Source organism: Hetaerina americana, unplaced genomic scaffold (genome assembly GCF_022747635.1).
Source record: "Hetaerina americana unplaced genomic scaffold, ioHetAmer1.1.p SCAF_4, whole genome shotgun sequence".
Classification (NCBI taxonomy): domain Eukaryota; kingdom Metazoa; phylum Arthropoda; class Insecta; order Odonata; family Calopterygidae; genus Hetaerina; species Hetaerina americana.
The window spans coordinates 1,317,826-1,606,183 of record NW_027286985.1 but is presented as its reverse complement, the minus strand read 5'-3'; the positions used below and the strand labels follow the sequence as shown (position 1 = coordinate 1,606,183).

At 40.7% G+C, this 288,358-nt stretch overlaps 2 protein-coding genes across 6 annotated transcripts; one reads left to right on the top strand and one right to left on the bottom strand.

Moving 5' to 3' along the window:
• Positions 1–9,410: 9,410 nt before the first annotated feature.
• Positions 9,411–65,603, bottom strand: Marf (Mitochondrial assembly regulatory factor). 5 transcript variants are annotated; one of them, XM_071589610.1, is made up of 16 exons: positions 65,502–65,603; positions 65,156–65,208; positions 63,685–63,929; positions 61,508–61,634; positions 57,205–57,367; positions 53,205–53,435; positions 47,817–47,924; positions 47,696–47,716; positions 41,660–41,813; positions 33,617–33,755; positions 27,405–27,582; positions 17,534–17,741; positions 15,680–15,900; positions 15,402–15,554; positions 13,263–13,459; positions 9,411–10,422 (listed from the first exon to the last, which is right to left on the bottom strand). In XM_071589610.1, exons 3-16 carry the CDS (start codon positions 63,878–63,880, stop codon positions 10,218–10,220), a joined length of 2,301 nt encoding a protein of 766 aa, XP_071445711.1. In that variant the 5' UTR covers positions 63,881–63,929; positions 65,156–65,208; positions 65,502–65,603; the 3' UTR covers positions 9,411–10,217. The 5 variants fall into 5 exon arrangements, with proteins under 5 accessions (XP_071445711.1, XP_071445709.1, XP_071445710.1 ...); XM_071589608.1 differs by having other exon boundaries at positions 63,685–63,909; XM_071589609.1 differs by having other exon boundaries at positions 63,685–63,909; positions 65,551–65,576.
• A 12,847-nt stretch (positions 65,604–78,450) lies between these two features.
• Drep2 (DNA fragmentation factor-related protein 2) lies at positions 78,451–274,276 on the top strand. Its single transcript, XM_071590318.1, has 6 exons — positions 78,451–78,849; positions 93,610–93,706; positions 267,361–267,537; positions 272,665–273,635; positions 273,762–273,954; positions 274,045–274,276. Exons 1-6 carry the CDS (start codon positions 78,838–78,840, stop codon positions 274,245–274,247), a joined length of 1,653 nt encoding a protein of 550 aa, XP_071446419.1. The 5' UTR covers positions 78,451–78,837; the 3' UTR covers positions 274,248–274,276.
• Positions 274,277–288,358: the final 14,082 nt, after the last annotated feature.

Sequence of the window (288,358 nt, the reverse complement as noted above, 5' to 3'; positions counted from 1 at the left end):
ATACATTTGATTGTAGGCATTCGGAATAAATGACATCTCGGCAGATACGCAGAAGTTTAGGGAAAGAGGAAGGAAAAGTTTTGATAGGCTCATCAGTAACATTTTTAAGGACGGAGTTTTATCGGAAGACTCCGGAAGGTACGATATGTAGTTAAGCTGGTACTCATGGTCGCCAACAGGAGGATAGAGAAGGGGAAGTCCTAGGGTTAAACAAGGGGTAGAGAGAAGCGTGTTATCACGGAAGCAATGAGAACACAGATAGACAGGCTTTTGGAATTATACAGTTCGGTGTATAGCTCGTGGATTTCAAGAGAGCGTTTTAAAGGGTAGACCAAGTTGATGGAAATACTGAAGAATATGAAAGTAGAGCGGGGGGGGTCTTGTTCAAAAGCACTGACTGAATGCATTTATATTAGTTTGGCCAATTCTTGGGGAATCGGAATTAGCTGTGATATTCACAGCATTAAAACAAATATGTCGATTGTGTATCGTGCTTTTTACCTAGTAGAAAATGGTGAAGGGAATTGGAAGGGCTGGAGGTTGGCGTAAATTAGACAGAAAACTTATTATCTCAGATTTTCGGTCGGTCACATTTTAGCTATCCATTTATCCAAGAGATTATAGCCATGTTGATTGCAGCCGTTGATGCTCACATTACAGAATCAGAGCAAGAAGTATATATGGGGTGAAGATCATATATATTAGGAATAATAACAAAAGTATTGAGAATCTCAAAAAAGAGAAGGGCTAAGTTAAACACCGAAGTAGAAGGGGATAAATTAGAGCCCTGGAGAATTTATCTCGCTTTGGAAGAACGGCGTAAGATAGGAAATGGTAAGGAAGTACTCGTGTTGTGCGAAGTGATGGACACAGTAGGAAGGATATTTCGAGAATCATGTAGGTTTTTAGCAAGAAGGGTTAGTTGATTAAACAGGGTCGTAAGACACTTAAAAAAACGGGTGAAAACCTTGATAAGAATTGGATGGATCACTACGTAGTTCCTCGGCGGAGAAGAAAAAATAAAAGCACGGTTTGGAAAACTTTCAGATATGGAGGAAAAGTTTGAGGTAAGTGGGAGAAAATATCAAATAAAATGGACTGAAAGGTGAGCGAACTAAAAAGTTCCAGGCGCTTTTAAGGATTTAACAATGAATCGATATGTCAATAACAACGAACTAAATTCAAACAATGATACCAAACTTCAATTAACTCATTATTGCCAGGGCTAATGAAATGATTTCTCCTCGTAAATTACACCTGGGGATGATAGCCTATCATAAATCACTTCCTCGAGAGCATCTTACAGCTGGCGCGGATTCATGTGACACAGTGCGTTAGGCAATAACTGGAAAAAGGTTCATTGCGATAATTCCGGTATGTAGTTTCACAAGTTTTAACCACCGTTCACTAAATGAATACACTTCCAACATTCAAAAGGTTTATAGCAACTTATACAGCATTTCCGAAAGAAATATTCGTTAACGTTGGATAGTTGAAATCAGAATGGCCAGGATGTTGTCAAAAATGTTTCGCATCGTTTATAACCTTGCTGTTTCATAGTAATGAGAAGAAACACATAACGTTGAAATCGAGTAATTTAAAAAATACCTCATTTTTACCGCATAAATGGAAATCGTTCAAGAGGAATACTTGCATTCCATGACCTACGCACCGCCCACCATCATGGAAATATCCGGGTGACGAACGAAAGGGGGATGCAAGAGAGAGTGTGGCAGGAGGGAATGAGAGAGAGAGAGATTGAATTTTGAAGGGGAACTTTCGGAGATGGGGCTGGCAGGGAGTGAGTGGCTAGCGTGGCCCCCAGCGTGGGGGAGGGTTGAAGTGAAAGGGAGGGGTGTGCGAAGTACTAGCAGAGTCGGGAAGAAAGGCTTCGATAGGGGGGTGGGAAGGAAGGGAGAGGGGGGGACACGTTTCACTTGCCATAGCGGGGCAACATGGCCGGACTCTTAGACACCGACCCTGGACACCGAGACACCGTATACTGGGGCTGAGGTCCCAATTGTGTGGTCCTTGAGCGCATTTCGACAAGAGTAAGACCGACGCCGAACTTCTCTCCATCCTCCCTCCATTTCCCAAATATCCTATCTCCAACAAATTACCCACACTCATTCCAAATGGCGCGAATGTATTCGATTGTCGGTCGCCTCTCATTTTAATTATTACTACCCATGTTTTCCCTAAGATACCAGGTTAAATTAGTAAAATTAAAAGTAAAAAAAAACATTTACGTATCTTGACGATTGTTGCACAAAAATGAATGATCACAAAACAATGCATTACCATACTTAATTCTCACAGTGACGCACTAAAGGGATTGACCTTGGTGCTGTTGCCGATGTTCGGGTACTAAGGATTCGCACTCTAGGTAGTGCCACGAAGGCAGCTGATTATCCTGTCAAGGCAGTAATTTTCATTTTTATAATGTAAACTTTTGAAATTGAAAACATCCGAGATAAATATAGTACATTTGAATACTGCATGTTGAATTTACATAAGATCGACTTTCACAAACTTCTCGGTTTGAAAAATGCGCGATTTGGTGGTAATGTTATGTTGAATATCATTCGATATTCCCAAACCATACTGCTTTGTTTCGATCTTTTTATTTATTTTGCATGTTGGTAGTTTAAAAGGGATATATCCTACAGCGCAACTTCAGAGTGCAACGCACCGAAATACCAGGTTGGTTGGTATAAGCAGGAACATCGCAATAAAGCGGTTGTTAAATGGGGAGAAGATAGCTTGAGGGGCGCACGTGACGCACTGAAATTATCACCCAAACATCACGCACGCGAGGGAATGGCCTGGGGATATCAGAAAACAAGCGATGATAATCCAGCCCTTAGGTGAACAAATGAGGTGAATGGACAGATTTAAAAGGGTAAAAATCAACTGAAATTACAGATGTATTTTTGATTATTTCTTAGATTTTTTAGTACTCTCCATCTGGGGACTTGCACTTGTCATAGGCATAAGTGTACGTATCACACAGGGTTATTTTGAAGTAATACCGATTGGAGATGTAATTTGCCACTTCAAAGCAAAGAGTGCGCTCTTCGAATGCATTCATACTCCACTCCCTCTTAAAATTGATATGACATTCAAAATGTTGAACCTACCGCAAATATCCCACGCAATACGCGTAGTTTTGAGATTTCGTCGCGGGAAGGGAGAGCCCATATTACTGAGTATTGTAATCAACGTACATTAGACGCCGTTTTTGGTTTTTAACCACATAGAGTCTATTCGTTTATCATGCACACAGTTATACCAATAATGACGTTGACGACAAAATCTTTTCATTTTAGCATATTAAATAAGAAAAGTCCATCTTTATTCGTAAAATTAAAAAATAAATGCCAGGCTATCATTCACCTATCGACCAATACACCCAGTAAAATTTATTAATCCTTCGACTTCCAAGCAATGGTGATGCCGATATGGTCAAATAGTGTCCCTACATAGCTCACGCTCGACGCAAAGATTTTATTTTCAGACCTCCCACCAATAGCTGCGATAATATCAGTGTGTAAACAACTACAAAATGGACCGCAAAAGAGGGGATTCACAACACAGAATGAGTTTTATAGGCATTCAATTCCCTGGGTTAACCTAAAGAGCGCTAACTCGATAATTTTCTTCGGTTCAACCGCTGCGTGACCACCGTCATTTCCTAAAAGAAACAGAGGAAACTAAGACAAGGAAGGCGCTTCGAGCGTTTAGATGTTATCAAAATTAGGCGTTCACTTCGGGTACACGACCCAATTGTCGGAATAGGATGAAGGCGAGTAATGGATTTCAGCCCGATGGCGTGCTCCGTATTCATATTTTTCCAGCAGGTATCCCGAAAAAGTATTTCTCGACGCCGAAACGCTTGGCCTCGTTCCTTCCTTAAAACCCACCTTCAAGGGTATATATCAATTTAACTTCTTCTCCTCCCTTGCATACGTCTAAAAGCCGCCCTTAAGCTCTGCAGAGACCCGCCATATATCATTCCAGAGAGAGAAAGGGGGCTACCGAAAGAACCATTAGGTCACTACTGTAAACTAGGGGCCACATCGGCACTTCGGCCAATGCGATAAGCGGTCAAAGAATAGAGAAAATTGAGTATTCAATTGTTGCGGCAGGGCAAAACTCAGAATAGAAAGGACTAGACTCCGATACTAGCAATCTAACACTTTACGTACGCCAAAATTAATACGTACCCAAATTTATCAATGATTTTGTTTAATTTTCTCCCAGGGAAATAGTCAGAGGTGGTTGGCAAATAATTACTCAATTCATAAATTAAACTTTGATAAAAAATTTTACGACACAGAATAAGTAGGTACCCTTTACCTATCAGAGAACTCAGTGGTGTTATAAAAACAATATGCCAAGAGGTATTCATTATATTACGTAACTTTCACTTTGAATGTAAAATACTGTTGCTATGAAAGTTACCTGAGATTTATAATTTGCAAGCTAAGTGCACACGATTTAAAATGAAATATCCGTAACTTCAAGGTAATCTTTAAGTATGATTACTAAGTATGAAACTTTTTCAAGTCAAGCAATAGTGATCTGAAACCTGAAAACTAATAACTAGAGACTTCCATGGGAGGACGGAGGTAAGCAGACAGAAGTGGGTCTCATGATCAGGAGTGGTAACAACATATTACATGAATATTCTATAAAAAGATTATAATGGTTCAGTCTACTGGAAAAAATTAGCGTTCCCCGAAATTAAATATCCTTGACTTGGTGGTCTCTTTGACAGCTCTCTGTTGCGTCATAAAATACTTCATTTAAATTTTAATTTCTCTAAAAAACTCTGTAATGAAAATTCAAGGATCCATGTCATGAAGTATAGCTGTGTAAGCAGTTTTAAAGCTAAATCAATGAATTTTTGGGTTGTTTTAGGTTTTATCAAACAAATTATGCATAATATTTTAGCCATGAAACGATGAACTTTCATAGAGAGGAAAACAAGCCTGCACTTGGATTAGTAATCAGTAGGTAGTATTGGTTTTCGTAGGTTCTTCACAGTTATAATACTTGGTAAGCACTTTCAAATGCAAATCTCAAACATAAACAACTCAAGTGTCTTCAACTCTCTGCCTATTCAAAAACATTCCTTCGCATTATTCAAATTAATATATCACACTTAAAGCCTGTACTTCACCAATCGCTAAATTACGCACATAATATATACATTACACTGCTAATGAAAAATCTTACATGCATACTTGGCTCCCGGAGCAGCATAGCTAATTAAGCGTGGTCTTTCTTTTTTGAGAGGATTAACATTTTCTAAAAACAGTAAAGTCCTTCACTTAAAACTTCAAATTAAAAAGAGTCTTCAAAGGTTCAAAGGGAGGTTTTCTTGCATTATCCCAATTAAACTTGTTTCCATAGCTTCAACAACAGAAAAAAATGATACAAGAATACAGGTAGTAAAAGGAAAATTTAATGAATTCATATAAAGAGTATCAAACTTAATGCTCATGAGGTCTTACATAACCAAGGCTTGAAGAATATGTCAAGACCTAGGTGAAAGATCACAGGAAATATGAAATTGACATGTCAACAAAAACTATTTTTACTGTAATGAGAACCCGAGCTAATGAAATGCCTAATACTGATTTTGCTGGAGTGGTCAATGCAGGAAATATTAATGAAAATAAATGGCCTTTGTATATACAATAAAACTGCATAAGCACAAAAAAATTCTAGTTTGATACAAATAAAGATTCAAGAATGCCATTCCCCTGAGTTACACAAACCACTTTGTAATTGTAACAGTGCCCTGCCTATAGTCTTTGGCTTCTGTATGCCATTTTTAGGCCAGATTAACAAAGGCATACTGGCAGGGAAACTAGCAGCACCTGAATTATTTCGAGTAGTAGCACCACTTCCTTCTTCAAGAGCTCTGGATTAGACGCAATTGCTATTGAGAACAGGACAGGATATATCATTAAATGCTAATACATTTTCTTTGCCACATATCTTCCTTGTATGAATCCCAATTAGGTCTTAATCAGCACCCAATTTGATGAAGATGCTATATTGGAGATTATACAACACAAAAAAATTATACTTCGGAAATCTTGATTTGATGTATTTTTTTTTTACATCAGTCATCATTGCCTCAATACGCCAAGTGTTAGTTAACCATAAGTTTTCTTTTTGTTTTTCATTAACTCAAATTTTCAAACACTAAAAATTTTCCACCACAAATATTACTCTTATGGTTATGAATCATTCGTAACCTTTGTCATCAGCTTTGGGATTTACCTTTTTGAACAACAGAATGGGTTATATTTTTTTATAATACCAGCATAATGGTTAAGGTAGGTTTAGGATTACTTCTTTTATGCCGCATAGATTCTAGATATTTCTCACATCAGTTCATTTTTTTTCACAGGTATTTCCACTGTGCTTAGTTTATACAGTATTGTCATTTTGAATTTTCCTCCCATTTGTTATAAATAGGACTCCAGAGTTCAAGAGTCCCACTGACCAGATACTGCCCGGGCCAGGAGATGGCCAAGGCCAAAATCACACTGCCATGTGATTAAATAATTGTTCTTGATAACAATAAACTACTGTGCTATCAGCGGATTGGTGGCTGACCACAATATACATATTTATCTTGAAAAATGGGTTTCTTACACAAAGCACTAAGTGATCAACCACCAGCCACCGCGCCCAACGCAATGCATTCAATATTAAAGTTTCAGCTTTTCCTGCTGGCACAGGGAACTCATCCAAACCAGAATGTCATTTGTTATTCAGGTCCATTACTATTTTTAATACTTCATCGGGGCCTGTTGGCTGTGGGAAGAATGTGTTGGGAGGTATATGCAGGTATATGATACTGCAAATTTTGAATTCTTGTTAGATATTTGGCAACAAGGAGCTAAAGATAAAAATAGTGCTGAATTTTTTCACAGTTCTTTCCAAGTCCTACATTATATAATCACCAAAGAGGATATCACTACGGTCAGATGTACCACCAAGTATTATGTTTCATCAATTCCCAAGCTGATCTGTCTTTTGATGTTGCAATACAGTTCTCAGCCGAAAGTCGTTAAACTTCATCCACCCGCTTCTTGAATTCTGTTACACTCCTTTGTAAGGTTAGCAAAATGATTTCAACTTTTTATGAATATCATAATTCAATTGATTTTTTTCGAATTTCTCGTGAATACATTTACTTCCTGCTTACCAAATATTAATGCATTAAACTATGAAGCTGCAAAATATGAAACTGTTCGGCCTGGAACTTTTAAGTAATGAGTATAGAAGTAAGCCAACGCAACAATTTCTAAGAGTAGAAATCATCCGTATTGACCGGGATTCAAACCTGGATCCCTCAATGTCCAGTCTAGCCAGTTAAGCTACCGAGATCTCCACTTAAGATTCCAAAATTTTGATCCCAGGTTTGAATCCCAGTCTAGGCGAATGACTTTTACTCTACAAAATTGTTTCGTCATAAGTGGATGACTACGTTAAAAAAGTTACTTTGGCAGCATCTCCCACACTTCCCTAGAATTCATAGAATTAAAAATCTTGTCTTTATGAATGTGAACTTACCACGAATTCTGTCAATCCAAACCACGCATATCGGCAAGTTGCCAAGGGTGTGAAGAAACATTCTAAAAGCTTCACTGCTGCTTTTATGTCTTAAGATGAATTAAAAGAATATATTCCCATATTCTGTGTAAAATATTATTTCATATGTAAATAAATCAGTTAAACAATCAAACAAAATGCTTAAAAAAGTCATATCCTTCTCTAGAAGCTTAGCTTTCCACTCGGCCTTCAATCGGAGTTCTGACCCCAAAGCAGCACAATTCAGGCCCTCAGAGCCATGCATTCCCAGGCACAGGCGAGCATCGTGACAGGAAACCCAGCAAAGGCGGCATTCCATTCTAACGATCTCGCCAAAATTTTAAACTAAAGTTTGGTTAAAATAAGGAAAGTTACAAATGTAATTGATAATTTCCTTAGGCTCAATGAACACTACCTCAACGTTAATTCAAATTTATATTGATACCCTAAACTGCCTAACTAATTAATTCACCAGCTACCTACCAATGAGAACACAAAATTTGATGCTTCTTTAAAAGAAGGATTGCTATCAATATGTATAGAACGAGGCAAACCTTATACCATTGACACGTCAAGCATCAAGGTACAACACAAATTAAACTATCCGCTCCATAAAGCAACTATGATTTCACACATGCAAATACAAAGAGATTGTTAACCACTAAACACTGTAAAAGAATAAGCACATAATCCTTATCGCTACAGCTACAATACAGCTAGCAGTTATTCACAGAACTATGCAACAGGATTATTGATCAAGAATGGGTAGATAGCAGGTTCCGAATGCCCTTTGCCAATCCTAATGCGATATGATGTACTGACATCAATGGCCTCATACAAGAGTTTCTCCCTGAAGAGTAAACAAAACAGCCATAATCAAGTTTAGACCAAACCTGTACAAAATCAGCATCATTGTATGGTCCACACCCCATGAGATGTGGTTGATGGAGTACAAAATTTAGCTTTATAACATCTCTTCAAGTGTAATCACCACGTGATTCGTTGTTCCAACACATCCCAGGAATGCAAAACTCAATGAAGGGCAGGGGATTTTTGCCAACATTTATAGAGGTTTGTAGATACATTCCATGTAATCTTATAAAAGTGTTTCTTTAGTTATTTCCCTCAAGAATCAACAGTAGGTAAACAGCCTATTGAAGTTAGGTTTTCTTCCGCCCATAACAGCTATGACTGCAATACTGCGAAATGAAAAATACTTGTCTTTGAAACAGATCAAAATTAATTCACTTTTTCATAATCTCAGCACCAAAACTGAGGGAATCACCATCTGGGAACATCATCAGCTTTCCCACATGGAAAAAGACTAAATTCTTGATAATTTTTGGCTAATTGAATTTTGAGACAAAGGAACTCTTTTTTTTTTTTTTTGAAGAATTTTTCATGTAGAATTTTCTGGTTTTCCCTTTATTTCCCCCAAAGATTAAACAGCAGACCACAAATCCCACTTCTTTCATGCACCTTGGAATACTCAGGACCCCTTCCATTATTAACATCACATGGTGTCATCCAATACTGCAGCAAACAAGATATGTACACACAATTCTGTGGAAGAGAGATATTGAATTGTTTATTCTAGCATTCGCTTCCAAAGAAAAAGATACATTTTGCAGAGCGTATTCCAACACTGAAATAAAAGAATAATGGAGGAGGATTTGAAAATATTTTCGAAAAGATCCTAAGACTAATAAGAAAGGCACTAAGTAGTTGGCAACTCCAAAATCTTCACCTATACCAAGTAGCCCAACAAATACAATACACAAAAATATTCAGGATTTGCCAAGAAAAAATACTTTAATTTCAAATTTTCACAATGTTAGGTTAACATGATTTAAAAAAAAACAGTAAAATATCAACATGAAATTTAAATCAGGCACTAATATTAGTGTCACTTCCAATCATAATATTCAATTAATGTGTAAAACTAAGTCATTCTTCCAAAACTTTAATATTACCAAGTCAAATGACTAGAAATATTACAACAACAATTAATAACAAAGGCTTGCAACTATAAAAAACATTCTATTAACAGCTCTAACCAGTTCAAAAATAAACTAGGAGCTACTAATTAAAATGAAATTCCATTCACATATGTGGGTCATGATTGTATGTAACTAAATACATCTGAATTAAACAACATGATTGCCAACTTAATCTGAATACCAGCTCAGAGCCATTTAATACTTCTCAAAAAACATTTCACCAAATAAAAAAATGTTTTTTTTAGAATGATTGGCTTCGGATGAGATGGGCAGTTAAGAGCTTCCCGAGACTAAAATCAACGAACCCAATTCTCATGCTTTGGATTTCAAAACCATTGAAGGACCTTCACATCCAATGGAATTCACTTCGTTTAACATGTTTCTTCCCACTGGTATTAACATTGTAAGCTGCCTGTTACTTCACAAACATATTTACATATAAAATGCTAATGGTTTGGCTCTACCTTTGCTAAAAGGTAAGAGATGACCCAACATTGCGTCAGATCACCCTAACTAGGGGTACAAGCACTCTTTGCATCATCCCTCATTTTCTAAGAAAATGCTTGGCATTTCTTAAGTTCCCCCTATTTGGTGACATTATCAATCTCTTATTTTCAGGTAGCAATCATCAAACATTTCCAACTCCTTGCTTAAATAATTTGCCTTATTTCTAAGCACTTTAGCCTTATTTGCTGCTTCATCCAACAACTTAACTTCTTTCTCCAAAGCTTTCATTCGTGCATCCATTTCGCTAGTCGACTCATCCACTAAGTGACAAAGTCTTGCAAATGTGCCAGACAGCTCTCTGAAAATAAGAACGACACAAGTCAAGGAAAACATTCCAAATATTGAGAGAGTGCAGTAATAATATCAAAAATGTTATGTACTCTCATAATTCAGAAATACATACATACATAAAAATATAAAAAATAAATTCCTGGTTTACTAACTTATGAATGGCGTTAACCTAACACAGGAACACCTATTTCCTGTACATCTGGAAAGCTGCAAATTTACCTGGTTGGACCTTATGTATCAATATTAAAATTAAATTCAAATAATATCTTAAATTAATAATAAATAATATCTTCCATTAAAATAAAACCTTTGGTGTTTCTTAGTGGTTTCACTACCTTCATAACACCACTTAACTGAGCTTAAATACAATTAGAGAGTAATTAATGGTTTCTGGCGTAACTTTATGGAACCGATTCATTATAAATAAATGAAAGGACTAACTTTGTAGTTCCACACGAAAACCACACGAAGTTCCACACGAAGTTTTCGTGTGGAACTACAAAGTTAGTCCTTTCATTTATTTACAATTAGAGAGGTTTTTGGGTTCAGCCATGGGAAGTACTCATGATACAAGTACTTTATTCTTTGGTACTGTCTAAAAAATGAAATTGATTTTTACTAAAAATTACACTAGCATGTTTATAATATGACTGATTAATGACAGTACCCGTATTCCTGCATGATTTGACAATAAATCATTGCCAGTATTTCAATCCTAGGATTGGTAGACTGCAACCCTCCATTCTCTCCATTCTACGTTAATTCCTTAAACCCCTGATAGCTTCCCTGTTTCACATCCTTCTTGTCCTATTTACTTGTCTCTTGGCCTTCTTCAAAGGTTCTTCCCTTGAATTTTATCTTCCATTGTGCTTCTAACTAACATACTGTCTCTCACAGTGTGTCCAATCTATTCGGTTCCCCTTCACCATGGAGTTCCTCCTTGCCTCTTCTGATCTTCTACACAATTCCCCATTCCTCACTTTCTCTGTCCATTTAATTTTCAGCATTCACCTCTGATACTGTTTCAAAGGCTTCCATTCTTTATTCAGATCACTTTTCCAACTTTCTATGTCTCTGATCCATAAGAGTGCCAAGCTCCATGCATACGTGTCGATGAATTACTCCTGTGTTTGCTCTTAGGTTCTTTCAACACTATTGTCATCTCTCCTTCAAGAATGCATTCTTAGCTTGAGCTCTCCTTCACTTGCTACTGGTCAAATATCTTCCAACTGACGTTATACTGCTTCCCAAGGATTCCACCCGCTCTAGTTTCATTCTTTAGGTGATATCAGCTTCAGGTTCCGTCTTCCATGCAAAAGGATTTTATTTTTCTTCTCGTTGATGCTCATATCATGTTGACAAAGTATTTGGTCCATGGCATTCACAGTTGCCGGCATCTCCTCTCACGTGCCTGCAACTATTGCAATGTCATCTGTAAACGAGAGCAGGTTTACTTATTCACCATTCACCTTGACTTCTTTAATACCTCATTTTTGTGCTCCTTTAAATTGCCTCTCCTATTGAACAGTGCTTATGAGACATTGCATCTTTGCCTAATTCATTTCTTTTGGATTCTTTTTCCGTCCACTTTTTATTTGCATGGGTTTCACCTGATTCTTACACAGGTGATGGATTATTTATCTGACACCGTAGTCCATTCCTAGCACTTCTAGTGCACTGACCATCTTGTTCCATTTGACATTGTTACAGGTGTTCACTAAGTCCACAAGTGCCAAATGCTTGTCTATGCGTAACATTTATGTACCAGTACCTTCAAGCTGAGCATTGCCTCTCTTGCTTCTCAGTTTATCCTGAATCATAATTAATTTTCCAAAAGGCTTCCCAGTATCCTTTGGCTAATTATCTGAGTAAGTATTTTCAGGGTACAAGAGACATCAGGGTTGGTGTTCTGTGCTTGCATGTCCACTCTTGGTCTTCCCATCACCACACTTCCCAGAGTCCTCCAGTAGTTTTCCACTGTGGTGGCTGCTATCTTTGATTACTTCAAAGAGGTGTTCCTTCTTTGCTTTGACCCAAGAGACTTGATTATTTCTCCACTTATTCCGTCAACTCCTGGTGCCTCGTTCTTCAGGTCTACCAACATCTCAACTCTAACTACCTGCTACAATCAGTCTTTCCACCTTGGAATATGCAGGGCTGTTTTCAACAATCAAATAAATTATGTGCTTGTGATACAACAAGTACCTATCAAACCTGCCTTACCCAGTCAAAAAAATTATTCTCATCATGCATGTAGTTTTATTTGCTGTGTATTTCACCGGTAATTTCTTTACATTTATGAAGCAGAAAGGATTAGAAATTCACCAGTAGCATACAAGGGCAACTTCTCAAAGCCATTAGCATTGCAAATGACCATTACAATAATGTGATCTGTCGTAGTTTTCAACTTTCTACAATTCACTACAAATTTTCTAAGAAAATAATAGTAAATATTCAAAACTCCAGGTTTTATTGCTCAATTTCAGCAGGTTTTTCAAAATTTTCCTCATTCCCATTCTTTACCAGTTTAAGAATACAAAGATGGCAGGCAACCCTGCATGTGTTTCATAAACACACATTACATAAATAGAGTATTTTAAGATGCCCAATAACAACAACATTGCTTTCAGCAAGCGACACACTACACTAAAATGCCTACACAACACCTATGAGGAAATCCAGAGAGAATTTTGCAGACAATGTGAATAAAATCAGCCTATTGAATATGACCTAAATATGAACTTGATCACACTTTAATTTTTCTTTTAAGAGACATAATAGATGGATGTATTCGCACCAACCATGCATTACAGACAATGAAAAAAGGAAAATATTCCTTCTACTCACTGTTGTACTTGATGACTGCAGTTGGCAGATGTCAAATCTACAATTAGCCTCAGCTTCTTTGTTGCATGAGCAACATATTGCTCCTTGAATGTTCTCTCCTTTGCTTTATTTGTCCAGGTAAGTCTTTCATAAAGGTATAACAAACCATATATAGCACCAGTGACAGCAATAACTCTCCATCCAATTGTTTTCATCATCTTGCAAAAAATGTAAAACAAGGCATTAATATCATGAAATAAATAGCCCCATCAATTAAATAAGCATTATGAAGTGTACAATTCATGATTTACTGTAAATCAAAACACACTAAACTTGAAACAAAGCATGAAAAGACCTTAAGCCAAAAGATATATTTGGTACTCCAATTGATTAAGATATCAATTACCACAAAAAGAGTCCCTATTTTTTTACACCTCAGTATTACATACATTTATAACTGCCTAACTTGCCATTACTGTTGCATAGCATAATCCTACATCCTAATAATATTAGTCATAAGTTTACTGATCACAGTTATTTTTTATTAACTCTGGAAACTATTACACAAAATTACAGTTTTAAAAGAGCTTTAAACTTCATTGGCACTGCTTAACAGAAATACCACACATTGCACTAACTCATTTTTAGATCCACATTTCTTTTACTGCCCTTCGTGCAGCCCAGAGTGCTAATTACTTCCCTCCCTTTGGCATACACCCCACCTTCTCCCTTCAATCAATCTCAACATCTCACTGCCTCTTAATATCCTCTCAACCCACTTTTGAAGCCAAAAATGACTTTCTTCGAGTACATTTCCCTCATGTTCAATCATGCTTAAATATTCCATTCATTCTTCTCACGGCCTATCTAATTTGCTCATTTTTCCCCATACCTACATCTCAATATCCTCCAAATCATGCTGGTCTTCTTTCTTTGATGACCAAGTTCCTGAATCATACAACATAATGTTCAACATCAGGTTTTTCATCATATTTTTTTTTTATTTTTACTCAGGGTCCCTGTTTTCACCTCCTTCCACCTTTAAAATGCTTCTTTTACCCATTCATTTTTTCCTATGCGCCAAATCTCAATTCAAAATACTACCCACATAATATGTGTTACACGTTCTCTACTTATTATCCATTTCCATTCATTTGTGTGTTACCTTACCTTATATTTCTTGATAAACTTCCTCCTCCTATTTTATTAGAATTTATTGTCATCCCATATCACTCACACTAATTCTGAAATGCTCTCAGCAATGATCGCAATCCATTGGCAGACTTGAACTGAAGCTTGATTATCTGTAAATCTTACAAACAAATTCATCTCCTGGCCTACTTTTATTCTTACCTTTAGCACTTCCCATGCCTCTCTTACCACAACCCATCCATTACTGCCCATCCTGGATCTCCATGCCCAGGCCTTACTTAGCCATCTGAATAATACATCCATTGAGGATTGTCGATACCATTTGATGACAAACACATATATTACCCTTATTATGGCAAAATTTTTAAATGAGGTACCTCATCAATTGCTCCTGTCTTCTGACATACATTCACTTATTGTGCTCAACATACTTGGTCTAACACCTTCTAGGAGCCTACATGACATACATATTCTATATTCCATTCTAGTTGTCCCCATTACCCCACTGACATCAGGTATTCCTCTTCATGCAGCATATCTAGACCGATCGTCCCCTAAGTAACCATTTGCCCAAACCATCCTGGTGATAATCCATGACCATTTATGTGGCATGAGAGATTTAACTTGTTCACAATGCTAGAGCCCTCATACAACATAGCTCTTCCCCCAAATTGGACATTCTCTCTTGATGGCTCTGTCCCTCCGTCATAAATACTTCAAATGAGACCATAAAAATGCTCTTCAATTGCATGCTAACCCATTGGAAATTTCATTTGCATTAAAAGTTATAACTTATGAAAATTATGTATTCACAACACTATTGTAAAAAGAAGAACAAATTATGATATGCCATTTTGATAAAACTTGGATAACACTAATAAAGCAATAGGTCTTATTGTTTCTCTACTTGAACATTTTTTAAAGGAACCTATGAATGAAAGCATCAATGAATGAAGAGATATAAGTTCATCACAACAAGTACAAGTAATATGTTCTTTCTCAACTTACAAATCCAGCGACAAGCATTCCGCCCATGGTTCCTTGAGAACCGATTGAAGCTAAAGCAATCTTTGATGGAATCGACCAATCAGCATTCTTGACATGGGAAAATGCTAGGGAAGAATCCATAGACTCCGTAGGTGTCAGCATATCTCCAGGTTTCTGCAAAATAAAAAAAAAATACAACCTTAATGTTCCACTGAAGAGATGATATTTCAATTTAATTAATCTATGAACATGTGAAATTAACCTAAGTTGTGATATTAGATCTAAAAACCAAAACTTACCTCCTTATAATTCAACAAACATATTCTGTTGGCATTTTTCCCACTAAACCGTTGAATAAGTGATGTTATTCCCCACGAGAACCTGAATTCTAGTTCTTCCTGAAAGTCAGCACAGAGGTTGTCACAGTTCAGCCTATATAAGATCTCAAATGGCTCTCGCCTCGGAAGAACACTGAGAGAGACTTGTTTCGTGTCTTTCGGAAGGAGTGATGCCATTCTATCTGGAATGAAAAAACACATCATATTCTCAACCTAAAACTAGTTTCAACATTAAAGTTCATCATTTCACCATTTTATATGGTGCCGTGATACATTATTTTTCTCTGAAATTCATTCCATTATTGCCCTGTTTTGATCTGCAAAATATAAATTGTTCGTACACATGTGCATGTGTGCGGATATAATTTCAAAAACTGTAATTTTTATTATAATTTATATTTATTTCTCTTCTCAACCATTCCAGCTGAATTAGAGAGTAACTAATTTCAAATCCAATTGTCTGGTCATGTTTTTTTAATAAAAATCAAACAAAATTTTAGTGGCTAATTCATTCTTTTAAGCATTACATCCCAAAGGAAATAACCATGACTGATGTTTTTCCTTTTTTGATGACAAACTGTTAACCCCTATAAAATTACAAATTAAATGCAACGTCTGCCGTGGGATTCAAAACTTTTTACCACAGCTTAGGTTACAGAAATTCGGGGGCTTAAAAAGGGGTTTTAAGTTATTAAGTCTTAGACCAAATGCTAATTTGGTACATTCATGGCAAATACTGTTTCCTGCCATGTCTTTCCTGTCACTTACTGCAGTTGTTTAAAGTACAAGATCAAAAGAAAATCTGAGATGGTGAGTTTCACATTGAGCAGTAGACACCAAAGAATCCTTTTACTAATGTCGATCATCGCATTCTTAAACCTTCGCATTTTACAAACCTTTTACCACCAAATGCTTCAGCTGTTCCTTTAATTCCTTGTATTTTCCTTCCTTCACTCCCCACGTCACACTGAGCAATGACAAGAAACTTCTGGATTGGTTCCTTAATCTAACTGACTCAACTCTAATATCTCAAGATTTGTCTAAAATGTTACTGCTTATCTGACTGGACACTTAGTTGACCCAAAGATATGACATTAGTCACTGATATTTAAAAAAATCAGCAGAAAATCACAGAAATATTTATCTCGCCATGCTGCTCCAACCACTCAAAACCTGACACCATATCATATTATTTTTCATTTTTAGCACTGGAATTGAATTACCCAATGAGAAAGGACGAGTATAACATTAAACTTTGGTTTTACTTGCATCACTATTGTAAAAATTGGTCAAAACTGACCATTTCGGTGTTGCAACCACCAAGAATGAGTGGTGCCCATGATATGGCACCGCAAAGGTTGATAACAATGCATGGATAACTTAAATTACCCTTTTCAACCAAAGAAATATCTAACATAACAGAAGCTATGAAGCAGAGAACAAAACAGGACAAAACAAACAAGGAGGAGGAAATATTTCCAGCCACGGCAAAAAATTCATTCAATGCCCATTTATATTTCTCCTTCACAGGAGAAATATAAATGGGCATTGCATAAATTTGTATAATTATTACATTAAATTATTGATCAAAAAATATTTCAACCTAGGAAATGGCAAGCCTTTAAATTTAGACTTTACAAATACCTACAAGACTTAAGACCATAACACTCACATCCTCAGCTTGAAAATCTTTTTTAAATAGTATTATTGCAATCATCACAAAATGAATTTTGCAACAAAGAAAAAATTTTTGCAATTAATGATCCAGAATCATATATGTAATTATGCAAAATTCCATTTATTTCCATTGTTTACCTGTCATTTCCCGCTGACTTGCTTCGATATTAAGAGCCAGTGCAGTTGATAAACGGGCGCGGAGGTTGCTTCCAAGGCCTGTTTCCACGTGCGCATGAAGTTCTCTTTTATATACATTCAGCACTAAAGGCTCCGGGTGAAACGGTAGGCTGAATTCATCAACCAAAACTGAAAGACGTCGAATTTCTTCACTCAAAGCTTTTGATACCTGCAAAATTATTATTGATTATCTCAAACTTAATTGAGAATTTATGTCATTCCATGCACAATTATTAGTAAAATTTCACTTAGCATAACAAACGAGATCACACTGGAAAAAAGTGTAAGAGATGAAAAACATCTTTCTCTTTGGCTAGGCCATGATCTGACATATAAAAATAAATGTTGCTTTAACTAACAATCAAAACAAGGGGACCCAAAGGAAAATCAAAAGGAGATATTTATTATTTGGTAGTGAAAATTATTTTAAAACATTGATTGAATGTTAGTTATGTAAGCCCTATGTGGTTTGTTGAAATGTATATCTGCAAGGAATATTTGGGAATAGGTGAGGTCAGTGACCTTGATTTGTTGCTCTGAGGGAGGTGAGAGGATGGTGGGGAAGTCGATCAAGAGATAAGATTCCAAGGACCATCTCATTGCAAACCATACTTGAGGAATTAAACCATTTAATTTCTATCAATTTTAATATACATCAAATTATTTACCAAAGTTTTGTTGTCCATTGTCTATTTCAATTAAGCACCAAATCATTTTCATTTGATTGCATACCAATACACCAATAACTATACACACAAATTTCTTTAAATTTGAATAAACTATACACTCGAGTTTTTTTTTAGATATTAATTCTAAGCCATGCACTGAATAATGAATGGACTTTTTGAAGCAAAAATTCCAACTTAGCAACAAAGATTTTACAGTATATACTTCTGAGTAAATAAAAACTTCCAGGTGTCATCATTTAAATACTGATTATCCTTTAATCTAGGCATCCAAAAAAATAATCACTTAATAAAGTATCCAGGTCCAAAACAAATCTGGGAGTGCCTTGTGGTTTTGTGTGGCAATGGATGTAGAATAATTTGTTGACTATTCAACAAGCACTCGATGAATGCATGGGTGTAGCAATGAAAGTTTATTGTCAATTTCTTGATTTGGAGAAGGCAGGCTGGAGAATAAAAAGTGTAGAATCATGAAAGCTATCCAAACAATATGAATAGAATAAGCAGTTATTGAATGGAACATAAGGAATGCATTAAAACCAGAATCTGATGAAGAGTTAGTAATGATAAATAAATCTAACAATGTGATATGTGAAGGAGATCAGTGTTTAGTAAGATCTGGTGCTTTCCCGGCGTATTTGATTCGTGAAGGATTCTCGGGTCTTCCACCGGGTCAAGGGTTCCATATTGGCCGACGTTTCGATGCCCGACTCGTGCATCGTCTTCAGGGTTGATGGCTGCCATTCCGTATTTGGCCGTCTTATATACCTGAGCTCACGCCTCAGGTGACCTGTGATTGGCCCGAGGAGGGGGGACCTCCTGATTGGTCGCCGGGCAGTTGTGGTCTGTTCCTTCCTTTCTTTACTTGGTTTAGCACCGGTTTACTTGGTTTGGTGACAGCATCGCGATGGATCACTCCATCAATTTCAATGAGACGAAGGTACTTGCACGCGCCGGTGGTTACTGGGACCGAATAGTCAAAGAATCAATTGAAATTAAAATGGCAGGACATAATTTCAATAGGGATTCCGGCTATTCCCTCAGCAATGCATGGAAACCGGTGCTAAACCAAGTAAAGAAAGGAAGGAACAGACCACAACTGCCAGGCGACCAATCAGGAGGTCCCCCCTCCTCGGGCCAATCACAGGTCACCTGAGGCGTGAGCTCAGGTATATAAGACGGCCAAATACGGAATGGCAGCCATCAACCCTGAAGACGATGCACGAGTCGGGCATCGAAACGTCGGCCAATATGGAACCCTTGACCTGGTGGAAGACCCGAGAATCCTTCACGAGATCAGTGTTTAGTTTATGAATATTTCATGCATTTCTTCATCTAGCAATAGAAAGGCTTACACGTACTTCATGCATCACATGTTATTTTGTGGATTTTTTCACTGATTACTGACCAAAATTCTATTTCTTTCTGATTCAAAAATTAGCTTTAACATTGATGAAATTGCCTTGTCTTTTTAAATCGCCTCGATTACAAAATATGACTCGAGTGATCTTTGCTCTTGGATGCCAAATTCATGGAAATAATTAACCTCAACATTTTAAAAGTATGCAATTTAGTCAACTCTTGATTATCCATGCATTATCTTATTTTTTTTAAATATATTCTACCTACTACTTTAATAATCACAGAATATGATCCACTACCCATGTTTTGATGCAGGACTGGTACAATCGCTTGCCATCAATTCCAATAATGACGACATATTGCTGAATGACTATCATTTACAGCAACAATAACTTTGTTTGCATAAAAACGACATCAATTAGCATTTACCCCCTTCTGATGATATCAGTCTTAGCGATAGGTATCTCAACTCACTCAACCACAATGAATATCAATTGCCTACACTTGTTTGCTGTACAATTATGAGCATTATTGTAAGATAGAAAATAAACACCAATAGTGATGGGCTTATTCCAAAGACTAATTTCAACAGTCAGCAAGCAGAAACTTTTGCCCTGAAGTGACCCTGCAACATCTGTCAACTTTTCCTGCTGTCTTCTGTCGAAAACAGTCACCAAAAAGTGTCAACTACTATCTTAACCATCTAGATGCAGTGAGATGATTCATCAACCTGAATTTTCCACCAAATGTGGAAATAGTCAAGGCTCTTTCCACAATGAAAGGCATTTTTCATTCGCATATCATGCTCAGTCAATTTATTTTCATAGACCAGCAGTTATGTACTTTCGAAGTAATTGATTTGACTCTTTGCAGCTTATTTTGAAAACATGACATGATAAATTATGAATACACCTTGTAACACTCATTTTTTCCCATTTTTGTAATCCATTATACATTCTACTGGTAAATATACTGCATCGAATACTTTTCATTGAGACAATTCTCTTCTCTAGGAGTATGATACAAGGGCCGTTTGAAAGGTTACTGGAATCATCACCAGATGTCAAAACTAGCAAAACGAGTTGCCCTTTTAGTAATAAGTAATCCTTCACGAGTGAAAATGTTACCCATCAGTGCTCCAGGAAGAGGTCTGTGGTGCGGAAGCCTCTCTGTTTTTTTCCCATGTATTTATTATCGAAGACAGAAAAAATTGAGATCAAGGAGTGATTAAATACTTTGTAGAGATAGGTATGAAAGACAAGAAAATTCAGGGAAATTTTCCGAACATACTGGGGGGCTCTGCTCTATATGCCACCGTTGCCAAGAGGAAAAATGAGTTTAAGTTTGGTCGGGACAGCTTAGATGATGATTCGCGTAGTGGTAGGCCAAAATATGACACTAACCAAGAAATTATTGCAAAAGTGCATGAAATGGTCATGGAGGATCGCCGACTGAAAGTGCAAGAAATCACTGAAGCTGTAGGGATGTCATCTGAATGAAAATGTCACAGTTTAACAGTGGAATTGGATGTGAGAAAATTATCTGCTAGATAGGTGCCGTGGTTCTTCAAGCAGAATCACAAATGCATTAGAATGGAAATTTCCTAACAGTATTTGACCCGGTTTAAGAGTAATCAATAAGATTGTCTGAGCCAGTTTGTGACCTGAGATAAAACTTGGGTCCACCACTACAGCCCAGAGACAAAAAAGCACTCAAAGCAATGGAAACATGTTGATTCGCCACCTCAAAGGAGAGCAAAGGCAATACAGTTGGCAGGAAAGGTGATGGCTTCAGTTTTCTGGGATGTGAAAGGGATTCCGCTGATAAGATTATTTTCCCACTGGTCAAACAATTACTGGACAATACTATACTGACCTCCTGGACCAACTACAGCAAAAGATATACGAAAGAAGGCCAGACTTTACAAGAAGGAAAGTAATTTTTCCTCATGTCAATGCACGCTCACACATAAGTGTCATTGCCATGGCTAAAGTACATGAACTAAGGTACGAATTATCTGCCCACCCGCCTTAATTGCCTGACTTGGCTCCATCAGATGTCCATCTTTTCGCCAAGCCAAAATTTTCCTTGGTGGGTGGAGATTCTCTCCAAACAAAGACCAAACGGCGGGAAAAAACAAGTATTTTGCAAGCCTGATGGAATCTAACTTTCAAGATGGGATCAAGACCTTAAAAAATTGCTGGACCAAGTGCATTTGTGTACAGGGAGACTACGTTGAAAAAATAAAAAAGTTTCACCGAGGTAAGTCATTTCTTTCTATTCCATTCTGAGAACTTTTTAATGACCTTTGTACATTTGATTGACTTTCACTTGATACAGCAAAATAATAGAACCCCAAATAATTAGAAAAATGAAAATGACATCCGTCTAATGGGAGATCCCATAACAGGCACCAATTGAAAATCCTCTAATATGCATCAAAATGAAAGAACTTCACCAGGTAAAAATCAATGTAAGTCAAAGTGAAGGATTTTTTTCACAGTGAATTTGCTGTCCCATGGCACAGGTTATCTAATTTTCCATTCTAGATACATACAGTTAATGACAAAAATTCTCAGAAACCACTGAATGTGAATTCCTTTCAAAGGCTAATTGCTTTAGCATTCAACAGAAGTTCAAATTCATCAGAAATCTCTCCATAGATTTCATACCACAAGACTCTAACCTAAAGTTCTGGCATAGGACTGGTTAGGTTTAGTTGGCACAGCGATTCGTGTAGCTCAAGAGGGAAATGTAGGCGAGGGTAAGGGATAACCAAAAGAGGAAATGAGAGTGCAATACACTCACTTCCTCAAGTGCACCGAGGGTGGGGATGGTGGAAACGGAGATGAGCAGGTAGCAAGCATGCCTGAGTCTATGCCTGGCAGTAAATTCGGACAAAGGATAAAAGTGGTAATTTCCAGCTTGAATTAATGGAACTTATCCATTACAGAAAGAAAAATTGCATTTTTGTTAATTCCACTCAATGTTTACACTGGAGATTTGGGATTCACCTGTTGATGATAAGAAGGAATAGTTATGTTACTCTATCAACCAAGTAAAATTATTACATCACCAAGGATAATACTACGTTATAAAATGCCAATTTCACACAAGTTTGGATTTCAAAAACTTTAACTCCATTATATCAACGCAATAAAAATTATTTTTCTTAAAATTGAAGTTTTTTCAGACACGTCACTGAAAACTGTCCCTTTCCATGTAAAATCAAATGAGCATTGTGAAATTGGGAGGGGACTTCAGGGCATGGTTAACTGCATCTAACTGAAATTACATCACACGTATTCATGCCAACAGGACCAACTGCAACGGTCACTTTCAATTAAATAAGTTTAAATATGGTTTCAAACTTTTTGGCACACACGAACAGAAGTGATGCTGGATATTCTGGATGCCCTGCTGAGAGCACTACTCCAGAAATCATTCATAAAATCCATGATATGGCAGTTGATAATACAAGAATGTAGGCAGTGATTTCATTACTGCTGCAGGCATATCCAGGGTGTTGGTGCATGATTTTTTTCACCTCAACGGGAATGAGAGAGTTTCCTGCAAGATGGGTGCCATTGTTGCACACAGTTAACCAAGAATGAAAATGCGTGACATGATCCAAGATCGATTCGCAGCAATATCAACAAAATGTGTGGGACTTGAGGCATTCCTTTTGCCATAGTTGATGACAAATGGATGCACCACAACATCTCTGAAACTGTGGCATAGTCCAAGCAATGAGCTTCCAGTGGGGAGTCTGCACAGAAGAAGGTGAAGAGTGTCCTCAAGCAGGGAAGTACACGGCAACTGTTTTTGAGATTGGCAAATAATAACTTCCATTGACTATTTAGAAATGGCTCAAACTATCACAGGTGCATGCTATGAATCCAAACACAGGGTTGCATTAAAAAATCATCGATTGACCCATAAAAGAGTCCTTTCCCATCACAACAATGCACCAGGCCCTCACCCCCAGAGTTGTGGTCATTAAATTGATAGATTTATGATAAGAAATCATTCCTCATCTCCTTATGCTCCAGGTTTATCCCTCTAAGACTGCTACCTCTTCTCCAAAATCAGGGAATGGCTGGTGGGAAGGAGATTTTAATCAAAGAAGGGCCTATTTCATAAATAAAAGCCTATTTTGCAGAGTTGAACGAATTACATTATTTTGAAGGGGTCTACAAATTGGGGCATATTAGATTAAATATATAAGAATTCTAGAGGACAATGAATTCAATGGTTTCAGGCTCTCCTTAGTGAAAATTCATGATCACTGAATAATTAACGTTGGTATTTTTTCACAAAACTTTATTATGCTATTACCAGTTTCAACACATAGGCGACATCATAAGGTATAAAATCTCATAGATGACCGGGAAATATATACAAGGGCGGTTCAATAAGTACCCGTGTTTGACAACAAAGGGCGTTCCTGAGGGAAGTTTATGTTATCATCGTGTGCTGCCATCTCTCAAACGACGGTGAAACAAATTTCAGACTGATTTAAAGGTTAGTTTGGATTTGGCAGCCATTCGAGTGTTAGACATGTTTCGTGATTTTCGCTTGAAGATGGAAAAAGAGAGCAGTATCGTTCGGTAATTCGCTTTTTGTTTTTGGATGGGAAGAAATGCGAGGATATAAAAGCAAAGTTGGATGCTATATATGGGGACACTTTGCCATCTATGACCACAGTTAGATATTGGTTCAGCGAATTTAAACGTGGGCAAACATCTGTTTTTGATGAGGAGGGACCAGGACGCCCGGCAGACGTGGTTACCAAGGAAATCATTCAAAAAGTCTACGCCATGATTCTCGCTGATCGACGAACGAAAGCGCGCCAAGTAGCAGAGGCCGTGGGTGTGTGTGTTGACCAGAACGGCAATTAATATTTTACATGATAAGTTGACGATGAAAAAATTGTCGGCCCGATGGGTGCCGCGATTGCTCACGGTGGACAAAAAGCTCATCCGGCTGTCAACTTCGAAGCAGTGTTTGCAGCAATTTAAGCGAGATCTGACGGTGTTTTTGCGTCGAGTTATCACTGCTGATGAAGCCTGGATTCATCATCACACACCAGAAACTAAGCAACAATCAAAACAATGGATTTCTCCCGGTGAATCTGCTCCGAATAAGGCGATGATGGTCCGATCGGCCGGATAGGTCATGGCGACGGTTTTTTGGGATGCAAATGGCGTCATCCTCGTGGATTTTTAATGAAAAGGAAGAACGATCACTGGGAAATACTAAAGTGAGTTATTGGACCGCTTTGAAAAAAAAGGAGACACGGCCGCATTTGGCGAAAAAGAAGGTGCTGTTTCACCACGATGACGCACCCGCACATTCATCCGCAGTTGTCGCCGCCAAATTGCATGAACTACGCTATGCATTGCTGCCGCACCCCACCCGTATTCACCCGATCTGGCTCCCTGTGACTTTTTCTTATTCCCAAGCGTGAAAAAATGGATTCCGGGAAAAATATTTAGCTCAAATGAGGAAGTTATCGCCGAGACTGAGGCGTATTTTGGAGAGTTCGACAAATCCTACTTTTTGGAGGGGTTAAAAAAATGGCCAGAACGTTGGGAGAAGTGTATCTTTCTAAAAGGGGACTATGTTGAAATATAAAAAAAAATGTTTTTGAGAAAATGGTTGCTTCATTTCTAGCACGGGTACTTATTGAAGTGCCCTCGTATACTTTAACTAGGAGGGGAGGTGGATTATGCCAGGGAATTTGGGGTGAGAAGGGAAGCAAGAGGCAAGTATTGGTCAGGAGGCAGCCATGCGGGAAGGGTGCCGTTTGGAACGGGAAGGGTGCCGTTTGGAACGGGAAGGAGGTGGTTGACAGAAGAAGGGAAGAGGCATTTCGTAGGGAGGAAAAGATTATGAAAGGCAAAAAGACTAGAGTTTACAAATGCACTTGATGTGTTGATGGCCAGGTATAAGATTTCATACACAACGATGTCGCCTGTGAGTTGAAACCAGTAGCAGGATAATAAAATTTTGTGAAAAAATACCAAGTGTAATTATTCAGCGATTGGAACACTATGTTAAAAAATAAAAAGTTTATCCCAAAAAATTGTGCTGTTCTTATTTTTAAAAGGACCTTTTAACCCTCTGAATATATGTGTTTAGATGATGCAAATATTTCAAAGGATTCCCGCTTCATTACTTTCTCAATAAGGAATGTTATATATATTCAACCATGATTGTAATATCTTGAAACTAGGGGTGTGTGAAGCTGTGTGTTTTCCAATTCATTGATTATAAAATGATTCCTGATAAATGAGTGATTAATTAATTGAATCAGCCACTTCCTTCCATTTATGCAAATTCATTGCATTTAAATTATAAATAACCAAGTGTAACAACATGCGATTTGAGAAAGAGCTTCATGGAGAACTTAATTCAATAACTGGTAACATAAAATAGCACACCACTACATTTCAGCTATTATATTTCCTGCATCACTTTTGCATGAGTAGTAAACACTCCTTTAAATCATTAGAGTACCACTTCACTAAGCTCTTTAACCAATAAAAATAATTTACCTCACTTCACCAATTCTTGGTTTTCCTGATACAAAATTACTTCTGCATCCATTGACACCACAATCGAGTTTCAATGCTGTGAAATTTTTCATTTAAATCAATTGAATATTAGGAAAAATTACAATTGATAATAACATTATGCCAAAATCTGACTTAAATTGTTATTAGATGATTTATAATAAGATGTAAATCAGTGGCAAAATGCACTTTTATTTGTTATCAAACATAAGTTTAGGTTTTGGAAAAAATACCCTAAAAAGTTGGTCAGTTATAGAAACTGCTCCATGAGAAGCTCTTCCCTAAATCTCATACTGTAATACTTTTCTTACTGGGTCAATTTTCAGTCTATTCAGTTTTGTAATAGTGAGTTTTTACTGAAATGGGATCACTTTACATAGTCATGATATAATTATTTCTACGAAAGCATTAATTCCACAAAGTGAGAACACATCTTTGTGAACTATTAGCCCTTTCAAGGTTACTTCATGTGCCACAAAACACTTCAACACTCTTAGCCCAAGTTGAGTTGGATGAGAAATGGCTTACAGGGAAAATCTCTCTCGGTGCACACCTTTATTCACGGAGCACTTTTTCAATCAGCCTTTCATGGAATGGATTCTTTCCTATACTGTCGAATTTATTTACCAAACTGATTATGAAGCTGGTATTCACCCCTGACAACTAACGGCAGCAATTCACCATGAAGGTCTGGGTTAAAAATAGTTAAATGTGTAGCATCAACATAGTCAATATCATGGAATCATTTTACTTTAGGCCATTACCAAGAGGGTGGTTAAACTGCCAAGTGATGGGTTGGTTTAGGTCCCTAGGACGTGACCTAAATTTTGAGGAGGATGCCCAATTCAGGTCAAATCCACTTGAGTACTATTTGATCACCCTTGCTGTTGGCCTAAAAATCCGACAAAACTTTTCCTTTAGTACAGCATCCGGTGATTAGCGGGCTGACTAAAATTAAATATGTCCCATCAAATTATCTTACCCATGGCGGGTGAGCCAAGAAAGAAAAGTAATATTGACTCGATTCTCTCACCCACGTAGTAGGTAAATGTACCAAGAAAATGCCAAAAAGGTAATCTGAGGCTCTAAAGAATACATTCTCTCTCATTGCCCATGGAGCACCTTAAGAGCAATCCTTTTTTATAAAATTGAACAAAGCCTCCCAAAAGTTTTATGGCACTAGTTCTTCTATCATGGTAGTCTCACCCTCTGTTCAACATCTTCCACCATTTGATGAATCTTGTCCTTCATTTCCTGCGTGATGATTAGCAGTTGTTGCTCTGTATAGTTCAGCCTGTTTCCCACTTCCTTCTTACAAAGGGCCTTTTCAGCTTTCTTTTTCAGGGCCCTTTCGTAAATACCATCCATTATGGCCCTAGTTTCACTAAAAAGGCAAGGAAATCATCATGATTACAATCCTTTTGCAGCAAATTTCAAAGCATTGTCTTATCAGTAAATATAAAACATTCTTTCTTCATCAACAATTTATTAACAATTTAAAGTAGGTGGGACCGCCCTCTCAAGTTTAAGGCCTACGTTCCAAAATCTGCCATGGTTGCCATGCACATTCAATGCAACTTAAGTGTTCATTTGATTTCAACACAACGGGTAAATATAAGATACAGGTAAGAAAATACTATGAATTAACGTTTCATGAATCGCTCAGGTTAATATGAAAGTTGGTAATCAGAGAGTTAAGATTAAGGCCGATAATTTCCCAGTGATGGCAAAATCAAGTGTGTAGGATTAGTTCTACAAAAACTGAATTGGATTGTGAAGTACCAGAAAGAATAATAGTAACACGAGGCAAGCATTAATGGTAAAGTAGAGAATCTATGAGGTAAAAATGTAAGAATGCAGTATAATTACAGGGATCAGTGAATGCCGAGCTCAAAACAGACATCCATTTATTTCAACTGGACACACCCTGTGAACAAAGTCGTTTCCCATCCCAACAGCAGCTTCCAAGAAGGACACTCCAGTTGGGTTTAGGCTACGGGTGCTCAAAGTAGCAAACAAGATTCAAACTCAATGTTCCATGGCTCATGAGCAATCAAGCACTTTCTCACCAGGCAAGTAGGCTGGCATATTATATCATTGCTACCACTGTTATCACTATCCTTAGCAGAGGGAATTTCTGAAGTGTAAGTTTAGACTTTTTTTCCTCAAGAGACCCTCGAGAAAATCAGAGATTATCTTGCCATGTCTACACTAAGTTATATCAATAATAGTTTCAATTGACTGATTGAATACCATTTTAATTGCCTTTCCCAATCCACGAACATGAACTTCTTTGATGAAAGTTTAATTAGCACTAAAATAGTAGTAAGTTTAATTAGCGTTAAAGATTAAGCGAAAGTTTACTGATATTATTATTAAAAATACACACGTGCTGATAGAGAGTGCCAGGTGGCACACAAGTCCCAAGTAATCACAAAAGATAATAGATGAAATCAGTCAGTAAAACAGAAGTACACTTAAAGGAAACTTCCAAACACAAATCTCTTTAGCAAAACAAGAGAATCCCCATCTCATTTACATCCATCAATCAGCAAGAGAAAAAAAGACAAATTAATAAAAAATAAGCTGTTACATATAATACAATGACCCACACATCAATTAAATTATTACATATATACCTTACATCTATTCTTAAAAGTATACACTCTTTTAGGAAAGGGCTCGAATATTTTTGCAGGCAAGGTGTTCCAATCAACAATTGTTCTATTTAGAAAAGAAATTTTTTTTATTTGTTCTCTGTGCCCGGCATTTTACCTTAAATTGGTGGCCATTTCTCCCTATAAAATTTGGGTTCCCCGCCTCTTTCCTAAGATCTGCCCAAGCTTTCTCCCCCTTCAGGATGCGGAACATTCCACAAAGTCTTACTTACTTTCCTTCTAGTTTCTAGAGGTTCCCAGCCCAGCGTTTTTAGCATGCCAGACACACTCTCCATCCTCCTATGCTTCCCCAGTGCATATCGGGCAGCCTTTCTTTGTACCTTTTCCAGTTTTTTGATTTGTCCTTCTTCATGAGGGTCCCATACTAGAGATGCGTACTCTACGGTAAAATTGGTCTTCCCAGGGTCTGATACGCCTTCTCCTTAGTTGCTCTAACGCTCCCTTTGAGGTTTCTCATCACCCAATGAAGAGTTTTGAAAGCTTTCTTAAAGATGTACTCCACATTTAGCCCCCACCCTAAATCCTTAGTTAAATATACACATAAGTATTTGCAAGTATCACTTCTAAGAATGACATTTTCTGAGAATTTATATTCCCATTGTTTCCATTTACCTTGTCACTAAAAGTGATGGATTTGCATTTGCTAACATTAATATTCATCCCATTATTTGTCACCCAATCCGCCATTTTATTAAGGTCCCTTTGAAGTATGTCGCGGTCTCTGTCATTCTCGACTTTCCTGTAGATAATGCAGTCGTCTGCAAAAAGTCTTATCCAAGAATTAATATTTATTGGGAGATCATTTATAAAGATTAAAAACAAGAGCGGGCCAAGTATGCTTCCTTGTGGGACTCCCGATGTTATCCTTGTTTTTTCAGAATACACTTCTCATTTGACCCTTTATGTTCAACCTTCCATGAAATTTTTGACTCAAGAGATTACTCTTCCATCTGTGTGTAGTGGCAATTGGCCCATGTTAAGCATTAAGTGATCGTGGTCAACTTGTCAAAGGCTTTTGACAGGTCAACTATTATAGTTGACCTGTCTATATCATTCAGTCCCTTCAATTTTGAGTAAGACTTATCTTGTAAAGAAGAAAATAGAAAATAAGTAAAGAATAGCAGTAAAAAAAAAGTTGCATGAGGCAAAACAAGAGAAATAAAACTATGAATCACAGCTAAGATAAAATATGATCAGGACACCAAGTCAAGAATAAGTGAAAATATGATGAGAAAAAGAATTTGATCAAAGGATGCAATCGAAGAAGGAATTTTTATTTCTAGTGGAAGTTTAAAAAACTTAAAATGTATGTATATATGTTCTTACTTTTATACTTCTAGACAGAGGATAGGAAAGCAAAAGTACACGCTGAAGTTTCCTTAGCACAACTGGAACTGGGGACCTATAAATACTTAACTATTACTTGATATAAGGCACTTTATTTAAGTAAGTACCATTTTTAAATACGGCCACTGCAGTGCTGCAGTCATCTGTCCGCAAGCTGAGTACCTGAAGCTATTGGCTAGCCACGGATGCCATTACAGAAGTATTCCTCCATGTTTACATTTGTTTGTGCATTCTTAAATTCCTACCACAACTTAAAATTCACACACTGTGAAACACATGCCGTGCTTAATTTTCTAAATATCAAAGACATGAAAGTAGTCCAAATTCATCGGCATATTAGTGAAGTGTACAGAGAAAACCCTGAGTGATGAAAAACCCAAAAAAAATGGGATAGAACATTTAAAAATTCCGTGCCGTGAGTGAAAGTGAAAGCCGTGAAGTGTGCAACCATCATTGCTGAAGACTTGGTGCAGGAAGTTAAGGCAAAAGTTAAAGGCAACAGATGCTTTACGATTGCATCATTACCAAATGGGTTTCCTCAAGTTGGACGAAATGTTCTTTATGAAATTATGGCAAAACACTCAAGCCATCCCAAGTTGTTTTCATGCTGGGAGCAAGTGAATGAGGTGTACAAAACCAATGGAGAAGCCAGAGTTTTTATTTTCCTTGAGCAAAACAGGGATGAAGGCGATAAGTTTTTAAGCCACAGTCACTGGCGATGAAACATTGGGGGTCACGCTAGGCTCAAATAAAAACAACAATCCATGGAATCGAGGCATTCAACATCACCAAGAAAGTTAAGCGCAAACAATCAAGTTCAGTTCAAAAAATCATTTGCACTGAGTTTTCAGATAGGCAGATGGAGTTGTTTGTGAATTTTTTTTTTGCCTCACGGTGACACAAAACATTCTGAAAGATATACTACCTTGATCAAAAATTTCCCGGAATTTATTCAGAAAATTAAAAATACAAGTTTATTCATCTAAATCTATATTGTCCCCTTCAAAGTAATCCCCATCGACTGCAACACACTTATGCCAGCGCTTGATCCAATCCTCGAAACATTTTTTATATTCGGTTTTCGGTATGTCCATCAGTGCTTCCTGCGATTTTTCCATTACTTCCTCTCGGCTGCTAAAACGCGTTCCCCGTAATGGTTTTTTAACTCGATTGAAGAGAAAGAAGTCACAGGGAGCCAAATCAGGTGAATTCGGTGGCTGTTGGATGGTATTTGTTGCATTTTTCGTCAAAAAATTACGAATAATGATAGCACTGTGCGACGGTGCGTTATCATGGTGCAAAATCCACGAGTTTTCTGCCCACATTTCTGGTCTCTTTCGGCGAATTGCTTCACGCAAACGTCTCATAACGCCCAAATAATACTCTTTGTTTACTGTCTGGCCTTCTGGCAAAAATTCATGATGCACTACACCGTTGTAATCCATGAAAACCGTCAGCATTGCCTTCTTTTTTGACTGAAAACGACGTGGTTTTTTGGTCTCGGCTCATTTGGTGAACGCCATTCACTTGCCTGATGTCTGGATTGCGTGTCGTACTCATAAACCCACGTCTCGTCTCCAGTAATGATCCTTTTGATGAATGTGGGATCGGATTCAGCCTCGCAAATCATGTCTTTTGCGACGTCAACACGGTCTCTTTTTTGCATGAAATTGAGGTCTTTTGGCACCAACTTTGCTGCTACACGACGGAAACCCAAATCATTAACCACAATGTCTTGGGCGGATCCATAGGCAATGTTCAAGTCCTCCGCTATTTCTCTGATGGTTAATTTGCGGTTATTGACCAACATTTCTTTTACTTTATCAATTTTTTCACCGACTTTCGATGTCGATGGTCTGCCACTGGGTTCATCATCTTCGATTGACTCACGACCACTTCTGAACCGCTCGTGCCACTGGTAAACGACCGTTTTTTTTAGAGAATCGTTGCCGAAACACTTTTCCAACATTTCCAACGTCCGTGCGCCACTAAATCCGTTTTTTACGCAAAATTTAATACAAGTTCGTTGTTGCAAATTTAAATCCATTTCTGCAATTGTAAAAAATCGCCAACACACACAGAGATAGATGTACTCTTGGCTACGTAACTTTTGCAAATGTCAAGTTATGACACTAAGATTTAAAGGGAATATCAACAACAGATGTACCAATTTAACAAAAAAAACAGAACTCAAATCGGAACGATGGGAGCGCCACACGGTGGTTATTCCGGGAACTTTTTGATCAAGGTAGTATTTTGAGATCTCAACTAAACTGCATCAAGCAAATCAAAACAAAAGCCATGGCATGAACAGCGAGGGAATTTGTTGTCTCAGGCATAATTTTATGGAATTTACACAACATATTGAAATGAAGAAAGTAACCTGCTAACAAAATGTTGTATCCCTTCTACTTCCCCCTAGACCTATCTCTCTTTCACATCCAGTGCTCTCCACAGGGGGGATCCCTTCCCAAACAAACCCCCATTAAAAGCCAATGACTGACACAGAAGGCTGTATTTCCCTTACCTTTCCCTCCCATCTACATCCCAACATTTTAACCTTTTTACCCCTCCCCCACTTTGAAGGTATACATACAAAGTTGTCTTCTGTAGGAACTAACTCATGATGACTTCCAAGATCTAAATCTAGGTAGTGTTTTAAATGAAGTGTGTACGGAATTACAATGTTACTTCCTTCACTTCAATAAGTCTTCCTCCATGACAATGCCCTTCCACATGTGGTAGATCGAACCCAAGATCTCATCAAATCATAGGCTACGAACTTCATTATTCTATGTACACCCCATATTTAGTACCCGGTGACTACCAATTTTTCGTGCACTAGAAAAGGCATCTGAGCAGTCAGTGCCACCACTACGATGATGTCCAAATGGCCATCCTGCAGTGGTTCACAAATCAGGTATCAGGCAGCGGATTTCTATTAGAAAAAATTCAGCAGCTGGTTGAATGATAAAATAAGTATTCTGTGAAAAATGTTGGAAAATAGATTAAGGTACAAGCTTTCATGTAAGAATAAAATTGTTTAGAAAATGCATTTGTGTAAGTAAATTCCATAAGCTATAAACCAGACCAGCTATAAATCCACAACTCAAGATGTAGTCAAGGTGCATATTCGGCCCTTAATGTTGGGGTTTCTATTGTTTATTGGTTTAAGTATGGTTTTATGGTTTGGGCTTTATGCTTTATCGAGTTTTAACAGACTAACCACCAGGCAAGCATAAATATACGTTCTCCTTTGAGAATAACTAACTGAATAAATAATGTAAAACCTTCCGCAACTGATTTCCTAAACAGTCTAACATCAATTTTTTTAATGGCATTATAACACTTGACTATTTACTAAGCCAGTGATTGAGAAATATATGCATTTACCTGGCAATGAGTTTTCCACGCTGAGAATGTTGATCAAATTTTGTTTTTACTGCAGATTTCGATATACATTCTTCAAATTTTCTCTCAAAATCTTGAAATTCAAAATACCTGGTTTGAAAGCCTTCAGCAATGGCACCAGCTAGAAAAGAATTACCATTTTAAAAAATTAAAAATATAAAATATATATTATTATGACTTTATATAGGTATATGTATTAATAAAAATATTTTAAGCACAAATAGAGAATACAGGCAGTAGGAATACTTGAATCATGACATCTCATTTTAGTTCCAAAAATATTGAACAAATCTGTAGCAAGGTAGAGCTGTGATGGAGATTGAAAAGACACTTATAATCAACAAATCAGCCTTTCACAGGGGATTTGGGCTTTTAAAAGGAGTATTTACATGAAACATAGTTTATGCTGAGGTCAGCTATAAACTCATGGAGAAAAATTGCATAAGGCAAAGGAATTTGGCCCTTAAAATGCTCATTTTTTGAGGAAGTATTAAATAAGAAAATCAATTCTCAGTCAATAAAGGAGAGAACATATGTGCCTCCAGTACATACAGTAAAGCGAAAAAGTTGAACTAATGAACTTTAAAGTACACAGATAGGCTATGTACTTCCCATGAACACTTGTTTTAAAGAACAGCACTTCATCCTACAATTTGTTTGCACTGTGCTCTCAATCATTTAATTCATGTTTGGTGGGTGTGCCTAAAATTCATCATTGTTCTGTCACTGCGAAAACTAATCCCATGTGAAAATCTCAACCGCATTGCCAACCTACATTTCATTACAATAAGGAGAATTAATTGAATATTTCCTAAGTTCTAGATAAAAGATCTCCATGCATATTTCAATAAAATCATTTTTCTTGACACTGTTTTCAGCAAGTTTCATCAAGCATTAGCTTTTGTTAGCAGCTGTTTTCTATCAGTATACAGCCAGCCTTAAGCTGCAGAATAATATACTAAAAGTATAGCAATATTTATGATGAAATATATAAGAATAGAAAACATATTATAGAATCATAAGGAAAACACCACAGCATAATGTCCAGATAATGAAACATTTCTACTTTACTTAAAACTTGTCATTAGAAGCACACTCTCCATTCACCGGGAAGATACACCTCATCAGACCCACCACAGGGTCAGGGTCTAGGGTGTGTATCTTCCCACACTTCACAGTCATAGAATTGACACACATTTACACAGACTATCATATTCAGCAGGGTGGCCAGTGACTGAATGGATTTTTATTCTATGTTTTTCTCAGGTCTTCAAGGATAAAAATTCATTTTTCAAGTTTTTGTGGCACAATTTTTACTCTGCCTCCTTTCCCTGATTTATCTAATCCAATGAGAGTCCTAAATTAACATGATAGTTTGAGCATTTCTGCCCGAAAAATTGTCAATCATGGGCAGATATAGCTGATTAATAAAAGGTACTTTTAAAAATTTGATGGGTTACCTAAACAAAAATCCTGTTTATGGTAGAAAGGCAACCAAAGTTTTGGTGTTCTACAGTGACTTTTATAAGCATAGAAATGAGTGTTAAACCACATCACAACACTTTTCTTTGTTTCCATTCCTAGCATTGAAGAGATACGAATGCATACGCGTCTATTGATACTTGCTCATCATGGCTTTGAACCGGAAGATACCGTGACCCTGATAGAAATTGGTACAACAGTAGTTGTAACAATATCTATCATAGTGTTGGTGAAAAAATTATTTCTAGCATGGAGTGTTTACCTATCATCGCATGATCACCTGGACACATTAGTAAATAACGATTATAACTCAACAGTAATTTAGCATTGAGTAGGCAGTTATTTCATACCATGTCCTTGGTTAGCCCTTTATCTGCACAAACGCTACTTCAATGCACACAAATGTGGGCTGACACAATTCCATCATTTCCTGCATAATACATATCACATCCAAAGCCACTACTTGAAAAAAATCACTAATTAGTCCTTCATATTGAATTAAAATGAATAAAATACGTCATTCTTCCTTTCACTATCCATTTTGCATTCCTGGTAAAATAATATTAATCCTTCAAAATTACAGGTTTGTCCAGTATTTTTTCAAGGTCTTTTTTCGTAGTTTGCAAGAATTCAAGCTTCACTGGCCAACCTGGGTTAGCATATACTTAAAGTCTAATGATAATAACAGAGAGTACTGCCAGGTTGGTTAGGTAGATAGATAGATAGATAGTTTTATTCGCCATAGAACAATACATAACTGTATGGGCTTCGTCAAAAATTCAATTACATCAATTGTATACAGGTTCTTAGGAATAACAATGTACATGGCATATATGAGTATTAAGGATTTAAAAAAGTTGAATTTCCTACATTGGCTCTTTCTGTGTATCCTTCTATCCATTTACTATGGTGAATTTTACTCTCGTGTTACTTTCAGTATCCTCTTCTGGGGTTCCTCTCCCCATGCGGGCATAATCTTCAAAATCCAAAAGAGGATTATACGCATTATGAGCAATGCTCCTTGCGATGCACCATGTAAACCTCTCTTCAAAAGACTTTGTTTATTACCAGTACCTTGCATATATATATTTAATGTCATCTTACATGCAAAGGGTAATATTTCCCATTATAAGTCCAACCACAATTACCATAGTCACTACACAAGGACCTGCAATGACCTGCACCAACCATTTGTCAGGACACACAATACTGCCCATGGGCCCAAAGCAATGGGCTTAAGGTTATTCAATAAACTTCCCCATGAAATCAAATATGAAACAAAAGTACCTGTTTTCAAGAAAAAGCTGTTTAACCTTTTAAAAAATAATATGTTCTATTCTGTAAATGAATACCTTGAATTGTCGCAATGCATCAATTCCGGCTTAAACAATTGATATGTAATTATACTAGTGTATTGGTATGTATATATATATATATATATATATATATATATATATATATATATATATATATATATATATATATATATATATATATTTATATATTGTATCTCTTCTATTGTGAAATTGTGAAAATTATATTTGACGTGTCCTATATTTGTGTATGTATGAATATGCAACAAATCTCCGGACAAATAAATGTATTATTATTATTATTATTATTATCTTGGACGCTATAAAAAACATTATTTAAAAAGAAATGTTTTAACATTTTTTTGAATTTATTTTCTTGGGGGAGTATTCGTTTTAACTCTTCAGGAAGCCGATTAAACAGTAGTCTTCCTGAAACTTCTGGGGTTTTTTTTTAGTACTGCTACTCTGCAATGGCCATTATGAAGATTTTCCTTGCCCCTGGTGTCGTACTTGTGAACGTCCCTATTTCTGATCAGTGAAGGTGTTTTCATGCAGGCATACAATATCACATTATACATATATATACTGGGAATGGTCATGATGTTGTGACATTTGAAATACTCCCTGCAGGATTTTCTTGCATTTAGTTTAAATATAACCCTTAACGCACGTTTTTGAAGTGTGAGTATTCTATTGATGTTTCCATGTGCTGAACTCCCCCAGCAGACAATGCCATATCGAGCTATGGACTCAAATATACCATGATATACTGGGATTAATACTTCTGTATTACAATAGTTGGCAAGATTTTTTAAAAGGAATAGGGCTGAACATAATTTTTTACTACATTTTTCCATTTGAAACCTCCAGCTTAACTTGTTGTCTATTTCTAAACCCAATAAAGTGGTATGCTCTAGCTCAGAAATCAATTGGTTTTCTATTTCTACAGAAATATTTGACTGAAGGTCTCTATTACTAAATACCAAGTAAACTGTTTTTCTTGCATTTAGTTGTAAATTATTTACATGCAGCCATTGAGCGACTGAATTCGCCATAGCATACATGTCTATTTCTAATTGAGATGATTTAGTATGACCTGCTATTAGACTTATGTCATCTGCATAGAGCACCACGTTATTATTCTCTGGAGAGATTATAGCTTTTTCAATGTCGTTCACATACACCAGGAAAAGTAAAGGCCCCAATACAGAACCTTGTGGAACACCATATTTAATAGTTTTCATTTTTGATTTGTAGGTAGCACCATTTTTTCCGACAATTTCTACATACTGTTTCCTATTTTCCAAAAAAGATGTAAGCCAATGATGAGCTACTCCCCTGATACCATAATGTTCTAGTTTAGTTAAAAGAATGCTAGATTTTACAGAATCAAAGGCTTTTGATACGAGGGTCATCCGGAAAGTAGTACCCGTTCGTGCCGCATGAAGTGCTGACGACGCGAGTAGCCGCTGGACGAGGTCAGATAGCTTCAGTGGCTTGTCTGCCTTCTCTGAGCCAAGTTGCGTGACGCTAGCATTGCCTGTGTTGTTTCTGTGATTGTTTACAATGTTTAAAAAAATTGAGAACGCCGCCAGTTGTGAAGTGAGGGCAGTGATTAAATTCCTCAATGCAAGAAACGTTCGCCCATGTGATATTCATCGCCAATTAAAGGAGGTGTATGGAGACAATGTAATGGACGAGTCGTCTGTTCGGCGGTGGTGTCGCAACTTCAACATGGGGAGGGGGAACACACACGACGATGAGCGTTCGGGGAGACCGTCTGTCATTACAGACCAACTGGTGAGCTCAGTTGACGAATTCGTGAGGAACGATCGGCGCGTCACAATTGATGACATCTGTGAGCATTTTCCCAATGTTTCTCGAACAATTGTTCATGAAATTGTTAAACACCATCTGCATTATGCAAAAATTTGTGCAAGATGGGTCCCTCGCGTATCTCAATGAGCTGGCGGCGAAGGACTATGCAGCAGGAATACAGAAACTTGTCACACGTTATGACAAATGCCTTAATTTGCTTGGAGATTATGTTGAGAAGTAGTTTAAAGTATCCTCTTTCAAATAAAATTTTTTATGTTTGTTAATATTTACTTTTGTGTCTTTATTTCACGAACGGGTACTACTTTCCGGATGACCCTCGTAGATCCATGTTAACCCCTATAACATGCTTTTTATCACTTAAAGCTTGGGCAATTTTAGTGACATAATCACTGCATGCAGTTTCTACACTTTTATTTTTTGTGAAGCCATGCTGTGACTGAGAAAGAACTTTATTTTTTATGAGGAATTTTAATAGTCTTTCTTCCATCAATTTTTCAAGTATTTTTGAAATACATGAAATTAGTGAGATTGGCCTGTAATTATTCAGTTGGTCTTTGGCTCCCTTTTTGTGTAGTGGAATAACTTTGGTTATTTTTAATTCTTCAGGAAATTGCCCAGTTAGAAACGATTCATTGGCTATATTGGTAATAGGTAAAGTGAAGGATTCTTGACAAAGTTTTATTAGATAATTTGATATGCCATCATGCCCACTGGATTTTTTGTTTTTTAGTTTCTTGATTACATTTCTGACTTCATTTTCTGTGGTGGGATTTAAGTAAATTGATTCACTAATGTACATTAATTTTTCTATGCTATCATTTAGAATGTTTTTCTGCGCTGTTGTTTCGCCAATGCTATCTACAAAGAAATTATTGAATTCATTTGCCACATTTTGAGGATCTCTAATTTCTTTTCCATCAATTGTTATTGAGAAGCATTTATTTTTCGCGGGCTCTGATATTTTACTGGAATTTTCATTATTTACTACAGACCACAACGCTTTTGTTTGATTGGTAGAATTCGAAATAATTTGTTGGACATGGTCATTTTTTGCTTTCCTAAGTAGCATCCTGTACTCGGACTTCATTTTATTTCTTAAGGGTACCAGACTGGCATCCACTTTACTAGCCTTAGTTAAGTAGTTAAGCCTATTTCTAGCAGTCAGAACCTCATTTGTTATCCAGTTATATCCTTTATTTGCAGATTTATTTTTTATGGCTAGCTTTTTCAATGGGAAACAAATATCCCAGTAGTACTCAATAATTGATTGAAATTCTTTGAACTTGTTTGTAACTAGAGTTGCATTTAGTACTGCTGCCCAGTCAACACTCTTCAACTCCCATTTAAATAGATTCATATTTTCCTGTGAGTATATACGTGTGTACACTGTATCTGTGTTTCTGTCACTTCTATCTGTTAGAGTGTGTGCGTTAAATTCAATAATTTGTGCATGATGGTCTGAGATATTAGTTTCCAAAACTAGAGATTTGAAGTTATGCTCTGGTAGATTTGTAGCTATGTTGTCAATAACAGTTTCTGAGTGAGATGACTCTCTGGTTGGGGTAAAAATAGTTAGCTGAACACTGTAGCAGAGAAGTATTTCTTTTAGCTTTTGAGTAGAGCTGTTATCTTTGAGACATCTATATTCAGGTCCCCAGCAATGATAATTTTATTGTTTTTCTTGACAACTTTCTCAAGTATTTTATCCATTTTTTTGAGGAATTCATCGACTGGTGAACTTGGAGATCTGTACAGACCAATAAAAAAATAAGTTTCATTTGTCTTGGGCCATTTGCACAAGGTTATTTCAAATCCCTTTTCTTCGCCGATTCTATTTTTTAAGTTTTTATAGGCTCTGGTTACTGATTCAAGACAAGTTTTGGCGAAAAATGCAACACCGCCACCTTTGTTTCTTTCCCTACAGAAATGATCGACAATAAAATAATCCCTAAGCTTTAGACTTTTCATTTCATTATCTTTTAGGCCGTGCTCCGTTATACAAAGAAAATCCGGCCTCTCTTCCTGCAATAGGATCTCAATTTCCAGCTTTTTATTTGCTATGTATTGAATGTTTTGATGTAGAAGCTTTACAGAGCAATTTTTTGTGCAATCAACTATATTTTTTGTATTTTGATTGGGGGTACTGATTATATTGACACGGGCTACCTCCGTTTTCCGTTTCCCTTGTATGCACAAATATTTGCTACATTTTCAATTGCCTTACCTAACAGATATGCCCCCTTGCGATTTAAATGCAAGCCATCGTGAGCTAAGCAGTGATCATTTATACGTTTGTTTACGTCACAGAATACAACCTTAAGAGCACCACAAGCCCATCTAAGATTATCATTTACGTTTTGGATATAACTAAGGTCGAAATCTCGTCGACGTAAAATACTATTTACCACAATAACTGATTTGGAGAAATGTTTCTTTGTGCACCTAATGAGCTCGTACATTTCTCCCATTACTTCATCAGGCGATCTTGAGTTTCGAAGATTGTTTGTTCCCACATGAAGAAAAATCGTATCTATCTCGTTGGTTTTCACATTTTGAGCGATTTCTTCCACCTTTCGACTCATTTGCTCAGCTTTGATTCCACAGAACACTTTTTTTTCCACTCCTGTGATATGGACATGTTTCACAATGGAATCACCTATTAGAATAACTTTTCCGGATGGAAAAACACTTGGGGACGTAGAGCTTGCTTCAGCGCGGATCAAAGGGGTAACAGAGGCCTTTTTTTTTACATTTTCACTTTCATTCAGAATAACTTTTCCGGGTTGAAAAACAGAAGTTGATCCAGAAGTGCATTATTGTAACAGAATACATTTTGAAATGGGCTGATACTAATGCACCAATAATGAGGATCAAATAAAGACTGATCTCAAAACATTTATAAGCCACGATATTAGCAAAACTTTTAATAATTCCACAGGGAAGTTATCTATTCCCACAGCCTCCTTTGATTGGCCAAATTTAAATAAGCCCAATTACATTCCAACCCCATATTTAAGCAGATTCCCAAAAATTTTCAACACATTTTGAAAGAGAGTCATTTTTGAAAATTTTATATTGAATTATTCACAACACACAAGGTCAAGCCAAAATGTATTATACAGTACATTTTTGTGTGGTTTAAGCAAAACACCAGTAATATTATGCCGGATAACCACTACGCATATTTTTTTAATGCTTTAACTTTCCAAACAATCATTAAAATCCCCCAAACCAATCGAAATGCAAATGAAGTTTGAATGAGCTTCTTCGGACAGATAAAAAAAGAATCTACTTCAAAGCCTCGAGCTAAGCACAAGCATTAAGTTAGTTCCCATATGATACACTAAAATATTAGATTTATGTTCAAACCCCATCAATAATCATCACTTACTGTGAGCTGGGAGACCTTTCTGCTCATGCAATCGAGCATTTAAAACCTCTTTTGCCGCTACAAAGAATATTCTTTCGGATGCTTCTTCACGTGAGGTTACTTTCAATTCATTCACAAGAAAGTCAACAGCACGTTCCATATGCTGAGCTCTCACCTGTGCATCAAGAGAATAAGTATTACCTAGATATCAACCTTGGTCATACTTTGAATTCAACAGAACTTTGTTCCCTTATAAATTAAAAGTGGATCCCACAACAGATGAAAAATTAGTACAAGTTCAAAAAATAAATTGAATATTTAGTATTTAGGATACATTCAAGAAATTTTAAATGCAGTGATATAAAATGAATACAAATGTTAAAACATAAAAATACAGCTAATATATCACTGAATGAAGTTTAAATATCATTTGATTGCATCGTGAGATTATTTTTTGTTAATGGTAAATCAGGGAACAGTCTATATACTAGGTCATTATAATTATAAATTATTTTATTGCAGATGTGCTAGATCATCTGATGCTTCTATTTATAAACATGAACAAACAGTGCAGCAGCTATGCTAGTCGTAATAAGCTACAAACATCACTAGATGCTACTCCATAAATATTAAACATTCAGTGACAAGCTAAAAATTACTGGAAAAAAGAAAGTGAACATACATTTTGTATCAATGTGTTTTCATCCCATGCCAGTGAATTTTATCATACAGGTCAGTTTATCTGAAACATGCACATTTCTAGAAGCATCAAAGTTTTAAAAAGCACCTATATAAAGCTTAAATATAGGATTAAGTTCATTCTCTCAATTAATATAATGAAACCATTAAAAGTAAAATCCAAGAGAAATGATTAAAATTCACCTTAAATAATTTTCTGTGTTTTCTAAAAGATAGCTGGCTGCAAATGTCGTTCTCTTCACTCAAAAGGAAGAGAGAGTTCAGAAAGGATTTCTTGGGACTTTTAAGGAGTTACTATACTATTTTCTAAATCTAGGAAACTTGGGCTAAATGGCCTCGTAAAATAAAAAATTTAAAGAAATTCTCCTATGACCATAATAAATAAGCATTACTCATCCAAAAGGAAAACTATAAATTGCTGGGATGGGTTGTGGGAAGAGTAGTACCAAGAAAATTACCAACCACAACCTTTCCACCAGATTACACTTCTGTTAAGGTTTGTCAGAATGCTACTGCCTTGCCAGTGACCAACAACAACACACACACAATCAGCCCAAATGGAATCCTTCACAGGGTTAAAGGAGCCTGGGTTAGCAGAGTCTCTCCAACTCTGTGAAAGATCCCATTTTGTATAATTACATATTAATTGGTTAAGCCAGAATGACGCATAGCGACAATTCCAGTTATTCATTTACAGAATAGAACATATTATTTTTTAAAAGGTTAAGCAGCTTTTTCTTGAAAACAGGTACTTTTGTTTCATATTTGATTTCATGGGTAAGTTTAATGAATAACCTTAAGCCCATTCCTTTGGGCCCATGAGCAGTATTGTGTGTCCTGACAAATGGTTGGTGCAGGTCATTGCAGGTCCTTGTGTAGTGACTATGGTAATTGTGGTTGGACTTGTACTGGGAAATATTACCCTTTGCATGTAAGATGACATTGAATATTTATATGCAAGGTACTGGTAAAACACCAAGTCTTTTGAAGAGAGGTTTACATGGTGCATTGCTCATTATAAGTATAATCCTCTTTTGGATTTTGAAGATTATGCTCACATGGGGAGAGGAGCCCCAGAAGAGGATACTGAAAGTAACGCGAGAATAAAATTCACCATAGTAAATGGATAGAAAGACCTCTAAATTTACAGAATATCTAATATTTCTAATGAGGAAGCATAGGGAGCATAACTTTCTACATAATTTGAAAATGTGTACCTCCCAAGACATGTTTCTATGCAGGATTACTCCCAGGAATTGGGTACTGGAATTTTGGGGAATGCTCACACCTTCTACATCTACTGAGATTGCAGATGAAACTTTGTTTTAATTGGTAAAATAAATCAGGCTGGACTTATTTATATTGGGTTTTAAGAAGTTATGAAGACACCATTAATTGAAAATCTGAGCTACTTCGGCTGCTCTTTCTGTCAAGCTGTCTACTGAGGAGGCTGACACAATGATATTTGTATCATCAGCATACAGTATTGGGTCCATCCCCTTAATGAACTTAAGCTTGTCTGGGAGATCATTGATATAGATTAAAAATATAATAGGACCAAGTACAGAACCCTGGGGAACACCCAGTGTTACTTCTCTACCAGGGGAAACAAATTTGGAGCCATTTCTTGAGAGCTCGACATACTGATGCTGTTCACTTTGATAAGAGATTCAATCCATTTGTAGGGTGTGCCTCTTATACCATAGCATTTCAGTTTATACAGGAGTAACTGATGATTGACGAAGTTAAAAGCTTTAGTGAAATCAAAAAATAATCCTAAAGTTTCAGTTCTATCATCCAATCCTAAAAGTATTTGATCCACCATGTGATATGTGGCTGTTGTAGTGGGCCTTGTTTTTCTAAATCCATGTTAACATGTTGATAATAGGTTATATGTTTCAAGATATGATACTAGACTATGATAAAAAACTATTTCAAATATTTTCCAATCCATCACAGCAATGTATAGTTTTCCTTTTGGATAAGTGGCGCTAATTTATTATGGCCATAGAAGATTTTCTTTAAATTTTTTATTTTCTTAATGTTCCACTATTCATATAACATTATTTTTTACCATGAAAAAAGTAAAAAACAGTTGTGTATTCATAAAATAATAGAATAATGCTCGGGTTCATTTTTCTTCAAATAAATTAAAATACCATTACGATCAGCAGATTCAGAAATAGAACTATTATAAAAAACTTAATGATACACTCAAACGACCCAAAGTTTTGATAATACCGTCTAAAAATGCTCTCTCCTATTTGATGGGAAGCCTTATATGAACTTCTTATCATGAAAACATCATACCATCAGAGAGACAATCAAAAATTCTCCAGATCATGGTTAGCTCGGATGAGGAGCTTGTCTTTATGGCTCAATAAAACTAGATATTTTTTAAATACTTGATAAATATCTTCAACCCCCATTTTTGGAAGACGTCAGCAACAATTTTACATTACTAATAAAAAGGTGAACTAAGTAGAAGATGGCATCCTGACTCATTTTTAACAACACATTTTGGTTTCATCAAAAAAAGCGAACAAAAGGCAGATAAGTGTTTGCATACACACAATGAACAATGGGCGTGGGGCATTGGTTTTTAGCTTTAGGTTCAAAAGGCTGCTGAACTACAGTTATTGCATCAATTTTTTTTTTTGAGTCACACGATGAACTGAAAAATCTAATATGGATCACGAGCATTATTATTCTCACTGATTCGGAAATTCACCTTTTTTTTCTCTTCCATAGCACCCAATCTGAGAAAATTCTTCAAAGCCACTAAAACAATGTAAACTAATGCATGCCAGAGTACTTCACATGCAACTCAGTCAAACATGTTACTGAAAATAAGATTGAAGTAAAGCTTATACTTGACAAATTTAAGCATGAAAGAATGCAACAGAAAATTAATTTGAAGACGTAGGTCCATTAAAGAATAAAAGCAAAGACCTAATGAATTCCAAATCAAGGTATCGACATGTGAGTAGTAGTAGTTGTAGGAGAGGTGACCGACAGCTGAGGTCATACATTGGCATTAGCCTACTCTTAACGAAAGGCACCAATGGGTCTGCAGATTAACGTCCCATCTGGCAGACGGTGTACTCTAAGTGCCCTCAACAAAGCACCTTAAGCAGGATCGGAATGCCACTGAAAATTATCTGCCGCCTTTGGGATTCAAACCCAGGCCCTCTGAGTCAGTACATTAGCCACCACACCATCCCGATCCTCCTCCTACATGTGAGGAGTGAGTATCTAGTCCTGAAGAACACTGATACATCAAGATCAATTTTTCATCATATTGACCTGATGGATACGGCAGAAACAAATATGTTTATGGACATCAGACATAGTTAACTTATGAAAATACAGTCAACCCTCACTAATATGGACTACCACATTATGTGGACAGCATCCAGCTCTGAGAATGAATTATTCTCATTGTGCAAGATAACCACTGTATGTTTTCCGGGTGGTTTACCATATAAACATTAAAAAAATCTTTTTCGCCTCATACTCAAATGGGGAAAAAAATTGCAGAAGCAGAAATAAAACAATCCCTCAAAAAATATCAGTATGATAATGCCATCACACATGATACACTGCTCTATGTGAAGGAGAGTATTAAGAGAGTAAAGCTAGTTCCCGATGGAGCTGAACTACAATGCACACTGATTGGTCAGTTCGGGTCTTGAGACCAGAACCACAACCAGAACAAAACAAAAATCATTGACTCCAGAAACATAATTAATAACTACTAAGTTAGGTGTTTTTCACAACTCAAATTAGATAGTATATACCACTGAATATTAATCATCGAATTAAATCTCCTAGATTGTGAGTTAGTAAATTTTGATAGGAGAAGGCAGCCACTGAAAATTAATGCACAAAAGTCTTGTCTTACAAACATTTTTTTATCTACCTATGCTCTGATTTATCAACATATTTACACATCGTATAGACTTACAGTTGTTACTTTAGATAATCATTTTATAGGGGTTTAATGCTGGTTTGTAAGTAGAAAAAATCCCACACACTCAATAAGCCCTTATACCATCTTTTTAATCATTAAGTCTGCTTTCTGCAAAAGTGTAATTTATTGTAATTTATTACGCTCATGATGTTTGATTAATAATCATAGCTCCAGTAAGCTGGATTACCTACTATCGAGGTATACACGCAATGTGCTGACAAAGGGTAGTACAATGCCTCGAATCACTGAAAATGTTTACATAGTAATGCAATGAGTGATGCCTATATTGTCATATTGTAGTGAGTTGATTACCTCTAGAGTGTCATTATCAGGCAAATTTATTTCCCATTCACCCCAATTAATTTAGAGTGTACTGTGCCTAAGTTTCATTGTGTTATAAAATGTAATCTGTTACACAGATATATGGTCCATCATTGCTTGTGTTTAATCAGAACCTATGAGAGAAAGTTTTACCAAATATTTTTATAGAGAAAAGGAAAAATGACATAGCTCCTGCTCATGCAAAACTGAGCTCATGATAAATGACTTCTTACAATGTGAAGAAATGATGAATAATATCCATCAGGTTGATCTAAATGAATAAACATGACAGATTCAACATGCATTATAACTACTTGTCTCTAAATTTAAATATGAAATTGGGTGGAATCCACAACTTGTTCATTTCTGTTTCTCAAAATTGAAAATATGAAAGGTAGTCAAATGAGCCCTAATATACAAAGACACGAGACCAGCCCATGGGCCAAGAAGGACATAACCCAACATCTGCATGCCCTTGTGAGTCACTGTGCAGTTCTCCTCCAACCACAGCAATGTCAGTGTTGATACGTAGAAAGTGTCACCACCTTTCACGCGGACTGTGTGCTATGGAGGGCGTTCGGTTTGCATTTGACTGCCCCTTATAACTGAAAATAAGGGTTTCCCAGCCAAAACTACTTCCCACATGTGATACCAAGCCTTTGCGTACTCTTTAAAATGTCAACAGCTCAATAACCCTAACTACTCAAACCAGAACCAAGACTGAGAAAAAAAGTTAAGAATGATCCCTGCACCAGAAACCAAAGGTAGAACTGGCCCATCACTAGTATCTTGCCATGCAAAGGTATTGCCATAATCTCAATATAATTCATAAAATGAGAGTCAATATTGGTGGGAAATAAGATAAGAGTCCTGGCTAAGTGGTGCAGTAGAATATTTTAAGAACCTAAAGGGTGGTAACTTGCTTTAGAAATTTAAAACCAATGCATTAAACAAAGCCAGAGCAGAAATAAATCTTAAACCCATGCAAATACATTCCGTTTCTGCTGTTTGACAAGACAAAACCAAAACATAATGTCAAGGTGGTGGAAGTATGATGGCCTTACCTCACTTTGTTCATTACGCTGCTTTAACATTTAAATTAAAAAAATGTGATTAGTATTTATTAAAATAAGGATTTAAATGCTGATGTAAAGTTACGCTAACAAAAAAACTCATTAAACTTACTTGATCCAAGTACTCTGGTTCTGAGGCTGATGCATCCCATCGATTATTTAAAATGAAAATGTTAGGCTTTGAAAGTCGCAACGATACCTTGTGGAAGAAATTTTTTTCCTGGAGTGAAAAAGAATAGGGTAATATTAGTGGAATAATATACAACACGCTCCTTAAATTTCTTCATAAAACTACAAAAATTAAAGATAGAAAACAGATTGAAACAACGATTAAAAATAAATACTTAATTAACTGTGAATAAATTATGCAATCAGAAAAAACATTCTGCAACTAGGAATAATTTTGGATGAATTTGGAGCACATGAGACACACACATCTCAACTGCTTCAATTTACTATCTAATACCCAGTTTTACTATATCCCACAAATTTTTGACGAGAGAAAATATGAATTCTCCACGGACTTCATTCACTTAATTTTGACGATAACATGTGAACCATTGCTGACTGACAAAATAGGTTTTTAGAAAGGAGAGCAATTCAATTGTTTCAGACTCCAAATTTTTAAGGATAAAAATTCATTTAACAGTGTTCTGCACTGCCATTTATACTCTTCATTTCCCTAATGTAATCCAGCATACACTGCTTAATTGACACATGCAGATATTTCAGCATTTTCACCTTTAACACACACATACATCCTCGTACACATAATGAATAAACAAATGTATTTTTTTAAATTTTGTTGACAAACCTAAATAAAAATCCTGCTTAGAGAAGAGAGATACCCCTCCTGTAGTTCTGGAGCACTGCAGTTGTATTTTATGACTTTTTTAAGCATCTAGATGCTAACCATGCAACAACACCCTTTTGCATGGTTTCTATCTTATATTATGGAAATATACAAATGAGTAAAGACTATTGGTACAGGTTCATTATGGCTGTAAATATAAAGCCAACATGACCCTGCCAGAAACCTACATTTCCTTGATGACAAACTGTTAAAAATAGAAAAGTACTCAACATATATTAAAAAATAGTAACTAGAAGTGCTAGTGACAAAAATAATTTTTATTTTGGAGTGTTTATGAGTGCACAATATTGTTAAGCTGTTTCAAAGAAGTAAATACATAACGATGATTACCCTGTTGCGATGCAGAATTAGGTACACAACTGTTTCATATTGCGATAAATGGTTCTTTACTTTCTTTCAGAATACATAATTCATCAAAATTAGATTTAAACTAAAATATTTATATTAAAAATATTACATTAAAATATTATATTAAATATTTACATTAACAAATAGCTACATTTATCATTCATGTTGACTTTAAATGTAGAAAATATACGTCATTTTTTCTCCTACTGCCAATCATCTATTTCCTGGTTAAATAAAATTAATTCTCCAAAATATTCCAGGTTTTTCACAGGATTCTTTCAAGTTTTTTCGTATTCACAGTTCTAAAGGATGGCTGTCCACCCTAGTTCTACATAGTGCAAACCTCTGTTACCTGGGAAAACCCAAGAGAGCATTTTCCACACACACAACTCAAGCAATGAAACAAAAGCGTACATTCAGTACATGATTCACTTACACCATAAATACATACAAGAACAAGGGACCTACGCCCAGTCACAACTTTGGTAGCAAATTCATGAAATTGTCCTTTGATTATATCAAATCTTGTGAAGATCATTATAAATCTACCAGAGTATTACTACACTGAAGACCATTACCTGAAATTGTATTTTTATTTGATAAGATGACAAATGATATTTTTGAATTTAAATTTATGATATGTAGTCTATGTATAAGACATTATATTCTTGCTATCAATGCATTCACGTGCTAACATCATTAATATGTCAGAGATGTTTGTTAAATTGATTGCCTAGCTGTCAACTTAAAAAACTATCATAAAAGTGAAGTACAATTAGGCATTGTTTATAATGAAAACCTACGAGCACAATATACACATAATCCATGCCTCTTAACATTCCATTGCTGATCCATCACAATTGTTGGCATATTCATCTTTGGTTCTGCACAAACATTAATGCATTTATTCTTAATCTCTCCACAAATTTCCATCACCTTGATGTATTTCTCTGCACAGAATAGCTCCATTCTTAAGGGGCTATGCATCCTCATCACAAATTCCGTTAAACTATTGAAATCATTTTTGAATCAAAATTTAACTCCAGGTGATGTATACCAGCTCAGGCCCCCAAATTCTATCTTACTTTCTAATCCTCATTCAATATTTGTGTCCGATTGATAACATTTCTAATTTAGCATTTAAATTCTTGACTTGCTGATTTACCACTTTGGTAGACTTTCTAAGGTTTTAATCAAATAAATGACCATAATACCAAATTCAAGAATCAAAGAAGTGGCTGCTTATCATTTTTGGTAGTACATTGAGTTTTGATTCAGCTGCATTCCAGCTCAAAACAAACTGATTAAAAAGAACATAATTCCATTCACAGCAGATTAAATCATGTCACGACAGCTGATTATTAAAATACAAGATATAATGAATAACTGATAGTAGCACCATTCTACTGGATAAAATTATTTTACAACCGGGTTTCGATGTATTACCTCATCATCGGCTGATGACGAGGGAATACATCGAAACCCAGTTGTAAAATAAATTTTATCCAGCAGAATAGTGCTACTATCAGTTGTTCGTTTCCGCTACATCACACCTGAAACTACTCAAAATACAAGGCAATTATGTCTGGCAAACTTTAATTAAATTTTTTACACTATATTATTTGTCAAGAGGTTTTTAGCAGGAGGAAATGAGTTGATAACACTGATTAATAATATTGATAGCAATGGACATTGAGTAAGAATGTTAAAAAAGATTAGTAAAAACTTACATTTGGAAAATGACTTGGTATAGTGTCAAAACTTAGTCATTGAAGCAAAGTGTTAAGTGCAGATTGAAGGTTTTTGAGAGGTGATTGTGGAGAAGGATAGAAACAGTGAAATGGACATAGGAAAACAGAGGAAGAAGTACTAGGAATGGTGGGGGAGGAGCAAGGGTTGTTGGAAGATAACCCAAGGAGGCAGGAAAATGGCGAAAGGGTATCTTGAGGGGTGATGGAATGTTTGTGAAAAAGACTGAAAAGAGGGAGAAAATTTATAGTGGGGGGAGGAAAAGAATAGGCACTATGAACAGAACTGAGGGAAATAGAAAGCATAGAAAATTGATGAAGGTTTTATTGCAGTGTAAGATATCACACTGTGCCTTGTTAGTTGTTGCTTAGAAACCTATTGGTGTTTAGTCAGCACCCACCTAAAACCTAACTTTCATAGAAGACTACAAGATAATTATGTACTTGTATCATGAGAGGGAGAGTTCCAGGAAATATTTTTCCATGCGATGGTAAAAACATACTTAATTGCACTCTCCTAGCACAGATCAAAATCAATCCTTAGATAGTTCACTCACTTTTGATACATTACATAATCTTGGTGCATTATGCCGTGAGGCACTGCATAATAATAATACTTTATTCATTTTAAAAAATGGTACAAACATATTATATGTCATCAATATAAACATTATTGAATATATAAAAATAAGATCTTAAGTGTGATGAAGATTTTCATAAAAGAATTCATCCAAAGAGTACGAGGTCTGTTCAAAACGTATTGCGAATTATTAATGTTCACGAATTACTTATATTTAATTTTTTTGTGGCATTGTGTTGGTACTTATGTCTCTCACTTATGCCGAAAAGTTCAACCATTTTGAATGCTCAGTTAATTGTTGGCAGCTGTTTTGCTTGCACGTGTTTTGGCTTGTCTTTGATTTTTGCCTGTTCCAAAAAAATGGATCAAAGAATCTGTATCAAATTTTGCGTAAAAAACTAAATTAACTGTGCGGATGCATTCCAAATGTTGACTGTGGCATATGGAGAAGCTAACTTGGACCGAAGCAATGTTTATCTGTGGTTCAAAGTGTTCTCAGAGGGCCGAGAAGATGTGAAGGACGAAGAGCGTGCCGGCCACCCAAGCACGTCAACAAAAGACAAAAACATTGATGAAGTGAAGAAAATAGTGATGGCCAATCGTCGAATCACCATTAGAGAAGTTGCTGAGGACCTAAACATATCGATTAGCTCGTGCCATTCGATTTTTACCAATGATTTGGGCATAACATGGGTTGCTGCAAAATTTGCACCAAAATTGCTCAATTTCGACCAAAAACAACAATGCATTAACATTGCCAATGAGGTGCTACGCGAAAACCCAAATTTGCTCCAGAGGGTCACAACTGGTGACGAATCATGGGTTGATGGTTATGAAGTGGAAACTAAAGCTCAATCATCAAAATCGAAGCTGCAGTACAAGCCAAGACCAAACATGGTGCACCAAGTTCAGGCGAATGTGAAAGTTTTGCTTACAGTTTTCTTCGATTGCAGGGACTTGGTGCACCATGAGTTCTTGTCACAAGGTAAAACGGTAAACACAGAATATTATCTGCAAGTTATGTGCAATTTGTGAAAAGCAATTCCCCACAAACATCCCGATTTGTGGAAGAACAAATATTGGCTTTCGCACCAAGACAACGCCCCTGCTCACACATCGTTACCTGTTTGCAAATTTTTGGCCTAAAACAACACACTAATGATGCTGCAGCCACCGTATTCCCCAGATCTGGCCCCCAGTGACTTTTTCTTGTTCCCAAAACTGAAGAGGCCCATGAAAGGATGACACTACCCTACGATTTACGAGATAAAGACTGCATCCAAGGAGGAGCTGAGCAAGATCAAAAAAATGATTTTTTTAAGTGCTTTGAGGATTGGAAAAAACATTGGCACAAGTGTATAATATCTAATGAGGATTACTTTGAAGGGGACAAAATAGATATTAATGAATAAATAAATTATTTTTGAATATACACAAGTCGGGCTACATTTTGAACAGACTTCGTTAGGTAGATGAGCAAGTAACCAGGTATACATACTTTCCTTGAAGCTCTGGATACAGTCTGATTTCAACTGAGTAGGCAGACAGTTATACAGTCATATGCTCACAGGATAATACAAGGATATTTAATATAAGGATAATTTCCAAGATGTAAATTATCCTTATATTAAATATCATGATTCTGGGTCTCAAGAAAATATTTAAAGAAAATAAGGATGAAGAATGATCACCAATAAATTTTAGAGTCACATTTTTATAGGAGATACTTGAAAATCCAAAAATCATATATTTCGATACCTTTCACCCATCAAATTCTCACAAGAGTACACACCCATGAGCACTCAACTGAATGAAAATCAAAATCTAATATAAAGGTACACCTAGAATCACATTTACTGTAATTTATAAATAACATTTAAAAAGAGGTAAATAAACATATTTAAACGCAGATATGAAGACATGTTTTCTCCAACCACTGGCTAAACTTACAGTGACCATAAGAGTTGACTCTGCATTGGCAACCAGGACAAAAACATCTGCATCCAAACAATGGCGATCGATCCATTCATCCAGGTTAGGTGACACATCAATACCTGGGGAGTCCACAAACACTACATCATCTCGCAGTAAAAGGCACTTCTCTTTCGGCCAGAATATTCTTACTAGCTGGCTTTCAGAAAGTTTCTCCTTGCACAGTGCATGCGCTAGTTGCCCCACTGACTGCAATCAAAAATAAAATCATTCAGATCATATTTTCCCCTTTGTTTCTCAAACTACAATTAGTATTCGTTTATGTCATTTTAAAATTTGATGTTTTTCTCACACAATATATAAACCAAATATTCTTATGTCATCCAAAAGCTTTTTGAAGTACAATCGAACACAGTTAAATCCAACCATATTAAAGAGGGTCTTTAGTAACCCTAATGTCAGCCACTTTCAACTTCTCTTGAGTCAAGAGAATTGGAAGTTGTTGAATGAGAATAACTCCCTGAACAGGAACTTTGACCTCTTCTACGGAACGTTTTTGTTTCACTTTGAACCAGCCTTTCCCCTTGTACCATTTAAGCACCCTAAACCCATTCAAAAAAAACTGGATCACACCAGAAATTAGGCATTTGTCCAGGGTATAACGGGTAAAATCACAATATAATATATCCTCTGCAGATAAAACACTCCACCATGAATATTCTAACTTAAAAAAGCTGTACCGTATTATGATAAAGAAATCAAAGAAAGAATATAATGATAAACTAATCTTAAATGCAACCAATAACACAAAAATGGCATGGCATATTATTAAACAAAATTCTAGATCTAATGTGGTGGAGTTACCAGACCAATTTAGGAATGCTAAAAATAAACCAGCAGATCCAATAAAACTGGCAAACGAATTCAATAGTTCCTTCTTAGAGCTACCGATGGTTAACGTACAAGATCCTCCTCATGATATCAATATCTCCTTTGCTACGTCTTACAAGCCTATTTTTCTTAAACCATGCAGCATTTCAGAGCTTTGCTCACACATTACCAAGGTGGGAAAGAAAGCCTCAACTGATATAAATGGTACATCAGGAAAAATAATTCATAATTGTAGAGATGAAATTTTAAGTCCCTTACTCTTACTTGTAAATCAGAGTCTGAGAGAAGGCATATATCCTGATACCCTCAAAGCATCCAAGATAATACCAATTTATAAAAACAAAGGGGAAAAAAATGATGTGTAAAATTATCGGCCCATATCTATAGTCCCCCAGCTAGGAAAAATATTTGAGAATTTGTTTAATAAAAGGCTAATAGAATTCCTTGGAGGTAATAACCTGCTATCCCCAAAACAATTTGGATTCAGAAAAGGGAAGTCAACAGAGCAGGCAATTTTCAATGCAGTTGACACCATCATACAACAAATTAACTCCAAGCAGAAAGTAATGGGTGTACTCTTTGACTTGTCCAGAGCATTTGATATGGTTGAGCATGATAAACTCTTGTTCAAATGTGACCAAATGGGTATTAGAGGCAAAGCACAGCAATGGTTGGGAACATACCTCAAAAATTGGCAACAAAGGGTAGCTGTCCAGAAGAATGGGAATACCTTCCTCTCTTCACCATTAGGTGTTGAAAAAGGTGTTCCTCAAGGGTCAGTGTTGGGTCCAACCTTATTTCTCATTTATATAAATGACCTACCCAAAAAATTACGTGTAAATCCTCTCGGTAACTGTGTCTTATTTGCAGATGATGTGAGCTTTGTGCTGTATCAGAAATCCTTTCAAGATTTGATGACTCTAGGTAAAACCATTATTCAAGACATGGGCATGTGGTGCTATGGGAATAACCTTATTCTCAATTAAACAAAAACTCAGGCCATGATTTTCTCTGCAAAAACCTGCCATTCTGATAAAAGTACTTCTCAGCCTATGTCAAATAACTGTAAAATTATTACCGAGTATAAATTTTTGGGAATTTATTTTGATAAATACCTGAAATGGGACCTGTACATCACAAATCTAAGCAAAAAATTAAATTTGGTGTACTATCTTCTTTCAATTCTGAAACATACTGTTAGTATGGATGTTTTAAAAACACTCTACTATGGTCTATTTTATTCTCTTGTATCATACGGTATCATAATCTGGGGAAGTGGGTCATCAACTAAGTTACCTAAAATATTTATTATTCAAAAGAAATTGCTTAGGTCCATGTGCAATAAACCCTATAGAGCCCACTGCAGACCTCTCTTTCAAAGCCTTGGCATCTTAACAGTCCCTAGTGTTTATATTTATAATTCGATAATTTTTGTAAAAAAGAACATGCATCTATTCCCATCAAATAATGGCACACACATGCCTCTGGGACCAGGACAAGAAATCATCTGCCTGTAGTGTCTGCTAGTATGACAATGATGTCCGAGGGACTTCGTTCTCTGTGCATCAAAATATTATTCAACAGGCTTCCCATTAGTTTAAAAAATGAGAAATCACTCTCTATTTTTAAAAATAAGTTATTTATGTACTTAAATGAAAAATGTTTTTACAGTACTACTTCAGTTCTGGGTAATTCTGTATTTTACATTGTGTAAATTCTTAATTATGTGTGTAGGTGTAATTTTATTTTATTTTTCTTTTCTCTGGCTAGTAATCCAGTTACTGTACCTCTTGACGTACCCTATACGATTACATAATTGTATGATATTCTGTACCATACTATGTACTTGTCAATTGGGGAAATAAAATTATTATTATTATTATTGTTTCCCTGGAGAATGTTTTAAAAACCTAGTCACCAAATTAAAATATTGTTATTTGGCATGATTCTAAGACTTTAATGAATTGGACACACTCTACTACTACTTATTCACATTGTTTATGATCCAACATTTCTAGCACAAAAACGTCAGATGGACCAAAATAACATCCACAATGATAAAGCTGAGAGAGTCTTTGTTTGGAAGAGCTCAAAATTTGCAGCAGTAGGTAAGACATTACAATTGACTTTTTTATTTACAGTTCAATTTTTTAATAGCATTTATGAGTGCATTTAAATCAATTATCAAGATACTATTTGATGAATTATTAGTGATTTTAGTATTTAAGTATTTGAAAAATTGAAATCAAGTAAAATGCATTTGCCCCACCTCTACACAAAAGCCAATCATAAATACATAGTTTTGTTTAAGTCGAGTGTGATGAATATACATATTAGCACATCACACTGTACGTGAACTATGCATAAATAATTTAGAATCAAGGATGTAGAGACTGAAAATGAACCACAAAACCTAATTATGCTGACATATTTAATGTGACAAAAACAATTAGTGAAGTCCACATTAACTTTTTCAATCTCCAACTCAGGTTCTTATGCATAAATCATTTTCAAGGCAAAGTTAAAATAAGGGTCGGGGAATAATCAATTTTTTTGTGGGTTTTATTAAGTTTATTGTGAAATAATAAAATTTTCCACTGATATTTATTCCATTTGATGCATTTCAATACCCATGCATTATCATCATCCATCCATATGATCAAAAATGATGATTCATCATGAAAATTATCCAACATTTTATCAGCCAATGGATGGACTGTTTATGAGTTCACCTCTCTTTCCTTCGCCAGCAGAGATTGTTATGAATTACTTCAAAACTTTAAAAAATTGTTTCATAATGGTATTTAAAAAAACAGCATTCAGCCCAAAGGTCGGTTTAATAAGTGAGGGCAGAGCTCACCTAGTACTAAGTCCAAAGACATGTGAAATTCACACGTTACGGTTTATTTTATTGATAAAATCAAAAGTGCACCAATGCAATGCCTGAAAATATCAAGTCCATCATGCTCCATAGTTTTGTCCACCCTGTGTGTGACGAAGGACATGTGTACTTGAACCTATCACATTGCGCATTTCATGCATAAAAATGCTACACACCAAGAATGAACCGAATAAAACCATACATTGGATACACTTAAGAAATAAAACAATATGGTGGCCAACATACCTTAACATTCTGCTTTTCTGACGAGTCTTCAGTCATCAAATATGATTCCCCATTCTCAGAACCCTCTACTTGTAGAAAACAGTTTGTTGTGTGACCAATTCCACTGGGTAAAATTTTTTCTCTTAGCATTGAATTGATAACTGTACTTTTTCCATTACTGGTCCTATAGGTAAATACAAAAAAAACAACAATTGGAGAGATTTCAATTATTACTCATTCCAACAGTCAAAATACAACGAAATTCTGTGATATATAGAATTTCCTTTCATGCACGTTTGTTTATCCTACATGAGTAATGCATGTGTACATCACCTAAAACAACACTACAGCTGTAGAATTTTTTTTATTTTGAGAACCCGTTTCATTTAATATACGTGGCTGTTAACTAAAAGGATTAAAATAAAAAACATATGGGAAATTATGTAGAAGTTGGAAATGCCACAAAAACTACATTCTGCAAATGTAGTAAAATTGCTAGAATGATGAATATTCACATTTCACAGCTGAGCCCAACGGAAAAGAAAAGGCTCAAAAACAGTAAAAAGGACTATTGCTTTTCACATTATGTACATTGCTATTTTGTCAGTCAAATGAAAAACAGTTGTGCTCCATTAAGTCCTCACAGAAGAGTTAACAGTAAAGATGAAAAGAAAAATTAAAACACATCTTTCTCCCAAATGCTATGAAAGTGCAAGGGATGCTGCAACAGTTACTTAATATGGAGTCATCTGATGACGCCCATTACAACAAAACAATTTCAAAGAGTGAAAATCATTCGCCTTGACTGAGATTTGAACCCAGATTCCTCAATGTCCAGCCGCGTGCTTCAGCCAGTTAAGCTACCAAGGCAACTGAGAGGAAGATTTCAGAGTTTGAAATGATGATGACACTTTGGTAGCGTAATTGGCTCAAGCACTTGGCCAAATATCAAGATATCTGGGTTTGAATTCTGGTCAAGGCAAATGATATTTAAACTTTTAAATTGTTGCATTGCAATATTTCTCCTACCTTGGGGCCCTCAATGGGCAATGCTTATTAACCAGGAATATTTTAAACTTCCAATGGTGAAATATACTCACTAAATTAACGGCATCACTATTTCATTAAAATCTAATATCTATAGAAGCTAAACTTAAACAAAAATGCCAATGCAAGGATTGCTTTTATTTTAATTAGGAATTGTATTTACATTTATTATATGTTTGTATAACATTGTAAAACACCCAAATATATAATTTTAAAATACTTTTCCATTCAACCACAAATTTTACATAAACCTATACATAAGACACGGGTAAAAAAAACTATAAACACAGTAATCAACCCGAAGGTCAGTTTGGTAGGTGATGGTAGAGTTCACCCAGTACTAAGTCCGACGGCATGTAAAATTCACACATCAGGGTAGGGGGGCCAGTTCCTTTCCCTGTGCCGGTTATAGTTTCCCAGGAAGATCTGGTACCCAAAAAATTACATAGCTTGGGCGGAGTTGTAGGTGCCCAGAGTCTTGCCCGGGAATCGAACCCAGGATCCTCCGGTCAGCAGTCCGACGCTCTACCCCCTGGACTACCACTATCAAAGGCACAGGTATCATCTTTAGAAATAGTCAAAGAAAATATGTGACAGTACATAAGGTCTGTACAAAAGGTCCCAACTTTATTTATTACAAAAAAAACACTCATCTAACAAATAATTGGTCAGGTTCCCTTCAAAGTAGTCTTCTCCTCAATGTATAAACTAATCCAAACAGTGCTTCCACTTTTTGAAATAGTCCTGAAATACTTCTTTCGGAGTGCTTATTAGCTCCTCTTGTCTTTTCTCAATCTGGAATGGTGGCAAATCTTTCCCCCTAGCGCAAGGTTTTTATTTTGAGAAACAGAAAAAAGTAACATGGGGCCAGGTCTGGTGAGTAGGGTGGATGGGAAAGAAGTGTGGTCTTGTTTTTTGGCTAAAAACTAACGAGTTCTGACAGACAAATGAGCCTGAGTAGCTGAGGTGGTAGAAAAAACCACTCACCGCTCCTCCAAAGTTCACGCCATTTTTGCCTGATTCTCTTTCTTAGGCATTTCATCACCCCCAGGTAGGACTCCGTGTTGACTGTCTAGCCTTTAAGTAGATATTCAACACAACCCTTTTTGCATCCAAAAAAAAGTCAACATCACCTTGACATTAGAGCAAACTTCTCAAGCTTTTTTGGGGCGGAGGGATGTTTCACCTATCCTTTACGAAGATTGCACCATTGCTTCAACGTCATATCCATATATCCATGACCGCTATGATCTTGGACAAGAAGGTTTCATCCTCTTCAGCTCGATCAAACAATTGACAGACTGGAACTCGATGTTGTTCCTCATCTGCTGTCATTAGGCGAGGCATGACTTCGGCATGGACTAAATTCATCCTCAATTTTTCAGTCAGGATTTCATAACAAGAACCAATCGAGACACCACACTCTTCTGCAAGTTCCTTGACGGTCGAATATCAATTTGCATTAATGCAATTGTTCACTTGCTCAATGTGGGGGTCATCAGTCATCATTGAGAGTCTTCCAGAATGGCCATCGTCTTCCAAACTGATTGTCATCTTCCACTGATTGCCACCCCTTTCTGAATCCCGTAAACCACTCACAGCACATGGTGCGTTTCACAGCACCCTCACCATAAGCCTCGGTAATTAACTCAAAAGTTCTTGTGAAGCATTAGCAGAGTTTCGCAGAACACGCCCCTTCAAAGAGCTCATTTCTGCAGACCTAGTTTTCAGCCGCACCCCATGAACACCCCTTCACATAAATGGCCATTACTAATCAACAAAGTGATTTAAGGTGGTAATTCAGGAAGTTTCCACGGACACAATGCCTCCAAGCGAATTAAACAATAACCAACTAGAGGCATAATATTCAAAAAGTTCAGGAACTTTTTGGACGGATCCCATAGCCCTAAACGAGGGGAGGGTTCCCTTTTGTGAGTGGTACTGAAAAAGAATGTCACTGCAGCTCAAGAAGCAGAAGAAATGGCAGAAGTAGTACAACACAAAAAGAGGCAAACATCTTTCAGCGGTTGAGAAGTGAGAATAGAAAGACAGCTCCGTTTCAATGTCTGTTCCTAAAACGTCAGATGCACTGATTTTTCAAATGAGTTCAGTGGGAGGACAGCCACACTTCCCTACTTCACTTCAAATGCTTGGATCAACATTTGCATACTTTCTTACATTTAACTCGCACAACACATACTTTGATTCTAAAAATAATGCAAAAATCTTTTGGCAAATATTTCAAGTCAGTCAGTTTGCCTAGTATTTTAATGAGCAATTTGAATGACCATACTGTTTTACAAAAGAAGTTTACTTTATGTTGAAGTATAACTTTTTGGTCACTCTAATTTCAAAATGAAATTATTTTATGGCATACCATTAGAAGTGCATATGGACTTAATTTTGCATGACACTAATATTTACATTATAGTTCCCATTTTTGTTGAACACCATTTTCTATTAGGGGCACAGCTGGAGAAATTAGATTTTATTTTTCATGAAACAAAAATTACAAATCAGTAAATATAATCAAATCAGTAAATATTTTTCATGAAACAAAAAAAAAAAAAAAAATTACAAATCAGTCGGGGATCGAGATGGTGCGGCGGCTAACGTACTGGCTTCCCACCCTGAGGGCGCGGGTTCAAATCCCGGCGGTGTTGAATATTTTCCAGAGGTATCTCGATGCCTACTTGAGGTGCTTTGTGGAGGGCACTTTGAGTGAGTACGCCGTCCGTCGGACGGGACGTTAAACTGCGGACCCCTTGGCGCCTTTCGTAAAGAGTAGGCTAATGCCGACGCCGGGTTTCTCTCCACCCTTCATCCTTTCCTATCCATCCCCTATGGCGCAAATGACCTCAGCTGTCGGTCGCCTCCCCTCAAAACTACTACTACTACAAATCAGTCACGAATATTCTCATAAATATGCTGAAAAGCAGACGCAAATCCCTAAATCTTTTTGCAACCTACACTTTGGAAGAATTTTCCCTACGTGCTGAAAGGATTTGAAAACTGAACTATTTTATGATGATAAATTATTTCATAAAGAATTGGCATTAAATAAACACTTAAATTTTAACAATTTGAGCGTTCTTAGAACACTGGCTGGATACTAACTGAACGATCACACCTAAGAAGAGATGGTTAAAACAATCACAGTTTTAAAAATTATACATACGAGGGAAGGACATGTGGACAAGGACAGAAGTGTGGATAATGATACCATCTCGGTCAACAAAGAATTGCTGCATTGTAGAAATGTCTCTTATTCACGTACCTTCCAAAGAATGCCACCTTCATATGGTCACGAGTCAATACATCTCTTATGCCCTTGACTTTTTGCACATAACTCTCAACTTCTTTTGCCTCCTCTGGAGGTATAACTTCCATTTCTTGGGAGGCATCTGAAAAATAAAATCATTTCAGATACCAATAGACTTCAATAATAATTACCTTAAATATTACAATGCCTATGAACATAAATGCACAAGTATTAAGTATAAAATACCATTAACATCACAAGGTATGACTCTGGAAAAATTTTACACAAAATAATACCAGACTTCAATTCTAGAATCAAAAAAAATATTAATTTGGGTAGGTTCTGCTATTGAGCGAGTGACTCATGTGAAAAGCCGGGTAGCCACTACTTGCAACACTTCATCCATGATAACATGTTCTTCAATATTGGAGGATAAATGATTTAAATATACAGGGTGCGGCATTTACATTTGGACAAGCACGCGTTTCCTCATAATGAGATTTCCACGCCAGGTTAGCAAAACCTTCCCCAGACTTCTCCGAAATATTATACTCAGCCACAATATTATAAGCAGTTCATCTAGGGTACCAGAAGAATCGAACTACTTCGAAATACTTATCGCCCAGCTGGAACACTTTCGATAATTGTGGCTCTTCAATTATACTCGGCACTTGTACGTTACATCTCGGCATTTTGAGGTTATTGCTGTTTACTAGATGCCTATAGCTTTCAAGAAAGCCAATTGCAACCTCCGGTGGACATACAATATGGCGGGAAATCTAAACTTGTCTGGATTTATGCCCCGCACCCTGTACATTAATTACAGTAAAAATCAGAGGCAATATTTCATAAACAAGTTTAATTACTATGGTCAACATCATTTAATGCAAATTCTTTCAGCACTGAAAACAATGAATGATAGCAAAACAGTACACTGAGAAAGTATTTTTTAATTAACAATATATGCACACATACGAGTAAAGCTTTATGGCCAGGACCTTGAAATTGAGCCAATCTCAAATACCTAAAAAGTGACATGGCAATCCAAAATTGGTGCTTCAGAAAAAGAGAAGAGTAAATTTTCTTCAATTTTCATCATTTTCCCCAAAAATTTACATTGTGAAAGAAAATAACTCAAAATTCCAAGACCACTCCTGCTTTGGTTTACTAAGTTCAAAAAATGTTAGTTAAATCATAGGTAAGTAAAACAATACTGACAATTTGTTTCACCCCATTAAACACCATGGGCAAAATAAATGGCACCAAATATAATAACCGACGTAAGATTATAGCATTCAATACAACATTTCTAGGGGTAGGCAATGAAATATTCTTCTAGATGGACAATACTTGGTTATAAAGCTGGAAGGACCACGAACATATTTTGAAGCCACCTACCATTTAAGTATTTTACAGCATAGGAAGACAAAAATGAAAACTAAAGGAATTCAATAACATTTTTACTTAATGACAGGACCCTAGTTGCAAGTCAACAACATCTCATTAGTAGTTAGTAAGTGAGGAAATGACTATCCTCAAATGATTTTCATGGAAGCAGAACTACCGCATCAGGGAGATGAAAAGTTTAAGATGCACAAGCAGATCATTAATACTGAAGCAATAATACACACTAGAATTATTCAGTAAGTTTGTAAGCTCAGGTACCAGGCGTAACACACTTGAAACTAAACAAATGAATTTTAATAGAAATTCATTACAAGCTCTCAAGTTGAGCACGTATAGTAAGGCATTATTTTCCATGAATGATCCCCCATTATGTGTTAAACTATGTGTTTTACCAATAATGTTTACCATCAGATTATTCCTTTGGTTTCCTTAAGATGAAATTTTAGTCAAATGAAACAACTGCACAACAGTTATGAATTAATAGCAACAAAAACTGCTAATTCATGCCAGAGTCCCTTGTATCAATTTTCATAATAAACCTATTGGGGGAAACTATTATAACACAGCAAAACAGTAATGTATGCAGTGGGAAGGTGCACCCCATGACCTTAGGGTGAGAGAGCCATCAGCTGGACTAGCAAGTACAGCTTCAAGCAAATCAAGATCACTTCCAACACAGTTATTGACAACACTAATCCACATTTGCTCTGAATGACCATTTCACATCACGCTCACTAAAGATGCATCAACTCTTGGGATGAACGAATAATAAGTATGTAACTTACCCTTCATATACTCCACACTGTCCTTTACATAGTCCTCTATCTCCACGAAGATGTCATTTATTTTCTTTTTGGCTCGAACAAAAATCTGAAGAGGAGAAGTATCATGGTTTCGGACATCACCAGGTGCAAGTGTGGATCTGATGCCAGGACCATCCCCAGCCATCAAGGAAACAGTGCGATTTAGATAGGCAGCCATAACTATTTCACATTAGGTCATGCAGGCAACTGAAATAAATTAAAAATAACTAGCAAATGATATTAAAAATGCAAATGTAAAAAAATTAAAGATACAAATACATAAAACCAAAAAAAAAATAATCATACACTATATGTTTCATTCCACATGAATTAATTCTAAATATTTATACACATATCCTAAATATAAACATAATATCAAGGGATATGCACGCAAATGGTTCATTCCATAGATGGTCTAACATACATTTATAATATTAAAATTGTAAATATCACACAAGTTATAATAAAAAAGTCTAATGATTTCTGTGACAAGAGTACTTTAAAACTAGAGTGAATTCAAGCTAAGTACAATAAATAAAAATGATACAAAATAGAATTCTTTCTTGTATTTAGACGTCCACATTATGTGAATGGGGAAACTGGTGTTCAAGTACCACCAAAAAACATGAAATAAGGATGTATTCAGGTATCAACCACCTTTAAAAAAATGTGGTATACTGCAAACTTTGTGTCATGAATATGCACATGGAGCGATAGATTAACATGACCAAGAAAAAGCTCGAAACAATGATAAGAAGCAAAATGTCTACAAAACTACCTGCATGTCACATTTACTTAGTTCTCTTTTAATACATCTGGCGAAATACAGGAAATCACAATGAGAAAAAAATTGCACACAGACAACAATGCAAAATAATTTAACACAATAACAACAATAGTCACAACATGAAAATATTGGTGCATGAAACTTTCTGGACGATAATAATGCCTTCAGAATGACGTAAAGCCCACTCCGATCAAACAACTTCCTGTACACTTGTGCTAATAACGGAATTACACTTCTTCAGCAAGAATTGGACCGAAGGGCGATGAACCTTAAATATGTCATGTTCACGTAATTATTATGAAACCACAATTGGCAGCTCCTAAGTTTCATGACAAACTCACTTTAAATACAATTCTCTCACGGTGTGTAAAATAACCACTCTGAATAGTGGCAGAAGAAACAAGAGAGCTGCTAGACCTTGACCAGGGCATTAAACAAAATATCCTTTTATTGTTCCAGGAAAAGCATAATAGGATCTGCAATACGTTATTTAATAATAATGTTTGCATTAGTTATACTAAGCCTCATGCAACAACGTAGGATCTTGCTAAGGATGAACAGGGATAGAAAAAAGGATTTACGATACACTCGCTGCCTGGTTTTTAAGCTCCATACGCAAGTATCAAAACGAAATATTCATTAAGTCCTCAATATAAAGATACCTACCTGTTCATTTCTGGGCATTCTTGTACATGAACCTAAATGTCATTCCCAATTGCCTAAAACGCAAGTTTAAAACAAATTAACATGATATTTTCGCACAATTAGAAAGTGATTATAACATCATTTGGGGAATTTAAGCATCATTGGGTATTTAAAATTTCACCCTTCTCGACAAAAAGGTAACGCGCAACCAACCATGCACGATTACCCAATTTGTATATAAGGGCGCTAGCATTTAGGAAATTCGAAGAATTTGCTTTAACATGTCTAATTACAGATGTTTTTCTAACAAAATACTTCAATTGATCTTACAATAACTGAAATTCAAACAACCGTTCGAGAAACTTACTCGCTGACCATCCGATTTTAACCAAATTGTTGCAATACCGGGCCCTTACCTCACTAAAGCGCAACAAAATATTACGCAGCTCTCGTGTATTTTGAGTCACAAAAGGTCAAATATTCTGCCATCGCTGCTGTATTAGGAATGTTTTAATTTAAAAAATAACCGTTTGACTACCAATGCGCGCTCATATCAATTAGAAATATTGTTTTATTATTGAAACACATATCAATTATTGTTTTGATTATTTATTATCTGGGAATGGATTTCTACTGTAAGGTCTGCGATATGGTTCTACAGTTTCTCATACTTTTCATATAGTCGAATCAATCGAGAGTTCTCTCGATACATCATAAATTTTTGATTGGCACCTTGATAAACGCGGAAGCACGAACTACTGTGGAAGTCCTTTGTATTACTTTTATAATAGCATTGTTAGTAATTTCTGAGAATGGCGGTTGAAGAGACTGCTGCATCCGCTGTAGAACTTATGTGATTAAAAACGAAGGGGCCTGGTTAGCCGATGCGACGGGATCTATTTTTTCATTTATCGCGTCATCATCAATATGTTGTGTAAACACTTACGTCATACATGTTTAGCTTTTGTCTATGATCTAAGATCACCAATACTTTTTTCGTCGTTCTTTTCTTTCAAGGCAGTTCACAATAATTGGTAAACTCAAGAGGTCCACGTATATAATTTTATATTTTGGTTATCTAGTGTGTGAAATCAAAGCTCGAAACCATTTGGGTATATTTGGCATTTTGTGCTCTTTCATGCCAGCGTATCTGGGCATTGCGTTACTACAGGGTCAATGTGCTATTTCTCAGTTTGAATGAAATGCATTTTCTCAGCTTTCTTCAACACTCCCCCATGTTGGTATTCATAAATAAGAAGTGTAGGTGTGTCTGTATATATATGTCTTAGTCAATATCAGATTTCCCACATCAATTGTTAATATTAAGTTCACATTTTTCGAAGAAAAGTTTTCGTTTGAGACATGGTCCAAACCCAAGCATATGCATAAAAATTCTTTCCTGAGGAAAATTTTAAAGGCAACCCCCATCAGGGAAATACAATATAGATTGGATAGTTGCAGTCTACCTTAAAATGGTACAGTGGTAATAATAGAAATGCTGTGGTTCATGTATCAATGAGAATATTTTACTTGCTCACTAGCAGGAATTACATCAAGTCATCTATGAGTATAAGTAGTCAAAATAGTTCACTACCCAATGAGCCACAAGTAGCTCAGAAAAACATCAGCATCATGACTGTGACTGTAAAGAAAATTAAATTACCAAGATCAAGAGGGATGTGCTAAAAAAGCAGTGATTGCTTGCAAAGAGCATCACAATATAAATAAACATAACCTCAGAAGCCAATGAAATAGGCAATAAAGTTTAGATTCTGGCAAATACCCACGATTGCATCCTTTGGAATGGTGTGCAATTAGCGAAAGTAGAGGCAAAAAAAATGGAAAATGCTTTTTAGGACTCAAATATTGAGTTATTTGCATTGCAAAATTTAAATTATTCGAAAACCAAACTTAACTATTCCTCCATAAGGACTACGACCTTAGCGTAGCAGGACTTGTGGGTTCTTTTGATCTCTGGAGCTCTGCTAGTGGAAGTAATGATAATAACTCCTGGTCAGGTCACCCATGCCTAAAGGTTGAAGGGTAGGAACAAGATATAAGGTGTTCAATGCAGCGTTTGTTCCACAAGGTTGAAAAGGCATCTGCCCATCATGGACTGGTCATTTGAGTCATGATGTCTCATTGAAAACACTACTGAGGAAGGCAATTAGAGATCATTTACCCCAAGACTCTTAGGATGGACAATAAAATTAAGATAAGTCCAGATAACAAAAGGACTCTGGGTCATGTGTCTTGCCTGGCAGTAGGAGTGTCAAGGCTTCAATGGTCTTCATCTAATGAAATCGTTGCTTAGAAAAATTGACAGAAATAATGCAGAAGACATAGAGGAGAGTGAAATAGTTAGAATAGGGACTTAGAATGTTGTGGACAGGGACAAATAATGTTGAGGGCAGGGAATTTAGAAAACATAAAGTGAGAGATGGAAAGAAGAAATACAGATGCACTTTAGGGCTGTGCAACAGTATGATTATTTTCACAGTTCTCATGGAGCAGATGTGGGTTCAGATTATAGTTTAGTTCTAATGAAGTATAATGCCAGATACAAGACAATGGAATAGTGAACATGGTTTAGGAAATGGAATTTAGAAGCATAATAAGTTAGGAGTGTCACCTAGCTGTAGAGAAAATTATGAGGGTTGAAAGAGAGATGTGTAGGATAGAAGAAAAATAGGAACATATCAAAAAGGGGTTATCAAAAACTGCAAGAACTATGAATAGAAAAAGGACGAGAAAACCATCAATTACAGACAAGATGATTATAAAGTTACATGAGGGAAGGAAATGGAGGAATATAAACACAGATGCATACAGGTAGAGAAAAGGACAAAGAATTGGATCATAAACAGGGACATGAAACTAATCGACTAAAGGAATAATGGTGGAAGATATAGTGGAAAGACATGGAAAGTTTACAAGAAATAGGTGAAATTGGCACTCTGTACAGGGAAGCCAAAGTACTGTCGGGAGGTAAAAAGAGAAAATCCATGAAAAAAATGAAAGATAAGTAAGGAATATTATTAAAATACCAAGAAAAGTCAAGAAAGATGCAAGGATTATATAAAGAAAGTGGTGCTCAGAATCATAAATAAAATGTTGGAGAGGAGGACAAGTGATTACCTAGTGGTTGATCAGTTTGAGTTCAGAAAGACAGAGGTGCAAAATGAATAACTGATCGTAGCACTTTTCCACTTGATAAAATTTTTATTTTAGGACTGGGTTTCGATGTATTACATCATCATCTGCAGAGGTGTATGTTGCTCTCTTACAGTAATGATATGACTGACAGAGAGGAACATAGAATACAATGAGAGTGTATTTTCTGTTTTGTAGATTTTAAGAAGGTGTTCAGTAGAGTGAATTGATTAGAGTTAATGAATATATTGCAGAAAATAGGAGTAGATCGGAGGGATGGGAGACTTATCTACAATCTGTACATGTCTCAAACTACTCAGGGGCAATTGTGGATGGGGAGTGAGGAACAGCAGAGTTAGGAAGACAAGGGTATCCATTATCAACCATACTTTTCAAAGGAAATAGTTTAATTTCCAAAGAAACTGCAGGAAATGCCACAACAGTAACTTTTTTTTCAGGGTTTAAGAGCACGCCTCGATAGCTTAACTGGCTAAAGGACTCAACCGGATATTGAGGGATCTGGGCTCGAATCCCAGTCAAGGCAAATGATTTTTACACTCTGAAATTGTTGCATTGAAATAGTTTAAGATTCATTGGAAGAACAACTGAAGATTAGAACAAAGGTTAAGGGGAATCTATAAAATCAGTTAGGTTTGTGGATGATGAAGCTTTAGTTTGCCTGTTAACTAAGGGTTTGCAAGCATTGCTGAGCATTGAATAGTCCCTGCAGTAGGTTTGGGATGATACTAATTGTTAACAAAACAAAGGTTATGTAGATTTAAAGAAAGAGAAAGGTTAAATAAAATATTAAAATAGTTCAATTGATCCTGGCTCAACCTTGCGGAAATTCATTTTAATTAAATTAAGAATACAAAGTAACTTTCCACTGTCCTTTATTAGTGTACAACCAGTTTCAACGCATCAAGCGTCATCATCAGGTACCTGATGATGATGCTTGAGCGTTGAAACCGGTTGTACGCTAATAAAGGACAGCGGAAAGTTACTTTGTATTCTTAATTTCATTAAAATAGTTCATTAGCTAGATGAGGTGGAAAATTTGACCTATCTCAGAAGTGTTTTGGAACAAAATTGTCAAAGTAGCATGGACATTAGAAGAAGAATTGCATTAGGCAAAGAAGCTTCCTCAAGGAGAGAATTTTTGCCATTGTTTTTGTTAACTTAGGAGTGCGATTTTGTATGATGAGGAAACATAGTTGGTGAAGCAAGACGATAGATGTAGGTTGGAGGCTTTTGAAAAATGGGTATGGAGAAGAGTGGAAAAAGTCAAATGGACAAAATAGGAAAGCAAATGAGGAAGTGATAGGCTTGGTTGGGGAAGATAGGGGATTGCTGAGATAAATCCTGAGGAGGCAGGAAAGGTGAATGCAGAATATTATGGTAGGCAATGAGATGTTGAAGACTGATATAGAGTTGAAAATTAGGCAGGTGAGGAAGGGTCGGAAGAAGGATAGGCATATTAGATGGAATGAAGGGAGATATGCTTAATTGAAGATGGGCTTATTTTGGTGTTGGATGTTCATGTTTTGTTAGGAGAGGCAAGGAAATGTATCGTTTTGCTGTTGCATTGTCTGCATCCATATGAAACCTATCTTAACCAGTAGAAGAATAAATAAGAATATTTGGCCTATATCACCAAATGCACTTAGATAACTTTTTCATTTATGAGGCTAATGAGCTTTTTACTCATTAGCAATACTTTTGTATCAACTACTACAAGATAATCTTTCAGGAAATGGCCCAAAGTAATGGATATTCCAAAAATGTGAAACCCCAAAGAGGGTACAGTAAAAATTGACAAATCAAAAAAATTACTGCAATGATTTAGTATGACAATTCTACATTTTTAAAATGAGATTCAAATAAAAGTATGCTTGTTCCAAGAAAACAAGGGAAAAGGAAGGACAAACTAGGTATATCCTATTTTTCTTATTGACATTTATGCATTACTAAATAAATGGCCAGTGATTCCCACAAAAAATGTCTAAATTTCCAATTTTTTATCGAGGGGTAGGATGATGTTTTTCCCTGCTCTGTTGTTCACACGCAAATGCCACATACACAGGTCACAGTTCAGTGAAATTTATTGTGCTGCTGCTTAATAAAATTGTGAATGATTGCCTACAAATTTCCTTTTAATATTTGATAAAAACATCCAAAACATCATGCTTGAGCCTATAAATTTGTGGTTAGTGATGCTTGATCAGACCAGACAAGATGCTTATATATGGATGATATGTGGGTTACTAAAAAGTGAATGGAATATTATTTGCATGAATAAATACATTACTGATCCAAGGGACACAATGCGCAGAAGCATACATATGATAAGTCCATAGGATATGTCAAGGAGAATTTGTGTACAAAATTTGCAACGGAAAATTTTGAATAATGACAAATATTCTTTAATGCATACTGTCAAGCAGTTTCCTACAATATATGAGAATAATTAATAAGCATAGCCGAACCAAAGAGAGTTTTTCAACCAAAGAAACTAGATCTCCCTAAAAAAAGGAAAACTTCTATGGTCAATTCAATTCAATTTATTCATTCACCATAAGCATAGAATTATGCATGGCTTTGTCAATACATGTTTTACACTTCATATCAATAAAAAAGCATTATGCAAAATATCAAAACAATATGAAAAATACAAATACATACAATTTACAATTTTTTGGGATTAACTCATTCCAATTATACATTTGAAATGGTATGCATTAGAAAATCATCTACACTATAGAATGTTTTACATGAAAGTAGTTTTTTCACGGCACACTTGAATTTAAAGAAACTTTTGATATTTTTAATATAAGCAGGCGATTTATTGTACATAAGTATTCCCTGATGATCTATCCCTTTAATCGTTTTATTTACCCTGTGCTGACTTATATGGAATGCATTTTGGCTTCTCGTATTATGACTATGAAGGTCACAATTTTTGATAAACATGTCTTGATTTTTGTTAATAAGAGACACTGTTTCAAGAATGTACATACAAGGAAGAGGCAAGATTTCTAGTTTTTCAAAAATAGGTTTACTGGGAGCTCTATTATTAGAATTAGTTATTATGCGAATAATCTTTTTTGCATTTTAAATAATTTTGGAAGGAAGATAGAGGAGCCCCAAAAGGGAATATCATAATTGAGAAGTGACTGCACATAGCCAAAATATATAGTTCTCAATACCTGAATGCAAATGATTTCCTTGAGTACATGGAATGCATAACAGATTTGTGCCAGTTTTTGAGTTAATTTATCAATATGTTCCTCCCATGAAAGATTAGAGTCAATCCAAATACCTAAAAACTTTGTTACCTTTAGTTCTTCTATGGGGCAACTGTTAATTATTGGATTAAAATTTATTAACTTCTTCTTGAGATTGAAGTTTAATAATGGGTTTTACTAACATTTAAAGATAGCTTATTGTCAGTGAGCCAGTTCATCAAATTGTGTGTAGTTTCTGTTACCTCGTTCATTAACTGAATGGGATTATGGTTATTAAAAATTAAGTTAGTATCATCAGCAAATAGTATTGTATTGGAGAGTGGTAAATTTGCAGGTAAATCATTTATGAAGACTAAAAATAGTAGTGGTCCAAGAATGGAGCCCTGAGGAACTCCACAAATAACAGAAGTTGTACTTGATACTGATGAATTCATTTCAATATATTGTGACCTATCAGTTAAATATGATTTAAACCAGTCCTTTGCATTGCCTCTTATACCATATGTTTCCATTTTTTTTAAAAGAATTCCATGGTTAACTGTATCAAAAGCTTTTTTTAAATCAATAAAAAGCCCTGCAACATGAATATTACTATCTAAGGCATTCCATATATTCCTTGTAAATGAGAAAAGGGCATCATCAATGGACTTATTCCTTCTGAAGCCAAATTGATGATTGTCAATGACAGAGGATTTATCGAAAAAGGAAATCAATCTCAGATACATGACCTCCAAAATTTTGGAGAAACCTGAAAGTAAGGAAATTGGTCTATAATTCTCAATGTTTTCCTTCTCTCCTTTTTTAAACAGAGCTTTAATTTTTGCAACTTTAAATTTGGAGGGGAATTGACCAGCACTTAGGGAAAGATTACAAATTTCAGTCAGTGGTTCAGCAATAAAGATGGCACAACTTTTTATAACAGCATCAGGTATACCATCAGGGCCACATGAGTATTTATTATTTAACTGATTGATTATCCTCAATATTTCATTTTTAGTAACAGGTTCTAGATATATAGAGGAGGAATTGATGACCATTTTAGAAGTACCTGTGTTAGTGAGTGACAGTTTGGGAGTTTGATTGACACCTACTTGGGTAAAGTAATCATTGAAAATGTCTAAAAATGTTTGGACCCTTGTTTTTGCTGTGCCATTATAACATATTTTAGATATTGTATTGCTATTAATTTTATTTTTCCCTGTTTCCTGTTTCACTACTTTCCAGTTAGTCTTAAATTTATTAGATGATGTTGTTATCAATGAACTGGTATGCAGCTTTTTTGCTAGAGGAGTAGTAGTTCCCAAAATTTTACAATAACTTTTGTAGTATTTTATTAACTCTGGATCATTAGAATCAATGCATTGCTTATACAATGCTCTTTTTCTATCACAAGAAATAAATATTCCTCTTGTTAACCAAGGACTATTTTCAGGTTTACTTTTATTATGCTTGACAATTTTTTTAAGGGGAAATGCTAAATCATGGTAATAAGTAATGATATTGATAAAGCTGTCAACTTTAGTGCCAGATCAGTAGGGTAATTAATATCCTCCCATGTTTCTTTTGACAATAATGTATTAAAATATTGAAGACTATAAGGATCATATGTTCTTTTATAAATTCTTTCTGCATTTAACTTTTTATGGTGTCCATCGTCATATGATAGGGATAAGAGAATTGCTTTGTGATCAGAAAGTCCTGTACAAATAACTTCAGAGGTCTTTTCATAAAAGTCATTCCCAATAATAAATTGATCAAGACATGAGTTGATCCTTGTTGGGTCTTTAATCGTTTCTGTCATATCGTGAGAGCACAGAATAGCAAGTAAATCACGTTTAATGTTGGAATTTTTCAAGAAATCTATGTTAAAATCACCACATATTAAAACTGGTTTCTTTTTGTTTTTAAGTAACCCAATAAGAGTATCTAATTCATTTAAGAATACATCTTCAAGGCTGTTTGGAGATCTATAGAACAAACTATAAAAATACTACCATTGGGAAGATAGATTTCAACTACAGAATGCTCAAAGTTTTTTTCCTCATTTAGAAAAGAAGTAAAGGATTGTGTTTTGGCTTTAATATTATTTCTGACAAGAATAGCTGTACGTCCATTTTTGCAATGTGTTCTGCAATAAAGACTCACTAGATTATAATTGGCTAGATAAAAATGCTCACTTTCTGTCTTAGTTAAACAATGTTCAGATAAGCATAGCACATCAATATTGGTTTCTAATGTGTATAAGATTGCTTCCAATTCAAACACCTTATTTCTAACACATTGAATATTTTGATGGAGTATGGAGGAATATTTTTCTGTATGTGCAAGTTGATCAAGGAGGGCAAAAAGGAGGTTTATGATGATGAGGAATGCCCAGGACATTTGTTAATGAGAGTGCAACAAAAATATGTAAAACATGAGTGACATGCTCGATTTTGATGGATGCCTGAGTGTCAGAATGTTAGCGGACTTCTTTTTGTTCCCAAGAATAAAAAAATAGTTTAAAAGACAACCACGATGGAATGAATACTGGATAACGTCAAAGAGACTGTGATCAGGTGCCTCAATGAGGCTCTCGTTGATACCTTCCAGGAGGCATGCCGTGACTTGTAGAGATGCTGACTTTGGTGCATACACATGCAAGATATTTTGAAACATTTTAGTAATTTTTAATCTGAGTTGCAACTAATTCTTACCCCAGTTTTATTCTACTTATTTTTGGGGTAGACCCTATACACAACAATCAGGGTGTAGGCTGAATTCTGATCAAGTGTTTTAAGATACAGGTATGAAAATAGTATGAGTTAGTGTTTCATGGATTGCACAGGGTTCACTTGAAAGTTGATAAACGAAGATAAATGATTATAGCTGGCAATGCATCAGTGTTAACAAGATTAAGTGTAAAGAATTAGTTCTGCAAAAACGGAAGGAAATTGAAATGTGAAGCTTGTGAAAGAATGGTAATAATGGGAAGCAGGTATAAAAGTAGAGAAAATATGAGCTAAAAATGTAAGAATGTAGTTTAATAGAGGTTACTGTTGGTAGTGTGACTGTTAGAAGAATTTGAAAGAAATATTTGTTGAATGCTCTCAAATTGGGTTTGGGAAAGTTTTGGTTGTGATAGTTAATGGTATGGGTAAATGAAGGCAGAGAAAGCAAAGGGTGTGCCTGTTCAATGCATTTAAGGATAAATTTGTGGGGTACCGATGTAGAAATAAGGTAGTGGTAGTGATTGGAGATCAAATTTACTCATCGCTCTATAAGTTGATTGCTATCTGAGAGGCAAATAGATCTATAGGGAGTCCTAGAAAGTTTTACTGAGGTAATGGTGTGAATAAAATAGAGAGAGAATGTTTCTAAAATGAAAGATGTTGTATGGAAATAGTTAATTACAGATGGAGAGCTTAAAAGGTATGTGAATGCTGGCTGAAAATTTGTTGGGAGTATGTGGGGTATGTAAAAAGATGAATGCTTGCCTAAGGCAGGAAAAATGGAAGTTGATAAAAGTGCATCCTTTGTCACGTCAATGGAAATGAAACTTAGGGATGCTAGGATAACCATGAATTAGGCTGGATGCCGGATGGTGGAATGTGACGCCTGAGGAGTGTTTGTAATAAAGGTGGGAGAGATAGAATGGGGAATGAGTGTGTCAATGTAAAATGGATGAACTGGTTACTGGTAAGTATGAAAGAAGTACAATGCACTGACGTGGCACACTTTGGTTGATAAAATGGATGAAAGATGAATCACCTAACCAATACATCGAAGTAGAGTGAATGGCTTGACAGTAGGAAATAGATTGAGAAAGCCATGAGTGAATGTAACCAAAGAGACTACCAGAGCAAAGGATACTATTGGCCTCATGAACAGAAGAGAACGTATGACACAATGCATAAAAATGACAGAGGTGAAAGAAGTATTGCCAAGATAGAGAAGAAAAGAAGATATTTGTAAACCAGCATACGTTATCTGAAATTACTTCAAATCAGGCATTTTGACTTTGAGTAGATCAAAACAGATTGATGCGAAGAGCAATTATGCATTTACAAGTATAACAATCAGTAAGGAGGTGTGTGGGAGTCCAGTGGGCTACTTAATGGAGAGCCTGGGTTCGATTCTGGGTCTCTCCTCACAGCTTCCCCCAAAGTGTTTGAGTGTTTGATTTTCTGGGTATACTATAAGTCATTTCTAAAAAATCACAGGTGGCACAGGTGAAGGAACTGGCCCCTTTACCCTGGCATCTGAATTAAACACACCACGTAGGCTCATAATTAGGTGAACTCCACCATCAACTATCAAACTAACTATGGGTTGATTTCTGAGGTTTTAGTTAACCATCAGTCGCCAATAAAATATTAGATCATATTAATCAAGTAAAAGTGATCAATAAAATATTTGAACATATTAATCAAATATTGTATTAAAACAGAGTGATTAAATTACAATAGGTATGTAATTAAATCTTTTGAAATAGATATTTTCATTTTTGTACAACAAAGTCTCTCAAGTTAGAGAGGACTTCTCCTCTGGGGAGGAATTTTAGATTTTCACAGATGAAATAAATCAGAGTGAATTTTAGTCAACTCCAAAATAGAATTATGTATTTTTTGGAAGGTTAATACAAGGTGTGGCGACATGACTTCCTTTTTTGAAACCATTTTGCATTTGAAAAAAGGAATTAATATTACCGCACCCTGTATTTTGCTGAAAAATGATCAATATGTATCAAAAAAATCTTATTCAATACTAAATCCAAAATCCTAACGGTGAGGGAAAGTGGTGTGTATTCCCTATATTCATATGCCTGGCCAAACAAATACATTGGCTAGACTGGGAAAAGTGTGAGCATAGAAGTGAAGAAACACAAAAAATGTCATGAGTAAAGAGTGCAAAATGTTTACTAACCACCTCATGAAGAAAAACCATCAGAGCGGTTTTGTATAAAAAAGACTCCATTTTGAAGAAGAAGAGAGCAATGGACACCCTAGAAATATAAGGGTTAGTGCAGGACTCTTCTAATAATGCCCTCCTGATGAATGAAAAAGTCTCCCTACCCACACTCCATTATTCTCATCTCCACAAATTTGTAGTGCCAAAATAGTGATGGCACCACAAGATCTAGGATGCTCCTATAACAGGTACCTTCATACTTCCTTCTGTGATGTGCAAGTACGAGGAGGACTCCACAATAAATAATGAGTTTGTGCAAATTTCTTTCTCTCCCCCAATCACAATTCCCATTGCCTTTGGCACTTTCCAACTCCTTTGGCCCATTTCTGGCCAACAGTAACCTTCCTCCCGCCTTCCACTCCCTCCCTCCATTTCTCCATGATACAGCTCATCTATATAGCAGAGTATACTAAGTGATATATGATTCTGTACCTGAAGACATTTTGACATGGCAAAACTTGGGTCATAGTAATAAATCACTGTCGGGATTTAACTAAATTTTTTCATTACCTCAACTTACTCAAGCTTCCACTTTCATTATAACCATTTTATTTCTCTCACACAGATATTCGTGTAAAACTTGACTATCAGTCATTCTCTCAACATGACCAAACAATTACCCTTGTTTAATACGGGTGCATCCAATGAAAATTATTTCATGACCCAGTAACTGAGTTACAAGCATTGGGAACATTGCTAATGGTGGCATTAAGATTCTTCAAACCCCAGTAATCAAAATCTATTGATGATAAAATACAGAGTATTCATTCCGAAGGTAGTTTGTTTTAGGTTTTCTGATAAAGGTCCTTTTTTCATGAAAAGTCCTTCACTTAAGATTTTCCTTTCTCCATGCTACTTTTTCTTCTTTTTAGAAGTTTGTTTGTGACATCCCCTCATTCCTTCTATCATAGTGTCTTATAAAAACTTTTTCCAATGACTAAGAAATGCCAGAGACTTTGACCCATAAGAAAATGAATGAATCACAGAAAATACCACTATAAGTCATAGTGCTTGTAAATAATGTAACCCATAAACTGAATTTTTAGAGAGAAATATTTGTGATTCCAGACAAAGAATTTTAGTCACATAAATCTCCGTTTCCATTTGGTGATTAATTAAATAAACTCCAATGCACCAGCATGCTCATGGAACTGGTTGTTTCCAATCTCATCCCAGTAAAACACACAGCACTAATTAAATCTGCAAATTTTCCATTTTTTTATCCTGTGAAGTGAAAAAATTTTAATTTTGAAATCGAAGTTGACTCAAAATTTTACCCATTCTGCGGAGGGTGGCATGTGTCATGATGGCATCATAATTTCCCATCCTGCAGTCATATATTCGAGCTTCCCAGTAATGACTTCTCTCGATGCGTCTGCCGTGTTAGCTCATCGCGGGATGAGCGTCGCCATCCCGCCGCAATTCGACATTTGCCAACTCCCTCGGATGACGGGTGCAGAAACCAGCGTCGCGACGGCGCCCTGTTCTCCCTTCCGTCTCCCAAGGTCCTCTGGCAAGAGCGAGACTGACATCCGAATTCTCCCGCCCAAACGCATTCATCCCCCCCCGGACGCAAAATGGACGCCGCATCACGGCGCACATCCTCGCGCCCTCGGCGGAATCATATCGACATACCGCGGGCGGAGGGAGGGACGCGGGAGGGAGGGGGATGCTGCGAGGGGGGTGGGGGACGGCACGATCCCCTTCCCCTTCATCCCCCCACCACACCTTCCCAACCAAACCCGAGAGAGGGCGACGGGAGGGAATGAGAGAGGGAGAGAGAACGTAAACTGAATAAGCGCGAATAGTTCCTCCCCGTTTTCGCAGCCAGTCACTGTGGGCGTGCATTTGCTGCATGCCGGAATAGGAAGAGAGAGGGAGAAAGACAGTGGAGAAAGGGAAAAAGAGAGAGAGGAGAACGGAAGGAGGGAGGGAAAGAGGGAAGGGCGGAGGAAGAGAAAGGAGACAGAGAGGAGAAATGCCTTCCTCTCCCCGCCCGCCTGATCCATGCGTTACGACATGGTCCACGGGCGGAGAGGAGATGAGAGAAGAGTCGGAGGAGGAAAGGGATGAGGAGTAGTCCGTTGCGGCAGCGAGAGAGAGAGAGAGAGAGAGAGAGTGAAGGGGGAGGAGAGAGAGAGAGAGGGGGGGGATTGTTCCAGCGCGCAGGACGGCTCGGAACGGCCCGTCCGCCCGCCAGCTCCAGAGTGGTGGATAGACCGGGTGCGAAGGAGAGTGGAGATATAGGTTGGAGTCCTCTGCTGGCCGCTGGTTAGGAGGGAGAGTGTGGGACGGACGGCAGGACGGAACCAGCCTCCCCTCCCCTCCCCAAGGGCCAAGGGACATCATGCCGTGATGGCAAGAGAGGTACGGTGATCTACACAAAAACCTTGGCGTGTGTGCTTGAGTGCTAAAAAGGGGACTCAGAGAGGACCCCCCACCTTTGGACTCTCTCTCTCTTCTCCACAAACACACACACATTTACACATGTACACACACTCACAAACACACACGTACACATACAAAGTCCTTCCCCCCTTCATCACCGCTCTCTTTATTTCTCTCTATTTCTCCATCACTTTCTTCTCTGGACCTTCCTCTTTTTTAGCCCCCATGGTTTTTTTTAACTCTCCTCTTCCAGAGTAGGCTCCCCGCCCCCCCCACCTCCTACCGGATCCCCTTTCTTCGGGTCCCCCTCACCCCGGTGAACGGTTTGTGCGAGAGAATAAGGGAGATAGAGAGGCATCTAAAAAGTTGTCCGACCACCCGGTGGAAATTCCACCGAGTCGCCGCGGAAGCCACCGCCATCGAACGAGCGGCGACCTGCCATCCGACGGGCGACCCGCCGCCAGCAGCGCGTGTGCCCCTCGGAGGAGGAGAGAAGCCTCGGGGGGGGAGAGTTTGCACGCCCGCTCTCGCCCACCGCGACCGTCACCCACGTCCCTTGCCCGCTCCTTCTTCGACGCCCTCCGACCCCGCTGCTTGCGCCGCTCGCTTCATCAGGATCACGTGATTAGCGCGAGGGCGAAGCGGGGTCGGAGGCACACTCATATACGATCCACGCGAGGGCGGACGGTCATCCACACGCATACACACTCGCGCGCGCACACGGAATGCGGACACATCATCACCCGCCCCCCCACACCCCTTCAACCCTCGGCGAGGGGGGAACTCCCGATCCCTTCAGACACGCGTGCACGAACCGTTTAGTATTGCTCGTTGGAAGTGGACCACAGTGCACACACTCGAGGCACAAGGGGCGCGACACGGATGCATGCACACGTGCTCCTCCCTCCACTTCTTCATCCCCTTCACGCACGCATTCGTGCGTGCCCTCGAGAGAAGGCGGGCACGTCAATCCCTCCCGTGTTGACCAGTGAGGAGGAGATCGGCCCGCCCGGCCACAGGAGAGTGCACTCGGAGCGGGGGGGGGGAGACATAGGGAAGGACGGGGACCATTTTCTCACCGAAGGAAACCATTAGGGGGAGGAGGAGGAGAGAGGGAGGGGGAGGGAATAGAGAGAGAGGACGTGCGTCTTCCGAAAGTGCTGGTTCTCTCTCGATGCAGCCCCGATGAATCTGGTGCGTGTGTGAACTTGTGTTATCGTGTGCTTCCTCCCCTCCACTGCTCCGATTAGCGTCCCCTAAATGGGACGGGGCGCGACAAGGTTACTGCTGTCCCACGCAGTCGTAGCATGTGTTTATGCGTGGGCATACATTTCAACTGTTCGGATCATCTCCGAATTCTTTCATCACTGCGATTTGTTCTCATTTTTTAATCACTCCTGTCTGAGGGAAACGTCTTTCACAAACACCACACCCCCCACGGCGAGGCCCTCCCTATCGAATTCGACCTCCACTCGCCGGTGGGAGAACTGCCGTCCCTGTTTTCGTCTTTCGTCAGGACACATGCCTCAACCCTCGACCACTCCTCTTCCATCCCCCTTTCCCTCTCCATTCGCCCCCACCCCACCCACTCTCCCTCGCAATAATGATTGAATGCTTGAGTGATTGAGTATCCTGGGTCGAGCGAATCCGAATCAAACACCCACCTACTGACCTCGCGTCACCCACAGAATGTTTTTAAAATATGATTCCTTTTTCCCGAATTACACCCACCGCCCATCCCCCTTTCCTGTGTCCAAACCGTTTTCCACTTCGGCATCCGTGCACCCCTGTGGTGAAAACCACACAGAACACGCTTCGCCCACCCAATTCATACCACCCAGAGACCGCTCGGCCACTCCCCGAGCACGGAGTGATCCACGACCAGATCCCCGCAATATCTCACAGTCGCATTGTAAACCTGGACCAGATTATTCGGGGCACTCGCCGTAGCCCCTCATCCCCCCTTCTCCCTCGTCACCACTTCTTTTTCTCCTCCCCATGGATTGCCGGAGCAAAAGGGAAATTCTCCTCGCAAGCTATGTGCAGTCGAAGGATTACAATCTTTTTTATTTCAACTTTTCATCGTTAAATAATTTCTAATTTTTATTTTCATCCTCGACTCATCCACCTCGCGGTGAGGTGAACCAAGGGAACGTTATGCGGTCTTCAAATTTCTTCTTTTTTTACCCCGACTGGGCTGTTTTCGTGTGATTGCGCGCGTTTCTGTTCGTGTGAGTGTGTGTTTGTGTGTGTGTGTGTGAGAGAGAGAGAGAGTGGGTTTGCGTGTGTTTGCATGTGAGAGAATTTTTATGGACGAGGACTCAAGGCAATAGAAAATAAAGGTTAAGTGGACAAATATGTGTGCGTGAGTGCGTGCGTATGTGTGCGTTAGACCGGGAGACGTGAGACCACGGCTCCCGGACGTTTTTCGTTCGTTCGGTCGTTTCCTCCAGATCCCGAGAACGATTGACCCGAGTCGAAGGACGGAGGATCTCGTGGACGAAAATGAGGTCGACGCACAAATACATTTTGGTCCCCCGTCCCTCAGCACCTCCTCTTCCCCCGATTCCTCCTCCTCCTCCCTTCCCTCGGGCCCCCTTCCTCTCCCCACCTCCTCGAGCGCGGTGGCGTTGGCCCCCCGACGACGCTGCCTTGCCGCCGCCAAGTCGACTTGCCCGGTTGTTCTAGTTCCCCTCCCGAAAATTCTCCACCTCGACCAACCCCCCCCTCCTCCCATTCCCCCTCCGCACGACAGCCTCCCCCGGGGGAGTGAGTGGGACCTCTCCCCCCATCCCCCACACCTCACCCTCCTTGCACTCCCTCGCATTATGTTTCCCGCGGAGGGGCCATAACTACTTTTCCGGGGGAGGCGAGGGGAGAGGTGGAGCACGAGGCGGGGGCGAGAGGATGGGCGGGTAGGGTGTGCGCTCGCTTTAAACGCTGACCCGACCGGGTGGTTTTCGGGGCGACCGCGGCCCAGACGAGGCAAGGGCGTGCACGGGAGCACGCAAGGCCGTCGGCCGGCCGATTCATTCCTCCTCACTTCCCTGTGCATTGGGGGGGGGGGGGGGCTGGGAGGAAGGGCTTCCTCGAGGGGCGTGTGCGAGGGAAAGGACGTTTCGATCCAAAAGCGAACGACTGGGACGACGACGAAAACAACAGCCGTTTGCACCGCCTGCCTCTCGATCTCCACGATCGGCGCCCACCCCCGGCAACCCCCCGAATCGGGGTGGCTCGCTCCATTCACGCGCCCCCGATGCGGGGAAGAGGAGCGCGGAGAGTGGGGAGGGGGGTAGCGTCGGGGCGATGCGAGGGGTGGGGGGAGGAGGGGTGGTAAGGGGGATACGCGGGACGGAAGCTGGCTCTGCCTTTGGGGCGATGGTGTGTCAAGGCGATGGCAGTTCCGCATAGAAGGAACCACGGAGGGGATAGTGAGCGCTTTCCCTTCCACACACACACACACGCACCTACCCCATTTCCGCTAGAGTCCACCCCTCTCCCCGTTGGCACGGCCGAAATCCTTCGCGGTTTCGGCCGTGCCGCGGTGGGTGGGCTCCGTCCTCGCGTGACCCTGCGGGGTCGAAGGTGGTGTGAGGGCGTGTGGGTTTACGCGCCCTTGGCGGGACATCTCTTCGCTCCGAGAAACCTTTCCTCCCCGTACACCACACGCTCCCCTCCCCCTCCGGGTCCGCCTTTCGCCCCCGCCCGCTGCCCCGCCTTCCACTGGCCCACTCTCCTCCAACCCACTCATCTTTCTCCCCGCCCGCCCCACCTAACACTCTCCCGCACACACACTCCCCTCCCTTCCCCCAGATTGACCCCACCCCCGCCCCCGTCCACTCTCCCCTCCTTCCCTCCCACTCCTCAAACCCCACCGAAGAGCAACCTCTCGAATACCCTCTGCTTCCCTCCACCCACCCCCTTCCTACTACACCTTTTTGCGCCATCAACACCCACACAGCCCAGCCTCTCGTGTCGATTCGATTGTTTCGTCAGCTGTGTGAGAAAGTGCTCGAATCGAGAGGAACCACACACGGGCGAATACATAAATATACATGCACGTATCCATGTATGTATGCATGTATACGAGTATTGTATATATATATATATAGTATATATATATATATATATATATATATATATATACATGTACACAAACACTCACATGTATTAATATATGTTAGTGGTGCGTGTATGTGCACGAGCACCTGAGTGTATGTTTGTGTTAGTACACTACTTCTTTTCCTTCTTCTTCAATTCCTTCTCCCCTCTCCATTTCCTCCATGCCAGCACCCCCTTCATCCATGTCACACCCCTCCTCTTCTCCCAAAGCGAGAAAGGGAGTCGTGGGGTCGGTCCCTCGACCACAATGCCCCACCACACCCTATCCTCCTTCCTCTGCCTCGCTTCTGATTCTCCTTCCTCCATCCCTTGGATGAACCGAAATTTGTTCAAGTTATCTTCATTATACCCATTGTTCTAATTTTTTATCACATTCTTGCATATTCTCGCGGGATAATAAAAAAAGAATCTGTTGGAAAAGGGCAATGCGAGTGCATCCACACCTGAATATAAATGATCTCTTATCCCCTTAGTTGTTGGGAGGGGTTCTGCTTCGTTTCCTTCTTCGGCCGGGCTGGATTCCTTTTATGGGTCATTCCGACTCATTTACACGCTAAACACTCTCATCGCGCGCACACCTTTTTCCCTCCTCCATTCTTCCTTCCCCCCTCTTCGATTAGACTCTTCCTCCTCTTATCCCTCCTGCACCTCCGCACGCCTTCGCCTCCGGACCCTTCCTCCGCCACCTCTTCCCCTCTTAAACTCTCAACCTTTTCCCGCACCCTATTCCATCCAATTCGCTGTCTAAAACCTATCTCTGCAACTCCCCCCCCTTTCCCTTCAACACTTCCCGCACCCCGGTGTTCCTCCTTCCCCCTTACCGCACGCTAATTTCCCCGGCGTCTCTCCCCGCTCGCTTCCTCCTCCCTCCTTCTTTCTCTCCCGCCGTCCTCTCGCTGCCCTCGAAGGGGATGAGCATTTCCATCGCGGCCCACTCCTCCACCCCATCCCCTCCCCCCACTCTCCCTCAACGTCTCCCGCCGCCCCTCTGTGCGCCCACTCGTGGCCCATCTGCCCGCGTTACTCTTCGCGTGAGGAGCGGCCTGACCTTAACTTCTTCACCGCCCGCCCCACTCGCCCCACCCGCCTCGGCACCGCTTCCATCTTGGTCCCCTCCTCGCCCCTCCGGGGTCCCCTCGTCACTTCCGCGCGCTTTCTCTTCTCCCTCCGTGGACATCATGCATTCTCGTGAGGGTGTTCCGCTGTTCACTCCGGCGAAGATCAAACACCAGCGTACGCCCTGCGGCATCAGCACGTCGACCGCCCCATCGTGTTGCATCGACGTGTCCGGCCGACCCCGTGAGCGACCGTTTTCACCCGACTCCGGAGTGCGGGTCGGGAGGCCTCCGGCTGGGATGGCCCGACGAGGGTTCGGTTTCGGGAAAGAGACCGCTTTTTAACGCCGTGAGGTATCATGTCATTATTTCGCGACGCACCAAGTTTCTTCGAATTGATTGACGGGAGTCGGAAAATCGCGAACCAGAAAGTTTCTGAACAGTAACTTGGTACTCGGAGCAAAGCCGGGACGAGAAATAATGATATTTTCGCGGCTCCGAGCGATAAAATCAGCAGGGAAAGGCGCGCAGAGGGTGCGTTCCGAAGGCGAAATGATGCACGGTCAAAAGCGTGGCGCACGAGCAAGTTCACTCTCGCTTTTCTTTGCGAGGAGATGTGTCCTCTCCCCCTCCTTATAACCTCTCCCCCCCGTGGGCTGCAGGGACTAGCACGTAGAAACTCCTCTCTCCCTCCAACCCCTCCCTACCCACCTCTCCAACCCTCGAATAATTCAAGAGGAAAACCAGGAAATGGGAAATACCGAAAAAATCGACGTCAACCCTTTTCCTTCCTCCTGCTCCCCTCCCCCCACCAAGTTCATCTCGACCCGATTCCATCATCCCTCCTGTCCACCGCTTTCACCGATCCGTGCCCCCCTGACCCCTGCCAACACGCTTCACCCCTCCCTCCCTCCCTCAGCCCTGGCACCCCAGCGACCCCATTCCGAGTCGACGCGCCTTCGCTCGCACTCGAGCGGAGACATGTCACGCCGGCGGGAAACGTCCTCGGGGATCGACCGAGATGATCGGGTCGGATGATGCTGCGGGGGACACGAACCGAAGTCACTCGACCTCTGGATTGTTTACACACGACCCTTCCCTTTGATGACCCCTCCGCCCATCGACCCACTCTGACGAAAGAAAGACATTCATCCCGCGGAAAACTCGTCCCCCACATCCCAAAGTCCTCCTCACTCACTTTCCGGAACGTATTAGGCCAAACTCCTCCTCCAACACGACATGAACTTCCCTCCACTCCTATATCTTCTTCCCCCTCGCGCCCCAACTTCTCCCCCTGGTCCTCCGAGCTCCCTCTCTCTCATGGGCTGATCCTGTATGGCATGCTGTGCTCCCTCCCTTCGCCCCGACCCCTCCCTCTCCACTACCTGCAGAGGTTTTCGGGAGCGAGAGTGGGTGGGTGGGTGAGAGCGCGGCGGAAGAGGGGTGCGGGGATCAAAAGAGTGAAATGTCGGAGGGGAGAGCGGGAGGGGGAGTGGGCTTATGCGGGGAGGGAGGGGGAGATTGGGAGGGGAGGGCGTTGAGGGTCGGCGGGGGATGCCATCGGGGTAGTAGGTCAGAAGGTGAGTCCAATAGGGAAGTGGGTGAAGGGTATAACGCGGATGGCGCGGATGGACCTCCCCGTGCTCCCCGTCCTCGGGCGACGAGTGAAATCGAGAAGGTTGGCTTCGGGTGGGATGGAAGCGGGCACGAGACGGGGCATGGGGGGTGGAATCAGGGAGGGGCTCTCCCCGTGGGGAAGGGAGGGACCTTGGGCCGAGTCTACGAGAGGGCGGGGGTGCGAAGAGTAGTGGAAGCGGCCACCGTTTTTGGAGGGTGAGTCCTTCGATCAAACGGGTGGGCACTGCATTAATTCATACCCCGATTGAAAACTCGTCGATTATTCTCGTGTCCACCAGGAGGGCACGAGGCGTCACACCGCGTGCACGATTTGGGAAGGCTGCCGTCACCTTAGTGCCCCAGTGCCCGCGACAACCTTGATATTGCTCCTCTGCCTGGAGCACACTCTCGGATCTCTCTCTTTACGGCTCCGTCGGCAAACACGCACGTGAGGCCACATCGATATTCGTCTAAGGGTTGAAGTTGGAGGGAATGAACACAATCGATCACGTGTCCTTTTCGCGGGGACGTAAATCCACGAGAGTGTGAGGGGGGACCGAGGCGTGTCGTCAGGGGTACGCGGAGGAGGCGGGAGCAAGGGGCGATGCGGCATTGGGGGGATTTTCACGACGGTCTGGAGTCACGTCGCGTCGTGAACTCGACTGACGTGAAGTCGAAGCGATTCGCAAACGCGACGGCGTCCGTTCTTTTGGCGGGATTTGATCCGATTACCATCGGTGCAGCCGTGGTGAGCCACCCCGAACAAGGATATACCCACCGAACTAACCTGGGGTGCGGCAAGGGTGGCAAACATTCGCACCAAAACATTTCCCGCCGCGGCACGAGGAGGACGATGGTTGCGGGGGTCGCGTAGGAGGGGGGCTCGCGTAGGTGGGAAAAAGCGGACGGGTTCCGCAAGGGGGGAGGAGTGACGCGTGGTGTAAGCGTGACCGCACGAGAGCGAGTGGGTGGGCGCGGGTGCTCGGGGTCGCGTGGGCGGGAGGAAAGGGATGAGTGGATTGGAATTGAGTGGGGCAAGGTGGGAGTGGCAGCGAAGGGCGTGTGTGGGAAGGCGACCGGAGTCGCCCCTCCCTTTATCCCCGGTCCCTTCGCTGCGTGCAAGTGGGGGACCCCAAACCCCCTACCCCCCACCACCTCCGCCCCCGGCTCGTGCCCGTTCCCTGAAATTCCCACGCATACGTCAAGGGACACCGCCGGCCCCTCGATATCCCTCCTCCTACGCAACCCTCTATCACCACGCGTACGCGGGACCTCTCTCCTTCCAAGCGTCCTCCCTCCCTCACTTGACCCTCCCTCACCACCTGTACGACCATCCCTCCCCTCCTTCAGGTTCAGACCTTGAGATTTTTTCAGCCAAACGATCCACCTACACGTTAATTTACCCGCGCACATTTTAAATTCACGCCTAATTCTGCGACATTACAGAACACTAATGAGACCTAGGCGTGGGATTGATAGCTTTATTCATAATTTAGAGAATCAAAACTTATTTCTTTCATTCCTTATCTCATTTTAGTTTCAATGCATAAACCTACTGATGATCCTATATTTCTGTGACGAATTATTTTTTACTTATTTTTTCGTGCTCAGTCTAACTGGAAGATATCCAGATCTTTGATGAAGAAGTATAATGTAACGCCATTGCCTGCTAGGAAATAGGCTAGATGAAGCGATTGCGTGCGAGCGTGGGTCTCAATAGTTTATAGATTGCAATTTTCTTTCACTCAAAACGAATAGTCCTCTTCAACAGATAAGGACTACGTTTCCACCACCAAAGTGTTGTTTAAGTTTCATCTTAATATAGAATGCCGATTATAACAAACGTATGTAATCTACATATAAATGAGAAGGAGGGAGAAGAAGAGCCAAAGAAAATTAATATCTAGAGCAATGTTGAACCTTCGTTGGCTTTAATACATTTCTATTTCTTTTTAAATATTACCTGAAGCATTATTTATGGGACAGCAGCGCTGTTACCGAGGCAATCTATACCGTTCTCATCAACCGAATGGGGAATGGGGAATATAGCGGAATGAAGAAAGGTGTAAAAAAACCTACCGTCGACGTTAGTGAGACCTTAAATGGGTCTCTTACATTGATGCCGCATCCATTGAGCAATATAGTACGTCGTACTTGAAGTGTTTTCCTCTCGACCCCAAAACCAGAGAACGGTCGGTAAGAGGCAGAAACATCCAGCGACCCCAGGGATATTATCGAATGCGAATCCTAATTGCGGGAGGCTGGTGATATGCAATCCATAATTGACCTATTCACGATGCCATCTGTGCGAGAAAGTACATTTGGCGAAAGGATGTGCTCCTAAGTTATATCTCGCTTTTAAATTATAATGGATAATGTTCTAAATATGTTAGAGAAAGAGGGAAAAATGAGTGCTTTTGGTCACTGAGTCTCACCTCCTTTTGCTACAAGACATCAATCCAGAGATATGTAATAGAATATCTTTTCATATTTCCGTATCACATGCATTTTAAATGACCGCCCTTATAACGCTCTTTGATCCGCATAGTTAGCATTTCCTATTCAGCCTTCATCTGGTTGTCTACCTCAGTTATTTCTCCCTTCATTATATCCATAAAGTCATCTATCGTCATAATGTACTCAACTCACATAGTTCTTCACTACTGTATGTAAATCCCTAAAAATTCTCATTCTTCTGCAAATCTTTCGCACAATTCACCCACTTATCAGCCGTCACTTCCAGCAATAGACGGAACAAGTCGTTACTCTTCTATGGGTGTCCAACTCTCCTAGTTTTCCACTTCCATTGTTTTGTACTCAGTATAAAGGTTTAAACGGAGGTTCCTTTGCTTGTTCCTAGCTCAGATTTCGTCGAGACATGGTATAGCGAGAAAATTTCAGTTCAATGTTCGCGCATGCCTACCGGGCGTGTATGCAAAGAATATCCACGGGATCCGATCGAGTTATCTCCTTAAGGGATGGTGGAGTGGACTGGGTCGGGGGAAGGAGGGTGGAAAATCGGGAGGCAAGGGGGGGGGCAATGACTGATCCCCCTCCGTCGTGTGCTGCATCTACTGCGGAGGAATCCCGCGCGATGCGATGTGTATTGCGCGGGGATTGATGGGGAGGGAGGGAGGGGAAGGGCGGGGGAGGGAGGGCGTGAGTATACGCTCCCTCCAAACCCTCTAGAAGTTCCCTTGGGAGAAGAGGAGGGTGGGAGAGAGAGGGGGGCTGATAGAAATTACGAGTCGACACATGGGTGGGGGGGAAGCGGGGCGAGTAGGATCGGAACGTGCGGCGTGGGTGGACATGATAGCCGCGGCGCCACGAAGCTAATGCCCGAGCGGCTTCGCCCCGTGAGTCGCCACCTCAGTCGCGGGGGTACGGATTCCTGCCGTCCACCGTATCGTTGATTCACGGCGCGAGTCCCGTCTTACTCGCTCGAGGGACCGGGAGGACGGATAGTCCCTCATTCGCGCCGGCCCGTGAGTCGCCACCTCATTCGCGGGGGTGCGGATTCCTGCCGTCCATCGTGTCCTGGCTTCACGGCGCGAGTCCCGTCATACTCGCTCAAGGGACCAGAGAGACTATCCGTCCCCCCGGGGGCAGGGGGGCGTCGTCCACCCTCATCGGGGAAGAGAGTCCTTTTCACTTCCTCTTCGAATGAGTTCCTGCACCACTTGATTCAATGATGGCCCAGTTCTTTTGGATCACCACGTGAAATTGTTCGTCGGAGGAGTGAGTCCGGTTCGAGAGCCCTAGCGACCCGCGAGTTATCGTGCATTCAGAGGCGACTCAGGGAGAGTGTCGGGGAGGGATGGGTTGGGGTGAAGAAAGATAGAGAATGAGCCACCGTTCTCAGGGAAAACTGCTCTTTAAAAAATGAAATGCTCCTTACGTCGTCGTTAAACCCAGGAGCGTCGATGAACTCTCCCACCCACTTCCGGGACATATGTAAATGAACAGGGCCGATGATCTCCGAGGCCATTTACACTTTCTCCGTGGGAGAAAGTGACGAGGGAGGAGCGGGGGGAAAGGTATGAGAAGAGGACGTAGGAAGGGAAACGGTGGGGACCTGGTGCGGATGTTTTGCACAGAGTGCGCTTCGAATGGCATCCACCCCGGTTCGATCCTCCGTGCGGGGCGCGTATGAGGGGGCCTTTCAACTGAAGTTCGCAGGTCAAAATTTGAAAGGAAAGTTGGTGCCGTGTGAAGCAAGTTGCCCATGTTGAGGGAGGCGGTGTAAAACTGTGGTGTTTTCCATTCGCGTGAGGATATATCGGCTTTTCCTCCGTGAATTAATTCGACTCGAAACTTCCCTCGCTCACTCACTCAATTTCCAGGGGAGGTCTCAGAGCACAGAACGCCTCCGAAGAGCACGTTTGGGTTGACGTTTGCCACATTTCGGACTTTCTTGGAAAGAAGAGAAGATTAGAGAACCCGGATCGCTTTTCTCGAAGACCGAAACTGATATTCATAGCGTTGGAGTGTGAGAGAGATGGTCACATCCGCAAAGGTAGACGAACCTTCAATTTCGAGAATCCATGACGAAAACATTTTTCTTCCTTATACTAGAAAAAATAATATCATTGTTAAATTTTATACGAAATAAATTTCGTCAAAGTAGGATAGTTTGTATTCCAACAAAATGTAAGTTAGAGGAATAGAATATGGACACAAGTACGTTTACATGTATATGTGCTAAATTATTAATGACTTCGTGTTAATCAGAGCTGAAATTCGATTATTTACGTTGACACTTTTCAGAATGGTGGCATATAACAAAATGGTTCTCGTTACTAATTCCAACATTGGTTTTTCGCAGTCCAATTCCTACCCTAAGTCATTCATTCACTCGACTCAATACACATTTCATCGATGAATACCGTCCTTATTGCTCCTCCGTTGCCATTGGAATTATTATTAGTACTATTTATATTTTCTATAATTACATTACTTCTCTGATGGATCTCCACCTCCACTACCAGCCATCAAGAGCTTTAGTTAACTATGTTGGTCAAAATACATTCATTCTGTTAACTTTTTCTGGCTGACATCGTCTTCTACACGCCTCTCCATTTTATCAAACTTCTCATTAGATGTCCTGGCTAAGATTCATTTACATATTTCATCCTGCTTTAACGCTTTGATAGCTATTTATAAATATTCAAAGATAAAACTCCAATTATTTTAAAATTGTAGAATATAAGATTTCAAATAAAAATTTTTAGTGTGTTTCTTAAGATTCGGATATTTTCAGATGAATATTGACGTGTACACTCATTTGTTTATATCCATATTTAGGAATTATCTTATCTTTGGTAAACATGTAATATTCATTGTCTTACGCATTCGTTGAAGAGCAATGATTAACGATAACCAAAGGGACTAGAAATTATTATTTTCAATCATTAGGAAGAGGTAATACTTTTCCATTCTGGTAAATGAAAAGTGATGAACCAAAAATGTTTATTAGTACATAAATTAGTAGGGATTTTATTATTATTTTCTCCCGTTGTCCGTTTCTAATAACGTCTCTTTGCGCAATGTTCCATGTTACTTTCTTCTAATCCTCCTCTTCGATATGCGCCCCCGTGACGGGCAATTCTCCCCTCTCTCCGTTAACCACTCACCCCGGTCCCTCCCTTAACAACACCCACCGCTCCCACTTTCCACGCCCTCGACACTCCCGCCTCTCTTGCCGAGGAGAAATAATCATTTTCCTAGTTTGACCTATCCTCCCGCGAGTGAGTGCACACCACGCTCGCAAGGTGGCGCGACGGGCGAAGTCTGCGTGTGTTTGTGTGTGTGGAGGTGCGCGTGGGATCGCGCGCTTGTGTGTACGGATCGCTACAGTGGGCGTGTGAGTGAGGGAACGGGGGAGGAGGAGGGAAGAGGGTGGGAAGGGGGAGTAGGAGGGTGGAATTGGCAACTCTTTCTTCAGCTCCAAAGGGGGAAATTTTTGCGGACGACATTCGTCGTGATTGGTGAAGACAAACCGTTTGGTTTTCGCTACTCAACGGATGCGAAAGACTTTTAGAAGTGAATATATACGTTCGCATATAAATCCTTTTTCCCACGCGTGGCCATATACTCGCTCGGTGAAAGGGACTAGTATTTGTGTTCTTTAAGCGTGGAGAGTGGGTCGGAATATTCCTTTTACGATGAGGGTAAGCACCAGTTAACTTAAGAACATTAGAACAAATTTCAGTCATGCAATGCATAATTCACACCAGGTTAACACTGGGGACATGACTTAGGTTTTAATATTCATGCTCAGTGTACTTACTGGCCTCATTTCATTCAAATGTGTCCCAAAATCGTGCTCGTAGTAAAATCCCTGGGGAAAAAATTGTATTTTGACTATTCGAAGCTTAAGTTATATTCTACAGACAACGACGCAGAAGTTAAATTGTGTTAAAACACAACTGATTACTTGCAATGTGATATGTTGGCTGATATCACCCAAGGGCCTTGCTAAAGATTTTTCAGGAGTATTTATATCTCGTAGGCCAAAACAGAAATGGTGGTGATTCACGGGCACTTTTTTATTAATTATGCGTTATAATTGAGCACACTAAAAATGTGTGGTGACGAGATTTTTTCCGTCTGTTCATCATTCCTTTAGGCATGGCATTCCGAGAGCTTGGGAATTGCTTCCCTTATTCATCCAAGGTTCTCGAGCATCGGCTCAGGCGATCGACCACCTGCTACTTTTCGTAATTATGCACATCCTTGTTGTTAGCCTACTCAATATACACATATGTCAAGTTTAGTGCGTATCTTCCAGGATACAACAACCAATTTCTATTCCCGTTAACTCCAAATCGCAGGGCTCCGTCGTTCACCCTTCTACCTTTCGTTATCCGTGGCATGAAATCCTTTCATGGGTTCTCGTTTTCCATTTTTCCTTTCCCGCAGTGTATGCTTGTCCTCCATTCCGTCGTCCTTCATCATATACTTCCTCTCTTACTTTTCTTGATCTAACCACCGGGCCAAACAACCTGGGATATATTGTGTGCATGACTATACCGGAACATACTCTGGACCTTCATGAATATACATATGTATGTATATATATATATATATATATATATATATATATATATATATATATATATATATATACATATGTATATATATTGTATATATATATACACACATATGTATTCACCTAAACAGAAAGAAAAAATATCATAAATATATATAATCCATTTCTATATTTAAGTTTTATTTTTTTAATTATTTTTTACATGTATATCTATCCTCATAATTTAATTCACATGGATTTTTAATAATATTTAATTATTTTCCATTATGAAAGAGCTCATCAATGAGTCAATTATACCATGGGCTTTCGGTAATATTATAATTTCTCTAAATAATATTTTGCTCAAAAGAATCACTGTAACGCATTGAACCACGGGGGTGTATACCAATGTGAATTTAAGAAATATTAATTAAATAGAAAAATGTAAGCTTTCAAAGCATTGAAAAATGTGTAACCTCACTCCATTTATCTAGATGAATAAATACTAAGTGGTTCTATAAATATTTTCCTATTATTTCCCGTCTTATTTTCTTTTTGATAAATTTTCTTGATCAGAAAAATGTAAATAAAATATTCCAAGTATATTATTCTATGACTTATAACCCTCTTATAGGAAAAGGTATGCCATTTAGTATGCTCATATTCGATTATGTCAGAAGTGAAGGGAAATATGCACTTAATTACTTCCTGGTTCATAGAATTCTACAAAAGTCTGGCTTGAGAACATTTTTGCCAAAATATTTTCTTATTATATTTATTTGGACCGTAAAAATGCCTTTAAATAACATTATTATTATATCCCTTTAGTAGTTGTTGAGGAAAACACAATTCTAGTGCATACCTCCTAAGAGAAACAAGTGTCTATTTTTAACGATGCCTTAATTACTCTTTCAGGAGGCACGAGGGAAGAGGCCCTTCAAGATATGGGACAGCTGGAGAAACGTGAGGAAATCCTTGGTGGTCAGCAGTTTTGAGGAACTCCTCGTCAGAGGTCAGTGAACCATATTTTATTATTTTTCCTCCAGTGTTCCTTTCGCTCCCTTCAGTGTGTTCCGACAGCATCATTAGCATCAAGGGAGTATAGGCTCAAAGTAGACGAAGAGTGTGAAAAACCAGAATAGGAAAACCAAGGAGTTATCTAGTTCAACGCTTATGAATCCTGTGTTTTTGAGTGTGTAGCGGATTCGTGGAGAAAAAAGCGTGTGTAACGGGGAAACTGTGTGCGATGAAAGCGAATGTACGACAAAAATAAGTTGTGCGGCCGCCAAGTTCAGCAGTGAATCGAATCATCTGTCGTAAGAATTAGTTGCTGCGGAGATCAGTGGCCGAGGCCGTGACGATGCACTGGAGTGAGAGCTCTGACACAATCGTGAATTTGATTGGAGGAACCTTGATCAGTGCCAGTGTGCGAATTATCATTACCTTTCGATCCTCAAGCCTTTTGGATTTACCGAAAAATATCCTCCCACAAAACGAATCAAAATATTCCGATTCACGCGAGATGACTATTGGTTCATTGATGTAGGAAGACGCGATGGATGTGTGTTTAGTGAGGAAGGATAATACGGGTGATGGTAGATACGTTGTCAACTCCCTGCAGGGCGACGATGGAGATTAGGTCTCCTACCCCCAAATTTGAAGCGGTGAAGTGTGTAGGGTTAGCATCGCCCTGCCAGCCTTCTTCTCCACACCCCTTCCTCACCCATCCCCTTCCCTCCCGCCTGGACCACCGCCATAAGGTATCCCGGGAGGCATCATGGCTGCTGCGGGATTCTTGTCAAACCATGCCCAAAGCCCAATATTTCCTCTAGGAATCCACATCTTTGGAAGAAAAGGCTTTCTTGCGAGAGAAGGAGGAGAGGAAGGAGAATATTCGCAAAACCTCGCGGGCGATCAGAATGGAGAAGGTGGTGGAGGGGGGACGTTTTCTAGATTACGTCCGTGAATACGAGTCGAAGGGAAGGAGGGAGGAAATGCAAGGGGGCGGGGGGGAAGGGAGGTGGTGGAGTCGGGCGGAGAGAGTAGGAGGATGAGGCGCCCATTCAACAAGCCCATGAGCAGTCGCGGAAAACTCCGAAAAAATCGTTCGTACGCCCCGAAAAAAGCAGTAGGTTAGATGTGGTACCCAAATCGGCCACCAAGGTGGCGTTAGTGCGGCGGCGGGAGCTGAATCTTCGTTAAGGGACGTTTTTTTTAATAGTTGAGCAATGGGTGGGGAGGGGTAACCGTGATGGGCGGTGAGAAGACCAGAGGGGGGAGGGGAAGAAAGAGTGGGTACGTGATGGACATGAATGTAAAGATGAGGGTGAACTGGGAGGGAAGAGCATGAAGGGGACCGGACAAAGGGCATGGGCGCTACGGGTGGACTGGACTATAGGTTAGGGCATTAATCCGGTCCTCGAAGGTTGTTTTAACGAATAGGCGAATAGGCAATATATTGTTAATTTCCGGGAAGTAGCACCTAAAGGTAATGAGTAATTGTAAAGCGATGCCAGATCCCGTCATATCAATTAGGTTGAAGTCAAAATTAAGCAAAATTCAGTCACATCAAGAGAAAATAATCCCGACACGACATAGAATATATAAAATACAGGCCAACAGAGCTAATACGACCCATTCAGTATTGCTACAAACAGAATAGTCAATATTTTTGTAGTGTGTGACAAAATTAAGAATAGCAATGATGAAAAATATAAAAAAACCATTTTTCAAAGTAAAAACGGAAAAGCATTTTGCACATTTTCGGTGGTATATTCCCGTCCTGGACAAAAGTTACAGAAAACGATTGTTGACACGTGGTTTTGCGATGGTTATAATTTTTTCACATGAATTTAAAATTAAATCCAAGATAATTAAACGACATGTCGGAGAAGGAGCTAACGAAATGAAGTTCTCTTGTTTTTCTCCACACAGTTATTTATCACAGATTTCTCTCGTTCGATCATTGTTATGACTGGTATGATATATGGGGGTCGAAACCTATGAGTTCAATGACACGGAGATGGCAAAAGATTTCTAAACCGTGTGTCCTTGACGATAAGAGTAACGTTTCACCAATTTGTCGTGTGCCCTTTTAGTTTAGCAATCCAAGATGGCGCTCGTCTCATAAATGTGAGCGGCCTTGGGAAACGGAGACGCTTGGCCTGGTGCCACACCGGTGATGTTTAAGTGATTATTATGGCTCGGTGATTCTCCCGCACCCGGGTAATTTGTGTGAAGTTCCGATCACATAAATGGGAATCATTTTTCACGATCACGTCGAAGCATCAATTGTGCATCAACCACGAGTGTGCGCTTGAAGACATATCGACCGACTTATATGATTCGCTTTAATCACTATATTCCCACAAAATGAAAGAGTTTAACATTCTGAACGACCGTAGGGTGAAAAGTTCGAGGTAATTGTGAAACCGTATCGGAACTAGAACCAGTGATATTCATTTAAATGGTAAAGGGGCGGAAGTATCTCATATGAGTGAAAGTGAATCGAAGAGGGAATTTAGCGACAAGACAAGAGATATGACTTAGATAATGAGATTATTTGAGCATCGAGTTTACAGGAGAACATAAGGCAAGGGAGGAGGTCTACGGGAAACAGTAATAAGGGCATTTACTCAGTATGATGATTAGAAACAACACGGTTTTACGTCTTATGTGATCATAGAATTTATTAAAAGAAAATTCCGCTGCATAAAAAAAGAAAAATTAATGACCACGAGAAGTAAAACTTGTGCTTAAGAAGTGATAAATAGAAAGTCACAGAAATACTTAAGCAATATGGGAGGAATATGGAGTGTGTGAGTCGTGTCCATCTTAACTATAAATATATCGAGAAGAGACGTCTTAAAGAAATTCTCAGGAAAATAAGGTGAAGCTAGAGATTGAATGCGCAGTGATAGTAGCGTAACAAGCTAAAAAAAAACTTTCAGACATCAGAGGGTCCGGATTCGATACCCGGTCAATTCGAATGATACTTGTACACAGAAAATCTCTCCTGCTAATGAGAAATTTAGGCTGTAGAGAAATGAATGGACGGATGAACAGAAAAGAGTGCAATGCAACATTGACGAATCAAAGCAGAAATATCGTTACATTAAGTGTAAAAAAATAAATTATCTTTCGTGTGATTATTCATTTTGAAGTGGTTCGGTTGCTCAATCTTTAACGCCCAACCCGTGACGGTCCGTGTACTTCCTTTCCAGCGCTCGCCTTTCACTTGCTCACAAAAATAACAAAGAAGAATACTACTAAAATTTACTCAAAGTCGGTGAATCCTGCACCCAGCTAATCCCTAGGCGGTGGAAGTTTTCTCAGATCCAATCAAAATCTAAATAATAATCTTTCTATCGTAAAGGACAGAATGAAAATTTGGAAAACTTTCTATTAAAGGGGGGAAATATTATACTACAGTATCTCTTCAATCCCTACAATCAAGGAATGTTCTTCCACTATACCCTGGACGAATCTATAGAGATCAACTTAAGTGAAGGAATTTATTTTTACAAAGGAAATTATTTTGGCCTTTGGTACAGATGAATAGAATTTGATTCCATAAGCTGAATGATACATTTCTGATTGAATATACATCGTCATATCTAAATATTTCCAAAATTAGTTGACGGACTCACCCGAAAGCTAGGGCGGGAAATGTGTAAGCTTTTTGAATTCTTGGGACAAGTCATTCTGACGATATGTTTTTCCCATCTCTCTCTCTTTCGATTCAGCTATGAATTCTGCTGACCTTAAACAACCTAGACTATCCCATGAAAATTAAATTCATTTTCTGATAAAAATTGTATTTCAAACATTTTCATGTTAAACGCGGATTAAGTAGATTCACAGTTTTCATTTTAATGTGATGGAAGGAATTCAAATGCTAATACTAGTTTAGCACTTTTCGTAAAAAAACATATTATTAAATATTTTTAAATATTTTTGCAGAAAAGTACCAAAATATTTAAAAAATTGTATAGATGAAGTAGTTTCTTTGGAAATATTTGGAAATCATAATTTCTTGGCCCAATCCTTGAATGGCGCAAGATTCTATAGAGCAGATATAATTTACCAAATAAAAGCTTGATGTGTAAAAGACAGTCTCAGCTCATAAGAGTTTAGGCAATAGCACATTTACTTTCCTGTCTCTTAAAATTATATTTTCACCGCCGTAGAAATTCACTATAATTTCATATGCCATAAATTAACATATATTTTATAGACTGGTATATTTACAAATAATATTCAATACATATAGAGCGTATAAGCATCCTTATTTCTTGTTTATAAGTATTCCTTGTACTTGACTTGCATCTGATTTTAGAGAAATATGAAATAATTTACACATTCAAGAAAGATTGAGATAATCACAAAATTATAATTAAAATGAAACATCAAATTTACCTAAATGTTCAAACAACTAAAATGCATGCACATGAAGAGACATATATAAATGTAGAATAAAGTTGCATATTCATTCATTGCAAAGTTTATATATTCTCGATCCCGAAAGGTCCTTAGCGCTCATTTTCTGGCGAAAAAAGGCATTATTGATGGAGCTTAGCACTCGAAGTTCTTGAAATTACTACTACTACTATTAAAAATTAATTAAAGCTGATTATTTCAAATGCCTTAACTTATTTCTATGAACTTTTAGCAATAAATGGAAGTTGTTATAGTTTTAGAATTTTTGAATGAACATGTTTGTAATACCTTAGAGGACAGCACGTAATTAATAGGAGCGTACGTTTTGAAACGAGTTTTCTATTTCAGGTGTAATTTGAAAAAATCGCCAGTTGCTTTGTGTACGGAGGGTCGGAACGGATTCATTGTGTATACGTGCATGCGATGCGCAGCCGAACTTAGTAATCGGAGAGGAAAAGCAGGCGAACGGCGAAAGAGGGGAGAGGTAGGCGGGTGTGCTGCGAGAGGGGGGAGAGACTCGGGGGAAGGCTGAGGTGTCGCGGGGTGGCGAGGGGGAGAGTTTAGACCGGTTCACCACTTTCATTCTCTTAGGCAGAGCGGGTGGAAGGGGAGGGAGGGAGGGGGTTGTGGGGAAATGGTTGCCAGGGACATGGAAGCCGGAGTGGGGAGGTTTGACTCTCGCATCTCTGACACGTGGGTACATGCGGGGTGGTAGAGGGCTTGTGAGGGGGACGGGGTTTCCCTCTCCCGGCGTGGTGGGCTACCGCGGCGCGTATGACCCGGCATCAAGAATCGTTTCGCGAACCCATGTCCTCACGTAATTGGAGTATGAATTACTACTTCCAACCACTTGCGGCAATTTCACGAAAATAGGAGCAACCGGAGGATCTCAAAAGCATTTCTCTCTCACCTATTCCCTCGGCTTCCTATTTCCGAAGCGCGAAGACCTGTGTCCCCGGCAATTTCTCCTGCGTTTTTCACGTTTCCAAACGGCAATCAAAGATAGTTGCGGCCGGAGAGGCGCTGAGGAAATTTAATCGCTTTAAAGCATAGAAATCGACGTCTAGAGAGGGAATCGCAGTTGAAAAGAATCCGAGGTGAGCAAGTGGACGAGTCGCCTCTGTTGAACGACAGTGTGGAGTGGCCTAACATCAATCGCCAACTTCCACTTAGCCAAAACTGCCCACAAAGATGATCCAAGTCCTTTTCTTCCCTCTTCTGAACTTCTCCGTTGATTTAGAAAGTTATTCAAATCTTTATATCCGCGATGAGTTTTAACTCTCACTTTTTTTCGTTTTTAACCCTCCGCAAATTACATATTTTGGCAAATAAACTCGTAAACCATAATGCTGACATGATTGATGAAGGTATAATTCATCTCCTACGGAAACCAGTGTGCGAATTTTATGCATAAACAGCGCAATGAAGAGAGATCAATTTATTTCACTTTAAGGTCTACAACTTTCCAACAGTTATTATTCCCAGAAAGCCACGCGCCTTGGGTTTAGATGTGATTGTTCGAAGGTACTTGAGGTCTAAATACGGAATCCTTATGTCACCAGCCGAACGCCCTCACCCATCGCACTATTATGTCACCCAATTGCTTCCTTCGATTAAATCCCTGAGGTTCACCTCCGGGTGAAAACTTGCGGTTTTACTAGAATGCTTGACAATACCTGGCGGGGGAAACGGTGGGGGGAGAAAGAACATCAAATTTTTCATTACCATTCGGAATAAAGTTCAGTTGGGAGTGCGGAACGGGATATCCGTCACAATGCAGGGGTGTCCCACGGGAGGAATGATATCTGACATCTCTTCACCCCCGCCCCACCCGACGTTCCCAACTCCCCTCCACTTTGCCTCCTCAACCCTCACCTTCTCTGCAGTGATGCGCAACTCTCTGACCGCAACCGACGCCTCCCATTCATGAAACTCGCAGCGCTACGGGCATTTTTAAGAGATCCGGGGGAGAGAGAGAGTGTGTTAGGCTTCGTTTAGTGGGATCAGAAGTCTACAGTATGTCCCACTTTTAAATTGAAGAATCTATAGGACGCAGGGAGCCGAGAAACCGGAATATCGCTCTCAAACTTTCATGACATCAATTTTGTTTGCTCGTTGCCATTAATTAACCGTAGTGAAAAAAACAATTGACAGATATCCAATTGGATGAAAATATTTACTGCATCCTATAAAATTTAAGATATTTAATCCGGTGGGTCTGGTTTTATCATCATAGAAAAGTTTAAGGAAATGATGTACGTAAATAACTACCTTTTAGCTCAAAATAATAAAATGCTCTCCATTTTCCCTTTCCTTAAACTCATGTAAATCTCTCTGAACTTTTTCTCCTTTGTACTCTATGATTGGAATCGTTAATTTCATTTCTGAAAAATTAATAATTGCTACCTATAGCGCTAGCATACTTGAAGGAGGCTATAGTGATATCAATAGCATTAAAAACAGCGTTCTCTTAATGTTTAATTTTTTCTAAAAATATATCTATGAGAAAAATTTTTCTAATATTTTTATTTTATTGTTTTTAATAGACGCATTTTTCAGATATATATATATATATATATATATATATATAATGGAATACTTTAAATACTACTTTGAATCAAAATATCAGTTTTATTGCAAGAGTTTTTTAATATATTTACTTAGGTAAAACATTAAATTAGTTTATTTTGTCACCAAAAAGATTGAGACTTTTTAGGTATTAAGATTTTATTTAAAAAAGTTTGAATACGAATATTTTTTTCTACATCCTTAGCTTTTAAAGTGTTTATAACTGAGATCAAATCGTAACGAGGAGAAACGAAATTTTTTAGAAGAGCGGAGGAGCATGCACAACAATTATAACCTTTTTGGCAGGAATGATTTTCTATTTTGTATAATAAATAGGTTAATGTAACGATTTTGGAAATCACGAAATGATGTCGATATGGAACTGATTTTTGATTAAGTCCCTTCTAGTTGTTGAAACAAGTCGAATTGGTCATTTTCTTTTTTCAACATCATCACATACGCTCCCTATCCTAATGATATCTGTATCGCACATTATAATTGTATTAAGAGAGCATTATTTAATGATTATGAAAAATCATCAAAAAAGTCAAAAGTCCTAGAGCAGGTGAGCCCATTAAAAGATTTGCCTAAAACCATTTTATGGCATCATGAATCATATCTTACACTTTTCCATTGAAGAGCGCCACTGCCTTATTCATAATGTAATCTGAATTATTGTTAATTGGAGACATTATATTCCTATTTTTATATTCAGCAGCCTTTAATGCTACGCTGTCATCTGCCATTTTTTTCATCACAGTTCCTTGCTCTGATTCATTCATTATTTCTTTCACTTACAGATAACACTTTCTGTACTTGGACTCCCTTTCTAGTCCTTCCCTCCTTTGATACCTTCGTCAGGCCCAGCTTGTATAGGACTGTGCTCAATTGGGTTCTCTTTCATTCTTGCCAATATAGACTCCTCTTGTCACTCTTGATTCCTTTGCCACGGCCTGTTTATTTAACTCACATAACTCTGCCGTAGCACCACGCTCCCATGGTCTCTAATTTTTCTAATCTGACGCTGGCATTTCTTTATCGCATAGAAGTAAATTCTATATAGAATTTGACAAACTGATCTCATTAGTTCCTGTTTCATTTTTTCAATAATGTCTGCTAGTGGTTAGTCGTTCATAGCGCTGATAATTTTCCACAATTTTTCTAATCTGACGCTATCATTTCTTTATCGCATAGAAGTAAATTCTATATAGAATTTGACAAACTGATCTCATTAGTTCCTGTTTCATTTTTTCAATAATGTCTGCTAGTGGTTAGTCGTTCATAGCGCTGATAATTTTCCACAAGGAAGCAGCAAGAGAAGCGGCTTGCATCCCTTCAGAAACATTTGAATACTATCTCCGCATTACTTCTTCCATAGCATGAGATCATGCTGCCTGGGTAATTCATTCACAGTTTCAAATAGATTCTCTTCAAGTTTTATTTGAATATTGTCTACCTTCGACAGCTGAGCACTCACTTCATTTTAAAATTGTTTTTGTTCTGGAATATTTTATCTTCTCCGTGCAGGTGTTTATTTTTATTGGAATATACTAACTCCATTAAAAAAATAATATTTTAATGGACAAAATATCTTGAAATGAGATGTAAAAACTGAAGTGTAAGATGTCCCTGAAATTTCCGATAGGACAAATTATGCAATGTTTTGAAGGGAAACCCGGTCGCTTTCACTTAATGCAGGAAGAGAAGGAGGACCGATATGTAATTAACTAAGGAGGTGAGTACCAGAAATTTGAATTGTATAAAGGTGAAAAGTAATCTAATGCATGGATGTTGAATTAATCAGGGAGAAAAAACAACTTTTCTTTTGATTGACATTAATAAATATATATATAGCTTAAATATGAATGCATGTGCTGAGTGTCCAGTGCCCAGAACTAATTGCCAACCCTCTATCGACTTTAATGCAACTGTTATAATTATTTTTAAGTATGTAATAGCCTTGAGCTCCACCCATGCATAGATTTCTAAATTTATTTTCATAGAGTGTTCAAACAAAAATCAACAGAGGGTTGCGAGTCACGCTAGACCAGTCGACGTATCCAAGGCCACCTTTTCAGGGAAAGTAACAGTGTACATTGTATCCGCCTATTTATATATCACTACCTTCAACTGCCTATCAAAAGTTATCTCATGTGCTGAAATTCTGCCTATATTATGACACCACTACCTGATTCGCCAATTCATAAAAAAGCTGTTAAATGTGACTCGTGGAGCATTGTGAAAATCATGGATTTGCAACACTATTTTTCAATGGATTTCATCCAATTCTATGACTCTTTGATTTATACATGCGTATGTATTGAAGCATTTCTGATATCCAATTAATTAATAAGCATCTTAAAGCCCAGGTATGTGGCCTCCAGTAATTCAAATATTTATAAATGACTACAGTTCATATGCACTCAGTGGAATAAGTAAAATATACTTGAGGCTTCAATATCCCATAAAAAACATTTTATGCCCCTCTGATCTTCCAAGTTGAGACACTTCTTAGACATTGAAAGGATTAAGAGTGAATGTTATTCGTAAATCCTGCAGTCTACCTGTCTAGAGAGAAAGAAATCTACATATTTGGCACATGATTGCTTACCTTGATCTATTAAAACGAACAGCTCAGCACACACCCATATCATTTCCCGATTTATCTGAACCTATTGTTTTTACAAATAACTCATTCAAAATATAATAGCAATGGCTTGCATGTTATACATTAAATAGAGGAGAAAAACGTGTATAAGAATTCCAAGATCACAAGTATCGAAGGAAAGTTTTTCAAACAGATTAGGTTAAGTTAAATTATTCCATATTTTTTGCAACTGAGGATTTTTCATTTAGCGTAATTCCATTTCATTCACATATAAAATGGATAGCATATATATTACACCTACTCTAAAAGGTACAGAGCGAAGAAAATTTCTTATTAAGCTAACTTATGTTTCCTATTACTCTTCTTTGCAATTCCTCATAGTTATGTTCTTTACAGCCCAAGGACCCACTTTCCCTTCCCTTGCTTAACTAAGCAATATCTGTTCGGCCAAATATATTTGCATGTCTTTACGCTTCATTTCAGATAAACGAAAAATGTGAATGAATATTGCAATGATCTCATTTATACCAAACTGTGTTGAAAAACCTTTTTACCACACCAACGATACTACAATGTTTTATTATTGCTAAAAAACTGATTTTTCATCAGAAATAACATTTTAAGAAAGATTTTGTACACATTATTAGACTGTTTGATCTCTCTCTGACATAAAGGCGCAAAGTAACGAAAACATTATTGAGGTAATGCTATTTAAGTTAATCGTCCAATAAATCGCTGTAAATTAGAATATTTGTTCAGGTGGATAAAATTAATATTCAAAATAGAGAAGTATCGCGACTTATTAGCTTAAAGGTTTTTGAAAAAAGTTTTGTGGAAAATAATTCATCGTAGATGGTAAATAACGTATCGGTAATGAACCTATGGTCATGTTTCACCTCAAACTATCAGTTTCCTGGAGACTCGCTCAAATCAAACTTTCCGTTAAAAGCGGATTGAAGTGACACGATTGCCCTTCGAAGGATATTCCGAATGGAGCATACTGCAAGCCAAATCGAAAGAAGCGACTGCCGGAATCGTTTTGCTGAGGAGATGCTGATGACATCTTTAAATAAAATTAAAAATGGGACACAAGAGAAGTAGTTCATTTTGCATGTACGGGAGCGAACACCTTCCGCGCGCGCGGCCAGGGGGTGGCAATCGTCACCGGGAAGAGGAAAGGCGGGTCGGGGAGCAGAGCGGATCATCCGGGCGACCTCGACGCTGATAATCTAAACTCGATAGGTCAACAGCGGCATTCAACCGGCGGCCTCCGTCAGTCCTCCCCGGACTCGTCTTCTACCGGACATCTCGCGGACCGGCTTCCGTTCGGGGGTGTAGAGGGGGGCGGGGAGAGATGGTGGAGTATCGAGAAGTAATAAGTCAAGTAGGGAAGGAGAAGATGAAGGGAATCGGGGAGCAAAAGTGGAGTGGGGCGGGGCGGGAGGCCCGGGACGGAGGGGAAGGCATTCAGGGCGTGGACCGGAGGGGGCAGCGGGAAGGGAGGGGAGGCTCCTGCGGAGCGTTTAAAGTGAGGTTCCCGCCGCCGCAGAACGCCCTCCGCCCCTCGTAATCCTTCCTTGGAGGGCTCTCCTGCCCCCTCTCGTCTTCTCCCTTCCGCCCCTCTCCAGGAGTAGAGGAGTTTTTCAGGGGGAGCACGACCCCTCCTACCCTTTAGCACGCTCTCTCTCTCCCCGGCCTCCGTCCTTCCCCGCCCTCTAGCCCGCACCCCCTCCCTCGCCCCCCCAGGGGCGCCCACGCACACGCGAGGGAGCACGCCCACGCGCCTCGACACACGCTCTCCCACGCGCACCGCCCACTCCCCCCCCCGCTCAACTCCGTTCCCCCTCCCGCATCCCCAAGGGGGTCACGCCGCGTGCACCCTCCGCGGATTCCCGTGCCGCCTCCTCCCCGACCCACACTCCCTCCTCCTTTTAATATTTAGTATTATTATCAATATTTTATTCAAGCAGAGAAAACTCGCAGTTACGTTAACTTCAGAGGTAATGCATTGTGTTGTGCCTGCCTGTTATCCGGGCGTTTCACGTCGTCCCCTCTTCCCGTGTGAGTTTGTGCGCTTTCCTGCACTGAAATATTTCCTTTTAAGGATATCAGTAAAACAAAAATCCTTTTCCAGCAACCCTGCGAACCCTTCCACCCGTATCCATTGGGCTCGTGTGCGGTAAGGCTGCTCAGTTTCAAGTATTAATTTTGTCTTAAATTAATTTTTTTAAATACCATTTAATGTACTACATGTTATTTTGACGAGGGGTTAGGCGGAGGGAGGAAATATTACAGTAAATTTCTCCCCTACTCGATCTCAAACCTTACATACCTTCTCGCCTCCCTCACTCCCGGTTTAGCAGTCCATCCCTCCACGGAATCGCCCCCGCGTAAGCTTTCATTCACCTCCCGGACATCCCGCCCCTCCCCCTAACCCCCCGATCACCCCCCCCCACCTCCCTCTCTCCGCCCCTCCCCCTTTGCCCTCCCCTTTCCCTCCCTGCGTGGGTGTTCTCCTGCAGCGGGGCATTATTTCCTCTCCCTCTCCACGCCTCCCTCTCGCTCACTATCCATTAAGGATGTGAGGGCACCAACGGAGGTAAAAATCCTCCCTTTTCCCCCATACCCTTCTCCCGGAGTCGTAACCTGATTGAGATCGCTTGATGCCCTCGCCTCCGAGCGCCCAGGTCTTTTTGATGTTGCCACGGCCTCCCGCGTCGGTGACCCGAGTTCGAGCAACGCCACCATGGAATTTTCAAGTTCAATAACGTGTACGGGGTTTTAAAATACAGTAATAAAATTTTGTAGGTAGAAAGCTACAGTTTGAGGAAGCAAGGAAATCCGTCGCCAGTCTGATGCTGCACGCACTGACTTCCTGAGCTGACGACTCGGATTCGATCGATATTATTAACAGCTTTGGGTTGAAATGTGAAATTGTTTCTACGAGTGAAGTGAATTAGCAAAGTAATTGTATCTTTAAAGCGTAATTCTCATTTAGGTAGATTAATAGCGGTTCATTTCGTTGAATGCCCGATGTGGCTTAGTGCAGCCTAGTCCACGGACCTCCCGTGCGGTAGATCAGGGATCGAGCAAAGTACACACACATTAGATCATAATTACAAGTGTCCCAGTATTTATAATAAATTTTCAATTGTGCTAATATATTTTTAATGAATAATATGCTGTCAGAGGTGCATTTGCACTCCACTTCTCTTCTACAAAATTACGATAGACTATTTTCAGACGCACTTAAATTGCTTCTTTCTTCTTCTTTGTCCTATTCTTATTTAAACCATAAAAGCATAAACACAGTGATCAACCCGAAGGTCGGTTTAGTAGGAGATGGTAGAGATCACCCAGTACTAAGCCCTAAACAGCGCGTGAAAATTCACACATCCGGGTAGGAGGGCCAGTTCCTTTCCCTGTGCCGGTTATGGTTTCCCAGGAAGACCTGGTACCACATAGCTTGGGTGGAGCTGCAGGTGCCCAGAGTGCCTTGCCCGGTAATCGAACCCGGGACCCTCCGGTCAGCAGTCCAACGCTCTACCCCCTGGACTACCGCGACCCTATTGTTATTTATCTGCATGTAAACAATAATCTTTGCTCATGGTCTTTGCCATGCTAAATAAATTTGCATGGAAAAATTTACGCATAAATAGGGAGTGAGTACATGTTTCGTCCAACTTGCGAAATGATTTTTCAAAAACTTTTCCTGATATCATTTCATATTACATTTTATTTCAATTAATCATGCGTTAGTGATTCTGGTGATGAATATTTCTGTGGATTTATGAAATATTTATCCATATGTGTGCAAGTAGGGTTTTCCTTGTGACTTGAAGGATTTCAAACACATATCAGTTTATTAATCCGTCGACTCGTGTCTATTTATTAATATATACAGTATCACGACCAAATTCACTTTCAGCCGATATTCATGCTCTTATTTGCTTTGTCTAATTCCTCAATTCGTTGTCATAATTCAACACTTATCTTTGACCTATACTTCCCACTCATCTTTTTTCTCTCCTCATATCCCATTAAAATTTAAATGTTTCCCCTCTAAATGAATAATATGTTCTTATGATTTTCTCATACAATTTTCTATTAATAATCATTTCTTACCGCTCAGTAAAATACTCGAATCTTTCCTTGGCAAAATTCTTATATTTTCAAGTTTATTTATCTCCATCTAACATAAAATTAAATGACCGGGTAATTCATTCTGAGGATACTTCGGGAATTTATGAGCATAGATTGAACGCTATCGTGAATTGGCTAAATTTGAAAGTGCATTGCATACAGCGCATTTCATATTTTATTTTAGCAATATAATTATTCTTCATTATTTCAATAAAATTGTTTTGCATTTCTAACTTAGTAATAAAGACCCAAACAGATATCCGCACGTTTTCTGTCAGAAAACTTCATTATCTCCATTACATTTAATAGCGAGTACGTTATATCTTGCTATTTCTGTAAATATTATAGGCTTAAATTTAACCTCTGTCATCAACATTGAGTCTATAATACTTACGTAGACGTAATTACGATAGTTTTACCCTTAAATCTAAAGGAAGACTTTCACATCTCAATGTTTCATCTACACTTTATTGAGGTTGGGTTAATGAAATATACATGGAAATTTTTAATATTATTCTCCTCTCTATCAAAGCAAAATGTTTATATTTTAATTCTCTGTTGATTGAAAAAAGCATTAAATTTTCATGATTTGAATTATTTTCCCACCATCCAATCGACTTTAAATTATGTCTTCAATCCTTCTCCCTACCATTTTTCCCTTGTTTGATTTCCCAATAATTAGCCTCAATCCACTCCTGTCTTCAGCTCACTATTATATTGCGTTGCATCACCCCAATCCGCTCTGAATTCGATGGCCTTAGCTTTCAGCTATATTTGTCTTTCTTATGCTATAGACCTCGTCACCTGCTGCATCCCGACGCCCGGTATTATTCCCTCCATTTCCCGCGCTGTTTACCACACGACATTATCTCAAAGGAATCAGAACCACCCCCATGGGGACGTTTAGGGTTGTCGGAATGATTGGGGGGGACTTCACTGCCATTCAGAGGGAGTTAGTTAGAGAGGGGTTTGTGGTGAATTGAATTCGGGTGCGCAAAATTCATGCAAGCCCATCCTGAACCGTTAAATTCGGTTTTCTGGTGATATGCATTGAGTTCTGCCTTATTCCAAAACTTTTCCCAGTATAAAAAAGAGCCGATGTCCCCATTTGATTTTAAAATAAAATATTGCGCAAATACTAGTTAATTGAGACACTATGTGGTGGGGGGTAGACCGAAAACGTTTTAAGAATTTCAACACCTAAAACCCGTCAATTACCCTCACAAAAATTGTACTCGTATGTTGTTAAATTTCCCTTAAAAATGTTACCGCATGCCAATAATATTGAAAAACTCGTTTGGTTTAATTAATAAGGAAATAATTTACATAAATTTAAGGTTAAAGTGTAATTGGCATGATCACTGTCTTCGGTCTTTACTTTAAACATACTCGATCTTTATAATGATGGCCAAACTATTGAAGGAGTTTAAAGAGTGATGTCAATCGGCCTTGTTTACAATCAGTAATGAAACCTATTTTCGAATTTTACTGCGCGGAAGTGCAACTTCCATACGGATAATGCTTTAATCCCTCTGCATTGCAGGGAGTCAAAAAAACCAAAATGCTTTGAAAACGGTATCAATATCAAGAAATTTCAAATTTTCTAAGGGCTGCCCAGTTCATTGGAAAAGACTGAGTAAAAAATAGCAAGATTGACTTTTCGGAGATACTCTCGTGAGAAAGAAATTTGAGCGTTGTCTTTTATATTGTTCAACCGATTTCACATAAAGGCACATGGGGCGTTAAAAAGCAGTCGTTGAAAAAGTTAAATCTGGGTTTGATGCAGTTGCGAGCAACTATTCTTGTCTTTCTCTCTGTGTCAATGATTGGATGTATTAACTCTAAATTAACTCTTCCCTTCTCAGTTCCCTCTTAATTGTTCGAGATAACTCGCTCATGTATTTTCTCAACCTTTGATTGGAAAGAGATGTCCAATTTCATGAAGATTTCTCGGGTCTCACACTGGGTAGCATTGTAGAAAAGCGACGTTTCAATGGCTGACTTTGCCACCATCTTCAGGATTTAATTCATTTCACCCTGAAGACGACGACGGAGTCAGCCCTAAAAACGTCGATACCTTTAGTGCTACCAAAAGTGGAACCCGAGAAAATTTGTAAATCCTGTCCTTCGAGAGAGCCTTTAAATGATTGAAGAGGCCCAATTGCTTCAAATCCGTCCCAAAAAGTGAACGCTGCGAAGCCAAGTGAATCTTGAATCCCACAAGTGTCCACTCAGACGCTCTTTTATGCTTCCCTCCCACTTAGTCTTTTGTCGTATCCGTCGTAACCTAGCTGACACGAACGTTCTGATTCTGAATTTTTGCCCTGGCTAAAATTTTATTTTGCAATGAAAAAAATTCTCCAATATTAAATTTAAACTTGGATAAAAGCTTAGCCATTGGAGGACGCTGACATATAAATTCGATTGTTTTATAGGATCCAACTGCTCTTTTTCCACCTTTCTACAATTTATATTTCAGCTGAAGTGACCTTCTTCTGTGGGTCAGACTCACTTCCGCATCACCGGTAGGGCGGTCTCTAAATAAGGAATTGTGCGTAAGTCACCTGCCATCTTTCCTTCGCCCCTGGTCGCTGGATTCCCTATCCTTCAGACTTCCGCCTCCTTCCACCACTCGGATCACCTGCACTTTGATCTCTCTCGTTTTAATGGTTTCCGAGCCCACTTCCGCTTCCCTTGCTTCTTCCAAATCAACCACTCCCTTTCTATCCCACCTGCTCAAGGCCTTCAACCCTTAGCATTTCATTTGTCACACGCTTCCGACCGTGGTGGAAACTCGCGCTCACTTCGAGAAAACAATTCCCCTCCACCTAAACCTAAATTCGTGTCTCTATCTTTACACAGTTCGTTTGAACGTGTGCTCCCTCCTGTCCACTCTGAGCATTAGTTTGTGGAAGTGGTTTGTGGGAAGGAAATTGACAGGATATACGAAAACTACGCACTTGACAAGTCGGAATCGGTTGAGTTATTCAAGTTAATTTTTATAATAAGGTTGCCAGGATCTGGAACCAAAGAGCGGATGTCCCTCTTTCCAAGAGGGTCTGCTACCTACACCTAAGTGATTATATAAGATCTATCTCAAATACAGAGCGCATATAAACGCATGTAAAAAGGGTCGCTCACGCTTAACCAATATTCTACGGCGGGATATTGGATGGACTCGGTTCTCTTCGTGAAAATGATCATTGGTTACATACATATGTTACGAATTTGTTGCTGACCTTTTTCGTAATAAAGGACACCAAGAGACCAGATTAAGTGCTGTACTATTCAGAAAGTTGGTTTTAATGAGTGATAACGTTGGTGATCTAATCTGAGGGCACTAAACATATTCCGAAATCATAGAAATCGTAATTTTCCAAAGAAATTTACGACACAAAATACATTTCAATGCCAATGCATCATCATCACCTGGTATACAAGACATAGCATTAGGTAGCCGATAACGATGTATTGGATTGGAATTCGTTGCATACAAGATACTGCTGCCGACAAATACACTTTTGTATTGTTTTGGAGTTGGCATATTTTTATCGCGCTCTAAGTTGTTTTTTGTAAATAGGATAAGGCGTATGATATTTAAACCAGAGAATGGAAATGAAAAATACAAAAAAACTAGTTTCCCCGATTTCCTACCGAAGAAATACTTGTATGCTACACATATACATATATGTATACGTGTGTATATATATATATATATATATATATATATAATGTATAACACTTAGCACTAGTGGACACAGACAAAAACACAGAAACACACAAAAAAAGAGACTCACTATTTTTCGAATTTTCGGTGGTCGTTGCCACCTTTATCAAGGAGGAGAGGGACAGAACTGAAGGGAATACGAGGGCTGGAGCGATGGATGGAAGGGGAAGGTGGGGAGGGAATTCCGAAGGGACGGGTTTGGAGGGGCAGCGTTAGAAGGGTGGGGAAAATGTAGAAGGTGATGGGGGTGGAAGGGGGATGAAAATATAATTAGAACAGGGTAATTAGTGCCTAATATTGATTCCTGGCCAGTTCCAGGACTCCAAAAGCCAGATGAAGGATTGCTCTAGTGTTTTCAGTTTCAGAGGAGGATCAGAGGGTGGGAGGGATGCTATGATTGATACACTATAGCATTTATCAAAGGGAGTGTTGTGTTCGGAGGCGTGTTTGGGGATAGGGAGCATGTCAATGAAGGAAGAGTTTTTGCATGAGGCTCGGTGGTTGTTGATTCTGATATTGAGGGGTGTGGTGGTTTGCCCAATATAATAGGCAGGGCACAGTTGGCACTTCAGAAGGTACACTACATTGCTAGAAGTGCAAGTAGAGGAGGGAATTGGTGGGAGAGAGTTAAAAAGCGGGTGGGAGAGGGATGGGATTTTGGTTTTGAAAATAGGGCATGTTTTACATCTGGGTTTATTGCAAGGCGTTGGAGTGGTTTTAGGACGGGTTGGGGATTTAAGGAGTGGATTTGTTGATTTGAGGAGATCGGATAGGTTGGCGGGGCGTTTGAAAGTAACTGAGGGGCATTTGGGAAAAAGGTTGGCGGTGGCATTATGATTTTTTAGGATAGGGTAGAGGTCTTTCAGGATTGATCGTATAGATTCTAAGCCCGGGAAGTATGTAGTGCAAATTGAGAGAGGGTGGGGTTCTGCGGTGGAGGAAGGTTTGGCAGTGTGCCAGTCTGCGTCCTTCCTTGAATATACTAACATTCCAACACTCATTTTTCCTCTGTCACTTTATACGAAATCAGTACTATCATCTCATTGCCGCATATCAAAATTCAATAAACTCCCTGATTAAAATCATTTCCTTGACCGCGCCACATCTCCTACACAGAGTAGAAGAGACTCTTAGGGCGTCCGCGCGCTCGCTACAACGTCGGCGTCAAAAATTACTCAGGAAACTTTCCAACCTCTGCATGTCGCACTTCCGAGAAGGTCTCCAATTACCGCTAAGCCTGGCCAACCTCCCCCCTCCTCCCCCACCCCTACACCTCTTCAAACCGGACCTTGCTTCCATGTATAATCTGCCTCCACCGAACCCTCGAGGGCCTTTCCCCCAAAGACACCCCCGCTCCAGACCCTCCAGACCCACCACCCCCATCCCGCCAGACGAAGACACGGACGCCGCAAGCCACGTGGTTAACCTTTCTTCCAAACCCCTTAGCCCAAATATGGCCTCCCTTTTGAACAAGGGCCTCTCTTTTACCCCCACCCCCAGAGTAAACCACGTGACAATCCTCGCGGACGTATTGCATTTCTGCCGGAATCTCCGGTGGAAGGCATTTTGGGATTCCCAACCGTCACTCCAGCAAGTTTCCAGACCCCTTCACAACGCCTTACATAAATTCAAGCCGGCTTCTGCCCGAGAACCCAATCCCCTCCCCCCAAATCATCCAATTGAAATTTTTATAAACCTTCTCCTGTCCAGAATTTCCAACCCGTCTTTCCTCAAGACCCTAAATCCTCGACCCAACCTGTCTCCAACCGAATCCACTGAACTAAAAAGGCTAATTAAGGATCCTAATATCATCATTACTTCCGCGGACAAAGGTTCAACAGTTGTTGTCTTAAATAGATCGGATTACATAACGGAGGTTGACAGGCAACTCTCGGATACGTGCGCATACCGGCAAATCCCCGAAGACCCAAACCCCGCACTTCAGAAGGAACTTATTGAATTTCTCGTGTCCAACGGGCCAAATGAGGGTCTATCTCCTTCAGACCTGGACCTCCTCTCCCCTCCCCACCCACGCACCCCTCATTTCTATATCCTTCCAAAGATTCACAAGCCTGGGAATCCCGGTCGTCCGATTTTATCCTCCCGTCACTCCCCAACTGAAAGAATCTCTGCATTTGTAGACCACTATCTCCAACCGATAGTCCATTCCCTACCGTCATACACCAAAGATTCTTACCATTTCCTGGAAAGGCTAAAATCAACCTCCCTCCCTCCAGATACTGAGATCATTATGGCCACCATAGATGCAACATCCCTATACACATCGATTCCCCACTCAGAAGGTCTCTCCGCTCTCAAACATTACCTCTCCCAACGCCCTGAGCCACACATACCCAGCACAGATTTTCTCCTTAGTCTTTCCGAGTTCATCCTCACCCGCAACTCCTTTTTCTTTAACGACAAATTCTTCTTACAAATCAAGGGCTGTGCCATGGGTAGCAGGTTCAGCCCTTCCTATGCAAACCTCTTTCTTGGTCTCGCAGAGAAGAAATTCCTGTCAAAACAACCACTGAAACCTCTATTGTGGCTCAGGTACATCGATGATATCTTCCTCCTCTGGCAATATGGTACCGATTCCCTGAAAGCTTTCATTTCCGACCTCAATGCTTCGTCCTCTATTTCCTTCAGTTCTACAGTATCCTCCTCCCAAATCACCTTCCTAGATGTAAATGTTACATTAAGAAACCAAACATTTCACACCTCTGTACATATTAAACCCACAAACAAACAGCAATACTTACACTACAATAGTTGCCACCCATATCACACAAAACGCTCCATTCCTTACTCCCTATCCACAAGGGGACACAGAATTTGTAGTGACCCTGATTCCCTTGATTATTTCCTTTCAAGTCTACACTGTTCCCTCCTAAAAAGAGGTTATCCCGAATCCCTCCTGAACAAAAGAATCCGAAAACATGCGTACACTGCCAAACCTTCCTCCACCGCAGAACCCCACCCTCTCTCAATTTGCACTACATACTTCCCGGGCTTAGAATCTATACGATCAATCCTGAAAGACCTCTACCCTATCCTAAAAAATCATAATGCCACCGCCAACCTTTTTCCCAAATGCCCCTCAGTTACTTTCAAACGCCCCGCCAACCTATCCGATCTCCTCAAATCAACAAATCCACTCCTTAAATCCCCAACCCGTCCTAAAACCACTCCAACGCCTTGCAATAAACCCAGATGTAAAACATGCCCTATTTTCAAAACCAAAATCCCATCCCTCTCCCACCCGCTTTTTAACTCTCTCCCACCAATTCCCTCCTCTACTTGCACTTCTAGCAATGTAGTGTACCTTCTGAAGTGCCAACTGTGCCCTGCCTATTATATTGGGCAAACCACCACACCCCTCAATATCAGAATCAACAACCACCGAGCCTCATGCAAAAACTCTTCCTTCATTGACATGCTCCCTATCCCCAAACACGCCTCCGAACACAACACTCCCTTTGATAAATGCTATAGTGTATCAATCATAGCATCCCTCCCACCCTCTGATCCTCCTCTGAAACTGAAAACACTAGAGCAATCCTTCATCTGGCTTTTGGAGTCCTGGAACTGGCCAGGAATCAATATTAGGCACTAATTACCCTGTTCTAATTATATTTTCATCCCCCTTCCACCCCCATCACCTTCTACATTTTCCCCACCCTTCTAACGCTGCCCCTCCAAACCCGTCCCTTCGGAATTCCCTCCCCACCTTCCCCTTCCATCCATCGCTCCAGCCCTCGTATTCCCTTCAGTTCTGTCCCTCTCCTCCTTGATAAAGGTGGCAACGACCACCGAAAATTCGAAAAATAGTGAGTCTCTTTTTTTGTGTGTTTCTGTGTTTTTGTCTGTGTCCACTAGTGCTAAGTGTTATACATTATTATTCACGTCCGTGAGTCTTTCAAAAAGTGTTATATATATATATATATATATATATATTATATATATTATTTATATATATATATTATATATATTATATATATTATATATATATATACATATATATATATACGAGGGTCATCCGGAAAGTAGTACCCGTTCGTGAAATAAAGACACAAAAGTAAATATTAACAAACATAAAAAATTTTATTTGAAAGAGGATACTTTAAACTACTTCTCAACATAATCTCCAAGCAAATTAAGGCATTTGTCATAACGTGTGACAAGTTTCTGTATTCCTGCTGCATAGTCCTTCGCCGCCAGCTCATTGAGATACGCGAGGGACCCATCTTGCACAAATTTTTGCATAATGCAGATGGTGTTTAACAATTTCATGAACAATTGTTCGAGAAACATTGGGAAAATGCTCACAGATGTCATCAATTGTGACGCGCCGATCGTTCCTCACGAATTCGTCAACTGAGCTCACCAGTTGGTCTGTAATGACAGACGGTCTCTCCGAACGCTCATCGTCGTGTGTGTTCCCCCTCCCCATGTTGAAGTTGCGACACCACCGCCGAACAGACGACTCGTCCATTACATTGTCTCCATACACCTCCTTTAATTGGCGATGAATATCACATGGGCGAACGTTTCTTGCATTGAGGAATTTAATCACTGCCCTCACTTCACAACTGGCGGCGTTCTCAATTTTTTTAAACATTGTAAACAATCACAGAAACAACACAGGCAATGCTAGCGTCACGCAACTTGGCTCAGAGAAGGCAGACAAGCCACTGAAGCTATCTGACCTCGTCCAGCGGCTACTCGCGTCGTCAGCACTTCATGCGGCACGAACGGGAACTACTTTCCGGATGACCCTCGTATATACATACATAATTAATAAAGTGGGATTAATCAGCTATCAAATCAACCTTCGAGTTAATAACTGTTGTGGTGAAAATAAATAAATATATATACACATATTATTATTATTAGGTAATCTACCGCTTAAGGTAGGTTTTTGGATGGACATAATTACTAATTAAATAATTTGTGGCCCCTTGCAAAACAAAACATCCTACTTTACATAAGGTCCATCTTCAGTTCTGAGTACTTTCTTCCTCCCTTCATCCTGTCCAACATCCCTATCCTGTTCCTTCCCTTTCCTCGTTTGCCTAACATTTTCCCCTCAATTACAGTCTTCAACATCCCGCTGCCGGTCAATACCCCCTTCATCCACTTTACCTGCCTCCATAGGACTTCTCCCATCAAACCCCTCTCTTCGCCCACCATACCAAGAATTTCTTCATTTGTTTTCTTCTCTGTCCATTTCACCTTCTCCATTTTTCTCCAAACCCACATTTCAAAAGCCTCCAGTCTACGTCTATCCTCCTGCTTCAATGACCACGTTTCCGCGCCGTACATAGCTACGCTCCGTATAAAAGTTTTTACGAGTATTTTTTTAACATCCTCACTCAACGTCCCCGTCATCAACTCCCTCCTCCTTGTGAAAGCCTCTTTGCCTAGCGCAATTCTTCTCCTTACGTCCCTACTACTTTGACCGTGTTGGTCCAAAACACTACCGAGATACGTAAACTGTTCTACCTGCTCTAGTTTTTGCCCTCCTATTTCAATGTTAAGCTTAGCCTTTTTCTTTCTAGAAAATCGCATAACCTTTGTTTTAATAATATTGATTCTCATCCCATACCTGTCGCACTGAATTTCCATTTCAGTAAGCAATGCTTGCAGCCCCTTGGCTGACTGACAAACTAAAGCTTGGTCATCAGCGAACCAAAGTGATTTTACGAATTCCCCGCCCACTTTCATTCCTACCTCCAGTTCTTCCCATGCCTCTTCAATCATTCCCTCCGCCTACAGGTTGAACAGCAGCGGTGATAATGGGCAACCCTGCCTTACATCTCTTCCTAACACTGCCCATCCGGACTCCCCGCTCCCCACTCGCACCTGAGCAGTCTGAGACATGTACAGGTTGCGGATTAGCCTCCTTTCCCTCCAATCTATTCCTATTTTCTGCAATATACTCATTACTTTTTCCCAATTCACTCTATCAAACGCTTTTTCGAAATCTACGAAACAGGCAAATACCTCCTGGTTGTGTTCTATATTCCTCTCGATTAATAATCTCATTACTGCAATGCCATCATGCGTACCGTTGCCCTTCCTAAACCCAAACTGATCATCCCCTGAGTAATCATTTGTCCTACTCTCCATCCTTTTGTTTATGATCCTGAGAACAACTTTAACTGCGTGGGATATCAAACTTATCGTCCTGTAGTCCTCACATGATGTAGCCTTCACCTTTTTCGGAATAGGAACTAAAACTGATCTCACAAAGTCTTCCGGCCAGATTCCTTCCTCATAGATAATACGAATCAGCCCATATAGCCTCTTCCTCCCACATTTTCCTAAACATTTCAATAGTTCCGCGGGAATGTTATCCACCCCCACGGCCTTATTTAGTTTCATCTCCCTTAATGCCCTTTCTATCTCATCGTCGAGTATGCCTGGACCTAAGCTGTCTTCCTCTACGTCATTTTCTTTTTCAATGTCTAACTTTGTTGGTCTAAGTTCTTTACAATACAGTTCTTCTATATATTCCTTCCATCTCTCTTGGATCTTTCCTGCGTCAACTATTACCTTACCCGCCTTATCTCTAACTGTTAGCATAGATCTACCTTACTTACTTCCCGATAAAGATTAACTTTTCTCTACAGTGCACCGATTTCACCCTTCCTCTGCAGACTTTCCATATCCTCGTATTGCGTCTTCCACCATGCTTCCTTTGCTTTATTTGTTGCCCGCCTCAATTAATTGTTTAATTCCTTGTACTTCATTTTGCCCAATTCTGTATTTACAATATTCCAATTCCGCCGCTCATCCATCTTTGTAATCATCTCATCCGTGATCCATGGTTTCCTAGTCCTTTTAGCGTTAACGGTTCCAATAGTGTCTTTCGCGGCTTCAGACAAACGCTTTCTTGAAACTTTACCATATTTCTTCGATAATACTTAGCTCTTTACCATCCTCCATGATTTCCTCTACCGCCTGTATATATTCTTTCTTTTTCAAACCATTTAATGCTTCTACATTCAATTTTCTAACTCGCCGCCCCTGCCTTATCTTTTTGAAACGGACGTTACATTTCATAACAACTAAATTGTGGTCAGAGTCCGCATCCGCTCCAGGGAAGCTGTGCGAATATATCACACTGCTCCTAAACATGTGTCTAACCAGGATATAATCTAGCTGACGCCTTTCTGAGTCACCTGGCATTTTTCATGTATACCTGCGTATTTTGTGGTGTCTAAACCAAGTGTTGGTGATGACTAAGCCCCTGTCTCCTGCAGAACTCAACTGCTTTCTCTCAGCGGTCATTCCTCATGCCTAAACCGTAGTCCCCAACCTCGTCACCATCTCTTCCTTCGCCTACCGTCGCATTCCAATCCCCCATCACTATCAAATGTTTCCCTGCAGGAACACACACGATCATGTCCTCTAACTGATCGTTTATCCTATCGACCTCTTCTTCCTTATGGTTGCTCGGTGGCATGTATACCTGAATAATAACCAAGTTCGTCGGTTCTGCTTTTGTCTCTACTAGTAGTATTCTATCCGTTACCTGCTCTATGTTGACTACGCTTCTTCCTACCTCTTTCATTTAATACTATGGCAACCCCTCGTTGGCTCTCGTTCCGCTGCTGTATATTATTCTATACTTATTACTCCAGTAATCCCCGCTATCTTTCCATCTCACCTCGCATAGACCTAAAATATCTATTTTTCCTCTTTCCATCTCTCGCTTAACATTCTCCAAGTTCCCTGTCCTCATCATTGTCCTAACATTCCACGTTCCTATTCTAACTAATTTGGTCTTCTTCTCCTGCGTATTCTTTCCTGCTGCTGCTAGTTTTCCCTTTCAAGGGTTTCGTGGGATGACGACCGCGGAAGCCTGGCCTCCCCCGCTGCCGGTCACGCCATACGGCCGATTGGGCCGAGCCCCGTAGTTCCCAGGACTCAAAATCTGTGCATTGTCCATCATATTTATCTTGGGAATGATAATTGAGGTGGTTTCCCGTTGCCTTCCTCAATAGTGTTTTTAACGTGACACCATCACTTACTGGCCGCCCCACTGGGGTCAGGCGCCATTGCAGCCGCCTCACTGAGGAACAGACGCTGCGTGGACTACCTTTCCTCTGGCTCCTAATCTTTGACTCCCGCCAGGACAGCTCTAGGGGACATCAGAACGCACAAGCCCTTCCACCACGTCAAGGTTGTAGTCCGGGGGGGGATATACATACATATATGGGGCAGTTCCTTGCCTTGTGCCGTCTGTCGTTTCCAAGGAAGACTGGTACCCGAAAAATTAAACAGCTTGGGTGAATTTGAGGGTGCTTAAGGGGCGTCACCCAGAATCGAACCCGGGCCCTACGGTTAGTAGCCCAGTTCCCTGCCAATTGAACTACAACTACCACGACCAACTCGCACACATATGTGTATGTATATATATATATATATATATATACGTATATGTATATATATACGTATATGTATATATATATATATATATATATATATATATATATACGTATATGTATATATATATACGTATATGTATATATATATATATATATATATATATATATGATGCGATGTGTGTGTAGAGAGAGAGTGGTGGTAGACATACACGTACATATATATGTGTATGGATGTGTGATAGTATGTGTAAGTATCCAGCACCCTTTCTCTCCCTCCCCACCTTTACCCATCCTCTCCCAAGATCGATAGCGCTTCGACGCGATCCGCCCGGCTCGGCCCGCCCTGGCCTCTGCTCTTGGCTTTCCTTCTCTGCCTTTCACAGGTTATCCACAATCCTCTGCACGGACCCATTCTTATCCCCACCTCGCTCCGTTTCCCTCTCATCTCCGTCCCCTTCGCGTGCCCCATTCGCTTCCGTGCGCAGTCAAGGTAGCCATGCCCTCCCTCCACGCTCCTCTCCCGGCCCCGCCCGGCGATTTCCCACCGGATCAACTGGAATCCCTGCGCCAAAGACTCACTTTATTTCGTAACTCTCTCTCTCTCTCGCGACCGCGTGATTGAAACGAACATTTCACACCTCATCTCAAAATTGGAGTACCCCGATCATAAAGATTACGTTAACTGTCCCACGGCCTATTCTCAAGTATGTTATAGGTGGACTAGATTGTTTGAAGTCGAATGCCATGCTAAAGAATTACTCATTTAATCATCCAGTGCTCCTCAAAGGCCACGGATCGATCCCATTACGTTTTTATGAAATCACAGGTAACTAGAACTTAGGATTTACACGCTGCGGCCTTGTAATCTTGTCTATTTCTCTTATAGAATCTTCATTCCCCCTATATCTTGAAGTCCATTCTGTATTTTTTCTCAGCATGACTTTTAAATTTTATAGCGTGATATAATTACAGGAAATTCTGGGTCAAAAGGTAAATAGCAATAATTAAGCAGTAGAGAACCAACATCACTGGAAGTTACAAGATGTTTCTCATGCATTTCATATTGGTGTGAAACAGAATACATATGACACTGATATGGCAAGTACTATTGCGAATATTTTGGCAAGTTTCCCAACTGCTCAAAGTCACTCTTCGGTGTCATATGAAAGATCATGAAGAGGAAACATATTTAAACCCTTGTTTTCCATTCGCCATTTCTCATTTTCGTCCATTTTTCTCTCGCCATAATTATTCATAGAATATTGAGCTTTTCCATTGGTATCATTGACAATTACCATAGACACCACAGTCTGAGATTTCAATTTTTAGGTACATTAAAGGATAAAACACAATTGCAAAAAAGGTGGACAGATTATTTCACATAAGCTTCTGATACTCTTCGAAAAGTATATATTGCATAAGTTTAATTGCGCTTTTAGAAGTTAAAATTTAGTAAAATAGCTTACACATATTTTTAAAATATTAAATAGAAATTTACTAGCATCTATGCATGCATATGTATATATCTTGAAATATCGCCTGATTTGATACATTGTTTAAGAATTTATTTGATAGTTTTATTTGTTATCCATAAAATATTTTTCGATGGATGTCGGATCTAAACTCCAAATCATGCATCAAGAATACAGTCATGCCCCAGCCTTTAGGGAATACCGGCTGCATTTACTTCGAAATAAATCAAAATTTCGAAGAAAACATTTGAACACTTAAAAAACGAATTTATCTTCAGTTAAATACATATATTCTTCAGTTTTCTCGATTATTTCTATTAGTTAACTTTCCATCTCGAATAATTTACTGGTGATGTGATTTTCTATGATAGTAACTTTCCCATTTTTCTGCTTTCATTGAACACGGAGAGGGGAGTAGGTTTTGGGGAACATTTATAAACATGCATTTCTAGGAATATTTTTCATAAGTAGTATTATTTATTCATCTATCGCCGCAAAACTCAAATTTTAAAACGTCATAAAGCTTTAATGGTAAATATTTAAAAACATCTTTCAACAATCATGAAAGGGTACCGGGTATTTTTACTGGGAACTCAAATCAAAACGTAATTTTTTAAATGCACACATTGGAGAAAGTATTTTGCAAGGATGCATCCTCTCCTTATCGTTTTTTCCTATTAGACCTTTGTGCTCCGGGGAAATTGCGCGAGATTATAACAGTAAATTTGGCCATTTTTGGGGTATCTTGCCATAACTATACTTAAACATCCACATCTACATCAATACCCTGCGAGCCACCAAAAAGGTTTGTGGCAGGGGGTGCAGTACCAGGAGGAAAGGGTAAGGGATGAGGGGGTTAGGGTTTTTCAAATGGATGGGGAAAGGTGGGGGGAACCTGCAAAATATATATATATAAATATACTAGTATAACCATGCGCAGTCGCTACCTTGTAGATTAATACTTATTATGTCGAGCCGACTAGTGGGGGATTTTAATTACAAGCATTCTGGTCTCATATTGTTCTTGGAAAAAATGGCCATTTAAACCTGTCAGTCATGCAGTCAATCTCTCTAATCTTATATTCGTGATCCCTCCGCCCGTAATACGTTGGGGTTCGTATTATGTTCTTGATGTCTTCGGAAAAGGACCCATCTTTAAATGTTTTTAATAAATTTAATCTGTATTGTAAACGCCGCTGTGTAAGGGAATCCCAGACTAAATTTTCTAGCAAAGTAGTTCCGCTACTGCGTTGGTCATAACAATATTCGACAAATCTAGCCCCCCTCCGCTGAACTCGATACAATTCCGAAATCAAATTTAACTCTTGAGAATCCCATATACTGGCGGCATACTCTAGGTGGGGCCTGACTAGGGTAAGAAAACATCGTTCCTTCACTTTTTCGTCACATTTATCCAGCACTCTTTTTACAAATCGCAATTTTTTATTAGCACGACCGCATATTTCTCGCATGTGCTTTCCCCAGGACAGATCGTGAGTAATTGTTACACCCAAGTATTTAAAGAAATCTACCCTCGCGATTTATGTTTGTTTCACTTCGTAACTAAATGGGGGGGTGTTACTCTTTTCCCGAAAATGTATTTCTACGCATTTTTTCAAATTTAATTCCAATTGCCATGCATCGCACCAAGTCTGGATTGCATTTAGGTCGTTAGCTAACTTAACTCTGTCTTCGCGACTTCGAATGTCCCCATAAATCACCGCATCGTCAGCAAAAAGACGGAGCCTGCTATTAACCACGGTAATGAGGTCATTTATGTAAATAAGAAACAAGAGTAGGCCTATGACACTTCCCTGTGGTACACCCGACGTGACCTTGACAGAATCGGATGATAAACCGTCCAGGACGACTGTTTGAACGCGATTTTTAAAAAATTGTCTAATCCAGGATATAACACTCCCGTGTATTCCATAAGTTTCCAATTTTGCGGGTAACTTGAAATGAAGGACTTTATCATAAGCTTTTTTAAAATCTAGGAATATCGCATCAACTGGAATATTACTTTCACCGGAATGCATTATATCATGAACAAATAGTGCGAGTTGAGTTTCGCAGGATCTACCTTTACGGACCCGAGTTGGTTATTAATCAATAAATCTTGGCTATCGAGGTACCTCATTATGGAACTAACAATGATGTGCTCAAGAATCTTACAGGAGATGGAGGTGAGCGATATTGGCTTATAATTACTGGGGTCCTCCTGGTCTCCATTTTTAAATATGGGTGTTACAGAAGCTATCTTCCAGCCACTTGGCACGCTTTTTTCTGCTGATGATTTCTTAAATATTATATTAAGATAAGGGGCAATTTCAGGCAACAGTTCTTTATACACGCGAGCCGGTATCTCATCAGGTCCCAGAGATTTTTTTGGGTCAATGTTTTTAAGGAGTAACTCTATTCCGCGGGTGGAAAAGTCGATTCCTTCCATTGGCTGCAGAAATGTTTTCGGAAGGTTCTCTGGTATATTCTGGGAGCGTTTGTTGAAAACACTGTGGAAGAATGAGTTTAATATGTTGGCTTTATCTAAACTACTTGTTTCTTTATCCCCCTTTTCGTTGTTCAATGAGTTTACGGTGGAATTTTTTCCCTGCACTTACCTGACGTAAGACTAAAACATCTTTGGGTTATCGTTTAAATGTTCACCTAATTATTTCCTTTTGAATTCCGCCAGCGCCTTCCGGAAGGCCTTCTTTGCAGTGAACCTAGATGCTTTGTAATTCTGTATGGTTTCGTTGATTTTATCGGGAGAAGAATTTTTAACCGCGTTTTACATTCTGGCATGGCACGCCCTTTGCCGTCTTAGTGATTTCCGTACTTCAGAGTTGTAACAACGGGGTTCCTTATTCTCTCTTATATATTTATTAGGTATGAATCTCTGTATTGCTTGAACGTGTTATCGCTAGAAATTATTCCAGGTATCCTCGACACTCTTGGTTTTGCTTAATTCGTCAAATCTAAGAAAGGAACAGTTAAACTCACATTTTAAGCCATCATAGTCAGCTTTATTGAATAAATAAATTTTTCTCTTGGGTTTGTTAACTTTTTCTACGCTTAGGGAAAATGTAGCGTTTACAGCCCTCTGATCACTGATTCCATCAATAACTTCTGCATTTAAGACCTTTTAGGGTATATTAGTAGCTAATAGATCAAGAATGTTCTTTGTTGGTGAAGTGACTAATTGATGTAGGGAATTTGAAGTGAACGTCAATAAGAGGGACTCGCATAAATCCTTGTCTTTACCTCCATATATAAAACTGTACGAATCCCAATCTACTGTGGGAACATTATATAGGCTAGGTGCAATTGGTAAAAATATCAGGAGACTGGATTCAAATGGCAATGAAATGTGCTCAGTAAAGTCGACATTCTCCCAGATCGGCAGAATGAAGCACGGAATGGACATTCTTTTAAACGGTCTGCAGTGAGTAACTTTAGACCTTCAGGTTGTGACTGGCCTATGGTGGTGTTAATTTATCAATTATTCATTTGCTGTGGCTTTATTAGTTTTGTAATGAAATTTCTTTCCACTAGATTCAAAATCTATCTTATTTACTCATATTTTTGACGTTTTTTTGGAGAACTATTGTGAACATATTGGAATTGAATCTTGTGTTTCTTTGAAAATTTCCGCACCGATTGGGTGATTATTTCGACTTTTTGCATGACACGTTCGCTCCATGCGCGTTCTAAAGGCGCGACCGGCGGTGACATTTGGGCTCCTGAGAGGGAGATCAAAGCCGTCTATCTACCTCACCAATATTACCCCCATCATCATCAAACAAAGGCAGTGCCTCGCTGCAATGGCCGTGCCTCTCTGTTCACTTTAGCGCTTTCTTTAGGCTGGCAGATGATCTAATATTCATCTCATGCTCCATGTTCTAGAAGAAAACAGCTGTGGGACGTTCTCTTGGTTTTTACCAGCAACATTTCCTTCAAATATATTCTTAAGGAATTATTAAATGTCCGATTAATGTTGCTCTTCATTGTCCCATTGTCCTTACGAGCAATCTCTTTTCATTCACTTCTGCTAAAACGTTACCATTGCTAACTCTTCCATGCCAACTCTTACTACCCAGCTTGTGTTTCTTAGTTTCCTCCAAATCCACATTTCCATTCCCTCGACCTTTTTTTTCCCTCCGCTTTCCTGATTGTCCATATCTCACGTCTATGTCATAACGTTTTGATGGACTTTTCTGGCTCCTGTACTTATTGACTGGTTAATTCCTCTTATTTTGATTTGCTTGTTTCGCCAAGGCTATTTTCCTCTTACTCTCAGCCTCACATGTATTTTTGTTGCTAATAATACTCTATAGGTTGCAAAGATTTCCAACCTGATCCAAGGTGATCATGTTTATATTGATAGAAATGAGCTCTTACGGCTAGTAATATATAATAAATGTGAAACTCCAATAGCCATAAACAGTTTACCTTTCTAAACAAAGTAAAAATGAAATTAGTTGGCTAGCGCCACAAGTCAAGAAGGGGTAAAAGGTAAAAAAAAAGGAGAGGATAAGAAAGGTGAATACGAATACGCGTATTTCGGCCACAAAGTAGCCCTCTTCAGCGTACTGAAGGGTAATCGTCACTACAACACAAGTCGAAGTGAGGTAAACTGTTTATGGCTATTGGAGTTTCACATTTATTATATGTGATCATGTTTATTTTTATAACGGTTTAGACAATTTCTTTTCTCTTTTCCTTCAACCATTATCTTCATCTTCTTCTTGTTTATTTTCAATTTCCAATATTCCGAGGTCTCTGAGTCGTATTTAAATCATCTTATTCGTGTTCTTCCAGAGTCTGCAATTATTGGTATATATTATCAGCAAAGCGAAGAATGAATTCTTCTTCCTTTCATTTTAATGCATTTAGTCCTTCCTTTCATTTTTGTAATTTTTACCTCGATGAATAAATTAAATATGGAAGGGAATAGGGGACAACTTTGTATCACACCTCTTTTTATTTTCGCTATATTACCTCCATGCAGCACTAAAGGTTCGATGAAAAGCAAGGCATATTCTCCTAGGAATGTTATCTAGTAAGCTTGTTAGCGCGACCGGAACCTTCTTATTTCTGTGAACAGGACCCGAGGAACTCAGCTCTTTTAAAAGTCGATTCGGGAGCTTCAGGGTCGCATGTCTCATACCGCGTTTCATCGGAGATCTCACTCGGGTTGAGAATACCTCGAGACCCCCTCGGACTAACCGAGCGAGGCAGGCAGGGCGGGCAGGGAGCGAGGGAGGCGCCCTTCCGTATTCCCATCCCACCCACCCTAGCCTCGCCGAATCCGCGTCCACCCTCCCCTACCCCTTTTACTTCTTAATCTTCACATCTCTCCCACCTCCACCTTCTTCCCGTCCCCCGAACCGCCCACCCCTTCCCCCACCCGACACCCTCACTGCCGAAAATCCCTCCCTCAAAACCCACCCCTCGTTAATATGTAGCCCGCTCCCCCTTTTCCGTTCTTTCATTTTTCCCGGATAACCCAATCTCCGAAAACTCGCCATTTCTTTCCAATCCCAGGCTTTGCAATCGGGACGACGAGGAAAAGGCTGCGGCGGTGCGTTTTCATTTGTTTTTTTAACCTATTCCGAGTAGGCGGAGCGATATATTTGGAGGAGTCATAGGAAAACCCCTCCCTCCTTAACTCCCCTCCTTCGACCTCACCCGCGATATGCAACGTGAAAATACGATTGTTCCGGCACATTCTTCGGCGGTGGCACGGATGGAAGTTACGTCCTTATTGTGCGTTAGTCTCGGCACTCTCTGGTTTCTCCTTCTTTGCACTCATTCCTCGGATTGAGACACGCCCAAAGTAGTTGCGGTTCGACTTTAATTTCTAATGATATCATTGAGCCAACACTGCGGACCTCTTGAACCGTTGCGATGAATCAGGTCACAGTGAGAGAGGGTGGGGGGAGAACTAGGGCTCTCGATATACGACGTGTCTTCCTCCACTAAATCGTCTTCTTCACTGGATGAAGGCGATTGCGAGGGGGATGATTGGAAGAAAAACATTCCGAGAACCGATCCAGAGGAAATTGCGGGCAATACTGCGGTGTCTTATGTCCCTCTGGCTTTGGAATTCGTGCTCTCATGTCATGTTTTCATGACAACATAGCTCTAGTCTTGACACAACACTCTGTTTCTGTTCCTTCGATGGAAATCGACCCCGCGACCAATGGGTTAGCAGTCGAACGCGTTACCCACCTGAATAACCCGGCCAAGAATGATGTTCATCGTGGTACAAAAGTATTAAATGCTCAAGGTGGGCAAAGTATTTGCGTTCTTTAACGTGGTAATAAAACTCCTGCTTGAACGATGAGATTCGCGAAATATTTTCTTGATGTCCCTGTTGATGAGGTTAAATGTAAAATGGTTTAATAATTTTCCTACGCAAAGAACCTTGATAGTAAAAGTTACAACTTGATACCGTACAATACAAAACTTACGTCAATGCCATAGCTTTGTCCTTGACGTAAGTTTGGGGCAGCATAAATATAAGATTAAAAATACTGGATAATCAAGACATTTTTTCTTCAAAGGACTTCTTATTTGTTTCTTCGCATATTAGAATAAATATTTTCCAGTGGAGCTCCGTTTCCATCGTCCTGGAAGCCCTAGACATACCCGATTGTCATATGCTTGAGTACGGAGCAAACTATACCATGCCCTTTGCCAGCTACCTTCTATACAGCAAACAGGAAAAAACCTCGCGGTAAATACCGAAGCAATGCTAACTAGGAATAGCGGAAGTTTCTTTTCCGATGCATCTTAATCTACCTTCTGCATTCAAGGACGTCTGCATATACAGGTGTCGTGCCCGCCAACAGGTAGATGTACGGCACGTGGTACTATGGAATCAGCCGTGAATGATTTGATTATAAGTAATAGTGCTTTTTTATGATTTATTAATAAAATGAATAACATGAAGCATCTCTTTTTTCATATTGGGGTGTTTTCACGAGTGAGGATTGTGGGAGGGAAAACGAACGTTAGGATGCTTCTGCACTGCTCTTAGATAGCTTCAAGGTTTTCAGATGACTTCCACGTTGGTCGATAAATCTGGATGATAGTTCAAGGGGAATCCCAGCTAACTTGTACAGGTTAGCATCGACATCACGGGCCAATCATGACTGTTGAATCTGAGTCGCATCCTTCACTCACTGGAAGTGCTCCCAATCGTCAGTGAAAGGTGAAAGTGACCCGCATAATAATGAGCAAAACCCTTGTGAAATTGATTTTGAATTGAGGAAGTCGGCGATGACGGAATATAAATCAACGCAATATCAAAGCGGAAACCACGGTGTCATTTTTGCAAACCACGACACGCTGCCTGGTAACTGCAATCCCACAGCTTCGATTTGAGGGTCGGAAGGAAGGACCAATGCTGTCTAAGAGTGACTTCACCCGGTAGGTCACATAGTCTGGAGTAAAGACTGCTTAAAACTCAAATTCTAGACGTGCGCCGCAGATAAATTCATGAATAATTGAAATTGGTGAATATGTAGTCGGTGTACACAGATACACCGACAGGCAGTCCCTGCCCTGATCACCCTCTGCCACACACCTTTTTGGTGGCACGCGGGGTATTAATGTATATGTAGATCCCTGCGTCGAATAAAGCATCCTCAATAGTTTATGCTTTAACTCCTTGGTCTTATACTGGTTATGGGGACTATATGGGATGGTGACGGTGGGCAGGAGAACCCTCGGTGTGAGAAGGGAACGTGGATGGTCTTGTGGCCCTGGATGATATTCTAGAGTTTCTCTAACTAGGTTAATGTACACATTTCCCGATCACAAGTCTCTCAATGTATTTTCCACATTCCATCCCGCACTTCAGTGGAAACTCTTTGAAATCGTTCACGAGTGAGATCGTGTGAATCAGTTTTGGGAATAAGGACGGGGCAGAAGAGCCCTGCTGCATTGAGCGCTGATCAGAAGTAGTCGCGGGCGGGGGGAGGTCGCCTGCGGACTTACAGACCCCCCCAAGCGGCATCGCCGCAACAGCCATGACCCCGAAACACACGACGCGCGTCTCAATCGGCCGATAGTGAGGTGTGTGGAGCCGATGGAATCCGCCCCCGTCCCATTGGTACCAACCCCTCGAGTCTTCACTCGTGGTGAAATAAAATCCCATCGGGAGAGTAGATAGGGGAAAGTGTTTCGAGAGTTTTTGAGCTCGGGTTCATCTTTCCCTCCGTTTGGCGTATCAGTAGCTCCGCGTAGAAACGGGCAACGTCCAACGTGGAAATAGCGTGCCGCACACTCAGGCAATGGGAAAGTAATTGCAGTGTTCTTCTTCCTGGGGCAAGTGATTTGTCCTCCGTCGGGGTGAGGCCGGCCTCCCCGAGACTTGCCCACGACGCGCAGGCAAAGTGCTTGTGAAGTTGGGCGCCTAGTTTTTTTCTTTCGTTCCCTTGCAATTTATTACTTCATCGGAGAAGGAAGCAACGAGAGAATCCTTTTGGATCGCCATTTTAGAATTTTTATTACGAAATATTACTTCCCCACCGTATTAATCTCATTGACATCAGTGCAGTGTTCGAAGTGCAACTTGTTAAAAAGAGTTTAGAACACGATGAAAGCCAGTAAGATATCGCATTAAACAAAATGTGAGCGCCAAATGTGAGCATTGCTATTCCATTTTAAAACTATACAGCTCCTACGCCATGAGATAATTATCTTCATCGCTTTTTGAACTTGTTATCTCAATGTTTTCAGCTATATGGGATCGCCATGCATATCCACACTTCCTTTATTCACTATACATAGGTATCTTCTATGGATAATTGGTCACTTTCAATGGCTAATCTCGAACACATTGGAAAAATGCATTAATTTTACTCCTTACTATCTCAAAATATCACTGAGACTTAGTGGTCAGCCCATCCCACCCACACGTGTGGGTGGGATCGGATGACAATTTTCAAAGTGTCAAGGTACGCATTCTTCTTACGCATTGAATATATAAGACAGCTTGTAATGAGATCAATTGACGTCATTTTTCTTTCTGCTTGGCAAAAATAGCACGTCAAAAGGGAAACATATATTGATGGTTAATATCCTCAACAAAATTTGCGATGTTGAATGCTCAAGTAAGGGTCTCGGGTGAGAGACATCCCATTTGTACAAAGTACGTACACCCTTCACTAAATTTATTCTCCTTTTTAGTGCCGCATCCGATCTATTTGCACTCTTAGAGTGTCCTTTTCATTGAAATATTTGGCTTACTTAGTGTACAGTAAGACATTTTCATCGCTTTTAATATTTTTCCTCTGCCGCTGCTCTAAGTCCATGTTTCACTGCCATGGGTGAATAAATTTAAGTGTATACGGACTGCAAAGGTTTAAGTTAGTATTATTTGTCCGTTGTCCATAGTTTATACCATTTTCTCTTCATATTTCTTGCCTTCAAGTTTTCCTAACATCATTACTACCAAAAAGCTGCCAAGCCTCGTCAATGGTTGCTCGGCCCAACAATTTGATCTTCATCGTTATTTCCCGTCGTTGAATGCCAGCTGATCTAAAAAAAAGTACGAGCTTTAATCGTCGTTGAATGAAATGATGAAAAGTTCTAAAATATTTTCAAAATTTTCCTTGGATTTTGCAATTCATAACTCAAAGCCATAATATTGGGAGGTAGATTCATTATTTGTAAAATTTGGGCAGCGAAACTCAAAACGAACCGATTGATTTGCCAAAATTATTGATTTCACCGTGAGGCCAAAATTGTCCAATGGAAGAAAAAATAACTTTATCAACAGCAGTGGTTATATTTAGGAACTCTGCCTGTATTTAATCGATTATTAATGGTATAACTACTATTACAGATTAACATCATCAGTCACGTAAAAAAAACAAAACTGCCTGTAATGCTGGAACCAGAACTCGAAAATTTAAAGTAACGGGCGAATTGGGTAAGCCTCTCCTCTACAGTACATGAATGTATCCAAGCTCAGCATCTCTTTCAGGGTGGAGAGATCTCTGGGAACACTAACAAGGACCAATGAGAGTAGTAGAAAAGTAAGAACTACATAATTTCGTACTTTCATAATCAGTGTACTTTCTGTGACATGCCAAGGCTCTGACTGCTAAGGTAATGCTAATAATCTTGGGATGGAAACCGATAGATGAGGTCATCTGCACCCCTAATTTGTAGGGTGAGCAAGTCGGACAAAGGATGAGTGTCATCCTTCAAACGAATCTTTCGCATTTCAGACTCCTGGAAAACAGTCCAGATTGTCCTCTAAGCTCAACTAACTTTGTACTTCCGTCATATTTAAGGACCACATGTTGAAAAATGCATGAATTTAAGAAACCACGATTTGCCTGGTAAAATGTGTTTCAAAACTTCAGTACCTTCTTACTAAAAATATGAGAGTTAAATGGCGTACATGAATGGATTAGCCCAACTTATTTCCATTTCTATGAGTTCTCTACCCTGCCGTTGATTTTCCTCCATTCCGTTTCGCCATCCCTTAAGAAACGGTTTCCATTTTGCACCTGAGCTGATGGCAAATATTTTCGAATAAATTTTATAAAAATTGAATTTTTAGCAATTGGAATAAATTATTATCTATGCAATTTTCCTTACCATACCACTTTCTCGCATTAATCTGCAGGTGATTTTCCATTGCTCGAGAAGCAGCGAGTCCATTGCAAATGTGAAATGAGTACAACGCTCAAAATTCATGGTATAATTTTATTCAAATTCCAACCGGATATAATAATATCCCTGAAGAATTAATAATAAAAAGGCTAGGCACCGTATTGTTCAAAATTTGAGCTTGGAATGTCAGCAAAAGGAAAAAAGATCGAGTTAACTAATAGGCACTCTTTAACATCTGTCATCTCTGCAGTAGTATGGTCCCTAAAGAGAGGATATTTATGAATGAAGACAGAACATATTCATATTTGAAAACCAAATACATTAGGAGCCTACACCAATGCCGCGTACTGCCTTACTGCCAATCATTCATAATTTTAAGTTAAATGACCAACTGAGAATAATATTATGTGTTCCTGTCATTTGTGGTCTCTCTATTTTTCCCTTACAAATTTTATCGACGGCAGGATGATTGAGTTGCCCTTTGCACGAGTATAAATTGAGCAAAAAGAGCGAAATCACAGCTAGTTCAGTTCCACTTTGCGTCCAACAGTCATAGTAAAAATATTGCACATAAAAGCATTTTGCCGCGTATGCACCATAAGTATTTGCATATGAATGCATTTGGAACATCGCCAAGAGCACTTAAAGTTCTTATGTAAGTTCCTTTTAGAATGGAACGGGAATTTCACCGATTTAAAACCGATAGCGTGATGTTACCAAATTAAATAAAAACAAATACGATTTCCAAGAATCCGGCGTTTGAGGTTATCATGTAACCACGAACCAATGGTTAGAAATGTTTTTTTTTTCAATTTGAAATTCCTAATGATTAGTCCACATTTTAATAATAATTTGCAATCCATCCCTCTCCATGAGCTACAACCTTTGACGAGGTGGATGCGTTCTAATGATCTTCAAGAACTCTAACGGCGGGAGCAGTCATAAATTCTCCTGGCATGGCCATCCGTGATAGGTCGAAGGGTAGGAGCAGGACGAAAAGTAGCCTGTACGGCATTTGTTCCTCAGTGAGGCGGGAAACACCTCCATTGAATACCCCATGCTACGGTGATGCACATACCACATCAGAGTGAGGATGCTGGCTGCAATGAAATTCGGCTGACTGGACCGTGCGTCGTGCCCTGCACCGGGAGATGCAAGGCTCCCGCGGTCGTCATCTCACGAAATCCTTGCAAAGCAAAATTGACCACATCAGCTTACAAGACCATAAAGAGAAATGAAATTGTAAAAATAGGTACTTAGAATGTAAGGACGATTCTGAGGGTAGGGAAATTAGCAAAATAGAAAGCGTGAAATGTAAATATAGATATTTTAGGGCTGTGCGAGGTGAAATGGAAGAATAACGGTGATTACTGGCGGGAGAGTTATAGAGTAATATATGGCGAAGGCGGGAGAGAGCCAATGAGGGGTGGCAATGATAATAAACGACAAAGCAGGAAGAAGTAGAGTAAACATAAAGCAGATAAGAGATAGAATATTATTAGAAGAAGTAAAAGCTTAACCAGCGAATTTATTTATTTATTAAGTCCAAAAAGAGCATTACGCTAATTACAGTGAACAAATAACAATTATAAACAAATGATATCAATATAAAATAAGCCAAAAACAACAGCACCACATAAAAAAATTAAGTTTGGTTTAAATAAATGAAAGTGAAAAAATGAGTATCTTGGAGGAACAGGCCCGAAGAAAATTAGAAGGGAGAAAAAGCACGGCAGGAATGAACTTGATCAATACTGAAGTTTGGGTTTCAAGCATTGCTGAGTGGATTGTACAATTCAATACTATAGATATGGCATGAGAGTTTACGCAAATAAAACAAAGATTATGCGTTTTTTCAGAAAGAGAAAGGCTAATTAAACGTTAAAATAGGGCGGCAAAAACTGGAACAGTTTAGGTGCCTGTATTTCAGAAGTGCTCTGGACCAAGATGGTAAAGTAGTAGGGACGTAAGGAAAAGAATTACGTAAGGCTTTCACAAAGAGAAAGGAGTTGATGAAAGGGACGTTGACTAGGAAATGTTAAGAAAACACTCATCAAAACTTTGATAAGAAGCGTAGTAATGTACAGCGCGGAAACATGGCCATTGAAGCAGGAGGGTAGACGTAGATTGGAGGCTTTTGAAATGTGGGGGTGGAGAAGGATAGAGAAGGTGAAAATGGACAGACAGGAGAAAACAAATAATTTCTAGGCACTCCTTTAAATTAAATTCTGGCAAAGCGAATAACTTTTATGCCATAGGAAATCGATATATTTTAATGCACATTTAGCGGTTGATCCATTAAAGTTACTCTCGTTGTACATCCCGAAGTTCTCTGAATTTATCTTTTTATAGTTTACAACCTCCCAAAATCTGACTTAAACGATACAATGCCAATAATAATTCATTATATCATCTATTCTCTACCCAATTTTCGACGATTTTTTCTCTGACCCAAGCTTTAATGTGCTTTCTTTACAAACAACAGTACGTACAATTATTCAATAACATGCATTTTCTCTGCTTTTTCTGAATTCTTTGAATCCTAAATTATCTGATCTCCAAAGCGACAAAAACGTGCATTTTCTTCCTCATCTTGGCTTGCTCACCTGAAATTGCTTCTACCGGTGTTACATTCCATATGCAACTGTCTCTCATGATTCAGTGACTCTCAAATCAACTATTTTTTTTACGCCCCCATGATTAACCTCAATGGTTTCCTTCAATACCAAACCCAACACCTCATCATGGTCTCCCATCCCTTTCCCAATCGCTTAACAGCCTCTCCATAATCTACAAGCTCACATTTTGAAAACACACCATGTTTTCCTCAATCCTTAGTGCCTACGTTAATAAGCCAGATGGTGCTGCTTAGCCTCCCTGCTCAAATTTTCATTTTTTTCTTCTCTGCTTAAAGTCTGTCATTAATTCCTTCCTCCTCGAAAGCGTCAATCACGTCCGTAAGATGAAAATAAGAATAATAATCAGCAAAATGAGCTGGTCCTTACCATCACTCTTTCCTTTGGCAAAAGGTAAATACATAGAAACTGAAATCTCTGCCCGGCGTCAGGTTGCGTAATGAGGAAGAGAACCCGCCTCTTCACGGAGGTGATCTCTTAGCGCGAGCTTAGGACGCGGAAAGGGAAAGCCCACCCATTCGAAAGCCTTTTTAAAGATTTTGCGCCACTCTCTCTCAGTAACCCGGCAACAGGATAAGAATATAAAAATAATTCGAGTAGATACTTGTAATTTGGGCAATTATATTAATTTGGAAGAAAAAAAGGTGAAATGGAGTCAACACGAGCCTTTTTCCTAATCTGAGTCCCTAATGTATAGGGGATGGTGACCTTTAGGACTCGGGTGGAATAGACATAGCTGCATTTCCATCACGGCTCCGCGGAGGAGACGGGAGTGCGGCGGATTTTCCTCGCATCCGGCGTCACTTTGATTGGATTCGAGGGGGTGGGTGTTGCCCACGCCCTCAAGGCTCATCGTTTCGGTACGCCGAGGGTGTGTAGGAAAGGGATGACGAGGGTGTCGAAGGGGGGCACGGGGACGAGGCCGAGAGGGGGGGAGGAAGGAGTAGCAGCCGCGGGGGCGGCGTGCAGCGTGGAGGGATGTAGAGGGGGGAGTTTGGGCAGAAAGATAGATTCACCTCCAGATTTTATTTCGAGGGAGAGACATTGGCGTTAGCGGAAGGACTTAGTGGGAAAGAGAGACGCCCAGAGAGATAGATGTGTGATTTTGATAAGAGCGAAATTCAAGCCTTAAAATCATTTATTCCATTCCCCTTGTAAGCATGCACGTTCAAAGTGGGCGTGCTCTCCGGAGATATCGAAAGAAAACAATAAAAATAATTCACCGAGTGACCGACTCCTTATATTACATACTATTTATTGAAAACGGCATGTATATCTATTTTCAATTTAAAAATAGCGGTACCTTAGGAAAAAAGGACGAAGAGGAGGCTGGTTTGGGAATATAAGTGGAAAACGGCTGCGTCTCTGGGGTCCAAATCATTTAAATAACAGTGGCCTTTTCAAGATAGGATGAAATCAAACATTTAATAAGAAAAAATTCCAAGGCTATCGTTTTAATTTAATGTGGGACGTATTAATAAGCTTTAACTAGACAAATTTTTATTATTAGGAGCATAAATACACAATCTTAATGAGAACATAAAGTATCAGGAGAGTTTAACAGTCGAATGAGAAAAAGGCTATAGGCATTTGTCAGATCAATAAGAAAGTTACATACACATAATGAAACATTTTTTTGAAATGCGGGCTCATGTTTACTTGGATAGCCGCCTACGCTTTTAAACGTTTCATGTGACAGCATTTATGCGTTTCCGTGTATTGACATATAATTATCATTATCATGCGTGAGTATGAAGCCGAGACAAACAAATGTGGACAGTAATGGAATGCAGTGTAACATATAAAAAGGAATTAATTTGGAAAAAGAAGATGTCAATTGAAGCGATGCCAGCTGGTTTTGATGCAACTTAGAGAAATATTTACAAAGGGAATCTGGGAGGGAGGGAAGAAGAGAATCGTGTGAGGGGAGCGGTCAGAGGGAAGACGAGGGCTCCAGTCAGCGATGCCCTCCATCGCACACGTGGGGGGGGCAACGGGGGGCGGAAGGGGGCCCTGGTGCTTGATGCAACGTGTCGCGGGGGGAGCGGAGAAGAGCGAGGAGCGGGGCGGCGTGTTTTTTAGGAAGGGTGGTCGGGATGGGAGTGGCGGGGATGGGATCGGGTGAGTGAGTGAGAGATAGGGGATGGGGAGGGCTTCTTTCTAATCTCCCACCTCCCTCCAGGTATATAAAACATCCCCCGCTCTCAGCCCACCCCGCAACCTTCCAACCCTTGGGTCCCTTATCTCGCGTTTCCCCACTCGCCCATCTGCATCCCATGCCTCCACCGACCCCCCTGCCCCCTCGCCCCGTCTCCATCAGCGCCTCCCCCACTCGCCCCCGCCATACCCCACCCTCCGTCTCATGCATTATTTGAAGGCTGGAAGCACAGTCGACGACCACCAACCAACCAACAGTCAGTTCTTAACGGGAGGAAGGAGGGGGGGTGGGGATGGGTGAGAGAGGAGGGGGCGAAATGAAAGGGGAGGTGAGAGAGTCGGGGGGGAGGGCGATTGAAGGCGAGGGGGAAGGAAGGGTGGGGCGAGCACAGGTGGGGGGGAGGGGTGGAGGGGCGAACGAAGGGAGATAGGAAGAGAAAGTAAACAAAGGGATGGGAAGAATGTATGAAGGGTGTGTGCTATGTCACGACGCCGTGAAAGGAAGAATTTATAATTATTATTTTCCTCAAGCCACGACGATCTTACTTTAACGCACGTTGCAAACCAGCATGTAAGCTAATTCGGTTTTTCTTCCCCTTCCCCCTCATTGGAAGCAGTGCTAATCACTCGGAACGTCACGCCGCATTGACAATTGCGACTGAGGGCAGTGAAAAGCAACATCCGCCCTGATCGTGCCTCCATCGGCTCTGCGCCGCGCACCCATTTGTCTCTGCGCGGTTGAACGCGTGGAGAGTCAGTCAGTGTTATTCTTCCAACCGCCTTACGTGCGACTCGAATCAATCATTTGTTTAAAACAGTTTAAGGAAAGACTTATATTTACAGATATTTTTCATTTAACTTTCATCAAGAGTTTTACAGTATTGGTACGATTGATATTGTTTAATTCACTTCTCAAGAGATTGCATCTTTTTATGTGTAACAAACGAAAATATTAACTACTATAAGATTTAGCTGAATGCCATCTGCAGTAAAAGTACATGCCAATGTATTGCTCCACCGAAACCAAATCGTAACCCATATTCTATGAACGACTATAGTCGCTCACCAATCATGATGCTAGCCACAAAACGGGATTTTCAATCTATAATTAAATCATGACTTAAGTTTTTTAATTTCACCATTATTTCATATATAGGGTGAAGCAGAATGGACTCCCTGATTTGACGGGTGAATTGTAAAAAACCAACAAAGGCAATAAAAAAATGTTTTTATTTCTGAGCATTAAATCCAATACCATATTTTTTTTTTTCGTGCAGGTGACGACCTTGGTGAGCGATGCACGTGGTGAGTCGTTGAAAAAAGTTTTCAAAAACTCTTCTCGGCATATCTTGCATTATTCCACAGCTGTAATTGCCTCCTTAAGAGCATCCAAGGTCCTTGGTCGAACTTTGTAAACCTCAGCTTTGAGATATCTCCAAAGAAAACAATCACATGGGCTCAAATCCGGGGAGCGAGCGAGGGGCCATGGAACATCCCCCGTGAGGAGATCAGGGGGTTGGGAAATTGTTCTTGCGGGATTGGGCGTGGACGAAGGGCGGTATTAGCCGTGGCACCATCCTGTTGAAACCAGAAGACTTCGTTGGCATATTCCTCACCAAATTATTCCGATTTGGGAAGTAAAAAGTTGTCCGCCATCTCACAATTGCTCACAGATGTCGCAGTAATAGTTGAACCTCGAGATTCAAAAAAGTAAGGCCCAATAATGCTTATGGAGGGCATAGTGCACCAAACTGTCACTTTAGAGCTATGAAGAGGTCTTGGGTGAAGTTCGCGAGGGTCGCCCAGTAACGAAAATGTTGCTTCTTTACTGAGCCGGAGAGGGGAAAATGCGCTTCATCGCTGGACCACAGCGCCCTCGGCGTCGCCACCACACTATCTTTGTTCTTAAAGAACATTTCTACAAACGAAGCCTCAATTCCCACAAGACCACTGCATGGTAATTTCTAAAAATGGCGTTGTTTCCCCAGCTAACGACCTTACTCATCATGCGCTAATCCATCTGCGCGCTCTTCAGTGATTTTTTGAAACTACAGTGTCCCTTCTGTTCCACCCTGTACAAATGGATAAGGGTGGAAAAGAACAAATCTTCACAAAAATATGATTTCCTAAAATGTTTCATTCCTTCGCCGCGTCACGATTTCTAAAAAAATCACGATCATTTTTTAGGAAACATGAAACCTAATGCAGTAGAAATTTGATTGAGGAGAATTTAAAAAAGATTATTTCTCCCAGGTATTATGCGAATACTTCTGGAATGCATAAGACTAAAATTATGATTAGAAATTTTTATTGTTTGTTGATAACGTCGATTGAGGGCCATCAATTTGTGAATGAAAACTATGAAAAATCAGAACGCATCATCTTAGTAGGAAGTTGTCGTCGATTCGAAAAAAACTTCTCCCATGAAATAGTGGGAGATTTTGTATTATTATTTTTATTGATGGTATTATTTATAAAGATTTTATTGTGATGCTTTTGTTGGTTAATTTTCATTACTTTTGACACATAAAGAACTAATTCAGCACAAAGTTCTTAGCAAAGAGTGTGTGCATATATATATATATATATATATATATATATATATATATATATATATATATGAATATATATATATATATATATATATATATGAATATATATATATATATATATATATATATATATATATATATATATATATATGTATTTATATATACGTAAAAAACTTACCTAAAGTCGCTAAACTACTAAATAATGCCCTACCATTGTATTGATGTTATTTAAATCCTTTTGTAGTGAAGGCAATATTCACTATGTTGAAAGTAAATGTTATCAAGTAATCAAATAGGCCTTTAATAACTGGGGTACCTAATCTATACAGGATAAACTCAGTTGTTATTTACAGTTATAGCGAAATCGCATGTTCCAAGTGTAAGGGTCTGAACCAAATAAGTCACAGCTATCTTCTGACCACACCCGACCAGAATTTCTGGAATATAATAATGTTAAAATTGATTGATATCCATATGTATCTTTCGACTTTATACCTTGGAGAGATGCAAGTTTTTTTCACATTTTTCATGGAGTTATCACTATAATTTGCGATGTCAGTTTTATTTCAATCGAGATCAATTGACTTCAATCTACAATCCTTTGAGAACAAATGGATTGAATTGCTCCGATTTAATATGTTTGGCTAACAAAATAAGAGTCTGTTCATAACTATATAGCTCATGGTAATTTGAAATGAAATATTTCAAGTTTTTTCTTATAAAATTAAATAAACAATATGGTACTTTATAATATAAATTATAAAATGCATAATAAACTTTATTATGGATACCAAGTTTTATTCAGTTGGTTTCACAGTATTAATTACAACATTCTGCACCAGAAAATATTGAAACTGAGAATATAAAACGCAATTATTGGCTCAAAATGAGATGTTTAAAATGAAGGTGTAACGACTTATCTGATCCTGTGTACATCTTTAAAAAAATTATTCGTAAGGTGTCTTCCTCAAACAGATCAACATGGTCTTTACAACTGATGACAACAGTTGGATCTTTATGGAAAAAATACACAAGAGCCATAACTATACAGCAATTGATCTAAAAACTTATGAAGAGACAACTAGAATAAGCACATTCACATATTCACTCGTTTTCGTAACATTATTAAAATGGTGTTTTGGTGATATATATACATATATATATATATATATATATATATATATATATATATATATATATATATATATATATATATATATATATATATATATATGTATATATATATATATGTATATATATATATATGTATATATAAATATATGTATATATATATATATATGTATATATATATATATATACATATACATGATGATATGTTACGTGCATATTGTTGCATACAACACCGTGCATGTTGATACATGATATGTTACGTTACATATACATGATGATACGTATACATGATATATATGAATATACAGATGAAGACGGATTGTTTCGGTCGAAATATCAAGAAAATACGTGTGAGTGTTCTTCTTTTTTTGTGTTTCTATATTGTGTGTTACTGTGTATTGTACTATATATATATATATATATATATATATATATATATATATATATACTACCTTGATCAAAAAGTTCCCGGAATAACCACCGTGTGGCGCTCCCATCGTTCCGATTTGAGTTCTGTTTTTTTTGTTAAATTGGTACATCTGTTGTTGATATTCCCTTTAAATCTTAGTGTCATAACTTGACATTTGCAAAAGTTACGTAGCCAAGAGTACATCTATCTCTGTGTGTGTTGGCGATTTTTTACAATTGCAGAAATGGATTTAAATTTGCAACAACGAACTTGTATTAAATTTTGCGTAAAAAACGGATTTAGTGGCGCACGGACGTTGGAAATGTTGGAAAAGTGTTTCGGCAACGATTCTCTAAAAAAAACGGTCGTTTACCAGTGGCATGAGCGGTTCAGAAGTGGTCGTGAGTCAATCGAAGATGATGAACGCAGTGGCAGACCATCGACATCGAAAGTCGGTGAAAAAATTGATAAAGTAAAAGAAATGTTGGTCAATAACCGCAAATTAACCATCAGAGAAATAGCGGAGGACTTGAACATTGCCTATGGATCCGCCCAAGACATTGTGGTTAATGATTTGGGTTTCCGTCGTGTAGCATGCCAAAAGACCTCAATTTCATGCAAAAAAGAGACCGTGTTGACGTCGCAAAAGACATGATTTGCAAGGCTGAATCCGATCCCACATTCATCAAAAGGATCATTACTGGAGAAGAGACGTGGGTTTATGAGTACGACACGCAATCCAGACATCAGGCAAGTGAATGGCGTTCACCAAATGAGCCGAGACCAAAAAAACCACGTCGTTTTCAGTCAAAAAAGAAGGCAATGCTGACGGTTTTCATGGATTACAACGGTGTAGTGCATCATGAATTTTTGCCAGAAGGCCAGACAGTAAACAAAGAGTATTATTTGGGCGTTATGAGACGTTTGCGTGAAGCAATTCGCCGAAAGAGACCAGAAATATGGGCAGAAAACTCGTGGATTTTGCACCATGATAACGCACCGTCGCACAGTGCTATCATTATTCGTAATTTTTTGACGAAAAATGCAACAAATACCATCCAACAGCCACCGAATTCACCTGATTTGGCTCCCTGTGACTTCTTTCTGTTCAATCGAGTTAAAAAACCATTACGGGGAACGCGTTTTAGCAGCCGAGAGGAAGTAATGGAAAAATCGCAGGAAGCACTGATGGACATACCGAAAACCGAATATAAAAAATGTTTCGAGGATTGGATCAAGCGCTGGCATAAGTGTGTTGCAGTCGATGGGGATTACTTTGAAGGGGACAATATAGATTTAGATGAATAAACTTGTATTTTTAATTTTCTGAATAAATTCCGGGAAATTTTTGATCAAGGTAGTATATATATAATGTATAACACTTAGCACTAGTGGACACAGACAAAAACACAGAAACACACAAAAAAAGAGACTCACTATTTTTCGAATTTTCGGTGGTCGTTGCCACCTTTATCAAGGAGGAGAGGGACAGAACTAGTCTTCTGAGTTCTGTCCCTCTCCTCCTTGATAAAGGTGGCAACGACCACCGAAAATTCGAAAAATAGTGAGTCTCTTTTTTTGTGTGTTTCTGTGTTTTTGTCTGTGTCCACTAGTGCTAAGTGTTATACATTATTATTCACGTCCGTGAGTCTTTCAAAAAGTGTTATATATATATATATATATATATATATATATATATATATATATATATATATATATATATATATCCATTATTCAGCAGCCTATAGCCCTATACTGATGGGTTATCTGTGAACGAGAGTTCAAGCAGCGCTTTGCGTTTTTGAACGGAAAATACATTTAAGCACTGACGACATATTATTTATGATAGGAATTATTCAAGAAATACCTCTCATCCATGAAAAATGAACCTCTCTACACCAAATGTCTCTGCCGCATGCGGGCAGCGTAAGGTCCGTAAATTGTGGTGAAATCATTTTACTGCCGCTCGAATTAAATAAAGCAGCCAAAAGAGATAAGGGAAAATACTGTTGAACATTTCTGAAGCATATTAACTTGGCCAGGAGTTAAAACGTAGTTTTTGATCTGAATTGATTATTAAATATCATACTCCACATCAGAATTCACTTAATAGCTGTCCATTTCTATTTAAAACAATTTTTTAGTACTGTGCTTTTGAAGATTTAGTTTTCTGATAACTTAGGAATTTATAAATGTAATATTTCGCTATTAAGCTACCCAAAATTTGCAAATCAAGAGAAGAGAAAAAGAAAATATATTAATGTTTCCCAATTCAAACGCAAGCATCCATGAATAGTGCAAGAAATCAAAGGCTTTAAACGGTATTTACACTGAAATTCCAAAATTACATAATGAAAATTAAAAAAATGTCAGAGTAATGATAAATTGGTGGCACTTATTAATCAATTTATTGTATTAAAACAATATCATGATAAATTCTGGATTGTGTAATTTAGAGTCTGCTTCCACTAATGGCACTCTTTGTGGGCTGGATATTGCATCATTAACAAATGAAATCGAGGGTTATTTAAGTATGGTGGAAAAGGGAGTACGCCACTCTCCCGATTTGTCTTCAGATTTATTGCGTGGCACAAGACGTAGGACAAGAAATGTCTCCTCCCGCTGTCTCGACGTTCGACTGAAGAGAGACCTCAGCCTCGCTTAAATAACTAACTTTTTCAGCAGTCTTCACTGCTGTGCCTGGATAATTAGGTGGGACTCTTAATATTATTATAAACCACGAGAATGAAATCTAAGGAGCATCAAAGTAGGATCTCATTCAAGAGCAAAAAAATAGGAACTTAAGAGGACGTGTGCCATGTCTCCGAAACTCTTTTTGCAGATGCAAAGTTGACACAACAGGACCCCTTAAAATGGGTGGCTTCTATCAGTTGCTATTCTTAAATATTTCTTTTAATGGATTAAATTTAAGTGAATCTAGCATAAAAATATTAAAATCTGATTACGGTTAGTGAATAAGTAAAAATCATTCTAAAAAAACTCCACCAAAATTAAAGCAATTTAAATGAATTATGACACAACGAATTAAAGCATAAAAATATCATGTTTCCGACTAAGAAACAGTTCTTCCCGATACAACAAGGGTCTTTACATTAAAAATGCCAACTTGAAAATACATTATCAATACATTTGTGGCTCTATGTGCGAAAAGCCATTTAATGTTCTCCTAAGATCATACACGTGGACGCCGGCTCGCCATTATTTCAATAGAAGACCCTGATTTTATAATATGTGATCATGTGATCAATTTTGAATTTTAAGTCTGGTATGCTAATGAATACCTGCCACCTTGTTTTTAATCAATATCGGTAAACTAGTTCTGTTTAAATAAGAAAGAGTCCATCACGTTTTCTTCATCCCTCCCCTGATGGCTGGCATCTAAAACGCCCCCCTCCCCCCTCAGTTTGCAGGGTAATATGTAGATGTACATCCTTGTCCCAACCCTCCCCTCTTTCACACCAGGCGGGTCGGGGTAGTGAGGGGGGCTGAGAGGGTAAGAGGGGGCGGTTATAGGGGGAAGGGGGGCAGAGGTGGGGGGGGGGGGGGTGGATTGTATGGGGATTGCAAGCGGCGGCCGCCTGCAAACTGCTCGCGGAGGGGAAGGAAGGGGTGTGGGTGGGACGAGCGGGGGAAGAGGGGGTGGAGTGGTTGGAAAGGGACGAGGAGAGTTTGTGTGAGGGATGGAGGGGGAGGGAGGGAGGGAGAGGGATCGATAGCGTAGTGGGGAAGGGAGTATCCAATGTTTAAGGACGGCAGTGCCTGCACGCTCGCTCGGAATTGGGTTCTCTAACGTAGTCCGGCGGCAGACTCCCCCCCTCTCCCCCCCCCCCCGTTTGATCTCGTCCCTCTTTCTCTCCGTGGCAGCGAAGGAAGGTTGGCTGAGGGGTGGCTGGGTTCGGGGGGGGTGGGGAGGGGCAGGAGAGGAGGGAGACTTCTCTCGAGGTCGCGATATACACGCGCGCCCCTTCCTTCGCTCCTCAAACCGCTATCTTTTTCCGGCGTCCGAAATTTTAATTCGAGATTTCTCATTTGCTACGTCCCACACCCTGGAGGGGGGGGGGCGTTGGGGAGGGAATTTTATTCTGGCCAAAGGGCTGTATGGGAGCGTATTAGCGGGCGGGCCAGGTGTAATGGGGGAAGTGTGCACTTTGACGGGTATGTAAAAAGTATTTTTCGCCGGGCCGGACCACTTAGTGTTGACGTCCCGGGGCAGGATGCTGCTTGGCGCGTGTGCGTCTTATCACTGATCCAGGGTGTTCGGAGGCTGACAGTTAAAAAAAAAATAAGGGACTGTTTAGAGAGGAAAAATCAGTGGAAATCGGAGCATGAACGGAAAATTACTTGAAATAGATGTGTTTGTGAATATTTTGCGAAGCACAAGGAAATCACTGTTCTAATATAAGGTGTTTACATGAAACATAGGAGAATCACTCTTATAAGGTGCTCTCATGGAAATTTAAAAGGATTTCCTTGGCAAAATTATATTATTCAAAAAATATTTAGATCTTTACTAATTTAAATGTCGTGCTTTCCCGATTTTTTCTGATTTTCGAGCACTGTCTGCAAAATCAAATTTCACATGTGAGTGGCAACGGACAATTTAGCATACTGCCTTACTTCCATTCCCGTCAATTTTTTTTAAATGTCGTAAACCAGACACATAATTTTGTATTTTTTAGTGGTCTAGTATATGCGGAGAGGACATGTGACTATTTCTCATTCTGCAGTGTTTACCGTCAAACGCAGAGTAGATTCTGTGAGGCGTTGTACTGACTTAAACTCTTTGAGGTGATCCATGGGTACAAAAAAGTTTGAACAGCAATATATTTTTTGTTTCAGCACGTGTAGTGTTGTAGCGGAGTTCAAAACTTGAGAGTGTCCGGCGCGATAACCTCCGCTTCCGAGACAAACCTCGTGTTTTCTCTTTCATTGTTTCGGTCGTCAGAAGGGCTGAGCACCACAGTCCATGAGCAATTTCGCAAAAACAAAACAATACACTACTCTTGTTCTAAGCATTGACTAACACGACATCCTCAAACTCCATGATAGAAATTCCAACTTATCCTTGACCCATGCATACATTATGTCTCCCTTAATTTCGTCCAAAGCGTCTACTCCTTTTCTCCCGCTTCCTCGTCATTCTAGCATTTTCCCCTCCAGTACTGCATCGCATTTCCTCTCAATTCCATTCTAATGTACTTATCCTGCGTTCATAGAGCAATATTCTCCCTCACCCTACCATGCACGTAGTCTTTCCGTTAGTTTTCCTTTCTGATCATTTTATTTTTTCCGAACAGGAGTTTCAGAAATAACTTTGCAGCTTCCACATAAAATAACTTATTTATTTTCTACTAGTTTCGCTACACTGTAGCATCTTCAGGAACGTACAAAGGTGCTACAGTGTAGCGAAACTAGTAGAAAATAAATAAGTTATTTTATGTGGAAGCTGCAAAGTTGTTTCTGAAACTCCTGTTCGCAATGGATTTCCACAAAGTCTCGGCCTCAACCATCAGTCACATTATTTTTTTCCATTCTTCTCCATACGCATATCTCAAAAGTCTTTAACTTACGTGTTTCCTCATTCATCAGCCACCGAGTTTATTGTAAAACCTATCGTTCACATGAAAATGTTCTAGTCTTTCCTCACATATTTATTTAAAAATCCCGTAACCTACCCATTCAGAATCTGTTCCTCCGTGACGTGGTTAAAGTTCTCTAAACCCAGGAGGGTGGGCATTTGCCTAATGGTGTCACTTTAAAAGCACTGTTGAAGCAATAAAGGAAAATGTTATTTCTCTAAAAAATCATTGATGGACCAATCAAGTTATAAATGCTTTTAGGTACGTATTTCAGAAACCGTTTGTCATTGAAGAAATTGTCAATGATACTTAACCCGTGCCTGAAAATAATACTCAGGTAAACTATTTCTCTAACAGTAAGTCGATCTTTTTGGTCACATTCTCTCTCTCTCTCTCTCTCTCTCTCTCTCTCTCTCTCATGTGGGTTTTCTAAGAGTGAATCTGAAAGTTAAAATAAAACGCTGTCAAACTTTGAAGAAACTGACACAATAATGAAACATTCCAAAAATGTTGACTCGGAGAGAGTTACTGGCACTTCAAATTAGGGGAACGTCTGGGCAAAAAGACCTAACGGATAGGTACACAATTCAGTGCATTCAAGTCAATTCTAAATAAATTACTGAACATTTTATAATTAGGAAATACGCTTATTTTTAACTTGAAATCACTTTATGGGGTCTTCAATAATGTTCCTCTCGAGTACGAGAAAAAAGATCCTTTTAATAGATCGGATACTTCAAAAAATTACATGATTTAACTTTTTTGATGGTTGAAAGGAGCTAATGGCATTACATCTCTGATAAAAACTTGCTTTTCTAAATTGAACAAATACAAACGCTCAATGTTCTTTCCACTATCAATTCCTAACGCAGGCCTGTTGGAAACGCATTAAGACATACACATCATTCAGTTGTAGGATTTTATGCAGCTAACCCTCCACTTGTGTGAGGCGGTCATTATTATTTAAATTTTGTTATTTTCAAAGCATCACCGATTAAAATATATCCCTGATTACCTAGGAGTCAACTAAGTCCGTTCACCTATTTTTACAGAATCGAATCACTAACACTTAATTGACAGAGGACGTCCTTCCTTTGTGGGAGTTAATTGAGTACCTCATGCAATTTTCAAATGTCAATGGGTTCATAAGTGCGCTATTTTGCAGTGTACTTTTCATTAAATTGAAAAATCGTTGATGAATATATACAGGACAATTTCTCATAAATGCATTTCTTAGGCGTCTGTTCTACCTTAAGAAACATAATGGTGATAGTTTTACAATTTATTCCTAGCAGAGAAACTTATAGAGATCAGGATATAATAATTATTTCGAGAATTAAATGAATTTTAAACAATGAAAAATATTAATTGCATATTAACATACAGCTTTGACTTATTTCGCTTTCGATAGCTGCCAATATCCGCGTCAAACAGGGGTGATAAGGATGGGCACTTTCAACGTAAGATAATAATAATTATGAGCCCCGAATGGCTCGAGGGGAAAAATGGACCGAGATATTTTAGGGTATACAAAAAGAGATGGCACAAAATAAAAGAATTTTCCATTGATAGGCAAGAATATTCAAACCAAATCCTCAATTGGCGCAGAAAGTGTAGGGGAAAGGGGATATGTGGGTTATTTTAAAACGTTCTGGGAATGGAATAAACACAAAGATCTTACCTCAGTGAAACTTTTTTAATTTTTGACGCGGTCTCTCTGAACACAAATGCACTTGGTCCAGCGATGTTTTAAGGTCTTGATCCCATCTCTAAAATTGGATTCCATCAGGCCTGCATAATACTCGCGTGCATCGGCTGGCAGTTCTTTGTTTGAAAAGACCATTTTCTCCTTCCATTGAGGACACTTTTGAGCTTGAGGAAGAGATGGAAATCCGATGGAGCAAAGTCAGGCGAATAAGGCAGGAGTGCCGACAATTCTTTGCTTACATCTAGTACTGTTGCCATGGAAATGATTCTTGTGTGCGAACGTCCATTAACTTGAAGAAAAATGATTTTCTTCCTTTTAAAACCTCGCCTTTTTTGCATACCTTTTGTTGAAGATGGCCCAGAAGGTTAGCGTAGTATTGTCCAGTAATTGTTTGACCAGTGGAAAGACCGACAGAATCCCTTCCGCATCCCCGAAAACTTAAGACATCACCTTTCCGGCCGACCGTATTGCCTCTGCTTTCTTTGATGGTGTTGAATCAACATGTTTCCACTGCTTTGAGTACTAATTTGTTTCTGGGGTGACGTAGTGGACCAACTTTCATCTGTGGTCACAAACCTGAGGAGAAAATCTTGTTGGTTGCCCTTAATACAGGTCAAACATTGTTCGGTAATTTTCATTCTGATGCGTTTGTGATTCTGCGTCAAGAGTCGCGTCACCCATCTAGCGGGTAATTTTCTCATATCAAATTAAACTGTTAAAATGTGATATTCCCCTTCAGATGACATCCCTACAACTTCAGCGATTTCTCGCACTTTCAATCGGCAATTCTCCATGACCATTTTATGAACTTTTGCAATAATTTCTGGGGGAGTGGCACATTTTGGCCGACCACGACGTGGACCGTCATCTAAGCTGACCTGACAATTAAACTCCTTTGTTCACTTAGCAACAGTTGAATATGAAGGAGCATAGTCCTCCAGAGTACTCTGCAAGTCGGTATGAATTCCATTCACATTCATACATTTCTTTACGAAGCATTAAATCATTGCTAGAATCTCAATTTTTTCCATCTTCACAAACCACTAGACGGGGACAACAACAGAGAGGCGTCTGCATTTGCATCTCAGATCTCTTCCCAGAGGACTGTCCAGTTACGTTTATACCCATAAAAGATTAGCTTTTACTACGCGGGAAACTCTTTGCGCTATCGCTGACATCTGGTAGTGATTTTGAGAACCTTTCAAACTAGCCTCGTGCTATGTAGCATCTGCGTTGCTGCCTTTAAGAACATTTTCATTTGCGGAACGCATAGTTGGCAGGTGAACGCTGAAGGAAGTAGACTTTCATCCTCGGTTAGACCCCAAAAAAATTAGTAATACGAGTATTTGGGGGTCAGTCCGGGAAAGCATCTACCCAAGAATTAGATTAATAAACTCTTCGGTTCGTGGAATACTGTCATGGAATGAAATAAATGCAAGCCGATTAGCATGTAACCTTGGATAGCCACCTCTAAAGATGTCTTGAAGATCCAAAAAAAATTGCGAAGGCATTAATTGTGGGCATGTAATTCTATCGGGGAAATAATACACACCAGGCAATAGCGAAAAAATATTTGGAATACATGCGTGCTTCCAAACATTCTGTCATATGCTTCCATGGTGTTTCGTATCTTGAGGCTGTAGGGACTTGGTTGCTCCCTCGTGTATTCGTTCCCATTGCAGGGGACATCTTCAGGTCGAAGACACCCGCGGGACTGGAAAAGAGACTGCCCTCACTAGACTAATGAATTTTCTTATAAGGAGCAACTCTGAAGAGAAATTTGTAAAAATTCTGAGGGTCCTTCAGTCTTGCTATTGACATGCATGCCGTTCTGACGGCATGCATGTCAATAGCAAGCCTTGTTAGCTCTGTCCCATTTGTTGCCATGATCTTGTGACGACTGTTTTATACCCATTTCGGGGGCGTCTTCGACTTGAAGACCTCCCCTGCAATTCGAGCGGAGGATCACGAAAATCCATCCAAAACAAACAAACAGGAGGATTCAATGGTTCATTTTCCCCTCACATAATATCCCGCCATTGTATTACTACTGCCTCCGACCCTGTCCCTCTCTGTCCATTTCTGATTAATTACCATTTGATACAGCAAAATGTAGAACCCCAAATAATTGGACAAATGAAAATGGCAGGCAGATGTCCAAACAACTGGGGGAGATTCCGCGATAGTTGCTTCTTTGACCGAGACTACGGTGCGCCTAAATGGAAGAATTTTACGGGATTAAAATCATTTTAGGTGAAGGCGAATGATTTCTTTCCACTATGGATTCGTTGTCTCATGGCTCAGGTAATCTATTTTCTTTTAGTTTTTAGATTACATACTTAGGCATTTAGTTCTTCAAAGGCTAAATGTTGAATTACTAGTGTGCTCTTGTCTGTGAAGAGTTACAAAATAGATGAGGCACATGTTTTGGATAAAACTCCACTGAAAATATTTAGGACTATAGGGAGATATCTATGTTCTACTGATTGCCTGCAGACATGATTGACGAATATTGCTTCCCTATCAAAGAGAAAATGCTGGAAATAATGAAAAGTAAACATAGCAATACGTCTTCATTGAGGCAATATTTAGATTAGATTGTTCCTCCTTCCAGCCAACTCCTAATATGCGTAATTTAGCGTCTCTGACAAGCACTGTCGTAAATCTTCTCGTAGGGAACTGAATAAATTATGTGCCTATGAATCAGGTATAACTTAATATAAAATGCGGCTTATTTTTTACCGTATTTTAGCCATTTTAATATTATAATTAGCCACTCGTTGGTACAGGTTCGATATATCAATGTTTCAGGTTAGTTTTCACATAAATCTGGTGATCATCGTTAAGTTTCAATTCGAAAGGAGTCCTTGCATATAAATATTCATGCAATAGATAAAGAGTGGCTAGAATTCATCAGAGTGCTAATATCATTTACCCGAGCAACAAATGCTAATGACTAACAAGGCTTTCTGTTGACATGCATTCTGTTGGTCAGGCAGGAAAAAACTCTCCTGGAGGAACCTGTTGGTTTTTACAACTTCTCTTCAGAGTGACTGGATATACAGGGTTCGTCCGGAAAATAAGTGTACTGACTCCTGGGCTGGGCGCGCCGCTCCAGGCGCGCCCAGCACCACTCTGACGTGCTGCGATTGGAGGGGGGTATGTTGGCAAGCGACGCTGAAAAAGGCAGTCGGCTCTGAGCTGTGGTGTAGTGAGGAGCTCTGTTAACGCGAACCTCCACGCTCGACCCACGTCACGGAACAAGATGCCGAAGTTTTTGGAGCAGCGTTATTCCATCAAATTTGCGGTAAAGCTTGGGAAATCGTCTACCGAAACTGTCGGTATGATTAACCAGGCTTACGGGGAGTCAGCCATGTCCAGAAACATGATCTTTCGGTGGCACAAGATGTTCGTGGAGGGCAGAGAAGAGGTCGACGACGAGTCTTCGAGAGGTTCCCGATGATGCCTTCGCGGGAGCGTTCCAGGACTGGAACAAGTGTATCGACTCACAAGGGTCCTATTTTGAGGAATATTAGCTTAAGATATGTAAAAGTGCAATAAATTTTTTTTCCAGAGCTCAGTACACTTATTTTCCGGACGAACCCTGTAAGAAAAGCCATTAGTCTCCATGAAGGATTGTGGTTCTTCTTACTCGATAAGGTGCTTTTTGGATGCAAATTTCATTGAACCTAACAAAATTTGGATTTTCTATGCTCTCTCCGCTGAATTATGTATTAAACGTTTTTCAGATTGAATGTCAACTCCACCCTTACCACAATCCCGTCGCTGAAGTGGAGGGTCCACTTCGGGCGCGCCCCTGTTATTTACCCTCGGGGCGCTACCCTCTGGCACGGCTCCTCTTGTCTCAAGACCCATAAGTCACCGGCGTTTAATTTATAGGGGAGGGGGATTACCCATCTCAGACCTCAGCCCATTCGTAATTTTTGGCTCGCGGGCCAAAACTCATGACCCACAGCCGAATGGAAATTGAAGAGCCCCAAATCACGATCGAAACTGTTTGCTTCAAGAAGAGCTATAGGGACCGACTATGCATTCATCTGTTCCCCCCTGTCCGAAAAGTAATCTCATTTTACTTCGTGGGGAAGCATATCCTTGGGGTGCTTCGTGGCCCAGAGTACGCCGGTTGCCGAAGGAGCGCATCGCAATTTCGATCGCCTCCATTCCTTCGGTGGCATTCAACCGGAACCCCAATCGCCCAATCAAGCAAAATCTATAAGAAGAATAGTCATGAATGGTTTAATTTTTCCAATATTTACCTGGGATATTTGTTTTTTTCCATGAGTTCTTTTCCAGTAAGTGGATCGCGTCCATGGATATCGTCAAGTAAACGGATATTGCGGTTTTATGAGACTCACAGGATTTGGGGCACTTCGATGCACAAAACGATCTATCTCAGGAGGCACGTGCCTTGTAGCATTTAAGATTTCAGCCCCTGCCAATCATATTGAATCATAGACTCGTCTTCAAAGATCCGCTCTACGCATACTGCATCTATTCCAAACGTAGGGTTCAAAATGGAGCCTTTCTTTCTGTTTATCCGGTCATCGCGCTGCTCACAGAGGTAGTCTCACTGCTTGTCATGATAGCTAAGTAGACGCGTAGCAGTACAACAAAGGAAATAACTACGTCAGGTACATCTAGTCAAGCAAGCGTTTATAATAGGGTCTGAAAGGGTTTTAATTTTATTTATAACTCATCCCCAATCAAACATCTATGGTTTGGCAGCTGTGAGACACCAGAACTACGGTGGGATTTTTTTCCTGCAATATAAAAATACGTCAGGTATATTATTTTCTAAAAACTTTAAGGCGCACACCTTTTGCTTTGATAATAATTTCCAAAAGATTAATTGAACGATACTGATATGAAATCACAATTATCATATTTAATAATATCTGGCGAGACTGATAAAAGATACCCGCTGCATAATAAACAGTACCTGATCCTACCGAAAAGGTACTCTTACAGCGTTTCGCTTTGACGCTTTTAGTATCATGTGTGCTTGGATTCAACGCTTCTATTCCCAGGATTTTCAGCAAAAAAGTCTTATCTCACGGGTGAGGAATTCTGCCATTTGCATTCACTACTTTCACTACCTAGCTCCACACCCACAACAATATAAAAAGGGAAAATATTTTACTGTGTTTCTCCGTCCGTTCTGAACAAGTTAAGAAAATTAAAAAGAAAAGTTCAGTTAAATAAAAGCTAAGTTTTACTCTGGCATCGTCCACGGTTCATTTAAAATACATTTTTCATTCACCGTTTAGTTTGTCAAAGTAGTCTAAAAATTATTTTTCCTGGGTACTGGCCGAAATATCGTCTATCCTGTTATCCTTATGTAATGAACGAAATATCATTGACGCAGTGTGACTCCGATTATGCATTTTGCACCTTAAGACATTAGTTTATTACTGAATACAATCCCAACTGAAGTTGAAATGAATCATTTTCTCCATATCAACGAAGGGCATTGCAACTGAATCTAACTTGGAGGAACTTCTCTTTAGCCTAAGACCTTCGAGGTTGCCAAAATCCTTGTTCGGGTTTCCTCAGGCAAATCGGTTTATGGTATTTATTCTCTCATTTGCTTTGCTGGCCGATTTTATGGTAATCCGTGGTGAGTTGTGGGTGGATTTTATTCAAATAATTCAACATGTTCCAATGCCCAGACGCTCACGAGTCTATAACTCCGTTTAGAATTTAACTAAAAATTTATAAATAGCAATTATGTTAAATTGCGATTTCACGATAAAGTGTAACCCAGTTGTAACTCGTTTAAGGATGCAATGAAAGGAGTTTAGTCCGAGGTAAAGCATTCTTCGAGTGCCTTTCAACTGCTTTCTTTCCATACCTTTACCTCAGTGAAACTTGTTGGAAGCGATTCCCATAAAACATTTCGGATTACATTTCTAAATTCTTCCTCAGTCAGGTGATCTCATAAATATGCTTATGCTCTCATTCATAGGCTCAAAAAGGGCTTTATGGCGCTCATAGTGAATATGAGATTCATGCAAATAGCAGAGTGCCGAAGGAATGACATGACCCACGGCTGGAACCAGGTCAAATATCCAGCTATAAAATGTCGTGAGAAGCACGGATGCGTTCAAATACATGCTCGGCACAACCGAAATAAACGCTCTCGGAGTGGGAGATGCAGTTCAAGATGCCGTCATAGATATTCAGATCGGATAGAAGCCGTGACTGGCGCATTGATTTTCCACATCCAGGACCCGAGTTCAAACCTCAGTGGCACGAGATTTTTTAAGTGGAATTCCGAATCCTACTTGGATGCCATATGGAGAAGACATCGAGGCCAGTGCCCCGCTGAGTCCTTATGCCAAGCAGTGCTCTGACCCCTCAGGCAATGCGAGAGGAGTAGGCTGACACCAGAACCTAGATTTCTCTCCATTTTACCTCTAATTGCGAAAAAAACCAAGATATCATCATTAGTTACTCGACGGGTCCTCGAGGACGAATATGGCCATTGCTCGCTTCTCCAATAGCTAAGACAGACAGAGCAGATTATTCACTCGTGAGTGATAACATAACATTTGGCAAGAAATCCGCAAAAACTAGTTTATTTTTCATTTCTTACCTCTTCCAGTGCCTCTTTTCATTCCTTTGTGGGTCTTGAGGATTCGGACTTCCGGGTCCTCCTCCTCTTAAAAACCCTCAACTGGAGGTCCCCCTTCCCCCTCCTCCCCGTGGGTCCACCCACCCAAACTTGTGGAATATAAGTAATTTCGCTATCAAAGAGCGAACGAGCCGATTCTCCTGAAAAGAAAGGATATCTTAATCGAATATATTTTGAGAAGACAGCCAAAGTTTGATAAAGGAGAGCCATGGAGAGAAAAGTGAAGGAAAGGCATAACGAAAGAATACCCCTGATGTGAAATTCATGGGAAAAGTGGCGATATATGTCAAAGAGAAAAAAATAAATGGACATCTAATCTAAATCTTAGTCTATGGAGGAGTTGAGTGGAGGGTTGCAACAAACCGATCTTAGGATTGATGGAAATGCAGATGATGGACTGTAAAGTGCACACGATAGAGACAAAACATGGCATTAAAAAGGGGTTTTAGTTTGTATTCCTCTCGGCACTTCATACGCCACAGTTTAAGTCGTTATCACGATTGTCGGATACTAAATTAAAAATGAATCGCGCCAAAGTGTCCAGTCCCAATGCACTCAGGATGAATTCGGTCACATTTTCCACATTCCTTTCAAATGATCAACATGATTTGCCATTTGACATCATATCATCAGTATGAAGCTTGGTTCTTGCAAAATAAAGAGCGATTAACATTCTATAGAACCGACCAGCGGATGGAATCTCTATCCTTATGCACAATATACGATTGCGAAAGTAGAAAACATCGAACGAAAACCGTTCGAGCCAATCGCTTGATGAACGACCATTCCTCTTACGAACAACATTATCAAGTAATTAAATTTATCCCTAATGGCTGGGGCCCTTCACCGCCCTCGTGGCGGATTTCGGGGCAATATGCAGATGCCCCTTCTCGACAACGCCCCCGCCACTCCATCGCCACGACTCTTCGATCTGCTCTCGCTAATTTCGGCCGCGTCGGCAGGATCGCGGAGCGGGTTCGCGAAGACGAGTGCGAAACGCTTCTTGACCGACGGAGCGTCGTCGGCACGAGAACACTCGTGTGCGCCGAGGGTGAGAGATGGCTGGGAGGGTATGGGGGGGGATCCGGGGGAGGCGAGGAAATCGGCCTCGGGAAAATGCGTCGAGAGGAGTCGGGAGGTGAAAGGGGTGAAAGGGGAGCCGTTGTGATGAGGGCACCACTGGAAGGGGGGGTGCGCGGGAAGGGGGCTGGGGGAGGGGAGAGGAAGAAAGGGGTTGGGGAGTGCGGGGCGAAAAAATAATAAAAGAATGGAAGAGGGTTATGATGGGTTGGCGGGGTGAGTGACTCTTCCGTCTGCCACCGCGAGCGCAAGACTAGGGGAAAAAATTTAAAGATTAAAAAAAGAAAAACAAACCGGAGAGAAGAAGAATAAGGGAACGTGAAGAGCAAAGAGGAAGGGGATTCCTGGAACCAAAGGGAGGGAAAAGAAAAGAAATTGCAGCGTGAGGGAGAGAAGAAAACAGGCGAAGAAAAATGGGTGCTCACATCTCTTTTTACGTAACGTTGTTGTACATATCTCTCTCCCTCTCTTCCGCTCACGATGATATTTTTCCCCTCAGCCACACAACCTTTTAGCGTCCCCGACGAATGCGAGTGACCTTATTGTTGCTGCCTTATAAGAACGTGCTTTATTTACAATCTCAAGGAGGTTTTCCTCTTGGCTTCCCCCTTCCCCTGCTCCCAACTCCCCGTCTCCCCCGTCCCACCTCCCCTCCTTCCGTGTCTCACTCCACCCCCCCCCCTCTCCCGTACCGCCCCCCTTTCACCCCACCACCGCCTCGCGTTCTTCCCCCCGTCGTCTTCACTTGAGTGGTGTTTACGATTCTCCCCAAGTCTTAAAGATTCAAGCTGTAGCTGAAATGCAAGGGGCATTCGCTTCACTTTGTATTCTCGTTATTATTATTTTTTACTCGTTTTGAATTTTCTCTAATTAAGAAAATAAATCTTATCTTCCTCCTCCCCACACCCAGGGCCACCCTCCACCCCCCCCCCCCCCATTCCTCCCCCTTCCCAACTTGCCCCCGCCCCTCACCTCCAGCTCTGGAATGGCTTTGCTGGAGGGAGAAATGTTTTGGTCGAGGCGGTCCCCTTTCTGTTTTATTATATCAATTATTTCTTCTTTTCCCACCCCCCGCCCGCCCGTTCCGCCCCCACCGCCTCCACCCTCCGCTCACCGCACTGCAAAGCTCTGCGTCGCCCTGGTCGGAATGAAGTATAATTTCATTTGTTCCTTCTCTTTTTTATTCCCACCCCGCCCGACTAACGGTTACTCATGAAATTGATCAACTTCTGCACGCGCGGGCATCGCGACGGCCGCAAAACGGATCGAAGTTTCCCGAGGAACTTTGGCTATCATTTGCTCTTACCGTTTCGTTGTCGGCGAAGGAAATTGAATCGACTTTGACGGAATATGCTCGACGATTCGAAATACATTAAAATGAGAGAGTAGTCTGCCTTGGAGCTATGGAATTCACCCGAAACATTTCTTTTATTTTTCATTGAAAATTTTGTGACATTAGCGGCCGGGACACCATCCGTACTTCCATCTTCCCCTCTTTTTCGCCGTTTTTTTTCTTTTGCGGTTAGTTGATCATGTCCCAAATTTATCTATCAATCACCTCAAACATGCATATGTGAAAATATTATACAGTTTTCCTTGAATTTCAATGCAATTGTGACTTTGAAACATAAAATATATAAGAAATTTTTTCTTGTTAAGAAAATTTTTTGATTTTGATGCCAAATTAACAATATTTGAATTTTTTGATCCTCCGAAGAATTGTGAACACATTAAATAATTGAACGAATGAACTCTCCCTGCATCTTTAGGCATCTAAATTTGTAAGCCGCCGGGGCCCAACTATTTAATTGCACAGCATCTTTAAACTCGCAGTTGGCTGGCGCAGTTTGGCCACGACCAAAAGTTCAATTTAAAGTAGAACAACACCCATTTACTTCATACATTTAGCAATGGCATGATTTATTTCACAATGGAGCTTATTAAAATAGGGGAATGCAGCGCAACGTAGGCAAACCTTTTCTATTCTAAACTATGAAGAACGTCATGGTGAAACTTATTCTGATCATCTTATGTCTCCGAAATTCACTGCACCAAACTAAACTCTAAAATAGATATGTACAGCACTTTTAAAATATTAAATGTAGGTAAGGGTAACCGCAAATAACGTGTCAATGACTAGTATATGGCTTTTCCCTGGGATTACTTCAGCCTGAATGAGGTTATGGCCAACACAGATTGATGATCACTGCAGAACTCATGTATCTTTTAATTTATTAATTTCATGTTTTTTTGACCGCAGTTATTCCTTAATATTAAAATTACAAAGACGTTATATCATTTAATTACAAATTCCACTGAATTTCCTTTATATTCACGTTAAGTTTCAACTCTGACAATAATAACACTGAGATTTTGATTTCCTTTGAGTTTTCTTCGTAATTAAGGTCTCTTAAGACGAAGAAGCACACTGAATTTTAATAAGCAATTTAAAACCAATTTTCGTTCGTTAAAAATTAAAAAAATGTCAAATGACGATAAAGCGGAATAATGATAACATTGTGGCAAGAGTGGAAGTACTTAAATATTAATTGAGTGTAAGACTATCCAACGCCTGTACTCACATCACACCGTCAGTCAGACTGAGATCAACCACGCCATGAGAACACAACCATTCCCGCGGACGGATACGGATCCGGGGCCCCCAAATAAACCCGGTGAATTCCAACTAGCCTCAAGAGTTCCCTCAAAAAGCAGTGTTACTATATGTTATGATATAATTAAATATGCCTCCATAATCGAAATGATATTGTATCAAGAGGTATACCCTGAAGCTGCATGGCTGCTGATATCACATATCTAGTGCCAAATATATTATACAATTCAGAATATATATATATATATATATATATATATATATTACATATATATACATATATATGATAGAGAACAGAAAAGGGCATTTAAGAAACGTTTTTTCTTAAAAGTATCAAATTGCATTCCTATTCAAATATATATGTATTGATATATTATTACATTATATTATATATATGTATTATGTATTGTATATGTATTGTGTATGTATTGTATATGTATTATGTATTGTATATGTATTGTGTATGTATTGTATATGTATTATATATAGTATGTATTATATTATATATATGTATACATTATATATATGTATTCAAATATATATGTATATATATTTGAAATCAGTGAGCTTATCTCGATCCAATTGTAAATTTAAGAAATATCAAGCCTTCAAATTTTTCTAAGCCTACGAGAATGATAATATTCTTGTAAAAATATTCCAAGTTCATAGCTGTATTTATTCTAACGATTTCATGTTTATGAGCAGAAAGGCATCAATGGAAAACAAAACACATTTTTTATCAAGGGTAAAGTGTCGAAGCACCTTCCATCTACATTATTCATTCGTCTCGAGTGTTTTCGCCGACGCCTGATAATTTTTTTCCAGGAAGAAAATTTTGTTATAATTTAATTCGAAATAAATGGTCACTTGGGTTCCAATTCACCCAATTGTACTGCCATTTAAGAAAGACGTCAGTTAAGTGCGTCCTTTGGAGTGTGTTTCTGCTCAACTTAGAGACGTTGGCATTGAGGAAAGACGAGGTAAATAGGAGTGAAGCTTTTTGGGATGTGGTGCGTAGGGGGGTCCTAAAGATCCGTCGGAAAAATAGGACAGGAAATGCGGAAGTATTGGAAAGGGCTAAGGAAAGGAGAACTCTTGCAGGGCCTGGATGTCTCCATTTTCCGGGTTCCCGCCGCGTTGGTTGTCATGGTTGACGACAGTTTCGCCTGGATTCCACCAGGCGTCTTCAGGTCGAAGTGCCGATATCATTTTGGCTGCGCTTATATAGCCCTCGCTCTCTCGCTGCTGCGCTGTGATTGGTTGGTTTCTGGAACACTCTCTTCCAGGCGTTCGTCAGGTGGTAACCGTCTTCCCGGTTGAAGTTTCTCGGCGTTTTTGTTATCTCAATTGATTCTCTAATCAGCCGAGGATAGTATCTTTTTTCCTTGGTGATTATCTCGGCTTCGTCAAATTTGATGTCGTGTCCGGGTTCGCTCCAGGCATGCTCGGCGACTGCTGATAGGCTGAATTTCTTATTCTTCGTTGCCCTCTTGTGTTCTTGCAGGCGGGTCTTCATGGACCTGCATGTCTCGCCGATATACGATTTGCCGCAAGAGCAAGGCACGCGGTACACACCTTCGAGAAGACCTTTCGGGATCTTGTCCTTGGGCCTTGGAATTATCTGGCTTATTTTGGTCACGCAGTTAAATCTTGTGACAATGTCTTTCTTCTTCAGGACCCTCGAGATCTTTTCGCTTGTGCCGGCGACGTAGGGGATGATGGCATAGGTTCCTGGCTTGTCAGTTTGATGTTTCTCCTTGTCGGGTGTCTGGTGGCGTTTTTCCACTTTAGCGGTCCTTTTCAGGACCAATTCTTCTTTGTATCCATTTATCTTCAGTGTCGTCATCAAATGTTCCTTTTCCTTGGCCAATGATTCTGCATCCGAAAGTTTGTATGCGCGATGCAGGAGTGTTGCCACGAGTGATGCCTTCTGGGACGGGTGATGATGTGAGTGGGCGTTCAGGTAGCGGTCAGTATGGGTGGCCTTCCTGTATACTGAGTGGCCGATACTCCCGTTGGTCCTCCTCTTCACCATTATGTCCAAAAACGGGATTTGGTTGTCTTTTTCGGTCTCCATAGTGAATTGTATTGCCGGATGCTGAGAGTTGAGGTGCTCCAGGAATCTCTGCAGTTCTTCAGGTCCATGTGGCCAAATTACGAACGTGTCGTCCACGTATCTTAGCCATAACTTTGGTTTTTTATCATGGGATTTGATCGCCGTTTGTTCGAATTTTTCCATATAGATGTCTGCTATCACCGGGGATAGGGGTGAGCCCATTGCCGCTCCTTCGCGTTGTTCGAAGAAACTCCCGCTCCAAAGGAAGTAGGAGTTCCGTAGGCAGTACTCTATCAGCTGCGGATGATCCTCTGGAATGCCGGATTTTGTGAGCTCTTTGATGATGTCCACCGATTCTTGAATTCTTGCAGGGCCTATAAGGAAGAGAAAGACGAACTGGATAGGTCATGGGTTAAGAGAAGACGGTTTATTGAAGAATTGCCGAGGATACGGTTGAAAAAGGGAAAAGAGGGGTGAGAAGTATCAAGATGAAAATTAACCAAAGAAGGGGAATGCACAGCGGCGAAATTGGGAGAATGAGAAAGAGGAAAGGCGGCCGGGGGAGAGAAAGTGGCGAATCACGCTGCTGAAGAAGTTGATGGCTCATGATGATGATGTTTAATCAGTCCCTCTGCTGTATTTAAATATTTGATGATTAAGTATAGTTTGAAAAGTTCCATTTTAACAATTCATAGTTAAATATTTGAGTTACATAGCACAGAAAATGAATTTTGCGAAACACTGCGCAGTATTTAAGATAATTGCGGCTTGTCCCAGTCGATTGATCAAGAGACAGTTTTTTTTACGGAGATACTCAACTCACTGGCCCAGGAATGTCATTTTGCGCTCCAATTGAGGATTTTAGTTTCAAATAAAATTAATCAGTTGCCCCATTCTAATAAAATTTTTTATTCGAAAATCACTATATGTTTACAGGATAAGAGCATAAAATATATTATAGATAATAAAAAATATTCAACTAATGCTTAATAATTTGGAAATACAAAGTAAAACTCGATCAAAAAAGTATACGTTCCTCATTGTATATTACAATATTTTGTCTCGAAATTAACAGCCTGCTCATAATTATCAATATAAACATCATTATTAACCGATAAACTGAGCGCTCTTGATGCGATGTCTTCGCGTTTGAAAAACAAAGTCTTGAGAAACATTGGTAATGTGACGTAAAATGTATTCGAATATTTAATGTTCTGTAATATAACAGAAAGGTACCAGATTATGTAACTCAGTACCAATTTTGAACTAGATGCATTACACGTCGCGTATAATTAACAGAATTTAATAAATGTTAGGATATAATATTCATCATTCAAATGCATATATTTAATTAACTTTATTTCTCTGTCTCATATCTGGGGCGTTTTCAAATGATAATAATTTAAGAGACCATTGGAAAAGACCACCACGAAAAAGGATCTAATAAAATGGATTAGTTAAGATAAAAATTAGGTGCAGAGGAATCCTTCGCGTGAAACCTTGATGGACTATGTTCTCAACTTTTGGGAATATCAAATGAAAATTTAAATGCATTATATTAATTGGCAGATAAAAATTTTAAAAAATCATTCATGATTGAAGTGGTCTCATACCATGCCATGGAAAGTAAAGTACTAATCACTGGAAGTATTCCTCAATTCTACATCCTCCTTTCCTTATACTTTATCACAGTTCTCACTGAAAAAATGATTTACTTCGGTAGCATCCTCTAAAAATTGTAAATCAATTTATAGAACGGCTTAGTGCGGAATGTATCCTGATGGTTGTATTTCACCACTATTAACTGTTTGTCACACCATTGGAATGAAATAAATTATGCGTGATTGCGAAATTGGGTCCCATAGCGTTTGCCCCTCCAGTTGCGAAAATTGTTATTTATATTTCCTTGACAGGATAGCATCAATATAGACGTACGATAAGGTTGATTTAACTACAATTTATTATTGAAGTTTTATTGAACTTGAAACTAATGTTTATTGCTTCAGCAGATATAGATAAGCAGCATTTCTACACAGTTGCAAGTTAGACCTGAAACATTAAATAGTTTATTCATTTCTTCCCCACGACATCTATACTAAGATATGAAATATTTCTAGAATTTAAGCCTCCAGTTTTTGGCAATTATAGAGAAAGTAGAACGCTCGAGGTTGGTAGCAAGGACTTATAAATGATGAGACTCTTTTGATCAAAGATGCAGGGAGAAGCCATCATGTCTGTAAGTCTCTGTACTTTCGGAAGGTGTTTGAAAAGTGTATCAGATATGTCCACATCTCAAATAGAGGAACCACGGGGTATTTCGAGTCCCCAAAAAATAAATCCCCTCCCAGAGAAAAAATGGATTTACCTGAAGTGAAGATATATCCCTTCAACGCGTCATGAGAAAAAATATTGTCCCTCCACCTCTGAGGCAACAAAATACAAAGGAAAAGACATGAATGGGGAAATCCAGAAAGAAAGCGATCCGAGGACTGCCTTGAGACGATTCTACCGTCGGGCCTTTTTCTTTCTTTTCCCTTGGCTATTTATCTTGCGTTGCCATATTCACATATTCACATTGACGGGGCATCGCCTGCTTCCTTTCTCGCCTGGTTTTTTCGTTTCCATCAATTTTCCTACACGTTGTCCTACATCTTCCTCGACTCAAACACGCACCTCAAAGTCCCCCTTTCTTTCCCCCTCTCGGACGAGATTCATTACTCGAGTGATAATCCGATTCGCGTACTACGATTTCCGATGCTCACGCGACACCAGCATTGCGACGGCGAGTTAAAGAAATAATGCGGTGCGCCACGAAGTTATACCTGAACTTACGAATTTTCATTTGGGTCGACCCTCGGGAATTCTAGGAAATCTGTTGAAGAGCACACATTCACCTGTATTGTCAACATCGAAATAGTCGATGCTCTACACTGCTACAGCCGCGAGGAGAAGAGAAGAGGAGACGAGGAAAACGAGCCGGCAGCAGAATTTTCTTCAAATGGAAGAGATGCTTGAACTGAAATTGATATGAGATGTGATTGCAATGTTGCCGTGAGTTGAGTTACCGTCCGTGTACGAGGCCTGACCAATGAATACGCGATCTGAGGCTATAAAAACGTTTTATTTAGCATGTTTAGTCTACATCGATTTTGTCCCCTTAAAAATACTCTCCATTCGTTGCTATGCACTTATTCCATCTTCTTTTCCACTGTTTAAATCCCCCTTGGAAATCCTCGGCAGTTAGGCTTTTTAGTTTTCTCGTCTTTTCTTGCTTTATCGTGTCCACATCTTCCCAGTGATGTCCCCTCATCACATTTTTGCATTTTGGGAATAGGAAAAAGTCGCAGGGAAGGCGAGATTTGGCGAATAAGGAGGATGGTGATTGATTTTTTTCCAGAAACTGGCGAACAATCAATGCTGAATGTGCAGGTGCATTGTCATGATGAAGGATCCATCCATCATGTTCGGTTAAAATAGTGTGCACTGTTGATTTTCCTAAATTTATTTCATCAGCTATTATTTGGACAGTTTTGCGACGATCAGTAAGGACAAGGGACCGCACACGATCAATGTTGTCGTCAACTCAGGTGGTTGGAGGTCGTCCCGGCCTTGCATCATCCGTGGCGTCTTTGTCGGCCATCTTTCAAATGCATAATCCGCTTGAAAACGGGTGTTTTCTTCAGAGCATTATAACCATAAACAGCTGTCAACATTTCAGTAATTTCTTGATAACATTTACCGCACTTCGCACAAAAAACTTGATGTTGATTCAATGGTCCGTGATTTCGTCAATTTCCATTTTCGAGAAAGAGTAAAAACAAGGACAATAATAAATAACATAACTGGCACCATGCGCACAGCTCGACGATCCGCCAAGCATAGGCGGCTCATTGGGGGTCTCAGGCAACTAGCGCCACCAGTGGGCGGGGCTATAGTCCGCCGCCAGATTGCAGCAGTTCGCGCATTTATTGTACACACCATGTACAACCACGTCCACGACCACGTTGATTCATCAACAATTTTAGACACTTACACTTTTAGCAATAACAAATATCCCTCAAATCATTGGTCATTTTTCAATGGCCACTTACACACTTGGTCAGTATGTTCTCATTTTTCATCACTTAAATATATATCTTATCCCTTCGAGGAAATTATGAAACAGACAAAATTTAACCTCTACGGGTGGGCATTCAAGAGCCCTCGGTGGGGCTGTTGGAGCTTAAGACACCCTCGCACAACCTGGATGCTCTGTTCAGGCAAAAGAGCAGCGGCCGTTCGAGTCCCATCGATGGTTCATTGGGCCAGTTCTTCTCGAGTCGCCCCTGGCCGATCGAAAATTTTCCCGACTTGTAAAGGGCTGTCAACGTTGGAGGGGTAGGAAGAAAATTGAATCGAAATATTAAAATTCACACAAAAAGTATGGAGGGTATTAATTACCTGCAAAAACCTGCTAGTGCCGGTAACTAGAAAAAAATTGAGAAAAAACTACATAGTGTATTTTCCCACTTTGATAATTATCAGTTATAAAACATATGACATTTCAAGCAGTATCACTCCATAAGATTCAATAGGATGAGACTTTAAGAACTAATATCAAATTACTAGAATTATCTCCTTGATAAAGTCTAGAATAGAGTAAAGACCTGTTTTAACTAGACCATTTGCGTCATTCCCGTGAGAAAAAATCAGGATTGGTTTTGAAAGGTTTATTCAGAACTGAACGAGACTAACGCGACCTAGATCAATTGTAAAGATAGGAAATATGGAAGCAACCAAGGAAAAATGAAGAATTATAGGTTAAACCAAATTGAATTGTTCAAACTTCAACTCCATCGACTTAAAACCCATGAACAATAATCTCGTGCCCGTCTTGGCACTCAACCTTTCCGGGTTACAGTCATAAGAATTCACGGTTATCCACGCTATTACTGTGTGCTAATTCCACTGATCATTTGCCATGCAACCGTCGTGAGATCACTCCGCTCGTTCAAATTCACTCCAATCTTCATTAGAGTATGGATCAAGCTGCGAAGCGGCTCAAAAGTCCACCGTGAAAAATCTAAAAGCGAACATGGGTGGAGCAACTTCTTTTACCCGCAGCGTGATTGGACATCCTCATACGTTTCACCCATCGATGACAATCCATTTTGACACGTGCAACCTGAAAGCAGCGGCAGGTAATCCAGATAAAATGGTAAAATGTGATCTCACGGCAAAAACGACGCTGAAATGGGCTCTTCATACCTTCGGGGACAGCTTATGGCACGTTTGAGGAGATTACAATGCGCGAGGTTTGGGAAATGAGACAAACAGTATCGCATATCCCACACGTGGGGACGCTGCGGTAACCCACGACGACCCCAACCCTACGTGATCCTTGAGAGAATTTTTGAAAAAATGAAAAAGGAGAGCACATCCAGACGCGATATGGCTGCAGGGAAAAATATAGTATGGTGAGGAGTAAGAAAAGATGGAGGGAGGAAGAAAAATAAGGAGGAAGAGCGGAAAAGGCGTGCGCGTGTGTGTGGAGGGGGTGATGGGTAGTGGGAAAGGGGGAGGAGGCAGTGGGGAGGGAGGATTTAGGGGATCAGGGTGGGGGGTGTAGGGGTAAGAGGGTGGAGCACGGGAGGGAGGGGGAGAGGGAAAGAGAGCGAGGATATTTCCGTTACAATTCCCGTAAGTCTTGATTATTATGGAGTTATCTGACTTTGAAAGCGTCCCTTCGGCGTGACATCCCTGTCGACCGTACGTAGCGGTAACTCATTCAGAAATAGGTAAGCCGGGAGAGGGAGGGGAAGGGACGGGTGGGGGTTCGAAGGGGCGGGTGGGGGGGAAGAAGAGGGATTGGGAATAAGGGGTGAAAGGAGTGATCAAGGTGATGACCTCTTGCGGAAAGGAAATCGAAAAGGAGAAGGCGGGGGGGGGGGGGGCATTTGGGTGGGCGGAGAGGGGCGCTTTTGAGGGCTTGTCGGAAAGGAACAGGTGATGGAGAGGGATGGGGGGCAAAGGGTTGGGAAATGCTGGAGACTGAGTTGGAGATGAAGCGCGTGATGTCGGTCGTCCCGAGGCGCCATCCGACGGAGGAAGGCGAGGCGATATTATTATCAAAATAATGTTGAAGTCATCGTGTGCCTCACCATGTCAATTTTCAAAGAAATGTAGTGGGCGAGAGAAAGAGCATCAAATAAATGAGTCCACTCAATCGTGATTCCAGGGTTGACCCATGCGGATTTATTATGAGACTATGTCATGGATGGGACACCAATGAATAAAGGATCTCTCTTTTATGCGTCATTATCTCGGCCGCGTTGTATGTCAGAAAAAAAAACTCCGGATTTCCTTTGAAATTTTTTTCTAATTTCTACACTTAAATAGCCAAGTAAATTATCCACATGCGTGTCATGCCAGTCATAAGTTCTAATTTTTTGATGGAAATTTTTAATCCTTCAAAACATACCAACTTATCTACGTAAAATGGGATTTTTGCGAGTTAGCATTTGCCAAAAGTGTACAAAGGTTAATAGAATTCATCCAAACCTGATACCCTCTATAAGGTGTGAGGCAAGAAACATTTCTATTGACTAGAAATGGTTCCTAAATCTCAGAAATGATCTGTAATAACCAAGGGATTATAGATAAATGAACAATGGAGCTAAGTTATTAATTCTAAGCTAATGCTCAGTTTATCTGTATTTTTTATTACTCATCAAATTACTGCCAGCAGTACTTCAATGAGCTTGCTCTGGCTGGTAGCTTAGTTGAAAGGGTTTTTTTTTATGTTGAGTCGGTATTCCGATAACGATATTTAGTTCATAATACTAAGCTTAATGACTAAAGACCTGCTTAAAACACAAAACATCCATCTAAAAACATTTTAAATCTTTTATTAAAGCCACTTTGATGATACTTTAGACTTCGAGGTAAAAGAAACCACAGTACCACTGAACGTTTTAATACTTTTTGGTATTCCGACTACGTCAAATGTGCAGAAATTTCAGCGAAATATGTCGAAAAAATAAATAATTAATATAATATGAGGAACAATTTTTCATTAAGACAACAATTTCATACTACCAGAATTATAATCTAGTTTTACAGAGATTTTGCAATTTCGTCTAGGATTAGTTAGAAAGCTCAAAAATGTTTCCTTTAAAAATGTCAAATGAAATAAATACCTGGATCATCAAATACCGCAAATGAATAGCATATCAATAATTAACGGTAGAAAGCTTGTAATTGTGAGGTTTATGATTATTGAGAACACAATTTAGCGTTTATCAATTCTGAATTCACAATACATGATAAACGCCCATGGTGAAATTTAATTTTATCACGTCAAAAATAAGAAAATATGACAATCATATATATATATACATATATATATATATATATATATATATATATATATATATATATATATACACGAGGGTCATCCGGAAAGTAGTACCCGTTCGTGCCGCATGAAGTGCTGACGACGCGAGTAGCCGCTGGACGAGGTCAGATAGCTTCAGTGGCTTGTCTGCCTTCTCTGAGCCAAGTTGCGTGACGCTAGCATTGCCTGTGTTGTTTCTGTGATTGTTTACAATGTTTAAAAAAATTGAGAACGCCGCCAGTTGTGAAGTGAGGGCAGTGATTAAATTCCTCAATGCAAGAAACGTTCGCCCATGTGATATTCATCGCCAATTAAAGGAGGTGTATGGAGACAATGTAATGGACGAGTCGTCTGTTCGGCGGTGGTGTCGCAACTTCAACATGGGGAGGGGGAACACACACGACGATGAGCGTTCGGAGAGACCGTCTGTCATTACAGACCAACTGGTGAGCTCAGTTGACGAATTCGTGAGGAACGATCGGCGCGTCACAATTGATGACATCTGTGAGCATTTTCCCAATGTTTCTCGAACAATTGTTCATGAAATTGTTAAACACCATCTGCATTATGCAAAAATTTGTGCAAGATGGGTCCCTCGCGTATCTCAATGAGCTGGCGGCGAAGGACTATGCAGCAGGAATACAGAAACTTGTCACACGTTATGACAAATGCCTTAATTTGCTTGGAGATTATGTTGAGAAGTAGTTTAAAGTATCCTCTTTCAAATAAAATTTTTTATGTTTGTTAATATTTACTTTTGTGTCTTTATTTCACGAACGGGTACTACTTTCCGGATGACCCTCGTATATAAATATATATATGTAAATATATATATATATATATATATATATATATATATATATATATATATATATATATATATATATATATATATATATATATATATATATATATATATATATATATATATATATATATATATATATATATATATATATATATATATATATATATATTAGCAGTGATAAATATAAACTCTGACCCAAAGAAAGGGCACTCACATTTGTATTTTTGACGTTTCCACGGTACGATCGTCATCATTAAAATGCCGTTCTCGGGGGAGAGCGGAGAGGACATGTGCGGGGGAGGTGTGGGGGAAGGAGAGTTAGGGGACCAATAGGAAATGACCAAGAGGGCGGTAGGGGATATGTAGGCAGGTATTGGATGCATTCAGTGGGCTTGGTTCAGCCCGGAAGGTTTAAATGACTGGAGCACCCAAATATGTGCCATCTCGCAGGTTCTCACCTCTATGATACTTGCAGGTTTGGGAAGGGTTCCAATCCCCGAAATGGAGACGCAGTAATCGAAAGATAGGTTGTGGGAAGCAGTGTGAGTAGGGATGGGATAATTAAGGAAGGTGGGAGATTTGGTGGAATAGCGGTGGTTATTCATGCGGAGGGAAAGGGTGGTCGTGCATTCGCCCGCGTAGAAGACAGGGCAGAAGTTACAGGATAAACGATATTGAATGTGTTTTGAGGTGAAGGTGGCGTCGGGTTGGAGACATTTCTAAGTCCAAGACACAATATAAATATAAAAAAGGACAACATAGGAAAAAAATTCATTCGTTTATCATTGGGTATCGGAAAGTAAGTTTTAGATTGAACGAATAATGAGAATCGTCACATTGTTCGGGGAACTAACCTTGTCATTTCCTTGGGCTAAGAGGAACTAAAAGTTTCTATCTGGAACTCGAAGAGCGCCCACCCATTTGTATTAAATGGACAACTAATATTCATTAGGGCGCCACGTTTTCAAACTTACAACTTCTAGAAATATAATTTATTTAGTTAATATCATCCGCAATACAATACGCGACGCATGCATGAAGCGGAGCCCCATTGTTTCTACTGCCCGGACGAAAAGGGTTTCGTCAAACTTGTTCTCCGCGCTCTCTTACTGCACTGAGGGTTACCGGAAGTGAGCAGGCAAGAGCAAAACGTCTAATCTATGAGGTAGCCGAATATTATTCTTTTATTAAACAAAACAATAATTCACATTACGGCGTCACCATGACGTGATTCTTTTCTACCTCGCTCCTGTCTTCCCTCCATCCCTCTATCTTTTGCCTTGATTTTTTTCCCCATATCCGACTTCCTCACTATCCACCTCCCACTCACTCACTCACTCACTCACTCACCTCCGGCGCTCACCGTATTCCCTCCCTCGCCCCCCCCCTGCCACTCCTCCCACCCTCCCACGGAGTGACACGCTACACAAACCCCGCCCACCAACCTCAAAAAATGGGCGGAGCAAACGTCCCAGGCCCCGCCTACAACACTAGAGCCCCTCACACCGAGTCACGTCCGCTCGGCCGTTCTTTCTCCACCGATGTTCTTCCACACCCCCCTCCACACACCCCCCTCCGATCGCACCATCGTCGCCCTCCTCCCGCCCCGCACAACGGGCCAGAGAGCAGGCTGCTTCCCCATGCCCTCCCCCTACAGCGTCACCCTCTGAGCGCCCTTAACCCTCCGCGCCGCCGGCAAACTCCGCCAGTCCCCCCCACCCGCGCTCTCCTCACTTCACGTCATCCTCGCTGTCCCCCTCCGCCCTTGCTTCGCCTTCCCCCGTCACCCTCCTCGCCCCCACGAACCCCAAAGAGGAAACCGCCGGATGCACCGATACAAGAGCGAAGATAGGGGAAATGTTGCGAGTGCGAGAGTTGAAACTAGATATACAGGTATGCATGTGTGGCTGAATATTTTTATATAGATATTTCATATATTTTTATGTGTATATATATGTATATTATAAAGATAATATATATATAATATATATGTATATATATATATATATATTCATATATATATATATATATATATATATATATATATATATATTCTTATATATATATATTCATATATATATATTTATATATATATATATATATATATATATATATATATATATATATACAGGTATATATATATATGGGGGCCCTCCCCTGGACTATACCCTTGACGCGATGGAAGGGCTTGCGCGTTCCGATGACCCCTAGAACTGTGCTGGCGGGAGTAATAATAATTGCTCCTGTTAGAGTCACCAATTCCAGATTGGTCGAAGGTTAGGAGCCAGACGAAAGGTAGTCCACGCGGCGTCTGTTCCTCAGTGAGGCGGCTGCAATGGCGCCTGACCCCAGTGGGGCGGCCAGTAAGTGATGGTGTCACGTTAAAAACACTATTGAGGAAGGCAACGGGAAACCACCTCAATTATCATTCCCAAGATAAATATGATGCTCACTAAAGAGATTTTGAGTCCTGGCAACTACGGGGCTCGACCCACATCGGCCGTGTGTCGTGCCCGGCAGCGGGGGAGGCAAGGCTTCCGCGGTCGTCCTTCCACGAAACCCGTGCAAGGGAAAACCGGCAGCAGCAGGACAGAAGACGCAGGGGAAGAAGACCACATTAGTTAGAATAGGAACGTGGAATATTAGGACAGGGAAATCGGAGAATTTTAAGCGTGAGATGGAAAGGGGAAATATAGATATTTTAGGTCTATGCGAGGTGAGATGGAAAGATAGCGGGGATTACTGGAGTGATAATTATAGAATAATATACAGCAGCGGAACGAGAGCCAACGAGGGGTTGCCATAGTATTAAATGAAGAGGTAGGAAGAAGCGTAGTCCACATAGAGCAGGTATCGGATAGAATACTACTAGTAGAGATAAAAGCAGAACCAACGAACTTGGTTATCATTAGGATATACATGCAACCGAGCAAGTAGATGTCGATAGGATATACGATCAGTTAGAAGACATAATCGCGTGTGTTCCTGCAGGGAAACATTTAATAGTGATGGGGGATTGGAATGCGACGGCAGGTGAAGGAAGAGATGGTGATGAGGTGGGGGACTACGGTTTAGGCACGAGGAATGACCGCGGGGAGAAAGCAGTTGAGATCAGCAGGAGACAGGGGCTAGTCATCACCAACACTTGGTTTAGACACCACGAAAGACGCAGGTATTAATAGAAAATGCCAGGTAACTCAGAAAGGTATCATCTAGATTATATCCTGGTTAGACACAGGTTTAGGAACAGTGTGATAAATTCGCACAGCTTCCCGGGAGCGGATGCGGACTCTGACCACAGTTTAGTTGTTATAAAATGTAGCGTCCGTTTCAAAAAGATAAGGCAGTGGCGGCGAGTTAGAATATTAAATGTAGAAGATTTAATGGTTTGAAAAGGAAGGGGTAACAACAGGCTGTAGAGGAAATTATGAAGGATGGTGAAGGGCTAAGTAATATCGAAGAAAAATGGGAAAGTATCAATAAAGGGTAATCGAAAGGTGCAAAAGACACTTTTGGAACCGTTAACGCGAAAAGGGCTAGGAAACCATGGATCACGGATGACATCATGATAAAGATGGATGAGCGGAAAAAATAGAAGAATGTAAATACAGAGTTAGGCAAATTGAAGTGCAAAGAGTAAAACAATAAATTGAGGTGGGCAACAAATAAAGCAAAAGAAGCATGGTGGAAGACGCAGTGTGACGATATGGAAAGTTTACAGTGGAAGGGTGGAAATGGTGCACTGTACTTCAAAGTTAAATCTTTATGGGGAAGTAAGAAAGGAAGATCTATGTTAAGAGTTGGACATAAGGCGGGTAAGATAATGCTAGACACAGGAAAGATCCAAGAGAGATGGAAGGAATATAGAGAAAAACTGTATAGTAAAGAACTTAGACCAACCAAGTTAGACATAGAAAAGAAACATGACGTGGAGGAAAGTAGCTTCGGTGCAGACATACTCGAAGATGAGATAGAAAGGGCATTAAGGGAGATCAAGCTAAATAAGGCCGCGGGGGTGGATAATATTCCTGCGGAACTATTGAAATGTTTAGGAAAATGTGGGAGGAAGAGGCTGTATGGGCTGATTTGTAGTGTCTATGAAGAAGGAATCTGGCCGGAAGAATGTGAGATCAATGTTAGTCCCTATTCCGAAAAAGGTTAAGCCTACATCATGTGAGGACAATAAGTTCGATATCCCACGCAGCTGAAGTTGTTCTCAGGATCATTAACAAAAGGATAGAGAGTAGAGCAAATGATTACTTAAGAGATGACCAGTTTGGGTTTAAGAAGGGGATAGGTACCCGTGATGCCATTGCAGTATGTAGATTATTAATCGAGGGAATATAGAACACAACCAGGAGGTATTTGCCTGTTTCGTAGATTTCGAAAAAGCGTTTGATAGAGTGAATTGGGGAAAACTAATGAGTATATTGCAGAAAATAGGAATAGATTGGAGGGAAAGGAGGCTAATCCGCAACCTGTACATGTCAATGACTGCTCAGGTGCGAGTGGGAAACGGGGAGTCCGGTTGGGCAGTGTTAGGAAGAATTATAAGGCAGGGTAGCCCATTATCACCGTTGCTGTTCAACCTGTATGCAGAGGAAATGATTAAAGAGGCATGGGAAGAACTCGAGGGAGGAATGAAAGTGGGCGCGGAATTCGTAAAATCAGTTAGGTTTGCTGATGACCAAGCTTTAGTTTGTCAGTCAGCCAAGGGGCTGCAAGCATTGCTTAGTGAATTGGAAATTCAGTGCGACAGGTATGGGATGAAAATCAATATTAATAAAACAAAGGTTATGCGACTTTCTAGAAAGAAAGAGGCTGTGATAAACATTAAAATAGGAGGGCAAAAACAAGAGCAGGTAGAACAGTTTACCTATCTCGGAAGTGTTTTGGACCAACACGGTCAAAGTAGTAGGGACGTAAGGAGAAGAATTGCGCTAGGCAAAGAGGCTTTCACAAGGAGGAGGAAGTTGATGACGGGGACGTTGAGTAAGGATGCTAAGAAAAGACTCGTAAAAACTTTGATATGGAGTGTAGCTATGTACGGCGCGGAAACGTGGTCATTGAACCAGGAGGATAGACGTAGACTGGAGGTGTTTGAAATGTGGGTTTGGAGAAGAATGGAGAAGGTGAAATGGACAGAGAAAAAAACAAACGAGGAAGTACTTGGTATGGTGGGCGAAGAGAGGGGTTTGTTGGGAGCAATCCTATGAAGGCAGGAAAAGTGGATGAAGGGGGTGTTGATAGGCAGTGGGATGTTGAAGACTGTGATAGAGGGTAGAATGTTGGGCAAAAGAGGAAAGGGAAGGAACAGGATAGGGATGTTGGACGGGATGAAGGGAGGAAGAAAGTACTCAGAGCTGAAGAGGGACCTGATGTAAAGTAGGATGTTGTGTTTTGCTAGGGGTCACAAATTATTTAATTAGTAATTATGTCCATCCAGAAACCTAACTTAACCGGTAGATTACCTAATAATAATAATAATTATATATATATATATATATATATATATATATATATATATATATATATATATCACTCATTCTCACAGACATGTATCAGCACGATGAATATAAATTAATATAACAAACATCAGCGCGAGGGAAAGTGATTGACTGCAATGAATACAAATGATTATCCTATAATTTTAGATCTAATTTCGATAACCGCACCCGTGCGTCAGAAGCGTTACAAAGCCTATATAAATATTATTATACTACAAGTTTATCATAAATACTTAGTAGGGCAAATAGGTAAGAGAAAAATAGGGACTACCTATTTTTTCAATTAAATTATAACAAACTAGACTAGAATTCTTCCATTTATGCAAAAATAACCGTTTATAATAGTATTAAAAAAGTGTATGTTAAAGAATAAATCGTTAAAACTTTTTTCACCCTACTTCATTTGATGTTTTGATGAACGTAGTGATGAATGGCACGCCAGGGATAGTTAAGTGAGTTACGAGTAACTCGTTTGATCTCAGAAAATGGCATTTCATGTCGCGTCTCTCAATGAAAACATCACAAATAAATGTTTGAAATGAAATGAAGTATTTTGGGAAAATATTTAACGGAATGGTTTTCTATTGGTTGACTTTAATATGCACAATTACAAATGAATAATTACTAACACCATTCATGTAGCCGAAATAATAAACATATACCAATAACGATACTAGGAATATGTACCAATTCTAATAATGAGCGCCTTGTCTTAAGCAAACCTTCAAATTAATTATCATTGTTGAAGGTAGAGAGTGTAAATAGAAATCATTTTATGATAAAAGATTTTGGGAAATTTCAGTATTTATATTGAAAATATCAGTAACCATCCTGAAGGTTTTTATTGGTATATAATGACTTATTCTGTTTTAATAACTAGGAAATTTCACCGATTGGATTTTTCGATGGAGGTTCCTGTTGGCACAATCTAGGTTCTGAACCCCGAATCCTATATTCAACAGCCAAGCACGGAGGACTCCCATCTAACAGAATACTTCTTCGATAAAGTTCTTTTAGTAGTTATTTAAAAAACGTGCTACATGTATCACACGTTGTTTTTTGATGATAAATTACGGCTCAAATATTTTATGATGCATATTTAGCTGACATAGAATGAAAAATTAAACTGATATCTCCACTGCGTATCTAAGTCACCTTAAATGATTGCATTGGCGTCGATGCCACATTTGGGATATTCAAACAAATGAAACTTTTCTTAAGAAATATTAAGCTCAAATAAATATCACAAAATCGGAATACTGAATGGTAAATAGATGTTTCTAATTGTAATCATTATTTTTTTAACAATAAGAATCCTGATTTTTATTGAATTGATTGCAAATTTACTCTGGTGTTTCATGATTTACAAAAATCTTGCTCTAGTCAATATTTTTTTGCTGTGCTATAGTATAAAAAATCCTATCTTATTATGGAATTATCTTTAGTCCTGTTCCTCTCTAACCGCGATTTACAAATACCTGAAATACTTCTTGTTCCGATAATCGAAGTTCATACAACTATAGAGGAACCAACGAAATCTCCGCGTCATGAATACACTCAATTTTGCCGTCATAGGTGAAGAGGTTTTGGGTGGATTAAGGTCGATATAGGGGCATCGAATGAGCCACCGGGTCGCGGGAATGTGACGCTTGCAGCTTCTCTGCAATCTAACGGAATCGGAGACAAAACGATGCGATAAGCGACGACAATCCGGAAGTCCGGGAACATACGGGTAGTGCTAAGGACACTTGTTGCATAAAAGAAACTGCGCGCCCACACTTGCGATACAATCTGCTTTAAAATACGTGAGATCGCCCAACCGATAAGGCAAGTCAGGGGAAACACACACGCCGGCAAGAAAGTATTTCTAGTGGGCACGACGTTCATTAAAGCTCTTTATAATTCACACACCAACCATTTGCATCATTGCGCTATTTTTAAGAGGCAAACTTCGTAGCAATTTGTTAAGCAAGGGAAAGGCATAACGTCAGTAATCAATACAAATCCTGCATCACAGACGAAATTACCCATGCTGGCCATGCGTTTAGCCAATGGAAGTGAATTTATCTTCTATTTACGATTAATCTGCAAGCCTTAACGTTTTACTGCACTGGGAGGTAAAACATCTTCAAGGTAGTTAGAACAATTCGTTTCATCATCATTAGCCTTGCTGGTCCGGCACATAATGCTGATTCTAGCTATCCTAGAGGTTTGTAAAACCATAGTCTAAAATTCTTTTTCTTGCATTGGATTGCAAAATGTGGAGGTTGAATGTCATGTTTTGCGTGCAGAAAATGGTATAAACAAGTAGATCAGGCCTCTAAGCATACTGCAGTTTTTGGCCCCAGTTAGGGTTGAAAAAAATAGACGAAAGTGTGGTCACATTTGTCCAAAATGGTGGGTAACCAGTCCGCAATCACCCGACAATCGAACTGTGGTTCTCGAGTTCAAAATATCGATTCTGGCACTAATATCGCTGAGTGCTTGTTATTGTTGTTTTGGCATAAAATTTACGAAACCATATGGGACCCTAATTATTTATTTTATAAGTTTATGCGCGTTAAAACTTTTCGCCTTAAAGGGTGCGGTTCTCAACGCAATGGAAAACCGTAACTAATTAATAGATGAAGTTTCAGAAAGACAATTAATTCCAAAGCTACCTCAGTATGGGGACTTGAGAACTTACGGACAAATTTTTACCAATTTTTGCCAAGCGTCGCGATAGCTTTGCGGGAGGGAACAATTGATTACATCGAATTCGACCCAAAACTGAACTGATAAGAGACCAGATGAAGAGAAATAATTGGCCGTTAGTCAGTCTCGTCAGTGAATTCGTACTGCCACGCTAGTCCTCAGTGATTTACTGTCACTAAAATACTTGCGATAGGACGTCGCGCCTAGTATCATGGTAGCATACAACTGATTATTTTATTGGCATTAAAGCTCACAAGACGGTATCGGACCTACCGACGAATTACCATATTTTCATTCCAATAGTATAAGGTCTATTCCGGCATCATACGTAGGCGTGGGGAATGACTTGAGAAAATTATCTCCACGTGGCAAAAATCGTCATCAACCTTAGGTAGTTTATTCAGTGAACTCAGTCAAACTATACCCTCGCGACCCTCCGAGAGAATAACAATCTGAGCACGTCCTGAGCGGCGAAGCGGAATGATCACACCAAAAAACCAATAAGAGTTGAGTGGCGGGCGGCGAAATGGAGGATTCAAAGATTCCGGGGCGGGGAAGGGAGAGGAGGTGGAAAGATACCACCGAAGTGGGTCGTCTTCGTCCCACACCACTTCCATTGCGGACAACGTCCACTCGCGCACCAACACGCAAATCCAAATGGGCAAAGCCGTGTGGAAGGACGCGGCGAGAGACGTCGATTGATGCGTGGCAGGTGATAAAGGGGGGGCCGCGAAGGGGGTCGACGAAGTAAGAGTCAAGGAGGGGGTGGCCCGGGGGGAAGAGGGTGGTAGTATGGGTGGACGGGATGTTGGCCGCGCAAAAGGGATAACATTCTCACCCTCTCTTCAGCTCTCTTAATCCTCCCTCCAAATTTCCCCCCGTCTCTCCCACACAAGCGCCCTCACACAATCTTTTCCTTCCTCGAGCCCCCCATCACAGGACAGCTGCATACGCAAGAACATTGGATTAATGCATAATGCAGAATTAAAGGAATACAGAGAAATGATTCGCACAATTTAGTGTTTCGCTCGGTATTCCGTAGTGTTTATCCAGGAATCGGCCCCATTTTTCACTTCAATCTGGAATGTTTGCGAAGGCGTTTGGGACATTGTCACAGATCGCTTCTCACAGTTGTCAAGAGGGTTAGCCAGTAGCACTCGTCGAGTTGGAGCGAGAGGACGCAAAATGAGTAGATACTGTTGCAGATGAGAAAGTGCAGAGTATGTAGCATTAGGGATAACGTGCTCATGAAGAAAGCACCGAAAAGGTACTTTGGAGGAGTGATTAGGGGACAGTATATGAGAGGCCGAACAAGGCGTAAGAAAACAACAAAGTCTTTTTTTTGCAATGTTTGACAAATCACAGCAATCGCATTAGTTTTAAGGATGGTCGAAAACTGAAAACTACGAGATAATCATGGTGAGCCGAAAGAAAATCACTATTTATCATTCAGCACTCGTGTGAGTCAACAATTGGGCTCGTGGTACCAGTTTCATCCGTCCATTCATTCCGAAATAATTATTACTACCCACAAAAATCTCAAGGTTTAACTTTTAGAGTTACTTGAGTGGAAGTCTAAGTGGATAACTAATGACGGCATTATTTTATTACCTTGGGTTTACTATGCATACAAGAGGTCTATTAATATTGGAAATTTAGAGTATGGCAGTGGAATTCGGTTATTGAGAAGACATGAGCACAGTATTAATCCTCTCTCAGTCCATGTGAATGTATTCGCTCGCGCAAGGGATGTGCAATTGCACCGAAACAGCGCCACCAGCACTGAGAGTGAGTCTCCCGCCCTTCGGATGCTCGACGTCCCCCGAGTCAATGGCGCTCCTCCATCGTCTTGTCTCCCCCCCCCCTCCTTCCCCTTCCCCCCGTCCACCCCCTGCCCCGTCTCCACAGGCGGAGGGAATGGGGGCGTCTGGTCACGGGGGGTGGGGCTCCGCCTCCCTCCCCGCTTCCACAAGCGGTGGTGGTGCTCGGGATCTCCGCCTCTCCCGCACCCCTCCTTTCGGCCCTTTTTCCAAATGACCGCGGGGTACGTCGGCTACGGTCCCCTCCGCGTCTCCCTTCCCCTGGCTCACTTTTTATCAATCTCGTCCCACTCCCCTTTTCCCTGCCGTGTCGCCCGCCTCCCTCCACCCCCCCAAGGACTCCCCTTATTGCCATCCCCCCGCGAAACTCTTTCCTTCCTTCCCCTCACCCCATCTACATCTGCGCTCCTCAAACTCGAGGAACCCTTTCGATAGGGAAGAATTCTCATGGGCCCGTCGGCTTCATTGGAAGGTGAAGGCATTAAAAATTGTGTGTGCCTGAATTTAATTGCGTTTAAGATAATAATGTGTATGTTTCAACAAATCATTCGTCCAAATGTTTACACATTATTGTTACGTACAAGCACGAAGGTGGGAGATATAAAACTTAATTATATCTAATGCTATTGTAGAGTATTTCAAAATGTTTTAATACTTTCAAACATACTTTAAATTGTGCCATCCGATGTAAATATTTACCAGCCACATCCGCAAGAGTAAAAACACTCAAAAAAGTCACCGAAAAAAAATTAAAAACGTTTATGCCAAATCGCGTCGAAGAATAATTATGCAATTTTTAAATTTATTTTTTTAGGCTAACGTTGTTTCTTGCGCACACGACGGGCAATCAGATTTCTCTTTGAGAAAACTTACATACTAGCTCAATAGTAGCAAAGGACAAGGCCCGATGGATAGGAGACTTTGTATGCAGATTGATTTAAGGGGCTCACTTAAGACTGCGGATATTCCTGACAGAAGCGTTGGATAAAGTTTTCTTTGATAGGTGCATTTTTGAATATTTTTCCCCGATACCTTCCTGCGTTTATTGGAACAAACAAATATCTGCAAAATATATTAATTTTCGTAACTTTAACTACGAGTATATGATAATAACATTTGATGGGATTATTATGAGTTAAACATAACCTATTTTAATATTAACATCTTAAATGTATCTTATTAAATTGAAAAAATAGTTAAAATTCAACGATGAGCCTTTTTTTTCTTTCATCGCCTAAAACAGTACCGATAATGAAATGGAAATGAATGTTAGCAGTCACATTAGGGATTTCAAACTTACACCATATGCTGATTTTGTTCAATGTCGTCCTACGCTACTCTGCTATTGAGCATTCTGCCTTATAGTTTTAGAGTCGGTGATTTGATAGTGCAAACAAGAATATCTGATAAATTCAACTTCCAACTTTCTTGTGTATCCAAATGCCTTGGCTCTCGGAGGAGGTCACGCTAATCACTTGGCAGGGGCACACGTCACCCCGGGACAGACAGCTTAACCTCTTGCCCGCGCACAAATGTGACATCCATTCCGTCGCGTCAATCAGCCTCGTATTCTCACAAAGAACAATAAGTATCTTTCCGCCGTTGCGTCACTTGTTGGAATCCGCAACCCTCATACCAAAGTTATACTTGACTTCAATTTTATTCACACAGAATCTCAAATTGTTCTCGTTTTCAGTGTAACGAACATTGTACACTTCGGAGCGAATCGCTTATAAATAACTTAACCGAGTTTCTCCTCTCATCCATTCGATGCCCACCTGACTTTAATGACTTACGAACGATGACAATCGTCTCCTTCAAGGTGCAAAGGACATTCGTTTCTGTCTCGAGTATTAATATCCTCTGAAATAAACCACCACATCTTCACTCCACTCTCTCCTCTTCCTTATCTCTCTGATTCAATTCGTTTCGCTAGCACCGATGCAAACCTAACGAATTTATCGTGGAATTCATCCGATTGCACAATAATTATGCGAATTGCAGGTTAAAATTTCGGCGAGCGAGTTTGATTACTTTGTATCGGAATTTCCTCTCCAGTGAAGATAAATAAATAAGCTTTTTTAGTCACCGTGATGTTTTAAAAATCTTTGGCTGAATTTTGAAATATAGAAACAGGAAATATGGTTTAGCATAGACCAAATGAGGACATTACTATTTGGGTGAAATATTCTTTCATAGATCAATGACATATTACACAATCATAAACGTTTCTGCAGCTAATAATTTACTGTATAAAAGGTACTGTAATGTCAGCGAGTGCGACAAAAATGGAAGGTATTTGAGAAGGAAATGAAAGAAGAAACGCACCCGAAAATGTATCCACAAGATAGCAAGATTAGCAAGTCATTCTTTCCTATTGAAGAACTTATCGTTTCAGGCTCGTTTGCTTTGCCAATAGTGCGTATCATTTTATTGAGTAGATTATTTGCTGCAGATTCTTACTTTTCATTTCTCTTTACGCTATCGCATCCTTCTTTAGACCCAACCTTTCAGTTTTTTCAATATTCCAATTGAGAGAAGACAGGTTGGCGAGGAAATTGCGAGTGACCGAAATTACTAACGCTATACAGAAGCTCAAAGCTTTAGGCATCTTAACCACAGGAATTGATTCTGGCTGAAAATGCATGGAAATGACAATGATGGAACACCCGCCGGGAAGATAAACCTTATTTGACTAATCGGTTTCCCTCTTGATAGCCACAATAAAATATTCAACTTTTTATATTTATTCGTATTCTTTTGAAATACGTTAATGATAGCAAATCCATTCGGTCAACTTGAAATTGGAGTTTTAGCTTGTATTGGACTTTATTTTCTGGATAAATCTGTGATTGAACATTTCCTTTGCGCACCTGTCGCACCCTATAGATGCGCAATTCAGTTGAGCGCAGGCTCAGCTGCACTCTCATTCGCTCTGCTGGGTTTTTTCATATCCTCCTCGAGTGTTGATTCCGTGCAGTGTTTTATTGAGATCACATCCCAAACAAAGTAAAAATAAAGTATCGAAAGAGCGGAAAAAAGTCCCACTGGGTATATTTGTGAACGAAGGAAAACCAGTGAGGTACACTTATGTCGTTTCAACCCCCGTTAGGAAGGAAAGGATCTTTCAAAAGCAGGGCACTGAATAAAAGAGAACATTTAACGTGTATCTACGATTGATTATTCATATGGTCATCGTTGGATTCTTAAGAAACGAATGATGTTTCATATTTAAAATTACCGAAGCAGATTTCACGGCGTGTGTTGCACTACTGATGACTCAATCCTATTACTTAAAAGAGGCAAATTGCATAAAGTTAGGCAGCGGGGTGGGGGACACAAAACAATTTTAAAGTATTTCTGTCATGAATATAGAGTCTGTAAATTGTTCTACTTGGAGTTGTTTTACTGTGTTTTAAGAATCCACGATTTTGCCCCAGCACTATATATCTACTAGGGTAACATTTCAAAACGTTCTTAAAGTGTAGGGTATAGAATGTATTGGTTGATCTAAAACACATTTCGCTTGACCTATAACGTATCATAAACATTCGCTCCGATGAATTTTAAATTTTTGACCGACTTTTAAATGCACAATGAAATATTTAAAATCTACCAGTGCTACAAAAATGGATTTGCACATACTTGATAAGTATTTCATACTTTTTGCACGATTTTTTTTACCGCCCCAGCATCTCTCCTCCGCAAAACTCAAGTGTCACTTTATTTGCTCGACATTTTTTCCCATAATCGAATAATGTATCCATGAGCCCGAGCGAATAAACTGTTTGCGGTCGTTTAACCAGATTTTAAACACTTAAGTTTCTTCGCTCGTCTTCTTGCGGTCTCTCCGAAGGGTGGTAGGTGGAGGGAGATTGGATGAACATTGATTGGTGGACATCTTCTCGAAATCTCCGAATTACCTTTTACTGAGTACTTGGTAAAAATGTTGTGATCAAATTTACGACACGGGCCTTCTGTACGAAATAAAATACAACATACTCAGACCAACAACCGATAGAATTAGGAGTTCCCCAGGGCTCTATCCTTTTCCCAGTTTTCTTCCATTAAGTAGTAGACCACTATTTATGCTAATGGCACAACTGTTAAGGCCCAGGGTGTTCCTCTGGTCACTACATCCGGTGCCTTGTCATGTTTGCTGAATGAACTAGATGACTAGTGGAAAACAAGGAAATCTGCGAAAGGGCAAACATACAACCTTTTTGGAAAGACATCCCAGTCCCAATTTGAACAAATATCTGGAAAATTCTAAATAATCATAAAATTATTTTTTAACAGCAACCAAATCTATAATAAGTATTCGGTCAGTAGCCATTATTTAGACGCAGCGAAAAAAGAGACCCAGGACTGCGTTATCCTTCCTTCCCATCGTATAAATTCTCGAATGAAGTTTTGATGCGTAAATCTAAAAGCATATATTCCTCAGAACTTGCACAAAACCTATTGTTATTGAAACTACGTATCACGCTTTGTCCGCTGACCCTATGAATCGAGTGTTTTGTGGTCCTCTCCTTCCACCCTACCAATTCCATCGAATCCGAATACATCTGGTGTATTTACGATGCATGAAATTATCAGGGTGGAGTCACTTAGTTCTCGTAGTTCTTGATTTCCTTATGCTTCAACAAGAGAATAAATACGAGGGAACTTCAGGCATCAAATGGTGTATCAAGGTAAACATTTTCAGATTGAAGAAAATACCATCTTGGAGACGTACCTTTGTTTAATTGCTATTTCCAACCTTTCATTCTATCTTTTACTGAGATATTTACTTTATTATGAATATTAGCTCCAAACTGCACCCCCGCCATCGCTCGCCCGATCACGCGCACCCCGGAGGAAGGAACCTCGTGTCCCGCCGAATGTGCCCTCCCCCGCTCTCGCACTTTTCCCCCGCATCCCTCCTCTTCTCTCCCGACCACCAACTCCCCATCTCGCCCTCGCTTCCCCTTTTCAATTCTCAGCTTTTTCGCCCCTTCCCTCTCCCCTCCCCCTGCCTGAAACCACCCCTTTTACGATGCTACGCTATTTGGTGACGCCCCAAACCTTATCCACTCTTTCTTCGCCCACCCAAGCAACTTCTTGCCCATTCCCCAACCACCACCCCCTCCCCCCTCCTCTTCCTGCCCCTCACACCACCAAAATACTTCAGCCACTCACTCCCCCAACACACCCACGCCCCTCCGTCCTTTTAGCAACTCTCCGCGCCCCCATCTTCGCCAAAACCCTTTCTCCGCCACCAACCCCTGAACCTTTCATGCCACCGCGTATGAAAAAAGAATCCTCGTCTCTACCCCGCCGACGAGCCCTCTCCCTCTTCCTCGTTCTTCGCCCCCCTCTCCGCGTTTACTTCCTTTCCCTCCCACTCTCCTTCCTCCGCTCTACCCGGAAAACCTTTCTCGTCGCTCCTTTCTTATTCTCGTCCGCACATATAACCTCCCACTCTCCTTTCTCCGCCTCTTTCTTTCACCCTCTCTCCCTCCCGTCCTCCTCATTCCTATCCCGCCCGCCCCTCCGTCGCGTCTGAGATTTCTATCAAGCGCCGTCGTCTCTTCTTCTTCCCACAACCTCTCTCACCCTCTCCCCCTTCGTTCTTTCATTCCGCTCCCCTCCCCCGCTTCCATTCTTTGCTCACTCCCACCGACCGACATAGAAAAGGGCACACTGACTGCGAAAGTTGCGATGGTTTCGTATCTATTGCCGATCATCAATGCCAAGAGATCACGTCATTCGCACGGAGATGGACGCCGAGGAGCCAAGGTTGGACAACTCCAAGGAGCCTGCTCTGTATCTGTCAACATATTCTACAAGTACATTCTTAACTATCTTTCCTGTGTTATCCTCTTGAATCTGACGTTAATATTAATTCGTATCAAATTATAATGTGAACAAACATCCGAGTTTTGGGATTTGCACGAATTAATCACGGTTTTCACAAATCTGTGCCTAGCTACAACATAGTCTGATTGATATATTTCTAAAACCCCGGGCATTTTTATGAACACCTACGCCCATAATGGTGTCTAAACCAAGTATCTGTTATGATTAAACCACGTCTCCTGCAAGAAATCTATTACTTTCTACACGCGGTTATTCCTTAATAATTGTTCCTTGCCTCGCTACCATCACTCTCTCTCTCTCTCTTCGCCTACCGTCGCTTTTCAATTCCCCATTAATATCAAAGGTCCGAATTCTTGGGAATTTCTCAATTATTTTCTTCAAATGATGGTGTCTCCAGTCTAATTCATATTCCCCATGATTTCTCGTTGGTATGTAGACCTAAATCAAGTTTGTTGGTTCTGATTTTCATTCTCCTAAATAGTATTTTACAACCTTCCTGCCTAATACCTACTATGTTTATTCCTATCTCTTTATTCAATACTATTGCCACATCTCACCCTCTTTTTTCTTACTTTTAAATCACTCCATAACTAACTCTCCAGTAAACGACGCTACTCTTCTCCTCGACGCCATCTCACCTCGTAAATCCTTAAAGTCTCGTATTCTCTTTGTCTCTACCGGTATCCTAAAATTCCAGGTACTTATTCTACTAATTATTTTCTCTTCTGCGTGCTTTGTGATGCTGCTGTCAATTCCGCTTTGCGAGAATTTCGGACGATGAGGACCACGGAAGCCTTGCTTCTCCCACTACCAGGCACAGTAGAGGTCCCAGTTGACCAAGTTCTGTCGTTCCCAGGAGGCAGGTTTATGTCCCTTACTCTCTCTCATACTTACTTAAACCTATGATCTTCATTATATCATTAGATGTTTAATCGAAGGGTTTATTGTTGCCTTTCTGAACAGTTTTTTTATGTGAGACAATTACTTCAATGTCCACTCCACTGGGGTCGGATGTCTTTCCAACCGCCTCTCTGAGGAGCAGACGTTTCGCGGACTATCTTCCGTCCATTCGACCTAACAGGCATCGGTGACCCATCTAAGAGCATTTATTATAGCTCCCGCCAGTGCAGCTCTATGGATTATCAGACCACACAAGCCTTTCCATTACATAAAGTTCGTAATCCATGTGAAGGAAAGAGGGCTTGTATATCTAATTACTTATTCAAAATGTTCTCTTATTTATATTCTTGCAGCGCTGAGACACATTGCAAATGAAGTTTATACGTTTGTACTTTCAACATATTTCAGTTTCTCTGGATGAATTCTGAGAAAAGTAAGTGAGCTGAGAGAAAACTGTGGGTGGAGCAAAACTTCAATAGGGGACAGAAAACGGTTAGGACAGTAGGGTGGAGGAAATGTGTCTTGGAATAAGTCCTCTGTTTACGAATGACTGCACCGGATGGAGGGGGCAGGGACGGAGGGTGACCAAAAGGGTTGGACAAACCAAGAGCCAAGAGGGGATCAAAGGGTATGGGAGTGTAAAACACGTCATAAAATTTTATACCCTATTCGATGGAATATTACCTCCTCGAAGTGTTTGCCGTATTACAATCAATTACGAGTAGAGAAAACGATTTAAACTCAAAGCATAAACGCTATTCTAGAATGGACTAGGATCGCTGAAGTGTTTGCGGAATCTCATGTGCCAAGTAAATATTCTTTTGCATAAATAATGGACTTTATCTATTTTTATTTCCATTTAAACCAAACATTCAATTTAATTGATAACAGAATACCATCGAGAGGGAAATAAAAGATTATAAATGAGTGAAATTCAAGGCTTTTATTATGGAAGCGCATAATAAAGTCGAAGTCACATTCGTATTAGTACTTAATTAATTTCATAGGTGGATTAAAATTATCTATTAATTGATGTTGTCATATTTATGCAAGGTAAAAGTTTAAAGATGAAAGGATTGTATAGATGGAATCGAAGTAAAGGAATTAGAACTTCAATTGATGCGACCTATCAAAGGAATCGCTCGGATGCGGCCCAAAGACATCGGTCTCGTTCCAAGGCAGAAATTAGCGCGCTCCGTTGCGTCCAGCAGAGAATGAAATCAGGGCTAGGTAGAGAAGATAGAATAACGATCTACCCACAGATACACTATAAATGACAAGTGGGTTTGCGAATTAGCATCCCAGGCTTTAGTTAACTTGTTCTCAGGTTTCGATAACTATACAGATACCCGGAGCTTGCGAATCGAAATGTAATTAATCCTTGTCTGGATTATTTTTGTTTGAGAAACAATGATACAACATAAATTCCTACAATTTAAAGATACTTTGCTTCATGGCACCCGTTTCAATCCTCATGGATTACCTACGAGTTCTATTGTTCGTTATTCATAGTAGATAATAGTATTTTCTTAAACAATTATTGTGGGTACTATAGAAATTTTTCGAGGCTTACGGAGTTCATTCATTTGTAATGAATACAGGAGCACAAGTTTTTAGCAACAAGACAAAATAATTTCGCATTCAGCCATGATGTTTAAGCGAAAACATTTTGCCTCAATAGAAACAATTATTCATCCTGCTCTGAAATGGAGTAGATGCGTGGGAAGGATTAATTACGAACTGGGTCGAATGCTAAGTTAGATTAGCGAGCGCTACCACTTAACCGATACAATTGCATGAATTTTTTCCTATTAATGATTTAACTCATGTCAACATAGGGACATCGAGGATTCAAACTTTCCGCATTCATTGAATGAGTGCGTAAATATCCCGTGCAACTACGCATAAGATGTGATAATTTTGCAACTCGAACGATGTTGTCTTAACTTTGAAATGGGCATCATACGAGGGTAACCCCAGGGGTACCCAACCCAGCAAAGAAAACAAAAAATTTGGAAAAGGGTGTATTTAATTTCCAATATAATCTCCTTTCAGCTCTATACACTTTTCCCAGTGATGTTCAATAAGTTCGATACTCTTTATATAATAAGAACTGTCTTGCTCAAAATAATTATTAACTGCCGACATCACTTCTTCACGGTTGGAAAATCTTTGACCACCGAGCCATTTTTTTCAAGTGTGCGAGCAGAAAATAATCCGAGGGTGCTAAATCTGGCGAATAGGGTGCATGAGGTAGCAGTTCAAACTTTAATTCATGAGTTTTAGCCATTGTCATAACGGATGTGTGAGCTGTTGCATTGTCTTGATGAAACAACCCTTTCTTCTTAGCCATATTCGGCCACTTTTGCTTGATTTCTTCGCTTAAACGTTGCACTAAGTTCCCATAATACTCGCCGTTGATAGTTTTTCTTCCTTTATTTAGATTATCCCACTTGCATCCCAAAAAACCGACGCCATGACACTTGCCTGCAGATGAAACGGTTTTCGCCTTCTTTGGAGCCAGTTCTTCCTTTTAACTGCATTGTTTTGATTGTTCTTTTGTCTCGGGTGTCAAGTTATGTAATCATGTTTCATCCTTGAATATGAAACGGCGCGAAAATTCTGCTTTGTTGCTGTGAAACTTTGCTAAGCACTCAATTGAAACATGTTCACGACACTGGTTTTGATCGAGTGTGAACAAACGCGGCACCCATCCACCACACAGCTTTCTCATGTCCAAATTTTCAATAAATATGAAATGTACCGCACTTTTTGAAATGCCTACTATGTCTGCTAGCTCGCGCACTTTCAGTCGACGATCATCCAATATCACTTTGTAGATTTTCTTCACCGTTTTTGGAGTCGTCACCTCATTTGGTCGACCAATGCGATGCTCGTCTTGACAACTTGTGAGACCTCATTTAAACTCTGCAAACCCAATATTTTACTGCTGTAAACGAAGGGGCAAACTCACCCAGAGTAGAATCCAGTTCAGCTTTTATATTGTTGGGCTGAGGCCTTTCAGATGAAAGCATCGGAACACATAACAATGACCAATTTCTTCCATTTTCACAAATTCACTGAAAATTTTCACAATTGACTGAAATGTTCACTATTGTTGTCAAACAAATACTAAACAACGTAGTGTCTTCAAGGTTGGACCATATGCTTTATGGATTGCGTACTTTCTAGCAGATTAATAGTTGTGAAGCCAACTACCGCCATCTCTAGACCAGGCCAGATACTTCTGGGATTTCCCATATATTCAAAGAAAAATATAGTAAGACGCCAGAAGTAGCATGATAAATTATTAATTACGGTAGGCATCGAAGAAATTATAAATTGGCCTTGGCTGCAGACATTACCATTAATTTAAATTTTCTGGACCTAAAACTGCAAGGAGAGAAAAACCTAGTTTCCGATCTATGTACCCACCTAAATGCCCCAAGATGTACACTTGTCTTGTTTTTGGAACAAGTACAGGCTAACTACTTGACGCATTTTCGGCAGTGCAAGCACTCCAGGGCTGAAGCAATAGCTGAGGTATCCGCGTCAGATGCATGAAAGATAGTCAAAGACATCCAGACACAGTTTCAGGAGCGGTTTTCTGACGTGGGTTCAAAGGCGGAAGAAGTGAGACTGTTTCAAAACCCGTTTGAAGCAGGTGTAGCCAGTTGCCCAGATGAACTGCAGCTGGAGGTCATTGAGTTGTAAGCAAATGATGACCTCCTTAGAGACAAGTTCAAAGAAGGACAGGTGGGTTTATACCCGTTTTTGCCCAAGGAAGCCTATCCTTATGTCAAAACTTTTGCGTGAAGGTACCTTTCAATCTTTGGAATAACATACTTGTTTGAAAAAACATTTTCCAGAATGAAACACGAGAAGATTAATATGACAACAAACTTGTCTGATGATAATCTCAGGTCATTATTCATTTAAAGGACATCAAATCTAAAGCCAAAAATGTCTGCTAATTTGGCATCCAGGATACACCATTTCACCATTCCCTACTAATATAGGTGCTTATGTGTACTGTATAAATGTGTTATTAAATAATAACTGAATCAAAAAAATATTAAATTAATAATCAAAAACAACAAATATGTTTTTATTATTTTTTATTTGGGCTTAGAGTGTGTAACCGGCCCCCAAAATACTGTTTGATAATTAATGCCGCCCCTGGACTGAAATGTTTGGAGGCCGCTGGTCTACATCAAAGAACTCTTCGTTAGATATTATACTCTAATACCAGAGCTTTTTCCAATTCTCGTACCGCTTGTGGAATTCTATCTTCGGTATAGTTTTCGAGCTCTCTCAGCGATGCGTTTTTAATCTCATCTATGTGTGTAGAAGGACGGTCCTTTAAATGATATTTTTAATTCTGGGAACAGAAAAAAGTCACACGGGACAAAGTCTGGCAAAAATGGAAGCTGGGACATCATTACAGTGCTGCTTTTGGCCAAAAATTCACGAACAAGTAGTGAGCAGTGTAAGTAGGTGCATTATTGAGGTGGAAAAAAACCATGAATTGTTTTTCCGCGAATATGGGTGTTTTTTCCGCATTACTTCACGCAAACGGCGATGAACTTGTAAGTAGAGCTCTTCAAATCGCGGCAAAAACTCGTGGTTCACTACGCACTCTGCGATATAACAAAATTTCCGTTATATTTTCAACATACATCCTGCATACTGTCTGTCCAACGCACACATTTGCTGTCCGTTAATGTATTTACCATTGCGCGCTTTCCGAAAAATATCCATCATAATCAGGCATACACCAAGCTTTAAGGCTTGATAATTCTGCGCACACGTTTAAATTTGGCCCCACCTGGTCCCATATGGATTTTTAAATAAATAAGAGAACAAAACCATATGTGTTTTACTTTAATTTTACTGCTATGGTCCTTCGAGCCTTTTGAGATGGGAGAATAACTTGTGGCACGTAAGATTCTAGGGATTGAGGACATTTTTTTCTTGGGTCGAAATCAACCGTCTTTTAGAGCAAGGACCATTCAAAGATTCAGATTTTTAGCTGCGTGGAGGGTCACGCACCTGAAATTCTGTTCAAACGTGACAACATCGCAGTTTGGAGTTACATTGAAAATCGAGATATTCAATGGTGTCAAATCCTAACCCCCACACCAGGAAGTCAGTAGAATAGTTAAAGCATTCCGCAGGAAATACGTACTACGAATTGAAGTGTACGCCCACAGCCTACTGTCGATAAATCAATTTCACTGAGTCCGACATTTAGAAAGGAGAAAAAAATTTCTCACCCTTTCATTCTTCCGCGACGTCGGTTTCTGTATCCGTCCTCCACTGCGTTTCCTTTCCATCCTCTTTCCCATCTCCCCCCAGCTGCATTCCTACTCTAATCCTTCCCAGCCTATCTCTCCTCTCGATATCTTCATCCTTTTCAATGGGCTTATTTCATTCTTTCTCCCTCTTCTCTCTAACGCGCTCTTTCCCTCCCCTCCCCCGCTCGCTTTCTTACTCTTCTTTGGCCCGCCTTTTATTCTCTTTCGAATAGGACGCTCGCACCACTCGTCTCCCCTTTGTCTACCACCCCAACAGGCTCTCCTCAGCCCCGCATCACCGCTTCCAACCCCTCCCTCCACCATCCCTTCATACTCCTAGCTACAGCTCTCTCACTCTCCCTCCCTTCGTTTCTTCCACAGTTCACTTCCTTATCTAACTCCTATTAACCTCGCATCCATTTCCGATAGCTTGGCCGGCAACCCCATCCCATACTCCCTCCCTACCCCCCCCCCACGGACTACCTCTCCCTTGGGAAAATATTTCCCTCCCTCTGCCCCAACATAGGATTCCTTCCCTCCTCTCATCTATTCTCGCGCAACGCGGCTTTCCTAAGCCCTGGTGGCTCCTGTCCCGTGAGGGAAAGAGGAAGGAGAGTGGAGAGAGTATGAAGGCCTCTCTGATGAACATGTGTTAGAATTAGTGACTGGGCGCTTGTGTGTGTGGAGGCAACAGCTAACGGAGAAGATGATTAGAAGCTTGTGGAGGTGACAGCCGCGAGTGTACTCACGGCGTGGATTGCTACGAGAGCAGTGTTTTTCGTAATCATCGACTCTAGATTGGCGTTCTCCGCTGAGAATACCATTTTTATATCCCTTCGTTTTCCATCCTTTAAGCGTAAGCTCACCGAGTGTTAAAAATGCTCGCTCTAAGATCGGTGGCGGAGTTCGCAAAACCTTTTGTCTAAGCGTGAAGGTCGATGGCTTAAAATCCGAATGGGACAAGAATACACTTTTTTGTTCTTCTGTTTCTTCTGTTAAATTAAATGTAAATGGGTGGAAGGCGACCATAAAAAGATGCACATGAATACGTAAAGATTTTAAACAATACAGAGAAATTAAACCGAAATAAAGTAATCTCTTGTCCAGTCGATTGAAAAACCAAAGAATATTCACTGAATTTCGCATAAACCCATCCGTCAATACTTCCAACAGAGTTTCAATTTACCTTCACAAAGCATAATTTATTAAAGAAAATAATTCGACACTGCCATGAGAATATATAAACATATTGATAAAATAAAGAGGGGATTTAAATGTCATAATGAATCGTTATTGTAGGTCTCTAAACTTGCTGAAATTTTTGCGTCAGCTGTCAATTTACTTCCGCCGGTTTTTCAGGCGAAGGCTTTGTAACTATGAACATATGCATGCATTCAGAACATTCATTCAACTTTTTAATGGTTTCACCGGATGATTATTTGTGCTGAATACATTTCTTATGCAACCTTTCAAATATGTACGACTACGGTCATGCTGGATAATTGTATGAGATAAAAGAATCAGAAGCAATTGAAACGGGTTTCAGTAATTTATATTAAAATTTTCAAATTTAAGTGTTTTTAGTTCAATAGATTGAGGTAAACGAGTCTTAAACGACCAAAAGTTAACAGGTTTTTTTGATATTTACAAAACGGTTCCCAAACTTTTGCAATGACACGAGAATTTCGGTGGCCCTTTGAAAATAGGTGGCGTGGTAATTGTATTTGCCCAGGAAATAGAAACGAGGCATCCATTTTGAGAGGATGTCTTATTAATGACATTTGTATATGTCTGGTGACACAATGCCAAGGAAATGAGGATTTGGGTTCCCAGGAGCTGACTTCCTCTCCTATTAGGCATTTACCCATTTAATTAACAAAAGAAGACGGCCAACAATTATTAATACGCTGTCTGGCCTTTTGTGAAGGACGGAGGGTATGTGAGCGTAGGGACGACCATTAAAAGGGATAGCCACACATTAGCAGCCAAACAGTCCTTAGTCGACTCTTCCAGTCAGCTCATGGAAAGGTATTCCCTATCGTGATATCCAGGTCTCCTCCTTCGCACTGGGTAATAGACTCACAATCTTTCCCTGAGTATGTTGGCCCTCATTTATTTTTCAATCTTTCATCCATTCTTGGTTCTTTGAAATTGTGCCCTTATCCTCTTTCCATCGCAAAATTCGCTTGAGCGCTTTCATAGGCCTCAACTGCATGCTCACTGCGGAAAGGTGAGGTCAGATAGAAGTTCTTCCATAAAGATCAATAAGTGTTTGCCAATGAATATCGTAGGTTAAGACGCAGTCTGCTGAATGCAGGTTCATTCGATGGGAGAATATAATTAGTAGAGTCCTTGTATTCTCATATAAATCTCATGAGGAGTTCCAAATATGACATTTTCATAATGATCAATGAATATGAGATACTAGATACTGACGCCACGTCTACTTATGCTCTAGCGATACCTATCAATGCATATTCAGGTTATTAAAATATAAGCACGATAATTCGATTAAATATGAAAAATACGCTAAAAAGGGCTTCTGATTTGAGCCTTGTCTTTTGTAATTTAAATTAACCAAGTATTGTATCATAAAAGCTTTCATTAGATTCACTCATCCATAATAAATAAACTCTCTTGCCTTTTAAAGGTAGAAAACTCGATTCCTCTCTAGTTTTGTTTCTCATTGATACATTTTCGCATGGTCGCACAATAAATTAGTCCTTCCAAAGTCCTCCCAAAAATTACCCACATCATAAAAAAATTATCATCAAAATTAAACAATACTTAATTGAAGTAATTAATAAGGTCACGAGCGCACTTAGTCACGTCTGAAATTTTGATCGTATCTATTTCCAATGCTCTTTCCTCCCAATATCCTTCGCGATCCGATTTGGCTAAAAGCAGCATTTATCAAAGAGGGAGATCGTAAAATTTTAAGTAATGCCAGCACGCGTACGAAGAAGTGTCTATATAAAGAGATTCGTAATTTTACTTTACTCCGTCTCAATTTTTACATTAGTTTGGATTTTCTATTTCCTGAATTTTAGTACAGGTATCTCTGCATAAACCACATATTTACTATATCAATTGGCTGGAGAAGCCGTAAAACTTGAATCAATCAATGCAGCCACATGATTTTTGCTAAGGAGAACCGTCGATTTAAACGAAAAAATAACGTTCACAGCTTTTTCATCCATGTGATTATTTTTTTTAACTTTAGCTTCACCATTCCAGCGAGATCCCTTGGATTACCTTTTGTCCAGTACCCCATCCCTAATGTTATTCAGGATCAGATATTTTCTTTGACTTTCCCTGCTGTACGGTCTATTCTATGGTCACGCCATGGGACTTTATTTCAGACTGAATTTTCGTTTGCTCGTCCTTTTTCACCGAGTCCCGTCCACCCTCTCCTGTACCACCACAGCCGTGCTTCTTTTTGTACTGCCGACCGCCTAGTTTTTCGTACGGAGAGGAGATAAAGACGGAGAAAATCTGACGAATCGCCATTTTTTGAGTCATCTCCCATTAAAATCTTTTCTCTTTTTAAATCTAGACTCCCTCTTCCATCGTTCGCGGTTTACAAAAACCGCTTGTCCTTTTGGCCCTTAATCCTCACCCCCTCACACTTTTCACCCCCCTCCTCTACGTCCTCTTAAGGGTTCGAACCTTCAAATGTGCCATCGTCTCGGTTTCAGACCAAAGAAGTTAACCTCAAATGGGCTGTAATTCAGAAGCAACACTAAATTTCAATGAATAAAAGCCTATGGAAACGCATCAAGTTTTCGAATACAGTGGTCAGAAGTGAAAGTGGAGATAATGGAATTTCAGGGCCAAGAAATATATGGTTATAACAGCAGCAATGAATAACATTTCGATCGTCAATGAATTGAATCCTTATACTATCATAAACTAATCCAAATAATAGCATATCATATTGCTTACCGTAAAATAAAACTCTAGTTTAGCATAGACTAATTGTGAATTTATTCAGTTATAAGAATTGAAATAAATTAAAACATCATGGAAGATAGTTGTGTGTATATTTATCATATAGAGATCCTAATAATAAAGAAATGTTAATTTTATCATAGTTTTCATGAATATCATATGATGACTGTTTTTTACCTTCAGGAGGGCCGGGCATTACGTATTACTCTATTTAAAAGATTCTAAATGAATTTAAAAGAATAAGCTTGTATTGTGTGTCAAATATGGCGTATCCAGTATTTACAATTTCGAACTACACTTCACGTATTAGATACGTGACTTAGGTGCATTTAGTATGCATACATACGTACATATAGATAGGTAACTTAGCGACATTCGCCAGTGAATTATCCAAATAAATGCAAATATTTACTTGAAAACAAATTTTATATCTCTGTGGTCTAAATTCAAATATATTTAGTCCCATCATATCACGAAGAACTCACGAAAATAATTGAACCAGTCATCTTAAGATCAGGACCCTTTGAAAATGTTAAGCTAGAATTGTTTTTGAAATAATTAGAAAATATAGAGCATGCTAAAATAATGGGCACTCACTAGAAAGGCTATAAAAAGAAGACTCTATATGTTTGATTAGTTATGCCTTAGAAACTACATATAATATTCAACATTGAAAATTTAAATGGATAATTAGCCAACCTCTTGAAAGAATTTAAGAAAAATACTAATATACTGAACCTATTTCAGATATATCAACGTCAATATTCCACAAGGGACAAATGAAGGTATTTTCACCCTAAATTAAATGAAACATTTTAACACTTTTACACGGTAACAGTAAGGTCTTAAAAAGATACTGCCATTCTCCTGATTGAGTAAACAAAATAGCGTACACTCATTCTAATGCCCTCAACTTCAAGAGACGCAGGAATATAAAAATGATGTGGCATATACCTTACTTCAATTTCATATGCGTTTTATCCAACGAAGGCTAAAGTAGATTGAAACACGTTGTAAGAGTATACCTATCCATAATATTTCAATTTACCGGGTGGGCACTCTTGAAATAGCCCCTGGAAACGTCTCAGAATCTCACATGCATGAGGTTTCCACATAGTGGACACAATACGAGAATACAGAAACGAAATAAGAATGGTCCGAAACACTAACACAAGGTCATTTATCCATAATTCGGATTTACGTTTTCGATATAAATACGGTTTATCTGATCATACATTTATGTTGTCCTTGTTTATTAATTTAGAATAAATTCTTTTTCCTGACTGACTTCCAAATGTACTTTTCTTCATAGAAAAAAGAATGGTTTATGTACACATATTAATATGCCTAAACAATAAACGACATTACTGGCATTTTCTCACCCCTCGAAGAAAATGATAAAATGTTTAAACGATACGAGTAATATAGGATTTATTGTATCCCACAAATTCTCTGACGCGCGAGTCATAATCTTTCTGCTTTAATGCAGCAAATATGTTCGAATTTAAACGAAAGCACTTGCTTTAATATTGAAACAGGGCGATGAACCCTAAATAAGGTACCTATTTATATTGCAATATAAACTTATTTATATTTAAATGAATATTTAAGCTATAAGCTTTCTTCAACCGAATTTCTGATAGCGTAGTACTCAGTCAAATAAAAAGGTGTCGAAGTCATGTAAGAAAGTCTGAGAGAGATTCAAATAGTGCTATTTTATATTTTTCCAAATTACAAGAATTTAAAAATGCTTAAGTTTGAATTCAGGGCACTGTGGTTCACCTCGAAGGACCTCAGCAGGTTCATCCTAGTAATACTATACGCGGCTATAAATGCCCAAGAAATGCAGTGCAGCAGCTGATATTCATTCCAAGCACTTTCAGTCCCATATTAATAATATTTAACGCTATCATCGGCATACAAAATAAATAGATTTTGAAAATTTTGAATTTCAAGTAACTCCCTAATTTATGTGACTATATTTGTCTTCCTGAGGGTGCATCTGCAAATCCTGCAAATTTGTTCAAAATTATTTTACTGGTGGAAAAGGCTTAATTTTTTTCGACATTTTCATCAAACAAAAAATTTACCAAACTTAAGTTCTCCATATTACTATATATCCACGTGGCAACCTTGATTTCTTCAATACCTCCAGGTCTTCCTTTAATCTTTCTATTTACTTGATAATCTTCCTCTCACCTATTTTTCCCACTTATTTTTTTCATTAATTTCTTTGAACACATTTTTTTCGAATAATATGCACATTATTAATGTTTATGATACTTGAAGACCCCGAAGTTTCGCGTCAATACAAATTCCGCACAAAATTATGCACAGAAATGTTTTAATCTAATAACATGAGCTGTCGCCGTACTTAAAATAGATTAGGCAACCGTGCACTTCATTTGTAAACTACACATTGCATACGTTGCAGGATGAACTAGTAGCTAGACGTTCACCCTGAGAGCGATCCATTTTAAATGCGGATAGGATGATAATGACTTCTAGTCGTTGAATAGTTCAGTAATTTTCAAGTATCCCTATCTATTAACCTCTCTGTAAGTTGCTTCCATTACAGGATTATAAGCAGAATCTTAATCAGGGGAAATAAAATTTATTAAAAACGACAGCTGTGAAAAGATAATTAACATAATAGAGAATCGGTTACTCCATCACTTCATAGCATGTGAAGGCTGCAGGATTTGAAATGCCTTTTAATTACATTTAAGTTTGAAACTTAACATAGATTACCCTGCTCACTCAGTGCTCATCCTAACCTATATCCTCATCAAATTTAAACCCGCTCATTCGCTCCCTAACAGATGCATTCTCATCCTGAAGTGATGAAGCATTTTTGAAGGTAGTGGGCATTTTATAAACCCATAACCGTTTCCTTCATCTGGCAGATTCAGAGACTTTATCTTTGGGATTTTTGTGATGCTGAGTCGTTGATATAGAAAAGCGAAGGCTATGCAAGGATCCACCAGGAATACATCCCATTCTGGTAGGGGCTACTCTATATCTTGGGATATATTGGGAAAAAACACACGACGAGAACATGATTGGAATCGCTAAGGCTTTCTGGAATCTTTCCCGTCTTTAAAATAGGAAAGCGTCTTCAAAAATAATATAAACTTGCTTCTTCTTCATTCACTTATCGCCAATCCTCAAGAAAGTTGATATCCGCCATTTTTCGTAAAAATATGTAGAAAGATATTTCACTCAAGAAAGATGTACTTCTACCAACAGTAACTGAGTTTTGCAGATTTCTGAAAAGACCACGGAGAGCCGCAATCCCCCAAAACAAGATAGCTACTGATGGATGCAATATGGAGGACAACCTCGTTCTATGCATGAAATATATCGCTTCAACCTCGTTCTATATAAAATATATCTGTAAGATATTTGTTAATGCTGAGGTTTTTATGTGTCTTGAGTCCATAAATAAATTTAAATCGAAATTAAAAATTGTACAAAATCTCAAATTCCGATGTCTACACTGAAGTTTCAGTCGCTGAAATACTTTCCTACTTTTTTCATAGGGCTAAATTAAGAGGGCATAATTTCACTAAATAAGCAATCCTTGTATTATTTCACAAAACTTTATGACACTATCACTGGTTTCGACGTATAAGGCGTCATCATCATATAACAACTACCTACGCGTTGGATTGAATTATGCGCGGATAATCACTTATGCGTTGAAACCAGTAGCAGCATAAAAAGGTTGGTAAAAATACAAACTTTATATATTCAGTGATCAAGAGTTTTCACTAAGTAGAGCCTTTTAGCCGTTAAATTCATAAAATTATTTTGATAAATCATCATTTCTAATAGATTTATGATGACAAATGATAAAATTTTTAAAAGATTTTCTCCCGTCAATAAATGTAACCCCGGATGATTACTGATTACTATTTTTTATTTTCGAAATATTTTAGCTTTTCCAGCGTATCCGGGGTCAATCCTCATGGTATTTCTTTATCAGTAGTATTCTTCAACCATAAGGACCTTCCACTGATCAATCAATTCGAATTTTATTCGACCGTTATTATATTTCAGCCAATTTTTTTTATATTCCCTCAGGGAACAGCGGGAAGTTATCAAGGTCAATCACATCTAATTTTGGAATGAAACATAAAAGAGGCTCATTTACAAAACTTTAGTCAACTTAAGGACGATTCAAATCCACCACATAAATAAAATATATACATAACCATTAAATAGAAAGCTACTGTCTATTCTCTAAAAGCGGTACAAATAATGTCCTTCATGAGAAAATTAATGTACATTCATATTTATAAGAGTTTTATTATCGCATTTTAGATTATCCATAGTATTTATGGCACGGAATTTATGAGATTTCCTCAGCTAGAATAACCTTAGAAATGTGTTGCTATGTCCACATAAAAGATCTGCCTATACCTGTGATTATATTTTCCTGTTCCTCACGCACCGGCCATTTCATATCCTTTCCCGAACTCTTTTGGCGTGATCCAGACATGTGTGGAGCGAAGCGTAACCAGTTGTAACGAAATATTGGTTGAATGTATTTCTCTTAACCTTGCCGTGTATGTGCCTTCACTATTTGAACGAAATTTCATGTCCATGGAAGAATGAACGTTCGGGTACTTTGGCGATTCAAATGTACCAAGAGGAAGGAGGCTCCAACAGCGCTTGTGTGCGCCCCATTGGAACGCCAATTCTTCAACGGCGGCAAACGCGTTCCGAGGGATGGATATAGTTGGAAAGCACTGGAGGACCCGAAGGCAGTGGACACAAGAGAGCCACCCAAGTATCAAAGACAAGCATGCCAAAGCTACCCTTTCCAAGAAGAGTTTTAATGCGCAGATCAGCCAGAATAACACGTTACTCCACGAAAGTAGTCACCAATTCTATTTCCAGCCGCAGTTAGCTTTGCATACTTTTCCCGCGGTAAATTGGGTAATTCAGAAAAACTATATATTTTACTCAATAAATCTACTATTTTACAGGGAAAATCTATCATTAGAAAAGCATATTACATATATATGTTTCCGCACATTATTTAATAACATTAGAGATTACTAAAAAATTATAATTATTTCATTATTAGTTTTCAACTTTATCAAATGGTAGGCGATTAATTGTGCTCAAGCCAAAAGTTGAAGTGGTTGCATTAATATTTTTACATATTGTTCAAATAAGAAATATAACGTTTTAACGTCAGAGAGACACAGGAGACTGACACACAACCGATCAAAAGAAGGCGAAATACAGGAGGACTGAAAACACCAGCAGCAGTGGGTTTTTATTTTATCTCCTCTAAGGAATTGTTTTTGACCTTGTTTTCACAATTAAGTAGTTAACCCTCAATTTCCGTTTCAAACCATAAATATTCATTCAAAATATATGCACGTTCAACCAGGGGTTTTCAAGCTATCAACTAGGAAAACTTAATAAACAGTTGATAATCAGTAAAACACTAACTGGCGTTACAGCCTCTTCAAAAAGCTTGGAATGATTCATATGCAACAGAACATTGATCAATTACTTTATTATAGCATTGGTTAATAAAATGAGCTTCCAAGATGTTTTCCATCCATAGAGTGAGCACAAAATGACTTTTGAGCCGTTTGTAGTAATATTATTTCAGCTTGACACTTGTTGATTTATGGCGATTACCAATCGTTCAGCCACGAATACTCCTTCAAAAAGGTCATTGGTTAATAATTATTCATTTAGAAATGCTCTGTTTTGCCTTCCAGGAAATAATAGTGGCCCATGTACACATCTTAATTATTAGTATAAATTGTGCAAAATGTTTTCCTAGGAAATAAACCACCGGATTAATAGACTACAACCTAGCCTAAGACTGGCCCATAGGCTGGAGGTATCTATCAGATTTAAGTTTTCGGCATTTTAATGCATACATATTTAATGTGAATTATTTCCTTTACATCCATACATAACTTTATTTCCCCTCATCACAAAAGTCCCTTAATGTATCTCGCTACCGCTGCCCCACTTAAGTTTCAAAAATATTCCGTAAATTCACTCCACAGAGATTCTACCAACCCCTAGCTTTAAACAAAGCTCCTGCCCCAAGCATGCATTGGTTCTCCAAACAGCTTGATTCATCGTTTTATCTAACTCTATCGCATCGATTATGTTAGACTAGTTATATTTCTACTTGTTACCTGTGGTGATACCGGTTATTATCCTTCCTATTGACTTGAATCCTGACGTGATGGAAGAGTTTGCGTTTTGACATGTCCAATGGAGCTGTTCTTGCGGAGCATTGATATTTGCTCCTAGCAGAGTCATTATTGCCTAAGTGTATGAACTAGATGACAGATAATCCTCAACACGATCGCATCTCAGTTCGTCGGCTGCAAAGGCGTCTGTGTCCTGTGAGACGGCCATTAGTGTGTTTACGTCTCGTGAAAAACACTATTGAGGAGAGGAAACCATCTTAATTATTTAAGAAGTTCTCTCGGGTTTCCCACCGGGTCAGGTTGCAGTACACCGACGTTTCGAAGGCTGACTCTGCCATCGTCTTCAGGGTGAAGTCACCCTGAAGACGATGGCAGAGTCAGCCTTCGAAACGTCGGTGTACTGCAACCTGACCCGGTGGGAAACCCGAGAGAACTTCTTGAATACCATACGCCGGGAAAACCTGAGATCCTTCATCTTAATTATTCATAGCAAGAGAATATGGTAGAGCCAAATATGAGTGTGAGTCCTGGCAACTTCGAGGGAGGAGGGCCGAGGGGGCGAGTGTCATCTCCGGTAGTGGATGAGGGAGAGCCTCCCCGGTCGGCATTACCGATATCCTTGCACAGCCGAGGTGATGAAAGCATCACAAAATACATTAAAGATGAATGCCACCTTGAAATAAAGGGTATTGGAAATTTTAGGATGATGTGGAAGACAGGGAAGTTAGCAAATATCAGGAGAGAGACGGATAGAGAAGCTTCGCCTGTGCGAAGTTGGGTGGAAAGATAGGGATTATTAGAGTGATAGTCAGCGAGTAACATACTTCAGCGGAGGGGTGGCGAGTCAAAGTGGGGTAATAAGAAGAAAGGTAGTGAAAAGCAAAACGGGCGAATTGGCACTGTCAAATCAGTTGAATTTTAATCAGTAGTAGTACTAGTAGTTTTTAGGGGAGGCGACCGACTGCTGAGGTCATTTGCGCCATAGGGGATGGACAGGAAAGGAAGAAAGGTGGAGAGAAACCCGGCGTCGGCATTAACCTACTCTTTACGAAAGGCGCCAAGGGGTCCGCAGCTTAAGGTCCCATCCGACGGACGGCGTACTCACTCAAAGTGCCCTCCACAAAGCACCTCAAGTAGGGAGCGAGATACCTCTGAAAAATATTCAACATCGCCGGGATTTGAACCCGAGCCCTCTGGGTGGGAAGCCGGTACGTTAGCCCCCGCACCATCTCGATCCCCCTTTTAATCAGACCCAGTCAATCTCGTGTTAATACAGGTGGTATTGCGAACAAGCAGTCATGAAGAGGAAGAAAAACATAAAGTGTATATAATCGTTTCGACAAAATCTTTGTTTTGTTGGTCAAAGTTTCCCAGGAGAAAATGTGAATTTGGATCACAATTTAATACTGAAGTTCATATTGAACCAAAGGCATTACAAAAGGAACAATTGTCAGAAAATGGAATAGTGAACTTAGTAAACGAGTTGGACAAAAAGGAAGGAGCACCAAGAGACAGCTGATAAAATTTTAATCTGGATAAACGCAAAGGTGCAGTAGAAGAAAGATGGGAATACCTAAAACGTGGGGTGAAATAAGCGGCAAACAGAACAACAGAAACGTTAAATGAAAAGAATTTGGAAGGCATGAATTACAGACGATGTACGAGTATTTAGGAAGTGGGTCTTGTAATTAAGGAGATGAATGAACATAATATACAGAAGAACGTGAACGTAGAATGTGTGGTTAGAAATATCAAAGAGCTAAAAATCAAACGGATATGAGAAACTTATAGAGAAAAGAAATCAATGTGGAAAGAGCAATGTGAAGATGTGGAGAGTTTAGCATTTGAACGAAAGGAGTGCGCTGAAAGATTAGGGAAATGTCAGGATTTAAGAAACAATAATGAAATGACTAAATGGGAGATGCAGCGGATTAAGACATGAAGACAAGGCAAAAATAACATATGGATGATTATGAAGATAATGAATCAGTTAGATCGGAAATAGAAAGGGAATTATTTACCGATAACAGTAACTTACAATCAGTAAACCTGGACTGCTCGATAGAAAAGCCAATAAAGGAAATCAAGCAAAAGAAATCGGAGGGAATAGATATTATCCCGGATAGACTATTCAAGAATTTAAGGAAACGAGAAAGGAAGCTTACGTGCGTATATTGCGAGAATCCATGGCGGATAAATATAGCTGGAATAATATCTTGGGTACGAATTGGCACCAATACAAAAAAAGGGAAAAGACGCAGTATGTGATGCCTATGAAGTTGATTTCCCAAGGGAAAAGATTTCGCTTTGGATCACAAACAAAAATATGGGAAGAGATAAAACGAGGCGAAGATAGGTTAGGGTTTAAAAAAGAGTGGAGTGCGGGTGATGCCATGGCCCCTAGCAGAAAGAAACATAAATAGTACGACCAGGTTGCATATTTATGCTTTGTAGATTTTGAGAAGGCGTGTGGAGGACTACATTGGGTAAAATTAATGAAAAAATCAGGGTGGAATAGAAAATCAGTTTGATAGGCATGGATCAGACAAAATTATAAGACATTGAAGGTTATATGATCCTCAAAAAAGTCACACTCATACACACACAGGTATTTTCCATTGCTTTAGATGAGGATGGGCAGAGTGTTTGGGACATATAAAGAATAATTGCGTCGGGTAAAGTAGATTTGCAACAGGGCGAGAGAGGATCACAAGTGCCAACAGTAAAAATTTGAAGAAAAGAATGGTGAAAAATGTATGCATAGCGTCGTTTTGTGTAACTCAGAAACTTCGTAATAAACAAAAGAGGATACAAGAAGATAGAAGGGTTTCGAGATACGATTGTGGAGAAGAATAGAGAATATGAAATAGACGGAAAAGAAAACAGACGTAGAGTGTCCAGGTGGAAGGAAGGAAGATACCGCTGGTGGGAAAAATTTGAAGGTAAGATAAGTGAAAGCAGGTGTTACTGAGAGCCAATGTCTCGCTGACCACGCCAATAGTGGGAGGAAAGGTGATAGGAAAGAATATAGAATAGGCATTTTGGATTAAATTAAGGGAGGGAGAAAGTATGCAGACAAAAGCATAGTTCAGCCGCTTTTTTAATTCAAGTTTTGACGGCGAGGATATATTTTTATACTAATCGATCATCTTTATTATAAATTATTCAATCATATTTATAATTAATGTGATATATGTACTAATGGGTACTTGTACATTCTGCTTATCAATTTGACTGTTAACTGAGCCACTTAAATAAATTATAATAGTTATTTTTTTGTAGTTTTCAAGCCTCTAGTCGATGACAGTCAACTATTTTTTATAGATTATTTACTTATATGGCCGAAGTGTGGCTACACTGCTATGCGCCCACCCCCTCCCTCTGAGTCGTCGTTAGCTAAAAAAAAGCTCCCTCACCCCTTTTCGCTCATTACCTCCCCGCGACGGCACCACCACACCACATCACACATTTCTAATCAGCGTAACCGAACACCTCCCACTTTTTCATTCATCAGCGGTGAAATACGTCTCCGGAAAAAAAACAACGGCCATCCCGCCCCCTTCCCCCCATCCCCCTCGGGCCACTCCCCCCTACCGCTCCCACCCTGGAGCCGCCGCCCTTCCCCGACCCCTCCCCCGCCTACGTCCACCGCTCTTCCTCGCATCAGCAGCGGACTCAAAACAATAGGTTTCCTTTCCTAGGGAGTCCACGGGCATCCGCCTTGACGAACCACCACGCAGCAGTCTTGGCTGAAAAAGAACTGCTCGGCTTAAAAATAAATCGATTCATTTCCTCCGGAAATGACAACGTGCTCAAAGTCACTACCGGATTCAACAATCATCACTGCCAACAAAAAATGAGAATCTCTAATGATATCATCCACGATCAATGACTTTATGATTTCGATCGTAAATCCAAGAAAGCAAGCGATTAACAGAAATTAATTATGGAATTAAGATCACAATATTCACTAAAATAGCAATAGTGATTTAAATTTAGATTCCTGGATTCTAACTTGATTCTCCCACTATTAAAATCAATGATAACCATACATTTTGGAGGAAAAAATCAACTCGTTTTAAAAAGCCATTTGCTATGACAGCATCTACGAAGGTAAATACGGGCCTGCTTAGGCCCTTCTCCGTTTTTAATGATAAGTATAAGATAATTAGAGGTAAGCAGGAGCAAGATGGGAGTATTTGAAGATTAAGGAAGAAGTAAGAGGCTCCAGGAAGAATATATTACGCGTGTATTACTATTCGCTTGGAAGAAAAGACGGCCCACAACTCTGGAGCGACTTACCCTCAAGCCGAAGTCGCTCCCGAAGAATCAGAAGCAATTAATAGAAGGAAACAAGAGTACCTCAACGGAAACCAATCCTCTGATCTAAGAGCGGGAAGCCAAAAAAATAGCTACCGATCCTACGAATGAATATAAATACGTTTTGAGTCAGTTCTGGAAATATTTGAAAGGGACAATGTCTTGTGTTAGCTGAAAGAATATAATAATTTCATGATAGAATTTACATGAAAACAAAATGTTTTAACACAAAAAAACAAATTTAAAAAATTTTAATATCATACCCAGGTTCACGACATTTGGTTTAGCGGGCTTATGTGTAATTTTCCATACGATTGACCTTATAATTCATTGCTATAGGCCATTAGGTACACGAGGGCAAAGTGAAATGCTCTCGGTCTAACAATGAAAGACTGCGATATTCAGTTAAAATATTATTTTATTTTCCAACATACTTTCCCTTAACTTCGACACACTTGATCCAGCGTCTCTTTAACATCAGTATTCCTTCCCGGAAGTGAGATCCGGAAGGCTGTGTAGATATCCATCCTCGGCCCTCTTCTTCAACTTCTTCATTGGACACGGAGCGCTTCCCATAAACAAATACCTTCATGCTTGGGAGCAGATGGAAGTCTGAGGGTGCTGAATGAGGAGAATATGAGGGGGGATTACCAAATTAGCAAATCGTACCCCACATCCCGTAGTTTTCCCATCACCAACGCACCTTTGTGAGCGGGTGCATTGTGCTGGCAAAAGATGATTCTTTTTCTTCTTCGAATCTGGCCTCCTCTTGCAAATTTTGGCATCTAGCTGGTCAAGAAGGTTGAAGTTATATTCGCCTGCCATTCTTCTGCCTTTTTCAAGGTAATCAATCAACAGGGTCCCTTTCGCATCCCAAAACACACTGGCCATGACCTTTCCGGCCGACGCGATCGACTTCGATTTCTTTGATACGGAACCACCGGCTTCCACCCACTGCTTCTCCGACCGCTGTTCCGTCTCTGGCGTGTATATCTATACATGGCCCTTTATGAAAGCAATACGCATGATTTCATTTATTTTTTTGGAAAAATAAATTTATTGATCGTACTGGTACATATTATTAAAATTCTTCAAAGCACTCTCCCCCTGCATCAATACGTACACTTGTGGAGACTGTGTCTGTCACGCCTGGAAGGCACCCTGAAACTCCTCTCGACGGAAATGTGTCTCAGGAACGTTTTAACATGCTTTTGGGTGTTTTCCACGGTCTCCCAATGCTTTCCTTTCAGCTCTCTCTTCAGTCGGGGAAACAAAAACAAGTCGTACGGAGCCCAGACGGGACTGCAAGTGGTCTGGGGGACGACCGAGCTGGTGCTCCGGGCCAGGAAGTTGGTAGCGATGAGGGACGTGCGGAAACACTTTCGGTACAAGCTTCGCGCAGGCCTTGGGCATTTCCAGATGCTCGGTCACTATTTCATGTCCCTGAAATGTGGAGGGGATCGAGATGGTGCGGGGGCTAACGTACTGGCTTCCCACCCTGAGGGCGCGGGTTCAAATCCCGGCGGTGTTGAATATTTTTCAGAGGTATCTCGATCCCTACTTGAGGTACTTTGTGGAGGGCACTTTGAGTGAGTACGCCGTCCGTCGGATGGGACGTTAAACTGCGGACCCCTTGGCGCCTTTCGTAAAGAGTAGGCTAATGCCGACGCCGGGTTTCTCTCCACCCTTCATCCTTTCCTGTCCATCCCCTATGGCGCAAATGACCTTAGCTGTCGGTCGCCTCCCCTCAAAACTACTACTACTGAAATGTGGACTTGTGTAGGGTGTCAGCAAGTAGTTGAATGCTCAATCGACGGTCGGAACGCTAACTTCGCGCACACGATTCACGTTTTCGTCGGTTCTGGCCGTTGTTGGGCTTATAGAACGTGGTTCGTCGGCGACCTCCTCCCGGGCCTCCTTGAACGCCTAGAGCCACCTGCCGGACTGTGACCTTGAAGTTTATTCGTCCTCGAAGGCCTCTTAAAGCATTCAAAATGTTTCGGTTGCATTCTTTCCAAGCTGCAAGCAAAACTTGATGGCGTATCGCTGTGCAAGCGAACGTTCCATCGCGTCGTGCTACAATGCCGAAAAACACACTTCACGCGGAGGCACGTCCTTCCACTCAGACTGCTCGGAGTGAACTAGCGGCCAGCTTCATGGGATTATCATGCCCCCCCCCCCACCACATTTCCCGACCAATTTCACCTCACCATAATTTGCTGGTTGGTCAAGTTTGATATAAAATAGCATATGAAATCCGATTTAAGCGGCCCCTGAAATACTTGACAAAGTTTTCTTTCAATTGATGCCTTCTTTTACTACTTGTAGGGACTTACTGTCCTCAAAGAAGGGTGGAATCAGATTAATTTGCGTCCTTAGTGGATTTTGAGAGGACAAACAAGCCAAAGGGTTAAAATCATGAATTAGTGCATTGCAAAAACAGTGTTATAGGTATGGGATGAGAGTTAATAATTTAAAAAAATAAAGATAATGGCGCCTCCGACGAATAAGCGGGATAAGATGAGCATTAAATTTGGGAGATATAAACTAGAGCGCAGAGCGATCGGAACATAAAAGTAAAAATTTTTCAAGGCAAAGAACATTTTACAATAGAGCGAGAGTTGATGACCTGCACTAGAAGTAAAGATGTAAAGAAAAGGCTGAAAAAAACTTTGATGCGGAGCGTCGTTTTGTATGGCTCGGAAGTTTGGTACTTCCGGCAAGAAGAAGTGACGTTATTATATTTCTGGAGCCAATAGAATACTGCAAACTAACAAAATATTAGTTTTTTACTATCCCATGTTTACATCACTAGTCCATGTGCCATTCTTTGGTCCATTTTGCTCAAAAATGAGGATACTAGAAGACTATTGCCGAAGTGTTACGCCCCACATTCAAGTTCGTCGCAAAAACCTTTCGCTTGCGGTCTGATTCCTTGGCTATGACCGCTTTTCACCTTGTAGCTCCCTCCCTACCCTCTTCCCCGGAACCGTCTCCGGCATCAACCCTCTCTCCCCGCACTCTAATATCCGCGATTTTTCGCATCTCGGATTGAGCCGGAGTGGCTGGGCGTCGCTGGATGGGTGGAGGAGTCGGAGGGCATCGGGGGAAAGCGGCGGCAAAGGATTGATGAAGGGGAGATGACGACGACGTGGGGGGGGAAAGCAGGCGGAAGGGCCCACGGTGAGTCCCACGACTCGGATTACCGCCGTTCGACACCCGTAGGGGGTACTGTGCCTCCGATATCACGGAAATTGAAAACTCTAATGGAGTGGCGTCGTGCTGCGGTTCGTTTTATTTATCCCCCCCCCCCCAACCCACCCAGCCGAAGTGATTCGTTGGGCGCGGAAGATAAAATAAAAGCGAAAACGGGAAAAAATAAGAGAGCGTGGGGGAGAGGCAAGCACAGGATTAAGCTGGGGGAAAAAATAAGGGTTGGAGTTGTGACTGCGTCCCTCTTCACGAAGATTTAAGTAGCGTAGGGATTTCAGGCCCACCTACTGCTATGTGATAACTATTCTTATCCCACAGCGTCTCAATCTACACGCCTTTTCCATCGGGCGCATCATTCCCACCTCCTCTCCCTCCCCAAGGACTCCTTTAAAAACCTCCACCCCTCCCTCCCTCGCCCCCCTCTCCCGCCGAGAGGACATCTACTCGTGTCCACGGGGCGTCTCGCGAATGCCCAACGTCCTGTTCACCGCACAAGCGGGGGCGGATGCAAGGTCAACCTTCGTCGTGAGCATATTGATCGCAATGTCGAGCAGGAGCACGGGGGAGAAGAAGAGATAAAAGTGCGACAGTTTCGTTAAAATCAAGTTTCATCGGTTTTGGGTTCTCGAGTAATTGGAAAAAAGTATTGGAACCGAATGGAAGGGATGAAAGGCACATTTTGAGGGAATGGGTGTGTGGTTCCCTTGCTCCCACCTGGATTCGCCACTGACATTCATTCGGCATAGAACATTTAACCCGAACAATAGTCCGAAGAATCGCGTAGAGCACTTGGCATCGTTGTGAAAGATTACGAAATCAAGAAATTTATTTCATAAGATAGTTGGAGGCATGGAAGCGATTCATAATAGAAAAGTAGAAACTTTGTTCTGGCACACACGTTCTATTATGGACGACCTATGTCTCCACCTACAACCTGATGATGAATTTTTTAAGTCGAAACTTAAGTTGTGCACCATGAAACGCATGTGTAAGAACAAAGTGTTTTCTTTTCGAGAAATTGTTTTCGCCCAGATCTCGGCATAAGATTGGAGAAGTGTGACGAAAGCATAATAAGGCGACTCACTGAACCATGAGATCCCCAAGGGTTATGCCTTTACATTCCGTTTACAACTACCCTATTTCCGAGAAGAGTGTTAATCTTTTACAGGAGCTGAAAAAATTATTCGGTTGCCACTCCATTCATAAAATGTTTTTTAATGACTGTCAAATATAAATTTCATATTGAATTATGCGTTTGAATTTATGCATGCGATTGCATTAGAACTTAATTTGTGAACCTAAAATCTTCCTTCACTCTCCTCTAACTTTGAAAATGCTTATAAGTAATTTCTCGGAGAGAGACGTCTAGGAAAGAAAGTCATAGGATGAAGGGTAAAAGTTATTGGGCACAGCCTGAAGATCAATAGTTCCCTGGAGACCGTATTGGAATGTATCGCAGAGGGGGAAATATTAAAGAAATACCGAGGATCGATTGCGAGAAGCCAGTGATGGAAGACGTTAAGGACAAGAAACTATTAAGAAATAAAGCGAGTGGCACGGAACAAGGATCGCTTGGAGGGCTGCTGCAAATCGATCCTTCGTTTGATACCTATGATGGCGATGAATTTCTACAATTGCTGCTCATTTCCATTTGCTATTTCTCATCACTGAATATCTTATCCGAATGTCTCACTCTTTGGTGGGACTCGCATTACTCATTAAGGTCCCAGTGCACGTAATATTCGAGGACATAATCATTCTCCATCCATCATTTCACAATAGACGTTAGGGTAAACACTTGTCATTGCAGCAAAATATTCCCCCAGGATATGATCAAACGATAGACAGAAGCACACAATAAGGTCATCTTATTTTTCCTATTCCAAGCAAGCCTCTGGGATCTACTTATCTACTTCCTTCGGCATCGTCGCTAAAAATTATGAGCAGGAAGTATATGTATAGCATTTGTCTGAATAAGAGAGGGACACAATGGCACACAGTTAAAGTGAACTTCCATCCTCTCGGCACATCTCTCATAGGAATCGCTCACTCGTTTCCCTGCATTCTAATCCCTCCCCACCCACCCATCCATCCATCCATCCATCCGTCCCCGCCGCCCCTCGAATCACATTCGCCGCCGTCGCCTCGGCACTCCCGAAGGACAACCCTTCTTCCTTCATTCGCGCTCGCGCGCTGACCGCGATCCCTCAAAGCCTTCCCTCCGCCTCACGGATCCTCCTCCCCTTCAACGGCAACCTCCCCGCCCCCGGGGGAAGGGAAAAAAGTCGCGTGTATTTTGCCACGATTGGAGGTGTGCGATCATGTTGCACTCCGGAAACGTCTCAGCATTCCGGAGAGACGCATTCACTTGGAGAGTAGTTAGGGAAGGGATTAAAATTTGCCACCCATGTCCTGAATGTGGGCTCATTTGGCCCAGAATTCGATCTGGTCATTTATCGATAGTTTTATCACAATACTTGGAGTTCACCCTGCTGTCTATAGCGCGGTTTCCAGTGCAGAATTACGAGGGACTATAATAATTGCTAAAGACATTTTATCAGAGTGAATAGGTACCTTGAGTTGATGCGGGAAAACTGCTTGCAGAGAAAATGTTCATCTTGAGTGTAATCTTCGGAGACGAAACTACTCTTTTAGTGCAACAACATAAGATATATTTCTTATGTTTCTACAAACGCATCAAATTTGGCGCAAAACAAAGTACTTCAGAACCATGACATTGGTTATTCTACACCTCTCTCTATTGTCAAAGAACCCGAATTTTATGGATGTGCTCAAAGAATGGCGGTATCTTCGATCTCAACCACTCTGTATATAAATGCACCTACAATTTGCAAATAAACCATCCGATTAACAACCGTGAGCAATCGGAAATGAATATTACTTCACTCGAGGTCAAATTTTTAATTTTCACCACCGGTTATATCGCGGTAATATTTGAAGTAAATCTATATAAAATTTCATAAATAAAATGTACATACGATTCCTATATGAAAGGGGGTGAAGCAATCCCTAGGTTGTTGCTCCTACCATGGCAGTATTTAGCAGCTGACCCCTATTGCTGAATGGCATCATCCCATAAATTGTTATTAACTCGATGAAAAACGTGTCCCAAACAATTCAATACATAAAGAACACAAAGTACATCAAATAGATTTCAAATAAAATGTTTAAGCTTTTCGGATTATGCTAAAACAAAAGCTATGATTAGTCAGACTTAAATAAACTCGGTATCTTTAGATTTGCAGAAGAACCAGGAGAACAGAAATAGATAGAAACTCAATAGAAATAACTCAAGTAAATTAGGACTCCAATCCTTATTTTAATCCTTTAAGGTAGGTTTTTGATAAATCTTGGCACTACCCACGACTGTACTCCCAATTATGCTCTAACTTACATGACAAAATATCCTTAAACCCAATGTCACACCCATATTACAACCACTCCTTCTTCAGAACTTAATACCTTCGAATTCCATCCAAAATTTCAATTATTTTCCTCCCTCCCTCGACGTCACCTTCCAAGTTATTCTCCTCTCTATCGCAGTGACCAGCATCGCATTTCCTCTCCGTATAAGTGCTACCCTGCATTCACTTGCCCTACTCTCTCCGTTTTTTCCATCCAATGACCATCTATTTTTCCCAAGCGTGCCCAAAACTTCAACTTTTGTTTTCCATCTGGCTTTAAAAGGCCTATACTTTGTTAAAATATCCACGAATTAAAAATTGGTTTATGATTTTTAAACATTCACATTTCGGTCTTTAAGATTTGGTCTCTTGCTACGGTAACTGTCGTCTAATATATTAAACTTTTGATTGGTGAAGTTTCCAATTTTTTCTTCTGTCTATCATCAGTATCATTTTACGCATTGGCATGATTGGTTTCATTACATATCATATCTATCACAATGTCCGTAATCCGTGATGTCCATACATCACCATCACCTGACGATGATGACGTAGTTACATTGAAACCGGTCGCATTAATAAATTTAATTTTGTGGAAAATTGCCAATTTTTCATTTTTAATTAATTAATGTCCGTAATCACTAATATTTGATGACCAATCTCGAATGAAGGAGATTTTTATATCTTTAAATCTTCACTTCTGTCCCTCAATTCGTACCATTCCCGTCTCATTTCTTTACAGCATATGAATTGTCTTACTCTTTACTTACTTTACCAATTCTTTTTCTCCTTGCGGCTTGTTCGCCCTACCCTGCGTCCTTGTAATGCCTTTGAAAGGCACGATGCAGATGTAAATGAGCAACCACTCGCTCTCTGTTCACCGTTGTAGAGAGAAGTATGGTGCAAAAACGCCCTCCACATTCGGCCCAGTGCTCACTCGCCATTTGCTGGACTCCCCTCCGCAATAATGGCCGCGGTGGCTGCACGAAGTCCACATCGGGCAATGCATTGGGCTCACACACAATTACTCGCTTCAAATCTGATTTACATATGCGACACTTGCCAATCAGCGATAATTTTAAAGTAGGTAGAATGACAACTATCCATGTATATTAGTTTACGATAACAATATGGATTATGCATGCATTATGCCAGTTATATGTATAGCCTAATCGCCCGATATTTTTATAGTGATATCCGATAAGTGTAACTGATCACAGTAGATTCAAAATGTTAAAATGGATAGTTTAAATATCATTTATAATGTCGACGGAACTGCAACTCGTGTTCGCACTGTGATATCATGCTTCCCAGATTTAGATCAGCTTGTTGAGCATAAGAGAAAACTATTAAGGATCTAAAAAGGCACAAAAAACACATTTTTGGGGGCTAAGTAGTACTTTGGGAGCTAGTAGTAGTTAGTAGTACCACAGGAGTGCACTTTCCGGGGAGGATGGGATAAGAAAAATCTTCTTCATCGAATGCCTCAATTATTCCAATAGAGATGCATAAGTGGTAAAAAGAATAGTCCAAGATGTTTCATCGACGCGCTCGTGCCTCGGGGATTTCTCTTACGTGATGGTCTCTCAGTAGTGTTGGTACATCAGGGTATATTGGGGTGCGTAAACGCGGAAGTTGTTTTGAACGACACATTATCCATCCATTGTTTATTTAAAGTGAATTAAGTATGACGATAAAATGATAAATAGCATGGGCTACTAAGTAAACTGTTGAGTATATCAGTATTAATAACAGCCGCAATAGATCACTTACGATCGTAAACTCTAAAGTGATTCACCATCCCCTGGTCATTTGCTAAAATATCGTCTTAAAGTCCCTCCATATCAAGTCAACGACGCACGCTCAAGTATTTTTCATATTCAATCAGGAGGAGTCAAACGGTCAGTAATTAGAGTTACATTAATGAAAATGGAGAGGAATTTTTCCTTCTGTAACTCGATACGAGTAGGGCAAAGGTGCGTTCCATTAGTTAATGATCACGAAATGATATGGACCATGGTTATAACACGTAATACCATTTTCAAGTTGAATAATACTCCGTTTGGCGAATCTAGGGTGTGTCCCATAGAAATGACACATTCTGTGTCTGACCCAGTCATTCTCGTTATTGTCTGTCCCATTAGTAACCCACCTCATTTGGACCCACTCCCAACTTATTTAAGAATTTGAGAGATGTTCCGCAGGTTAATCTATACAAGCACACATGGACCCAAAACCAGCTTCTTTGAACCATGGACCACGGAAAAGAAGTGAGGCAACTAACGCACCACCAACCGAGGTACCCATCTTTCCCATCACCCCACCACAACCGCTCTCATTCCCTTAATCTCCTCGGCCGACCTTTCTCTCTCGATGTATCCCGCTATCTGGCGTAAGGAGGAGGGGGAGGTTGGCAAGAGAGATGCAATGATCCGTTGCTGGACGGTGAAGAATTCTCCCCCCGCAAGGTCACGCCCTTCCCTCTCGTCCGACCCCCCCCCCCCCCTAACACCCCACGGACAAAGAGGAGGCAGAGGCGATATTAGACACCTCCGAAACGTACAAAATTCCTCCTCCACCCCTGCGTCCGTCGCCAGGGACACTCCAGGCCGCCGAGTCTCCACTCGTGGGCCTCCCTCCCCCTCCTCCACCCCCCTCTCCTTCGCCCCTCAATTCTGACCACCCCCCGCCGCCTCCACTCAATTCACCTCAATTTCCAGACCGCCTCAATCTGGGGTACGACCAGCCACAGGCTTCGCCCAAAGTTTGGATTAGCGTATGGGAAAAATGAAGTATATTTCGTCCAAATATCGATAGCCGAAAAATTCATGACTATGTTTGGTTTTATAGGTGTGAATAGAGCTCACCTAGTTCTAAAGCCTACGGTGAGTTAAATTAGCACATCAGGGTAGAGAAAGCCAGTTCATTTCCCTGAGTCGACAGTGCTTTCTCAAGAAGATCAGGTAACCGAAAAATCACACATCTTGGGTAAAGCTGAGGATGCTCAGAGGCGTTCCCGGGAATCGAACCCGGGCCCTCCTGTCAGTTTTTCACCGTTCCATTCACTGGAAAACCACCTCTCATGTTGATAGCATATTTTAATAAATATAACTTAACGAAGCTATTAGTTGGCAAAGTCTACTGCGGTCAGGATATAAGTTTGTCGAGATAACTAGGATGCGTTTTCAGTATGGAGATTGTGAAAGCATTGTGAGCATACAGCCGTGTTATGGTCTAGCTTTCATCTTTTGTCCCAGGTGACTTTCCTACTCTCATACTTATTTCACAGAGTGACGCTAATGGTGAATTCATGCGATTAACCTCATATGTAATTCATGTATGAGCTATTTTATAATTCCAACACCCTCAACACGAAGAATGACATTACGAGTAGATTTTTTTCCAGCGTTAAGAATTCTAATGGAGGGGGTAATTACCCCCTTGAATCCACTCACGCCTCAGGTCACGGCATTCTCCTTCCTCCCACCCCTCTCACCCCGCCCCCAACGACGGAGTCCCCATGGAGGCCCCACTCACCCGACAATCCCTTGGGCCCCTCCCCTCTCCTCTCCTTCGTGTTGGGCGAGATTTCCTCGTTTTTGTCGGCAAACTTGGCCTCCGCCCCTTCTCTCTCTCTCTCTCTCACTCCCCTTGGGGATGCGAAAATGTATGGCGTTCGTATGGCGGTTCGTTCTTCGCGCCTTCCTCCAGTTTTATATTATTTATATATTTTTCCTCAACAGCTATTTCAGCAGCCGGGTATGATAATCTAGCCAAAAATCCAGGCCAAAAGCGCTTTTCTTTTGCCGATATGTCCAGAATTATATTTTTGGTTGAGCTGTCTGAGGAGCGTGAAAGCACTGAGGGTACGGAATACCATTAATCTTCAGTGTTGCTCTGGGTTTCACTGATGCATCCATGGTTGGAACATCCATACGTTTGTAACATTACTTTTACATATCGTCCCGAGGGATTGGGGTTGTGTAACTATTTACATGGCATGTAATTAATTTCACATTATAATCAAGTATATTCATTCCCGCGAGAATAATTCTGGAAAATATATTTAGATGTGTGCAGAATTATCATCTGCATGAAAAATCGGTAACAAGGCCATTATATCACTCGCTAGAGCAGCGCTATATCACTTTCCGAAAACGATTTCCTTTTCTTTCTCTCTCTCTCTCTCTCTCCATTCAGTCACTCTTCATATAAATGTACACCTGCTATAATAGACAGTTTATATTTCCTTCGTCTTAATTGGAGATTAATTAGCAATAACGTATTGAAGACGCTATTTTTCGTTCATAGTATGCCTCCTCCATGACACCTCCAGTATTCGATGTCCTCCCTACTTTTATTCATCGAAAGTGATAACATTTCCGAAGCAAGATGGAAGACCGAGATCGAAATACTATACTATATGTGAAAGAGGCTGCGCTAGGCGCGACTAGCAGGATAGCGGGCACGCACGGAGAGGTTGGCACATCGGGAAATAGATTGGGAGGGCTGCAGCAAACCAGCCTCAGATCGATGATGATGCATCTCCATCGGTTCCATTTCAGTGAAAGAACACGACAGTACAGAAGCACTCATTGCTGAGCGGCAGTAATGACGGAATGCCGCTTGCAGTACGTTGCCCCCTTGCTTTTAGTTTCCTCTAATCAAACAGTTCCGGGCTCACTCTCAAAACCCTCGCTTCCTTTTTTTCGTCTTTTCCACTCCTTTATTCCACTTCCGATACCTATTCCTTCTTTTCACCTCTGATCCTCACTTTCATCTCTCCAAATGTGTCTCCGGTAACTTTTGCTATCGCTCGCTTCACATACTCCCGAGGTTTTTTCCCCTTCTTTCCATTAAACGACACCAATGTGAATGCTAAATGGCTAGCTGACACTAATCATTTGAAGTTTCCTTTTCAGTTTGCCTGGTAGAAATTGCCTGTCATCATTACGAATAACATTTCATGTATCTTATGAGTTCAAAAATAGAGTACATTCTATTCTCTATAATGGCGTACAATTTTAAAGTTCTGCATTTAAATCATGGCACTATATGAATTCCTATGTATACCATTATGTGAAAAACTTTTGCAGGAGTTATTTAAAGATCTTCGACAGCTGGGCCAATATCGGTAAACTGTTTCTCTTAAGTGTTTCCGTACCATTGGAAAGTAGAACTTGAATGTAGCCGTAGCTTGCTTTGGGAAGTATGAACACCGAGGGGAGAACTGAATTGAATGACTTGAATGAGGAACTTGAATTTGAAAAAGATTTCAGCAAAATTTCCGGTTATTCATTTGATATGCACACATTTTTTTCTCAATAACAGTACATGAATAAACGAACTATAGAGAAGAATGCGCGAATTTTCGTTTAAAAAGCAACAGTTCAAAAGATCAGAGAGTTGATGGATTGATGATGATCGAGTCTTCACATTCGTTTTACACTATCTTCTTTGACGGCACATTTTGAAATATTTCATTATCTTTGTCTCGCACATCTTTGATTAAAAACATACTCATTCAAACTTGGCACATATTGAGTCAAGGTGCGCATAATTCAGAATAAACATCAGGGCATTAAATTTGATACAATACCTTAGAAGTCCCCGATCAGGAACAGCTGACAGGACCAAGTTTTAATTGTGAGTCCGAGGATAACCGCAGCAACTCGACTCATTTTTATCCATTCACTCACCATATTTTCCAATATTCCTCCTGCCCGTTCATTGGGATATTATTCGATTCGAGGGATTCGATCGAGCATGCGATTTTATTCTGATAAATTGTGCGAAATAATAATCGTTACGTGACCTTTTTTTTAAAATATCCAAGGAATTATTTCAGTTTTAAGCCGAAGACCGTTCATTATAGATACTATTTCTAAGGTCCTATTAGAACCAAATCTTAATCAAAATTACATACAATATATATAAGCGTTTGAATTAAGTGAATTTTTCAGTGACTTATAGGAATCCAAATATTTATACACAAAATATATTCAAATTATAACACGTTTTTAGTCAACTTCCTAAACATTATTTTCTAAAATACTCGTACGCATAATTTAAATACTTTTTAGTTTTAGTATTTCGACTAAAGCGAAGGTGTCATATGACTTTAGTTATGAAAGCACTTCATATCAATCTGATACACTAAAAGACTTTCTAATGCCCGGGTCGGATTGAAGAATGGTTTGGTCAACTAAGTTAAATTGCTGAGGGCCCAATCGATGGCTTGTCCAAAGATCTCGAGTTTGAATCCCGCAAAGGATCATATAACCTCCTTTAGTGGTTAAATAATTTTCCTTGATTAAATTTCCGGAACTTGAGTGTGTAGAAGCTGAGCACCTTGGACCAATTTACTTGCTACTAATTGCGTTTTTATCACATGAAAAGATTTAATTGTAAACATAGAGTATGAGGGGTTCGTATCCATAGATAAGAAAAGTCCATCAAAGTCAAACGATTTTCTGATCCAACTAAGTATAATTGAAGAGTTTCCGCCAATTTACCGATTTCTCTCTTATTCCAGTCAAAACATTTTTATAGAGAGTAATAAGAGTATGATAAAACATATTCAGCCAAAAATTACTTTATCGATGGAAGACAACCATAATTAATATTTGAGCTTCTGTTTTTTGAGACTGAAAACTGAAAGAGAGATGTTTTCATTATTTAAGGGATTACTTTCTTTTATTTATTTAAAGAAATGGAAGAAAAACCTTAACTTTCGTAAAACTTCCCAGAATTAATTTGCAAAGGACCTTCAATATACATCATAAACCGATATAATCTTATTGATTCAAAAATTGACAAGTATAGCATAATAAATGTAATATTTATTAAAATTTATCACGTGTATTTATAAAGGGCTTTGGAAAGAGTATATTGGCCAATTATTTCCGAGCCACCCCCTTCATCTTAAAATAGACGAGTCCTTTGATAAAAGGCAAGAACCAGGTAGGATATTTAAAACAATTACAAGGTAAAGTATTCGTATAGAAAAGAGCCACTGGCTGGAAATCGGTGAATAGTTGAACAAGCTATTTTATGTATAATCGGTCGAATTGGTAATTTGTTATTTATTTTAATATCAACCAATTCATCATAGTATATTAAGTCTTATTACTTGGCCTCAAAAAACTTCAAAGTTAGTTACAACGGCAATGGAGAAGAAAAGTGTTTTCGAATACCTCAAACTATCACAGTATAAATCTGAACCCATACTAAAATATCGAGTGCAACGGAATCTTCGTTATTGGTTGATGCAATTCGAGGAATATTTCTCGGGTTCTATTTTAGGCAATGCAGGGCCCTCTCCTAACTCCCACCGCATGCATCGCGTAGGTAATTTAAATTTACTTAAACACAATAGTATCTGGCGTGAAAAATACCCACTCTTTTGCATAGTGAAGCTCCATTCTCCATTCCCGCTGCCGAGGTCCCTCTTCCCTTTATCCCACCGCGTGTCCTTCCGCGGCGAATGCTTTCTCATCGATTTCACTCAACTCCATTCCATAAAGGGATCGCATCTTCCCCGCCGACAATAATTAAGATTTTATCCAATCCGTGCACTCCTCTCCGACTCCTCCGTGCATCAAGCGTCCCCCCCACCCACCCTCCACTCCCCGCCCCCGCAACTCCCCACCCTCCCGTCTAGAACAACCCACATCATCAACTCTCCACGAACAACCCTCCCCTCTTCCAAGCCATTCCGTCGCACACCCATGCGAGTACCACCCTCCGCTCCTCCCTCCACACACACACGCCTCCTTCTTCCATCATCCTCCTCCACCTTTCCCCGTCACCCCATCCATCCCTCCCTCCCTCCCCCCGTCGCTCGCCCTCTCCTCCCCACGCCACTGCTACCGACATCGCCCCTTCCCCTCTGGGCGCGCGCACTCACACACAAACAGCGCGGGGCCGCGGCGTTAGTGCAGAATGGCTTCCCTGGGGCTACGTGGCTTTTTTTACGGGGGGGTGGGTGGTAGGGGAGGGGTTTGGAATAGGGGAGAGGCGGAGCTGATAAGGGCAGAGGATGAGGGAGGGTAGTGGGAGAGGGAGAGAGATTGGAAGGGGAGAGGGGAGTGAAAAAGGTTGTGGGGCAAAAGGGTGGAGTGGGTGTGCATGCAAAGGCAGGGGGGGAGGGGAGGGGTAAAGAGGGGAGGGGGTGCGGGTGGGAGCGGACGGTTTGCGCCCCGAGTGGTGTGGTGATGAGGCGTCGGTGGTCAGGTGGGGTGCGGGGGATGGTGGGGGGACAGACAGACGGAGGGGCTTGGGACAGAGGTGGACGAAATTTTTAACTCTTTTTATTTCTTTCAATCGCAAGCTTAATCCACACCTAGGAACACCGACGATTTCAATTAACTTTAGACACCGACGGAATTATCGATATCTCACACCGCGTCAACGGGATATGCGGTGTTAATAAACAAAGGGAAGTAGACGAACGGTAAAAGAAAACGTGTTCCGGCTCGCATTTCCTTCACAACCCTTGCCTTGCCTCCAAAAGGGAGAGAAACCTTGGAGGTTCGGACTTCCAGATAAATTCCATCCCACACCTCTCTATCTATCTCTATCTTATAGGTGGCAGATATTTACGAGCGCGGACTGATTATCCTAATAAATTGAAAAGGGTATTTTTGTGGCTGTCGTAATTCAATAGAAATGACGGAGGGAATCAGTCCCATGGATTGCAACAGAATTATGCCAATCATTATAATTTCTATTCAATTCATATGCTTTTTCCTCACATTGGTTTTAAATTAATTTTTTAATGTGGCATTATATGTTAATTTACTGGTTCCCATCCCATCTTCCTTTTGCACTTGTGATCAGACTTATTTATATTTACCGCCGAGAGGCTCAGGCCAGCGGTTTGAATTTGACGCATTACTTGATGCTTATGCGAAACAAGGATGGAATAACCTATGTTACGAAACAACAACAAATATTAATGATATACTGTAATTTGCTCTCATACATACATATATTCTCTCCTCCAAAATCTTTAAATTCACCGCTGGAGTATAACTTCAAAAACCAAGTTCTATTTCGTTCATAAGAGATTGTAATGGCTTCTCCAAGGATAAATACAACCAATCTCAGCATTTCAGGGATGCTTCCTAAGGATCTTTAAACTATTGCGTACCTATGGATGTGAAAGTTAAGAAAAAGACCAAGTAAATGAGTTAAATAAAAGCCCAGTCGCTAAAGTTTAGGTAGGGAATGGGATATATCACTGCAAGAAAAAGTCTACCAATAAACAAACAAGTCAAATTCGCAAAAAAGGTACAACTTTTTGCGGTAGGTGTGTCAGGAATACTAGGCTTGCATTTATTATATATAATGCAAATCAACCATAACAAAAAACTGTCAAATATCAATGAAATATTCTTCATTCCCATTTTTCAAATGAAACACCTCTTAGGAAATTTAAAAAAAAATTAAAAAAGAACGCAGAATCACCTAAGCCGTACGAGTAAAGAATACGTATTCCGTTGTTAGTTGGTCTCAATGAATTGATGAATAAGAGAACTTTTAATGCTTGCTAAATCAACATAGTCTCAAAGACTTTCAGCTTATAGCAGTATGTACTACGGATCTATTGATACGCACTACTACATTTGCTTACTAACTTTTATTTTGAGTAGGAAGTGGGATAAAGCTCTATGAAACCCGAGTGTTAGATAATCCGGATTTTTTCTTAATCCAGAAGACTTATCCGCCCAAACCCCTAAATTAGTTCGGATTAACAAGGTTTCTTCTGTACCATCTACATGCTCAGTTTCATTCGAAAATTGATGTATCCCATCATATCCTGTCTGCCTTTTTTCCCTTTGATAATTAGTTTCTTCCTCTTTCCCCAATCAACCCAAAATAAGCTCGTATCATGCAGATTAATTAAGCTTTCTTCTGCTTTAAGTCGAATAACACGCCAAACATACAGCAAAATCGAAAATTGATGAATAGTATAATCCAAATTACCGTATTTTTTGGCAGAATTTTGGTTGTTTTCAAGTAATTTATTCTTTGTTGGATGCACGATGCTAGTTGCAAAGTTTATTTTGGAACTTTTAAATGCTGACGTAAGGAGAAATTTTAGTCCCAAGATTCACGGATTAAGTAAAATCACGGCCGGCTATACTAGAGCGCTTCAGCATGAATGCGGGGGGGGGGGGAGAGGAGAGGAAGCATTCCACATCATCAGACCCAAAAAGAGAAGCCATAATCTCAAAGCTCCAAGTAGATTCGTCCAAGGCCAATTCAATGATTCGTCCAACTGCACTTCACCTCTTTTTCCATCTCCATGGATGTGCACATGGGAAATATTAAAACCATACCTTAAGTAATACTCAGTTCAAGATTAGCGGACGCACATTGCAAGAAAAATGCTCAATTAGACGAAAATTTGAGAAAATAAAGGAAAGCATCCCCTTAATCCCATCTTAATCTTAAAAATTATTATTTCCCATAATTTTTATTATTCATCCACGGTTATATATATATATATATATATATATATATATATATATATATATATATATATATATATATATATATGCTTTCGTAGACGTAACACGGAAGTGCCGAATAGTAAAATACACAGTAACACACAATATAGAAACACAAAAAAAGAACACTCACACGTATTTTCTTGATTCATTACTTCTATATCTTCAGAGGAAGACGGATTGTTTCCGTCGAATTATCAAGAAAATACGTGTGAGTGTTCTTTTTTTTGTGTTTCTATATTGTGTGTTACTGTGTATTTTACTATATGTGTGTATATATATATATATATATATATATACATATATATATATATATATATATATATATATATATATATATATATATATAACACACAGTAATCAACCCAAAGGTCGGTTTAGTAGGTAATGGTAGAGATCACCCAGTACTAAGCCCTGTAGGGCTTAGTACTGGGTATATATATATATATATATATATATATATATATATATATATATATATATATATATATATGCAGATTAATTAAGAATATATATATATATATTCTTGTTACCATTTACTTTAAAAAGGAAAATTTCCCCTTATATTTTTCCTTTTGGATAGGATTCTTATTCTCTGATGTGAGTTGGCACACTTTTTTTGAATTGGTTCTTAAAACATTTGCTTTCCCGTTTCGGAAGAAAGTAAGCGTGAGGACGGGATGCGAAAGGTGGCAAGAGAGGTGGGAGATGTGAGAAGGGAGGGAGGGCGGGAGAGACGGGAGAGGGATGGGAGGAGGAAGTGCTTGGGCTTGAAGAGGGGGCGAGGGACAAAGGTCTCCCATCCCCCCGTCGAGTGGAAGCAGGCAGGGGGAGGGGGGGATGAGGGAGGCGTGCATGCTGGAGATGATGCTCGAGTCCCTCCGGGGGATGTCTCGTGCCTGCACCAAACGGTGGCGGAGAGAGGACTGGGCGCGTAAAAGGGGAGCACACGGAGGGGGAGCTATGGAGGGGGGGCGGGGAGATGAGAGAGGGAGGAAGGGAGGGAGGGGGTTTTGGTGGGGGAGGAGGTAACGACGTCAAAATTGAAATCCCTTTACTTGTTCGGTCTCCACTCTTTTTCCCCTCCCACCCAGCGTGTCCCCAAAAATAGTTGTTTCTAAGCCCACTCGCCTTCTTCCCTGCACCCTTTCCCATCATTCCCTTCCCTAATTCCTTGTTTGCGTCTCCCTTTCTCCCCTCTTTGAGAGTTCCGAGCTTGCGGGCTGGAGGGTAGAGGGTTCGAGTCCTAGATATGGTGCGGGCAATAATATAGCGTTTTCACGTAATTATTTTCCGTCTTTCGATATCAGCAGAAAACAATCATTGGAAATAATCACCTCGCCAGATCTTATTGTGAAAGTAAAAAATTATTATTATGGGGTTAAATCCATGTTTACATCAAATGGAGGGATTAACCAATCAATGGCGGCCACATTTTGTGCGCTTATTGTATTGATGCAAATGATTAGAAGTAGGTACATTTGTATCCTTTTACATCTGTATTGTCTTCTGCCGAAATCTTTATTCCTTAATTAGTCGTTCATGATGGCCATCCTTTGATCAAGTCAAAGATAATTTAAGGGATAAATACAATTTTCTGCAGTAGCAGTTGAAAAATAGGAGAGATTCACGAATATGACTGCCTTATTTTATTCAAATTCAAGTTCGTTGACCTAATTATTCTCTGAAACCCTATAAAAAAGTCAATTAAGTATTACATTTGGGGAAGAGCTGGTCTCTTGGTATTTTATCCTTATTTACGATCTATGACTAGATAGTTATTTCATCAAGTTTTTATTTTACCTGCTCCCAACACCTCTGGCTACCGTTATCTTCTTTCCCTGCATCTTAGGCTGCTTGCGTTGCCTCACTCTATTACCGTGAACGACTTGACTCACTACATCTTGTGCACTGGAAATTTCAGGTAATGAGACGCACGAATGCGGACACTGGCTTTCCCAACATGAAATTCTGGATCAATTTGAATCTTAGGAAATTAAACTTGGGAAAATACACGGCAGGCGAGGAGTTCCATTCGCCAAAGAATGCAAACAATATTTGATGCGCTCCTTTTCGGTGTTCAATGAAGTTGGGATGGAGAGGGTTGATAAAACTCGATGGTTGGGGAAAATAAGTATTATGAGGACTGCGGGAATATTACAACTGAATTCTTAATCTAATACCGCGGCAAGAGGAAACATATTTAAATTCAATTTCAAAGTCACTTATCGTCAGGGCAATGAGAAAGGAGCAAAGACACACCGAGTCACAATATCTTATGAAGCAACGGCGTCAAGCCAAAATCTATCGAAGACCATAAGCTCTCATGGGTGAATATTGCATCGAATTGGATGACTCTTGGAAGACATTTTAACTAGGTTTCTAATATCGAAACCTATTTACTCTTATCTCATTTTCAACTGGTGAAGCATTTTATTTATATTTCAGTCCTATTTCAAATTCATTAGCTTGAGAAAATAAAAAAATAGATTATTTCAGAGGAGCCAAATAATAACAGTTAAACGATTTCTGAATGATGGTAAAAATCTAATATTACACACTGCAGTTTGAATTAGTGCTGAGTTTCCTCCCGATTCTCACCAATTTTATAATCGCGCAAACTAAACTCCTTCCATTTTTTTATTAATTTATACTGGCCTATCTCTAACTGTCACCACAGATTTTTTCTTCTTATTTACTAATAGTGTTAACACCTTTCTGTAAAATGAACCAATTTCACCCTTCCTTTATACACTTTCCATTTCTTTGCATTGAGTCTTTCTCCCCGGTTCTCCTGCTCTGTTTGTTTCCCGTCTCGGTTAATTACTTAACCATCTATGCTTTATTCTACCTATATCTACCTAATTTGTTCCATTTCCTTCTCTCGCCCATCTATCTCATAATTTTGACCGTAATTCATGGTTTGCTTGTCATTTTCCTTTTTGATGTTCATATTGTTTCATTTATGGCTTTCAATATCCTTTTTTGATACATTACCACGTTTTTCTTTAGCACTTGCCTCTCTTTCCTTAATCATGATTTTCTCAAAAGCCTGCTAATACTCCTTTCCTGTCAGTCCTGTTAATGCATTGGGTCGATTTTCCATATCCTAACCTTTCTGCTCTGTTTTATAGCTTTGAATGAGACCCTACAGTTCACTATTGCTAAATAATGGTCTGATTCTGTATTCGCTACCGGGAAGCTGTACGAATCATTCACACTGTTCCGTAATCTGTACCCTACCATTATATGTATAGCTTAACTGATATCTTCCTGGACCTCCGGGCATTTTCTATGAATTCAGCGTTCTTTGTGGTGTCTAAACCAATTGTTTGTTATTATAACCACTGTCTCCTGCAGAATTTTATTGCTTTCTTCCCGCGGGCAGTTCTTGTTCCTTAACTATAGTCCCCTTCCTCTCTAGCTTTCTTTCTCTCACACTGCCTCTATCTTCGCCCACCGTCGCCTTCCAATAACCCCACCACCTCCAAATGCTTCGCTCCAGGAACGCCTACAATTACGGGCATATCATCTTAGAGATCGTATACCCTGTCGACTTCTTCCTCCCTATGATTGCTTGGCAGTATGTTAACCTAAAAAATGACTACGTTCGTTGGTCTTCCACTTATTCCATAATTTCCTAGCGGTCACTTGCTTTATGTTTATTACGCTTCTTTTTGCGGTTTTTTCCATATTATTTTCATCCCTTGCTAGTTTTCTTGCTTCCTCTGTATATTACTCTAAACTTTTCACTCCAGTAATCCTCGCTTCCTTTCCAGGCTCTTTGTAGATATATTAATTATTTACGCCCAAAAGAAGAGAAATTATAGAGAATAAACATGATATTATCATTAGTAGAACTGAAGCCCTCCAACATTGTGATACTTCTTTGAATATTTGCTCTTATTTATTTTCTTTAGGTATCTAGTAGCATGGTCGCCTACTCGATATGTGGTTCCAGGTGGTGTGGAGATTCACACACATAGGCGGACCACTCAGTATTCGAAGTGGCCATGTACTCTATTCTACCCCCTTCTAGAAATTACCGGCAAAGAGTTATTTGATATAAAATAGGCTCGTCAAAAATTACGCAACACTCGAGGAGACAAACGTGGATCAGTGCAGCTATACATGCCCACACCTATCTGCCAAGATGGTTATTTAAAAGCGACCAATAAATGCATCTCGGAGTTAATTTATAACATGGTAAAGGATAATTCAACAATCTCTGGTAAACGATACGCCATTTGTAAAGTTCGAAAAGGACAAACCATTGTGAGCAGATACTTAAAAAACGAAATGAAGACGGAGAAACTCTAAACGAATAGGCAATGAAATATAAACAGGCAGATGCCAGCGATGTTTGATAAGTAAGGAGATAGAGGCAAGGTAGGAGGTGCAAACAGATTTCAACTCGACTACATTCTACGGAAGAAGTGATTGAGGAACCAAGTGAAGCAGGACTGCTAGAGGAACGGGGGCTCGTCCGACAACTCCCTGCCACTCTCCCGCGCCCCCCCCCCCTTGGCCACGTGGGGGGACAGATGTTCGACCTTCGTTCTCATTCTATTCCCACCCCCTTCCCCTGCATGCGGCTTCCCTTGCTTCCCTCCCTCCCACGGCCTCCACCCCACCCCCGCCACATCCCCTCCCTCCGAGCACACCACTCCCCCCCACTCCATCGCAATGATACCGCTCGCCTATTGACTTCTCGGATGTTCCCTTTTTTCATCCCCCCTCAGACCGTGTTGCTGCACCGCGAGGTTCCTTCCGACCCCGCGGTCGCTTGCGAGGGCGCTCCCGAGGAGAGCAATTGCCTTTCGGTAGCTATTCTGCTCCCTGGGGGGGGGGAGGACGCTTGCCACACCCGCTCTCCAAATGAAGCTCGGACCCCCCCCCCCATTTAGCCTAGCCCCCCCCATTTAAATTATCTCTCCCATATTGGGGACCATCCAAATTATTGATTCCGTCATGTGTATTGCACGGTCCAAATCTTTTCCGTTTGCTAATCAAATCAAATTCTCTTTCAATATCCCCGACTCAGTGAAACCTCTACCATCTGTGGACACCGTGGAATTAGTATTGCATATATTTCTATTTCGGACACCGCCGTCGGCTCGTGTGACTCAAGGTATTCCGCTTGAGCGATGACACATTTCTCATCATGTTCTCGCGGTTTGAAATACCAGGAAGCACCAACACATTCCAAGCGTGAGCCTGGAACTCAAGGACTTTGGGTGCGTCAGATACAGCTGACATCTCTTATGATGAATGTAATAACCACAGTGTCGTGGCATTTCATCCATGAACAAAATATGACTCCTTTTATCAGTGCTTTTTATTTAAATTTCAGATAGGAAGAGTTGCAAGCAAAAAAAATGCAGATTTTATACCATAATGTTGTCTTTAATCGGCTTACGTTGCAATGCATTTAAAAAATTAAACGATGAGATATTATTAACAAGAAAAATAATAAGAAAACTTTCAGATCAACAAATATTTGTACATCTTATACGTAATAAACTTTCATAATAAGTGCGCAAAAATTAAATAATATTCCTTCATTAAATGATATTAAGTTAACAATATTTATATAATTGTTATTTAAACAGTTAAGCTTCACTGATGAAGATCTTTACGAAAATTCTAGCATGATTTTCTTTAAATAGATAAAGTAGTTCATTTAGTTCTTATAGAATCAAAACTACACGGCTTTAAGGCGAGTATATCTCCCGGAGTATGGCATAGATTTGTATTTTAATAAATTACTTCCGATTTTCATTTTAAAATGGCCAGTTTATTTTCAAAAAATTCATTTTGTGACTATGTTTTCTGTCACTCCAATTGCATTACAGATTATTAATCTAATCGAAAATTATATTACAACTGTTTAAATGCAATTGCATGATATTGGGTATAAAATGCTTAATAATCATATAAGATGGAAAAGAATCGGATCTTAATAAGTTCAAAACATACTTATATCTACTGCAAAATAATTTTCCAATAGTCTCTTAGATATTTTGGTTTTGATTAATTTATCTTTTTACCCGTTCAAGTAAGGAAAACAACCACGTTCGAAGCTGCTTTGCAGATCCTTTAATTATTCATTTTTCTTTCCTCACTGCCCGTAAATAGATTTTGCCAATTTTGGTCAATTGTTTCCGATTCCACTTTATAAGCGAATCCTCTCAAGGCTTACAGGGAAAGATAGAGGTGAAGCGTATTTGATTCTTCCCTTCATTACGGAAATTAAACGAGCTCAATTGCGTGAAAAATCGTCACGAAATTTTTAATATTCGACTGAAAATGGAATAATAAAAATAGTTGGGAGATTAATTACGCTAATCTTTTCCATCGGTTTCAGAAGTTGTAATTTAAGTTTTATTATGCCTTCCATTTTCTTACAAATGTGATTCCTAATATAATATCTTCTCCGAAATTATTCTCAAGATTTCAAGATGGCAAAATTTTCACTATAACGATGGATATATTCAATATTATTTTTAGCCAGTTAAAAAAAAGAGTTCCTTTTATCCTATTCATCTATTGTTTTTAGAAGGTTACCACGCATAGACAAAAAACATCTAAAAATTGGAGAAAAATTTTTACGCCTATTTAGAAAGATATTAAACGATTTACTTGCAATAGGAGCATGGTGGAATTAATTGCTAGTAGAATGATAAAATAATTATTTAGGTGAAACTATTATTTTATAGCAAGCCATTTTGTTGCTAAAATATTTTATATTTTTTGGCTGAATTTCTGGACTAAGTTGGTTTAATTATTTATTATAAAGTGTTGTATACTTGCATACTACTTACCTACGTAAAATACTATTGTGAGAATCTTTATGCATATTAGTCAATTTGGCAAAAATGAATTCTCTCGTTCATGAAAAATGTCTATATCAAAAAGTATTGACTAATTGAGTAATATATCATCATGATAACTTTATGCGTTGCATGGTTACTAATACACACAATTTGAAACTCCTGATAAGTTTTCGAAGAAGTTCAATATTCCTACAATCGACAGTAGTAAAAGACTTCAAAAGTAACGTCTGAGATGGAAACGGCACTTGTTACAACTTGCAATTTATGTATGTGCATGTAAAACTAGATCGCCCCCGAGTGAGTCAACATCATGGAAAACCTACGCATACGAACATATTTTTCTTCAGTTACATTTTTTACCTCGAAATTTCACTGAAAATAGCTTTTTCATTAAATATTCAACACTAAAAATCTTCACGGAATCGATAAGCATAATTGGATATATATCATTGCGATAAATTATCACATGCGTGCTTTTGGCATAGTTCCATCGAAGTATTTTGTGAAAGATAGCGAAGAAAACACTAAAAACACATTTAAAACACGTATTCTATGAAGTCGCTTGCGTCACCAAAGATTTTAGCATTAAGCCTGTCAAGCCTATGTCAGAAATTCAACCAGAATGGATCTCAGAAAGAAATTTACCTTTGAGGGGCGTTTTCTTGAAATTGTGAAGCGTAATTTCCGAGGTCAGATGTTAAAAAATGAAACTCCTCCCTTGAGACTCCTAATTTTCCCCCGGGCCTTAATCCAGGTCATCTAGCTCTCAGTCGCTGGCAGGGGATCGAATCGGACGCTCTTTCAAATAAGCATTTCGCGGCACAAGCGCCATTGTGCATACCTCTAGGAAAAAAGTATGTTCGTTGATATTTTTCAAACGGCATAGGGTAATAAGAATAGGGGGCGTGATTATGGAAAAAATCGGTCGGTCCCTTTTCTCCCCGCACCGCACGCGCGCACGGCTCATGGCGTGCTCGACGTGTTTCTCCCTCTCCAAACCTCCCAAAGCCACGCCGAGGGAACACTGAACCCCTATTTAAATATTTCTCTTCACCCAGAGCATTGCCCTATATTAACCTGTGCACGTGTGTACTGCGTACATTATGACAGTCGGAAATTCCTCATAACCGGCTGGAAATATATTTTTTAAATAATTGATAAATGATTGTGCGTGACAATATTATGAAATAATCAGGTCATTAAAAGTAGAATTGTATTGAAACGCATTTGAAAGGTGTAATTCTCTTGTCATTGGTCTTTTTCAACGTTTTCTTTGATTGAAGATTCACGACACGCAAAGAGTCGACGTTACATTAACGAATTTTCCATGAAGGAATTACATAATTGTTACGTGCCAAGATCGCGGAAATTATGCAAGCGGAATTTGTTTACTTCTGGATGCTTTTGGATAGCATTATATCAACCCTTGACCCTCTGGTTACAGTGGAACTCTTAAGCTGCCCAATTGGTTACGCTTACCACTTTCGGGTGCCTGAATTCTAAAATAGCTGCCACGAACGGATTTCTTTTTTATATATTACAAACAGGAAGATATATCATATGTCAAAAAACGTACCTTGCATTGCGCCATTTGCTTTTTCAACACATGTAGAGAATCGAACGATCATGCATTTTTAAGACTCGGATACTCCAAATTTTCTAGTTCGGTGAAATACTAATCCAACTAATACTGTGTTCATTTAAAAATTGATTTATGAAATTAGATTCTTAAATAAAATGCGAATGAGCCTACTAGCCAAGGACGTGCTTCTGCTCAGTATCCTTACTTTCATTTCAAACCTCCCAAAGCCATTCCGATCCTACAAACACGTCGAATGGGTCGCTGACCTATTTCCCTAGACCCAGGCCGCCACCTTCGTGGCACCTGCGCGAGAACTCAAGCGCATCCCGCTTCCAAAGGCGATAATCTGCCTTTTTTTCCTCAACTACCACTATCGCACCACCATGCATTTCACTTCCGCCCCTTGCCAAGGTCGCATCCGCCATCGGAAGATTTAATTCTCCCCAAAACAACTGAGCAATTGACATCGTTTTTCATTCAATCCAGAGACTCGATCACCGCAATCCTATCTTCTCCCCTATCTGACGCTACGTCATTCGAACAACGCCTTGAAACCTCATCCGTCTCAATCTTTCTTCATTTGGCCAGTGCATTAGTCTTTTTGTTCTGCAGCCTTGCCTTCAACCTCCTCTTGATCACATTCTCCACGAGTCTTTAGATGTGCCCAATCCATCTGGCTCGTTATTTTTACTGTATACCTTTCCACGTCGCCGTATTCTATCTATAAAAGAAAGAAAATCATCGAGCGTAATGTAGTGTATTTGAAACGTAATAAAATGCATTTTCTGCAGATAAGTTGTACAAATTATAATGACACCGTAAAATTTGATTGACTTAAATCGCGGAGTGACCTTCTCTATCATTTTTCTCGTGTTCTTGAGCTGTTATATTTCTTTTATAGACTATTTCATCTCTGCTATCATCCATTTGATATCAGCCATCACACGGGAATCCCTTTTCCTATTCCTGTAAGCTCCTTAATCACGACATTTCATTTACCTATGGTGTTCACCTCTTTACCTCCCACTAGTTTAATCTATGGCCGTGACACTTTCTCTACCAATTTTTCCTTAGAGCGCTTTCGTGTTACATCTAAATTTAAATTTTAAATTCGCCATCTTCTTTTGAGATCACCATTTCAATCGGCACTCTGCCCGCGAGGGATGTACTCCTATGTATCCATTTGATATCTAGGTCTAAATCGTATTCACTCCCAAGGGTCTCATGCTTCACGTTCAAGTCTATTCCTCTCTTCTCTCATATAAATCCCAACCCAGAAATCTGATTGAGGACTATTTTTGCCTCCGAAATATTTTACCGTGAGAAATGCCATCACTTTATATTTGATAATACAAAGCTGCGTCCTGGGCTGTTTTCTCGCTGCCTTTCATATTGAAGTATTTCGGCCAATTTGGTGAAGAACTCTCTAGACCGCAGTTGTGGCAGTTGATTCCGTAGCGACGACCTTGCTCTGAACCCTTTATATCTTCCAGAAAAACTGCTTGCTGCCTCTCATACGAGTGCGTCACAGTGGCGTTTGATAGCACGAGCTATGTGTCTCATTTGGAGAAAACACAAAATGAGTCTCCAAAAGCTCAAAGATATTTGGAGGCACCATGATTTGAATCCGGCACTTGAGAGGAGCGATTTTTAACTGTCTATTCCTATTATATCCACATAGATCGCAGAAAATGATAGTGTCTAAAGCAGGATTGGCAAATGTTAAGTGCGTGCCAAATTTGGCTTAGTAGACCGTAATAATACCACCAAGATCAGTCTGTGGAAACTGGAACACAAAGTTCCGCGAGAAATTAGACTTGACCCATTAGCAACTGTGAAATCATGATGGATTTACTTTCTTGGTGTACGCATCTTCAACACTCCAACCTCACGGTTTAAAAAGATTTTATCCCAGGGATCGAGGAACGCCAGAGAGGAGAGATAATCTCAAGGAGAGAAAACATTGCCACAATGCCGCACTGACGTACCTTCTAGCAATGGGACTTCGAGAGTTGCGCCCAAAACGAAGGGTTGGGCCGAAGTGCACGGCGGCGTACGTCATGTGTGGGTCAGGGGGGGAGGAGGAAGGCACAGGGGCAACGAAACGAAACGTTTTGGAAACTCCATCTCCTCCATCCCCACCCCAGCATCCCCTCCTGCCCCCCCGGAAAACGTTTTGCGACTTTGTGGTACCCGAAAAAGAGAGAGAGTAAAAAATCCCTTGCAGCTCCTCCTATCATCCGAAAACGAGGCAATGGCTCCTTTTTTTCCGGCACTCCGAGTTCCCTGGGAGGGAGGGAGAGCCCGGAAGAGGGCGGGGACGGCGGCACATATCCTCCTTCATGCCTCCTCCTCCACCGGCCCTGCCCTTTCGCCGCCCCCCACCCGGCCCCGACCTCCTTCCCGCCACACACATCACACAAACAGAATGCTCCCACCCCTCCATCCCTCTCTCTCCTTCCTTCGCGAAATACACCCCAGTTCGCCATTCCCATTCGCTCCCTCCACCACCCACTCTCATCCCCACATACCTCTCTCTCCATTTTTTTTCGAAAAAGAAAAATATAAATGGAACGCTGTAATGCAGATTGTCGTGCAGGTGAACTCTGGGGCCGATGGAACTCACTGCATTGCTCCGCGAGTCACAAAGGGTATCCTTTCCCTTCCTGCCACCCCTTTCCCGTCCTCCGACACACACAAGCCGAACACCATCCCTCCCCCTCTCACCCACACCGAAGCTCCATCGCCTCCGGCCGCCTCCTCCCCCCCACCCTCCCTGCGCCAACCACCCTTTCTTCCTCCCCATCCCTCTCCCATCGTCTCTCCACCCTCCAACAGTGCAAAACTCCCTCGTCTCCTCACAGACACAACTCCCCCAGCCCCCAGCTGCGCTCCTTTCCCACACCTTTCCTCTCACCCACCCCCTTACATCTCTTACTCATTATTTTAATATATATTTTTTTACTCTCTCCCCTCGTGTCTCGCACACTTCACGTTTTCGGAGAGTTCAGTAATCCGCTTTTTCCGTTCGCGTTCTTGCCCGTTGCTCCTTCCTTCCGCGCCGGGCGACGTTGCTGTCTTTTGACCCTCTACGAGCCCCCTTCCTCCCTCTCCCTTCCTCCCTCCCCCTGCCGCCCTCCCCTTAACCCTCCATCGTCCGAGCGTTAATAATTCCCCTCCGAGGTGAGCGATGAATGGCTGCACTCGCGACGGCGCGCAGTGCTATCGGTACCAGTGCTGATTGCTCAATTACTTTAAACATAATGCCTCCACGGATCAAAAATGCACACGGGGCTCAAGTTTAAGTTTGAAAAGAATTCAATGAAAATCCTCGATTCGCATCGTTTGGGGAGGGGATGTGAATTCGAACGGTACGTTAACCAACGTCGTAGATTTTCTGTGGCTATAACTCCGTAACCGTGATCAACCTCAAAATCTGTCCTCCACGCGTCAGATCAAGAACCCAACTTCGGCATTTGGGAAGTGTAGACAAAACGGCCCGTGTGGCTGATCATGTTTCGGATGCAATACAGTCCACCCACAGCGATTGGAAATGCAATACTTTTTCTATCATTTCATCGGAATACTTCCATTATCTTGATGTGTGCATCGAAGTAATGGTGTAGCATTTCAATGAGTGCTCAAATATACTAATAAGTACCTTCATCTAATGCATGAGCAAAGCAATGGCCATTTTTAATAGTATCTAAATTAAACAGATACATCATCAGTCTCTAAACTCCAATACACTAGAGAATATTTCTTTGTTATACCGACGAGCGTGTTATCCTGATGAAAGTGTTTCGGTTAAATCCTTAAGAAAGTTTCACTCCCTTCGATGATTTCAAAACACAGGCACTCGTGAGATTGGTCGTGGAATAAATAATTTTAGAAGTAAAAATGACTGAAACTGGTAAAACATTGCTCAGTGACTTACCAACTTAAAGAATTCATTCGAGCCCACCTTAGCACCGAAGAAGTGATACCCGGCGCTGGTAACAGATCAGATCAGATCCCCTATTGTCAGGGCAATTGCCCCCAGTTTAAACGCTGCTTCGGTGTGCCAACGTCCACCCCTTCAGCGGCAGTGTGTGTGCAATTTGCACAAGGAAAGCAGTGGCGAACGAATGTGTAAATGTCGAACGTGTACCTTTCCAGTGTTAGTGAAGGAGAAATTGAAAGAAAGACCACTAGTGGGTTGGCAATTGGCCTTAACTTAAAGGAAGAACTATAATTACCTTAATTTTAAGGGCCGAGACATTTTGCCCAAAAACTCGTCAACAGGACGGAAAAACATTTATTAATCTAAAAAAAAACTTAAAATTAACTTTTGATTCTGGTCTAATTATTATGTCTATATATAGATATATATTATTTTTTTCTCTTTTGTTTTGGTTTTTTTAAATCTTTTTTTTTAATCTTTTTTTTCAGTTCTTTTTTTTTCAATAATTTATTTTTTTTTCATTGTATATATATATATATATGTGTGTGTGTGTGTGTGTATATATATATATATATATTTTTTTTTTCTTTTTGTCCTTTGGCGCTGGTAACAGCCCGGTCCTGACAGTATATATCATAGGAGCAGAAGGTTTTGGGCTCGACGCCGAGCGCCTTTCCCAATGCAAACTCTTTGAAAAATTTGGCGTACAGAAAACAGCTTCACAGTATTTTTGAATGTATTGTTTAAATCAAAGCGTTGAAGTAGATAATTAAGATGCAAGTATAGAATGAAAGTTTGAACAGAAGTCAATCGAATATCGCATCCAAAGAATGAATAATCGTAACAACATAGGATGAACTTTGAATTGGAAGTCACGAAATGATAGACCTGAAGAATCCATTGAAGAAGAAATGAAAGGCGTGGTCCCCAAAAGATAACAATCCTAAAGTAAAATAGAGAGAAATAACAAAATCCAATTAATAAGGGAGGGAAAAATTTCCAAATCAAAAATATCATAAATAGACCATGGCGGAAGGCTTAAAGAACAATGCATGAGCAGAGTATTTGGAGTCAAGCGACGTAGCCTCGAGGAAGGAAATACAGATGCGGAGCCGTTGAGCACCTCTCCCACGAGTGCAAAGCAAAACATTACTGCCACTCCACTTGAGGTGGAAATCGCGGAATTCTTGCGGAAAATAACCGTCAAAAGTTTAAAAAGTGGAGACAGCTTTTAGGACGACAAATGTGACAGATTACTTAAAGATGCCATATGTGATAATAGAATGGGATATTTGTTACTTTGGTATGACACAGCAGTGTAAAAGAACAAGCAGAAGGAAATAAGCACCATAAACTGAGGAAATATTATCAGAGTTAATACAGAAATTCTGCATGTGACTCTTAAATGCAAGTCTACAACAACTATATATGCATAAGCGTCCTTATATTAATTATCTTCATTGCACTTTCGTCCTTGTCTCGGGAAAGGTGCTGATAAATGTTCAATATTTATGTACACTCACCACAGAAGAACTATAAAAGAGCTTTATAAAAAAACGCGTTTGTCATATTATGCCTTCAAAAGAGATCTCTGGTATAATTTATGAATCATTAAGAATTCGTGATTTCGTGAACATGATCAAAAACACGGTGCATCCGGAAAAAATATAAGCAGTATGTATTAAAGAAATGTATTTTGTTCAAATAAATTTTAACTAAACAAGTTCATGGGATTATTTTTCTTTGCGAAAAATCATAGAATTATTTCAATGTCCTTCAATTATTTCAATATTGTAAGAGAAACACTATGCAAACATGCATTTAAGCTTCCCACCAATGTATGCTTATGACATAGAGATTCTAAGAGGCTGCATAGATACTAATGAATCAACTGTGCCTTGTTTACACGCAATAGACTTCTAAGAAAAGAAGAGATACTGCTAAGAATTAAAACAGTACCTCTAAGAAAGGGCGATGACATTATACGAATCAGACTGGTGAGCATTTAAGTGAACAGTTTCATCCAAGTGGCATTGCATGGATTTACCAGCGGAGTTTTCAACACATTATCATAATTATTTTTTTTCGGTGAACTGAGGGTGAGGCTTGCTCCTTATCCCAGGAACAAGTTAGCTATGATAAATGCTTTAGCTACTTCAATAAGTTCTTGATGTTTCCGAGGGAAGAAAGTTTTTTCCATCTTTGCACATATTTTATATCACATCATTGATAAACCAAGGATTTTATCTGTAAATGTATTTTGATCTGAATCTGATATTTAAGTGAACCCATTAGCGTTACCATGCCATATTAATAGTAGATAACATATTTAATGTGATTGCATCCAATTGGCAGGTCCAATGAATGCTGGATTACGTTTAAAAATATCCTCGAAAATTAAACTTCGCAACCAATGCATGCTAGATTGGAGAATGAACAACTTTTATTTATGAATATTTTCAATCGCTCTGGTATCCCGTAATTATACTTTGCCTTTTGTTTTTAAAAGGTGGAGAAGTTGATGAAGTACCCTCAGCAAGGCGCCGTCAATGGGCCAACTTCATGTTGGGAAAGGGGAAATAAGAGTAAATCTAAAATCTTGCGTAATTCTATTGAATTTTGTGCTGAACATGTGCCGAGAGTAATGTATCTTTACATTTGACTATTTCCTCAAGACTGAAGATGCGATGAACTCAACCGAACAAAATCAATATTCTTCTCACTCCCCCTTTGCCATCTTCAGACTTTCCAACTTTTCATTTTAAATCATAACGGATGAATAATAATCCGATCGTTTTGTAACAGATCTCTCTCTTCTGTTTCATTGTCCAATAATCACTCCACACCGTCCAACGTCTGTCTTCCTCCCTCCGCAGTTGCCCTCCTCATTCATTCCTTCCGCTTCGGTTCCAATAAACTGTCGTGACTTGCAATCAGATACGACTGCGTGGTCCGTTATTGCCTGGGGGTGACTTGAATTTCGCGCTGCGACCCACAAACTCCCGAGAGGCTCATGAGGTCAACATTTGGAAGCGTCGCTTCGTATGTTCCCGATATGAGTATTTTTTCCTGTTTAAGGGGTTTTGCATCGTTGAAGCAACAAAAAAAAATGAAATCAAAGGAAATGCTTCAGTGGTGCGTATCCACGGAGGGAAAATGAGTTCCCTGCGTTTTGCTGATGCTCACGCTGTTGTGATGGAGAGAGAGGGGGATTTCGACAATCGCTTGCTGGCTTAGATAAAGCGATAAAGACATGCCAACCAGAGATGGACAATAATAAAACGATGATCTACGTCAGAAGAGCAGAAGGTGGAGCTGATATTAAAGTGTAGGATAAAAATCAAGATGAAATAAAATATTTCTGATATGTGGGAAGCAGGATAATAAAGGATGGAAGAAACATGAAGAAAATAATAAATAAGAAAAAAGAAGAAAGCAGAGAAGCCCAGTTAAGGAAGGTATTCAATCACATTAAAATTCTATCAAGAGGTGACAACGTAAACCTGGAAGTAATGAAACTCATCACAGAAATAAATGTCTGGAATACAGGGTTCGTCCGGAAAATAAGTGTACTGAGCTCAGGAAAAAAAATTTATTACACTTTTACATATCTTAAGCTAATATTCCTCAAAATAGGACCCTTGTGAGTCGATACACTTGTTCCAGCGGCGTTCCCATTCCTGGAACGCCCCCGCGAAGGCATCATCTGGAACCTCTCGAAGACTCGTCGTCGACCTCTTCTCTGCCCTCCACGAACATCTTGTGCCACCGAAAGATCATGTTTCTGGACATGGCTGACTCCCCGTAAGCCTGGTTAATCATACCGACAGTTTCGGTAGACGATTTCCCAAGCTTTACCGCAAATTTGATGGAATAACGCTGCTCCAAAAACTTCGGCATCGCGTTCCGTGACGTGGGTCGAGCGTGGAGGTTCGCGTTAACAGAGCTCCTCACTACACCACAGCTCAGAGCCGACTGCCTTTTTCAGCGTCGCTTGCCAACATACCCCCCTCCAATCGCAGCCCGTCAGAGCGGTGCTGGGCGCGCCTGGAGCGGCGGGAAAAAATCAGTACACTTATTTTCCGGACGAACCCTGTATGTATGGTAGAGATGCTTTTCTGTCTCCTTGCAAGCGAGTTACTTGGCGCACTCTTTGCAACCTACCGGCTTAAGTAGTTATTTGATGGACCCCGTCACCACACACTGCTGTACTCGTAAGCTCTAACTAAGATGACCCAAATAAACGATATTCTTCATATTAAAATAACTTGTGCATACTTCCCTTTACTTCATTCAAAATTCCGATATTTTTCCTCCCTTCACTGCGCTTTACCAGCGTTCTCTTCCTTCAGCATCAAACTGCCTCTCTGTCGTATATCCTGCAACCACTTGTCCTCTAGTTTCGTTGTACCCAATGAAATTATGGATCCTTCAAGAGATATTGATTCTTTTAGGTTTTCTTTTAGACATATGCCTCAACTTCAATTTACACATTTTTTGTACATGAACATAGGTGTCCCTGGCCTCACCGTTACATACATTAATCGTCTTCTGCACGGATTTCGTTCGCATGCACGGGAATGTTAGTCACACTCCGCACCATTCGTGCAAACCTCTTCGTCATCGCCGGCAATCGAGCTCTCGAATCGGGCGGAAAGTATCGCCCCGCGGGTGGGTTCTCATGACCCGTCCCGCGAAGTTCGCCTCCTGACATTATAATCGCCGTCGTCAATTCATTGCCATTATATTAGCATCAGTGGCGCGCCGTGGTGAGACGGGCAGTGGAGGACAGGCCACCTGCCCCGGACGAGACCACCGCCTCCGACCACCCGTCCCCGCAACACCATCCATCAGATTCCCTTCACCATGCCAAACCCCCGCCTTCCCTGGCACAAAAAAGTCGCGAAAAAAAATCGCCAATCCTTCCTCTCTCTCTCTCTCCCAAACACACACAAGCACATTGCTTCTCTCTCCCTTCGAACACATCCACACACACACACTCATACCTGCACACACACACACACACACGTCTCTCACGGCCCTTCCATACGAACTCTGGGACTCTCGGTCCTCTCTTGCCAAAGCCCCGTGTGTGTCCCCTCCCAACCTCCCCCTCCCCCGTCCCGGCGGTGCATTCCCCTCCCGGCTCATTTTGACCTCATTCTCCAGCTAACTCCAGGGCCTTCCTCGCCCGCCCTCCCTCCCTCACTGCACCCCTCCCCCTCCAACCCTCCCTTCCTTCGGGTTCCCTCTTGAGCCCTCCCCTCCACCCCCTTCCCACAACCCCTCATCGCCCATATCCGCTTTCCAACCATTCCGCGGAGTCGTCAAGAAAAAATTAGTACGCGTTTATCTTCTTTCCCTCCAGTTAAATCGGTATAGTTTTCTCTGTTCTCCCATTCGTATTTAACCTACCTTCCGTAACGATTTCGTTCAGGGCAGGCGTTTCTTTGCCATTTTTCCGGTTCACACCACACTTAACGCATTCATTCTTGGCTTGCTTGGACCGAAAAAAATTTAAGCTCGCGATCATTTGAATGGTGATTGCGTTTTTTCCGCGGAAATCTTATTAACCTGAGAGGTAACTGTCGGTCAAGTTGATGGCCATCTCTTTGATGATAGATACATATTATTATTTAAGATTTTTATATAGATCACTAATTAACGAGTTTAAATGATTAATTCAAGTATCACGGGAATATCGTCGTAGGTAACGAATATGTCGTAAAAATGGGTCACATCTCGCGAAATGCTAAACCCTAGCAAAGTGTCCATTAATGCCTTCCCTTTCTCAAGTGCCTGAAAGAAAAGCAACATAAAACCCTTGACTACACGTCCGGCAGTTTTATAATCTTTGGACATTTTAAGAGCAACTTTGTTGCACAGAAATGTTTCTTTCAGAGTCCTCCTTATTGTCTTTGAACAAGAGTATTTTTTTCAATTTAATGCTCGTTAATCTACTTGATTTTCCACTCGTAATGTTTGCCTCTTAATTAAATAAATAGCAATTTTGGAATGAGCGAATCACTAAAATTATGCCTAGTTTGTTTTTCATTCAGTTTTAATTGCATGCTTTCCTGGAGATAGAGGGTTTAATCAGGGCTCATGACGAATAGAGTCCTGAGGCACGTTGAATTTTAACATTCAGAGAACCAGGGCAAGCTCCACTTCCGGTGCCCACGCTGTTCCGGGAACCAGAAAATCTCACTGCTTGGATTTTGAGTAAGGTCGTCTAGGGACATAACCCCGGATTTGAATCGGGGACTCTCCTTTTAGTATCCACTGGGCTACCACGTCGCCCTGGTTTCGCAATAAACCCCCCAGATTGATGAGGAATGGGGTTGTGCGCGTGAATCGGACCTAAGAGCGGGTAACTTAGGCAATATTTCAGATCAAGCCGTTGAGTAACAGTATGTATTGTACGTATGCGTCCGACTGCTGAGGTCATTTGAGGCGATCACGAGTGTTTGGAAATCAGGACGGTGCCGGGAGGAATAAGGAAAAACACGTGGGTGAAAGAGTAAGAGCAGACAGAAAGAAGCCTCCTCGACGCCAATCTAAACTTTTATGGCCAATGATTTTCTTCAAATGTCCACAGTTTTAGTCTAAAGCCATCAACCGAATAACTGCGCGTGAGACCTCCACAATATATCCTTTCGACCATCATTGTTGACAATTGGTGATCATTTCGACACAAATTATCCCATTTATATATTTATAAATCCCATTTATAAGAGTCAATTCACCACAATATGCATTGAAAATCGTGGAAATATTGTCAATTTGGCTACTTGACTCATATACCTGTATCTTCAAGAAAGATTCGTAAATGAATACTTTGGAGACCATATTTGCTGGAGAAAGCATATGCGTCGAAGGTATGAAAGCCGTGCATGATTGATGGAGAAAAATGCTCAATAGCATTTCAGGTTAGGTTTCAAATTTAAACAAATATCTTCCACATGGATTTTGGCCCCCGGTCAAAACAATTGTTTGAGAAGCTCATGGGCAATATTGCTGCCTATTAAAAAGAATTGATTGAAAAATCAGGGTTTTGGTTTGGAAAAGATTATAGTACTCGATTTTTTTAAATATAAAGAGATAATCAAGTTTCACACGGTCCGATAAACTGGATTTTTTCGAATCGTGAAATTATTTGAAGGGAAAAATCTTGCGGAAATACTATATGCTTCTTTTTATATTCGTAGGTGAGATTTTTCAGGTGATTTGCCGAATTCCTAAACAGAAGCAACTCTTCTGTGCTTCACACTTCTAATGGGGCGCACTATCATTAAGAAATATATGCATTTACATTTGTTAACACGGCTAAAAACGAGAAACGTTTTTTTTTAAGATTGATGAATGCATAACAAAATAAATATCAATCTGAAAAAGTTTTCAAAATAAGTAGATAGCTGGTTAAGTAAATTATTTCTTCTTTGTGATAGGACAACCGTTCCGAATACAACTTGCTTGGTCCCCATAAGTAAATTATAAAATACTTCATGCCGATCAGAAATTTCCATCCCCTCATAAATGCTAAAATACTTGAAACTAGAATAAGATGAAATAGCGATAAAAATTGGTTCATTTCCTAAGAATCTTCAAGTCAAATAATTTTTCTTTAAGATGCAAATAGCATCATCTTTCCACTCACAAGAGTTAGATACATATACGCTCCATCGCGCTAAACCAATGCACGCAATGAATTAAATGTATCGACTCATGTCCGTACTTGTTCTTTCTAAATGGAATTCTCTATTTGGATGCGTGGAGTTTTATCATACGCAGATTAACACACACTTCTGCTTGACCGTGACCTCCAGACGTTTGGATATGCACACGCACAAAAAATCAATTCCACTCTCTTTTTCACCATCTCACTTTGACCTGCGTACCGGTTATAAATATACCTAAAGATGGCAAAAAAGATCCCGTAGAAAACACCATGATTGCGTTTCGTTGCATCATAGCAATTAAACGTTACTCGAAGGTCCTTTTAATTTCATAAATTGAACTCAAAATGTTAACCCATAATATTTCCAAGCCCCACCCCTCACCAATACTACAAAATGATATCGATGTAGCAAACGAAAACAAAATAAAATAAGAGAATACTTGAGAGAGAAGAGAAGAAGGGATGTAAATTTACTATAGAGGAAATACCTGCTCCCTCTCTCTCAAATGTGTATGCAAATATTCAACCCCTTATTTATAAAGATTCTTTCATAAATACAAATCTTTGATACATCGAATTTTTGAGAAATAACTTTAAATTAGTTTTTTGCAATATTTTACTTCCTAACTCGCAAATACCTTTGAAATGCATCCGCATAATACCTACGATCGCGAATAACCAATGGACAAACCAACTAATTGTGAAGATATCATTGTACAAATCGTTTTTAACATCAATATGAACGCGATAGCATATCGTCCCATATTCTAAGAACGCGATTGTAGGAATCCGCGGCTTTGTAGAAATGAAACTACCCCCGCGCATAAGCGCATTTGAATCACTCTCACCGTATCCCTTCCCCCCTCCAAATCTAGTAGTCAACCCTCCCCATCCACCCCTCCCCACGAAGCCGCTAACGATTTTCACTTCCTCCGTCCAGGGGGAGGAGGCGAAGCAGGAGGAGGAGGAGATAGATAGGGGGTTCGGGAGATGGGGGGAGGGGGAAGAGAGAGAGAGGAAAAAAAGCCCTTCCGATGACCTAAAAAATCCCTCCCTTTCATGTGAATGCGGGGCAAGATGGGAAGCAAATCAGAGGGGGGGACTGGAAGGATGGATGAAGGAGGTTTGGGGAGGAGGATAGGGGGTGTGTGGTGGGATGGGGGGTGGGATGGGGTTTGGGGAGGAGGCAGAGGAAACGCGGACAATGAGTCGTCGACGGCGTCCACGACGGGGGGGGATGGATTTCGGCGGGCACTAACCTCAGACTCCAACTTTCAGGAGAGAGAGACAGACAGACAGACAGACAAGACGCGGACCGCAGGTCGAGACAAACACTCGAAACGAAATAAGTGGAGCAGAAGCGACGGGTAAGATAAACACGCGAGTTTGTTGTTCGAATGATATGAAAAAAACCATTCCTCCGCGGTTATTAACTGCGAAATTAGTTCCATTCCCGCAAGAAGTCTCTTATATTGTCGGGGTTACCTCGCTCTATCCTCCCCCCCCTTCCCCCTTCTCGTCCCTCCCTCCCCCTTCTCTCTTTCCCTCCCCCCCTCTCTCTCCCGCCTATTCTCACTCAAGATCCAGCTCGCTAACGATTTAGTTAGCCGTAGGCTTTCTTTTATTTATTTCTTTTTAAGGAAGACGTTTTCCGGGCATAAGACTTTCGGATTCCCAACAGTTGAAATGGGGGCAGAGCGAGGGGAGTGGAGGTCGCGGGCAGATGGTTTCATTTCGGCCGATATCGAGGCTGGATGTTTAAGGCAGTGCATCTCCGAGCTGAAGTGCGGCCGCGTCCAAATACTCAGTGTGGAAAGAATGAGAGGACTGCATTGCGTTATTGATAACGGAATACCAAAATTTTAAAAAATTTAATGATGAAAATTTGTGTCTTCTACATCTTTAAAAGTAAGCCATAATATAAGTAGATCCGATATATTTTTTATCATTTTTTTCTTCCGAGTTTCCCACAGCAAAAGGGTCTCAACTTTTATTTTTTGCAATTCTTCTACGGGTAATCTGCCTTCACATCCCTAATCAAAAACTAGCAATCCAAACCAGAAAAACACAAAATAAAAAGTGCCGATGGCATATGTGGAGCTGAAAACCCGTTGGCATCAGACTTGAATACCGCGACATCCGCTCCCTCTTGCTCTCATGCATCAAGTCTGGTTGGTGGAGAATACCCAAGATTAAAATTTGTGTAAACGGATTAAACTGAGAAAACTGAATTAGGCGAATAAGAATGAAATTGCTGAATTGGGACATCCTCATATAAATCATAAATACTTCACATCAGAAATCAAGCAATCTAAGGGATTTCCATTTTAAAAAATTCTAAAAAAACTAAAATTTAAAAATTTTAATTCTATTCATTATATGTATCGTACATCTACAGGTATACGTACTGAATTGTATTATGAAGATAGCTTGCACTTCCACATTAAAATGAATTTCAATTAATCCAAATATCTTTAAAACCCACGGACATAAGCATATTATTTATTTTTCATTCTTTAAAAATTACTATATAATTATCTATATATATATATATATATATATATATATATATATATATATATATCTTTTGCACCCTCATGAAAAATCTTAATCGAATCAGGTTCAAGATCCAATCCTTTCTCTTACGGTGCTTATTACAGGGTTCGTCCGGAAAATAAGTGTACTGAGCTCAGGAAAAAAAATTTATTACACTTTTACATATTTTAAGCTAATATTCCTCAAAATAGGACCCTTGTGAGTCGATACACTTATTCCAGCGGCGTACCCATTCCTGGAACGCCCCCGCGAAGGCATCATCTGGAACCTCTCGAAGACTCGTCGTCGACCTCTTCTCTGCCCTCCACGAACATCTTGTGCCACCGAAAGATCATGTTTCTGGACATGGCTGACTCCCCGTAAGCCTGGTTAATCATACCGACAGTTTCGGTAGACGATTTCCCAAGCTTTACCGCAAATTTGATGGAATAACGCTGCTCCAAAAACTTCGGCATCGCGTTCCGTGACGTGGGTCGAGCGTGGAGGTTCGCGTTAACAGAGCTCCTCACTACACCACAGCTCGGAGCCGACTGCCTTTTTCAGCGTCGCTTGCCAACATACCCCCCTCCAATCGCAGCCCGTCAGAGCGGTGCTGGGCGCGCCTGGAGCGGCGGGAAAAAATCAGTAGTCAGTACACTTATTTTCCGGACGAATCCTGTATGAGATCAAAATAATTGACTGACGATATGCTTAAAATATATTCTATTTCATTTCAACTTCCACTTTATTATTTTACATCCATATTTTATATAAAATTATATCAGTTTTCCGGAGAAAAAATTATTCGACGCACGTATGTGAATGCTCCGTACACCATTGCGCTGCTTAAATATTGCCCTCGAATATGAGACGTGAAACTGACCACAAAAGTTTAATGCCTGCAATCAGATGGACAAGGAACCCTCCATTAGAATGGCTAGGGCGGTGGCGCCTTCCCAACCCCCTCCTGATTCTTCCCACCCCCTCCTCCTCCACTGCAAAATGTACATCCCCTTATTCGTTCGCGAGAGCAGAGATTTCTCTTTTTTCAATTATCTCGAGTGAAAGGAGAAAGCAATCCTCACACAACTAAATAGGTCGCTTAGGCAGTAGCGCCCCGGATAGCATGAAGCCAATGCGTCTGCCGCCTCTAGCGATCCACGAGTAATGAGATAGATAAACGAGGAAGGGGAAACTGTAGGAGACGTCTCATCCTGGAATCAGGAGTTATAGGTTCCCAAATCGATTTATCGAGTTACTTGACCGGCGATGTTTCCCGACCCATAGTCAACGCACACTTTCACTTGGTTCCAAAGAATATTTGTTTCAGATCTTAGGGCTTGGCAATTGGAGGCAGTATTTATCAGTATAAGTTTTGACATTAAAATTAATTCGAGGTAGGTAAATTATTTGATTTACAAGGATATAAATGTTTGACAACAAGAATTAATCTCGACTTCAACATAATACGCCAAGAGATTTATTCATTATTTTGTTCATTAACGGTACCTCGTCGCTGACTTTAACTCTGAGGGATCTTTTTACCAAATACAGGGTTCGTCCGGAAAATAAGTGTACTGATTTTTTCCCGCCGCTCCAGGCGCGCCCAGCACCGCTCTGACGAGCTGCGATTGGAGGGGGGTATGTTGGCAAGCGACGCTGAAAAAGGCAGTCGGCTCTGAGCTGTGGTGTAGTGAGGAGCTCTGTTAACGCGAACCTCCACGCTCGACCCACGTCACGGAACAAGATGCCGAAGTTTTTGGAGCAGCGTTATTCCATCAAATTTGCGGTAAAGCTTGGGAAATCGTCTACCGAAACTGTCGGTATGATTAACCAGGCTTACGGGGAGTCAGCCATGTCCAGAAACATGATCTTTCGGTGGCACAAGATGTTCGTGGAGGGCAGAGAAGAGGTCGACGACGAGTCTTCGAGAGGTTCCCGATGATGCCTTCGCGGGAGCGTTCCAGGAATGGGAACGCCGCTGGAACAAGTGTATCGACTCACAAGGGTCCTATTTTGAGGAATATTAGCTTAAGATATGTAAAAGTGTAATACATTTTTTTTCCTGAGCTCAGTACACTTATTTTCCGGACGAACCCTGTATCATCGCAGCATACGAATGCATTATTTCTCTATCTACCCAGTTCCAATAGTAGTAGATTTCACAAAAATTAAGTTTTTTCCACGGGCGCTATTTGAATTTGGGACATTTAAAGTTACCAAAGATGAGCACATATGTCTAAAAATCTGCCGGCTTTTATTCTCAGCGTCATTTCATTCCGGTTCATAATAATCTTTCTTCATAATCCTACACATTAACAGGAGATTAAACGAAGCAAAACGCCTAATTAGGCCAATATAGTCGCTGTTAATATTCATTTATCATGTATACTGTCGAAACAGGCGAAAACATCCCAACTTACGTTTCAAATACATCCACACGCACGTATCATAAGCCCGAGAACACGTATGGAAACGTGACTTGGTCAGAGCGCGGCCGCGTCACGTGGTAAACAAATCGGGAGGCGATGGGATTCGGAGGTATGGAGAGGGAGAGAGATGGACCACTTGCGACAATGAGCAGCTGACGTCACGCACCTTCGAGAAGAGGAACGTTTGGACGTGAGCGAAAGGTGACTTCTTCGCGGATGCTGCCCACACACTCAAATTCGACCCCGTTGGTGATGGAAGTGCAACGATACGTCACCTTGGTCCGACTCGGAAGACTTCTAACAATTGAAAAGCAATAAACGTATCACGTGTGCGTGCGTGTGGACAATCAAACGAACAAAAATAATGAAACGGGAGGATCGTGGAGGAGAAGGTAGGGCGGGGAAGGGGGGGATTTGGGTGTGGAGGAGAGGGTGGAAGGGGGGTGGGGGATGAGAGGGTGGTGGGGGGGAGATCCGACATCGATTGGGTCTTGAATCAATGACCTTAACTCTTCGCCACGGGCGCGCCTTGCGAGATGCCACACACACACACACACACACACAATTCCAGGTCCACGCGCGAGAAGCATGGATGGCGATTCAAAAGGAAGCGTCGAAAAGTAAAAAGACGGACGGAAATAAAAATAACCATGACCACTCCTCCTCCGTCCACCCTTGGATCAAGGAACGTTGCATTTTGTTTCGCCGGGCGGCCGATGGTGTCGCTAACGTTCCCATTCGAATTTACCTCAACCCTGGAGGGGCTAAAAAGAGGGGCGTTGATGCGAGGGGCGAAAGGGCCGCACCATCCTCAACTTCTGCCGAGACGATGACTCGAGAGCTACTTATTATAAGGGTTTCTGAGAGAGGGAAAAGCCACCCTCTCGAAGAGGAGGCCCTCTCTATCCGATAACCCCCGGCACTCGACGGCGGCTCCACGCTGTGGCGGTTTATTAAAATAGGAGCGAAGATCCTATTCGCAACTCTCCCGCCCTTTTCTTCCCTCGGTCGAAGGCGCGGACGAGGGAGACGGAGAGAGAGAGAGAGAGGAACGTTGAGTTTCGAGCACTGTAGAAGACATAAGAGCGGACCTCGAGGACTATCGATGGGTGAAAGCAATACACTTAAATGGACGTAATTTAATGCAATAGTTTCACCTAACTTTGATCATGCTGAATAATGAAAACAGGGTGCTCGGATTGGTGCAGTGGCCATTTCGCAGGCGTTTTTCTCCCCACTCTGACCGCCTGTGCTCGAAACCCGTGTCGGATGTCGCGGTGTCATTCAGATTCCAAAGTGGGTGGCGTCGTGGAGATGATTCCGTCGGTCGGACAGGGCGTTCAGCGGTGTGCATCGCATCCGTCGTCCTCCTCCGGACGTTTATCTAGGTGTCCGACACGTACGCAAGGTGCTTCCACCCTTCCTCCAAATCCTATCTTTGAGCAAAGTTTAACGCTCAGAAAATATTTTCTTTAAAAGTATCCGTGCACATTTCAAGACTCTTCAACACTTCGCTGAGGCTACATTGCCTATTTTTGAATTAGGAGCTCGTCACAACGAAACTGGATTATGGATTTCGTCCTCCGTTATGAATTTCGCCATTTCAATTATTTCATTGAAGGCTTCGAACTACACACCTATCAATTTAATTCATTACAATACTATTTACTCTCTACGAAATTCACTACCTACCAATCAAATATGGAATAAATTCGGTTTCTGATATCCCATACCAGGCAATAATTATAATGGAAATATTTTAGACCAATACCACAGTTTGGTGTGGACAATGACAGCCAAAACGCTGGGGATCACTTGGAGAAGAGCTGTCTCCATTTATTAAAAGCCGCTTCAAAAATTAACTTTCCCAACGGAGGAGAATAATGGATAGATTGTGACCTAAAATAAGCCATGGATCTTTCTCCAATATCTACGAGTAATGAAGTACAATTTCCAGCTTTTAAATATCTGATGTGAAAATATTTATCCCAAAAGCTAAAGCCAACATGATATGTAGATAGATAGAGGTCTTTACTTGGGCGAAATTGAGACCAAATAGTCCCTTATTCTACTTAAACCATCGCCGTATACGTATTATATTAGCCATAAGATTTATACTTACATGCATACGCATATATAAATGTAGACAGAAAGACATAAATTATGCACATATTTGCGCATCGAAAAAAATACATACATATACATGTATAAATTAAGGATACGCCAACACATATACACATACTCAAAGTAAATGTCGGTGAAAAAAGAGAACAATAAAATAGGGAACGTCTAAGCAAAGAATGAGGTTGGTGGGAAAAGCTGGGAAGAGAGTGGCATTGCTCACCTATACTAAAAACTCACGCAGGAAAACACCCTCGAAGAGAAATGGGGGTGTGAAAAACCTGAAAAAATCATACGTATTAGGAATAGATACGTATACATTCATTTTAAAAATTATTTTTCACAGAGTATATACATTATTATGTTCCTGAAATCGAAATGAAAAAATTTATTGCATTTATTACACTAGAAGGGTAATGAGAAACATAATATTAACTAAAAATAATGATGCAAAATCCTGATACTTGAGATGACCAATAAAAAGTAGGAAAGTTAGATAAGGTAATCTGTTAAGCAGCTAAGGTAAAGGAGGGAGGGTATACCGGTTAAGTGAAGTACCTGAGGAAAATGAACTTGTGAAGTGCCCTCTTAAATATTGTTGTGGTGGAGAGTTTTTTATGTCACCTGTGAGAGAGGTCCACAGACGACATGCTATAACATGAAAAGATTTGTGATAGATTTCCGTGCGATGGTGTTGGGCAAGAAATTTATTGTTACCCTTAGTGTCCCTGTTGTGGATTGAGCTGATGGAGAAGAAATGTGTGTATAGATATTAAGGTGCGCGGTCTGAAAATATCCTGAGGAATATTGAAAGAATATGTATATACCTACGACCTTATAGCTTTAACCAGAATATTCTTGTAAATGAATCAGAAATATTATCGTATTGTCTAAGATCACAAAAGAACCGCACACGGGAATTATGGGCCATCTGGAGTTTGGTTTTCAGTTCGCCTGAAAGGTCTAGGTATACTATAGGACAGTAATGAAAATGGGATATGGGAAGAGAGGATACAAGAAGCATCTTTAGGGAGGGAGGAGCAATGTGCTTTAACCTTTTCAGTGAATGCGGGGATTAGTTTATTTTATGCAGATAGCAATTGCATGATCAGTCCAAGAACGTTACATTAATATTTAAACATAAGAGCTATAATGAATTTTCCACGAGAAGGAAAGAGACGAATACCTCTTTGCTCCACCTTTACTTAAAACTCATGAAAGGTAGACATGAGAAATTTCAATCGTATACAAATTACATTTTAATTAAATATTTTAATGTGTTACGTACTCCAGTAAATTTAAAAAAACCATAAACACAGTAATCAACCCGAAAGTCGGTTTGGTAGGTGATGGCAGAGTTCACCCAGTACTAAGCCCTATACGGCGTGTGAAATTCACACATCAGGGTAGGGGGGCAAGTTCCTTTCCCTGTGCCGGTTATGGTTTCCCAGGAAGACCTGGTACGCGAAAAATAACAAAGCTTAGGTGGAACTGCAGGTGCCCAGAGTGACTTGCCTTGATGTCTTCCTTGAAATTTGAGGTCTTCCTGGGAAACCATAACCGGCACAGGGAACTGGCCCCCCTACCCTGATGTGTGAATTTTCACACGCCGTATAGGGCTTAGTACTGGGTGATTTCTACCATCACCTACTTAACCGAACTTCGGGTTGATTACTGTGTTTATGGTTTATATACCATATATATATTTATATGTATACTCGCCGAGGCGTTGGCGGGAATGAGGCGCTGGAGGGGAATGTATATATATATATATATATATATATATATATATATATATATATATATATATATATATATATATATATTCCCCTCCAGCGCCTCATTCCCGCCAACGCCTCGGCGAGTCTCTCACCCAATCATACTGCGCTGTGCCCGTCAAACGGGAGGTGTATTCTCCGGAACAATTGAATGTGGAACAAACTGGCCAATGCCCTCACAACATTGAGAAGAATAATAATTACGACGCGTGCATTTTTTATTGTGATACCTTTTAAACACGCACAACGAGCGCTGTGGTACCTGGATGCCGTGTTCGTATGCAAAAGTCATTCTTGGCTGTTGACGGAAGGGTGAGTTTAGATGCTCATATCATTGATATCCGATGCTTTTTTCGCTCGCGTGACTGTTGAATCGTCCTTCGCCAGAAGGGTTCATTTGTCACGTGCAAAAAGACTCGCCACACGATTTCAATGGCGCACTTAAAAGAGCAAGGGGTCTTTTTTCCTTCATTTATTCTCACTAAACGATCACTTCACACCTTCCTTGACACGGCCCACTCGAGTTTCGTGCATTTAACAACTCTAAATGATGAGCACGAAAGCGACGAATTCAGAACGGTTTAATGGAACGAGGGCTCCCAAGTCCGCCTCCGTGACTCTCGGCGATTAAGGTGCACGCGGCGGTTAATCAGCCTCTGTCTCTCGGTGCGTGATGTAGGGAAAAAGTTTTGATCCGGCGGGAGCCCGACTGCTCATATTTTCTCTCACCTTTGAACCTATTGGGGAAAGAGTGATTTTAAAGATACAATTTAAAATGTAGGGGTTATTTCATCCGGAATCAACGAAATCTAAAACTACCGCATATGTGTATGGGATAAAATGAACAACTTTCAGGCATGCAGCGGATTTTTATCACCTAATAGGTAATGGACCCGAGGGGGTGAATTCATGGGTGATGGTGGAGCTACCTCAATCTATGCCCACGAAAGGTGAAATTCACGCATTGGCAGGAAAAAGGGGGCGCAGTTCCTTTCCCGGTGCCCCCCTGTGGTTTCCCAGAACGATCTACCGCCCGAAAAATCACACATCAGAAGCCGGGGCGATGGAAAGATTTTAGCCGGACTTATGCACGCTCCCCTCCGATGAGTTGCCAAATTTGTTACTTAGCAGTTTTCCACATCTCTCCCATTGTAAAATAAAATTGATGGTCTTCTATTCTCAAGTTGTTAGCGTAAACCTTTCAAGTTTTTTAACCAAATGCATGACTCATATTAAGTACTTTTTATCGCTTCATAATCATTCTAGAATTGGTAATCACAGCTCTCTTCTCAATCCTTATACACCAGCTATTCTCCCTATGTCTTCAAATTTCTTCAAAATTCTTTCGTGTCTTTGACCTGGGGTTTACCCTTTCAGTTCTTTCTATTTCCTTCTCCGTATAGGGAACAATTGAGTCTCAAAATGTTTTCAATTCCATTATCCTTTCTTATTTTTAGCCTTCATCAGGGTTTCCCTGCCCTTGATTGTTGGTAGACCTTTTTGAGTGGCTTGATCGGTCCATTTGATCTTTTTGATTCCCCTGAGGCACTCATAGCGAGGAGAACCCGTTCGAATTACTCATTGCATAGAAATGAACGGCGGAAAGAGAAGTTTTACCTCCTGTATTCCCGTTGCCCTAAAACACCTCCCTCTCATGCGCTTACGTCAATTAGATTCGTTCGAACTACACTGCAACAAATTAGATTTACGTGAAACCGCTCACTTCCCAAAGAAATACCTCAACCGTGAAATAATTAGCTGCATGCCCCGATAATTACAATGGGGACAAACAATGGGTGGAATTAAACTCCAGGACGGCTTGTATGGGATCTATAAACTATGATTCCTTCACGTGATTCGTTTTACAATGGTTTAAAGAGCGACAGTAATGACCCTAGTGGGGAAATCTCTCTTCCCAAAAGGCTGTTCAATGCTGCATTACATGAGTTTGGAATATGAGAACCATGCTGCGTTTGCGTCAGTAAATTAAAACTTATATCGTGAAAGAACATACGAAGTGAATAAATAAAAATAAAAGAGAAATAGATAGGTAAAATGTATATGAAAATTAAAATATCGATCTATTATTTACTTCTTGCGCGTTAAAATATTTTTTCTCCCCAGATACTAAAAGGGGTAAACGAGAGGATGAAGGAAACATGAAATATGGTCATTATTCGGTTAAATAAATCCCTTAAAATTTTGCATAAACTGATCTCTGTGGAGCATTATATAAATAAATTTTATAGCAGCAGTCACGATCAATAAACCACGGAGGAGGCAGTTTCCAATACCGAACTACAGCAGTATGAAAGAGAAATTTACAGCACATCGTGTACGTAAGATCACATTGGGGTCAGCAAGACCGACCGAAAGTTTATCACATAACAGTTGTTCCCTATATAAGAGCCGCACCCTGGACATAGTTCTCTCTCGAGGACATCAATAAAGGTTTTTGACGACCCTTAACACTACTTCTGGCACTAGGGATGGTCCATCGAAAGCCTGATGGAGAATGAACCCATCTGTGAACTTGATTTCTGGAAGGCGCTTAAATTTCTTTCGTGCACTCAAGGAGCAGAAGAGGAGGAGAGGCACGAAAGTTCGACTTGCGTGAAATGAGGTAATAGCATCATTAAGTGCTTCCCCCCCCTCCCTCGTCCGTGCGCCTCGGCCGGGTAGCGGCGGCAAGTAAAGAGAGAGGCACCCTTGCTCCTTTGCCGCCCCCTGACTCTCCCCCTCCCCCCCCCATTCCTCCCCCGCCCGCCCCGACATCCCCTTCACTCCGGCCGAGGCGAAACTGCAGAGAGGGGAGAGCCCCACCCATTTCGTCGTTTGGCGCAGCGGGTCAGTGGGCCCCCCTGCTTTGCTCTCATTCCGAGTCCCACCGCGGGAAGGAGCTGCTGCAGTCACGTGATCGCACACATCTCGGACCCGTGTGTCCGAGCAAGGAAACATTAAGATGCTGCCCGAAAGAAAAAGTCGTCGACTCGCGAGCATCCATTTATCTTGAATGGATGTCAATGGCTCGGGAACAGCCGACCGATGATTGTATCGCATGGAAATTTTTTTTTCTCCGAAGGTCAAAACTATCATCTTCTTCTTGCAAATCGGCAATTGTGGACTACGCCACTGTGAAAGGTGACTAAGCGGACCGGATGGAAGGTTCCTTCTCAATCGAAATGTGGTCACAGGTGATGTAAGCATAACGCGTCTTCGCAATTATTTGAAAAAGTCCGACTGTAAAATCAATGCAAAGAGAACGTAACTTGCACTCTTCAACACCGCAATCGATCCGAAGATTTGAACTGTAGTAATTATAAACGTAATTTTAAATTAAAAACGAGACCAACCAAATAATTTCTGCATGCCTGCACACCTTCTTGGGAGAATCGTATGAGGAAATGGTGTGAGTCATCGGGATGTTGAGGCATGCGATAGAGGAGAGAACGCCTGGTGAGGGAGGTCAAGGAGGAGAATAACAGGCGTGTCGGTGGGCAAATACTGAACTGCGTAAGAATTTACGTAGGCCTGAAGAATGATATTATCCAAATGTTTTATATGTTTAACCGGGCTGAAAAAAGCTCCTTGGACTCTCACTGCAACGTAAAATAGTTCTCAAACCAAAGCTTCCTTTATCCGATTAACTTCATTATAAAGAAACAATATGTCGTACTTAAGGCATTCGGGTGTGGATCAATGCCCATATGCATTATCGCCCCCTTTTCCAACACCAGTCGTAATTTTCAATTCACATTTAGGGAAAATAAGAGGGGGGGAAGAAAATCAAATGGCCGTAATAATTAGCCACAACTCAAGTCAGACCAATTGTTGTGTTGGTTTAACGGGCACCACGTCAGGGACCAACCACAACCTCTCGACCAGAATACCCTCTGTGGTGGTTTACGGGAAATTAATCCGCGTCAGGGACCAACACACAGCCACACGCACACTATCCTGACTGAAATCCTTCACGAGGCTGTGAGACCCTGTTAAAGATTCCAGGATATTCTAAATCTCACACTTTGTGACTGGCACCGACCAATCACACACCCAAGCACTCAAGAAACACACACTCAAAAGGGCCCAAATTCTGGGAGAATCTGGACACAGGTATAGAGCGCAAACGAGGGTATGCGTCGAACACGCGTGTTTCGGCCACAACGTGGCCCTCTTCAGCGAACCCAAGGGGAAACACCTCCAACACATCTAGATATTGACGAAGCGTTACGACGCAAAGCCCTTCACTCTGGAATGGTAACTCTCTGTGCCCTACGCAGTTACCTGGAATTGCAAACTTACAGTTTGCATTTTAAACTGACTCGGAGATTATCCGACCATGATTTTCAAGACTGACGGAAGAATCCACATCGTAGTTCTCAAGAAACGAGAACAGAAGGCCCGCTGCATCAATCGTAAACTAGCTAAACTCATCGGTGAGTCCAAAGTTCTCTGATAACAAAGGATTCCCCAATGTTTGCAACTTGTCCGATGAAAAGTTTTCACAACAAGAGTTGAAATTGCTCAATTATGGTTAAACTTTAGCATACAGCCGGAAACTAGCCCCTTGAAGGATTTAATTGCTCACATAGAAGGATCTCTGTATCCATTTGAATTTCCCACAAAAGATTTTTATGGTAAGCCTGCGAAAATCAGATAAAAATAACCTCAAACACCCAGTCTTCCAACGCAAGCTTGAATCACAGAATTTCAATAATATTGTAACCTGTTTAAAAAATTGTTTCCATATGAAAGCAGACAAAGGTAACCTCTGTGTCATTTTGAATAAATTAAATTATTTTGAAAAAGTAAACAGCTTAATATCATCTGGGCCATATATTGAAGTCAAAGAGAATCCCCCTAATAACTCAAGTTAAAATCGTGCTTAACGACTGCCCATCCCTCATTGATAAAAAAATTAAATTTAGACTTTCAGGGTCAAACCCAATTTCACCAAGACTATATTGCTTACCTAAAGTCCACAAAGTTGGTCTCCCCATGAGACCCATCGTTTCAGGCATAGATTCTCCCACATATCTCATATCTAAGAGGCTGGTTTGTGAATTTAACAAATTGGTTTTCCCGAACCCCCATTCTCTAAAAAATAACAGAGATTTCGTATGCAAAACCAAAATTCACAATTTCAGTCACGGGGAAATCACGGAACCTTTTGTTGTTTCAAACCTATTTCCGAGTGTATCAGTAGACATAGCAATCAATTCACTAAAAGTGTGGTTAGCGTCATTAAAACTGGATCCCAAGTTAATTGACGAATTTATCAGACTAACTAGCCTAGTCATGAACCAAAATTTCTTTCAATTCCAAGGAAAGTTTTATCAACAAGAATTTGGAACGGCGATGGGAAACCCCCTATCCCCATTCATAGCAAACGTATTTATGAACCACTTTGAGGAGGATTTCAAAAGTAAATTCAGTTATTTCCCTTCCGTTTTTGTTAGATACGTGGATGATATTTTTGCAATTTTCGACACCACTAAATATGACATAGAGCAGTTTATCAAGTACTTAAACAGTTTATTCCCATCGATTAAATTCACATACGAATTAGAAAAGAATAACCAACTTCCATTTCTTGATCTGATATTAACCAGAAATATTAAAATATTATACGACGTGAATCGCAAACCAACAACTACGTACATCATGATTCGTTTACACACGACAGTCACAAAATGGGCGCCTTCCATGCTCTTGTACACAGATTAGTAAATATTCCATTGAATAAAAACAACTATTTTAAAGAATTAGAGAACATCAAACTTATTGTTATTCAAAATGACTTTAAAGAGTCGATTATTGATAACCTAGTAAAAAAGCACAAACATAAAAAATTAGTTCAAAACACAACCGCCCTCACACAGCATAAAACCCCTCGGTATATCAAACTGCCGTTCCACCCACATTTAACAAAAGGGCGAGGAAAGATTTTCAAAACCGTCGATACTAATATATCATTTGGCAGCAGCAACAAACTAAAACATTTATTAGGTAATACTAAGGACAAAATCGACGCCTCAAAATAAGTCCGGCATTTACAAAATAAATTGCTCATCTTGCGATTCAACTTACATCGGCCAGGCGCGGAGGAATATTAAAACTAGATTCAAAGAACATATGGCCCATTACAGATATAACAGATCGGATAAATCGAGTATTGCCCTGCATTTACTCAAGGAAGACCATAAAACATCAGAAAAGGAATTCAAGTTGATCAAACAGACTCCCAACCACCTTTTGGACGCATACGAAAGCATTTTCATACACAAATTTAAAAAGTGTCCTTGTTAACAGCGATAAAGGGCCAATTCTATTCCCCCCACTTTATTCCCTTATGAAGTGATTTCTTCTCCAGTTTTCAACCAAATTTCCGTTGGACTAAGCTCTCAACCCCACTCCATCTTTTCCCCTTCATAGTCAGTTACTTGGATACCTTTCACTTTCCTCCCCGCTTCCCTTCTCCTTCACCAATTACTCCTTCCCGTTCCACTCTGTCCATTGGTTCCTGTTCCCCCCACCTTCCTCCCTCCCCCCTCCTTCCTCTTGGCCGATACGTTTAAAGTCATATAATATATGTAGTATAATATAAAATAAAATAGTAAATTCGATTGGTCCCCTAACTACCACAGTTACACCATATATTTGACGTCTGTCTCCGGTTGTTTACTTTCAAACTTGTGTTGGAGGTGTTTTCCCTCCGAAATTACAGGTTGCAGGCAAGTTGCCTATCCCTCCAATCTACTCCTACTTTTTGCAATACATTCTTTGATTCTACCCAATTCACTCTCTCAAACGCCTTCTCTATCACTGCGTAACGAAAAAGTACATCCCGGTTCTATTCCATTTCCATCTCAATCAGTGACCTCATTACTATTGTGGCAACACGCAATACTTTGTCCAAACTGATTAGTCCCACAAAAAAATCATTTGCCCACCTCACTGTATTCTTATTGAGAATCCTGTGTCCCCCTTTAGCTGCGTGGATATCCGAATGTATTGCTCTGTAGTCCTCGCTTGTGACTTCCTTATCTTTTTCGGGATGGGAACTGACACTGATTTCTCTCTAATATATACTGTGAATTAACCCATAAAAACTCCTCCAACTCATTTTATATAAAACACTTAAATAGTTCTGGAGTAATGTTATCCAACCCCACAGCCTTGTTTGATTTCCATTACCTTAATGTTTTCTCTACCTCACGATCACGGCCTTACTACCTAGCAATTCCCATCTACATCATTTTCTCTTTCTATATCTTCCTGGCCGAAAATCTTCGCCATTATAGATACTCTATGTATTTTTACGCCTCTATTGAATCTTTTTTGGTCTCATTAATAATTTTACTGGAGTAACCTCGATCGTTTGCACGTATTCTGACTTCCCGACAGCGTTTTCACCTTCCTGTACAGCGCACATATTTCCATTCCTTTTCAAAATTTCCATAATCTCGAACTGCATCTCCCGCCACGCTCCTTTTTCTTTAGTATTTGTCCGCCTCAGTTTATCATTAAACTCTTTGTACTAGCTTCTACCTAATTTTGTGTTTACATTCTTGTATTTCTTTCTCTCGCGAATCTTTTTCAACCATTCCGTCCATAATCTATTACATTCTTGTTCTTCTCCTATTTACTTTTCCTAAAATTTCCTTGGCATACTTCGCTATGTGATATGTTCCATATATCTTCTATTTCATACAGCTGCCTTACATCAATCATGATATTCTCTATAGCCTCGTGAAACTCCTTTTATATCGCCGTTTCATGCTCCTACATACTATTTCCTCAACTATTTTCCCCTTTTATCCTCCTTAATCTGTTTTTATACTTAATTATTAATAAATTATAATATGAATACCCATCATTTCATCGTACATTTGCCGGGTACTGTAGCCTTTCAAATAAAGGAACTTAATCGCACCGCGAGCTTCTTATATTTTCCGTACATACTGAGACTTACTTCAATGTACGGCTTCCTGAAACAAAACAAATCAACATTGAAAGCTATAATTTGTAAAATTATTAACATAAGACTCAATTAATTTACAGAATAAATTTTTTCTAGGCATCTCGGTTATTTCTTCGTAATAATTACTTAAAAACGATACCTACACGTATTCTAACAGGTTTGACCCTCCTCTGTGTCTGTTGTGCTGCTGCTGTCAATTCCGTTTTGCAAGGATTTCGTGAGATGACGACCGTGGAAGCCTTGCCTCTCCCGCTGCCGGGTATAGCACAGGATCCATCGTTGGCCGAGTCCCATTGCTGCCAGGACTCAGACTTAACACGATGACTATCACTGTTTCATGGGGTAATGAATTGAGGTGGTTTCACGCTGCCTTCCTCAGTAGTGTTTTTAACTTGGTGGTATTTACACTAACTTTCCTCTGCCAGAGCAGCTCAAAATGCTAACAGAACGCCCAATCCCTTCCACTTCATCAAGTTTGTAATCCATGAGATAAATTGAAATGCTATATAAGATAAATATTTTCATAGGTTTTTTTCAAAACTATATAGAGTAAAAGAAATAACATATTTCTTTGTTTCTTGTAGTTTTTATGGGAGGCGACCGACAGCTGAGGTCATTTGTGCCATTAGGGATGGATGGGAAAGGAGGAAGGATGGATTAGCCTACTCTTAACGAAAGGCGCCAAGGGGTCCGCTGCTTAACGTCCCATCTGACGGACGGTGCACTCACTCAAAGTGCTCTCCACAAATCGCCTCAAGTAGGGATCGGGATACCACTGAAAAATATCTGCCGTCTCCAGGATTCGAATTGGAACCCTCGCGGTGGGGAGCCAGTACCTTACCCACCACACCATCCCGATCCCCCTCTTTGCTTCTTTCCATTCCTGTCACCACACACCTGTAGCCTGTTATCATTTCCAAACTGTGCGCTTTGAACTTCTAGATAGCGTGGCCATCTTAGAAACTTCTACATGAATATGTCACAAGGCTTCATGGGCTTGATTTTTGGAGTAGGTACGAAATCTTGCGAACGCCAGCAATTTTGATAAAGGAACAAACGAATATATCTTACGGTTTTATAACAACAATAAGAGAGAAATTAGCCGTGTCTTTATAATACTGAAGACTCGTGTAGAGCCCTTTGGTGGCTATCTTTGAGATTATCTCTTGATATGGAAGACTTCATACCAACGTAACTTCCCCGGCAGAAAGAGATACATTAGGCAGCTCATTTTGAATACACGCAAGGACTATTAGAATATCACAATATCGATGAGACGCACCTAGCAATGTAACATGTAGCATGAACATGTTTGATGGTGTATCAGATAATTTTTTATTCCCGTTACGTAGGCAGGAACGATGTTGGGAAATTGTCCAATTATATGTACATCCAAAATTGACAGTAGGATGTCCACCGTTGCGCATCGGGAAATTTAGAATCTTGGGGGTGATAGCAATGCAATTTTGGCATCATTGGCTGCTGACTTTGGATAAAATGCACATAACTGAGTCAGCTGTAGGGTCGTAAGCGAAGTCAGAATAGATCCAGGCACTGAAGGCGCGCACATCTTCGAATAAATGGGCAAATATTCCATTTTTTAAATAAAGTGCTCATTGAAGAAAAAGACTAAATAGAGAATAAATAAGCAAACTGATGCCTAATATGATGAAAGGAAGTTAATTTCAAAAAATTCGAAGAGGAGAGAAAATTCGGATGAGAGAGATTGTGAGAGGCAGTGTGGTGCTAATGGCTGTGATTAAAGGGAGAATGGTGGGTCAAATGGAAAATAGGAAAGGAAGGAGCTGCACCGTTTGAACAGAAATTTAAGCATACGGGTTGCAGAAAATACGGAGAGAAGAATTAGGAGATGATGATATATGGAAAATGAGTTTAAAATGCCCGTAACATAATGAAAAACCCACAAGGACGTGCAATAATTTCAAGGGCTTCTAAAAATAATCCAACACGACAGTCAATCCGTTGCAAAAATATTTTTCATGCTGTGTGTAAAGTGGTACGTGAAATGGCACGTTTTAAATTGCAACTTCCCTCCCTGAGGCTTTTATAAAATTTAGCATTAAAAATCGAAATATTTCAATTCGAAATGTCCTCGACACCCGTCTTTCTATCCCTGGATATTCCCAAGACGTGGGACTTGCAATCGAATTCAATATCGGGAGCCCTTGCGGCGACCTCTGGCGCATTTGCGTTCGCCGCACTCGCGCCGTACGAGATGTGGAGTCACACGTGAGGGCAGAGTAATCTTCGACGCCATGAATGCAGCCTTCCCGAGGGGGCCGTGTCCTTCGCCCGTCAGTCCTCCCTCCCGCCGCCCTCCTACCGTTCTACCGAAGTTAGCACATCCCCTTGGAGGGTGCACATTACAACAATATGCCGGTCCATCTAAAGAAAACTTGCCTTCATTGAAAGTGTCATAAATTAAAATAAAACGACAAAAAATAAATAAGAAATATTAATAATGTCAAATCTAGAATAAGCAAAAAGAATTGGGGACCCATCTTGGAGAAAATGTTTTTTAAGAATTGGATTAAGCTCAGAGGAGATTTGAAAGATATGTCAGGATCTGTTACGCCTAGGAAGTAAATCTTGAAGGATTGTTAGAGTACCTATGACAGAAGTTTATACAATCACGAAGAGATCGAGTCAGAATAATCCTAAAAAATGAGTGAAACCGTTTTAAATTTCGACGCTGATTGAACATCATGGAGCAGTACCGTAACGGTAAATTAGACCTCCTGACCGTAGTAAGATAGACTTCTACAATTCTTTTCTTAGATAATTGACAATCTCAATAAAACTAAGGTTAAGCACACCAAAGGCTTACGGACTTTGGGAACAAGCAATTACCTTTTGCGAACACTACATAAAGGAATTCTGAGTTTCTTCAACAAAATGTTTTCATGGGTATATGTATTAGTGAGTATAGTTTTTCGTGTAATACCGTGTAAAAATAAAAATTGTATGTTAACAAGGTATTAACTGAAGTCAGAGGAATCCTCATATTTAAATTTCTCCGAATTGACGATGGTTTAATAGTCAATAAACCATCTGCTTCAAAGCTATAGAAAATGTAATATTTACGTATACCTGGCGTCATGCATTGAAAATGTCTGATACCCAATGATATTTTAATGATAAATAACTCTGTAGATTTTTACACTGTATTTTGAAAATTAACCAACCATGGTGATTTCGTTATGTTGGACTTTGATAATGCCTCAAGCTGTTAAAACTATCCCCGGTTAAAATGCATCAATTGCCTTGACAGGGATCCCGATCAAGGCGAATGATTATGGTATTGCATTTTAATGCTCACGCTCCGTTAAAAGTTACTGCTACGGCATCTGTTTCAGTTCCCAAGCTATCTGATTTTTCTGGTACCAGGTCTTCCTGGGAAACCATAACTGGCACAGGAACTGGCTCCCTTACCCTGATGTGTGAATTTCACACGCCATATAGGGCTTAGTACTGGAACTGAACTCTACCATCACCTACTAAACCGACCTTCGGGTTGATTACTGTGTTTATGGTTTTTTTTACATTATGTTATAGAAATGTACGATATTTATACTGCACGAACACTCTCCAATTTGAAACATAGAAATCACAGTGACTTGATAAAAATTTACATATTAAAAAACCTAAGTGACAATAGTTCAAGAACATTTATATTCAACGGAATGATACATCGAGTATCACCAACGAGTGGATTCAAATAATAATAATAATAATATCAATCAATAATTTGTTATTATATAAGTTAGAGAAATCATTTACTACAGCAATATCGCTATTTCGGTTTAGTAGGTACGTCTATCGTAATGAACTCAGTAGTATGACATGTATATGGCGATTTTCCACCGGTTTATTAAAACGCAATCCGGGTCGTCATTCGCCTCTCTCTCTCTCTCTCTCTCTCTCTCTCTCTCTCTCTCTCTCTCTCTCTCCCAGATAGATTCCTTATCCCTCCTTCCTACCTCGCGCCTTGATGAGCCCCCACCCTCGCGTGAATGCGCACCGGGAAGACCTACCAATGGCTCCGAGTTGGAAGGATTTTCCCGGTTATCACATTGACACACATTCCAAGCAGCCCAAATATCGAATGGTCCATTTCCTGCGACGGCGAAAAACCGTTATTGGCAGGCGTACACGTACGTGAGATCCAGGCTGGGGTCCACAGCGTGTATTCCCAACATTTTACACCGGGGGAGGAAGGGGTCGGGCTGAAGAAGATGAGCTTGGGGAGAGCCCGCCTTCGGAGAGGGAGTCTAAGCACGGGGCTGAAAACATTTCCGCGGAGTTCCCGGCTGCCCCTCGCGTAAGCCGAAAGTATGAGTCCCCGGACCTTTTTGCTCTCACCCGCCACCCATCCTAATACACGTAGAACATGCATATTACCACGTAATCCGACAAAATAAGTGCGCGGTAGAGGGTGCTCGGTCACCAGTCACGTATGAAACGGAGGTGCTCGTCTAAATGAAGGCGCAAAACATTACTTACGTATAGCAGAGGACGAAATGTGCAATTGCAAGTTTACTTTGTGAAAAATTTCCAAAATGCAGCGTAGAAGACGAAATTTATCTTTACTTATTTTTTGATGTTGCATGCCTGGTCACCCCCTGCCGCACACTGTATCAGGGGCTTTTAGGGAACCATGTAGATGTAGGAATGATTTGTGGTTTTTCTAAAAGAACTTTAGAATACTCGCACTATCAAATATAAAAAAAACACATTGAGTCGGGCGCTCGGCTACTGACGGAAGGATTGGATTCTGGGTGACGTTCAAGGGCACCCTCAGCTTCAGTCGAACTGTGTGATTTTTCTATGCGTAGACTGTTTTAAGTGTTCCGTATCTGTCCCGTAACTGTAATGTTTACGTTCCCCAGCCTTCCCATTTCTTGTTACTCTCAGCATCTTAGATTTTTTGTAATAATAACTCGACCTCTACCCATAACGTGGATTGAAAGTTGTCATATGCAGGTAGCGTTCTGAAATTAATGCAATCATTTTTTAAAGTAATTAATTAAACAGATTTGTACAAACAATTAAAATTCTTCAAAGTACTGCCCTTGTGCCTCTACTCATTTTCTCCAGCGACTCTGCCATGACCGGTACGCGCCCTGGAAGGCGTCTTCGGGGACCTCTGGCAAGGTCTTCCTCACGGCTGATTGGATCTCTTCTAAGGACGAAAACGAGTTCCTTTCAGGGCTGCCTTAATCCTAGGGAACAAAAAGAAGTCTGCCGGGGAGGCCTCAGGGTTATAGGGGGGGAGGGTAGAGTTGGCACCTGGTCATCCGGCCAGGAACTCGCGGACTCGTAGCGCGTTGTGGCAAGGCGCGTTGTCGTGATGGAGTTGCCTGGTAGCGGAGATGCCTTTTCTCGTCCTGATGACCATTTTGCGGAGTCTTTCCAGCACATCCACGTAGTAGGCAGCGTTAACTGTCTGTCCTTGAGGAACAAACTCCTTATGGACCACTCCTTCACTGCCGAAAAAGACAATGAGCATTGTTTTCACTTTTGATTTGCTTATTCTTGCCTTTTTGGGCTTTGGGTGTGCTTTTGGACTGGTGTGTGTTCCACTCAGAGCTTTGGCGTTTTGTTTCTGGGTCTTATTCAAAAACCCAGGTTCCATCACCAGTGATGATGCTTTCCAAATAATCAGGTTCATTTTCAATGCGTTGCAAAAGTTCACTTGAAATATCCGCTCGGTTGGTCTTTGGTCGTCTGAGAACATCTTGGGCACGAGCTTGGCGCACACCTTCCTCATTGCTAAATCTTCAGTTACAATGCGAAACACAACAGAAGACGGCAAATGCAGTTCATTGGCAAACATCTTGGTACTCAATCGACGGTCAGAGTCCAACAATTGTCGGACACGAGCCACATTGTTGTCGGTTTTGCTGGTTGACGGCTGCCCAGAGAGCGTTGATCGTCGTGAACCTCTTCACCCCCCCCCCGCCTTAAAGGCCTTTAACCACCTCGACACTTGTGAGTTGGACAGAGCGGAGTCCCCTTTACATTTGCGAATCATTTTGTTCGTCTACTCAGGATATTTCATCAGTGTAGCACAAAACTTAGTAATCGCGTAGCTTTGCTCGATCGTCAATTCCATCTTTTTCCTGGCATGGTCGGCACGCAGAGTTGCACAATAACTGACGTCCTGCCGCTTCCACAACTTGAAGAGCACTGAGACCAATTTGGTGGAAAATCTAAGCGTCCCCCCCACCCCCCAAACCCACTCCAAGTAATTTGATCCCACTCCGAACAATAGGAGCGGCGCGGGAAATTTAAATGCATTACTTTTGGAAAGTACTTTGTACCTCAAAGAGCATGTTTTGGAACCATACAGTGGTACCCTCCCTATTAATTTCATTAATAATAATTTTCAATATATTTACTAAGATTTTATTCCTTCCCCTTTTCTAAAACTTCTAATTGCAAAATTATTCAAATGTTCTTTTTACTATGTCCCTTTCCGTTTTCCTGTATCTGAAAGTTACTCGACTTTTTTGCAATTGAATCCCTTCCATTCTAACGTTATACCGTTTCTGCATCTAAATTACCCCATTTTTATTGTTTCATCAGCATTTTTTCATCTTAAACTGTGCACATTTCATCCTGATTACTATATTCTACTGAAATTTCATGGCTGCGAAAAACTGGAAAACATTTATTCTACATTCAACATACGATGTGCGATGAAACGCACCAATGCTCAAAATGGTTGCATTATCGCTAAAGATTTTTTCATTTAATCGTCATTTTGAGCCTTTAATGTACAGTGTATTACTGCCCATCACACTTCAACTATGGGCAACATACCGCTGGCAAGTTTAAGCAGCAAGCAAGCAATGATTACAAGTTTTCCATCTTTAATTCAACTCAGCAATTCATTTCCGCCGAAATAAATGAATGAAATATGTGATTGAATATTATTTATTCTAAATAAGGTCTTCAAGTTTCGCCAGGGGTCTTCCCACATCACTAAAATTGTGTTTTGCACGAGGAAAGCGAAGAACTGAAGATTTATTTGTTTGAAAATGACAGAAAACTTCACATTTTGAAATTCTTGACCACCGTGGCCTAAGCCTATGATTAACCTATGATAAGCCTATCATTAACTGGACACCAAATGATAAATCCAACGAAGGTCAAAGACTCGAACTTCATTTAGGGCATTTCTATATCTTCGATTTTTGCATTGAATTTTCTATCTGACCTAACCTAGTGCATTATAGTATTCCTTACTGCATGGCTTTTAGGGGAAGTGTTAAATTTAATGCATTTTCTGCGGTTGAAAACCATTTTCAATCCAGTTCAATAATTATATTTCTATTTTTATTCAAATGAAACATTAATTATAACAATGTAGAAATTTTCAGGAGAATTTATCAGTACTTCTCACTTGAAATGATTTTTTCATAACGATTACAATGGAAAGGAAAGAGTTTTGAAAATGTAAGGGATACGATTCTAATATTTCTCCAAATCACGAAGAATTTTACCTATGACGTAAGTGGGTCATATTCATGATAATATACGCTAGAATGATTTTGTTATAGTTTACTTGAGATGTTTAGAGACACGAACTGAAGCCAAAACTAATTGTTCCTTGAAGGCAAGCGTCTCAGCCCCCCTCACTCGACGAGACACCACGACCTTGGTCAACTATGAAAAGATATACTGAAGAAAATGGACCAAAAATCTTAAACATCACAGCCATTTCCCCAGACACGTATGGTATGATTTCAAGCGCTATTCCTGGACCTCTTTGTGCTATATTTTTATTTTCTCATTGCGCCGTGGCCATACGCGTCAGGAGCGTTCTAGATCTGCGTTGGAAATCATTTGAACACAGAAGATTTGACGCTATGTTGAACTTATTCAATACATTTAGAGCCGTTTCTTTCGGAACGGAGGCCTCGTTAATTATTCGCAGTCTAAAGCATATTGATTGTTTGATTAATAATTAAGGTTAACTTCGAGAAACGGATGCCATAACTAGCGGAGCCAAGGGCAACACGGGATAATTACTGCAGGACTATAGCTAAACACCGCTGTGGACAGGAATTCATTGCACTCGGACAATCCGCTGTTCATCTTCTCAACCCTAAAATCCCTTTTTGATTTATTATGTATATTCAGTACCTCCTAATTTTAATAATTTTGCCCGCTGCGTATGTTTAAAAGCTTGAATTTATTTCGTCACCTACGCGACTGTCTGTCACCGGACGTACGTGTAGAGTTTTGACTGGATTGGACCTCTCCCTCTTTCTCGCAGGTCGCGAGAAGCTGGGAGTGAGCTCGGGGGAGGCGGTGCGCGTGGTGTTGGAGAGCGACGGGACTCAAGTCGAGGACGGGGAGTACTTCCGCACCTTGCCACCCAACACTGTGCTGCTGCTGCTCCGGCAGGGAGAGACGTGGGGACCTGTGGGCGGCGTCGACGTCATCAGGGCCGGTGAGTTTATGGCGCCCGAAAGGGAAAGGGTGTTTATTGGGAGGGCACGGGGATATCCAAGCCCCCTTGCCCTCCTTAAGACCCTCTCTGGTGAAGGTACCCCTTGCGCGGTCACAAATGCGATGCGAGGCTGAATCAAGTGAAATCCTTGAAGGTGCGTTACAATTTCGAAATTGCGTCCCACTGCCCTGTTATTTGGCAATTATGATTGTCATGGTTTGATGATCGTCTCAAAGTTATCAACATGATACCAGGAAGCTACAATATGGCACAACAATAGGGTGAACATGGCAGTTGAATTTGTAAGATGCACCACAGCATGTAATACTCTCGTTTTTTTATCGAGTAGTTAAGAGGAGAAGAGTTAGTTTCGGTTAAAACATCCATCGATGATGAATTCGTCGACTCACGGATAATTCCTGACAGACGTAACGAGCAACATAAACACACCCGTCTCCACCACAATCCTGTGTTCCTCCATTCCGAATACGCCCCACCATCAAGACGACAGGCCTCGCGTGCTCAACTAATACACTCTAGTTGATACAGTTCACTCCGAATTCATTCTCTCAAGATACGTATCCCTCAGTATTCCATTGAGGCATCGCGTTCTTAAAGTGATGCCCTATCATGAGTGATTTGTACTCTTATTAGGGTTTAAAACAGCGCGCCTGCATCAGCAAACTGACCCCCTATGTAAGCAAATATTAATTAGTCTTTTGTAATTGGCCATAGAACATAACTTCGGGTACACTCACATGTACGCACACACACACACACACATTCGCGATATTATTAACTCGCTTGACGGAGTATTCGACCAACATTATACTGAATCAGCTTCTTGTTGAATTCTCTATAGATATCCCCTCTTTTAAGTTTCTATAAACAGTGATTTTTTCTTAGGTTAGAGTTCAATCGATCCCTTTCTTAGGTGAACTTAGAAATTAAAGTGCATGTAGATGTAGGTAGAGTGGGGCCAGTTTGGTAAAAATATCTAGCCTAGAATTATTTTAATGTCAATGTCTTTCTTTGTAAACCTTATATTTCCTCTTGAATAGATTTATATCCTCTCCCTGAGGCAGCACAAGGTAAAGGCAACGTCGGACTCTTCAATACTGTTTCATGGAAAAGCAGGGCAATAGTTTACGTCCTAAACATCATTTTTTATCCTAGAGATCTAATAAATTTTAAAAGAGTGCAAAAAGCTGCCTCGGTGGCTTTATTTGTTAATCAATCGGTAGGACATCCAGGAGGGATCCAGATTCGAGTCCAAGTCAAGGTGAATGATATGTATCGGACGATAAGTTTGATATCACACGCAGCTAAAGTTGTTCTCAGGATCATAAACAAAAGGATAGAGAGTAGGGCAAATGATTGATTACTTAGGGGATGATCAGTTTGGGTTTAGGAAGGGAAGAGGTACGCGAGATGCCATTGCAGTAATGAGATTATTAATCGAGAGGAATATAGAACACAACCAGGAGGTATTTGCCTGTTTCGTAGATTTTGAAAAAGCTTTTGATAAAGTGAATTGGGAAAAACCCATGAGTATATTGCAGAAAATAGGAATAGATTGGAGAGAAAGGAGGCTAATCCGCAACCTGCACATGTCTCAGACTGCTCAGGTTCGGGTGGGGAACGGGGAGTCCGGTTGGGCAGTGTAAGGCAGGGTTGCCCATTATCACCGTTGCTGTTCAACCTGTATGTAGAGGAAATGATCAAAGAGGCGTGGGAAGAACCGGAGGTAGGAATGAAAGTGGGCGGGGAATTTGTAAAATCAGTTAGGTTTGCTGATGACCAAGCTTTAGTTTGTCAGTCAGCCAAGGGTTTAAAAGCATTGCTGAGTGAATTGGAAATTCAGTGCGACAGGTATGGGATGAAAATCAATATTAATAAAACAAAGGCTATACGATTTTCTAGAAAAAAAAGGCTAAGCTAAACACTAAAATAGGAGGGCAAAAACTAGAGCAGGTAGAACAGTTTACGTATCTCGGTAGTGTTTTGGACCAACACGGTCAAAGTAGTAGGGACGTAAGGAGAAGAATTGCGCTAGGCAAAGAGGCTTTCACACGGAGGAGGGAGTTGATGACAGGGACGTTGAGTAAGGATATTAAGAAAAGACTCGTAAAAACTTTGATATGGAGCGTAGCTATGTACGGCGCGGAAACGTGGTCATTGAAGCAGGAGGATAGACGTAGACTGGAGGCTTTTGAAATGTGGGTTTGGAGAAGAATGGAGAAGGTGAAATGGACAGAGAAGAAAACAAACGAGGAAATACTTGGTATGTCGGGCGAAGAGAGGGGTTTGTTGGGAGAAATCCTATGGATGCAGGAAAAGTGGATGAATGGGGTATTGACCGGCAGTGGGATGTGGGTGTTGAAGGGGTAGTGGGATGTTGAAGACTGTGATAGAGGGGAGAATGTTGGGCAAAAGAGGAAAGGGAAGGAACAGGATAGGGATGTTGGACGGGATGAAGGGAGGAAGAAGGTACTCAGAGCTGAAGTGGGACCTGATGTAAAGTAGGATGTTGTGTTTTGCTAGGGGTCACAAATTATTTAATTAGTAATTATGTCCATCCAAAAACCTACCTTAACCGGTAGATTACCTAATAATCACATATATATATATATATATATATATATATATATATATATATATATATATATATATATATATATATGATTGTATATATATATATATATATATATATATATATATATATATATATGATTGTATATATATATATATGTATGTGTGTGTATGTGTATATATATATATATATATATATACATACACACACATACATTCAAACAAGAAATCCCGCCATATGGCGTGCAAATATTCATTCACACGGAAATAGATATAAGGAAATGTGATTTGTTCGATTCCGCCTTCCACACCTCTCCTGTGTTCGTCCTTCATATGTGTGCCTATCCCTTTTCCTTATATCTATTTTCATATCAATGTAGTTGAGGGATAGAGCGTTGGACTACTGACCGGGGGACCGGGTTCAGTTCCAGAGCCAGCCTCTCTGGACACCTTCAGCTCCACCCAAGCTACGTGATCTTTCGTGCACCAGATCTTCCTTGGAAACTATAACCGGCACAGGGAACTGCACTGCCCCCATTGCCCTGATGTGTGAATTGCACTCGCCGTAGGGCTTAGTACGGGGTGAACTCTACCATCACCTACCAAATCAAATTTATATATGTAAATGTAAATACATTATTCAACCCGAAGGTCGGTTTGGTAGGTGATGGTAGAGTACACCTAGTACTAAGCGCGACGGCGCTTGAAATTCACACATTAGGGTAGGGGGGCAGTGCATATAATATATATATATATATATATACATATATAATTATTTCTGTATGTAAATATATATGTGTGTGTGTATATATATAAACACACACACATTTATATACCATTTCCGTGTTTTCAAAACAAATATACTAAGATGGTAGTTTGAAAGGCTCTCGGGATTACCACTGGATGTCAGCGCTAGTACGAGTTTACCCACGTACTAATAAGTGATTCTTTTTAAGTAAACACATAACGAGTCGGTGCTCTGGGAATTGATCTTTAAATACTTTGTAGAGAAAGGTATGAAAGCGAAGGAAATTCATGGCGACTTTTAGAACACTAGAGGACTCTGATCCTTCATATTCAACTGTGCCAATGGGACAAACGCGTTAAAGTTTGGCCAGGACGGCTTAGTCACCGCCACATCCCCTTGCGGTGGCTTGCTGGGCATTAAGTAGATGTAGATGTAGAGACGATGATCTTAGCCGTGGTCAGCCAAAATGGGCCCCTACCCCATAAATTATTGCAAGAGTGCATGAAATGGTCATCGAGGATCGCCGACTGAAAGTATAAAGGAATTGCTGAAGCTGTAGGGATGTCATCTGAATGAAAATGTCACAGTTTAACAGTGGAATTGGATGTGAGAAAATTATCTGCTAGATAGGTGCCGTGGTTCTTCAAGCAGAATCACAAATGCATTAGAATGGAAATTTCCGAACAGTATTTGACCCGGTTTAAGAGTAATCAATAAGTTTTCTATGCCGGTTTGTGACCACAGATGAAACTTGGGTCCACTTCTATAGCCCAGAGACAAAATATCAGCCAAAGCAATGGAAACATGTTGATTCGCCACCATCAAAGAAAGCAAAGGCAATAAGATGAGCCGGAAAGGTGATGGCTTCAGTTTTCTGGGATGTGAAAGGGGTTCTGCTGATAAGATTACCTTCCCACTGGTCAAACAATTACTGGGCCATACTACGCTAACCTCCCAAACCAAGTACAGAGTCATGTTTTATCAAGAAAATGGAGGCCCACACAAAATTGTCAGTGCCCTGGCAAAAGTAAATGAACTAAGATATGAATTGTTGCCAAACCGACCTGAATTACCTGATTCAGCTCCATCAGATTCTCATCTCTTCCCCAAGCTCAAAATTTCCCTCGGTAGACTGATGTTCTCCACAAACAAAAACCTAACAGCCGAAGTAGACTGGTATTTCGCGGGCCTGAAGGAATCAAATTTACGAGATGCGACCAAGGCAATGGGATATCGTTGGACCAAGTGTATTTGTGTGCAGGGAGACTACGAGCATTGAAAAATAAAAAAACATCACTGAGGTAAGTCGTTTATTTTCAAGCCATTCCGAGAAATTTTCAAATTACCCTCGTATATGCCATGCATATAAATAAATGTCCTGTGGACAGCGCCCTCCAAAGACAAGTAGAGTTGAATTACAGTACATAAGATAAGTGTAACCACTCTGCTGTAAGTATCACGACTGGTTTTCGATAAAATTTCGGAAAGGAGGAGATGTGGGAATTCATAAAATTTAATATAATATCGCTTGAGCTTAAAAGTATTTAAAAAAATAATACTCATAAAGAGATACCCAAGTGGCTGTAATAACATTTCTACAATAATGCTCCAATTATTACATCCAATGTTTCCTATTTTCTATCTATTTTTCTCTCTCTACCTGTGACTTGATAAAACCATCGGAAGAGGTTGAACTATTAAAAGGTCATAAGAACAGCACTCCCATCAAGTCCTCGGTGTTGCACTCCGTTCTAACGCCTGTCTCTCTTCTCTTTCTTCCGCCCCAGCCATCTCCGCGATCCCCAAGATTGTGTGCGAGACCATCCACGCCCTGGAGCTGCACCGTGATGAGACGCCGTCCCCCTCCTGGAAGATCATGGACAACAAGGGCCGCGTCACGGTCGTCCTGCACTGGGACCACCCCCAGCACCACTACCAGCCGCCGCCACCCTCCTCCCGCTCTCACCCCCGCAACCCCTCGGCGCCCTCCCCCTCACCCTCCCTCAGCCTCGGCCCCGAGGGCCCCGTGGACGCGGCGGCCGCCTCCTCGATGACCCGGCCCTCGCTAGTCATCCACGGCGCGGGAACCACGACGGTGGGCCGGGACGGCAAGAAGGAGACCCTCATCAACGACGTCTACACGCCGGCCCGCTACGGCGGCGGGGGCGGGGGAAGCAGCCCACAGATCACTGTGATAAACCACGACGCGGCCACGGCGCGAGTCATGGGTAGTTCCTACGTAGGTGCGGCCGGGGGTGGCGGGACGACCGGGGGCGGCGGGGGGCCGGGCGTCGGCCACCCCCCTCGCCTCTCCCGCCAGGGCAGCGGCGGCTCGAGCTTCGAGAGCGCGGGCGCGGCCATCCACGTCCACACGGCAGAGTGCTCCACGCACCACCTGCACCACCCCATGCACTCGTCGGCCTCCTCGCCCCCCGCCCCGACCCCCTCCAGCCACGACCCGCAGCAGGGTCCCCACCAGCACGGGGGCGGCGGAGGGGGGGCGACCGAGTGCGACTTCCACTGCTGCGCCCTGCACGAAGAGGGCCGGAGGATAGCGGTCCACAAGTCGGTGGCCACGTCGCCCATCCAGGACCACGCGCAGGGGGGCGAGGGGGGCGGCCCGGGGGCGGGCGGCGTGGCTCCGGGGGGCGTGGCTCCGGGGGGCGGAGGTGGACGGACGGGGAGGACGGGGGGCCTCCAGCCCCCCGCGGCCGGGAAGCAGCACGTCCGCTTCCTGGACATAGAGGGGGCGGTGGACGTGGGGTCGCGGGGGGGAAGCCCGATGGGGGCGAGGGGCACGACGACGGCCGTGGGGCAGATCTCGGTGTCGACGGCGGGGATGGGCGCGTCCCCCGGGGGCGGCGGCACGTCCTCCGCCGGGGAGAGCTCCGAGTCGGAGACGGAGACGACCCTCTTGGAGGAGGAGGGCGCGACGTCGGAAAAGTTCCTCTTGCTGGTCGATCAGCCGCCCTCGATGGACGCCCGGAGGCACCTCACCATCAAGGACATCGGCGTCATCCTCGAGAGGCTCCGCTCGAAGATAGTGGACGTGGAGCGGCTGGAAAGGGACTCGGACGGTGGGAGCGGTGGTGGGGCAAGTGGCGGCGGTGGGGACGGTGCTGGGGCGACGGGGAGGGGCGGTGTGGGCGGAGGGACGGGGGCCGGAGGCAGTGACGACTGCCACAACTGGACGATCAAGGCGACGATAAGGGGGGAGACGTTGCGGGAGCTGGGCGTCATCTACAACGGGAACTATTACGCGATTTCGGAGCATCCGGGTTACAGGGCGGAGGGGAACAGGGAGGAGGAGGAGGGCGAGGGGGAGGTGGAGGAGGAGGACGACGAGGAGGAGGAGGAGGACAGGCTGTAGCGGAAGGCCGGGCGCTCTCGGCGCCCAGATCCGGGCATTCAACGCTACGACGGGGCGGCGTCTTAGCGGCGGGGCATCACGGAGGGACCCACCGCAGCGGCGGAGAGAGCGAAGCCGGCGGCGGAGGCGGCGGGAGGCGGGGGGCGGCTCCGCTTGGCATTACGGTGTGATAGACGACGACGGAGACGCGTGGGATTGCGGCGGGGGGGAGGATGAAGACGGGAGCCGAGGATTTCTGCCGAGTCTCTCCAAGCGTTTGTGGGAGTGCATTCGGTGTTGTTGTTACCGCCGTAGTGTTGTTGTCGCTTCGTCTCCTGTCCACGGGACGAGAAGGCATCGAGAAGGATCGTGGTATTACGTGTGAGCGCTTTACAATGCAAAGAAATAGAAAGAGATCAATATAAATATACACAGAGTATATTGTGTATATATATATGATATATATGTACGTACGGATGGAAAACAAATGGTGTGAATTTTGTTCAACACCACATACTACCTGTATAGGGTTCAAAGAAACAGATGGAAGGAAAGATAAGGTCACACGCACACATTCAGATTGATAAAAAAAATATATAAACAATCCCGTAGAAAGGGGATTCCGAAGTAAACGGACAAAAACAGTTTCCAGCGATAGCATTTCTAAACTAATAATAATACTGGTCTGATGGTGTATGCCGGCTTCGAAACACATAGTCTTTTTTTCAGACACCCAGGGAAGGGTTTGCACTCAAACAGATCCACCTACTCCAACAAGAGAATATCAGTTCGACATAGTTGTTTTTTTTTAATGTCGGAAATGAACGACTGAGCCAGAATGTTATCCTAATAGACAATTACGAAAAATACTACACGAAGCGCTTCTAAAAACGTCATAAAGTTAATGATAATAATGTTTTTGAAAGTAGGAGTTTCCTGAGAACTGCGTTTTATCAGAAAGTTTATAAAACACCTCGACAAAATAGGTTTGTTTGAAAAATTAAAGAGAAGAACTTCCCTCCCCAAAATGCTATTGTACCTTGAACTAAAAGTTATTGAGCGTATGGACGCAATTTTGAATTGATTATTGCCCAGAGGTCAGACAACACAAGGACTCGTAAAAACATTACCAAGTGCTACAAAGAAAGTCAACCCATGAGCACCGAATGTCACGTTTGGTCGTGCTACGTTTGTTTCGAGAAGTTAAAGAGGAAAGGTGGAAAACAAAAGAAAGTGCAGACCGCGAGATGAAATGTTTTAACTAATGTAGCCCTCATTTTTTTCTGTTTTTTGTTTTTAGGGACATTGAGCGAAACGATGGTGTTCTGAAACTCTTTCAAAAGTGGTGAGGCAAAATAAATCATTCGTTTTTAAATTATGCTAAAAAGAGTTAGTTAGCCGAAAGTATCATAATTACAATTATTGATATCATCACCGTCAATACGAGGTTTTTTGTGGAGAAATAGTTATTATTACTGCAACTGTCATATTTACCAACATTTTTTTATGCATGAAGATCCGTCTATAAGATTTCTTTCTATCTCTCTCTCTCTCTCTCTCTCTCTCTCTCTCTCTCTCTCTCTAATAAGTCTTGCTAAAAAAATATCCCGAATGAAAAGGGAAAGGTGATTTTTATATGGGAAGACCCTCCTGCGTTGAATAAATAGTTTACAAAAAGCAATAGCTTGACTCCCCGAATAGTTGCTAAGCAACATTATGCCCCCCAGTTTTCAGAGTTGCCCGTTACCTCCACTAAGCTCTTTTTAACCAGTCGTAAGCTAGTTAGCGTGGAAATGTTATTCGTTTCAAGCATTTGGATTGGGCTATTAAGGAATCAGATTTTCTCATTTGTTTCCCACCCACAAGAGGTTCGCTTGAACTCCATCCCAGATACACTCTTTCACATCTTCCCTTTCATTGAAGCCCATCCGATCAGAATCCTCCTCCCTCGCCTTCAGCGTCTTTCAAAAAGGAACAGGCGATAATTTTTGCCAATCCCCAACTGTAAATACTGAGAAAAATTGTACATATGGCTTGGGAGAATCATTCAATTTCTTTTTCAAGTAACTAAATTACCCCACAGAGAAATATAGCCTTTGCCCCTGGCAAACGAAATCCGGAAAACCCGAATAACAAACAGACTTCGTAGACACCGGGCACGTTTAATTTGCCATTCATTGACTTCGAGAGCTCTAATCAGCCGTGTCCAATATTCCTTTCCATAAAAACCTTTTATACCCTGATGGAGCTGTACGTTATTAACACTGTTTTTGTTAATTACACATTTATATATTAGAAATTGTAGCTATATCCAAATATTCTGAGAAGTTTACAGTATTCTCACTCGGAAGGATTTTCGGACGCGAGGTACTTAAATCAGTCATTTTTCTCAACCACCCAATCAACTTCAGTATCCAATATATCGAGCGTTTGGTAATTTGATTGGAATGATTTACGCTTTGTGGAAGATATCTTTAAATGCTTAGTACTTCGCAGACAAAAGACTGTTGTTACTGGATCACTCTTTCTTGCTCTCTCTCTCTCTCTCACTCTCGCTCTGTCTCTCTCTCTCTCTCATTGGACTGTGTTCATTGTTGTTGCTGTTTTCCGTCGTTGTTGTTACTCTTGTTGGGAAAGCAAAGGAGTACTTTATTGGGACTTAGTCTACAGGGAAAGGATTGAAAGACTCAGCAGAGAGAGGAAACTTTGACGATACGTGAGACAGTAGTAATATTTGGAATGCCACTACGGTCGGATCCATACATGCAAATCGAGACGGGTAATAGACTTATTCAAGACAGGATTCTTCTGGAATGAACAATGGAAAAGTTAAGTTTACAGGTGAGAGCGAATATTACGCTTAGTTTGTTACAAAAAAAAATACCCAATAGTTAAACTTATTCCTCTGACAGAAACTCTGCACGAATGAAAATGTACACAGCTCTTTTGTTTTTCAAAAAAAAAAAAGAATAGAACGAGAGAGCGGAGGAAACAAACCGGAAATTCACAGGATTCAGGATGCGTGCTGATCGACGACTGACCCATCGACTGAATTTTAATCTTGAATCGCGAATCTAAATAATCTCAAGTTAAACTTTATATTTAGAAATACTTAAAAAAAAAGAGAAAATAGAACGGGTGAATAGCATCATTTCAAAGGACTCTGGGTGCCAGAAACTTGAATCATTTTTAAAAATTAAAACGTTGTAATTAAAAAAATATAAACAACCATATCTGATGTGGAGTTGACATCGTTTTTATGTGCATCGTGTTATTACTGTTTATTTTTCTTTTGTAAAAACTGAGAATTCTAAAAAAAAACGTTAAAAAATATATTGAAACTCGACTTTTTAGACATATGCTGTGCATAGGAAAAGTATGTTAACCATAATTTTCTTCGTATTGTACAGATGAAAAAAATATATTTGCCGGTTAAGAATGTTTTTGGCGGGTGGTCATATAAAAATATGCACTCCAATCGTGTTGTGGTATTAGTGTGTTTAAAAATGGAAGTTGAGAGATAAATAGAGAGAGAGCTTGTTGGCAAAATAACTGCTTCATTCAAAAATCCCTCAGCCTGCCAGACATTTATAAGCGCTAGGTACTTCCCATTTGAAATGGTGATACTGGGTGTTGGTTTTTGAGAGGGTGTTGGTGCATTTGAAATTATTTATTTAACGGTGCAGAGGGAAGGTTTTTTCGAGGAGGAAAAAACCTCCCGAAGTTGTAAAATTAGATCTGTTATTATTACAATTGTTGGTCATTCAACCGTCAAACTATGTACACGTCGCACAAAAATAAAACTCATAAGGTTGAGCTGATACTTTGTGGTTTTTTCGAGTAGCACAGAGAAAAGCCACCGTCCCATTATAGAGTGTTGGATATTCAGGATAGAAGATTGAGAGAGGTTCTTGAGAGGAATTCTCAAAAAAAAAAAAAGTCCATTTACTGGGGCGAAGATCCGGAGTTCCATGTATATGCGGTGCTGTGTTGAATTTTTACAAATAATTATTACTTATTATTATTATTAGCATTCGAGATGGCTGAGTTTGATATGTGAAATATCAGGAGTAGTAAAAAAAGTCATTGCATACGTAATTTTTTTATACATACGTAGAATTGTTTTACGATTAAAAACACTAATCTGATCTTTCCCAATTTTGGCATGAGATATGCAGCAGGCAGGAAGGAAACAAAGACTCATAAGCTGTTGTGGTCACTTACTCGAGTATAATATTGCTGACGAATCATGCCTTGCAACAATAAGCCAGAATTGAGTGAGTGTGTGTGTTACCTAGGCCAAGCCAAAATACTGCCAACAAATATGACAAGGCCCGTCCTCAGTATACTGGAGGTAATTCCACCTTGAGCCTAAATAAAAACTGTTTATAGCTCTTATTAGAATTAATTAGTATGCGTTTTTCATTTTCGACAAGAAACTCCTCATGGGTCCGGGGTATAAAATGAATTAACAATATTATATGAAACTAGGGATTTATATATGGGAGTAAAATTTTTTTTCTAAAGTTTCCTGTGTCTTGTGTGGACTAAGATGAAGGCCACTACAAAAAAATAAAGCCAATTCAATTATAAACCATAGTGAAAAAGGTGTTTTAGCTCTCATTATAAATGGTCTAAAAAAAGTAAACCCGTTGGGAAAAAAATAAGTGAAACGTTGAAGAGAGTACTTTTTTTTGGGAAAAGAGAAAAAATATTTCGTGCATGCATAGGTAACCTAATTTCAATTTTTACGGATTATTTTTTTTTACGTATTTAAGGAATAGTTGAAAAAAAGTTATTGAGAATTAGAAGAGCTGCAGGGGCACAATTGTTAAAATATAATGGGTGAACTGTGAGTAGTGAAATGCGTTCCCCCCCCCCTCCCCCAAACTCGGAGGGAGAGGAACGGGAGGGGAGAGTGGGGTGGGGGAGGAGACTGCCGCCGCTAGGAGGAGTGCAAAAGAAGGTTGCAGATATATGTGCGTGTATTCGCGTGAGTGCGTGTGTTTGTTTGCGTGGTCGGTGGGGAGGGGGGGGGAGTGGTATCGTGGGGTGCGCGCCCTCGGCCTCTCCCCACCCCACCCAATCACTTGAGGAGATTTGCGGGGGTTTTAATGTGGGGGGGGGTGAAGTGGCGAAGTGTCCGGGGTGGTGTGAGGGGGGAGTTCTCGTCGCGTGGGGCGTGCCAAGGATAAGGTGTACTGTGTTCGCGGGAGAGTTCTCGAAACATTTAACCGAGAGGGAAGCGGGGAGGGGGGGAACAGGATATGCTGACAGATAAGAAGAAGCGGGAGAAGAAAGAAACGGAAACGTGAAGGTGGTGTGTGTTTTTTTACATAAAAAAGTGGTGTGTTGCTGCATTGTCGGTGTGTGTTGCTCCGTTATTTTTTTCCCACAAGAAGAGTTTGGTGTGCTGCGACGAATAAGAATCCTACCTAAGAGTTATTTCAGCATGGAAGTCCTCCAAATCCTCAACAATGACCCCGACACCCTGACCTCCCTTGGCAGGATATCACTATCACTAATCATAGATTGAGGTACTGTACAACAATCCTTTCCCTTCGCCCACCCTCCCAAAGTTTCAAGTTGCTTCCCTGACTACACACACGCAGAGAAAACACTACATTACATCGGGTCGAAACATTACACGCGAATTCATTCCCCTCCCCCCTATCCGATTGCGAAACAAAGTGATCCCCTGTCGTTTACTGCCCTCCCCCCTCCCCCCACATTTCTTCGCGGGTCTGGCATCCGGAGCGAATGTGAAAAAAAATTATTTAAAAAGAGGAAGTGTATCTCGTGGTGTCTCACTGCCTCTTACGTGTGTGAAAGGATTCTGACGAAGCAGAAGGAAATATTTAGAAAATAAACAATCGGGTGTTTTGGAGCTGAACAGAGAGGTACTAAACAAAGTGAAGTGTTAATTTTTTAGAGAATTTATCACCAGAAAAAACACTGAAAAAACAACTCGTGAAAGATTGAGGGATTTGTAATAAATTAAGATATAAATGAGTAATTGAAATGTAGATCGACTTATTATATATGAATGTATATATAATGAATGATGATACACTCGCAAAAATCTTCAAAAGGAATCTTGTGGCATTCAGAAAGAAAAATTCAGTCGACGCCATCAAATTTCAGTTTTTCGAATATGGAAGCGGTTAAAAAAAGTAGAGGGTGACTACGGTTAACCACCTTTTGAGTGATCAGTTTTGTGAAAAATAATAATTATATTATATGAGAAGGCCGAGTTTTCAAAAAAAAAAGTGTTCCCGTATACAAAAAATGATATTTTTTTCGTTGTTGTACATGTATAACAGATGTGGTGCTGACGAGGATGGTTCCTCCTAAAAAAACGGAACAAAAAATTTCGAAAATATAAATAAAAAAATAGTACAGGAAATGAGGGGAGAAGGAGAAAAGATAGTCGATTCGAAGATTCGTGTTCCCCTATGGTTTGAGGCCGCGCGTCGAAATAATGAGTCGCTCGCTCAGGTAAACGTGTCCCGAGCGTGTTGAGCGAATGTCTGGGAGAGAGATGGAAGAATGAATGCATGCAGAGTGTTCAAGGATGTTTTTGCGTGAGAGTGGTACGGGAATGCATGTGGTAAAAAGAAATGATTTCGTTCGTTTTGAAGGGTGGTCGACTTAGGGGGGAGGGGATGACGGGGTTAATTTTTCCGTGAGGGGGGGTTGGGGTGGTGGAAGCTACACCGGAAATATGATGAAGGCGAGAGAGTGGAAGGGTGAGGGGCGAAAGAGGGCAGAGGTGAAAGACGTTCGCGGCCACCCATCCCGCTTTCCCCCTCTCCAACTGACACGACGACCCCCGTCTTTCAAATCCTTCCCCAACTCTCGCCTAGGTGCCCAAATATGAATCGTGAGTGGGAGAACGCCAAGCAAATTGACGGAGGCAAGCGAGACAGGAATGACAGAGAGAGAAACGCACGAGCAAGCGAACTTCCTTCGACGAAAACAGAGATGATGACAAATCATTTAGAAGAATGACGTATGTGCTTCTTTTTAAACAGGAGGAACGAGAGGAATTTGAACCAAGGAGGAGGACAAATGGAATTTTTTTTCCAAATCGGTTTCGCGAACCTGGTGAAGTCTCTCAAGCTTTTAACAGGACCAGCAAAATAAAAAGTGATGGCATTCCGTTTCTTTCCGGTTGAGTCGAGAGGCGGGTGTTGGGACGAGTGGTCACGCCCGAAGGATGCAGGAGATGAAATTAAGCCACGGAGACAGTCGCCCAGCCCTTTGAAGGACGGGCGCTCGTCTCTCCTGGCAATGAGGGTCTCCATCGCGTCTTGCCGTTGCAGTGCAGAGGTAGAACACGAATAAAGCTGACGATGAATGAGCTGTATTATTTCCTCTCACAGTTGTCTTACCCGCGTCGCTATCGACTCTTCGCGCCCTCGTGGTCGCGAATCGATTCACGCGTGGCCGCGAGGCCGCTTTTGGTCACAAGGGGAATAGAAAAGTCATTGGTCATTTTCCGTGAACACCGAACGAGACACCACCAAAGTGTCCGCTCAACTCCCGGGGATGTTGATTTGATGCGCTGAAGTTGGTAAACAATGTTGCCGACGTGTTGGAAACTTCTAAAGCAGAAATAAAAAGATGAAAAAACATTTTCGCGAGCTTTGGAAGATAATCATACATGTTAGTACAGAATATAAACCGGTGTTAGAAAAAAAATCATAAAAACAATTAATAACTAATCGTCTGATGTTGCGTTCCCACCAAAGAGTTACGTAAAAAAATAAAATATATCAACGTCTTCCCCGAAAGAAAAAAGTAAAACATCGATTCGTAAAAAAGAGAGGTTTTCGGATGATTTTTCTTTCTCCCTCTCTCTGTGGAGTCGTCTTTCTGCCTTTGCGCCGCCGCCTTTCATCTCGCACCGCTTTTCAAGGGCGCGAGATGAGCGTGGAACGAGCATTGCGTTGCCCTCAGCATCCCGCCGCCGCCCCTAACCCCCCCTGAACAAAATTGGCTCATCTTTCCATCTTCCCGCTCACGATGACATCCAGGGCGAGGAGGTGGGCGGGTGGGGGGGATTGAAGATACGTCCCCTCCGCCGACTGGGATTCAGCGAGAGAAGGTGGGGGCGTCGCCGTTTGTCGCGGAGAGGCATTCGATTCGAGCATTCCTCGCGCGATACCTTCGCATCCTGGAAGCAAAGGGTCGAGGCGAACCGAAAACGAACTTTAAAAAATGAGCAAAGACGCGGGGGAGTTGGAGGGCGATGTGGGTCGGCATTTTCAGCATTCCTCTATGCATCGCGCTTCCCGTCAGGGGATCAGGGTTGAAGAGAATGGGACAGTAATCTCGACTCAATGGGGGCAAATGGCGCCACCGCGACGTGCGGGGAGTCATGTCGTTGCGCCCATCGTTGACGGGCACGCCACACGGCCCGATTCGACTACCACCCAATGCATCCGCTACCACCGACACACCCCACTCGCGGGTCAAGTGGACGCGCGGGGCGTGCCAGGCTCAAACATCAGTGAATGGCGAAGCTTCGGGGTGATCTCACGCCAGAGTTTGAACAGCGAATGCTTTCCCCGACGGGCTCGCCAGCTCAATCCTTCTCGAAGCCGCATTTCATTTTCACGCACGTCTGGATTTTTTGAACACCAAAGGCTCCCCTTCGAATTCCGCCATTGTCCGGACGTGGACCATTACACAGGTGGAACGGTGCCTTGTCGTAAGTTCGAAATGCCGAACAAAGACCCGATTTTAACAGTTTACACCGGTTTAAAAATAATTTTCTGTCAGTAGTCAGACATTGCTGATGCATCATACCGGTAAAAATCGGCCTGCGCAATATTGAGGGGGAATGGCGGAAGGAGTGTGGCTCCTTCAGCTTCGTATCATAGTTAACCAATCGACGTCATGTCCACCAGTCTACCTCCCACCCCCGCCAAATAAAAGACGCGACCACCCCCTGCCACTGCATGAAAAAACACCGCAGGGGAGTGGGGGAAGAGAAGATTGGGGAGGGACGCCCAGGGGGGGGGACATGAAGACGATGGAGTGGATGGAAGGGGGATGAGGGCAGAGATTGAGGTGGGATAGGTTTTTTGAAACATTTATTTTCTTTTTCTTAAAGCCATCGTGGGCAGAGATAGAGATGTGGGGCATGGCTAGAATTTTGGAGAAGCAGTAGCAAGGGGAAGGGGGGTTGGGGGGGAATTCGATCTCCGTCACCCGTAAAACGTCCCCTCTCGAGAGTCGGATACCGTAATGCTCCGGCATCGGTGACTCTCCCACACCCGTGCACACAATCTAGGGCGCCAACACCAGTAGCCCCCAAACCACACCAACCCGCCCCCCATCTCCGCCCCCCCCCGTGCAATATGACACGTCTGGTGCCCCCGCCGCACCCGCCCATCCTTCCTTCCGAGGAGACCTCGCCTCCCTCCGCCCGCGTGAAGAGAACCCAGGGCTCCTCTCGGGAGAGGTCCACCATCTTCCCTTTCTCTGCCAACCAACCCCACCCAACAGACACACGTAGTCTTCTCCGCCCCCCCCTCACTCCCCTGGAAAACTCCCCGCTCCGGGCATACCACCCCTGCCACAACCACCACCCTGGAGTCCTTCCTCCGCATCCCTCCCACTCACACCCCCTCCCCCACCCCCCTCGATGCCTCTCACGACTGGCCTAGTCCGCCGCCCGCCTCACTCCCCCCTCGCCCCCGTAACGTCCTCCCCCCTCCCCTCGAAGGGGCAGAGGGTACCCCTCCCTCCCTCCCCCACACACGTCCTCTCTCCCACACACACCCTCCCCCCCCCTCATCCCCACCTTCCCTCTCTCTCACCCTTGCCTTCTCTATTGATCGGGTTTGGCTTGGCTCGCCACGGCCTGGTTTCCTCCCCTCCTCCCTCCCCTCTCCCTCCACTTCTCTCTCACTCTCCCTCCCTCCTTCCTCCCTCACCTCCTCCTCCTCTTCTTCTCATCCCTCAGGCCTCTTTCATCGATCCCTCTGAATAACCGTCATGCCGGAATAACAGCATCGGAATTTCCATCCTCCCCTGTTTAATTCCACCTCTCTCCTCCTCCCACACCCCACTGCCCCTCCCATGTTCATACGCGTATATAAATAGAAAGAGAGAGAAAGATATGCGCGTCTATATGAATATACATATATATGTATGTTTTGTATGCGTGCGTGCGTGTGTGTGTGTGTATATATATATATATATATATATATATATATATATATATATATATATATATATATATATATATATATATATATATATATATATATATATATATATATATATATATATATATATATATATATATACATACATACATATATACATATATATATATACATATATATGCGTGTGTGTGTGTATATGTGCACACGCACATACATCTCTCTCATTCCCCTTCCTCTTCTCTATCTCTTCCTCCGTCTCGAATCTTCCTCCATCCACTCTTCTTCTGTTCCCTCCAAGCACTACTACTGCGACTCCACGCTCTCGCCCGACGGCAGACTCCCTTTCTTCCGCCGCTCTCGCCCGCCCGCCCCCTCCCCGCCGCTCTCTCTCTCCGCCCTTGCACTCCCTGCCACTCCTTGCATTCTCTTCCACCTCCCTCCGTCTCTCTCTCTCTCTCTCTCGACCCCTCTCTTCCCGACAGACTCAAACTATAGCACAAAGTGAGGGAAGGGTCTCGGAGAATCGATCCCGTAGTCCCGGGGTGCGCCTGCCGCCATAATGGTTGGTGCACGGCAAGAGGATGGAGAGAGAGAAAGGAGAAAGCAGAGGGTTCGTCACCACATAGGTTCTTCGTAAGCACATGCATATGGCCACGCGCACACACGTACATACACACGCGCCCGCGGAGTGGTTGCATGGACATGAAAACGTGTTTGTACGCGTGTCCGTGATGGGGGCACCACGGTGCGGCTAGGAGGGGGTGTTGCTGGTGGGGCGAACGGTGAGTGAGCTAGAGAGAGAGGAAGGGGGGAGCGGTTCGTTTGATTCGGGACCAGGAGTCGCCGGAAAGAGTCGAGGAGATCGCGACGACGGGCAGAGAGAAGGAGCGGCTGCGCGCAAGACGGCCCATCATTATCGCCGCCGTCTCCGTTAATTTTTCCTCCCCCTTTCGCCCCACCCTCGTCCACATCACCCACACCCCCGCTATCCCTCTCCGCGAGAGAGGACGTGCGATGGCCTCCTCATCTGCGCACGTGTCCGCCCGCGAGGGTGTCGAAGAGCACAGGCGCATCGGGGAGGGGGTTCCGGGTCGGGAGGGGTGGAGGCAGCGGCGGCGAGGGGTTCCCGGTGGGGGGAAACATTGCTCGCACACCGCGAATCCCATCTCTCCTCCGCCCCTCGAATCCACGAGCAGTGACCGCGGGGTGCAGTTCGGTACGGGAAATAAAGCGAACCTCACGCTCGACCCGAAGTGGACGACGACGGAGGGGTGTGAGGACGGGCAGGAAGAGGGCGCCGCATTCCGCAACGGAATCGGAATGCTCACGTGCAAACTGACGTCATTTTTTTTACCTCCTCCGTGGATACGCGTGGAATTGTTTTTTTCGTTCGACTTTCCATAAAATCTGTATCTTCAGGGGCAATTTTTATAATTTAAACTCATTCGATGTTATTTCATCTGAGGGAGCGGAAAGGGGTTGGTCATCCCACAGCGTCAATGTCGAAGCTTAAATTGAAGCGGCGTCGATCGGGAGTCCAAACCTTTCCCGAGACAAGGCGTTCATTACTTTCCCTTCCCAAAGAACGCGAGAGGTGGTCGAGATGGGCAGCGTCTCGACCTTGAGGGAAGAGGTCGAGACCCAAGTCTCCTCCCCGCTGGAACGGAAATGTTTCGTCGATCCATCGGCTGTTTGGGTTGTCGAGGCGAAAACCATTAGGAATTGAGAAATACACACTTACGCGTCACCTTCCGCGAATTCCGCAATTCTCATCCGCGAATTTCGACCCTCAGCTGGATTGTACAGAGAAGATGCAAGCCACCTGATTAGGCAGATGAGTATTGAATTAAGTTTACCTTCATATTTGTTCCTGTTGGGTCTGATATTCTGTCCGGGGTCAGTTCATTTTGGGGCTTCCGGCAGTCCGCCTTTCCGAGTGACAATTTTCCCCAGCGCCTATGAGGGCCACAAAGGCCTTTTCAGCTCGAAATCCGTATATTTTTACCCTTTTACCCCCCCCCCCGCTATTAAATTGAACGGACAAAATAAAAAGCCACAATCGCACCTCTCTCTTTCCCTCCTCCTCCCACAATTCCATCCACTCGAAATATTTGCATTATCTCCCGCACCCATCTGCGTTCGCGCGACCATTTCCCTTTTAATTTCCTATGGCCGCCCATTTCACCCATCTTTTTTCCCCTGTCCTCTCTTTCCCTCCCCCCCTGGATTGGTTCTTGCCCTTCGAAGGGAAAGGGGAGGAAGGTTTTTCCAGGGGGCGAAATGAAGGCAGAATGAGCAAAATGGGAGCAGGGGTTTCGGGAGGAAGAGTCGCGTGGTCGAAGGGCGAGACGTCCAGGAGGAGGGTAATGGAAATAGAGGGTGGGAGTGGGAGGCCAGGGTCACCGTGGGAGTGGGGCGTGGGTTGGGCGCTGAGGACGCGGGTGACGCGCGCGGAGGGAGGAGCCCTGGGACAGCCCAACCCCAATTTTCCGTCCAAAACCTCTCCCACCCCGGAGTTCCCGCCGCATTCGCGGTTGACCCTCACTCGTGACCCGAAAAATTCCACGCAGACGTCGACACACGCGTGAACCTTGATTTTTCGTAAGGGCACCCATTGAACCGAAAGCGTTGGAAGGCGGCGAGGTCATCTGAGTGATGAGGAGATAACACAAGGGTTCATCCAAAATATTACTTCACTACAAGCTCACGAAGGATTTTTTACATTTACAAATCGTATAATCCGAAAAAATTTCAAGTCAATATGCACCGACGAATGATCATTTATTTTTGTTTTGACTTTTGGGACGGCCTAAGAGTGAGGTCACTGCTGGGTTTTTCGGGAGGAAGAGCCGAAGAATTAGTTTAGAGCAGGTAGTTAGTCTTCGGCGATGGTTTCTCTTATTCCCTCTTGCTTTTTTTGAGATCTCTAGTTTTTGCGGGTTTTGGGGGGTGAGGGGTGGAAAATATGGAGAGGTAGGGCAGTGGAGAAGGATGAGGAGAGAAAGGAAAGGGGGAGGAAGATGCGTGTGTGTGTGTCTGTGAGTGGGTGGGGCCAATTCGGGAGGTAGTCCGGAGGCAGGCAGAGAGCGAGGGGCGGAAGTGAGCGAGGGTGGGATACTCTCTCCCCGCCACAGCTATCCCGGACCCGTATGAATGAACTGGGAGAAGCAAGGAGAGGGGGAGTTGGTGGGGGGAGGGAGGGGGGGAGGGAGAAAGTGGGCGGAGAGGATGGTGTGGGCTAGGGAGAGGGGTGTTATCTCTCCCTCCCCGAGTCTCACACTCTCACTCTCTCTTTCCCATTCCTCTCCCTCCTCCACTCGAACGGAGGAAGCGATCGAGGAAGATTTTTCGGGGCGAGAGTCGAAGAGAGAGTCTATCGCGCATGCGCGCGGACTGGCGTACTTCGTCATTCGCTTGCGCGCGCCCGCCCTCTGTGCTTTATTTCCTCAAACATGTTGTGGAACCACCTAAAAGAATTAAAAAAAACTTCTTCCACCCTCTTCCACTCCCACGGTATACATGCCTCCCCCACCACACACCTTTCTTTCTTCTTCGCCCCCTCGCGAGCAGTTGCCCTCGCCCACCCAATCTGCATATCCACCTCTCTCTTTCCACCCACCCCTTTCCACTTTTCGAGGATCCTCTTCCACAAACCTCGATTCATCTCTCTCTTTCTCTCTCCCTCCCTCCCTCCCCCCCGCCTCTCAATTTCACCCCCGCGATTTAAGGATGTCAGTGCGAGCCACATTCCCAAGTGCGCCTGCGTCCCTGCTCGTCCACCGACGCGGACTGCCTCGACCGCCGGATTTGTGTAGATGACTGAACGGGTGAATGAATATACGCGCACGAGAAATCTAACGAAACTATGCGCCGATTAAGTAGTTGGAAAACTCACAGAGGCGGAAGGAAGTAGGAAAGACCCAGTCGAATTGACGAGGGCACACACCTGAC

Coding starts and splice junctions, on each gene's coding strand:
- Marf (XM_071589610.1), bottom strand. CDS start 63,880: ATGGCTGCCTATCTAAATCGCACTGTTTCCTTGATGGCTGGGGATGGT. Junction 47,717..47,816: donor AACCAGAGTACTTGGATCAA/GTAAGTTTAATG, acceptor TAAATGTTAAAG/CAGCGTAATGAACAAAGTGA. Junction 33,756..41,659: donor GAAAGGTCTCCCAGCTCACA/GTAAGTGATGAT, acceptor ATTCTTTTCTAG/CTGGTGCCATTGCTGAAGGC.
- Drep2 (XM_071590318.1), top strand. Junction 267,538..272,664: donor CGTCGACGTCATCAGGGCCG/GTGAGTTTATGG, acceptor CTTCCGCCCCAG/CCATCTCCGCGATCCCCAAG. Junction 273,636..273,761: donor ACATAGAGGGGGCGGTGGAC/GTGGGGTCGCGG, acceptor TCCGCCGGGGAG/AGCTCCGAGTCGGAGACGGA.